Source organism: Physella acuta, unplaced genomic scaffold (assembly GCF_028476545.2).
Source record: "Physella acuta isolate Inbredline_101_S28 unplaced genomic scaffold, ASM2847654v3 ptg002022l, whole genome shotgun sequence".
Taxonomy (NCBI): domain Eukaryota; kingdom Metazoa; phylum Mollusca; class Gastropoda; family Physidae; genus Physella; species Physella acuta.
This window is the reverse complement of record NW_026733526.1, coordinates 1-237500: the sequence shown is the minus strand read 5'-3', so window position 1 is coordinate 237500 and position 237500 is coordinate 1. Positions and strand designations below refer to the sequence as shown.

At 39.2% G+C, this 237500-nt stretch overlaps 4 protein-coding genes across 13 annotated transcripts in view; 2 read left to right on the top strand and 2 right to left on the bottom strand.

Moving 5' to 3' along the window:
* Positions 1-27528, bottom strand: part of LOC131931739 (dipeptidyl peptidase 4) — a 101761-nt gene extending 74233 nt beyond the window's left edge. The window contains exons 1-2 of one of the 3 annotated variants that reach the window (XM_059288583.1): positions 27275-27528; positions 9991-10137 (exon numbers count right to left, since the gene is read on the bottom strand). In XM_059288583.1, the coding sequence (XP_059144566.1) occupies positions 9991-10065 (75 nt within the window). In that variant the 5' untranslated portion in view covers positions 10066-10137; positions 27275-27528. Of the gene's footprint in view, positions 1-9990; positions 10138-10612; positions 10687-21740; positions 22079-27274 lie in introns of those variants that run through there. The other 2 variants (XM_059288582.1, XM_059288584.1) reach the window with 2 other exon arrangements.
* A 17505-nt stretch (positions 27529-45033) lies between these two features.
* On the bottom strand, positions 45034-143698 carry LOC131931736 (cilia- and flagella-associated protein 65). Of its 4 annotated transcripts, none has more exons than XM_059288573.1 (45): positions 143681-143698; positions 118829-118908; positions 117486-117729; positions 117198-117336; positions 116918-117051; positions 116096-116210; positions 114963-115047; positions 114585-114739; positions 114375-114488; positions 113497-113605; positions 107779-107894; positions 107424-107573; positions 107143-107271; positions 103812-103892; positions 101518-101601; positions 100688-100768; positions 99858-99912; positions 99180-99265; positions 97463-97589; positions 88673-88886; positions 87519-87660; positions 87260-87399; positions 86223-86307; positions 85166-85324; positions 81576-81729; positions 76875-77003; positions 75158-75314; positions 73206-73274; positions 72851-72973; positions 72378-72462; positions 71787-71945; positions 71507-71617; positions 69199-69276; positions 69008-69121; positions 58518-58676; positions 57619-57762; positions 57143-57259; positions 56525-56668; positions 55470-55559; positions 54051-54212; positions 52972-53129; positions 47751-47898; positions 47431-47547; positions 46537-46670; positions 45034-46208 (listed from the first exon to the last, which is right to left on the bottom strand). In XM_059288573.1, the coding sequence occupies exons 3-45, from the start codon at positions 117719-117721 to the stop codon at positions 46049-46051; spliced, it is 5448 nt and encodes a 1815-aa protein (XP_059144556.1). In that variant the 5' UTR covers positions 117722-117729; positions 118829-118908; positions 143681-143698; the 3' UTR covers positions 45034-46048. The 4 variants fall into 4 exon arrangements, with proteins under 4 accessions (XP_059144556.1, XP_059144555.1, XP_059144554.1 ...); XM_059288572.1 differs by lacking the exon at positions 143681-143698 and adding an exon at positions 143498-143620; XM_059288571.1 differs by lacking the exon at positions 143681-143698 and adding an exon at positions 122122-122227.
* Positions 122367-168133, top strand: LOC131931737 (protein phosphatase 1K, mitochondrial). 5 transcript variants are annotated; one of them, XM_059288576.1, is made up of 7 exons: positions 122367-122448; positions 149809-149972; positions 150431-150622; positions 151553-151753; positions 164294-164476; positions 165192-165322; positions 167652-168133. In XM_059288576.1, exons 2-7 carry the CDS (start codon positions 149840-149842, stop codon positions 167919-167921), a joined length of 1110 nt encoding a protein of 369 aa, XP_059144559.1. In that variant the 5' UTR covers positions 122367-122448; positions 149809-149839; the 3' UTR covers positions 167922-168133. The 5 variants fall into 5 exon arrangements, with proteins under 5 accessions (XP_059144559.1, XP_059144558.1, XP_059144561.1 ...); XM_059288575.1 differs by having other exon boundaries at positions 122367-122454; XM_059288578.1 differs by having other exon boundaries at positions 122375-122396.
* Positions 168134-182768: 14635 nt separating this feature from the next.
* Positions 182769-217856, top strand: LOC131931735 (protein ITPRID2-like). The gene is made up of 7 exons (XM_059288569.1): positions 182769-182914; positions 213505-213623; positions 214973-215041; positions 215849-215885; positions 216322-216399; positions 216614-216861; positions 217381-217856. Exons 2-7 carry the CDS (start codon positions 213518-213520, stop codon positions 217854-217856), a joined length of 1014 nt encoding a protein of 337 aa, XP_059144552.1. The 5' UTR covers positions 182769-182914; positions 213505-213517.
* Positions 217857-237500: the final 19644 nt, after the last annotated feature.

The window sequence follows — 237500 nt, the reverse complement described above, 5'->3', positions numbered from 1 at the left end:
CTCATGTATGAGGTCCCGTTTACCTTGTTTTATTCGTGTTGGTATTTGACGACCCGACCCGTTCACTATGTTTTATTTATATGCTAATAGTTGTGATCAATAACGGCTGCCGCTGGGAGGATCTACTCAAGTAGTGAGAGCGATGAATATTACATACCTCTGGGCTTACTCAAACAGTCTAGATACCCTTTACAATTGGTTTGTTGTAAAGCTTAACTTAAACTAACCCTTTGCATTAAAAAAATTTTTAACTTAAACAAACCCTTTACAACTTTTTGTAAAGCTTAACTTAAAGAAACATTTTACAAGTTTTTGTAAGTCTTATTAATTTACAGTTACTTGTAAAGCTTACATTTTAGGTTGTAGCAATAGTACGTGATACATTTTAGGGTTGTAGCTATTGAGTAAATGATACTTTATAGTTATTTAAATAGCATTGTGTTATTACATATTTAAAGAATTTTGTTCTCCTTTTTAGTGAATTGTTACATAAAAAGTTTGTTATTACAACGTTTTTATGTTTTTTTTAATGTATTATTTTCAGTTCCATACAGTCTATAATTTTATTCTAAACTGAAAAAAAAATTGATAAAAAACATTTTACTAACAAGCTTTTATTTAATAATGCACTAAAAAGTAGAAAGTAAATTATTTTCTTTAAATATTTAATAATACACTACCATTTAAATAACTATAAAGAAAAGCGAGGGTTATTTTATAATCTACTAGCGTACCCTCCCCCAGCGCGTTGCCGCGGGGATAGAAGAAAGTCTGACGAAATATATAAGAATTGTTTCATCCATACGTTACCAATCCTATATTCTTAGACGCGTGTCCTTCTTTTCTAAAACTGTGTTATTTAAATGTTAACAATGCCTGCGCTTGGATAATAATTATCGGGACACGGGTTTTCCTACACTACCGTATAAAAACTTTGAGTGTATATTAATTACTCACCGAAATAATGAGGTAGAACACACTTCGGTGACCACCCATGTGCCAGGGACGTAGAGGGGCGCTCTCAGGAGCCCCCCCCCCCCCACCCCCTCCCCTGATTACACTACCGCATAGGCGCAGCGTACGGCCCCTGGCTCCTTAAAACTAACTGATGTAATATGCAAGCGTTACTAATGGTCTATTATTAAATGCTCGATCTCAATTTCTGACTGGATCGTCTAATAATATATGCTTATTGCATCATTCGCAAAGTGCCGAAACTCTACAGTAGGCTCCCCATATTGAGTGATCTAATCATTTCCCCAAAGTTTCATGGTACACGAATGAACGGTGTGAAACCGAAATAGACTTTTATTTTTATAAACCGTATATAGAGAAAAAACAAATCGCGCCCTACGGGGGCGCCACCCCTACGAATTTGAAAATGTTTTTGCGCAAAAACCTCCCCAGGAGTGTTCTAAACATCTTACCAAAGTTTCATGGCGATCGTGAGAATGGTGTCACTGCAGTTCACTTTTATTATTTTTATATACCGTATATAGAGAAAAATCGCACCCTCCTGTGGCGCCGCCCTTGCGAATTTTAATTTTTTTTTTTCGCAGAAACCTCCCCAGGAATATTCACAACAATTTCCCAAAGTTTCACGGCGATGTGATGAGAGGTGTAGTAATGCATAAAGGACAAACAGACAAACACACATACATTGCTTTTTATATAATAATATATAGATTAGATACCTTTACTAATATTTTGGAAGAGAACCACGCTTCTCTTGATATTAATTTAAATGGTAATTTATTAGTAGGCCTAAGGTGTCAAAAAAAGGTTAGGGTAGATTAGAGTTTCTGTTGGATTATGTTTTTAATTTCTGCTTCCCCGCTCCACCAAATTACATGGTAATATTAATGTTACATTAATATTACATTAATGTTACATTAATGTTACATTAATAATTATATAGTCACTATAATTATTATGTTTAGTTTAGTTTAACTATATGCACTAAAATGGAGAAAATCAAATATTTTCTTTATATATAATAAAGACCTACTATTTAAATAAGAAAAATTAAAAGCGTTTGTCGTTTCTTAAATTCTAGTAAAGACTAGCCATCGGTACCCGTTACACGTGAGATAGGCCTATATATTTATAATAGTATACTTGTTTGAGAAGAATATTTTATAAAATAGTTATCGGTCGAAACGCAATGTGCTTTACTACACCTTGAACGATATTAGTGACAAAGCGATGAAATAACGAAATGGGAAAAAAAATCCGACACATTCAAAATAACATTGGCTACCAATACCTATTAGAAAAATTAAAAGCAAATTATATACATTATTATCAACACAACACCATATTAAATGCACACACTAATTAAGAGACTTAAATGATTCCGTTAACACCCGGCTGTTCCTTAGTAGTTGTGTTGATTTTAGAAGTAGTTTTTAGTACTTTTGGCCGAGAAAATTGTATAAATTTCATTGCGTACATCTCGATAAGTAGATCTTTAAATCAAAATAAAAAATCCGTATTATTAAGTTCTCCATTATTGCGGACAGAGAGAGAGAGAGAGAGAGAGAGAGAGAGAGAGAGAGAGAGAGAGAGAGAGAGAGAGAAAATTACACACATGGGCTTTTATATATTAGGATATTCAATACATAATATAGCGAACCATGCTTTTTTTAGTTATTGGTTTATAAGTACATTATTATATATTTAAAGAAAATCTGTTATTATCGTTTTTAAGTGAATAATTTTAAGAAAGCTTGTTTCATGCATATTTTAAAACATACTAGAATATCCGTCATCCGTTGGATAACTGTGGGTTTCGGGGGTCATCCATCAAAAAACATCACGTCTGTCACTCAGAGGCATAACGACCCTTCCCGAAGCCCGGGGACAAACTTTTCGATTTGAACCCCCCCCTCCCCCCGCAAGATTTCGATTTGCAACCCCCCCCCCCCTCAAACTTTTGATGTGCACCCCCCCCCCCCACTCAAACTTTCGATTTGAACCCCCCCCCCTCAACCTTTCAATTTATTTTTCCAAACCATTTTGGCGCCCCCACATATGTCCCCCCCAGCCTCCCCTCCCCCTCCCGCCCCCCCCCCTCCTCGCTACGCTACTGCAGTGTCACTTATCGTCACAAAAAAACAGACCCCACATTCAAAAATGTTTTTTATCTTCTAAAAACACCGAAAACACCGATTTCGGACTATCCCTTCATATACTGACGTCACAGGTGACCTACTCAACTCTACTTCACCTGCCCAGTGTCCCGCGAAGTCTCAGACAACATGTTTTTATCGTTTAAAAAACGATTCCAGCCGAGCATGTCTCTGACCACACTATCCTTTCATATGCTTAGGACAAAGAAACAGATGAACTCTACTTCACCTGCCCTGTATCCTTCCAAGTTCAGATAGGCAATTTTATCATTCACATCTAAAAAAAATAATTGAAAAAAAGAATATCATTGACATATTGGTCTAGAACCTGTGCCACCCGCATGAGAGCCGGCTAGACTACCAACTTAGCTATTTACTCGTGACGTCACAAGTGTATTTTTATACTATACTTTGAGTCTCCTTATCCAACTTGATTTACGCGCATAGATCTAGATCTAAGTGTAGTAGTAGTATCTTTCAAATTAAATTTTATCTTAAATTAGCCAAACAAAGATTTATATAAAATAATTAAGGCCTGAAATAGATTCTAGATGTATTAAGGCCTGAAATAGATTCTAGATGTAGAATTTACATTAAGTCTAGATCTAGAATTTACATTGAGTCTAGTGACCTAGATCTAGGCTAGATCTAGATCTAGGCTAGATTCATAACTTTCCTTCGACAGCTGATCTTTAGATCTAGAGAAATTTATTGTAAAACTAAATGAAAAAAGACAGTTGAAAATTGATATAAGTGTTGGAACGTAATAAATACAGCAAACGGACGTATTGTTAAAGTTATGACCGACAGAAAATTAGATTTAGAACGCGTTAAACTTTTGAATGGGAACACAATTTTCTTCGATAGACGCCGCCATTTTATTGTACTAAAGAGTAAACAAAAAACTGTGACGTCACGGTCCCGCCGAGTGTAGTGGTCGTTCTAAACTTTAAAAAAAAATAAGGTTACTCTACGTATGAATAAATCAATTAATTAATTAACGTCTTTAAATAAATTTGTGATTAACAGTCTGTCTGCATTAAAAAATTATTCTCTACCTACATACTATTTTACAGCTCTCCAGATAGAGTAGAACATATCACAATTCTCGATCGGACAAACAAAAAAACAAACTTGACTTTTAGTAGTATACTAGAATACCCGTCATCCGTTGGATAACTGTGGGTTTCGGGGGTCATCCATCAAAAAACATCACGTCTGTCACTCAGAGGCATAGCGACCCTTCCCGGCGCCCGGGGACAAAGTTTTCGATTTGAACCCCCCCCCCCTCAAACTTTTGATGTGCACCCCCCCCCCCCCCCACTCAAACTTTCGATTTGAACCCCCCTCAACCTATCAATTTATTTTTCCAAACCATTTTGGCGCCCCAACATATGTCCCCCCCCCCCTTCCCCCCTCCACCTCCCCACCCCCCCTTCCCCCCCCGCCCCCCTCCCCACTCCCCGCCTCCCCTCCCCACCCCCCGCCTCCCCTCCCCACCCCCCGCCTCCCCTCCCCTACCGTCCCCCCCCCCCTCCTCGGTACGCTACTGCAGTGTCACTTATCGTCACAAAAAACAGACCCCACATTCAAATATATGTTTTTTATCTTTTAAAAACACCGAAAACACCGATTTCGGACTATCCCTTCATAAACTGACGTCACAGGTGACCTACTCAACTCTACTTCACCTGCCCAGTGTCCTGCCAAGTCTCAGACAACATGTTTTTATCGTTTAAAAAACAATTCCAGCCGAGCATGTATCTGACCACACTATCCTTTCATATGCTTAGGACAAAGAAACAGATGAACTCTACTTCACCTGCCCTGTATCTTGCCAAGTTCAGATAGGCAACGTTATCATTCACATCTAAAAAAAAAAATTGAAAAAAAAAATTTCATTGACATATTGGTCTAGAACCCGTGCCTCCTGCATGAGAGCTGACTACGCTACCATTTTAGCTATTTACTCGTGACGTCACAAGTGAATTTTTATACTATACTATGTGTCTCCTTATGCAACTTGATTTACGCGTATAGATTCTAGATCTAGATCTAAAAATAAGTCTAGTAGTACTAACTTTCAAATTAAATTTTATCTTAAATAAGCCAAACAAAGATTTATATAAAATAATTAAGGCCTGAAATAGATTCTAGATGTAGAATTTACATTGAATCTAGTGACCTACATCTAGGCTAGATCTAGATCTAGGCTAGATTCATAAATTTCCTTCGATAGCTGATCTTTAGATCTAGAGAAATTTATCGTAAAACTAAATGAAAAAGACAGTTGAAAATTGATATAAGTGTTGGAACGTAATAAATACAGCAAACGGACGTATTGTTAAAGTTATGACCGACAGAAAATTAGATTTAGAACGCGTTAAACTTTTGAATGGGAACACAATTTTCTTCAATAGACGCCGCCATTTTATTGTACTAAAGAGTAAACAAAAACCTGTGACGTCACTATTCCCACAAAGTTTAGTCAAGGTTTTAACATTTTAAAAAAAAATGGGTTATTCTGCGTAGGAATAAATCAATAAATTAATTAACGTCTTTAAATAAATTTGTGATCAACAGTCTGTCTGCATTAAAAAATTATTCTCTACCTGCATACCATTTTACAGCTTTCCAGATAGAGTCGAACATATCACAATTTTCGATCAGGCAAACAAATAAATATTCAAACATGTAAACAAAGTTGAGTTTTAGTAGTATATAGATAGTAGTAGATAGATAGATAGATATATAAATATATATATACACTTTTGGTATAGAGGGAGTGGGTGACAACCTGAATTACTGCACCGCGTGACACCATTCTTAGTGATACCACTGATGATTATATAGTGTAGCTGTGGTTGTAAGAATGGCTATCGGTATCAATAAATGAGTTCTTTTTACGTTAAGTTTACGAGAAAGTTGAAATGAAAAAAAAATTCATAAAAAACGTTTTAATAACAAGCTTTTATGTACTAATGCACTAAAAAGTAGAAAATAAATTATACACTACTATTTAAATTACTATAAAGAAAAGCGTGGTTCTTTTCCTAAATATTAGTAAAGGTATCCAATAGATACTAAAGTGGCCCACGCTTTTCTTTATAGTTATTTAAATAATAGTCTAGAATTTATTTTCTACATTTTAGTGCATTAGTACATAAAAGCTTGTTATTAAATGTTTTGTATGAAATTTTTTTTAGTACTTGACATGTTTTTATTTACATTAGAGTTTCATGACTAAAAACCATTGCGCGCCTATTGAACGTGATGGCGCGCTTTTGCCGTGCTGACGCGTTTGGATAGATATGCCTACAAATTCGGTCCAAATTTTAATTAATTCATAAAAATTAATTAGGCATCCAATTAAGTCAAATATAATCAGATTGAATTGTCTTCATGTCTTGACCCACGTGCCAACAGTGAACCGTATCTGTCAAGTAGAAGTGTCCGAATTTTCGCTCCGGCGTTTCGATCTAGACGGACGACAGACAGACTATCGAGGAAGTGAGTTAAATAAAAGCTTGTAGTAAAAATGAAAAATTGTAGTAAAAATTATAGTTACGTTGTAAAGTTTACGATAGTGGAAAAGAAGTAGGCAAAAGCTAATTCAGGGATATGGATGAGGACGAAAGTCTAGATATAGATTAAATTTTAAATTTTAATTTTTCTGTAGGCCTAGTATTAAACTCGATTTTATCGTTGCATCCACAGAGGGAAAAGTAAAGTTCTCAACGTCAATGCATCAAACAGCAACCCTATATAACCCTATAACATTGGCAGAAGAAGCCCTAGAAGAAGTGGATAGATTCATCTACCTTGGAAGTATTGTTGACAAGCAGGGTGGGACAGAAGCAGACATACAAATAAGGACGGGCAAGGCAAGAGCAGTTTTCAACCAACTAAAAAATGTTTGGGGTTCTGGAGATTTAACCCTTGAAATAAAAATCAGGATCTTCAACACACTAGTAAAACCTGTTTTACTCTATGGAGCTGAGACACGGAGAATAACTGCTATAAATAAGAAGAAAATACAATCATTTATAAACGCATGCCTCAGAAAGATCCTGCGAATTCGTTTGCTTTTTTGTTTGCGTTAGTGTTTGTGTTTTCTTTGTGTTTGTGGTTGGGTTTGTCTTTGCGTTTGTTTTTGTGTTTTCATTTGTGTTTGTTTTGTGTTAGTGTTATGTTTGCGTTTTTGTGTGTTTTGGTTGGTTGTGGTTAGGGTGGGCAATGCCGGGTAAATGCTAATTACTAAACACACAAGTTATGGTCCTTGAGAGATTCGTTTTTCAGATTGCCAGTGCAGGACCTGGCCGGGACGGCTAGTACTTTATACATCGTTTTTTGAGGAATCGGAAATAGCGGAAATTACTACTTCCGGTAAGCGGAAATTACACAAAACTTTACAGATGGCGGAAAATTAGACCTTTTCCTTACATGTTAAATTTCATTTATCTATCTGAAATAGTACTCAAGTTATAGTCTTTAGAAAAATTCAAAGTAGAAAAAGTTCTACTTCCGGTTATTGAAAATCGCTCAAAAGTTGATACTGATGTACGATTTTGATAAAATACTTATATATGAAATTTCATCAATCTAGCTGTAACGATACTCAAGTTATCGTGTTTATACACACACACACACACATACACACACACTGCTGCTAGTCTGGGCCCGATGAAAGAAGCAGAATTTCAATATATAGAAGTGCCCGTAATTTCGCTCGAGCGTTTCGATCTAGATTGACAGACTGACGACTGACGACAGACAGATAGGGGAAGCAAGTTAAAGAAAAGCTTGTGAAAATTTCATTAAAAACGTTTTGATAACGAGCTTTTATGTAATAGTGCACTAAAAAGTAGAAAATAAATTATACACTACTATTTAAATAACTAGAAAGAAAAGCGTGGGTCACTTTAGTATCTATTGGATACCTTTACTAATATTTAGTAAGAGACCCACGCTTATCTTTATAGTTATTTAAATAGTAGTGTATAATTTATTTTCTACTTTATAGTGCATTGTTACATAAAAGCTTGTTATTAAAACGTTTTTTATTGAATTTTTTTTGTACTTTACATGTTTAATTTACACTAGAGTTGCATGACTAAAAACCATTTTCGCACCTAATGAACGTGATGACGAGTGTATAATAGTGCGGAATAGTTTGATGAGACAGCCTACTAATTTGGACAAAATTTTAATTAATTCATAAAAAATAATTAGGCAACCAATTAGGTCAAATTTAATATCATATTGCATTGATTTCATGTCTTGACCCACGTTCCAATTGCGAACCTTATCTGTCAGTTATAAGTGCCTGCAATTACGCTCGGCCGTTTTGATCTAGACAGACTGACGACAGACTGACAAAAGACAGGAAGTGAGTTAAATAAAAGCTTGTAAAAATAGCTATCAATGTATTAACCCTAACCCTAACCCTAACCCTAACCCTTGGTTTTAGTTTAGAGAAAAGAGACAGCACTATCAGCCTAGCGCCCGTTGTACCCTTCCTCAACGGGCCTTTTTTCTCGTTGATAATATTTACATAAAGACATTTCATTGAAAATTTTATACATTCCCAAACATAGGCAGCGCAGGGTATATGATGCTAAATGAGTACATAAGTCACGGCCCTTAACAAATAACTTTGACATCAAATGCCAGTGCAGGGACTGGCCGGGAAGGCGAGTTAGTTTATATTGTCTCTCCGTGTTATTTATCTGGAATAACATCCATAACTGTAGTTCTTCACTAAGCTGATCAAAACGTAGAGAGAGGCAAAATTATAACGCCACAAATATTTATTCAAAACCTTATTACTTTAAGTAATATGCGACTAGACTGCGCTACTTGAGGTGATAAGCTACTAGTAAGTTACTTTGGGTGATATGCTACTAGACTATGTTACTTGAAGTGATATGCTACTAGACTACGCTACTTGAAGTGATATGCTACTAGACTACGCTACTTGAAGTGATCAGAGCTTCTTCCAGGCATCTCTTCGGGGGGGCGAAGCCCCCCCGAACAATTTTTACCGCCCCCCCGAACGAAATGAAATTTATATAATTTATATAGAAAATAAATACTTTTAACAGTGTCCGCCCCCCCGAAGAAAGTTTACCGCCCCCCCCGAAGATTTCAAGTGCCCCCCCCGGAGAAAAAAGTCTGGAAGAAACACTGGAAGTGATATGCTACTAGACTACGCTACTTGAAGTGATATGCTACTAGACTACGCTACTTGAAGTGATATGCTACTAGACTACGCTACTTGAAGTGATATGCTACTAGACTACGCTACTTGAAGTGATATGCTACTAGACTACGCTACTTGAAGTGATATGCTACTAGACTACGCTACTTGAAGTGATATGCTACTAGACTACGCTACTTGAAGTGATATGCTACTAGACTACGCTACTTGAAGTGATATGCTACTAGACTACGCTACTTGAAGTGATATGCTACTAAACTGCCCATCTTATGTCGTGGTCTTTATGCTTTAGCCCAATGCTGTGTTGTCGTATTAATTGAATGAAGGCCTCGTACATCTACAAACCCTTTTATCTCGACTTTCTTCTAAATAGAGTTAATTCCCTTCCTCGAGAGATGCTGTTTTATTTACATAAAGAAATTTCCCTATCTCAAGAGCTGCTGTTCTATTTACATAAAGAAATTTCCCTACCTCTAGATCTGCTGTACTATATACTTAAAGTAATGTACCTACCTCAAGAGATGCTGTACTATATACTTAAAGTAATGTACCTACCTCTAGAGCTGCTGTACTATATACTTAAAGTAATGTACCAACCTCAAGAGATGCTGTTCTATTTACATAAAGAAATTTCCTTACCTCTAGATCTGCTGCTTGTTTCATTTTTTTCCCGCCAGCTTCACGCACAGAAACAGATGTCGATGCTGAATTCATAGTGTCGAGTCAGTGCCAGTTTGCAATTAGTAAAGTCTCAATTTACAAGTTTGATCTGTTAAGTACGTCTACCTATTAGACAGTATAAAAGATAAATTATATTTTACATATAATAATCGACTCTACTTCAACTGCTGTTTGGACCGCCAGCCCTGTAAATTACTATCGCTACTACAATCGTTACCAAACTTTGGACTTTTCGCAAACCAAATTCTTTGCCCCGATCATAGATAAACAAAACAGTAATTTTGGATTTATTAAACCTTTTTCATACTGGTAGAAAATAATCGAACTGCTCCATGTCAAATATTATACAATTTTAATACTGGTAGAAAATAACTGATAAAAAATAATAATAGTAGGGAGAAGAAAATTTATCATTTTAATATTTAATGTTTTTGCATTTTTGTGGTCAGGGGGTTAATTTTTAAAGAAATAACTCTGAATGCAACTTTTGTCAAGTTTGAACTTAGGCGCAAAGTTTAGTGGTATGAGTACGACTATATTTGGTATGAATGTATAGTAACTACATGTAGATCAAAGTTACCAGATAAAGTATTTTGGCAAAGCTACATTTAGGGTCAATACACAAATCAGAATGGTGTCATTGATTGTTGAATGAAAAAAATAGAATTAAGAATTGAATGCCGAAAACGATGCACAATAATAATGACTTCATTGATAATAGAGACCAAAAAAATTAAACGCCTAATTTATTTGTCTGATCTTAGAAGTGAATCCTAATATATAAAAGCCCATGTGCGCACTTCTCTCTCTCTCTCTCTCTCTCTCTCTCTCTCTCTCTCTCTCTCTCTCTCTCTCTCTCTCTCTGTCCGCAAAATATTTTCGCCGGATATCACGTCAGAATCTTCAGCGATATATGGAGAACTTGATACGGAATTTTGTTGAAAATAATATGGTAGATATTTTAAATGTATAACCAACATTTTATTTAAAGAAGAAAAATAAAAAAAATAAAGGCATATTCGAATGTAGAAAAACAATTTTAATTATGCAACCGGAAAAAGGTTTATAGTTGGGACAAGTGCGCATCTAACAATGACGTCATTTAATGTTTACACTAAAAAAAAGAGCACGAAACTAATGACGTCATCTTCCGAGTTAAGAATAAAATAATGAACTATTTCATTCAAATATGATTTAGAGCTACGTACGCTATGAAATGTATACAATTCGATTTTCTCGGCCTAAACTTTATAAGTTTTTACTTTAAATGTGTCGGATTTTTAGCTAATTAGTTATTATTTTTCTCAAACAAGTTCAACATTTTAAAATATATAGGCCTATAATTCACGTGAAACGGGTACCGATGGCTAGTGTATATATAAAAAAAACATACCGGAAAAGTAATATATAGTAAGCGTTAGTATCAAGGTTAAGGTTAGAGTTATTAGGTGTTTTATTTCGAGTTAAATTTGTGAACCCGGTTAAAATGCCGATCCTGGATAATAATCCACTATGAATGACATTTTTTCGTTTCCCAGTTAAGTTTGGAGTTGAGGTGGTGATTTTGGTTTTGGTTTCGGTTTAGAAAAAAAAAGACAACACTATCAACCAAGCGCCCGTTGTAGTTCTCTCTCAACGGGCCAATCATCTAGTTATTATAAAAAAATTTAAAGTCATTTATTTCTCCTTTTAGTTCATTATTACATAAAAGCTTGTTATTATAACGATTTAGTATATAGGCCTATGTATTTTATCAGTTTTTAAAAATTTCTAATACAATAGAGTTTCATAACTAAAAACTATTGAGCAACAAATGAACATGATAATGAGCGTCTAATAGTGCGGAATAGTAGTAGGTCACCTTACTAATTTTAGAAAAATTTAATTAGTACGTACAAATTAATTAGTCATCTAATTAAGTCAAACTTAATGTCAGATTGCACTGTCGTTGGGTCTTGACCCATGTGCCATGATTGAAACGAATCGGTCAGTTGGAAGGGATCGAAATTTCGCTCGACAGTTTCGATCCATGACAACATGACGACTTACAAAGGAAATTACATGAAAACTTTTATAACAATAATTTAATTTTTTTCTGAATTAAAACTCGGTAAAATTTAAGCATAATTGTTTGCTCTATATGGATCAACTTTGTTAAACTGTGACTTATTAGATTTTACTATGATCTACGTCATTATACAGTGATCTACTTCATTCTGTTGTAATCTACTTTATTCTACTCAATTCTATTCAATTTTTTTAGTCAATTACATTCTACCAAAGTCTATTACATTCTACTAAAGTCTATTACATTCTACCAAAGTCTATTACATTCTACCAAAGTCTATTACATTCTACCAAAGTCTATTACATTCTACCAAAGTCTATTACATTCTACCAAAGTCTATTAGATTCTACTTTCCCTCTTACATTCTATCCCGCTCTACTCGTTTTCTCTATGATCGTTTAAATCCATCTGTTGTGTGATGTAGAGTGGCGTCTGTTGTGTGATGTAGAGTGGCGTCTGTTGTGTGATGTAGAGTGGCGTCTGTTGTGTGATGTAGAGTGGCGTCTGTTGTGTGATGTAGAGTGGCGTCTGTTGTGTGATGTGATTTAGAGTGGCGTTTGTTGTGTGATGTAGAGTGGCGTCTGTTGTGTGATGTAGAGTGGCGTCTGTTGTGTGATGTAGAGTGGCGTTTGTTGTGTGATGTGATGTAGAGTGGCGTCTGTTGTGTGATGTGATGTAGAGTGGCGTCTGTTGTGTGATGTAGAGTGGCGTCTGTTGTGTGATGTAGAGTGGCGTCTGTTGTGTGATGTAGAGTGGCGTCTGTTGTGTGATGTGATGTAGAGTGGCGTCTGTTGTGTGATGTAGAGTGGCGTCTGTTGTGTGATGTAGAGTGGCGTCTGTTGTGTGATGTAGAGTGGCGTCTGTTGTGTGATGTGATGTAGAGTGGCGTCTGTTGTGTAATGTAGAGTGGCGTCTGTTGTGTGATGTAGAGTGGCGTCTGTTGTGTGATGTAGAGTGGCGTCTGTTGTGTGATGTAGAGTGGCGTCTGTTGTGTGATGTAGAGTGGCGTCTGTTGTGTGATGTAGAGTGGCGTCTGTTGTGTGATGTAGAGTGGCGTCTGTTGTGTGATGTGATGTAGAGTGGCGTCTGTTGTGTGATGTAGAGTGGCGTCTGTTGTGTGATGTAGATTGGCGTCTGTTGTGTGATGTGATGTAGAGTGGCGTCTGTTGTGTGATGTGATGTAGAGTGGCGTCTGTTGTGTGATGTAGAGTGGCGTCTGTTGTGTGATGTGATGTAGAGTGGCGTCTGTTGTGTGATGTAGAGTGGCGTCTGTTGTGTGATGTAGAGTGGCGTCTGTTGTGTGATGTAGAGTAGCGTCTGTTGTGTTGTGTGATGTAGAGTGGCGTCTGTTGTGTGATGTAGAGTGGCGTCTGTTGTGTGATGTAGAGTGGCGTCTGTTGTGTGATGTAGAGTGGCGTCTGTTGTGTGATGTAGAGTGGCGTCTGTTGTGTGATGTAGAGTGGCGTCTGTTGTGTGATGTAGAGTGGCGTCTGTTGTGTGATGTAGAGTGGCGTCTGTTGTGTGATGTAGAGTGGCGTCTGTTGTGTGATGTAGAGTGGCGTCTGTTGTGTGTGGAAAGTGATGTATAGGATGTGAGTTGAGGTGTGAGTTGAGGTGTGTTTGATGTGGATCGGTGTGTGAGCCGGGAGATATGGTGTGGTATGAAGACGTGGCGGGTGGGGGTGGAATGTGGTTTGGCTGGGTACGGGTTCGGGGTTGGGTTTGATTGGGTGTGGGGTTGGGTTTGGCTGGGTACGGCGTTGGGTTTGGCTGGGTACGGGGTTGGGTTTGGCTGGGTACGGCGTTGGGTTTGGCTGGGTACGGGGTTGGGTTTGGCTGGGTACGGGGTTGGGTTTGGCGGGGTGTGGGTTTCCTAACCCAACCCTAACTAGACCTTAACCCTTAAACTTACCGATCCTAACCCAACACTAACTGGACCTTAATCCTAAAACTTACCGATCCTAAAGATCCTAGACTGTTCAGAAAAGTTGATCTGTTTTATTGTCTCATTCATTGAAAATGTCCAATAATTGTCTCTCTCTCTCTCTCTCTCTTGGTCTCTCTCTCTCTCTCTCTCTCTTGGTCTCTCTCTCTCTCTCTTAGTCTCTCTTTCTCTCCCTCTCTTTCTCTGTCTCTCTTTGTCTCTCTCTCTCTCTCTCTCTCTCTCTCTCTCTCTTTCTCTACGAATTTATTATCTTTTAGTCCGAAGTGTAACCTTATTGCGTTGACTGTACCTTTTCAAACATGTTATGTTTTGCGATGATTTACTTTGTTGTTCTAGTCTTAAATAGCTGGGATATAACACTTTATGCTTTAAAATCTTTCTTTAAATATTATTTTGTATTATTTAACTATCTCATAGTTGGATAAAGGGTCGTCCATAAATGAAGTCACTCTTTTTTGGACGAATTTTACTTCCCCCCTCCCCTCCGTCACACATAGTCACAAAAAGCCCCCCTCCCCCCCTCCCCGCTAAACTGACGTCACACCCCAGTCTACAACCCCCCTCAAAATTGAATTTTTCTCAAAACTTCTATATTTTTCCAAAATCTCTTCTGAACTCCGTCAACATAGAGTATTTTAATCAATTCATATTACAATTTATTAAAACCGTTTTGTAAAACGCGAAATAACGGCTAAAACTCGCTTTCTAACATTGCTTTTTACTTTCTCGTATATACGTAGTATAGAGAAAGTATTGTAATCGTGCAAAAAAAAAATCGAGATTTTTACAAATCTCGACGTTTTACACCTCACTGATACGGAAAAACATAATTTTGCAATCTTGTCCGTATGTCTGTGTGTGTGTGTGTGTGTGTCTGTGTGTCTGTGTGTCTGTGTGTAAACACGATAACTTGAGTACCGTTACAGCTAGGTTAATGAAATTTCATATATAAGTATTATATCAAAATCGTAGATCCGTCTCAACTTTTGAGCGATTTCCGACAACCGGAAGTGGTACTTTTTCTACTTTGAATTTTTCAAAAGCCTATAACTTGAGTACTATTTGAGATAGATAAATGAAATTTCACATGTAAGTAAAAGATCTAATTCTCTACCGTCTGTTAAATTTTGAGTAATTTCCGTTGACCGGAAGTAGTAATTTACGCTACTTCCGATTTCTCAAAAAACTAATGTAAATTTTTAAAGTACTAATAATATTGCGCACTATTATGCACATTTTGTTTCGGCGTTTGTTTGGTGCGCAATGTTTTTTTCTATGAGATTCTATTCTATTTTTAAAAGTTTAAGTAATTAAAAATCATGTCTACATTCCAAGTTATCTATATATATAAAGCAAAGTGGTCGGGTGCCCGATAGGGCACTTCCCGGCGCCGCAGGCGCGTCAAATTTGGCACTAAGGTGCCTTATGGCGATAGAACACGAGGGCCGGTGACGGTTCGGCAAAAAGTCTACGGAGCGGGGGTCAAAACTGACCTCGACTGACCGGCGCCTTATATGGGCTCTATTACGAAAAAAAATTCCTCCGACGACCCCCCTTGATATTTTGTGAGGTGGTAGGAGAACACATTGGGGTGTCACAAAAAACTCGGCATATCTGGGAAAACTTCGTAAAGGGGTCAAAACTGACCAGTTGTATTTCCCTATATAATCTTTGTATTTTATGGGAAAAACAGAGGGTCATTTCAACGCAGACTTTAGTGTACTTAAGCTCAGTATATCTGGCTAATTTTTTGCATGCTCCTAGGTCAATGGCTTGACCTTTAGGGAAAACTGTCGGTTACACTCAAAGCCCTCGACGAGGGCTAAAAAGTGACCGCGAGTGAAATTCTCTTTATATGAGCTCTATTACGAAAAAAAAATTCCTCCGACGACCCCCCTTGATATTTTGTGAGGTGGTAGAAGAACACCTTGGGGTGTCACAAAAAACTCGGCATATCTGGGAAAACTTCGTAAAGGGGTCAAAACTGACCAGTTGTATTTCCCTATATAATCTTTGTATTTTATGGGAAAAACAGAGGGTCATTTCAACGCAGACTTTAGGATACTTAAGCTCAGTATATCTGGCTAATTTTTTGCATGCTCCTAGGTCAATGGCTTGACCTTTAGGGAAAACTGTCGGTTACACTCAAAGCCCTCGACGAGGGCTAAAAAGTGACCGCGAGTGAAATTCTCTTTATATGAGCTCTATTACGAAAAAAAAATTCCTCCGACGACCCCCCTTGATATTTTGTGAGGTGGTAGAAGAACACCTTGGGGTGTCACAAAAAACTCGCCATGTCCGGGAAAAATCGGGAAATGGGTCAAAACTGACCAGTCGTATTTCCCTATATAATCTTTGTATTTTATGGGAAAAACAGAGGGTCATTTCAAAACGGATTTTATGGCACTTACGCTCTTTACATCTGGCTCAGTTTTGGCATGCTTATAGGTAAATGGCTTGACCTTTAGGGAAAACTGTCGGTTACACTCAAAGCCCTCGACGAGGGCTAAAAAGTGACCGCGAGTGAAATTCTCTTTATATGAGCTCTATTACGAAAAAAAATTCCTCCGACGACCCCTCTTGATATTTTGTGAGGTGGTAGGAGAACACATTGGGGTGTCACAAAAAACTCGGCATATCTGGGAAAACTTCGTAAAGGGGTCAAAACTGACCAGTTGTATTTCCCTATATAATCTTTGTATTTTATGGGAAAAACAGAGGGTCATTTCAACGCAGACTTTAGTGTACTTAAGCTCAGTATATCTGGCTAATTTTTTGCATGCTCCTAGGTCAATGGCTTGACCTTTAGGGAAAACTGTCGGTTACACTCAAAGCCCTCGACGAGGGCTAAAAAGTGACCGCGAGTGAAATTCTCTTTATATGAGCTCTATTACGAAAAAAAAATTCCTCCGACGACCCCCCTTGATATTTTGTGAGGTGGTAGAAGAACACCTTGGGGTGTCACAAAAAACTCGGCATATCTGGGAAAACTTCGTAAAGGGGTCAAAACTGACCAGTTGTATTTCCCTATATAATCTTTGTATTTTATGGGAAAAACAGAGGGTCATTTCAACGCAGACTTTAGGATACTTAAGCTCAGTATATCTGGCTAATTTTTTGCATGCTCCTAGGTCAATGGCTTGACCTTTAGGGAAAACTGTCGGTTACACTCAAAGCCCTCGACGAGGGCTAAAAAGTGACCGCGAGTGAAATTCTCTTTATATGAGCTCTATTACGAAAAAAAAATTCCTCCGACGACCCCCCTTGATATTTTGTGAGGTGGTAGAAGAACACCTTGGGGTGTCACAAAAAACTCGCCATGTCCGGGAAAAATCGGGAAATGGGTCAAAACTGACCAGTCGTATTTCCCTATATAATCTTTGTATTTTATGGGAAAAACAGAGGGTCATTTCAAAACGGATTTTATGGCACTTACGCTCTTTACATCTGGCTCAGTTTTGGCATGCTTATAGGTAAATGGCTTGACCTTTAGGGAAAACTGTCGGTTACACTCAAAGCCCTCGACGAGGGCTAAAAAGTGACCGCGAGTGAAATTCTCTTTATATGAGCTCTATTACGAAAAAAAAATTCCTCCGACGACCCCCCTTGAAATTTTGTGAGGTGGTAGGAGAACACCTTGGGGTGTCACAAAAAACTCGGCATATCTGGGAAAACTTCGTAAAGGGGTCAAAACTGACCAGTTGTATTTCCCTATATAATCTTTGTATTTTATGGGAAAAACAGAGGGTCATTTCAACGCAGACTTTAGGATACTTAAGCTCAGTATATCTGGCTAATTTTTTGCATGCTCCTAGGTCAATGGCTTGACCTTTAGGGAAAACTGTCGTTACACTCAAAGCCCTCGACGAGGGCTAAAAAGTGACCGCGAGTGAAATTCTCTTTATATGAGCTCTATTACGAAAAAAAAATTCCTCCGACGACCAATCTTGATATTTTGTGAGGTGGTAGAAGAACACCTTGGGGTGTCACAAAAAACTCGCCATGTCCGGGAAAAATCGGGAAATGGGTCAAAACTGACCAGTCGTATTTCCCTATATAATCTTTGTATTTTATGGGGAAAACAGAGGGTCATTTCAAAACGGATTTTATGGCACTTACGCTCTTTACATCTGGCTCAGTTTTGGCATGCTTATAGGTAAATGGCTTGACCTTTAGGGAAAACTGTCGGTTACACTCAAAACCCTCGACGAGGGCTAAAAAGTGACCGCGAGTGAAATTCTCTTTATATGAGCTCTATTACGAAAAAAAAATTCCTCCGACGACCCCCCTTGAAATTTTGTGAGGTGGTAGAAGAACACCTTGGGGTGTCACAAAAAACTCGACATGTCCGGGAAAAATCGGGAAATGGGTCAAAACTGACCAGTCGTATTTCCCTATATAATCTTTGTATTTTATGGGGAAAACAGAGGGTCATTTTAAAACGGATTTTATGGCACTTACGCTCTTTACATCTGGCTCAGTTTTGGCATGCTTATAGGTAAATGGCTTGACCTTTAGGGAAATCTGTCGGTTACACTCAAAGCCCTCGACGAGGGCTAAAAAGTGACCGCGAGTGAAATTCTCTTTATATGAGCTCTATTACGAAAAAAAATTTCCTCCGACGACCCCCCTTGATATTTTGTGAGGTGGTAGGAGAACGCCTTGGGGTGTCACAAAAAACTCGCCATGTCCGGGAAAAATCGGGAAATGGGTCAAAACTGACCAGTCGTATTTCCCTATATAATCTTTGTATTTTATGGGGAAAACAGAGGGTCATTTCAAAACGGATTTTATGGCACTTACCCTCTTTACATCTGGCTCAGTTTTGGCATGCTTATAGGTAAATGGCTTGACCTTTAGGGAAAACTGTCGGTTACACTCAAAGCACTCGACGAGGGCTAAAAAGTGACCGCGAGTGAAATTCTCTTTATATGAGCTCTATTACGAAAAAAAAATTCCTCCGACGACCCCCCTTGAAATTTTGTGAGGTGGTAGGAGAACACATTGGGGTGTCACAAAAAACTCGGCATATCTGGGAAAACTTCGTAAAGGGGTCAAAACTGACCAGTTGTATTTCCCTATATAATCTTTGTATTTTATGGGAAAAACAGAGGGTCATTTCAACGCAGACTTTAGGATACTTAAGCTCAGTATATCTGGCTAATTTTTTGCATGCTCCTAGGTCAATGGCTTGACCTTTAGGGAAAACTGTCGGTTACACTCAAAGCCCTCGACAAGGGCTAAAAAGTGACCGCGAGTGAAATTCTCTTTATATGAGCTCTATTACGAAAAAAAAATTCCTCCGACGACCCCCCTTGAAATTTTGTGAGGTGGTAGGAGAACACATTGGGGTGTCACAAAAAACTCGGCATATCTGGGAAAACTTCGTAAAGGGGTCAAAACTGACCAGTTGTATTTCCCTATATAATCTTTGTATTTTATGGGAAAAACAGAGGGTCATTTCAACGCAGACTTTAGGATACTTAAGCTCAGTATATCTGGCTAATTTTTTGCATGCTCCTAGGTCAATGGCTTGACCTTTAGGGAAAACTGTCGGTTACACTCAAAGCCCTCGACAAGGGCTAAAAAGTGACCGCGAGTGAAATTCTCTTTATATGAGCTCTATTACGAAAAAAAAATTCCTCCGACGACCCCCCTTGAAATTTTGTGAGGTGGTAGGAGAACACATTGGGGTGTCACAAAAAACTCGGCATATCTGGGAAAACTTCGTAAAGGGGTCAAAACTGACCAGTTGTATTTCCCTATATAATCTTTGTATTTTATGGGAAAAACAGAGGGTCATTTCAACGCAGACTTTAGGATACTTAAGCTCAGTATATCTGGCTAATTTTTTGCATGCTCCTAGGTAAATGGCTTGACCTTTAGGGAAAACTGTCGGTTACACTCAAAGCCCTCGACAAGGGCTAAAAAGTGATCGCGAGTGAAATTCTCTTTATATGAGCTCTATTACGAAAAAAAAATTCCTCCGACGACCCCCCTTGAAATTTTGTGAGGTGGTAGGAGAACACATTGGGGTGTCACAAAAAACTCGGCATATCTGGGAAAACTTCGTAAAGGGGTCAAAACTGACCAGTTGTATTTCCCTATATAATCTTTGTATTTTATGGGAAAAACAGAGGGTCATTTCAACGCAGACTTTAGGATACTTAAGCTCAGTATATCTGGCTAATTTTTTGCATGCTCCTAGGTCAATGGCTTGACCTTTAGGGAAAACTGTCGGTTACACTCAAAGCCCTCGACGAGGGCTAAAAAGTGACCGCGAGTGAAATTCTCTTTATATGAGCTCTATTACGAAAAAAAATTCCTCCGACGACCCCCCTTGAAATTTTGTGAGGTGGTAGGAGAACACCTTGGGGTGTCACAAAAAACTCGGCATATCTGGGAAAACTTCGTAAAGGGGTCAAAACTGACCAGTTGTATTTCCCTATATCATCTTTGTATTTTATGGGAAAAACAGAGGGTAATTTCAACGCAGACTTTAGGATACTTAAGCTCAGTATATCTGGCTAATTTTTTGCATGCTCCTAGGTCAATGGCTTGACCTTTAGGGAAAACTGTCGGTTACACTCAAAGCCCTCGACGAGGGCTAAAAAGTGACCGCGAGTGAAATTCTCCTTATATGAGATATATATATATATAAATAAATTGACGAACGATCCCCTTAATATTATGTGACGTCGTAGACCGACCCTGGAGGCTAACAAAAAAACTTTATTCCCGTCGGAAACAGCCATTATAGTTGTTAAATATGTTCATATACCGTAATTTCTTATATAAGCATAGCAACTGTTTGTAAAAAAAAAACAAAGACATACGTCATACGTTCAGTTTTCAAGGGAGGTAACGTTTTTTAAATTATTATTTTTCAAATAATTGTATACTATTTTAAACAGAAACAGAAAATGACGAAGTATAGCATTTGTTTTAGTACAAAATTAAGCTATTTATTTAGTTACGTATCCCAATTAAATAAATAAATAAATTTCAAAAGGCAATGTAATAAAAACTATGAGATGTATTGTTCATGGAAGCTGTGTAGTTCTAATTCCATTTTACTTATACATTGCGTACTTTCCGATATTTCTCTGCGAACGGTATTTAAATGACAAACTAAAACATTTTTTTTCTAAAGTTAGCATTACTGTTTAAATTAAAGCACTCAACACCAAATCCATCGCTAAATAATTAAGTATTCAAATTCTCAAATGTTATTTAAAAACCTAAGCGAAGCTAGGCAGTATGCCTAGTATAAGAATATTCGAGAAAGTTTAGGGGAGATCACTCCCGGTTTATTTATAATGCGAAAGTGTGACATCACACCATTTGAACCCCCCCCCCCTCCCCTCATCACACACCGTCACAAAATTACAGAACCCCCCCCCTCCCCCTACGAGTGTGTCGTCATTTATGGACGACCCCTAACTAATATCCACAGAGACGTTAGGTGGATAATTGATATCACCTTATCATCCTTGACTAAACACCATATAGACCTTGACTAAACACCATATTGACCTTGACTAAACACCATATAGACCTTGACTAAACTCCTTATCGACCTTGACTAAACACCTTATCGACCTTGACTAAACACCTTATCTACTTTACCTTTAAGTGTATGTGTACATGTATGTATGTATGTATGTATGTATACACTAAGAATGTCATCCTTACCTTCGTAAGGCAATGGAGATTTTCACATTTTTTAAAATGAATAACTTCAGACCTCCTAGAAACCAAACTAGCACAAAATTAACTAACGAAGCTGCATTCGATCGAGAATTATTTCAGGTAGTATTCATTTTCTTATACACCTTCTCTCTCTTTCTAAAGTGTATATCCATAGGTTTGGTTGGCCTAGATATTGGCATACATCCAGTTGACGCGGCAATCTAGTTCATGCATGGAGCTGCACGGGCGTGGAGAGCGAGTGCCCAGAATAAAAGCTATCAAAACACAAAGTTGGGCTGGGTTGACACGAACACACGAAAAACCAACACAGTAAATGGAAATATAGACCGTGTGCGCTGGCTAGTGGGGAGGGGGAGACTGTGAGGAAATGTTCCATATCGTCAGGCCACGTGACCACGGTATCAACCAGCTTTCGGTGCGTAGCGGGGCCTGGTACAATCAATATTTTTGTTACTGCCGGCATCAACGTAGATATCAGCTTTCAAAGCTTCGGTCGGCATCAAACTGGTCCATATATCAGCTTTTAGAGGTTCTATATCCATTAATCTCTGTGTATCAAATGGCTACAGGACATTACCCCCCTGGAAATCCCCCCCCCCCGGACATTTCCCCCCCCCCGTATTTACCTCCCGGAGCAATTACCCCCTGTCAATTACCCCACCCCGGGGAATTACCCCCCCCCCCCTTTCTCAAGTCAGAATCCTAACTCTAACTAGAATTCTATACCTTTATACTACTTTAATCCAAACCTTAAGAAAAAGACCAAAACCTAAGCATCCACCTTAGCCTAAAATTTCACACAAAACCAAAACCAACGCTAGACACAACCCTAACCCTAGCCCTAAGCCTAATCTTAACCCTAACCATAATCCTAACCCCAGCCCTAGCCCTAGCCCTAGCCCTAGCCCTAGCCCTAACCCTAATCCTAGCCCTAGCCCTAGCCATAGCCCTAACCCTAACCCTAGCCCTAAAACCTAACCCTAGCCCTAGCCCTAACCCTAACCATAACCCTAACCATAACCATAACCATAACCATAACCATAACCATAACCATAACCATAACCATAACCATAACCATAACCATAACCATAACCATAACCATAACCATAACCATAACCATAACCATAACCATAACCATAACCATAACCATAACCATAACCATAACCATAACCATAACCATAACCATAACCATAACCATAACCATAACCATAACCATAACCATAACCATAACCCTAACCCTAACCCTAACCCTAACCCTAACCCTAACCCTAACCCTAACCCTAACCCTAACCCTAGCCCTAGCCCTAATCCTAGCCCTAACCCTAACCCTAACCCTAACCCTAACACTAACCCTAGCCCTAACCCTAGCCCTAGCCCTAACCCTAGCCCTAGCCCTAGCCCTAATCCTAGCCCTAACCCTAACCCTAACCTTAGCCCAAAACCTAACCCTAACCCTAAACATAGCCCTAATCCTAACTCTAACACTGTCCGGGGGGTAATGTCCTAGTGGGGGGGGGGGTAATTGACAGGGGGTAATTGACAGGGGGGTAATTACTCTGGGGGGTAATGTCGGGGGGGGGGAATGTCCGGGGGGTAATTGACAGGGGGGAAATGCCCTGTTCCCGTATCAAATTACTCTATAGATTAGTTTTCAACCTTCCTTTTAAACCAGTTCCAATGGGCTTTACTTTAAAATAGTTGGCCCTCTTGAACACCTCACTCTAAATGATTTACTGTGAGATAGTGAGTCTACATGAATCCACCTAGCTTTGGTGACCTTAGACTAGTCTTTGATAGACCTTGACTAGACCCTAACCCTAACCCTAACCCTAACCCTATCCCTAACCCTAACCCTAACTTAACCTAACCTAACCCTAACCCTATCCCTAGGGTTCGGTATTTTTTTGGCCCTAACACTAATCAAATCTAAAACGATACGGCTGGTTTTTTTTCTAGGTTGTCCAACTAACCTTACAAATAGACTTGCACCATACATCGCCAACATTGAACGAACAACTAGCAAATCGGCAGCACGATCCGAATGCAATCAATAGCTTTAAATTCTCAGTTGGAGATTGGAGTAATTGTATTAAATGGCTATTGCAATAAAAAAAACGATGTACATTCATTATTTAGATAGCGGTGATCAATAGCTTGTTGGCTTCTGTGTTCGAGAAAAGACAAATAAGTTTGTGAGGGTTTTCAGCCTCATGTCCTTCTTTAACAGTAACATCATGTGTGTGTTAGAGGGTCTGTGTGTTTTCAAAGGTAACTGTGTATGTGTTTAACGGTTAAAGTGTGTGTTAAAAAGTTTGTATATGGATGTTCAACTTGTATTTTTACCGTGTATGTGTGATCAACAGCTCTTGTCATTGCGTGTTTATTTTATGGCTTAAATGTTTATGTTCAACCTTATGATCAAATAGATCACAATTAGATCTAGGACAACACGACAATTTTCTCAACTAGATCACTAGAACGACATGAATATTTGTCAATTAGATTGTTATTGTTCATAGATCTTAATTCCTTTTCTGTTTGAAAAGCTTTATTATGCTTTATTTATATAGAAACTATATATTTATGGCAGTGTTCGTCGTCGCCCCCCCCCCCCCTCCAAAGTTTAAGCGCCCCCCCCCCCCCGAAATATACACCTTTCATTCTATCGCGATGAAACTGGGAATTTGTTAAGAATACACCCGGAGAGGTTTCTGGGGGGGGGGGGGCGGCAACCCAGTATGGTGGGATGCGATTCTTCTCTATATTCGGTATATGCAAACAATTGTCGATTGCAGTTTGACACCGTTTATCTGATCGCCATAAAACTGTAGGCAGTGAATGAAAATAATCCCGTGAAGGTTTTTGCCAAAAAAAAAAGTTAAAATTTCCTCGGAGGGTGTGATTCTTATCACTACATGGTTTGGCGGCTATCTTATCACTTGGTATCCGTCAATTGGGGTACTGCATGGTGGGTAAGGGGTACTACTATATTCAGCGTTAAAACTGTAACGGACGCAGCCGCCGCTGCCCTGCGTGACCAGAGTTGAATTTTAAAAAAACAAGATCACGCGTCTAAGATGTGTAACGCAGTGATAAAAATATTTCGTCAGACGTTATTCTGAGTGCAATGCGCACGACACTGACTGAATTGCAGGATCTTTTGGTCCGCGATTTTTAATATTGCTTTTGTCTTTGTGAGCTAGTTGAACCAGTATTATTATCCGTGTTAAGGGACCTCTGGGAACCCGCTCAGTATAACATCAGGTTTTGAGATGTCGTGTCCCGATGTTCAAACGCAGTTGAAGTCGTGAAAAAAGTCAGGCTGGGTTATAAGTGATCGATCTTTATCAAATTAAGTTAGTTGACCAAGTGTTGCCTACGCATATGCTCCGTAGGAAACCTAAGTAATAAAAAGAAGAAAATCAGAAGATTTCAGAGAAACGATTCTTAACCTGCGTTCAATGTAACCCCAGGGGCTCGATCGAGCCCCAAAGGTTTGGTTAAACAATCTCATGGGTTCGACGGGGATCAAGACACACACCCGGCTTATATGATTCACGATAGGATTTTGTCAGTGCAGACGATATAACTAGTAAAAAGGGTTTGGTGAATGTGCATATAAAATGGTGGGGTTCGATACCTCCAAAAAGGTTAGGAACCACTCATTTAGAGGATAGTTCGAATAAGGTGCAAAGTAAGAAACCAGTAGCAAACGTTGTGTTGTACCAGTAGCAGACGTCGTGTTGTACCAGTAGCAGACGTCGTGTTGTACCAGTAGCAGACGTCGTGTTGTACTAGTAGCAGACGTCGTGTTGTACCAGTAGCAGACGTTGTGTTGTACCAGTAGCAGACGTCGTGTTGTACCAGTAGCAGACGTCGTGTTGTACCAGTAGCAGACGTCGTGTTGTACCAGTAGCAGACGTCGTGTTGTACCAGTAGCAGACGTCGTGTTGTACCAGTAGCAGACGTCGTTTTGTACCAGTAGCAGACGTCGTGTTGTACCAGTAGCAGACGTCGTGTTGTACCAGTAGCAGACGTCGTGTTGTACCAGTAGCAGACGTCGTGTTGTACCAGTAGCAGACGTCGTGTTGTACCAGTAGCAGACGTCGTGTTGTACCAGTAGCAGACGTCGTGTTGTACCAGTAGCAGACGTCGTGTTGTACCAGTTGTACCTAGTTTAGTAGATCTAGTGGCCATAATAATATGAACAATTGCTGTATTTGGACTTGTTAAGAGACAATCAATCAACGTCTGATCTATCTATATATATAATTCTCTTCTGGGATCAGTTAGAAAACAAGCTGCAAGCGCGCCTTTGCAGTCCCCTCTCTTCCTCTCTATCACTACCACCCCCACCCCACCCCCACATGATCTGGTGAGCGGTGTTCACTCTGTTTACATTTTACAATCATAGAGACGGGTTTGGTGACGGCTATGAGGGGCAGATAATTTAGTTTGAAACGATTTTAAACTTAGAGGAGGTAACTAAGAGGAGGCTGCTTTCACGTGGGGGGGGGGGTAGTGTTTTTTAGCAAATATTTTCAAGGGCAGCATTGGTACTGTTGAATTCACAAATTATAAATTACTGAAAAGTAGAAAAAAAAAACTAAATAGCGGCGTATGATACGCAGCGGGTCGGCTCGTTTGGTATAATATACTAATTTATTAGTAAACAGTTTACTATGTAATGTTTAATATTTTATTTATATGTGTGATTTGTTTGAAAGCGACTGCCGATGTTTCTCGTTTGCTTTCATTTTCGACTAAAACGAGATAGCGGACATCGGCAGGTCTGGTACACACGTGGTGTGTTTTGTTTTTTTTGAAGATTTGAAATTTAGTTTTCTATTTCCTAAACCCTTAGCGTGTGTTTTGGGCCATGTTGTTTAGATCGTTATGTTTAGGAGGGTTTGCTAAATTGGTTTGAATGCGTGTGTGTATTTTACTTTATTATTTTAATGTGTTGTTATTGTGGGTTGCCCACGATGACTAAGTAAGGCTTAGTCACTAGTTGATTTTTTGTTGTCTTAGATAGTAATTAGTATATTTTAGTTTGCCTCGAGTTTTAGTTAGCTTTAAAATTAATGTGTGTAATGTTTCTTGCAACGTTATGTTGGGTAACACTTGCTTTGTGTCTGCCTTTATTGGGGCCTCAGCGGCGGGGTCAGTGTTTCTTCCAGACTTTTTTCTCCGAGGGGCACTTGAAATTTTCGGGGGGGGGGACACTGTTAAAAGTATATGTTTTCTTTATAAATTATATAAGTTTCATTTCGTTCGGGGGGGGGGGGGGGGGCGCTAGAATTTTTTCGGAGGAGGGGGGGTGTTCGCCCCCCCCCCCCCCCTCCGAAGAGATGCCTGGAAGAAACTCTGGGCGGGGTGTGTTAAGATTTTGACCACCATGGGTTTTACTGTGGTTGCACTGACCGGACAGTTAATTAGATAAGCCTAGGAAGGGTAGATATAAGTTATCCCCATCCCCCATACAGGGCTTACATAAGGACCTAAAGGTCGCTTACCTGATCTTGTAAGCTAACATCAGAAAGGGACGAATCGCCAACAGAATTATCCTTTTGACCTACAAATAATTTCACACTAGTGTGTATTCACATACAAATTGTTTCATACAAATATGTGTTGACATGCATTCACAATCAAATGTTAGAATTGGATTATGGATCATAATATGTTCGTCTGCTTTTCCAAGTCCTCTTAAATTGGCGTGCTGATTAGTCTCCCAAATCTCCACAACAATTTGGCGTGCTGATTAGTCTCCCAAATCTCCACAACAAATTGGCGTGCTGATTAGTCTCCCAAATTTCCACAACAAATTGGCGTGCTGATTAGTCTCCCAAATCTCCACAATAAATTAGCGTGCTGAATAGTCTCCCAAATCTCCACAACAAATTGGCGTGCTGATTACTCTCCCAAATCTCCACAACAAATTGGCGTGCTGATTATTCTCTCAAATCTCCACAATCTGTAGTTGACTGTTTAACCCTGAAAGTTGAAGTCAATTTAAGAACTTGATAAAGGAGAAATTATATGAGATTAATTGTGAATTTAGAATTGTTGAGTGTTAAAAAGTTTGTCAAAATGGGTTTAATTGTTATGTGGCTCGCTGGCAAAATTATCCATAATTTCCACTCAGATGTTTTTTTACTTTCTCGTATATACGAAGTATAAAGAAAGTATTGTAATCGTGCACAAAAATCACTTAAAATTTTAACAATTTTCACTGTATTACACCTCAGTCCTTTATGCGTAATCCAGTCTGAAAAACTGGGCTTTGCAATTCTGTCCGTATGTCTGTGTGTCTGTGTGTCTGTCTGTGTCTGTCCGTGTGTAAACACGATAACTTGAATACCGTTACAGCTAGGTTGATGAAATTTCATATATAAGTATTTTATCAAAATCGTAGATCCATATCAACTTTTGAGCGATTTCCAATAACCGGAAGTGGTACTTTTTCTACTTTGAATTTTTCAAAAGCCTATAACTTGAGTACTATTTCAGATAGATAAATGAAATTTTACATGTAATTAAAAGATCTAATTCTCTACCTTCTGTTAAATTTTGAGTAATTTCCGTTGACCGGAAATAGGAGTTTACGCTACTTCCGATTTCTCAAAAAACTAATGTAAATTTTTAAAGTACTAATAATATTGCGCACTATTATGCACTTTTTTAGCGCAATTTCCATTCAGGAGAATTGCGTTTATTAACTCGTCTTTTCTGGGAATGGATGAATGGATGGATGGATGTGTGTCCGCAGCCTTTAAGTCGTATCTCCTCCTCAACGAAGCAATATCGAGGGCTAGTTCCAAAAACAAATATGTTAAGCAAACTACCAGGATGAACATAGGCCCAAAAAATTCCGGGTTTCTTTCATGGATTTCCCGGAAAAGCAAAAAAAAAACCTCGAAAAGATGCAGTTTTTAGCCCATATCTCGACAACCAGACCGCTTAGCGATTTGAAACATGTACCAATCGATTCCTGCCATAATTTAGAACAATATAGCCGAAGAAAGTTTTAAAAAATATCCTTTCGTTCTGTCACAAAAAATGTTTTGAATTAATTAAAATTTGGACCGAATTAGTAGGCATTTTATCCAACCACACCACACGCGTCATCACGTTCAATAGCTGCGCCATCACGTTCAATGGCTGCGACATCACGTTCGGTAGCTAGGCGCGCAATTGTTTTTAGTCATGTTACTCTATTGTAAATTCTATGGGTCACACTTTGAATTTCAGCATTTTATTTTTTTTATCTACTTGTTGGGGCGTTACTTTGTTAATTATATGTAAACAATGTCAGCACTTTATTTTTTGATCTACTTGTTGGGGGGTTACTTTGAATGTCAGCACTTTTTTTTATCTACTGGTTGGCGCGTTACTTTGTTCGCACTACCATCGAGACGTCACATGGTGTGCTGTAAGAAAATCTTCTGTTTACATTTGTCCCCTTCTGCAGTTGTGAAGGAGAACCTTCGGTGACGGCCCAAGTGTCATGGGCTTTACGTGGTCCTTGGGTCACACGATGTAGTAGTCCCACGTATCCCTAGTGTAGGGTGCTCTTTTAAACGAATGTAGTAGTCCCACGTATCCCTAGTGTAGGGTGCTCTTTTAAACGAATGTAGTAGCCCCATATATCCCTAGTGTAGGGTGCTCTTTTAAACGAATGTAGTAGCCCCATATATCCCTAGTGTAGGGTGCTCTTTTAAACGAATGTAGTAGCCCCACATATCCCTAGTGTAGGGTGCTCATTTAAACAAACGCAGGGTGATACGACCGCCAGTGGAACCTTCTAGTTCAACTTGACTGATGGTTCAAGTAGTACCAATGTCAAACTATACAAAATTGTATGCACGTTTTTGATCAAACTTAAAATTTATTATTTATAGTAAAATGGAACATTTACGCTGTAAAGTAAAATTTACTAAAATATGTAAAATAATCGGCTGATGCTCCATCAGGCCTCCACCCCCCCCCCCCCTCCGCTATAATCCGCCGCTGCATTTACCCTATAAACACTTTTAACATAAACATGTCATTGGTTATACAGCATTGTTCATTGATAGAACTAAACACTTAACCATTATAAAAAATCCAAGAAAATTTAACTGGCAGTTTTAAACACAGTTGAAAATATCAAAGGTCAGAATACAAAAACATATTACCTACAAGCATGCATGTTGGCATGAAAATTGTATTTTTCAACCACCTGTATTTCACCATTAGCGCTGACTCTAAGACCTACACACGTGCAGGAAAATTATTGCAACACAACTCGGCTACAGCTGTTACCAAAACAGCTTGCCACCATTAGCAACACATTTTCTAATTGTATGGGTCACACAAATACAACACATTTTCTAAATCTATGGGTCAAACAAATACATTTTCTAATTCTAAGGGTTAGGGTTAGGGTTCTAATTCTATGGGTCACACAAATACCTTTTCTAATTTTATAGGTCACACAAATACATTTTCTAATTCTATGGGTCACACCAATACAACACATTTTCTAATTCTATGGGTCACACCAATACAACACATTTTCTAATTCTATGGGTCACACAAATACAACACATTTTCTAATTCTATAGGTCACACAAATACAACACATTTTCTAATTCTATGGGTCACACCAATACAACACATTTTCTAATTCTATGGGTCACACAAATACAACACATTTTCTAATTCTATGGGTCACACAAATACAACACATTTTCTAATTCTATGGGTCACTCCATTACAACACATTTTCTAATTCTATGGGTCACACAAATACAACACATTTTCTAATTCTATGGGTCACACCAATACAACACATTTTCTAATTCTATGGGTCACTCAAATACAACACATTTTCTAATTCTATGGGTCACACAAATACAACACATTTTCTAATTCTATGGGTCACACAAATACAACACATTTTCTAATTCTATGGGTCACACCAATACAACACATTTTCTAATTCTATGGGTCACACAAATACAACACATTTTCTAATTCTATGGGTCACACAAATACAACACATTTTCTAATTCTATGGGTCACACAAATACAACACATTTTCTAATTCTATGGGTCACACAAATACAACACATTTTCTAAATCTATGGGTCAAACAAATACATTTTCTAATTCTAAGGGTTATGGTTAGGGTTAGGGTTCTAATTCTATGGGTCACACAAATACCTTTTCTAATTTTATAGGTCACACAAATACATTTTCTAATTCTATGGGTCACACCAATACAACACATTTTCTAATTCTATGGGTCACTCAAATACAACACATTTTCTAATTCTATGGGTCACACAAATACAACACATTTTCTAATTCTATGGGTCACACAAATACAACACATTTTCTAATTCTATGGGTCACACCAATACAACACATTTTCTAATTCTATGTGTCACACAAATACAACACATTTTCTAATTCTATGGGTCACACCAATACAACACATTTTCTAATTCTATAGGTCACACAAATACAACACATTTTCTAATTCTATGGGTCACACCAATACAACACATTTTCTAATTCTATGGGTCACACAAATACAACACATTTTCTAATTCTATGGGTCACACAAATACAACACATTTTCTAATTCTATGGGTCACTCCATTACAACACATTTTCTAATTCTATGGGTCACACAAATACAACACATTTTCTAATTCTATGGGTCACACCAATACAACACATTTTCTAATTCTATGGGTCACACAAATACCTTTTCTAATTTTATAGGTCACACAAATACATTTTCTAATTCTATGGGTCACACAAATACAATACATTTTCTAATTCTATAGGTCACACAAATACAACACATTTTCTAATTCTATGGGTCACACAAATACAACACATTTTCTAATTCTATGGGTCACACAAATACAACACATTTTCTAATTCTATGGGTCACACCAATACAACACATTTTCTAATTCTATGGGTCACACAAATACAACACATTTTCTAATTCTATGGGTCACACAAATACAACACATTTTCTATGGCAGTGTTCCCTCTAAGCTGCGCAGCACTTACAAATATTCCGCGCAGTCATTTTATGATCCCGCACACAGATTATCAGAACGTCGGGCTAGACTGATTCACAAGAAAAATTGTGGCCAGTGGCCATTTTTAGTGCCTGTTTTGTTAAACGAACAGTATTTGTGTTTTGGGGCATAAACAGAAACCACGGGTATCATTGACTGGGGGGAGGGAGTGACCTCGGTTGTCATACCACAGGTCTAGTTAATGACTTCCCTCTTAATTGAGCGGGGTGGGTACCGATGTGATGTCTGGGTGACACTCGCGCTGCTTGATTTAATGGTTTACCCCAAAACTGACCGTATCTGACACCTAATACCTGAAAGGGATTACGGCTTGTAGCTGACCATGCAGGGTTTTTTTTTAATTACCACGCCCCCTCCCCCCCATCTCCCAACCCCCACCCACCTCATTGATACTTTGACGATTTACCCAAGTCAGATGCAAATTCTACGTTACTAAAGGTGGATGTGTTTTTGCTCTGTTGGGTTTAAGGATTTATATACTATCTATCCAATTCTTGGGATCATTACGTGCACCTGGATCGAACTGTTTCAGTGTTCACAATCTGGTTTGGTAAATCTAATATATAAAGTTCAATTATGTATGTTTGTAAAATGTTTGTCGTGGATTACAAAGGAATGTAAGAAAAAACGAAAAAAAACCGAAACTTCATGGATTCAAGTGTTAGATTATTAAAGTGCTCATGGTCTAAATTTATGAGCTAAAAAATTACTATTGAAAGTCCTTAAGGGGGACGGCTCCGGTAAAAAAAAAAAACTTTTTTAATACTCGTTAGAAAACAGTTATTTCTTTACAGCTTTATTAAGATACATCCGCATATGCATTTCCACTAAAAAAATTGGTGGAAAAATCTTGGTAACTATGACAATGGCGGCCATCTTGAAAAATTAACCCCTTCGTAGGTTTTCCACCATTCATAAAATATTACATTTTAAGCCCAATAAACAATCAATTCATAATCTTCTTCCATATTTTGGGGCAATCAGCTAAAAATTTTAAGTGCATATCTTCAAACTATTTTTTTATGAATTTTCAAAATTTGTGTCCGTCAAAACACTTAACTTTGGGGAATTTTGGAGCATTAAAACTAGTGTTTTTAACGGACACAAATTTGAAAATTCATAAAAAATTAGTTTGAAGATATGCACTTAAAATTTTTAGCTGATTGCCCCAAAATATGGAAGAAGATTATGAATTGATTGTTTATTGGGCTTAAAATGTAATATTTTGTGAATGGTGGAAAACCTACACAATTTTCATTTTATATACTTAGAATAATAATTTTTAATTGTGAAAATTACATAAAATTGTAAAAAAGTGTGTCAACGTTTATAAAATTTCTAAAATTGTGTCTGAAATGTATTCGCATTTTGTCCTTTAGTTCTCATAACGTCCCTTGATTTGGAAACCACAATTACTTCCCTTTAAAAAAAACCCCATTAAATCGGGGGGAGAAAGAATTTACTTTTTATTACTTTGTTTTAGTGTTAGGAAAAAAATAATTACATAATTAGCGGGGATTGATTAAGTGCAATGTTATTGGTATTTTTAGTACTGCCTTTTATTTATTCCATACACTGAACGTACTGTTGTTTTTTTCTGATAATTTTTAATCAATAACAGTTAATAAGTCAGGTCTTACAAATCCTATATGTTAATTTCTTTCCGTTTATGGATAAGCTTGGAGTATTATAATTTTGTTCACTAAATTGAAACAGGCGCGTCCGCCGGCGCTCCTGCACAGTTCGATTTGGCGCCCTGGACTATCATGTGAGCACTATGGTGCATAATTTCGTTTTAAACAGTGACTATGGATAAGAATGGTTACTATAATCTTTAAGTGAATCAAATCCGGACGTCCTCCGGCACCCCGACAGGGTGCTATCTGGCGCTCCGGGCCTTCCCGTGTTCGCTATGGTACCTACGTTCACGTAAGTGAGTTCAAAAGACTATGAATAAGTTGGGTACTATAGTCGTTTACTAAGTTGATTCAGGCGGTTACGCCGCACGTCGTCATGGTGCGATTTGGCGCCCCGGGCTATACTGTGGACACTTTAAATTTATCTTTGCGTTTGTGTTTTCTTTGTGTTTGAATTTGGGTTTGCGTTTGTGGTTGTGTTTGCGTTTGGATTTGGGTTTGGGTTTGTTTTCGTTTGCTTTTTTTTCTTTGCGTTTGTGTTTTCGTTTGCTTTTTTCTTTGCGTTTGTGTTTTCTTTGTGTTTGTGGTTGTGTTTGTGTTTGCGGTTTTTTTCGTTTGTGTTTGTATTTGTATTTGTGTTTGTGTTATGTTTGCGTTGTTTTTTTTTGTGTTTTTTTTTTGTTTTGTTTGGTTGTGGTTGGGTTTGTGTTTGCGTTTGGATTTGTTTTCGTTTGCTTTTTTGTTTGCGTTAGTGTTTGTGGTTTCTTTGTGTTTGTGGTTGGGTTTGTCTTTGCGTTTGTTTTTGTGTTTTCGTTTGTGTTTGTGATGTGTTAGTGTTATGTTTGCGTTTTTTCTGTGTTTTGGTTGGTTGTGGTTAGGGTGGGCAATGCCGGGTAAATGCTGATTACTAAACACACAAGTTACAGATACGTTTTTCAGAGATGCCAGTGCAGGGCCTGGCCGGGACGGCTAGTAAGGAATAAAAGTTTACTACTCTGTGTTATTTGAAAATGTTGAAAAGAAAAATATGTGTAACAAGCGGTAAAACAATGCAGAAAAAAGCGAGAGATTCGTTTAAACTGGAATGGCTCAAAGTTAAAGTAACAACCGATACGCCAGATTCAAAGAATGTTTCAGTTGAAGTAGGAAGCATCTATGAATATTCCGATGAGACTCGACTGAACTGTAAGTTCTGTGCTGCTAGTACTTCTAAGAAAAACCAACAAAGACAACGAATTTGTCACAGGAAAGCGATGGGAATCATGGAAGCTTGACTACTGTAAACGTCATTTATTGTCTCGTGTTCACGTAGAAAATGTTGCGATTCTGTACAACCGCTCAAATGGGACTGGCCTTAAACGTCTGCTGGTTAAAAACTAACACTGAGCGAGAAGAACGAATTGAACAAAATGAGCGCCAGCGGTCAAACGAGGATCAAGTTCGAATCCTAATGGATAATTTTCTTCTCGCCATTAGGATGAACGCCACGATGCTGTCGATACAACTGATTCATAACCACATGGGGAAGTATGTTTCTTTACCAGACAGTTGGCGAAGTAAGAACTACACCTTTGAGTTTGTTGAAGCAATCAACGAGGTGGTTGTAAAGAACATACTGACAGAACTTTGAGTAGCATCGTTAGACACGCTTTTAGTTGATGAAAGTACTGGCAAAACTGTACATAAAATGCTAATCTTTTATTTTGAATTTCGTCCTGTCAATTTTTTATTCTACAAAACCGTTTTTTTTGTGTGGAATAATTCAGCTTACTGCATGTGACGCCTCAGCTCTGGAGGCAGCCATAACACAGTACTACACTGAACATCAACTTGAAATGATAACATCAGACAGGGCATCGGTTATTTTAGGCCGTAGGAAGGAATTAGCTGCTTTACTGAAGGCTCAGGTCCCCCATCTTGTTGAACAGCACTGTGTTGCTCATCGAGAAGACTTGGCACTTTCTGATGCTTGGAAAGATGTTAATTTGTTTTAAAATATTGAGGTTCTCTTACGCACAGTTTACACCTTATTTAGTCGATCTTCAGTTAAAAATGGCGCACTTGAAGAATTGGCCAAGGTGCATGATATGGATGTAATTTCTTTTCGACCGATTAATGAAGTTCGTTGGTTGTCATGTCACTTTGCTGCCAGTGCTTTTGTTGGAAATCATGAAGCCTTAACTGTTTACTGTGAAGAACAAGTCCAAGACTGAAATGATCCTGTTTGTCGTTATGTTTTGAAATTATTAAGAGATCCCCTGTATCAAGTTGCTCTTTATCCCGTAATAATGTATTAACTGAATTAGCTAATCTATCAATGTTGTTGCAGCGAAGTAATTTATTATCTATTGAAGCACACCAATTTGAAAATTGAAGATCTTTATTGGAATGATAAAGCCAAGAAAATTTTGAATGAAAACGTAGGAATCTACACAAGACACATCATACAATTTATACGATCAGTCAGCGATCATTTAAATTGTAAGGTTTCCAGCAGATGAACTGCAGTTTTGGTCAGCTTTTGATCATACTGGTTTAAAAAAATTGTGTATTTGAGTTTGGCGTCAAAGAGATCAAAGAACTGTGCGTAAAGTACAAAGACATATTACAAACAACAAATGAAGAGTAAACTATCACGCAATACAATGACTTCAAATTTCAGATCAGTGAAAAACTAAAATCAGGTTCAGTAAACTTACTAACTGAAATCGCAGGAATTACTTTAAACGATGAACAATTTAGCTCACTGGCAAAGTTAATTGACATATGCTGTACTTTTCAAGCATCCAGCGCTGATTGCTAGCGAGGTTTTAGTCTTATGAACAGCATTAAAGCGCAAGCACGAAATAGACTTAAAGTCAAACATTTGGAGAATCTAATTCGAATTAAATTATATCTAAGTGCTGGAGAGGGTGTGGATTTAAACAAAGCATATAAGGTGTGGAAGCAAGGCAAGGTTAGACGCGAGAAATTGCAATAAATATCCTTGAAAGGTTAGCTAATTTTATTTTAAAGTCAGCTTTTTAAAATGGTTAACATGTAAAACTGTTGTATTTGTATTACCGTTATGGTATTAACATTATTAACATGTGTGACCTACTTAGGTCTTATTTTTTATAATTTAGTTTTTGGTTCATGGAATCGACCTTGGGAGAGTTGTACAATCGCCTGTACTTTTCCGTCACGTCATGTGATGAAATTTTAATTGGTTATTTCGAACCTTAGTAAATCCCCAACCAATGGTCTTACGACATTGGAGTGACCTCCCCTGGTTCGGAGGTGATTTAAAAAGTCGGAAGGCAGAGGCTCGAGGCAACCTTTTATGAGACATCTTGGGAGAGAGTGCCATGTGTGTGACGCCATTTTGTGTTTCATAGTTTATAGCGGCAATATTTCTCCTATTATAAGTGTTTCTAGTGCCATTCAGTGTTTCCAATATTTTTCCTTAAGTTGTATTCACTCACCAATGCCACATCTGTGATATTTGTAATCTAGTCTAGTGATTTATTTCATCAACTGTGAGTTGGCTGTAAGTTGGCTTTTGGAATATTATTTACTCTTAGTTTCTATAATATTTTGTATAGACCAAGTGTCATTTTTATTCCTGTACACTTATTAAACGGTTGGTGACAGTTTCTCCTTGTTGTGAGTCACATCAGTTCAGCGTGTTTATACCCCTAGATCTTATTAACCAGCCCACGTTGAAATTTGTTGTGTTCTTACCCTCTTTAGTAGACCTCTGTCATTAACCATATTAAAACGAACCTGGGGCGTTCGCTAGTTCTGCGGCTGTCAGAATAATGATCGTAATAAGAGGGGTGCTTGTCCGGGATTTGATTTGTTGTACAAGTTGTGACACTAGTTTAAATCTAAGTGTTGATTTTCTCCTGTTCTTAGGCAATTGTAAACTGTCTAAGGCTAGAGTTAGTTGTGGTATCTAGGTCAGGAGGTCAGCTAAGTGTGTAGAACGAGTTCACATAAGTCTCATTGTTGTGTGTTGACTAGATAGTTTTTTTTTGTTGTGAAACATTGTAGTTGATTAGATGGACCCTACAGTTGAGGCAGTAGAGAATTCAGGGAGAAAAGATTTGTTTGCTGTTGTTAGGGAGTTGAGTCTAGAGTATTCTGCTACTCAAACGTCACGGGTGTTAAAAGATAAAGTCATTGTTCACTTTATCAATGAAGGGTTATTTGATGAAAGTCTCTTAACAGAGGTCCTGTCCCGTGAAGTGAAACCCATTGATAAAGAGCTAGAAGCCAAGATAGAATTAGATAGAGAGATACAGTTGAAGAGGTTGGAATATGAATTCGGTTCTCTTAGTAGTGGTGTGAGGTCAGAAGTGGGACCTACACAGCTGTCAGTGGCCCAGATTCTTGCCAAGTTCGGTAAATTGGTGCCGAAATTTAATGAGTGAGACTTAGTTGTTTTTTTTTTCAACTCTTTTGAGAGTTTAGCAAAATCTTGTGAGTGGCCCGATAATGCAATCACCGCTTTGTTAAGCACTGTTTTGGTTGGAAAGGCCGCCAACACATTCCAAGCACTCTCTCGAGATGTTCAGACCAACTACCATCTGGTCAAAGCTGCCATCCTTAAGGCCTATGAATTAACACCAGGGGCCTATAGAATAAAATTCCGTAAACTCAGGAAACAACAGAACCAATCATACGTTGAGTTTCTATTTGAGAAAGAAAAAATCTTCTCAAGGTGGCTCAGCTTCGAGAATGTCAACGATTTCGACAGGCTCAAATATCTGGTTCTGAGAGATGATTTCTTGAATGTTATACCTGAGGAGATCCGTCTGCACATCCTAGACAACAGAATATTCGACATCAAGAAAGCTGCGGAGTCCGCAGATACGTACGAGCTGGTTCACAAAAAACCACAGGGGTCTGGTAGCCGATTCAACCCGGTACTCCCCCTCATGGGCAACAGTCCCCCTGTTGGCCAATCGCTGAGGTCTCGCCAGTCACCACAGAAGCCCAGAACCACAGCCAGTAACGAGTAGTCTGCCAATACTGCAAGAAGCCTGGACACTTCATCAAGGACTGTTTTCTGCGGCAACGAGACAACAGAGAGGTTATACGTACATCAGCGCGTAACGCTCTCCCCCATCAGGCAGCAAGTTCAAAGTTGAATCTCACTCTTCGGGATGACACTACACCTACGTGTCCAGAGGGAGGAAATGAAATTTCCACCACCTACGTTCAGTCATCTTTTGACTATCCTCTCCACCGACCAGTCACTTCAGAGGCAACCGATTTCGAGGGATCGAGAACGGTTGGCTTCTCTTCATTCATGGCAGATGCTGTTACCAGTAACCCTGGTGATCCGTCGTCCAAGCGGAACATAGTTGTCCTGAGAGACACTGGGGCTTCTCTGAGAGACTCAATGGACATTGCACCGGAAACCAACACCGGCGATGTCACCATTATCCAAGGAGTGGGAGCAGAACCAACTGCAATTCCACTGCATAAATTCAACCTGAGACATCAGCTCGTCCAAGGAGAGGTCATCCTAGGGGTAACTGACTCCATCCCTGTCCCAGGAGTGCTCTTGCTCCTAGGTAATGACTTAGCTGGAAGCAAAGTCTACCCCCAGAAAGTCCAGACCCTTTTATCGTCAGCTCCCGACGAAGAAAATGAACTGTATCCGGCTTGTGTGGTAACATGCAGTCAAACCAAGCAGTTAGCTGATACAGGTCCAGATCTACTCACATCGTCGTCGTCGAGCAATCCTATTCCCAAACCGGAACCTGTGCCTCTATAGGGCCCATTCATGGAATTACCTCTGAGAATATCTCATGATGATATTGTAAAAGCACAGAAAGAAGATGCAGAACTCCAATCGGTGGTCGTGAAATCCCTCTCGGCCGACAATGGGGAGTATTTCACCGCAAATGACCTGGTCTTCCGACGCTTTTTCCCATCGACTGCTTCGCCTGCTGAACCGTGGTTGGTGAAAAACCAACTATGGGTCTCTCCACCATACCGGCTGGAGATCCTGAAATTGGCCCATGACAACCAGATGTCAGCTCATCCTGGGGTCAAGAAAACTATGGCAAAAATCAAAGAACTGTTTTTTTGGCCGAAAATGCGCAACGATGTCCCCCGTTATTGCAAACATTGCAAGGACTGTCAGTTGGCCGGGAAACCCAATCAAAATATTCCCAAGGCCCCATTGAAACCGATTCCTGTGGTAGATGAACCATTCAACAAGATTATCATGGACTGCGTCGGCCCTTTGCCGAAAACCAATGCAGGGAACGAGTACCTACTCACCATCATGTCTTCGAGTACCCGCTTTCTTGAGGCGTTCCCCCTGCGGAACATCAAGGCAAGGACCGTCGTCAGGGCCATGACCAGGTTCTTCACTACTTTCGGCCTGCCGAGGATTGTTCAAACTGAACAGGGCAGTAATTTCACTAGTCATCATTTTCAAGAAGCGCTGGCTAAGCTAGGCATATCGCACGTCAGCTCATCTTATCATCCACAATCGCAGAGAGCTCTCTCGAGAGGTTTCATCAGACTATGAAAACTTTTGTGAGAAGCAATACCCAGTGGGACGAAACTCTCCCCTGGATGATATTTGCCGCAAGGGACTGTATCCAGGAGTCTTTAGGATATTCTCCTTTCCAGTTGGTGTTTGGACACACCGTCCGTGGTCCCCTCAAGCTAATTCAAGAGCGATGGACTGGCACCGGAACCCACCCGGTAGAGAACTTTGCAGATTTTCACCATCATCTGAAAACTGTGTGTGATTTGGCCCATAAGAACTTGAGAAAGGCCCAGGTGATTATGAAAGGACAGTATGACAAAGGTACTCGCAAACGAACATTCAAGTCTGGTGAAAAAGTACTTGTTCTTGTACCTAACCTTAATAATGCTTTATCCTTAAGGTACTGTGGACCTTTTACTTTCCGTGCTAGATTGAATGATCTGAACTACGTCATCGACACTCCAGACCGGAGAAAGAAACAACAGATATATTATATTAACTCATTAAAGAAGTACTATGAAGATAGTACTGATTCCCTTTCCATAGATAAGGTTATTTTTACCAATATGTATGTCTAATGAATCTGATGATGTTATCCATGACAAGCTAAAGCCCCCAAAGTTGTTAAATTCCTCATTTTCGGCTCATTTAGATGACCACCTTGTACATCTGTCCACTGATGAAAGTCAGAAATTGTCACAGTTAATTGATACCTTTCCTCCATTTTTGGGGATATCCGCAAGGAAGCAAATGTACCCCCTCACGTTGTTGATGTAGGTGATATAAAGCTGTAAAGCAACATCCCTACAGGTTAAACCCTGAAAAAGCTGGTATCATGAAAAATGAAATTAATTACATGTTAGAAAACGACATCATTGAACCCAGTTTTAGAAATTGGAGTTCCCCCTGTCTTTTGGTCCCAAAAGGCGGTGGCTCTTTCAGATTTGTGACTGACTTCAGAAAAGTCAATGCACTTACCAAATCTGACTCTTACCAATTGCCTAGAATAGAGGATATAATTGATAAAATTGGTCAATCAAAGGTTATTTCTAAAATTGATTTGTTGTCAGGGTATTGGCAAATTCCTTTATCAGAAAGAGCCAAAGATATTTCTGCATTTGTTACCCCAAATGGGTTTTACAGGTATAAACGCATGCCGTTTGGTATGAGAAACGCTGGGCAAACGTTTCACGCGTCATAAACTCTGTTATTGCAGATATTAACAAATGTGATGCTTACATTGATGATATTTTAGTGTACTCTGATTCCATTGAAGAGCACATTGTCCAGTTAACTCAGCTTTTCAAAAAATTGTCAGAGATTAATTTCACTGTTAATCTACATAAAAGCGACTTTTGTAAAAGTTCTATTACTTATCTAGGTTATCAGGTGGGTGCTAACCAGGTTAGACCCATTCAAGCTAAGATTGAAGCTATTGTGAGATTGCCAGCTCCCAAAAATGTTAAGGAAATCAAAAGATTCCTGGGGATGGCAGGTTATTACAGACGTTTTTGTAAGAATTTTCAGCTGTTGCTGAACCACTAACTGCTTTGTTAAAGAAAGGTGTTGATTTTGTATGGTCAAGTGAGTGTCAAAATGCTTTTTTAGACATTAAATCCTTTTTGTCTAATGCACCTGTTATGGCAGCACCAGACTTTAGCAAGCCTTTCAAACTTTCTATTGATGCAAGTGACTCAGCCATTGGCTCTGTCTTGTTTCAGGAAGACAACCAAGGTATTGATCACCCAATTGCTTTTTTATTCTAAAAAACTGAATGACAATCAGAAAAATTATTCCAGCATTGAAAAGGAAGCATTAGCTTTAGTCTTGTCCTTACAGCATTTTAAGGTTTATGTTACTTCCTCAATAAATCCAGTCATGGTATTTTCTGATCATGACCCTCTTAAATTCACCACTAAGTTAGGACAAAATAACAACAGAATTTTAAGATGGTGTTTGTATTTCCAAAACTTTAATCTGGTTATTTCACATAGTAAAGAAACTGATAACATTGTGGCTGACTGTTTGTCGAGAATGTAATTTCTTTTGAAATCCACCTTGATCATGTGAACTTTTTGTAGTTTATTGTGACCATTTTGCAAATGGTGTGTGTGTAAGAGTGAGCTGTGACCTAGTGGTTCCTGGCTTTCACCAGATCTGAGTTGTACAGTTTTTTCAAAATTATTATATTATTGAAAATGCCTGTTAATTTTAAGGAAACCTTATTTGAAGGTGGTTTCACATTATATGCATTAAGTAATTATAAAATGTATCTCGTTATTCAGTTGATGTTATAGTGGGACATTGAAATAAAAAAATTACCCTGTTGAGTTTCCCACAAGATGTGTCCACATGGATATGTTTTGTTACCCTTGCATAAGGGACTTTGATGTACTCTTATTTTTGGGAAGGATTATTTTCCCCTTTGGTAAATTGTAGAAGGTTGAATTGTTTCCCTTTGTTTTCCAGGGATGTTTTCTCATTGTATAGAAAATTTTGTTTGTTACTTTAGTTGGACATTTTTTTAAAAGTCAGATTTGTTCCATATAGATATTTTTTTTTTTGTGTAACAAATCTGCCTCTCTAAAAGGGAGGGGGTGTGACCTACTTAGGTCTTATTTTTTATAATTTAGTTTTTGGTTCATGGAATCGACCTTGGGAGAGTTGTACAATCACCTGTACTTTTCCGTCACGTCATGTGATGAAATTTTAATTGGTTATTTCGAACCTTAGTAAATCCCCAACCAATGGTCTTACGACATTGGAGTGACCTCCCCTGGTTCGGAGGTGATTTAAAAAGTCGGAAGGCAGAGGCTCGAGGCAACCTTTTATGAGACATCTTGGGAGAGAGTGCCATGTGTGTGACGCCATTTTGTGTTTCATAGTTTATAGCGGCAATATTTCTCCTATTATAAGTGTTTCTAGTGCCATTCAGTGTTTCCAATATTTTTCCTTAAGTGATATTTGTAATCTAGTCTAGAGATTTATTTCATCAACTGTGAGTTGGCTGTAAGTTGGCTTTTGGAATATTATTTACTCTTAGTTTCTATAATATTTTGTATAGACCAAGTGTCATTTTTATTCCTGTACACTTATTAAACGGCTGTTGACAGTTTCTCCTCGTTGTGAGTCATATCAGTTCAGCGTGTTTATACCCCTAGATCTTATTAACGAGCCCACGTTGAAATTTGTTGTGTTCTTACCCTCTTTAGTAGACCTCTGTCATTAACCATATTAAAACGAACCCGGGGCGTTCGTTAGTTCTGCGGCTGTCAGAATAATGATCGTATTACATGATTACATTACACTAACTTAGTAAGTCGACCATATAACCTGTTGTCTAAGTATAACTCTGAAAGTTTCTATTGTGTATTTTATTTTATTTTTATGGGATCCTTATCTTCTTTTAAGTGCATACGTTTTAATAGTCCTACACATTATACTATTAATTGATCAAAATGCATGCCTTCATTACTCTGCTCAATTGTAAGCCTAAACATACATATTAACTTGCCCAAGTCATGTTTAGCACCGCGCACACAACATATTTTTTGCACACGCACTCGTGGTCATTAGAGGGAACATTGATCCCCCACCTCACCGCCCCCCCCCCCCCCCCCCACCCCTCAAAAACAAAGCCTTAAAATACAACAAGCGCACCAAAAATATTTTAAATAATTTTTTTTTAAATATAAAAAAAAACAACCAAATATTAAATACAACACTTTACATATAAAAATCTGGTATGGAAAACTTAAACATTGCTTTTAATTATAAAAAAAACTCAAACTGATCAAAGAAAGGCTAATTTGTGCATTGTTAGGCCTGAATTTAGTGTGATATGTAGGCCTAAATGTATTTTTATCGGGTTTCGTGAAAAACAGGATTCGAGCATAATTTTTAACCTTCAGAAATATAACATATTGTAAAACACTGTAACAAATGCTTTAAAAACACAGACGAAGGAGCTTTAAAAACACAGACGAAGGAGCTTTAAAAACACAGACAAAGGAGCTTTAAAAACACAAAGGAGCTTTAATAAAAAAAATAAATATAAAAAACCTATATAGTTTATAGCTACAAGCTTTTAAATGCACTGAAAATAAGAAAATAAAAACTAATATACTTTCTTTAATAAAAGCTTTTGTTGCTAAAAAATGTAAAAGATCTTATAAGCTATCAAAGATCAAAGCTTTTATAATAGAAAGCAAATTAGTTATATTTTTTTAAAAATTTCAGTGCATTTAAAAGCTTGTCGCTATAAAGGCTGTTTTATATTGGTTTTATTTTCTACCTTTTAGTGATTCCTAATTTATGAAGTTGACACGGCTAAAAATATTTGCTTTAAAGCGCAGTCAGTAGCTCGCAATATCCAACATATAATTATCTGCCCATGAATGCAGCAATCCGTGACCATAGTTTACAGACGACAGCAAATTCTAAATCGTGTTACTTCCCCATAGTTTCAAATCTTCATTACTGCCCCTGATAGCCTTCACTAGATCGACAAGCTCTACGATTGTAAACATTTTCGTGAACCACAGCTCACCAGACTGGTGTTAGGGTTAACGGTGTCTGGCTAGGTATCTCCCCTTCTGTTATTGAATATAGTAATCGATCGAATGATTTAATTTTGTTATTTCACCTTAGTTTCAAGCCCGTTTAATTAATTTTAATGACTAATTAAACATCTAATTTAATTTAAAAATAGATAGACGTGTATTGTCATCAAAAGTGGAACGTATCTGTAAAGTTTGAACGAAATCGCTGCATTAGAAGTGGGTCAAAATTGAGTTACAAGATTTGCCACAAACCCACATACGTTGCGAACTAAATAAAAGATTGTAAAAACATAGAGTAGCTTTACAAACCTAAATATAGGTGATTTGAGCAGATGAACTCAAGTGTGAATATAGATCACTAGTAAAAAAAAATAGCATATTTATAAACCAGGTTCAGACATTCTGAAGCATTAAAACAAATGCTGACAAAACCAAACATTATGTTCAAACAGAAATAGAAAACTCCCGTACTATTGTGTAAGTATTTATTCTCAGATAAGATGATTTTAAGCATTCATCTAACCCTAACCAAATAGTCCAGTTTAATGTTAACTTAAACCTACCCAAATAGTCAAGTTTAATGTTAACTTAAACCTACCCAAATAGTCAAGTTTAATGTTAACTTAAACCTACCCAAATAGTCCAGTTTAATGTTAACTTAAACCTACCCAAATAGTCAAGTTTAATGTTAACTTAAACCTACCCAAATAGTCAAGTTTAATGTTAACTTAAACCTACCCAAATAGTCCAGTTTAATGTTAACTTAAACCTACCCAAATAGTCAAGTTTAATGTTAACTTAAACCTACCCAAATAGTCAAGTTTAATGTTAACTTAAACCTACCCAAATAGTCAAGTTTAATGTTAACTTAAACCTAACCAAATAGTCAAGTTTAATGTTAACTTAAACCTACCCAAATAGTCAAGTTTAATGTTAACTTAAACCTACCCAAATAGTCAAGTTTAATGTTAACTTAAACCTACCCAAATAGTCAAGTTTAATGTTAACTTAAACCTACCCAAATAGTCCAGTTTAATGTTAACTTAAACCTACCCAAATAGTCAAGTTTAATGTTAACTTAAACCTACCCAAATAGTCAAGTTTAATGTTAACTTAAACCTACCCAAATAGTCCAGTTTAATGTTAACTTAAACCTACCCAAATAGTAAAGTTTAATGTTAACTTAAACCTACCCAAATAGTCCAGTTTAATGTTTAGCTCAACCTAACGAAATAGCCAAGTTTATGTGAAGTTAACCCTCACTACTAAAATCAACAGCGCAGATACCAAGACAACATTAGACATTACTTTATAACAATTAATCATGTTATAAATAAAAGATATATGAAAATATACATTTGCTTTATGTATCATAGTACCAAAATTAGACAATAGATTTATGGTTATAAATCTGTTCAACAAAAATGTTTTATTTCAAATAATTTTGGAAGGATCTCTGATTCAACCTATGGGGTTGGCCTTGTTTTTAAAACTTGGCTTTGCTTGCTGATGCAACTTTTTTCCTCAACATGGCGACAAATCGTGGCTTGCTGACGATGCTATATTCACTGGACAGGGCTTCGTACATCAAGTTCAAGATGGTGTTCTCTAGAACCTGTTCCACCACGTTACCGGCCTCGGCTAGTCTGAGAGACAAGAATACTTGAAATTTATTGTCGTACCATACCAAGGTCATCATACCAAGGTCACCATACATTGATCTCAATACAGGGTCACCATACAAAGGTCACCAGGCACATGACAAAGTAAAAGACAACAATAAATCAGCAACATTTTAGGAATACGAACTTTCACATACGAATGAATTATTGCAAGACATTGCCAGCAAAAACTTTTATCCGACCAAACAATAGTAAAATGAAAAGAATCAAAATTTCATCCGAATAAAGTTTAAAACACTAACAGTATAAACTTTCATCCGAAAAAAAACGAGAAAAATAAAAGGAATCAAACTTTTTAATGTCTTGTTTTTCTTTGAGTTGCGCCATTTCAGCCATAGAAGACAGAAGATAAATATGGTCGGACTCTGACATGGGGCGAGCCAAAACATTCATGGCAATACTGAAGGCTTCGTGCAGTGAGCCGGTCTGTAACACATCCAGTATTTACAGTTAGATTCATGGCATTACACATCCAGTATTTACAGTTAGATTCATGGCATTACACATCCAGTATTTACAGTTAGATTCATGGCATTACACATCCAGTATTTACAGTTAGATTTATGGCATTACACATCCAGTATTCACAGTTAGATTTATGGCATTACACATCCAGTATTTACAGTTAGATTCATGGCATTACGTACATGGGATTCTATAGATGTCATTTCACACCGAGGTAAACACATAGTACAGACGTGACACATTGTACAGACGTGACACATTGTACAGACGTGACACATTGTTCAGATGTGACACATTGTACCGACGTGACACATTGTTCAGACGTGACACATTGTACCGACGTGACACATTGTTCAGACGTGACACATTGTTCAGACGTGACACATTGTTCAGACGTGACACATTGTTAAGACGTGACACACTGTACCGACGTAACAAAAGGTACTGACGAGACACATATTAAAGACGTGACACATGGTACCGACGTGACACATTGTACAGACGTGACATATAAAAGATGTGACGCATGGTACAGACGTGACACATATTAAAGACGTCACACCTGGTACAAACGTGACACATTGTACATACCTGAAACAAGGTACAGACGTGACACAAGGTACAGATGTGACACAGATTACTAAACGTGACACGTGGTGTACGCGTGACAAATTACTAAATGTGAGGTGTAGTGTAGATACGACACAGATTACATGAAAACCTTTTCACTCTCTGTCTGCAAGTTTTCCTCCTTATCCAAATCGTAGTCCATGTCGGCCGAGAGAAGAGTGGCCCTCAGACTGTCTGGGCCATTCAGCATTGACTGACGTCCCATGTACTGTAAAAATAATCAACATCAACTGACGTCACATGAAATTTTTGCAATCACGTAAAGTCATCCCTTACCCCAACCCATCCCTCACCCCCTACCCCTAACTCCCCTTGACCCTAACCAACACATTGATTTAAGCCTAACCTTAATGCTGAACTCAACACAATATTCAAACTTGACCCTAACGTTAAACCCAGCACAAGACTCACGTCATAGCTGTCATTCATCTGTGAGTCCGAAGATTTGCTGTCTGACTGAGCCAAATTGATCAACTCCGTATACTGGGTGAAATAAGGTATTGGCTCTTCCTGAATGTTCTTCACCGCTTGCAAGAAGTACGCGTCGTCCAGAAGATTTCTAGGTGTTAGGAGAAAACGTTTGTGGGTTAGGATTCAAGACAACTTTTGTGGGTTAGGATTCAAGACAACTTTTGTGGATTAGGATTCAAGAAAACTTTTGTTGGCTAGGATTCAAGAAAACTTTTGTGGGTTAGGATTCAAGACAACGTTTGTGGGTTAGGATTCAAGAAAACTTTAGTGGGTTAGGATTCAAGAAAACTTTTGTGGGTTAGGATTCAAGAAAACTTTTGTGGGTTAGGATTCAAGACAACTTTTGTGGGTTAGGATTCAAGAAAACTTTTGTTGGTTAGGATTCAAGAAAACTTTTGTGGGTTAGGATTCAAGACAACGTTTGTGGGTTAGGATTCAAGACAACTTTTGTGGGTTAGGATTCAAGAAAACTTTAGTGGGTTAGGATTCAAGAAAACATTTGTGGGTTAGGATTCAAGAAAACTTTAGTGGGTTAGGATTCAAGAAAACTTTTGTGGGTTAGGATTCAAGAAAACTTTAGTGTTTTAGGATTCAAGTAAACTTTAGTGGGTTAGGATTCAAGAAAACGTTTGTTGGTTAGGATTCAAGAAAACTTTTGTGGGTTAGGATTCAAGAAAACTTTAGTGGGTTAGGATTCAAGAAAACTTTAGTGTTTTAGGATTCAAGTAAACTTTAGTGGGTTAGGATTCAAGAAAACGTTTGTGGGTTAGGATTCAAGAAAACTTTAGTGGGTTAGGATTCAACTAAACTTTTGTCGGTTAGGATTCAACAAAACTTTTGTGGGTTATGCATAAAGAAAAAAGTTTTGTTTAAGGAAGACATCTATGGGCTAAGCAGAGGCGTAGTTGGTGGGGGGGGGGCGACCGCCTCGGGCTCCGACTTAGGGGAAAAGAAATTTGAATGCTCATTATAAGCTGCAGTTTTGAGTTACAAAGTTAAGAAACTTAACGACTACAAGACTTTACGAATTGATTGAACTGTTTTCTACGTTGATTATATAGCTGTAAAAGAAATACCCTTAAGAAACAGCGGCCGGAAAAAAACAACGATTTCCCTTTTTTATTTCGAAGGCGGGGAGGGAGGGGTGGTCCAAGACTGTCCAAGACACTCACCTGAGAATACTGCCCAAGACACTCACCTGAGAATTCTGTCCAAGACACTCACCTGAGAATACTACCCAAGACACTCACCTGAGAATAGTTCCCAAGACACTCACCTGAGAATACTACCCAAGACACTCACCTGAGAATACTGCCCAAGACACTCACCTGAGAATACTGCACAAGACACTCACCTGAGAATACTGTCCAAGACACTCACTTGAGAATAGTTCCCAAGACACTCACCTGAGAATAGTTCCCAAGACACTCACCTGAGAATACTGTCCAAGACACTCACCTGAGAATACTGCACAAGACACTCACTTGAGAATAGTTCCCAAGACACTCACCTGAGAATAGTTCCCAAGACACTCACCTGAGAATACTGCCCAAGACACTCACCTGAGAATACTGCCCAAGACACTCACCTGAGAATACTGCCCAAGACACTCACTTGAGAATAGTTCCCAAGACACTCACTTGAGAATAGTTCCCAAGACACTCACCTGAGAATAGTTCCCAAGACACTCACCTGAGAATAGTTCCCAAGACACTCACCTGAGAATACTGTCCAAGACACTCACTTGAGAATAGTTCCCAAGACACTCACCTGAGAATAGTTCCCAAGACACTCACCTGAGAATAGTTCCCAAGACACTCACCTGAGAATACTGTCCAAGACACTCACCTGAGAATACTGCCCAAGACACTCACCTGAGAATACTGCCCAGGACACTCACCTGAGAATACTGTCCAAGACACTCACCTGAGAATACTGCCCAAGACACTCACCTGAGAATACTGTCCAAGACACTCACCTGAGAATACTGCCCAAGACACTCACCTGAGAATACTGCCCAGGACACTCACTTGAGAATAGTTCCCAAGACACTCACCTGAGAATAGTTCCCAAGACACTCACCTGAGAATACTGTCCAAGACACTCACCTGAGAATACTGTCCAAGACACTCACCTGAGAATACTGCCCAAGACACTCACCTGAGAATACTGCCCAAGACACTCACCTGAGAATACTGTCCAAGACACTCACCTGAGAATACTGCCCAAGACACTCACCTGAGAATACTGCCAGGACACTCACCTGAGAATACTGTCCAAGACACTCACCTGAGAATACTGCCCAAGACACTCACCTGAGAATACTACCCAAGACACTCACTTGAGAATAGTTCCCAAGACACTCACCTGAGAATAGTTCCCAAGACACTCACCTGAGAATACTGTCCAAGACACTCACCTGAGAATACTGCCCAAGACACTCACCTGAGAATAGTTCCCAAGACACTCACCTGAGAATACTGCCCAAGACACTCACCTGAGAATACTGCCCAAGACACTCACCTGAGAATACTGCCCAAGACACTCACCTGAGAATAGTTCCCAAGACACTCACCTGAGAATAGTTCCCAAGACACTCACCTGAGAATACTCCAAGACACTCACCTGAGAATACTGCCCAAGACACTCACCTGAGAATACTGTCCAAGACACTCACCTGAGAATAGTTCCCAAGACACTCACCTGAGAATACTGCCCAAGACACTCACTTGAGAATAGTTCCCAAGACACTCACCTGAGAATAGTTCCCAAGACACTCACCTGAGAATACTGCCCAAGACACTCACCTGAGAATACTGCCCAAGACACTCACTTGAGAATACTGCCCAAGACACTCACCTGAGAATACTGCCCAAGACACTCACCTGAGAATACTGCCCAAGACACTCACCTGAGAATACTGCCCAAGACACTCACCTGAGAATACTGTCCAAGACACTCACCTGAGAATAGTTCCCAAGACACTCACCTGAGAATACTGCCCAAGACACTCACTTGAGAATAGTTCCCAAGACACTCACCTGAGAATAGTTCCCAAGACACTCACCTGAGAATACTGCCCAAGACACTCACCTGAGAATACTGCCCAAGACACTCACCTGAGAATACTGTCCAAGACACTCACTTGAGAATAGTTCCCAAGACACTCACCTGAGAATACTCCAAGACACTCACCTGAGAATACTGCCCAAGACACTCACCTGAGAATACTGCCCAAGACACTCACTTGAGAATAGTTCCCAAGACACTCACCTGAGAATACTGCCCAAGACACTCACCTGAGAATAGTTCCCAAGACACTCACCTGAGAATACTGCACAAGACACTCACCTGAGAATACTGTCCAAGACACTCACCTGAGAATACTGCCCAAGACACTCACCTGAGAATACTACCCAAGACACTCACTTGAGAATAGTTCCCAAGACACTCACCTGAGAATAGTTCCCAAGACACTCACCTGAGAATACTGTCCAAGACACTCACCTGAGAATACTACCCAAGACACTCACTTGAGAATAGTTCCCAAGACACTCACCTGAGAATAGTTCCCAAGACACTCACCTGAGAATACTGTCCAAGACACTCACCTGAGAATACTGCCCAAGACACTCACCTGAGAATACTGCCCAAGACACTCACCTGAGAATACTACCCAAGACACTCACTTGAGAATAGTTCCCAAGACACTCACCTGAGAATAGTTCCCAAGACACTCACCTGAGAATACTGTCCAAGACACTCACCTGAGAATACTGCCCAAGACACTCACCTGAGAATACTGCCCAAGACACTCACCTGAGAATACTGCCCAAGACACTCACCTGAGAATACTGTCCAAGACACTCACTTGAGAATAGTTCCCAAGACACTCACCTGAGAATACTGCCCAAGACACTCACCTGAGAATACTGTCCAAGACACTCACTTGAGAATAGTTCCCAAGACACTCACCTGAGAATACTCCAAGACACTCACCTGAGAATACTGCCCAAGACACTCACCTGAGAATACTGCCCAAGACACTCACTTGAGAATAGTTCCCAAGACACTCACCTGAGAATACTGCCCAAGACACTCACCTGAGAATAGTTCCCAAGACACTCACCTGAGAATACTGCACAAGACACTCACCTGAGAATACTGTCCAAGACACTCACCTGAGAATACTGCCCAAGACACTCACCTGAGAATACTGCCCAAGACACTCACCTGAGAATACTGCCCAAGACACTCACCTGAGAATACTACCCAAGACACTCACTTGAGAATAGTTCCCAAGACACTCACCTGAGAATAGTTCCCAAGACACTCACCTGAGAATACTGTCCAAGACACTCACCTGAGAATACTGTCCAAGACACTCACCTGAGAATAGTTCCCAAGACACTCACCTGAGAATAGTTCCCAAGACACTCACCTGAGAATACTGTCCAAGACACTCACCTGAGAATACTGCCCAAGACACTCACCTGAGAATACTGCCCAAGACACTCACCTGAGAATACTGCCCAAGACACTCACCTGAGAATACTGCCCAAGACACTCACCTGAGAATACTGCCCAAGACACTCACCTGAGAATACTGCCCAAGACACTCACCTGAGAATACTGCCCAAGACACTCACCTGAGAATACTCCAAGACACTCACTTGAGAATAGTTCCCAAGACACTCACCTGAGAATACTGCCCAGGACACTCACTTGAGAATACTGCCCAAGACACTCACCTGAGAATAGTTTCCAAGACACTCACCTGAGAATACTGCACAAGACACTCACCTGAGAATAGTTCCCAAGACACTCACCTGAGAATAGTTCCCAAGACACTCACCTGAGAATACTGCCCAAGACACTCACCTGAGAATACTACCCAAGACACTCACTTGAGAATAGTTCCCAAGACACTCACCTGAGAATACTGCCCAGGACACTCACTTGAGAATACTTCCCAAGACACTCACCTGAGAATACTCCAAGACACCCACCTGAGAATACTGCCCAAGACACTCACCTGAGAATACTGTCCAAGACACTCACCTGAGAATACTGCCCAAGACACTCACCTGAGAATAGTTCCCAAGACACTCACCTGAGAATACTCCAAGACACTCACCTGAGAATACTCCAAGACACTCACCTGAGAATACTGCCCAGGACACTGGAGACTGTATTGGCCTCAGCTTTGGAACATTCCAAATGGGAGGGTGGTAAAAATTGTCTTTTTGCCAGAAATTCTTGACTTTCACTTAATGTTCGGTCTATGTAGAAAGTGCAGTATTCATTGGGGAAGTTCGTCTGTAATTGGACAAGTATGATTTATTATAACTATTTACATTTCTTTTATTGGAAACATTAATTTGAAAAAAATTAAACAGAATTAAAGAGAGAGCTATAAATGGTCGCTATTGAAAGACAGTTGATTGAAGTTAATTGAAGGTAGAAAAGTAATCATTTTTAAACGGATGATAGTATGGTGAATCGTCTATAAAGATATCTAAAATATAATGAAGTTTAATACAGAACTTTGGAGTGGAGCATAAACATAGTGCTAGGTGCACTAGTGAGGCAAGTCAACTTTAGTCAGTAGTGGGGGAAGTCAACTTTAATCAGTATTGGGGGAAGTCAACTTTAGTCAGTAGTGGGGGAAGTCAACTTTAGTCAGTAGTGGGGGAAGTCAACTTTAGTCAGTAGTGGGGGAAGTCAACTTTAGTCAGTAGTGGGGCAAGTCAACTTTAGTCAGTAGTGGGGCAAGTCAACTTTAGTCAGTAGTGGGGCAAGTCAACTTTAGTCAGTAGTGGGGCAAGTCAACTTTAGTCAGTAGTGGGGGAAGTCAACTTTAGTCAGTAGTGGGGGAAGTCAACTTTAGTCAGTAGTGGGGGAAGTCAACTTTAGTCAGTAGTGGGGGAAGTCGTGGCTAAACATGACTAAAACACAAATAAGACCTGAATAATACATGAGTTAGACATGACTAAAACGTGACTAAAACGTGACTAAAACATGACTAAAGCATAAATGATTTATGACTAAAACATGACTAAAACATAACAAATCACGAATAAGATTTGACTAAAGCATGAAAAAAACATGACTAAAACATGAATGAGACCTGACTAAAGCATGAAAAAAAACATGACTAAAACATGAATGAGACCTGACTAAAGCATGAAAAAAACATGACTAAAACATGAATGAGACCTGACTAAAGCATGATCGCACCTGAAAGTCTTGTATGTCGTGTGTCCTGGCAGTAATACCGAGGTGCAGAAGGGACGGCTTGATTGGAACTGGCTTCTGCCATAAGGCTGCCAGTTTTTTCTGTCGTCTGCGTTCAGCATCCCTCTTCTCGTCCTCAGTAAGCTGGCGGATTGGTGGAAGTGTCTGCCCAAGTAGATGGATGGGGTAGGGAAAGGATTATTTGTTATTCACAGGATTCGATTCTGAGGTTACAGTTAGAATTAGGGGCGTAATTCTAGTACTGCAAGTCACCGCAGGGTAAGGGGTGGGAGGGTCGGCGTGTCATACAAACTTTTGGGTTAGGGTTGAGGCAAAGAATTTTTTAAAACAGTTTCATTAAAAATTAAATTTAATTTATATTTAATTTCTCGTATAACGGTCTGTCTGTCTGACTGTCTCTTAGTCTGACTGTCTGTCTGACTGTCAGTTCGTCTGTAAACTGTAAACACAATAAATTGAATACAGTTTCAGTTCTGTTTATGAAATTTCATAAATAAGTTAACCCTAAAACTCACCAACATTGCCTAACCCTAACCCTCAGCTAACAATACCTAACCCAAACCTCACCAACAATACCTAACCCAAACCTCACCAACATTACCTAACCCAAACCTCACCAACATTACCTAACCCAAACCTCACCAACATTACCTAACCCAAACCTCACCAACATTACCTAACCCAAACCTCACCAACATTACCTAACCCAAACCTCCCCAACATTACCTAACCCAAACCTCACCAACAATACCTAACCCAAACCTCACCAACATTACCTAACCCAAACCTCACCAACATTACCTAACCCAAACCTCACCAACATTACCTAACCCAAACCTCACCAACATTACCTAACCCAAACCTCCCCAACATTACCTAACCCAAACCTCACCAACATTACCTAACCCAAACCTCACCAACATTACCTAACCCAAACCTCACCAACATTACCTAACCCAAAACTCACCAACATTACCTAACCCAAACCTCACCAACATTACCTAACCCAAACCTCACCAACATTACCTAACCCAAACCTCACCAACATTACCTAACCCAAACCTCACCAACATTACCTAACCCAAACCTCACCAACATTACCTAACCCAAACCTCACCAACATTACCTAACCCAAACCTCACCAACATTACCTAACCCAAACCTCACCAACATTACCTAACCCAAACCTCACCAACATTACCTAACCCAAACCTCACCAACATTACCTAACCCAAACCTCCCCAACATTACCTAACCCAAACCTCACCAACAATACCTAACCCAAACCTCACCAACATTACCTAACCCAAACCTCACCAACATTACCTAACCCAAACCTCCCCAACATTACCTAACCCAAACCTCCCCAACATTACCTAACCCAAACCTCACCAGCATTACCTTATATTTGCTGAGCTCCCCATCTGCTGATATGGGCCGTCCTTCAGCCAGCGCGTCAAGTTTGGAAATTCTTCCAGAAGGTGTTCCATCCTAGAGCAATGCAGAAAACACTTTCGAATACACGTGTGCTCAATCAAGTCTACCTAATACACCTCTACCTCCAACATCACATCCACCACACTACGCCTCCAACATTACATCCACCACACTACCCCTCCAACATTACATCCACCACACTACGACTCCAACATCACATCCACCACACTACCCCTCCAACATTACATCCACCACACTACCCCTCCAACATTACATCCACCACACTACGCCTCCAACATCACATCCACCGCACTACGCCTCCAACATTACATCCACCACACTACGCCTCCAACATTACATCCACCACACTACGACTCCAACATTACATCCACCACACTACGACTCCAACATTACATCCACCACACTACGACTCCAACATTACATCCACCACACTACGACTCCAACATTACATCCACCACACTACCCCTCCACATCACATCCACCACACTACGCCTCCAACATTACATCCACCACACTACCCCTCCACATCACATCCACCACACTACGCCTCCAACATTACATCCACCACACTACCCCTCCACATTACATCCACCACACTACCCCTCCACATCACATCCACCACACTACGACTCCAACATTACATCCACCACACCACGACTCCAAAATTACATCCACCACACTACGACTCCAACATTACATCCACCACACTACCCCTCCACATCACATCCACCACACTACCCCTCCACATCACATCCACCACACTACGACTCCAACATTACATCCATTACACCACGACTCCAAAATTACATCCACCACAATACGCCTTCAACATTACATCCACCACACTACGACTCCAACATTACATCCACCACACCACGACTCCAAAATTACATCCACCACACTACAACTCCAACATTACATCCACCACACTACGCCTCCAACATTACATCCACCACAATACGCCTCCAACTCCAACATTACATCTAACCCTAACCTACCACAATGTCCACGACATGCGGGGTTCTCTTGTCAGCATCGAGATCTCTTTCAGTGACAGTGAACTCGTTCATCTGACGTTCTCTCTCAGCCTCCCAGGCCGACAGTTGCTTTCTGTAGCATGTGTATTCGTGCAGGTCAGAGATCTTAAATACAATTGACAACTCAAACTATTATATCAACTCAAATCTTAAATACAATTGACAACTCAAACTATTACATCAACTCAAATATTGAATACAATTTTACAAATCAAACTATTATATCAACTCAAATCTTAAATACAATTTACAATTCAAACTATTATATCAACTCAAATCTTAAATACAATTTACAACTCAAACTATTATATCAACTCAAATCTTAAATACAATTTACAACTCAACAAATAGTTCATGAAATGACAGTTGCGTCATGGGAGTGATTGGAGTGATGGGAGTGATGGGGGTGATAGGGGTGATGGGGGTGATTATTGGGTAAAAATACATCTTAGAATGTTTAGTGTTAGGTAAAAATACATCATGCAAGCCATGTCCATACTTCATGTGTTACCTTTAAAACTGATTAAATATTCATCTTGCAACCATTTGAGGCTACCTAACCATGATCTATCTTCTTACCTCACATACAAGGTCAAGATCATAGAAAGCAGAAACGCCATAAGCCATGAAGCTGACTCGACACATTTTATAGTCCCCAGGGGCAATCTCTCCTCTCACTGGATAAATACTCAAAAGCTGAAGAATATTTCAGAACATTTGATAATCTCAAAGATAATCTCAAAGATGATCTCAAAGATTTGTATCAATTAAATCTTGATGTTAAATACTACACAAAATATTTTCGAAACAAATGATAAGCAAAATGTAGTGCCTGTATTATTTTATGTATGAAATTTAGAAAAGCTAAATATGTCGCATAGATGTTTTTAAATATTGAAAACGAAAATTGAATTTAAATAATATTCTTAGAGACCACTACAAAAATGCTGGTAAAGATCCTAAAAATTTCGAAAAACTAAATTTCAGTAATAAAAAATGTAAACGTGTGCCAACAATGTGTAGATGAAATGTTTTAGTGTGATTATGTGTTTGACCTTAGCATCCGTCTGTGAAGTGACATGCCATTCAAAGAAAATAGATCTGTCCATAGATTTGTTGGTCACAAACAGCATGCGGCGAGCTTGGGAAAACAAAGGCATGTTCCCAAAGGACAATCTCTCAATGGACAAGTAACCAAGCTGTAGATCAATATAGGTCATAGCAATATAGGTCATATCATTGTAGGTCATATCATTGTAGGTCATATCATTTTAGGTCATATCATTGTAGGTCATATCATTGTAGGTCACTTTAATGTAGGTCATAAAATACGTCACATCAATGTAGGTCATGTCAATGTAGGTCACATCAATGTTGGTCACATCAATGTAGGTCACATCAGTTGGTGGGACTAGGACAAAAATTGGTGGGACTAGGACAAAAGTTGGTGGGACTAGAACAAAAGTTGGTGGGACTAGGACAAAAGTTGGTGGGACTAGGACAAAAGTTGGTGGGACTAGGACAAAAGTTGGTGGGACTAGGACAAAAGTTGGTGGGACTAGAACAAAAGTTGGTGGGACTAGGACAAAAGTTGGTGGGACTAGGACAAAAGTTGGTGGGACTAGGACAAAAGTTGGTGGGACTAGGACAAAAGTTGGTGGGACTAGAACAAAAGTTAGTGGGACTAGGACAAAAGTTGGTGGGACTAGGATAAAAGTTGGTGGGACTAGGATAAAAGTTGGTGGGACTAGGACAAAAGTTGGTGGGACTAGGACAAAAGTTGGTGGGACTAGGAAAAAAATTGGTGGGACTAGAACAAAAGTTAGTGGGACTAGGACAAAAGTTGGTGGGACTAGGACAAAAGTTGGTGGGACTAGGACAAAAGTTGGTGGGACTAGGACAAAAGTTGGTGGGACTATGTCTAAAGTTGGTGGGACTAGGACAAAAGTCTCACCTGTCCTGGCACCTCTGCCTTCTGTACTGTCGGGACCCCGCAGAGTTGTGGCTCATCAGAGAAAGGCATAGTGTCTCCCATGATCCTCTTGTCGTAACCAATGCCAACAAATGTCACAACAGCTGTATCGCCATTGTCAATGTGTAGTGGGATATCAACCTAGAATAAACAAGGTGACATCAAATAAAGGTCAGCACTCTAGAATAATTAAGGTGACATTAAGTAAAGGGTCAGCACTCTAGAATAAACAAAGTGAAATCAAAAAAAGGTCAGCACTCTAGAATAATTAAGGTGACATTAAATAAAGGGTCAGCACTCTAGAATAAACAAAGTGACATCAAATAAAGGTCAGCACTCTAGAATAATTAAGGTGACATTAAATAAAGGGTCAGCACTCTAGAATAAACAAAGTGACATCAAATAAAGGTCAGCACTCTAGAATAATTAAGGTGACATTAAATAAAGGGTCAGCACTCTAGAATAAACAAAGTGACATCAAATAAAGGTCAGCACTCTAGAATAATTAAGGTGACATCAAATAAAGGTCAGCACTCTAGAATAAACAGGGTGACATCAAATAAACTTAGTTTAACAGGTATTTCACTTCTCTATTTAATTTGTAAGTAACAAATGTATGTTTGATACACCAAGCAAACAATAAATATAACTACACCTTGTTTTTAACATTTAAACACAGCCCTGTCATCTGAACTATTCTACAATAAACAACTTGAGTGTTTCTTGTACAACAATAAACAACTTGATTGAGTGTTTCTTGTACAACTTGATTGAGTGTTTTTTGTACAACTTGATTGAGTGTTTCTTGTACAACTTGTACAACTTAATTGAGTGTTTCTTGTACAACAATAAACAACTTGATTGAGTGTTGTAATATATGTGGGAGGGGGGGGGGAATCATTCTTCTTGTATTAGTCTTATACAGAATAAACAAAGCGTAAAAAAAATGGCTTCCTCGTCTGTTGTATTGTATCTGTCTAGAATTATAAGATCTCAATCCACTTCATTGGCGACGAGGATTAATCATCCACTAAAAAGAGCACATGCTTACTTAAGAAGAAGCTTGCTAGAGCATATTGGCTAAGTATTTGTAGGATAATGGCGCTGTATGGCCAGATAAAAGAATTTAATTCGAATGAAGAAACCATTCATGATTATCTAGATAGGTTAAGCTTTTACCTTGAAGCTAACGACGTGACGATAGAAGCCAAAAAGAGAGCTGTTTTGTTAACAGTCATAGGGCCTCAACAATTTAGGCTATTAAAGGACTTATGCGCACCAGCTAGTCCAGCTACCAAGAGCTTTAACGAGCTGAGCAAACTCCTAACAGACCATCATGCGCCTGCACCACCAAAGTTCCTGTGTAGAGCCAGATTTGACGGTAGGACTCGTCAACCAAACGAATCAATATCAGAATATGTTGCTGCTTTATGTCATCTAAGTGAATTCTGTGAATTCGGTGACACGCTGTCCGACAGACTATGTGAAAAGTTTGTGACAGGTGTAAACAGCCCTGATGTTCAAAGAAAGTTGCTTCTCGAGTCAGATCTAACAGTGGAAAAAGCAATACAACTTGCAACTTCATTCCAGCAGTCATCCGATGCGGCCAGATCTCTGGCGCCTTCAGGGATCCATGCAGTAGACAGCAGGCCAGTCAACAAACACCAACCCCATCAGAGCAGTTCAACTTATGCTAAACAGCCTGCAAGTTCAAATCCTAGATCTAAATCTAGTAATAATTATCAAAAATGTCATCGATGCAACGGTCCCCATGCATCTCATCAATGCAAGTTCAAGTCAGCAACTTGCTATAAGTGCAGTACGCAAGGTCACATTGCCAAGGCCTGCTTTGCAAAGTCTTCGTCTGTTGCTAGATCTAGCCAGTCAGGACAGTACCGCAACCAAAGGCAGCACTATGTTAACTGTCACCAAGACAGCCTAACCCAACCAATGAACCACTCTACCAGTGAAAATGCTCAAACTGATCCGCAGCCGGAGTTCAACCTGTTCTCTGTGAAATCAACTAGTCATGCTCCCATCAATGTACTAGTTTGTATCAACGGTAAGAGCATCATCTTTCAACTTGACACGGGAGCATCTCTAACCGTCATCACAAAAAAGGACTTTGACTCTGTCACAGGAGGATCAGTGCCTCTACAACCATGACTTTTTTGTCACAAGTGCCTAACAACATACACAGGTGACAATGTTCTGGTGATAGGAGAGTGTATAGTTCATATAAGCTATAATGGTCAAAGTGTTAAACTTCCTCTTCTTGTGGTTGAAGGAAACGGACCACCATTACTAGGTAGGAACTGGTTAGTTGATCTTAAGTTAGACTGGGGGAGTATATTTTCAGTGAACAAAGCAAGAGAATCTAGTTTTACTTCAATAGATAAAGTTGTATCTGAAAATGAAGGTGTCTTTGGTAGTTCAGGGTTACTAAATGATAGGACAGTGAAGATAAGCATTAAAGACACAAATCCAAGATACTGCAAAGCTAGAGTTCCACCTTATGAAATGAGGGATAAAATTGAAAATGAGCTAAGTAGATTGGAATCTAATGGCATCATAAAGAAGGTAGACTGTTCCGATTGGGCAATGCCCATTGTGCCAGTGTTAAAGAAGGATGGTTCTGTAAGGATTTGTGGAGACTATAAAGCTACACTGAATAAGCAAATAGAGCTAAATAGGTACCCTATTCCTAACATTGGGGAAATTTCTTTGAATTTAGCAGGAAGAGACAAATTCACTGAATTAGACTTTAGTCATGCTTACACTCAACTAGAACTTCATCCAGATTCAAAAGTCTATACGACAATAAACACACATAAGGGACTCTACCAATATGAAAGACTATGTTTTGGTATATCATCTAGCCCTGGAATTTCCCAGGCTGTCATGGACAGTATTTTTCAGGACATTCCAAATGTGTGTATTTACTTTGACAATGTATACATAACTGGTAAGAATGACACTGAACATCTTAAAACACTTGATAAATTCTTGAAAATAGTTGGTGAAAAGGGTTTAAAGATAAACAAAGATAAATGTCAATTCATGCTGACAGATATTAGTTTTCTGGGTTATAGTTTGAGCAGGTAGGGTCTCAGACCTCAAACTGAGAAAACAAAAGCCATTAAAGAAGCACCCAAACCTGAAAATACCCAACAGCTAAGAGCTTTTTTTGGGCTTGATAAATTACTATGCGAAGTTCATAGGGAATCTGTCTGATAAACTATCACCACTGTACAAGCTGCTGCAGAAAAATGCAACTTGGCACTGGGGTAAACAACAAGATGCTGCTTTTAATGCAGCAAAAGAAGCTTTGTCTTCTGACACCTTGCTAACTCACTATGACCCAGGGAAAAGACTTATCTTAAGGGGATATGCTATGTTTTTTTCTATTTTTTACAATCTAATATCTAAAGCATTTTGAATACTTTTATCATGTTTGGCATATAAAAGTAAGTATTAAACAGCAAAAAAAAGGGTTGAAAACAATTTTGGTTGTCATGGAAACCCGAAAAAACCTCCGCCATTTTGAATTTTTTGGTACTTTTAAAAAGGCTAAGGCTTTTTTATTTATGCACCTAGAGCAATCAAATTTAAACTGCTTATATTTCAGTATATATTAAAACTTTTGTCACGAAAACTTTTTGAAATAGCTACTAGTAAGAATTTTACAAAGTCTACAAAATCGTAACATTTTTAGTGTTCAAAATTTTCAAAATTTGCATATTAATTACCAAATACTTTTTTTTCTATGTAAGCCATCACAATTCCCTCGTGACAAAAGTTGTATTTTTGCACGAAGAACAAATACTGAAAATATGGTTGCGATTGTTTAATAAATGAAAAAGTAGTAGGCTTTATAGTGTTAAAAACATTCGAACTGAGAAAACAGCCAAAAGTAACGAAAAGTAGGTCACGAAAATACCATATCTGGGTAAACTGCAAAGCCGATTGTAAACTTTGGGTGTTTTCGAGATGATGGAAATTAAGATTATCAAATAAAGGAGAAATCCAGCTTTCCAATGATGCCAAATACAATATGATGAGGGATATAAAACTTTTCATAGAGAGCGTGTAAGATTGGGAAAAATTGATTATTTTTAATTAACAGGGTCATAAAAATGTTAATTTAATTACCTAAAAAATTTTTTTTCTCTTTAAAGTTATTACTTTCCTAATACAAAAATGGACAAAGTATGCAAAAGTGCAAGAAACCCATCATGACGAAAAACAAGAAATTTTGTGTTTTTTTGTCGCGCATATCCCCTTAACATGTGATGCTTCACCAGATGGTGTAGGAGCAGTTTTATCCCACATAGATGGAAATGGTGACAGACCCATTGCTTTTGCCAGTAGATATTTGAACCAGGCTGAGAAAAATTATTCTCAGTTAGATAGGGAAGGCTTAGGCATCATTTTTGGTATTAAGAAATTTCACAAGTTTCTGTTTGGTAGGGAGTTCACCATCTTTACAGATCATAAGCCATTGCTGGGTTTGTTTGGGGTGAACAAACCCCTGCCTGAGCATGCCTCACCAAGGGTTCAAAGGTGGGCTATCACACTAGCCGCATGCAATTATGAATTGAAATACAAACCTGGATCTGAGAATAGTGCAGATAGTCTTAGTCGTTTACCTTTAAAAAACCAAATCCTTAGTTATGTACCAGAAGATGTATTTGTTCTTTTCACTATCATGGATAACTCCAATATAAATGTGAATGATGTTAAGAGAGAAACACAAAAAGATGAGTGCTTGATAAAAGTATATGAGTACTGTAAGAATGGTTGGCCTGAAGAGTCAGTGAATGATGATTTAAGGCCATATAAAATAAGAAAAATAGAGTTAAGTCTAGAAGATGGATGTGTGCTATGGGGGTCAAGGGTTATTATCCCTAAAATGTTACAAAAAGAAGTTTTAAGAACTTTACATGATACTCATCTTGGTTCTTCCAAAATGAAGAGTCTTTCACGATCGTGGTTCTGGTGGCCACATATGGATGCTGATATTGAAAAATATGTAAAGTTTGTTCAAGCTGTGCACAACATTCAAAACAACCAGCTACAGCACCTTTGCAAACTGGAATTGGCCAATCGAACCATGGAAACGTATCCATATAGATTTTGCAGGACCCTTCATGAACAAAATGTTCTTAATTGTTATTGATTCACATTCTAAGTGGTTAGAAGTTAAAATCATGAACACAATCACTGCAAGTGATACCATTATAGAACTTAAGGAAATATTTTCAACTCATGGGTTACCTGATCAAATTGTTTCAGATAATGGGCCTAGTTTCACTGCTCATGAGTTTAAACTGTTTTGTGTAGCAAATGGTATTGAGCATATAACCATATCACCCTATCACCCTGCTGGGAATGGTTTGGCTGAAAGAGCGGTAGGCATATTCAAAACCGCTATGGTAAAAATGGGTACTGGTAACAAAATTTCTCTCAGGGAAAGAGTAAACAGGTTCTTAGCCAAATACCGCACAACTCCTCATATAACAACAGGTGTTGCACCATGCGAATTGCTGTGTGGTAGGAAAATTAAAACTCACCTTGACCTACTACATCCAACTGTTCAAAGGTCTGTTTCCCAACATCAACATACACAAAAATTAAATCATGACAAAACATCCATTGAGAGAGAATTTGGGGTTAATGATAATGTGTATCTGAGAAATTATGGGAGAGGGGAAAAATGGATGCCAGGTCAAATTGTTCAATGTACAGGACCTGTGTCTTATAAAGTAAAAACAAATAATGGACTTATTGTCCGTAGACATGCAGACCAGTTAAAAATAACTTGTGCAGATAATAAGTGTGAATCTATCAATCCCACCAGATTTGACCGGTTCACACCATATCAGTTTGTTCCACAACCAAGGTCTGTTGATATGAGTGAACCAAGTATTCTAGAGTCAGAAAATGTAAATTCTGGAATTAATGATTTAGATCCTGGACTCCCTGAGCTAGAGAGTCCAGATGGTCAGAATCTTGAGTCACCAAATCAACAGCCACTGAGAAGGTCAAACAGGACAATCAAAGTCCCAGATAAGTTAGACCTTTGATTTTAAAGGTTAAGAGGACCTTGACATTGTTTTGTATTTTAATTATGTTTGTAGCATATTTTGCATTTGTTTGTAAGGATTTAATCTACCAAATTATTCAAATCATATAATGTTTATGTTACAATATATTAGTGACTTATTAAATTGTTTAACATTTCGGAAGGAATGCATATAATGTTTTGTATTGACTTTTGAAGTGTTATTAATTGAAAGGGGATCATTATTCAATCTTTCTTCTATTATTGCTTGGCAATTCTAATGTTTCAAACTAAAGAAGGAAATAGCAAAGTGATTTTAAGATACTATCATTTATTCTCTTGAAAGCTGTGTTATTATTTACTAAGGGTAAAGGGATGTAATATATTAAGCTTTATGTGGGGGGGGGGGGGGAACTCATTCTTCTTGTATTAGTCTTATAATGTTGAGTGATGTCCCTTGCATGTTATGTTTCCGTTTCCGATACAGAATAAACAAGGCGTACATAAAATGGCTTCCTCGTCTGTTGTATTATCTGTCTAGAATTATAAGATCTCAATCCACTTCAAGTGTTTCTTGTACAACAATAAAAAACTTGATGGCGTGTCTCTTGTACAACAAGCCTTTGTTAACCTAATCCCAGTTGATCTTTTTTATAGTTTTATGACAAACTCTTTCTAAAAAAAACTAGAAAATTTTAATTTAACTTGTCCAACTTTTAACTGTTCATTTAACTAGTCTAATCTCTCAATGTTCGTTTAACCAATTTAAAAAATTGCAAATTAGTTTTTATTTGGACAAAAACAAAAGTAAAAAATAGCTTTAAATTATCATACCTAACCCTTACCCTAAACCTAACCATAACCCTAACTTCTATTGTACATCTTTGCTCCACGGAAACCTAACCTTCCAAACCTTAACATACCATGTACACCTGGCTCCCCCCCCCCCAAACCCTATCATACCATATACACCTGGCTCCCCCCCCCCCAAACCCTATCATACCATGTACACCTGGCTCCCCCCTCCCCCAAACCCTAACATAGCATGTACACCTGGCTCCCCCCCTCCCCCAAAACATAACATACCATGTACACCTGGCTCTCCCCCACCCCCCCCCAAACCCTAACATACCATGTACACCTGGCTCTCCCCCCCCCCCAAACCCTAACATAGCATGTACACCTGGCTCCCCCCTCCCCCAAAACATAACATACCATGTACACCTGGCTCTCCCCCACCCCCCCCAAACCCTAACATACCATGTACACCTGGCTCCCCCCCTCCCAAAACCTAACATACCATGTACATCTGGCTCCCCCCCCCCAAACCCTAACATACCATGTACATCTGGCTCCCCCCCCCCAACCCTATCATACCATGTACATCTGGCTCCCCCCCCCCCAAAACCTAACATACCATGTACATCTGGCTCCCCCCCCCCCAAACCCTAACATACCATGTACACCTGGCTCCCCCCCTCCCAAAACCTAACATACCATGTACACCTGCCCCCCCCCCAAACCCTATCATACCATGTACACCTGGCTCCCCCCCCCAAAACCTAACATACCATGTACATCTGGCTCCCCCCCCCAAACCCTAACATACCATGTACACCTGGCTCCCCCCCTCCCAAAACCTAACATACCATGTACACCTGCCCCCCCCCAAACCCTATCATACCATGTACACCTGGCTCCCCCCCCAAAACCTAACATAGCATGTACACCTGGCTCCCCACCCCCCCCCCCCCAAATCCTAACATACCATGTACACCTGGCTCCCCCCCCCCAAACCATATCATACCATGTACACCTGGCTCCCCCCCCCCCAAAACCTAACATAGCATGTACACCTGGCTCCCCACCCCCCCCCCAAATCCTAACATACCATGTACACCTGGCTCCCCCCCCCCCCCAAAACCGAACATACCATGTTCACCTGCCCCCCCCCAAACTTAAACTTACCATGTACACCTGCCTCCCCCCCCCCCAAACTTAAACTTACCATGTACACCTGCCTCCCCCCCCAAATCATATCATACGATGTACACCTGGCTAACCCCCCCCCCCCCCCCCAAAACCTAACATAGCATGTACACCTGGCTCCCCCCCCCAAACCCTATCATACCATATACACCTGGCTCCCCCCCCCAAATCCTATCATACCATATACACCTGACTCCCCCCCCCCCCAAACCCTATCATACCATGTACACCTGGCTCCCCCCTCCCCAAAACATAACATACCATTTACACCTGGCTCCCCCCTCCCCAAAACATAACATAGCATGTACATCTGGCTCCCCCCCCCCCAAACCCTATCATACCATGTACACCTGGCTCCCCCCTCCCCCAAACCCTATCATACCATGTACACCTGGCTCCCCCCCCCAAACCCTATCATACCATGTACACCTGGCTCCCCCCTCCCCCAAACCCTATCATACCATGTACACCTGGCTCCCCCCCCTCCCAAAACCTAACATACCATGTACATCTGGCTCCCCCCCCCAAACCCTAACATACCATGTACACCTGGCTCTCCCCCCCCCCCCACCCAAGCCCTATCATACCATGTACACCTGACTCCCCCCCCTCCAAACCCTAAGATACCATGTACACCTGGCTCCCCCCCCCCCCCAAACCCTATCATACCATGTACATCTGGCTCCCCCCCCCCCAAAACCTAACATACCATGTACACCTGGCTCCCCCCCCCCCCAAAACCTAACATAGCATGTACACCTGGCTCCCCACCCCCACCCCCCAAATCCTAACTTACCATTTACACTTGCCTCCCCCCCCCCCAAACTTAAACTTACCATGTACACCTGACTTCCCCCCCCCCCCAAACTTAAACATACCATGTACAAACGCACCCCCCCTCCCCAAAACCTAACATACCATGTACATCTGGCTCCCCCCTCCCAAAACCTAACATACCATGTTCACCTGCCTCCCCCCCCCCCAAACATACTATGTACACCTGGCTCCCCCCCCCAAAACCTAACATAGCATGTACATCTGGCTCCCCACCCCCCCCCCCCAAATCCTAACATAGCATGTACACCTGGCTCCCCCCTCCCAAAACCTAACATACCATGTACATCTGGCTCCCCCCCCCCAAACCCTAACATACCATGTACACCTGGCTCCCCCCCTCCCAAAACCTAACATACCATGTACACCTGCCCCCCCCAAACCCTATCATACCATGTACATCTGGCTCCCCCCCCCCAAAACCTAACATACCATGTACACATGGCCCCCCCCCCCCCCAAACCATATCATACCATGTACACCTGGCTCCCCCCCCCCAAAACCTAACATAGCATGTACACCTGGCTCCCCACCCCCCCCCCAAATCCTAACATACCATGTACACCTGGCTCCCCCCCCAAACCATATCATACCATGTACACCTGGCTCCCCCCCCCCCCCCAAAACCTAACATAGCATGTACACCTGGCTCCCCACCCCCCCCCAAACTTAAACTTACCATGTACACCTGCCTCCCCCCCCCCCCAAACTTAAACTTACCATGTACACCTGCCTCCCCCCCCCCCAAACTTAAACTTACCATGTACACCTGCCTCCCCCCCCCCCCCAAAACCTAACATAGCATGTACATCTGGCTCCCCACCCCCCCCCCCCCCCAAATCCTAACATAGCATGTACACCTGGCTCCCCCCTCCCAAAACCTAACATACCATGTACACCTGCCTCCCCCCCCCCCAAACTTAAACTTACCATGTACACTTGTCTCCCCCCCCCTTCCGAAACTTAAACTTACCATGTACACCTGCCTCCCCCCCCCCCAAACTTAAACTTACCATGTACACCTGCCTCCCCCCCCAAACTTAAACATTCCATGTAACCTGCCCCCCCTCCCCAAAACCTAACATAGCATGTACACCTGGCTCCCCCCTCCCAAAACCTAACATAGCATGTACATCTGGCTCCCCACCCCCCCCCCCCAAATCCTAACATAGCATGTACACCTGGCTCCCCCCTCCCAAAACCTAACATACCATGTACACCTGCCTCCCCCCCCCCCAAACTTAAACTTACCATGTACACTTGCCTCCCCCCCCCCCCCGAAACTTAAACTTACCATGTACACCTGCCTCCCCCCCCCAAACTTAAACTTACCATGTACACCTGCCTCCCCCCCCCAAACTTAAACATTCCATGTACACCTGCCCCCCCTCCCCAAAACCTAACATAGCATGTACACCTGGCTCCCCCCTCCCAAAACCTAACATAGCATGTACACCTGGCTCCCCCCTCCCAAAACCTAACATACCATGTACACCTGCCTCCCCCCCCCCCAAACTTGAACTTACCATGTACACCTGGCTCCACCCCCCCCCCCCCCCCAATCCAAACCCTAACTTAAACTTACCATGTACATCTTGGCTTCCAAAGGAAAAAATCTCCAGTGTATAAAAGCTGAACGTCCTGGTTGAATTGTTCCACTTGGGTTTAAGCATTCAAATATTTGTTGATCAAAATTCTCCTACAAACATTTTATAGAAAATCAAATATTTGTTAATCAAACTTAGCCAAAAAAAATGTATATAAAAGTGAACTTACTGCTTTAATTATATCCAATGGTGTTAAATCACATTCATATGAAACAGGGATGGCACCTCCATTGTAGAGTTCATACATCTGAAAATGGGAAATAAGATGATAGCATTTTAGTCCTAAACCAAACCTTAACCCTAAACATAAAACTAAAGATATTTTTTATTTATTTTGGGATATATTTTATCATTCTAGACCAGTGGTTTGGCCTAGCCCCTGGGGCTAAGTAAGTGTATTCCCGGGGCTAAGTGAGTGAATCTCAGGTGTTTAGTGATTGGATCGCATGTGTTTAGTGAGTGAATCCCAAAGGGTTAGTGAGTGAATCTCAGAGGTTTAATGAGTGAATCTCATTAGTTTGGAGGAGGTTAACACACGCACTAGACCAGGGGTCGGCAACCTTTTGAAGCGGAAGAGCCAAAAGTCACAATTTTCAAAATTTTCCTGGTTTTAAAGAGCCACTGAAAATCATATTTTAATGATTTTGTTCTCTCTCTGAACACACTGAGCTTAATACATGATTAATTTTTTTTAAATTGAATTTTTTTATTTTGTTTAGGTGAAATCGCTTTTAAAGCTGGTGAGTTTGGTAAAACCAAATAGGTTAAGAACCACATGACATTCTAAATGTCAGGTGACATTCTAAATGTGGGTTACATTCTAAATGTGGGTGACATTCTAAATGTGGGTGACATTCTAAATGTGGATGACATTCTAAATGTCTGATGCATTTTAAATGTCGGGTGACATTCTAAATGTGGGTGACATACTAAATGTTGGGTGACATTCTAAATGTGGGTGACATACTAAATGTTGGGTGACATTCTAAATGTTGGGTGACATTCTAAATGTGGGTGACATTCTAAATGTGGGTGACATTCTAAATGTGGATGACATTCTAAATGTTTGATGCATTTTAAATGTCGGGTGACATTCTAAATGTGGATGACATTCTAAATGTGGGTGACATTCTAAATGTGGATGACATTCTAAATGTGGGTGACATACTAAATGTTGGGTGACATTTTAAATGTTGGGTGACATTCTAAATGTGGGTGACATACTAAATGTTGGGTGACATTCTAAATGTCGGGTGACATTCTAAATGTGAGTGACATTCTTAATGTGGGTGACAGTCTTTATGTGGTTGACATTCTAAGTGTTGGGTGACATTCTAAATGTGGGTGACATTCTTAACTCAATCCATCCCATGAGCCGAGAGATGCGGCTTGGGCCAGCTTCACCGTAGGCACGCGAGCCGCAAGGTACGGCTCGACACCGCTAGTGTCTTTTAACAAGTCATTTAACATGTAAAAAATATACATTCTTTAAAATAACTCACAATTATCTTTATTTACTACTATAGACATTTCATTTCTGTTCATTTTGAGGTATAATACATAAATCTGGTTAGAAAAACATAGGAGCTATAATTGTTTAAGTAGGTGAGGGCTGTGTAAAAAAAATTGGGTCACAGAAATAATGAGGTCAGGAGGTGGAAACGCCTCTGGTATAGAAAGAGTTAATGTGGGTGACATTCTAAATGTCAGGTGACATTCTAAATGTGGGTGACATTCTAAATGTGGGTGACATTCTAAATGTGGGTGACATTCTAAATGTGGGTGACATTCTAAATGTGGGTGACATTCTAAATGTGGGTGACATTCTAAATGTGGGTGATATACTAAATGTTGGGTGACATTCTAAATGTTGGGTGACATTCTAAATGTTGGGTGACATTCTAAATGTTGGTGACATTCTAAATGTGGGTGACATACTAAATGTTGGGTGACATTCTAAATGTCGGGTGACATTCTAACTGTTGGGTGACATTCTAAATGTGGGTGACATTCTAAATGTTGGTGACATTCTAAATGTTGGGTGACATTCTAAATGTTGGTGACATTCTAAATGTGGGTGACATACTAAATGTTGGGTGACATTTTAAATTTTGGGTGACATTCTAAATGTGGGTGATATACTAAATGTTGGGTGACATTCTAAATGTTGGGTGACATTCTAAATGTGGGTGTCATACTAAATGTTGGGTGACATTCTAAATGTCGGGTGACATACTAAATGTTGGGTGACATTCTAAATGTGGGTGTCATACTAAATGTTGGGTGACATTCTAAATGTGGGTGACATTCTAAATGTGGGTGATATACTAAATGTCGGGTGACATTCTAAATGTTGGGTGACATTCTAAATGTGGGTGTCATACTAAATGTTGGGTGACATTCTAAATGTGGGTGACATACTAAATGTTGGGTAAATGCCTGAATGTGGAGCAACTGGTGAGAAAGAGTGAAGGTACCTGAACAGGGCTGGTTGTCTCTCCTACAGAGACTGGGTTGAACGTGTGTCTGTTGGAGGGTAAGTGAATGTATGGGTGACTTGGGTCTACAGTCACTCCCAGAAAATTCAACTGAAATCAATTTTAATTCTCAGGTTAGAATCATATTTTAATTCTCAGGTTAGAATCATATTTTAATTCTCAGGTTAGAATCATATTTTAAACTTATAAGAAAAGTTTTATTAAAGAACTAAAAAATGTTTGCCAGTGTATCATTTGGTCAGAGAAAAAGTTTCCTAACCATTAATTCCCTTCCTCTTGCTATTTTTAGCAATACAGGAAGTCTGTCCGTCCCAGCCATTGAGTGTCTATATTGAAAGTTAACATGGATAGTTTCCCCTGGTTGAAGGGTGCCTCTCTTTGGGCTAACATCAAAAACTTTATTTTCCATAACTTTCATCTGGAAAAAAAATAGTTTTTAATACCATCTGCATGTTTTAAAAAACTCCATGCTAATTCTAACCCATACACAAGTGTTTTTTTTTTTTGACAAGTTATGCAACACATTTGACCTTTTGCAACAAATTTACAAGTTTATCTAAAAACTATATTATTAAAAACATAAATAAAAAGAGTTGAATCAGAATAAATATGCCTACATATCTTATAAGTATAAACACAAATACTGTCAATATAACTGTCAAATTAAACACACAAACTGTCAAAGTAAATGTACAAACTGTCAAACTAAACACATAAACTTTCAAACTAAAAACACTAACTGTCAAATTAAACACACAAACTGTCAAAGTAAACATGCAAACTGTTAAACTAAACACATTAACTTTCAAACTAAAAACACTAACTGTCAAATTAAACATTAGAAAATTACCTCATGTAGCTCATCATTGCTCCTTTCACCATCCTCCACCCAATAGCCTAGCTCTAACTCTATATCTTTTGGAAACATGAAGGCCCTAGATGTAGGAGATGTAGGAGATGTAAGAGAAATGTTTGTATACAACATGAAGGCTCTGACACTTAGAGCTGCACTAAGATGTAAGAGATGTAAGAGATGTAAGAGAAATTTTTGTATACAACATGAAGGCTCTAACACTTAGAGCTGCACTAAGATGTAAGAGATGTAAGAGATGTAAGAGATGTAAGAGATGTAAGAGATGTAAGAGATGTAAGAGATGTAAGAGATGTAAGAGATGTAAGAGATGTAAGAGAAATTTTTGTATACAACATGAAGGCTCTGACACTTAGAGCTGCACTAAGATGTAAGAGATGTAAGAGATGTAAGAGATGTAAGAGAAATGTTTATGTGCACCATAAAAGCACTGACACCTGCACTAAACCCACCAGTCACATGGGACAGTTCCCGTATTGTTGAACATCATGACCACATGGAAGGGATCGGAACCCACAGGAGCAGCCGAGAAATTAAAGTCCATAACACCTCGAGGCATCTGCCCATTGTGTGCTCTTTCAAGAGGAATGACAAAGAAAAATGTCATATTTAAATGTCAATGAAATGTCATATAAATGTCAATGAAATGTCAAAGTTGAATATTAATAGCTTATACCATCAAGTTGAATTAATGAAGCTATTTAAATTTGTCAGTTCAAATAGTTTACATTTTCAGTTGCCATCCAATTATTTAAAAGGTCAGTTGTGATATAAATAGAAATATACTCCAAAACTGAGGTTTCTTACCTTTGATGTGCAGTAGCATTATAATGAACTTCCTCATTTGATGGGTCAGCATCCAAAGCAGCATTGAGGCTAGTAGCAAAAAGATCTCAGTTACGGTTCTTCATTTTACAATTGGGATTTTTCAATTCTTTTAACACCCTTTAACCTACCAACCTGTCACGATTATCCTACCATCCTGTCACAATTATCCTACCATCCTGTCACCTTTATCCTACCAACCTGTCACCTTTATCCTACCAACCTGTCACCTTTATCCTACCAACAGGTCAACTTTATCCTACCAACCTGTCACCTTTATCTTACCAACCTGTCACAATTATCCTACCAACCTGTCACCTTTATCCTACCAACCTGTCACCTTTATCCTACCAACAGGTCAACTTTATCCTACCAACCTGTCACCTTTATCCTACCAACCTGTCACCTTTATCCTACCAACCTGTCACCTTTATCCTACCAACCTGTCACCTTTATCCTACCAACCTGTCACCTTTATCCTACCAACCTGTCACAATTATCCTACCAACCTGTCACAATTATCCTACCAACCTGTCACCTTTATTCTACCAACCTGTCACCTTTATCCTACCAACCTGTCACCTTTATCCTACCAACCTATCACAATTATCCTACCAACCTGCCACCTTTATCCTACCAACCTGTCACCTTTATCCTACTAACATGTCACTTTTAGCCTACCAACCTGTCACCTTTATCCTACCAACCTGTCACCTTTATCCTACCAACATGTCAACTTTATCCTACCAACCTGTCACCTTTATCCTACCAACCTGTCACCTTTTTCCTACCAACATGTCAACTTTATCCTACCAACCTGTCACCTTTATCCTACCAACCTGTCACCTTTATCCTACCAACATGTCACTTTTAGCCTACCAACCTGTCACCTTTATCCTACCAACCTGTCACCTTTATCCTACCAGCCTGTCACCTTTATCCTACCAACCTGTCACCTTTATCCTACCAACCTGTCACCGTTATCCTACCAATCTGTCACCTTTTTCCTACCAACCTGTCACCTTTATTCTACCAACATGTCACCTTTATCCTACCAACCTGTCACCTTTATCCTACCAACCTGTCACCTTTATCCTACCAGCCTGTCACCTTTATCCTACCAACCTGTCACCTTTATCCTACCAACCTGTCACCGTTATCCTACCAATCTGTCACCTTTTTCCTACCAACCTGTCACCTTTATTCTACCAACATGTCACCTTTATCCTACCAACCTGTCACCTTTATCCTACCAACCTGTCACCTTTATCCTACCAGCCTGTCACCTTTATCCTACCAACCTGTCACCTTTATCCTACCAACCTGTCACATTTATCCTACCAACCTGTCACCTTTATCCTACCAACCTGTCACCTTTATCCTACCAACCTGTCACCTTTATCCTACCAACATGTCACCTTTATCCTACCAGCCTGTCACCTTTATCCTACCAACCTGTCACCTTTATCCTACCAACCTGTCAACTTTACCCTACCAACATGTCAACTTTATCCTACCAACCTGTCACCTTTATCCTACCAACCTGTCACCTTTATCCTACCAACATGTCACCTTTATCCTACCAACATGTCAACTTTATCCTACCAACCTGTCACCTTTATCCTACCAACCTGTCACCTTTATCCTACCAACATGTCACCTTTATCCTACCAACCTGTCACCTTTATCCTACCAACATGTCAACTTTATCCTACCAACCTGTCACCTTTATCCTACCAACCTGTCACCTTTATCCTACCAACATGTCACCTTTATCCTACCAACCTGCCACCTTTATCCTACCAACCTGTCACCTTTATCCTACCAACCTGTCACCGTTATCCTACCAACTTTATAGAAACTTCTCATATATTTTGATAAATAGGCACAAACTTGTCATATACATGATATAAGCTTGATAAATGGGTACAAACTTGTCAAGTGAAAAAAGTGTCCATAAAGATTTTTTGCTGAGGTTGATGGCACTGCCCTGTGGCCGGATGTCTGTGATGGTCAACATTGGGTAGACTCCAGAAGCCAGGATATACATCAAGTGCTGGGGCTCATATACAGATGATGGAATCAACTCACCTGTAGAGGTAACATTAGGGGATATATCAACTTACCTGTAGAGGTAACATTAGGGAATATATCAACTTACCTGTAGAGGTAACATTGGGGGAATATATCAACTCACCTGTAGAGGTAACATTAGGGGATATATCAACTTACCTGTAGAGGTAACATTGGGGAATATATCAACTTACCTGTAGAGGTAACATTGGGGGAATATATCAACTTACCTGTAGAGGTAACATTAGGGGATATATCAACTTACCTGTAGAGGTAACATTGGGGAATATATCAACTTACCTGTAGAGGTAACATTGGGGGATATATCAACTTACCTGTAGAGGTAACATTGGGGAATATATCAACTTACCTGTAGAGGTAACATTGGGTGAATATATCAACTTACCTGTAGAGGTAACATTGGGGGAATATATCAACTTACCTGTAGAGGTAACATTGGGGGAATATATCAACTTACCTGTAGAGGTAACATTGGGGGAATATATCAACTTACCTGTAGAGGTAACATTGGGGGAATATATCAACTTACCTGTAGAGGTAACATTGGGGGAATATATCAACTTACCTGTAGAGGTAACATTGGGGGAATATATCAACTCACCTGTAGAGGTAACATTGGGGGAATATATCAACTTACCTGTAGAGGTAACATTGGGGGAATATATCAACTTACCCGTAGAGGTAACAATAGGTAGACCAACTGTTTGGTACAACAGATGGACAAATGGCAAAAGAGTGACTAACCTATTTGTCTGACTTACTTTGAGGGACCACTAATTGACTAACCTATTTTTCTGACTTACTTTGAGGGACCACTAATTGACTAACCTATTTGTCTGACTTACTTTGAGGGACCACTAATTGACTAACCTATTTGTCTGACTTACTTTGAGGGACCACTAATTGACTAACCTATTTGTCTGACTTACTTTGAGGGACCACTAATTGACTAACCTATTTGTCTGACTTACTTTGAGGGACCACAAATTGACTAACCTATTTTTCTGACTTACTTTGAGGACCACAAATTGACTAACCTATTTGTCTGACTTACTTTGAGGGACCACTAATTGACTAACCTATTTGTCTGACTTACTTTGAGGGACCACAAATTGACTAACCTATTTTTCTGACTTACTTTGAGGGACCACAAATTGACTAACCTATTTGTCTGACTTACTTTGAGGGACCACTAATTGACTAACCTATTTGTCTGACTTACTTTGAGGGACCACTAATTGACTAACCTATTTTTCTGACTTACTTTGAGGGACCACAAATTGACTAACCTATTTGTCTGACTTACTTTGAGGGACCACTAATTGACTAACCTATTTGTCTGACTTACTTTGAGGGACCACTAATTGACTAACCTATTTGTCTGACTTACTTTGAGGGACCACTAATTGACTAACCTATTTTTCTGACTTACTTTGAGGACCACAAATTGACTAACCTATTTGTCTGACTTACTTTGAGGGACCACTAATTGACTAACCTATTTGTCTGACTTACTTTGAGGGACCACTAATTGACTAACCTATTTGTCTGACTTACTTTGAGGGACCACTAATTGGTATCTGATGGCGAACTGGTAAGTGACGCGACGACAGGGTCTGATTGTGGCTGTAATAAAGTGTTTACTTCTGGCAGGCAAGAAACCTTCACGCTTGTCAATTTCAATACCTGTGTACAAAATGATATATTTCAATACCTGCGTACAAAAGGATATATTTCAAGACCTGCATACAAAATGATTAGGTTAAGGTTAGATGATAGCCTGGTTAAGGTTAGATGTTGGCCTGGCTAAGGTTAGATGATGGCCTGGTTAAGGTTAGATGATGGCCTGGTTAAGGTTAGATGATGGCCTACTTGATCTTTCATTAGGTTAAGGTTAGATGATGGCCTGGTTAAGGTTAGATGTTGGCCTGGTTAAGGTTAGATGATGGCCTGGTTAAGGTTAGATGATGGCCTGGTTAATGTTAGATGATGGCCTACTTGATCTTTCATTAGGTTAAGGTTAGATGATGGCCTGGTTAAGGTTATATGTTGGCCTGGTTAAGGTTAGATGATGGCCTACTTGATCTTTCATTAGGTTAAGGTTAGATGATGGCCTGGTTAAGGTTAGATGATGGCCTGGTTAAGGTTAGATGATGGCCTACTTGATCTTTCATTAGGTTAAGGTTAGATGATGGCCTGGTTAAGGTTAGATGTTGGCCTGGTTAAGGTTAGATGATGGCCTGGTTAAGGTTAGATGATGGCCTGGTTAAGGTTAGATGATGGCCTGGTTAAGGTTAGATGTTGGCCTGGCTAAGGTTAGATGATGGCCTGGTTAAGGTTAGATGATGGCCTGGTTAAGGTTAGATGATGGCCTACTTGATCTTTCATTAGGTTAAGGTTAGATGATGGCCTGGTTAAGGTTAGATGTTGGCCTGGTTAAGGTTAGATGATGGCCTGGTTAAGGTTAGATGATGGCCTGGTTAATGTTAGATGATGGCCTACTTGATCTTTCATTAGGTTAAGGTTAGATGATGGCCTGGTTAAGGTTATATGTTGGCCTGGTTAAGGTTAGATGATGGCCTACTTGATCTTTCATTAGGTTAAGGTTAGATGATGGCCTGGTTAAGGTTAGATGATGGCCTGGTTAAGGTTAGATGATGGCCTACTTGATCTTTCATTAGGTTAAGGTTAGATGATGGCCTGGTTAAGGTTAGATGATGGCCTGGTTAAGGTTAGATGATGGCCTACTTGATCTTTCATTAGGTTAAGGTTATATGTTTGCCTGGTTAAGGTTAGATGATGGCCTACTTGATCTTTCATTAGGTTAAGGTTAGATGATGGCCTGGTTAAGGTTAGATGATGGCCTGGTTAAGGTTATATGTTGGCCTGGTTAAGGTTAGATGATGGCCTGGTTAAGGTTATATGTTGGCCTGGTTAAGGTTAGATGATGGCCTACTTGATCTTTCATTAGGTTAAGGTTAGATGATGGCCTGGTTAAGGTTAGATGATGGCCTGGTTAAGGTTAGATGATGGCCTACTTGATCTTTCATTAGGTTAAGATTAGATGATGGCCTGGTTAAGGTTATATGTTGGCCTGGTTAAGGTTAGATGATGGCCTGGTTAAGGTTAGATGATGGCCTACTTGATCTTTCATTAGGTTAAGGTTAGATGATGGCCTGGTTAAGGTTAGATGATGGCCTGGTTAAGGTTAGATGATGGCCTGGTTAAGGTTAGATGATGGCCTACTTGATCTTTCATTAGGTTAAGGTTAGATGATGGCCTGGTTAAGGTTAGATGATGGCCTGGTTAAGGTTAGATGATGGCCTGGTTAAGGTTAGATGTTGGCCTGGTTAAGGTTATATGTTGGCCTACTTGATCTTTCATTAGGTTAAGGTTAAATGATGGCCTGGTTAAGGTTAGATGATGGCCTACTTGGTTAGGGTTAGGGTTAAGGTTATATGGTGGCCTACTTGGTTAGGGTTAGGGTTAAGGTTAGATGATGGCCTGGTTAAGGTTAGATGACGGCCTACTTGATCTTTCATTAGGTTAAGGTTAGATGATGGCCTGGTTAAGGTTAGATGATGGCCTACTTGATCTTTCATTAGGTTAAGGTTAGATGATGGCCTGGTTAAGGTTAGATGATGGCCTGGTTAAGGTTAGATGATGGCCTGGTTAAGGTTAGATGATGGCCTGGTTAAGGTTAGATGTTGGCCTGGTTAAGGTTAGATGATGGCCTACTTGATCTTTCATTAGGTTAAGGTTAGATGATGGCCTGGTTAAGGTTAGATGATGGCCTGGTTAAGGTTAGATGATGGCCTACTTGATCTTTCATTAGGTTAAGATTAGATGATGGCCTGGTTAAGGTTATATGTTGGCCTGGTTAAGGTTAGATGATGGCCTGGTTAAGGTTAGATGATGGCCTACTTGGTTAGGGTTAGGGTTAAGGTTATATGGTGGCCTACTTGGTTAGGGTTAGGGTTAAGGTTAGATGATGGCCTGGTTAGGGTTAGGGTTAAGGTTAGATGATGGCCTGGTTAAGGTTAGATGACGGCCTACTTGATCTTTCATTAGGTTAAGGTTAGATGATGGCCTGGTTAAGGTTAGATGATGGCCTGGTTAAGGTTAGATGATGGCCTGGTTAAGGTTAGATGATGGCCTACTTGATCTTTCATTAGGTTAAGGTTAGATGATGGCCTGGTTAAGGTTAGATGATGGCCTGGTTAAGGTTAGATGATGGCCTGGTTAAGGTTAGATGATGGCCTGGTTAAGGTTAGATGTTGGCCTGGTTAAGGTTAGATGATGGCCTGGTTAAGGTTAGATGATGGCCTGGTTAAGGTTAGATGATGGCCTGGTTAAGGTTAGATGATGGCCTACTTGATCTTTCATTAGGTTAAGGTTAGATGATGGCCTGGTTAAGGTTAGATGATGGCCTACTTGATCTTTCATTAGGTTAAGGTTAGATGATGGCCTGGTTAAGGTTAGATGATGGCCTGGTTAAGGTTATATGTTGGCCTGGTTAAGGTTAGATGATGGCCTGGTTAAGGTTAGATGATGGCCTGGTTAAGGTTAGATGTTGGCCTGGTTAAGGTTAGATGATGGCCTACTTTTTCTTTCATTAGGTTAAGGTTAGATGATGGCCTGGTTAAGGTTAGATGATGGCCTGGTTAAGGTTAGATGATGGCCTACTTGATCTTTCATTAGGTTAAGATTAGATGATGGCCTGGTTAAGGTTATATGTTGGCCTGGTTAAGGTTAGATGATGGCCTGGTTAAGGTTAGATGATGGCCTACTTGGTTAGGGTTAGGGTTAAGGTTATATGGTGGCCTACTTGGTTAGGGTTAGGGTTAAGGTTAGATGATGGCCTGGTTAAGGTTAGATGACGGCCTACTTGATCTTTCATTAGGTTAAGGTTAGATGATGGCCTGGTTAAGGTTAGATGATGGCCTGGTTAAGGTTAGATGATGGCCTGGTTAAGGTTAGATGATGGCCTACTTGATCTTTCATTAGGTTAAGGTTAGATGATGGCCTGGTTAAGGTTAGATGATGGCCTGGTTAAGGTTAGATGATGGCCTGGTTAAGGTTAGATGATGGCCTACTTGATCTTTCATTAGGTTAAGGTTAGATGATGGCCTGGTTAAGGTTAGATGATGGCCTGGTTAAGGTTAGATGATGGCCTACTTGATCTTTCATTAGGTTAAGGTTAGATGATGGCCTGGTTAAGGTTAGATGATGGCCTGGTTAAGGTTAGATGATGGCCTGGTTAAGGTTAGATGTTGGCCTGGTTAAGGTTATATGTTGGCCTACTTGATCTTTCATTAGGTTAAGGTTAGATGATGGCCTGGTTAAGGTTAGATGATGGCCTACTTGGTTAGGGTTAGGGTTAAGGTTATATGGTGGCCTACTTGGTTAGGGTTAGGGTTAAGGTTAGATGATGGCCTGGTTAAGGTTAGATGACAGCCTACTTGATCTTTCATTAGGTTAAGGTTAGATGATGGCCTGGTTAAGGTTAGATGATGGCCTGGTTAAGGTTAGATGATGGCCTACTTGATCTTTCATTAGGTTAAGGTTAGATGATGGCCTGGTTAAGGTTAGATGATGGCCTGGTTAAGGTTAGATGATGGCCTGGTTAAGGTTAGATGATGGCCTGGTTAAGGTTAGATGTTGGCCTGGTTAAGGTTAGATGATGGCCTGGTTAAGGTTAGATGATGGCCTGGTTAAGGTTAGATGATGGCCTGGTTAAGGTTAGATGATGGCCTACTTGATCTTTCATTAGGTTAAGGTTAGATGATGGCCTGGTTAAGGTTAGATGATGGCCTACTTGATCTTTCATTAGGTTAAGGTTAGATGATGGCCTGGTTAAGGTTAGATGATGGCCTGGTTAAGGTTATATGTTGGCCTGGTTAAGGTTAGATGATGGCCTACTTGGTTAGGGTTAGGGTTAAGGTTAGATGATGGCCTAATTGGTTAGGGTTAGGGTTAAGGTTAGATGATGGCCTACTTGGTTAGGGTTAGGGTTAAGGTTAGATGGTGGCCTACTTGGTTAGGGTTAGGGTTAAGGTTAGATGGTGGCCTACTTGGTTAGGTTTAGGGTTAGGGTTAGATGATGGCCTACTTGGTTAGGGTTAGGGTTAAGGTTAGATGGTGGCCTACTTGGTTAGGGTTAAGGTTAGATGATGGCCTACTTGGTTAGGGTTAGGGTTAAGGTTAGATGATGGCCTACTTGGTTAGGGTTAGGGTTAAGGTTAGATGATGGCCTACTTGATCTTTCAGTTTTGATCTCCTCCCCTTCCTCTGTGCCATCTATCAGCAGCTTGTACTGTAAGCTACAGCTGCCGTTGTTGAAGATTGTGAAATGACGGGTGGCTGAGCTCCCCACAACAATATCACCAAAGTCAAGGTAGGCACCATCAGTCTAGTAACAAGAGAACATGTGACAGTTTGGTGTGACAGTTTGGTGTGACAGTTTGGTGTGACAGTTTGGTGTGACAGTTTGGTGTGACAGTTTGGTGTGACAGTTTAGTGTGACAGTCTAGTGTGACAGTTTGGTGTGACAGTTTGGTGTTAGAGTTTGGTGTGACTGTTTGGTGTGACAGTTTGGTGTGACAGTTTGGTGTGACAGTTTTGTGTGACAGTTTGGTGTGACAGTTTGGTGTGACAGTTTGGTGTGACAGTTTGGTGTGACAGTCTAGTGTGACAGTGTGACTTTAGTGTGACAGTTTGGTGTGACAGTTTGGTGTGACAGTTTGGTGTGACAGTTTGGTGTGACAGTTTGGTGTGACAGTGTGACAGTTTTGTGTGACAGTTTTGTGTGACAGTTTAGTGTGACAGTTTTGTGTGACAGTTTGGTGTGACAGTTTGGTGTTAGAGTTTGGTGTGACTGTTTGGTGTGACAGTTTTGTGTGACCGTTTAGTGTGACAGTTTGGTGTGACAGTTTGGTGTGACAGTTTAGTGTGACAGTTTAGTGTGACAGTTTGGTGTGACAGTTTAGTGTGACAGTTTAGTGTGACAGTTTGGTGTGACAGTTTGGTGTGAGAGTTTAGTGTGACAGTTTGGTGTGATAGTTTGGTGTGACTGTTTGGTGTGACTGTTTGGTGTGACAGTGTGACAGTTTGGTGTGACAGTTTTGTGTGACAGTTTGGTGTGACAGTTTTGTGTGACAGTTTGGTGTGACAGTTTGGTGTGACTGTTTGGTGTGACAGTTTGGTGTGACAGTCTAGTGTGACAGTTTAGTGTGACAGTTTGGTGTTAGAGTTTGGTGTGACTGTTTGGTGTGACAGTTTGGTGTGACGGTTTGGTGTGACAGTTTGGTGTGACAGTTTTGTGTGACAGTTTGGTGTGACAGTTTGGTGTGACAGTTTGGTGTGACAGTTTGGTGTGACAGTCTAGTGTGACAGTGTGACTTTAGTGTGACAGTTTGGTGTGACAGTTTGGTGTGACAGTTTGGTGTGACAGTTTGGTGTGACAGTTTGGTGTGATAGTTTGGTGTGACTGTTTGGTGTGACTGTTTGGTGTGACAGTGTGACAGTTTTGTGTGACAGTTTTGTGTGACAGTTTGGTGTGACAGTTTTGTGTGACAGTTTGGTGTGACAGTTTGGTGTTAGAGTTTGGTGTGACTGTTTGGTGTGACAGTTTTGTGTGACCGTTTAGTGTGACAGTTTGGTGTGACAGTTTGGTGTGACAGTTTAGTGTGACAGTTTAGTGTGACAGTTTGGTGTGACAGTTTAGTGTGACAGTTTAGTGTGACAGTTTGGTGTGACAGTTTGGTGTGAGAGTTTAGTGTGACAGTTTGGTGTGACAGTTTGGTGTGACAGTTTTGTGTGACAGTTTGGTGTGACAGTTTGGTGTGACAGCTTTGTGTGACAGTTTGGTGTGACAGTTTGGTGTGACAGTCTAGTGTGACAGTGTGAGTTTAGTGTGACAGTTTGGTGTGACAGTTTGGTGTGACAGTTTGGTGTGACAGTTTGGTGTGACAGTTTGGTGTGATAGTTTGGTGTGACTGTTTGGTGTGACTGTTTGGTGTGACAGTGTGACAGTTTGGTGTGACAGTTTTGTGTGACAGTTTGGTGTGACAGTTTTGTGTGACAGTTTGGTGTGACAGTTTGGTGTTAGAGTTTGGTGTGACTGTTTGGTGTGACAGTTTTGTGTGACCGTTTAGTGTGACAGTTTGGTGTGACAGTTTGGTATGACAGTTTAGTGTGACAGTTTAGTGTGACAGTTTGGTGTGACAGTTTAGTGTGACAGTTTAGTGTGACAGTTTGGTGTGACAGTTTGGTGTGAGAGTTTAGTGTGACAGTTTGGTGTGACAGTTTGGTGTGACAGTTTGGTGTGACAGTTTGGTGTGACAGTTTGGTGTGACAGCTTTGTGTGACAGTTTGGTGTGACAGTTTGGTGTGACAGTTTGGTGTGAGAGTTTAGTGTGACAGTTTGGTGTGACAGTTTTAGTGTGACAGTTTGGTGTGACAGTTTGGTGTGACAGTTTAGTGTGACAGTTCGGTGTGACAGTTTGGGGTGACAGTTTGGTGTGACAGTTTTAGTGTGACAGTGTGAGTTTAGTGTGACAGTTCTGTGTGACAGTTTGGTGGGACAGTGTGACAGTCTAGTATGACATTCTGGTGTTTGACAGTATTCCGTGCTACCTTGTGACAATACGGGGTCATCCATTTATGACATCCACACGGAAGGGGGGGGGGGGGGGCGGAAAAAGTAGATCTCATTTAGTTTCATATCTTTTAAAAACTTATCTGCCCCTAATAGCCTTCACTAGATCAACTCTCACCATGATTGTAAACATTCAACGTGAACCACAGCTCACCAAACTGGTCGGTTAATAGCTCAGTTGACAGCATCTAGCTAGTTATCTCCCATTCTGTTATTTAATATAGTAATCTATAGAGGGATTTAATTTTGTTATCTTCCCTTAGTTTCAAAATCATTTAATTAATTTTTAATGACCAATTAAACATCTAATCAAATTAAAAAATAGATAGACTTGTATTGCAATCAAAACAGAATGTCTCTGTAAAGATTGAAAGAAATCTTATAAATGTTAATATAAATGTTAATATAAATGTTAATATTAATTATTACATCCAATGAGTACAAAGAATAACTCTTTTAACATCCACCCCTCTCCCCCCCCCCCCCACACACACATACGAAAATTGTTTAATAATTTGCATGAGTTTTGGTTGGTAATGTGGAAAATCCTTGAAAAATATAATGTATTTTTGATGTTTAAAACATACTCATACTCTAGATTCTACTTTTAATATTTAGGCCTAATAATAAACATAATCAAATGTATTAAAGCCATGTTTTTGAAATAGAAAAGTAGTAGAAAGGTTTAAAAAAAATTATTTTATGTGGACGTCCTCATCAAGGGGGGAGGGGGTGAAAGGCCGTTTATCAAAAGTGGATGCTTGTGGACAGGGGAGGGGGGTCTATAATCCGAAATGTTTGTGGACGTCATAAATGGATGACCCCTACATTATAATGTGAGATACCATTATGGCACAAACTTACCTGTATGTTACCTATGGTGCCTTACCTGTATGTTACCTATGGAGCCTTACCAGTATGTTACCTATGGCGCCTTACCTGTATGTTACCTATAGAGCCTTACCTGTATGTTACCTATGGCGCCTTACCTGTATGTTACCTATAGAGCCTTACCTGTATGTTACCTATGGCGCCTTACCTGTATGTTACCTATAGAGCCTTACCTGTATGTTACCTATGGCGCCTTACCTGTATGTTACCTATAGAGCCTTACCTGTATGTTACCTATGGAGCCTTACCTGTATGTTACCTATAGAGCCTTACCTGTATGTTACCTATGGCGCCTTACCTGTATGTTACCTATGGAGCCTTCCCCAACAGCACGGAGAAAAAACTGATTTTTTTTCCCACCCGAAGATGTACCACTTGAGCCCTGACCCCAGGCAACTAAAGTTGGTTTCAAGACATATTTTTTTTCCTCACTTGGCTTAAATGACCAAATCTGGGTCTGCAAGTTAGAATCTTATTAGGATGTCATCTGGATGTTTTAAGTATGTAATTAGGATTTTATAAATTATAATGATGTAATTAGAATATTATTATGTTGTAATGATATTATAATGATGATATTATAAGTATGCAGTATGGATGAAATTCGCACTACATAGATTAAGAAGTTAATTAATGAAAGGTTCAGGTTGTGGTTGTGGTGGTGATGATTTTGTTGGTGGTGGTGGTGATGATGGTGGTGGTGATAGTGGTGAAGGTGGTGATGGTGGAGGTGGTGGTAGTGGTGGTGATGGTGATGGTGGAGGTGGTGGTAGTGGTGGTGATGGTGGTGGTGGTGGTGGTAATGGTGGTGGTGGTGGTGATGGTGGTGGTGGTGGTAATGGTGGTGGTGGTGGTGATGGTGGTGGTGGTGGTGGTGATGGTGGTAATGGTGGTGGTGATGGTGGTAATGGTGGTGATGGTGGTGGTGATGGTGGTAATGGTGGTGATGGTGGTGGTGGTGATGGTGGTGGTGATGATGGTGGTGGTGATGGTAGTGGTAATGGTGGTGATGGTGGTGATGGTGGTAATGGTGGTGGTGGTGATAGTGGTGGTGATGATGGTGGTGGTGGTGTTGGTGGTAGTGGTGTTGATGGTGGTAATTGTGTTGATGGTGGTGTTGATGGTGGTGAAGATGGTGGTGGTGATGGTGGTGGTGGTGATGGTGGTGGTGGTGGTAGTGGAGTTGACGGTGGTGGTGGTGGTGGTGGTGGTAATTGTGATGGTGGTGGTGGTGGTAGTGGTAGTGCAGTTGATGGGGGGGGGGGGGGGGGTGGTGGTGGTGAAGGTAGGTGGTTAATAAGCATGGTCTTGACTTGTTGTTGAAGATGAGGTAAGAATGTTGAGTTTTGCCATACCATCCACTCATTTGGTTGAACAATTCCTTGGTTTGGCTCCACACTCAGAATCTTCTTGTCATTTTGAGTAATAACCCACTGGAATCTTAAAATAGATTTTTTTTTACAATTAAGCTCAGGATATTCTTGTCATTTGAGTAATAACCCACTGGAATCTTAAAATAGATTTTTTTTACAATTAAGCTCAGGATATTCTTGTCATTTGAGTAATAACCCACTGGAATCTTAAAATAGATTTTTTTTTACAATTAAGCTCAGAATCTTCTTGTTATTTTGAGTAATAACCCACTGGAATCTTAAAATAGATTTTTTTTACAATTAAGTTCAGGATATTCTTGTCATTTTGAGTAATAACCCACTGGAAACTTAAAATAGATTTTTTTTACAATTAAGTTCAGGATATTCTTGTCATTTTGAGTAATAACCCACTGGAATCTTAAAATAGATTTTTTTTTACAATTAAGCTCAGAATCTTCTTGTTATTTTGAGTAATAACCCACTGGAATCTTAAAATAGATTTTTTTTACAATTAAGCTCAGGATATTCTTGTCATTTGAGTAATAACCCACTGGAATCTTAAAATAGATTTTTTTTTACAATTAAGCTCAGAATCTTCTTGTTATTTTGAGTAATAACCCACTGGAATCTTAAAATAGATTTTTTTTACAATTAAGTTCAGGATATTCTTGTCATTTTGAGTAATAACCCACTGGAAACTTAAAATAGATTTTTTTTACAATTAAGTTCAGGATATTCTTGTCATTTTGAGTAATAACCCACTGGAATCTTAAAATAGATCTGACTGAATCTTTGTCTCATATGACTGAACCAAATATTTTGTGTTATCGAACCAAGTTCTACCCATCCTATAAATGAGATGAGCCAAATATTTGCTAGAAAGGAAAAAAATCATCATGGCAGTTAAAGGTTGTTTGAAATTACTGGCAGTTGGAGTTGGAGAGTGCTTTTGTCCTGCTTTTGTCAATGTCCTGCTGGTACCCTAAACACCCCTCCCCCCCACCTCTCACATGTCCTACCTGAGTGGAATCCTGGTCAGATTCTTGAAACCATAGGACTTGCTGGTGCAGGTGCCAACGCAGGTGGGTCTAAAGTACATGGTGCCTTCATTGTCCAGCAGAACTTGAGCAGATTCAGCAGATCCGCATAACTGTACAACCTACAATATAACATCTGCATAACTGTACAACCTACAATATAACATCCGCATAACTGTACAACCTACAATAAAACATCCACGTAAATCAACATAATGTTCAGTGTTTGAAGTTGCCCTACCTGATTATATTTTTCATTCTCATTGAGCTGAATGAGGAGTTGATGTGAAAATGAATCAACAACAGCTGGGTTCATCCTGACTGTGACAATTTGATAACCTGCCTTCAGAATTCCTCTTTTTGGTTTCACACCAAACACATGTCTATGTCAAACAAATGAGCTGAATCAATATTAACAACATAAGCATAAAGGGTGACTTAATATTTACAACCCAAAGTGTTGAACACTTTATTTAGCTCAAAGTGTTGAACACTTTATTTAGCTCAAAGTGTTGAACACTTTATTTAGCTCTTTGTATCAACTTTGCTTACAGTAAATCAATGTTATGGGCAGTTTGCTAGGATAAATGGGCAGTTTGCTAGGATAAATGGGCAGTTTGCTAGGATAAATGGGCAGTTTGCTAGGATAAATGGGCAGTTTGCTAATGGGCAGTTTGCTAGGATAAATGGGCAGCTTGCTAGGATAAATGGGCAGTTTGCTAGGATAAATGGGCAGTTTGCTAGGATAAATGGGCAGCTTGCTAGGATAAATGGGCAGTTTGCTAGGATAAATGGGCAGTTTGCTAGGATAAATGGGCAGTTTGCTAGGATAAATGGGCAGTTTGCTAGGATAAATGGGCAGTTTGCTAGGATAAATGGGCAGTTTGCTAGGATAAATGGGCAGCTTGCTAGGATAAATGGGCAGTTTGCTAGGATAAATGGGCAGTTTGCTAGGATAAATGGGCAGTTTGCTAGGATAAATGGGCAGTTTGCTAGGATAAATGGGCAGTTTGCTAGGATAAATGGGCAGTTTGCTAATGGGCAGTTTGCTAGGATAAATGGGCAGCTTGCTAGGATAAATGGGCAGTTTGCTAGGATAAATGGGCAGTTTGCTAGGATAAATGGGCAGCTTGCTAGGATAAATGGGCAGTTTGCTAGGATAAATGGGCAGTTTGCTAGGATAAATGGGCAGTTTGCTAGGATAAATGGGCAGTTTGCTAGGATAAATGGGCAGTTTGCTAGGATAAATGGGCAGTTTGCTAATGGGCAGTTTGCTAGGATAAATGGGCAGCTTGCTAGGATAAATGGGCAGCTTGCTAGGATAAATGGGCAGTTTGCTCCTGGTAGGTCTAGAATTCTACAAGTCAAACTTTCAAATAAAAGTAAATGACATACTCTCTGTGTTCCTTTGAAGCACATCTTGTCTTTGTCAATGGCTGCATGTCTAAAGTCTTGTGTAAATCAAAAAGAATGGGCGTGTCCCCTGTATTTTGTACAACTATGCTCCTGTAGCTAGACTCCCCTGTATTGACGGCTGGGAACACAAGCACGGAAGGAAAGATGGAGGTCCTAGGCAGAAATGTTTCATTGTTGGGCAAAAATGTATGGCCTGAAATAGTTAGAAAACAATTTGTAGCATGCATATAACGTATGTTTCTCTTCAATTTATATGTAACTAGCTGTCCCGGCCAGGCCCTGCACTGACCTCTGTGAAAAACCTATCAGCAAAGGACCATGACTTGTATGTTTATAAAGCAGCATATACCCAGCATTGCCTGGGTTTAGGAAATATATTACTCTTCGAATAAACCCTAACCATAACCAACCAAAAACAAAAAACAAAAGCAAATGTAAATATATTACTCTTCGAATAAATCCTAACCATAACCAGCCAAAAACAAAACACAAAAACAAACGCAATTGTAAATATATTACTCTTCGAATAAACCCAAACCATAACCAATAAAAACCAAAACACAAAAACAAACGCAAATGTAAATGTAAATGCAAACACAAACCAAAACACAAATGCAAGCACAAACCCAAACCAAAACAAAAACAAAAATATGAACACAAACCCAAACACAAAACAGAAACACAAAACCAAACACAAACACAAAGGTAAACACAAACAAAAATGCAAACACTTATGCAATTACAAAAGCAACACAAATGCTTACAGGAATGCAAACATAAACACAAACACATTGCAAAAACAAATGCAAACCTAATTGCAAACAAAAACTGCAGAACATAAACACAAACAAATGCAAACTTAAACACAGTGTCACAGTATAGCGTGGGGTGCCAAATTGCACCCTGCCCGGGTGCAGGCGGAAACGCCTAATTAAACTTAGTAAATGACTATAATACCCCATCTTATCCATATTCTATTGAACTCACTAAACCAAATGTAGGTGCCATAGTGCTCACTGTAAGGTCCGAGTCGCTGAATAGAACCCTGTTGGGGCGCCAGAGGACGCCCTGGATTTGATTTAGTGAAAGACTATAGTAACACTTTTTATCTTTCATCTATCATACTGTATTGTTTTTCCAATGTAATTTATTTTTTAAAGGGAAGTAATTGTTTTTTTGTGATCTATCAAAGAAAGTAATTGGTACAAAATGAACAAAGGGAAGTTAGTTTTTTAAATATTGTAGAGAGTGATACATTTTCTTGATTTTGTTCATTCCACATTATCTTCTATATACTACTAAAAGTCAAGTTTGTTTACATGTTTGAATATTTATTTGTTTTTTTGTTTGGCTGATTGACTATTGCGCATCGTTGCACTCATCGTGGAGAGCTGTAAAATAGTATGTAGGTAGAGAAAAAATTTTGTTTTAAGACAGACTGTTAATCACACATTTATTTAAAGACGTTAATTAATTTATTGATTTATTCATACGTAGAGTAACCCTATTTTTTTTAAAAAGTTTAGAACGACCACTACACTCGGCGGGACCGTGACGTCACAGTTTTTTGTTTACTCTTTAGTACAATAAAATGGCGGCGTCTATCGAAGAAAATTGTGTTCCCATTCAAAAGTTTAACGCGTTCTAAATCTAATTTTCTGTCGGTCATAACTTTAACAATACGTCCGTTTGCTGTATTTATTACGTTCCAACACTTATATCAATTTTCAACTGTCTTTTTTCATTTAGTTTTACAATAAATTTCTCTAGATCTAAAGATCAGCTGTCGAAGGAAAGTTATGAATCTAGCCTAGATCTAGATCTAGCCTAGATCTAGGTCACTAGACTCAATGTAAATTCTAGATCTAGACTTAATGTAAATTCTACATCTAGAATCTATTTCAGGCCTTAATACATCTAGAATCTATTTCAATCCTTAATTATTTTATATAAATCTTTGTTTGGCTAATTTAAGATAAAATTTAATTTGAAAGTTACTACTACTAGACTTAGATCTAGATCTATGCGCGTAAATCAAGTTGCATAAGGAGACTCAAAGTATAGTATAAAAATTCATTTGTGACGTCACGAGTAAATAGCTAAGTTGGTAGTGTAGGCGGCTCCCATGCGGGTGGCAAAGGTTCTAGACCAATATGTCAATGATATTTTTTTTTCAATTTTTTTTTTAGATGTGAATGATAAAGTTGCCTATCTGAACTTGGCAGGATACAGGGCAGGTGAAGTAGAGTTCATCTGTTTCTTTGTCCTAAGCATATGAAAGGATAGTGTGGTCAGAGACATGCTCGGCTGGAATCGTTTTTTAAACGATAAAAACATGTTGTCTGAGACTTGGCGGGACACTGGGCAGGTGAAGTAGAGTTGAGTAGGTCACATGTGACGTCAGTATATGAAGGGATAGTCCGAAATCGGTGTTTTTGGTGTTTTTAAAAGATAAAAAACATATTTTTGAATGTGGGGTCTGTTTTTTGTGACGATAAGTGACACTGCAGTAGCGTAGCGAGGAGGGGGTGGCGGGAGGGGAGGCGGGGAGGCGGGGGGGGGAAGGGGAGGCGGGTGGAGGGGGGAAGGGGGGGGGGACATATGTTGGGCGCCAAAATGGTTTGGAAAAATAAATTGAAAGGTTGAGGGGGGTTCAAATCGAAAGTTTGAGTGGGGGGGTGCACATCAAAAGTTTGAGGGGGGGGGGGGTTGCAAATCGAAATCTCGCGGGGGGGGGGGGGGTTCAAATCGAAAAGTTTGTCCCCGGGCGCCGGGAAGGGTCGCTATGCCTCTGAGTGACAGACGTGATGTTTTTTGATGGATGACCCCCAAAACCCACAGTTATCCAACGGATGACGGGTATTCTAGTATTAAATAAAATGATAAGTTTGGAAAATTAAACCTTTTACAAAACCATCAATATTAATTTTTTTAAATCACTAATTTAGATGAAAAACAATTTAAGAATATTACACTATGGCGATCAAGTTGAGATTTTTACAATATTCTTTTCTACTAAGAGTCCTGTCCACCACATACATACAGAGCCACAGAACCTGTTTGAGCTTTATACATTAGATAGATACCTAACCCAGGGGTCGGCAACCTGCAGCTTGTGAGACGCATGTGGCTCTTTTGATGTCAAGATGCGGCTCTCCAGCTCCTTGCACAAATTTTGATAGTTATATTATTTTATTTTCAAAACTCATAATGTAATATATTAAGCTTTATGTTGGGGGGAACTCATTCTTCTTGTATTAGTCTTATAATGTTGAGTCATGTCCCTTGCATGTTATGTTTCCGTTTCCGATACAGAATAAACAAGGCGTACATAAAATGGCTTCCTCGTCTGTTGTATTATCTGTCTAGAATTATAAGATCTCAATCCACTTCATTGGCGACGAGGATTAATCATCCACTAAAAAGAGCACATGCTTACTTAAGAAGAAGCTTGCTAGAGCATATTTGCTAAGTATTTGTAGGATAATGGCGCTATATGACCAGATAAAAGAATTTAATTCGAATGAAGAAACTATTTATGATTATCTAGATAGGTTAAGCTTTTACCTTGAAGCTAACGACGTGACGATAGAAGCCAAAAAGAGAGCTGTTTTGTTAACAGTCATAGGGCCTCAACAATTTAGGCTATTAAAGGACTTATGCGCACCAGCTAGTCCAGCTACCAAAAGCTTTAACGAGCTGAGCAAACTCCTAACAGGCCATCATGCGCCTGCACCACCAAAGTTCCTGTGTAGAGCCAGATTTGACGGTAGGACTCGTCAACCAAACGAATCAATATCAGAATATGTTGCTGCTTTACGTCATCTAAGTGAATTCTGTGAATTCGGTGACAGACTATGTGAAAAGTTTGTGACAGGTGTAAAAAGCCCTGATGTTCAAAGAAAGTTGCTTCTCGAGTCAGATCTAACAGTGGAAAAAGCAATACAACTTTCAACTTCATTCCAGCAGTCATCCGATGCGGCCAGATCTCTGGCGCCTTCAGGGATCCATGCAGTAGACAGCAGGTCAGTCAACAAACACCAACCCCATCAGAGCAGTTCAACTTATGCTAAACAGCCTGCAAGTTCAAATCCTAGATCTAAATCTAGTAATAATTATCAAAAATGTCATCGATGCAACGGTCCCCATGCATCTCATCAATGCAAGTTCAAGTCAGCAACTTGCTATAAGTGCAGTAGGGAAGGTCACATTGCCAAGGCCTGCTTTGGAAAGTCTTCGTCTGTTGCTAGATCTAGCCAGTCAGGACAGTACCGCAACCAAAGGCAGCACTATGTTAACTGTCACCAAGACAGCCTAAACCAACCAATGAACCACTCTACCAGTGAAAATGCTCAAACTGAACCGCAGCCCGAGTTCAACCTGTTCTCTGTGAAATCAACTAGTCATGCTCCCATCAATGTACTAGTTTGTAACAACGGTAAGAGCATCATCTTCCAACTTGACACGGGAGCATATCTAACCGTCATCACAAAGAAAGGCTTTGACGCTGTCACAGGAGGATCAGTGCCTCTACAACCATGTCACAAGTGCCTAACAACATACACAGGTGACAATGTTCCGGTAATAGGAGAGTGTATAGTTCATATAAGCTATAATGGTCAAAGTGTTAAACTTTCTCTTCTTGTGGTTGAAGGAAACGGACCACCATTACTAGGTAGGAACTGGCTAGTTGATCTTAAGTTAGACTGGGGGAGTATATTTTCAGTGAACAAAGCAAAAGAATCTAGTTTTACTTCAATAGATAAAGTTGTATCTGAAAATGAAGGTGTCTTTTGTTAGTTCAGGGTTACTAAATGATAGGACAGTGAAGATACGCATTAAAGACACAAATCCAAGTTACTGCAAAGCTAGAGTTCCACCTTATGCAATGAGGGATAAAATTGAAAATGAGCTAAGTAGATTGGAATCTGATGGCATCATAAAGAAGGTAGACTATTCCGATTGGGCAACGCCATTTGTGCCAGTGTTAAAGAAGGATGGTTCTGTAAGGATTTGTGGGGACTATAAAGCTACACTGAATAAGCAAATAGAGCTAAATAGGTACCCTATTCCTAACATTGAGGAAATTTCTTTGAATTTAGCAGGAGGAGACAAATTCAGTGAATTAGACTTTAGTCATGCTTACACTCAACTAGAACTTCATCCAGATTCAAAAGTCTATACGACAATAAACACACATAAGGGACTCTACCAATATGAAAGACTATGTTTTGGTATATCATCTAGCCCTGGAATTTTCCAGGCTGTCATGGACAGTATTTTTCAGGACATTCCAAATGTTTGTGTTTACTTTGACAATGTATACATAACGGGTAAGAATGACACTGAACATCTTAAAACACTTGATAAAGTCTTGAAAATAGTTGGTGAAAAGGGTTTAAAGATAAACTAAGATAAATGTCAATTCATGCTGACAGATATTAGTTTTCTGGGTTATAGTTTGAGCAGGCAGGGTCTCAGACCTCAAACTGAGAAAACAAAAGCCATTAAAGAAGCACCCAAACCTGAAAATACCCAACAGCTAAGAGCTTTTGTGGGCTTGATAAATTACTATGCGAAGTTCATAGGGAATCTGTCTGATAAACTATCATCACTGTACAAGCTGCTGCAGAAAAATGCAACTTGGCACTGGGGTAAACAACAAGATGCTGCTTTTAATGCAGCAAAAGAAGCTTTGTCTTCTGACACCTTGCTAACTCACTATGACCCAGGGAAAAGACTTATCTTAACATGTGATGCTTCACCAGATGGTGTAGGAGCAGTTTTATCCCACATAGATGGAAATGGTGACAGACCCATTTCTTTTGCCAGTAGATCTTTGAACCAGGCTGAGAAAAATTATTCTCAGTTAGATAGGGAAGGCTTAGGCATCATTTTTGGTATTAAGAAATTTCACAAGTTTCTGTTTGGTAGGGAGTTCACCATCTTTACAGATCATAAGCCATTGCTGGGTTTGTTTGGGGAAAACAAACCCCTGCCTGAGCATGCATCACCAAGGGTTCAAAGGTGGGCTATCACACTAGCCGCATACAATTATGAATTGAAATACAAACCTGGATCTGAGAATAGTGCAGATAGTCTTAGTCGTTTACCTTTAAAAAACCAAAGCCTTAGTTATGTACCAGAAGATGTATTTGTTCTTTTCACTATCATGGATAACTCCAATATAAAATAAGAAAAATAGAGTTAAGTCTAGAAGATGGATGTGTGCTATGGGGGTCAAGGGTTATTATCCCTAAAATGTTACAAAAAGAAGTTTTAAGAACTTTACATGATACTCATCTTGGTTCTTCCAAAATGAAGAGTCTTGCACGATCGTGATTCTGGTGGCCACATATGGATGCTGATATTGAAAAATATGTAAAGCTTTGTTCAAGCTGTGCACAACATTCAAATCAACCAGCTACAGCACCTTTGCAAAACTGGGATTGGCCAATCGAACCATGGAAACGTATCCATATAGAGTTTGCAGGACCCTTCACTGCAAGTGATACCATTATTGAACTTAAGGAAATATTTTCAACTCATGGATTACCTGATCAAATTGTTTCAGATAATGGGCCTAGTTTCACTGGTTATGAGTTTAAACTGTTTTGTGTAGCAAATGGTATTGAGCATATAACCATATCACCCTATCACCCTGCTGGGAATGGTTTGGCTGAAAGAGCGGTAGGCATATTCAAAACCGCTATGGTAAAAATGGGTACTGGTAACAAAATTTCTCTCAGGGAAAGAGTAAACAGGTTCTTAGCCAAATACCGCACAACTCCTCATATAACAACAGGTGTTGCACCATGCGAATTGCTGTGTGGTAGGAAAATTAAAACTCACCTTGACCTACTACATCCAACTGTTCAAAGGTCTGTTTCCCAACATCAACAGACACAAAAATTAAATCATGACAAAACATCCATTGAGAGAGAATTTGGGGTTAATGATAATGTGTATCTGAGAAATTATGGGAGAGGGGAAAAATGGATGCCAGGTCAAATTGTTCAATGTACAGGACCTGTGTCTTATAAAGTAAAAACAAATAATGGACTTATTGTCCGTAGACATGCAGACCAGTTAAAAATAACTTGTGCAGATAATAAGTGTGAATCTATCAATCCCACCAGATTTGACCCTAACCCGACCGGTTCACACCATATCAGTTTGTTCCACAACCAAGGTCTGTTGATATGAGTGAACCAAGTATTCTAGAGTCAGAAAATGTAAATTCTGGAATTAATGATTTAGATCCTGGACTTCCTGAGCTAGAGAGTCCAGATGGTCAGAATCTTGAGTCACCAAATCAACAGCCACTGAGAAGGTCAAACAGGACAATCAAAGTCCCAGATAAGTTAAACCTTTGATTTTAAAGGTTAAGAGGACCTTGACATCATTGTTTTGTATTTTAATTATGTTTGTAGCATATTTTGCATTTGTTTGTAAGGATTTAATCTACCAAATGATTCAAATCATATAATGTTTATGTTACAATATATTTAGTGACTTATTAAATTGTTTAACATTTCGGAAGGAATGCATATAATGTTTTGTATTGACTTTTGAAGTGTTGTTAATTAAAAGGGGATCATTATTCAATCTTTCTTCTATTATTGCTTGGCAATTCTAATGTTTCAAACTAAAGAAGGAAATAGCAAAGTGATTTTAAGATACTATCATTTATTCTCTTGAAAGCTGTGTTATTATTTACTAAGGGTAAAGGGATGTAATATATTAAGCTTTATGTGGGGGGGGGGGAACTCATTCTTCTTGTATTAGTCTTATAATGTTGAGTCATGTCCCTTGCATGTTATGTTTCCGTTTCCGATACAGAATAAACAAGGCGTACATAAAATGGCTTCCTCGTCTGTTGTATTATCTGTCTAGAATTATAAGATCTCAATCCACTTCACATAACAAAAATTATACTGTATAGAAACACAACTTTAAACAGAAGAAAAAAAACTCATCAGAGAACAGTGAGACTAGGTTCAGTAGAAAGTATACGGACAGCTGACAGCCGCTTCGGCAGGCCAGTCCCACAGCCGTGCTTTAGCCAGCTCCACTGCGACAGTTCTACTCTAGCCACTGCCCAAGTGCCAACTTTTTCAAATATTGTTAAATGGAGAATGTAATTTATTCAGAATGAATTTCTCTATCCGTCAGTCAACATTAATTTGACGTGAGTGACGTAGTTTTTTAGTTATTAGCTTCCTACTGTTGAGCCGGGTACAGGTCGGTGGGGTACAAGTTTAACCTGCGTTCAATGGGGTGGAGATAAGCCTAATGAGAACGGAAGGACAAAAGCAACAGATACACGGTAATCAAAACAACATCAAAACCAGTTAGTCGGAGTTCGTTGAAGCCTGCCTGGCTAATTGAAGACACCCTTAGAGCCAGAGATATCCGTAAATAAAGAAAAAATCTTAAATGCTTCTTAAGTGGATTGGGATAGTCCTAAATTTTTATTTTTTTATTACTAATTTCATTATTCTGGCAAAACAAGTGTATGTTTTTATATGAATAAGTATTATTTCACATTTAAAGCTATTTATTTTAAATAACAAATCAAGTTTATTTACCTAATCCTAATCAAATAATAAAATATTGAAATAAAAATGTTAGTGTCTCTTTAAAATTGCGAAATTTTGAAAATTGTAACTTTTGGCTCTTCCGTCTCAAAAGGTTGCCGACCCCTGACCTAACCAATACACCTGAGAAGTTGAAGGTTAGATTTAGGTTTGACTATAACCAGCTTACCAATACAACTGAGGGTGAGGCACCAAGGAGGACACATGGTCTTGTCCTCCACTAGTCTGTAATCCCTCAAGCTTTTATAGGAAACAAAACACTCCAGCTCATTGCCATAAATTTGGTTTTCTGCCTTCTGGAATCAGGACAATCAAATGAATAAGTATAAATTAAAAGTAGGTCAATAAAGTTAGTGTAGGATATAAATAGGTAGTGGGTCAAATGAAGGATAAATGTAGGTGTGTTATATTTATGTAAATCCTAGATAAGGAGATGTAAAAAAAAAATCCAAAAATAACTTTTCTGTTAGGCTTTGTGGTGCCCTATAAATTGTGGTTTAAATGTGACAATAATTTCCTATAATCAACTTGCCCTTTAACTTAACTTACTATTTTAAATGTGACAATAATTTCCTATAATCAACTTGCCCTTTAACTTAACTTACTATTTTAAATGTGACAATAATTTCATATAATCAACTTGCCCATTAATTTAACTTACTATTTTAAATGTGACAATAATTTCCTATAATAAACTTGCCCTTTAACTTACTATTTTAAATGTGACAATAATTTCCTATAATCAACTTGCCCATTAACTATTTTAAATGTGACAATAATTTCCTATAATCAACTTGCCCATTAACTTACTATTATAAATGTGACAATAATTTCCTATAATCAACTTGCCCATTAACTTACTATTATAAATGTGACAATAATTTCCTATAATCAACTTGCCCATTAACTTACAGGTTTAAATGTGACAATTATTTCCTATAATCAAATTGCCCTTTAACTTAACTTACTATTATAAATGTGACAATAATTTCCTATAATCAAATTGCCCATTAACTTACTATTTTAAATGTGACAATAATTTCCTATAATCAACTTGCCCATTAACTTACAGGTTTAAATGTGACAATAATTTCCTACAATCAACTTGCCCATTAACTTACTATTATAAATGTGACAATAATTTCCTATAATCAACTTGCCCATTAACTTACTATTTTAAATGTGACAATAATTTCCTATAATCAACTTGCCCATTAACTTACAGGTTTAAATGTGACAATAATTTCCTATAATCAACTTGCCCATTAACTTACTATTATAAATGTGACAATAATTTCCTATAATCAACTTGCCCATTAACTTACAGGTTTAAATGTGACAATAATTTCCTATAATCAACTTGCCCATTAACTTACAGGTTTAAATGTGACAATAATTTCCTATAATCAACTTGCCCATTAACTTACTATTATAAATGTGACAATAATTTCCTATAATCAACTTGCCAATTAACTTACAGGTTTAAATGTGACAATAATTTCCTATAATCAACTTGCCCATTAACTTACTATTTTAAATGTGACAATAATTTCCTATAATCAACTTGCCAATTAACTTACAGGTTTAAATGTGACAATAATTTCCTATAATCAACTTGCCCATTAACTTACTATTTTAAATGTGACAATAATTTCCTATAATCAACTTGCCCATTAACTTACTATTTTAAATGTGACAATAATTTCCTATAATCAACTTGCCCATTAACTTACTATTTTAAATGTGACAATAATTTCCTATAATCAACTTGCCCATTAACTTACTATTTTAAATGTGACAATAATTTCCTATAATCAACTTGCCCATTAACTTACTATTTTAAATGTGACAATAATTTCCTATAATCAACTTGCCCATTAACTTACAGGTTTAAATGAGACACGAAATGAGCAAGTCTTGAGAGGTGGAACATCAATTGTTGCAGGTGTCACATAGAAAGTGTGGCTGGTGTCTAAAAAGTCAAATGTTTTTTGGGAGATCAAAAAATTTAGATCAAAATCGTGAGAGAGATATATCAAACACAGATTTACTTCATCTAATATCCAAATATCTGATTCTGTAGCTTTGACATTACTTCAATGAAGGTATATAGCCCTATATCGAACACTCAAGTTCATATAAATGTCAAGGTCAAACACTCGTAAGGAGGTCTAGGTCACGCACTTGTATGAAGTCCAATGTGAACAAGACATTACCCCCCCCCCCCCCCCTCCAATAATTGCCGGCCCCCTACCCCCCACAGAGCAATGACCCCCCCTATCAATTACACCCTGGGACATTACTCCCTGCAAAAGGACATTACAAGCAAGTAAATAAGAGATAGAAACATGTTTGGGCTTTGGAATATACTGTTGCGATTGGAATAGGGTAAGCATTGGAATAGGGTTAGGATTGGAATAGACTTATGAAATGTTAGTATGTTTCTGAACTTCATTTCATTTTAGTAATTAAAAGCTAGTTAATCTACACATTTTCCTTGCATATTTTCATGAGTTAATTTCCTGATCATAATGACATCTAGCCCATGTTTCTAATATACCTACCACCATTCCACTGCACTGTTACTTTTCCACGCGTGTGGTTTGTTATGGTTACAGTCTTTAAGGAAATTTGAAAGAATTCGCAATCACTATACAAATACATTCACGATATACAGGCTATACATATATATATATATATATGTATATATATATATATATATATATATATATATATAGATATAGATATAGATATAGATATAGATATAGATATAGATATATATATATATAAATATATAGATATATATATAGATATATATATAGATAAAGATATATATATATATATATATATATATATATATATATATATATATATATATGAATATATGGGGTCATCCATAAATGAAGTCACTCTCGTAGAGGGAGAGGGGTCCGTTATTTTGTGACGATGTGTGATGAGGGGGAGGGGGGGGGGGTTCAGATGTTGCAACGTCACATTTTTGCATTATAAAAAAGCAATGTTAGAGAACGACTTTTAGACGTTATTTCGCGTTTTAGATAACTGTTTTAATAAATTGTAATAGTTTAGACAAGATTTTGGAAAAATATCGATGTTTAAAAAAAATTCAACTGCAATTTTGAGGGGGGTTGTAGGTTGAGGTGTGACGTTATTTTAGGGGGACTGGCTTTTTGTGACGACGTGTGACGGAGGGGAGGGGGTAGGTAAAAATCGTCAAAAAAAGCGTGACGGCATTTATGGATGACCCCTATATACTATATATATATTCATTTATTTGCTTTTTTATTTATTTAGTTATTTAGTTATTTATTTAATGATTGAAGTAGATTTTAAGACATTTTGTCAACCTATCAATGTGCAAAAATATAATTTCAACCTTTTCAAGAGTAGCTTTGAGGTTTGGACAATTTCCAAAATCTAAACTTGGTGTGTCCAAGCTGACATGCGGTACTGTAGTCTGAAACATATGAACATCAAATTCAGTTGTCATATTTATTTTAAAGGATAACGTTTGCTTTAATAATAGAATATTTGCTATGGAGAACACATACTTATATACTAGCGGCTGATAGTTTTTAGCCAATCATCATTTTTGTTCAAAACTAAGAGTAACAAATTCTTTCACAAATGAAACAACAACTATAAAATAATTTAGACCTACAACCCTCCAATTTTTCCCCATCATTTAATCTAAGTTCAGTAGAATTATGTTGTATGTGTGTCTCAACTGAGTCAGTAGAATTATGTTGTATGTGTGTCTCAACTGAGTCAGTAGAATTATGTTGTATGTGTGTCTCAACTAAGTTCAGTAGAATTATGTTGTATGTGTGTCTCAACTAAGTTCAGTAGAATTATGTTGTATGTGTGTCTCAACTAAGTTCAGTAGAATTATGTTGTATGTGTGTCTCAACTAAGTTCAGTAGAATTATGTTGTATGTGTGTCTCAACTAAGTTCAGTTGAATTATGTTGTATGTGTGTCTCAACTGAGTCAGTAGAATTATGTTGTATGTGTGTCTCAACTGAGTCAGTAGAATTATGTTGTGTGTGTGTCTCAACTGAAGTATTTTTCCTTAGCCCTAACACTCTCCTTAATCCTAACCTTAGCCCTAATCCAGCCCTAACCCTAACCCAACCCTAACCCAAACCCAACCCTAACCCAAACCCTAGCCTTTGTTCTTTATACTAAACTATGAGTAAAGACTTACAATAAATTGTGAGTGTATGCCATCATTAAAATATTCATCCATTGAGCTGACATCTTTCAGAGATATATTGGTCACAAGCTCAGCCTACACAAGTGACAACAAGATTTGTTTTGGTTTATTACAAATTGTAATGATTATTTATTGGTTTGGATTAGAGTTACTAGTGTATATTTATATTGTTGAATTTATATTCCCAGTCAATTTTATGGTTAAAAATACTGCCACCAAAGACTAACTGTGTAAAAAAAATACTGCCACTTAAAACTAACTTTGTAAAAAAAATAAACCGGGAGTAATCTCCCCTAAACTTTCTCAAATATTTTTATCTGACACTATGGATGGCACATCACGATATAGACATGATTTTTAATCCATTTTTAAATACTTTAAGTTTTTAAAATAAAATAAAATCTCCTTGAAAAAAGAATTGCACACCAAGTGAACGCCAAACAAAATGTGCATAATAGTGCGGAATATTATTAGTACTTTAAAAATTCACATGTGTTTTTTGAGAAATCGGAAATGGAGTAAATTACTACTTGCAGTCAACGGAAATTACTCAAAATTTGAAAGCAGACACTTACATGTGAAATTTCATTTATCTATCTGAAATAATACTCAAGTTACAGGCTTTTGAAAAATTGTAAGTAGAAAAAGTTCCACTTCTGGTGATTGGAAATTGCTCAAAAGTTGCTACGGATCTATGATTTTGATATAAAACTTATATATAAAATTTCATCAACCTAGCTGTAATGGTACTCAAGTTATCGTGTTTACGGACACACACACACACACGCACATACACACACACACACCGACATACGGACAAGATTGCAAAACTATGATTTTCCGACTCAGGGAGCTGTAAAACGTCGAGAATTTGCACGATTACAAGACTTTCTCTATACTTCATATATACAAGAAAGAAAAAATACTGCCACTAAAAACTAACATTATAAAATAATACTGCCACTAAAAACTAACATTATAAAAAAATACTGCCGCTAAAAACTAACATTATAAAAAAATACTGCCACTAAAAACTAACATTATAAAAAAAATACTGCCACTAAAAACTAACATTATAAAAAAAAAATACTGCCGCTAAAAACTAAAATTATTAAAAAAATACTGCCACTAAAAACTAACATTATAAAAAAAATACTGCCACTAAAAAATTATTTAAAAAATACTGCCACTAAAAACTAACATTATAAAAAAACACTGCCACTAAAAACTAACATTATAAAAAATACTGCCACTAAAAACTAACATTATAAAAAGATACTGCCACTAAAAACTAACATTATAAAATAATACTGCCACTAAAAACTAACATTATAAAATAATACTGCCACTAAAAACTAACATTATAAAAAAATACTGCCGCTAAAAACTAACATTATAAAAAAATACTGCCACTAAAAACTAACATTATAAAAAAAATACTGCCACTAAAAACTAACATTATAAAAAAAAAATACTGCCGCTAAAAACTAAAATTATTAAAAAAATACTGCCACTAAAAACTAACATTATAAAAAAAATACTGCCACTAAAAACTAACATTATAAAAAAAAAATACTGCCGCTAAAAACTAAAATTATTAAAAAAATACTGCCACTAAAAACTAACATTATAAAAAAAATACTGCCACTAAAAAATTATTTAAAAAATACTGCCACTAAAAACTAACATTATAAAAAACACTGCCACTAAAAACTAACATTATAAAAAATACTGCCACTAAAAACTAACATTATAAAATAATACTGCCACTAAAAACTAACATTATAAAAAAAATACTGCCACTAAAAACTAACATTATAAAAAATACTGCCACTAAAAACTAACATTATAAAAAAATACTGCCACTAAAAAATTATTAAAAAATACTGCCACTAAAAACTAACATTATAAAAAAATACTGCCACTAAAAACTAACATTATAAAAAAATACTGCCACTAAAAACTAACGTTATAAAAAAATACTGCCACTAAAAAATTATAAAAAAATACTGCCACTAAAAACTAACATTATAAAAAAATGCTGCCACTAAAAACTAACATTATAAAAAACATACTGCCACTTAAAACTAACATTATAAAAAAAATACTGCCACTAAAAACTAACATTATAAAAAAAATACTGCCGCTAAAAACTAACTTTATAAAAAACATACTGCCACTAAAAACTAACTTTATAAAAAAAATGCTGCCGCTAAAAACTAACATGAAATAATACTGCCACTAAAAAATAACATTATAAAATGATACTGCCACTAAAAACTAACTTTGTCTTCATCATTTGTCATTTCCAGACAACCATTATTGTCAATTACAATTCTTCCAGACTTGACAAGCTCATCCAGGTACTGAAAAAAAAGATTTTCTTTTATTAAAGGAAGAAATGGTGAAAACTATTCCAAAGCAAATTGTTTTGTCTTGTTAGTTTTATGTCCCTTATCTCTGTGTTGTGTGTGTGTGTGTGGTAATATAAAATGGTGACAGCATGTATTCGTAATGTAACATAATTGTATTTGTAATGTAACATTATTGTATTTGTAATGTAACATAATTGTATTTGTAATGTAACATTATTGTATTTGTAATGTAACATAATTGTATTTGTAATGTAACATAATTGTATTTGTAATGTAACATTATTGTATTTGTAATGTAACATTATTGTATTTGTAATGTAACATAATTGTATTTGTAATGTAACTTGGTGACAGCTTGTATTTGTAATGTAACATGGTGACTGCTTGTGTTTGTAATAAAATGTGAAAAAGTGAATTGTGTCTGTTGGTTCTTGGCATATAATGTAGAAATGGTGTTGGTAATCAATGGTAAGCATTATAAGGTGATCAAAGTGGCAATTGTGACAACAGAAGTTAGTGTGCCTAAGGTTAGCCTTAGGGTTAGGGTTAGCCTTAGGGTTAGGGTTAGCCTTAGGGTTAGGGTTAGCCTTAGGGTTAGGGTTAGCCTTAGGGTTAGGGTTAGCCTTATAGATTTTGGAGATAATGTGAATGTCATCCCAGTCAAGTACATAACAAGTGCACAGAGTGTTGCTACGCAGTATAAACTGAGAATATGTAATAGAAGGTCCTGAGTATAAACTGAGAATATGTAATGGAAGGTCCTGAGTATAAAATGAGTGGTCATGGAGACAAAACATGTTCAGATATGAATCCAATCTTCCCAGAAATATTGGTTCACACATCATGCATTTTTTCCTAGTTACTGTAAAGACTAGTGTACCATGACTGAAGTTGCCTTGTCTCCAATTGTTCATAAGATTGTATGTATCTCATATCCATGATATATGTACATATTAATGCTGGTCTGAGATGGTTGATGTTGTATGTATCTCATATCCATGATATATGTACATATTAATGCTGGTCTGAGATGGTTGATGTTGTATGTATCTCATATCCATGATATATGTACATATTAATGCTGGTCTGAGATGGTTGATGTTGTATGTATCTCATATCCATGATATATGTACATATTAATGCTGGTCTGAGATGGTTGATGTTGTATGTATCTCATATCCATGATATATGTACATATTAATGCTGGTCTGAGATGGTTGATGTTGTATGTATCTCATATCCATGATATATGTACATATTAATGCTGGTCTGAGATGGTTGATGTTGTATGTATCTCATATCCATGATATATGTACATATTAATGCTGGTCTGAGATGGTTGATGTTGTATGTATCTCATATCCATGATATATGTACATATTAATGCTGGTCTGAGATGGTTGATGTTGTATGTATCTCATATCCATGATATATGTACATATTAATGCTGGTCTGAGATGGTTGATGTTGTATGTATCTCATATCCATGATATATGTACATATTAATGCTGGTCTGAGATGGTTGATGTTGTATGTATCTCATATCCATGATATATGTACATATTAATGCTGGTCTGAGATGGTTGATGTTGTATGTATCTCATATCCATGATATATGTACATATTAATGCTGGTCTGAGATGGTTGATGTTGTATGTATCTCATATCCATGATATATGTACATATTAATGCTTGTCTGAGATGGTTGATGAACAGAAATATTCCTGTCTCACTTAGACACAGAGGACATTGGTTTTTTATTGTTACTTCACATGAATTACACATAGACCTATATCTTAGTCATGTCCCATGAATGTAAGACTTCTATGTCGTGTGTACGCTGTCTGTTTACATTTGGTAGTTAGTTTTGTCAGACTGTTCTCTACATGCTAATATCATGGAGAATGTCAGCTGGATAATTTAGTGTAACAAAAATATCATGGAGAATGTCAGGTGGATAATTTAGTGTAACAAAAATATCATGGAGAATGTCAGCTGGATAATTTATTGGGACAAAAATATCATGGAGAATGTCAGCTGGATAATTTAGTGTAACAAAAATATCATGGAGAATGTCAGCTGGATAATTTAGTGTAACAAAAATATCATGGAGAATGTCAGCTGGATAATTTAGTGTGACAAAAATATGGAGAATGTCAGCTGGATAATTTATTGGAACAAAAATATCATGGAGAATGTCAGCTGGATAATTTATTGGGACAGAAATAACATGGAGAATGTCAGCTGGGTAATTTATTGGAACAAAAATATCATGGAGATTGTCAGCTGGATAATTTAGTGTGACAAAAATATCATGGAGAATGTCAGCTGGATAATTTATTGGGACAAAAATATCATGGAGAATGTCAGCTGGATAATTTAGTGTAAAAAAAATATCATGGAGATTGTCAGCTGGATAATTTAGTGTGACAAAAATATCATGGTGATTGTCATCTGGATAATTTATTGGGACAAAAATATCATGGAGAATGTCAGCTGGATAATTTAGTGTGACAAAAATATCATGGAGAATGTCAGCTGGATAATTTATTGGGACAAAAATATCATGGAGAATGTCAGCTGGATAATTTATTGGAACAAAAATATCATGGAGAATGTCAGCTGGATAATTTATTGGGACAAAAATTTCATGGAGAATGTCAGCTGGATAATTTAGTGTGACAAAAATATCATGGAGAATGTCAGCTGGATAATTTATTGGGACAAAAATATCATGGAGAATGTCAGCTGGATAATTTAGTGTAACAAAAATATCATGGAGAATGTCAGCTGGATAATTTAGTGTGACAAAAATATGGAGAATGTCAGCTGGATAATTTATTGGAACAAAAATATCATGGAGAATGTCAGCTGGATAATTTAGTGTGACAAAAATATCATGGAGAATGTCAGCTGGATAATTTAGTGTGACAAAAATATCATGGAGAATAAATCATGACAAGAGGGATAGTCAACACATCATTCTTATAACAAAAAGTCAACATTTTGTTCTTATAACAAAAAGTCAACATATTGTTCTTATAACAAAAAGTCAACATATTTTTCTTATAACAAAAAGTCAATGAACAAAAGTTTATGTAATTTGTAATCAAATAATTATTTCTTAGATTAAAAAAACTGTAACTAATATAGAATAATAATAGGGATATTAATAACTCTGGAATAATAATCAAAGAAGGTTTTTGTTTGTTTATTAAAGAATAATATTTAGATGACTTACATCAGGGGCAAGAACTGAAATACCCCTCTCCACATGAGTAAAGTAGCGAGAAATATGTCTTCCCTTTAGAACTGCAGGCTTGACAAGTTCTGAGTGACAAGTCCCCAATAGATCAAGAAATATTGGTGGCTGAAAGATTGGGCATTTTTTACATTCAAGCATTAATTCCTTTAAAAAATTGCAAATGCTTTCTTTTGCATTACCTTTTTTAAAATAAATCTTAATTATGAAATTCATAGCTAAAAAAAAATATTTTTAAAACAAAAAAAAATTCACTGAACCTGGTTGTGAACCAAAAATGGAACTCTCCTGTAGTAGTTGATTGGGTGTTCTGGGAGAAAACTGAGGACCACAGTTTCTGAAGAATTTGGTTTTAAAATGCCACTGGTTTGAGGGAACTTAAACACAGACTCTTCACAGTCAATTTCAAACTAAGAGTAGACAAAATCCGCTTTGTTATAGTCAATGTTTAAGAGTAGACAAATCCGCTTTGTTTTAGTCAAAGTTTAAGAGTAGACAAATCAGCTTTGTTTTAGTCAATGTCTAAAGTAGACAAATCAGCTTTGTTTTAGCTTTCAATGTAGCAATGTTTGTTTGAAATGTCTCAAAGATAGTTGACCAAACACCAACCCTTACCCTGTAAACAGCCTCCATGTTAGACTTGTTGATGATCTCAAATGACCGAGTCCCACTATGACCCTCATTCACAACTTGAAAGTTGATTCTGTGTAAACTCAATTCTACTTTTGGCCCTGTGCAATTTTTAAAAAAAAATCAAAAGCTTCTCTATTATCTGTGGTCAGCTGTCTTCTCTATTATCTGTGGTCAGCTGTCTTCTCTATTATCTGTGGTCAGCTGTCTTCTCTATTATCTGTGGTCAGCTGTCTTCTCTATTATCTGTGGTCAGCTGTCTTCTCTATTATCTGTGGTCAGCTGTCTTCTCTATTATCTGTGGTCAGCTGTCTTCTCTATTATCTGTGGTCAGCTGTCTTCTCTATTATCTGTGGTCAGCTGTCGTCTCTATTATCTGTGGTCAGCTGTCTTCTCTATTATCTGTGGTCAGCTGTCTTCTCTATTATCTGTGGTCAGCTGTCTTCTCTATTATCTGTGGTCAGCTGTCTTCTCTATTGTCTGTGGTCAGCTGTCTTCTCTATTATCTGTGGTCAGCTGTCTTCTCTATTATCTGTGGTCAGCTGTCTTCTCTATTATCTGTGGTCAGCTGTCGTCTCTATTATCTGTGGTCAGCTGTCTTCTCTATTATCTGTGGTCAGCTGTCTTCTCTATTATCTGTGGTCAGCTGTCTTCTCTATTATCTGTGGTCAGCTGTCTTCTCTATTATCTGTGGTCAGCTGTCTTCTCTATTATCTGTGGTCAGCTGTCTTCTCTATTATTTGTGGTCAGCTGTCTTCTCTATTATCTGTGGTCAGCTGTCTTCTCTATTATCTGTGGTCAGCTGTCTTCTCTATTATCTGTGGTCAGCTGTCTTCTCTATTATTTGTGGTCAGCTGTCTTCTCTATTATCTGTGGTCAGCTGTCTTCTCTATTATCTGTGGTCAGCTGTCTTCTCTATTATCTGTGGTCAGCTGTCTTCTCTATTATCTGTGGTCAGCTGTCTTCTCTATTATCTGTGGTCAGCTGTCTTCTCTATTATCTGTGGTCAGCTGTCTTCTCTATTATCTGTGGTCAGCTGTCTTCTCTATTATTTGTGGTCAGCTGTCTTCTCTATTATCTGTGGTCAGCTGTCTTCTCTATTATCTGTGGTCAGCTGTCTTCTCTATTATCTGTGGTCAGCTATACAAAAAACCTCAAGATGGCAGATAATAAATACAATTATAATTGGGACAGTAAGTACAACTTGGCGTCAAATGTTAACAATAGCATTTTTTTGTTGATACAAGTATACTTCTTTCCTTGATACTCAGATATAGAAATTATTTTTCCAGCCCAACTAATCTATGTGTATATATATACATATATAAAGTATATATATATATATATATATATATATATACATATATATACATACATATATGCCCCAGTGTCCTACTGGTTAGATGTCAAAATGTACCTGGGTCATCACCCAGGGCCTAGGCTGTCACCTAAAGTGCCCCTGACTACCCATGAGTCCTACATTTTAAAGAGTGCCCTATTGATATGGTGGGCTAATAAAATTGTAAGCTACACAGAACTAGTTGCTTTGACAGGCATTACCCTTTATATAATCTAATGGAGTATTACCCTTTATATAATCTCATGGAGTATTACCCTTTTTATAATCTCATGGAGTATTACCCTTTATATAATCTTATTGAGTATTACCCTTTATATAATCTCATTGAGTATTACCCTTTATATAATCTTATTGAGTATTACCCTTTATATAATCTCATTGAGTATTACCCTTTATATAATCTCATGGAGCATTACCCTTTATATAATCTCATGGAGTATTACCCTTTATATAATCTCATGGAGTATTACCCTTTATATAATCTCATTGAGTATTACCATTTATATAATCTCATGGAGTATTACCCTTTATATAATGTCATGGAGTATTACCCTTTATATAATCTCATGGAGTATTACCCTTTATATAATCTCATTGAGTATTACCCTTTACATAATCTTATTGAGTATTATCCTTTACATAATCTCATGGAGTATTACCCTTTATATAATCTCATTGAGTATTACCCTTTATATAATCTCATGGAGTATTACCCTTTATATAATATTGAGTATTACCCTTTATATAATCTCATGGAGTATCTATAATATAAGCGGCTAGGTAGTGTGTCAGTCCTTCCTTCCGTCATCGCTATAGATTTTGGGACTATAAAAGTAAACTACGCACCATGCTGTGCTTTTCAGTGCACCGCAGTGTCTTATTATAAGTATTAGAGTAGGGTTTGTTTATATAGCGGCATAGAGCTATTTTATAATTTCCACTGTTTGTACAATTTTGCATAACTTAAAGAAAATATTAAATATACACACACGGCTAAAACATATTAAAAGTATCAATGTCAAATATCATTTTCGTTTATATTCCCAGAAAAAAATGGATACATTTCAATAACATAATAACAGTACGGTAGAAAAATCAAATTAATATAACTCTTTTTTTCTAATTTTGACAAAAGAGGTAATTTAAAAATACATTAAACTCACGCTAATAAAAAATGTGAATGCAAATATACGGTCGTCATAGAAGGAATTAGTGTTGCAATAATATAATTAGCAAAATGTGAATGCAAATTATCCGGATGTGTAAGAGTAAATTATTGTTAGAAAATTATAATTAGCATGGATTGATAAAAGGCAATCTTTTATTTATTTTATTCACTGAATGTAGGCCCTACTGTTTATTACTTATAATTTTGAATCAACTATTCAGCACTATTATAGACGCGTCATCACGTTCATCAGGTGCGCAATGGTTTTAGTTATGAAACTCTATTGTAAATTTTTAAAATTTAAAGTACTGGAAAAAAAATGCGTGAATGGATAAAGTGAAATATTGTAGGTAAAACACGGATATTATAGATACTGCATATTATTTATACAGTTTTCTAATTATTATTCTATCTTTCGGGTTTTATAGGAGAGGCGTAGCGAGGGGGGGGGGGCATATGTCCCCGGGTGCCGACCTTAGGGGGCGCAAAAATGGGTTGGAAAAAATTGCGCGAGGGGGGGGGGGGGTGGAAATCGAATGTTTTAGGGCGGGGGGACAGGGGTGCAAATCGAAAGTTTGAGGGGGGTGCAAATCACCGGAAAGGGCGCGATTAGGCGCTACGGGCTAGACTGTGAGCAATATGCCTTTATGATTGCATTTAAATTGTGTTTATGTTATGAGTGTTGTGTTTGTTTTTTCGTTTTTTTTTCTTTGCGTTCGTTTGTGTTGTATTTAGTTTTGTTCTGTTCCCAACTTGGTACATTTAAAAAAGATTTACCGTGTGTTGTGGTTGTGGTTGTGTTGTGGTTGTGTTGTGGTTGTTTTGTGGTTGGGTTGTGGTTGTGGTTGTGGTAGTGTTGTGATTGTGTTGTGGTTGTAATGTGGTTGTGTTGTGGTTGTGGTTGTGTTTTGTTTGTGTTTGTGTTTGTGTTGTTTTTGTTTGTTTTGTTCTGTTCCAAAGTTGGTATATTTTAAAAAGATTTACCGTGGCGGAGCACGGGATGCAGCTAGTTAATATATATTGAGCTTTATGTTGAGGGGAACTCACTCTTCTTGTATTAGTCTTATAATGTTTGAGTGATGTCCCTTGCATGTAATGTTCCGTTTCCGATTCAGAATAAACAAGGTTACATAAAAAATGGCTTCCTCGTCTGTTGTATCATCTGTCTAAGATAACAATCCACTTCACTTTATATAATCTCATGGAGTATTACCCTTTATATAATCTCATTGAGTATTACCATTTATATAATCTCATTGAGTATTACCCTTTATATAATCTCATTGAGTATTACCATTTATATAATCTCATTGAGTATTACCCTTTATATAATCTCATTGAGTATTACCCTTTATATAATCTCATTGAGTATTACCCTTTATATAATCTCATTGAGTATTACCCTTTATATAATCTCATTGAGTATTACCCTTTATATAATCTCATACACTCTATTTATTTGATTATTCTATTTCATTTTTTCGATTTTGTTTTGAAGAAGAGAGTCCCATTCCTAAACCTAACCCAAATCCTAACCCTAACAATAAACCTAACCCAAATGCCAACCCTAACCCTAAATCTAACCCTAACCCTTAAACTCTTACCCTAATTACTTCCCCCCCCCCCCCCCCACCAGGGTAATTACTAAACTATCCTTTAGTTTCATATTATATATATACCTATACTTATCTCTAATTGTTATCCCTAACCTTGTCCCTATCCCTTCCCAATATAGCTGTACATGTGCTGGATGAATCCTATATGGAGAAAATATCCAATACATGTACAGAGAAGGTGGGGGGCTGAATCATTGAGAGAGTTGAGCTACTGACCTACAGATGAACCAACACATTTGATGGTACTGTGACTGATGTTACCCACTGAGTTGATTGAGAGAGTTGAGCTACTGACCTACAGATGAACCAACACATTTGATGGTACTGTGACTGATGTTACCCACTGAGTTGATTGAGAGAGTTGAGCTACTGACCTACAGATGAACCAACACATTTGATGGTACTGTGACTGATGTTACCCACTGAGTTGATTGAGAGAGTTGAGCTACTGACCTACAGATGAACCAACACATTTGATGGTACTGTGACTGATGTTACCCACTGAGTTGATTGAGAGAGTTGAGCTACTGACCTACAGATGAACCAACACATTTGATGGTACTGTGACTGATGTTACCCACTGAGTTGATTGAGAGAGTTGAGCTACTGACCTACAGATGAACCAACACATTTGATGGTACTGTGACTGATGTTACCCACTGAGTTGATTGAGAGAGTTGAGCTACTGACCTACAGATGAACCAACACATTTGATGGTACTGTGACTGATGTTACCCACTGAGTTGATTGAGAGAGTTGAGCTACTGACCTACAGATGAACCAACACATTTGATGGTACTGTGACTGATGTTACCCACTGAGTTGATTGAGAGAGTTGAGCTACTGACCTACAGATGAACCAACACATTTGATGGTACTGTGACTGATGTTACCCACTGAGTTGATTGAGAGAGTTGAGCTACTGACCTACAGATGAACCAACACATTTGATGGTACTGTGACTGATGTTACCCACTGAGTTGATTGAGAGAGTTGAGCTACTGACCTACAGATGAACCAACACATTTGATGGTACTGTGACTGATGTTACCCACTGAGTTGATTGAGAGAGTTGAGCTACTGACCTACAGATGAACCAACACATTTGATGGTACTGTGACTGATGTTACCCACTGAGTTGATTGAGAGAGTTGAGCTACTGACCTACAGATGAACCAACACATTTGATGGTACTGTGACTGATGTTACCCACTGAGTTGATTGAGAGAGTTGAGCTACTGACCTACAGATGAACCAACACATTTGATGGTACTGTGACTGATGTTACCCACTGAGTTGATTGAGAGAGTTGAGCTACTGACCTACAGATGAACCAACACATTTGATGGTACTGTGACTGATGTTACCCACTGAGTTGATTGAGAGAGTTGAGCTACTGACCTACAGATGAACCAACACATTTGATGGTACTGTGACTGATGTTACCCACTGAGTTGATTGAGAGAGTTGAGCTACTGACCTACAGATGAACCAACACATTTGATGGTACTGTGACTGATGTTACCCACTGAGTTGATTGAGAGAGTTGAGCTACTGACCTACAGATGAACCAACACATTTGATGGTACTGTGACTGATGTTACCCACAGAGAGCACGCTGAAGTAATCAATGCTGGTGATGTTGGGGACATGAGGACTGAAGGTCAGCTGAAACAAATGGTGCACTTAAAGTATCTGTGGGATAATGCTTAGTTTTCCTAAATGATCTGCTTTGTGGGATAATGCTTTACTTTCCTAAATGATCTGCTTTGTGGGATAATGCTTAGTTTTCCTAAATGATCTGCTTTGTGGGATAATGCTTAGTTTTCCTAAATGATCTGCTTTGTGGGATAATGCTTAGTTTTCCTAAATGATCTGCTTTGTGGGATAATGCTTAGTTTTCCTAAATGATCTGCTTTGTGGGATAATGCTTAGCTTTCCTAAATGATCTGCTTTGTGGAATAATGCTTAGCTTTCCTAAATGATCTGCTTTGTGGGATAATGCTTAGTTTTCCTAAATGATCTGCTTTGTGGGATAACGCTTAGTTTTCCTAAATGATCTGCTTTGTGGGATAATGCTTAGTTTTCCTAAATGATCTGTTTTGTGGGATAATGCTTAGTTTTCCTAAATGATCTGCTTTGTGGGATAATGCTTAGCTTTCCTAAATGATCTGCTTTGTGGGATAATGCTTAGCTTTCCTAAATGATCTGCTTTGTGGGATAATGCTTAGTTTTCCTAAATGATCTGTTTTGTGGGATAATGCTTAGTTTTCCTAAATGATCTGCTTTGTGGGATAATGCTTAGCTTTCCTAAATGATCTGCTTTGTGGGATAATGCTTAGCTTTCCTAAATGATCTGCTTTGTGGGATAATGCTTAGTTTTCCTAAATGATCTGCTTTGTGGGATAATGCCTTAGTTGTTTTAAAGAAAACTCACAGGTATTTTCATGACACTCATAGGTGGCACCACGCCCTGTGTTGTAGAGCAATGAAAAGCTGTTTCCATCCTGCTGATTCCAGGCACACGTTCCACACAAAACAATGTACGAACCTGAGGGGAGAAAATCTTACCAGCTAGTTCCATCATCATTTTTATAATCACAAGTTTTTTTTTTTAAAATAGCTGATATTTGTATTGAGTACTAACAGGTGAGAGATTATGAAGCTCCACCCATTTGCCAGCACTGGTTGCTACGGCAACCTGCTGAAAGTTAACTTCAGTCTCAACTTCATTTAGCTTGTCACTGTTTGCACTCTGAGCATTTTTTCCAGGAAGAGAGACCAACAGATGTGGAAATTTGCCTGCAAAGAAAGAGATTTTTTAGCCAGTTTCTATGAGTATAGTTTTGATAATTCACATACTAAAATAATTTTTTTTATGATGGAATACTTTGCAGTAAGGCAATGATTTTGCTTTGTCAAATTTTGTACCAACCATTATTTCAAAGTTTATAGATCTATTTATAGAAGAAAGCAACTAGTTTTGTTCACCACAAAATTACTTTAGCCAGAGGAAAAACCTTACCTATCCCATAAAATTTTGTTGGCCTTGAAAATTCATAATTTGGCCCAAACTTACAAACTGCAGTAACTTCATACACAAAGGCACCCTGCAACAATTTATAGCAAGAATTTATAGCAAGAATTTATAGCACGAATTTATGTCAACAATTTATGGCAAGAATTTTTTGCAACAATTTAAAGCAACAATTTATGGTGAAAATTTAAAGCAAGAATTTATATCTAAAATTTATAGCAAGAATTTGCTGGATTTCAAAACTAATAATAAAACAAAATACATTAAAATATTTTATTTGTATTGTGAATTTTAATTTTTTGTCTCATCTTTTTTTTCTCAGGTTCTAATAATAATAATCCTTAATGCTCATGTACTTTTATTAGTTGTAATTATCCTAACCTTAGGTCTAATCCAAACCCTAATTCTAACCCAATTCAAATCCTAATCCTAACCCTAATCCTAACCCTAATCCTAACCCTAATCCTAACCCTACTCTTAACCCTAATCCTACCCATAAGGCCTACTACAAGTAAATGACTTAGTGTTGTAACACATTAGATTTGGTCTATCACAATAAAAGCTGTTTAGATAGCCTGGTGGTCTCTCTCTCTCTCTCTCAACCATAGCTGTAGAACTGGTTAGATGGCCCACACTTTACCTAAGGTCTAAATGTTGCCCTAAACTTGACACTTTACCAGAGGTCTAAATGTTGCCCTAAACTTGACACTTTACCTAAGGTCTAAATGTTGCCCTAAACTTGACACTTTACCTGAGGTCTAAATGTTGCTCTAAACTTGACACTTTACCTAAGGTCTAAATGTTGCCCTAAACTTGACACTTTACCTAAGGTCTAAATGTTGCCCTAAACTTGACACTTTACCTAAGGTCTAAATGTTGCCCTAAACTTGACACTTTACCTAAGGTCTAAATGTTGCCCTAAACTTGACACTTTACCTGAGGTCTAAATGTTGCCCTAAACTTGACACTTTACCTAAGGTCTAAATGTTGCCCTAAACTTGACACTTTACCTAAGGTCTAAATGTTGCCCTAAACTTGACACTTTACCTGAGGTCTAAATGTTGCCCTAAACTTGACACTTTACCTAAGGTCTAAATGTTGCCCTAAACTTGACACTTTACCTGAGGTCTAAATGTTGCTCTAAATTTGACACTTGCTTGTTGGCTAAGTAAAGCCTCCGTAGGTTCAATAAGAAAAGGTTCCTTGACCTCCCACATGACACAGGTATCCAGGTCACTGGTAGGTAAACAAATGCAGCAAGTTAGGGTTAAGACATTTAACCTGTGTTTAAGTTAGGGTTAAGACATTTAACCTGTGTTTAAGTTAGGGTTAAGACATTTAACCTGTGTTTAAGTTAGGGTTAAGACATTTAACCTGTGTTTAAGTTAGGGTTAAGACATTTAACCTGTGTTAACGTTAAGACAATTACCCTATGTAAACGTTAAGATTAAGACAATTACCCTGTGTTAACATTAACATTAAGACAATTACCCCGTGTTGACATTAAAATTAAGACAATTACCCTGTGTTAACATTAAGATTAAGACAATTACCCTGTGTTAACATTAAGATTAAGACAATTACCCTATGTAAACGTTAAGATTAAGACAATTACCCTGTGTTAACATTAAAATTAAGACAATTACCCTGTGTTAACATTAAGGCAATTACCCCGTGTTGACATTAAAATTAAGACAATTACCCTGTGTTAACATTAAGATTAAGACAATTACCCTGTGTTAACATTAAGATTAAGACAATTACCCTGTGTTAACATTAAAATTAAGACAATTACCCTGTGTTAACATTAAGATTAAGACAATTACCTTGTGTTAACGTTAAGACAATTACCCGTGTTAACATTAAGATTAAGACAATTACCCTGTGTTAACATTAAGATTAAGACAATTACCCTGAGTTAACATTAAGGTTAAGACAATTACCCTGTGTTGAAAACCTCAAAGGTGATGGAAACACTATCTTTGACAGCACACATCTTGAAGTCAAGGTCAATTGGAATACAGATGTCAATCACAGGTAAGATGGCCATTAGCTCCACTGAAAATCTATTCCCATCCTACAAAATACCAACAACAATTTTTTCCCATCAAACAAAATACAACACAAAAATATATTCTCAAAATGTGATCTACATGATTATCTTAACAGAAAAAAATCTATTTTAGAAACAACATCAATCATTAGGGTAGAAGATGTCCTTACCTGCAGTTTGAAAAAAATGGCATCATCATAAGGAACATTTTCCAAAGGCCTGAAACTCACTGGCAATGTAAAGGTAGCTCCAGCACTCAGGAAAATTGGTTTTGGGTACAATGTTGAAAAAAATCTGGACTGTGGCACACTAAAAATAGTTTCAGGATGGTATAGCTATAAATAGGACTAAGAGCCCCAAGAAAAATTATCTCAAAACAAAATATCTGATTTAGTATATATATATATATATATATATATATATATATATATATGCTGACATTTTGTATTTACCATTACCTGTAGGTTAGTTTGATTATTTTCACTGTCAGATTTTTTAAAACCAGATTTTTGGAGTATTCTATTCCCTTTCCCCATCCTTTCCATACAAGTTTATCCACTGCCTCTATGCCAAAGAAAATGGTTTGCTCAGGCAAAATTGAGTTAACTGGTGACATGCTGGCTGGACTGTTGATCTTCCCTGTATCCTTGCTAAGCTGCAGGGCTTGTTGTGGGGCTAGTTCTCCTGTCGGCATCTTTTAGCCTGACACAAATATAAGAAAGATGCTCACCTGATACAAACAAAACATTGAGAGCAAGACACAAAATGTCTGCAGCAGTACAACTTTTTCTCAGCTACAACAAATATCCTTTGTCAACACACTAGCAGGCCTGTCAGGGTAATCCAGTCATCTTTTATGACCTGTCAGGGTAATCCAGTCATTTTTTATGACCTGTCAGGGTAATCCAGTCATCTTTTATGACCTGTCAGGGTAATCCAGTCATCTTTTATGACCTGTCAGGGTAATCCAGTCATCTTTTATGACCTGTCAGGGTAATCCAGTCATCTTTTATGACCTGTCAGGGTAATCCAGTCATCATTTATGACCTGTCAGGGTAATCCAGTCATCTTTTATGAGCCAGCAACAGACATAGTCACAAATACAAAAAGTCGTGAGAAATGTTTTATAATGGAAAGTTTTTTTTAAAAACGACAAATATTTTGCTACTAGACTACTGAAATTCTAGAAAAGTCATCTTGGTACAGATCTCGCTAATATGGTGGAACAGAAAATGATAACAAGACAATGATCAACAAAGTGAGAGCTTGTCTCATTCAACTTTATCCATGGACGTGCATCCATTGCCAGATTTCAGTCTGATTGAATGGAGAAGATCTAATCCATACTAAATATCTGGAAAATAGCTGAGAAACTTGTATCAGTATACTTTACATGTCAACCTGCTAACATTGATATATGAAAGAGAAGTGGAGGTGCGGTTTATATATATATATATATATATATATATATATATATATATATATATATATATATATATATATATATATATATATATATATATATATATATATATATATATATATATATATATATATATATATATATATATATATATATATATATATATATGTATATATATATATATATATATATATATATATATATATATATATATATATATATATATATATATATACATATAAAGTAATAACATTCATCCTCCCACAAATCTTACGTCATGACAAAATCTTAACTGTTACAAAAAATTAAAAAATAAAAACATTGAGCAACCTGCCATACAACTGTATCATGGCTAAACATTTTCAAAATGTCACTTACAGGAAGATTGTAAACAACTTTAATGTATGCAGTAGGATATTGATATTACTTCAAGGACTCCTTTGATCAAGATTACATCACTGAAAGCAAAAATGGATGTGGTCATTGGGTTTGGCCATTTCTGATACAGTTTATTTAATAGTAAAATAAAGTTTTTTTTTTTTTTTTGCTTTAAGTATAGCCTTCTTGTAAATATCTAGAAAAATTTTAGACTATAAATAAAATGAAACTTTCATCAAGCCAATCAAAGTATATAGATCTAAATCTAGTTTGCTTTTAACAAAAATTGTAGATCTAGTCTCCAGCCTTCTGCATGAGAAAACAAATTCATGCCGAGTTCAAGTAACAGCTCCTCAAAACCCAACCCCAACATAACTAACAATAGCTCAATTTTAACGAATAATTCAGTAAGTAAGTAATATAAAAAAAAAAAGCTAATTAATAATTAATGTAATAGCTTATGGTATAGTTCTTCAACTACTATCAATCAACTACATCAAGACTACATGACTTAAGTTATTATATTATAAAAATTAGTTATTGTATTGTTACATTGTTGTACTAAATACCTCACTAAGGTAATAAAGTTAGTAATAGGCCCATCTATATATATATAATTCTCTTCTTGGAGACCATAGGAAACACCAAGTTGTTAGCGCGCTTACTACCACCCCCACCCCTACATGGTCTGGTGAGCTGTGGTTCACTCTAAATGTTTACAATCGTAGAGCCGGGTTTAGTGACAGCTATTAGGGGCAGATAATTTAGTTTGGAACGATTTTAAACTTAGGGGAGGTAACTAAGAGGAGTTTGCTTTCAGGGGGGGGGGGGGTAGGGGAAAGGAGGGGGGGGGGGTTATCGTCCTTAACGAGCTACTGATAGTGTTTTAAAGCAGATATTTTCAGTGGCAGCATTGGTACTGTTGAATTCACAAATTATGAATTACTGAAAAGAAGAAAATAAAACAACTAAATAGCGGTGTATTATACGCCGCGGGTCGGCTCGTATATTTATAATTACATAATTAAAATGTCCAGCAATTTTCTCTATTGAAATTATATGAGATGTTATTAATCTGCTCCAGCCACCCCCCCCCCCCCACCCCAGTTGTTTTATTACATATTTTTAATAAGAAAAGCAAATGCTGTATAAAAACATAATAAAGGAGAATGTAGATAATTAACTGCTTTATAATCTTGTATGTATTCTTGTTAGGAAATCAGCCAACTAGAGCTGACTGAAGATTCTGGCCAATAAATAGAAAAATGTTTCATTTAGCCTACATGTTTTTAAATAAATATACTAAAACTTTAATAATAAATAATAAATAAAGGTTAAGGATGTTTACATTGAATAAAGATAAGTGATGTTTACATTGAATAAAGATAAGTGATGTTTACATTGAATAAAGATAAATGATGTTTACATTGAATAAAGATAAGTGATGTTTACATTGAATAAAGATAAGTGATGTTTACATTGAATAAAGATAAGTGATGTTTACATTGAATAAAGATAAGTGATGTTTACATTGAATAATGATAAGTGATGTTTACATTGAATAAAGATAAGTGATGTTTACATTGAATAAAGATAAGTGATGTTTACATTGAATAAAGATAAGTGATGTTTACATTGAATAAAGATAAGTGATGTTTACATTGAATAAAGATAAGTGATGTTTACATTGAATAAAGATAAGTGATGTTTACATTGAATAAAGATAAGTGATGTTTACATTGAATAAAGATAAGTGATGTTTACATTGAATAATGATAAGTGATGTTTACATTGAATAAAGATAAGTGATGTTTACATTGAATAAAGATAAGTGATGTTTACATTGAATAAAGATAAGTGATGTTTACATTGAATAAAGATAAGTGATGTTTACATTGAATAAAGATAAGTGATGTTTACATTGAATAAAGATAAGTGATGTTTACATTGAATAAAGATAAGTGATGTTTACATTGAATAAAGATAAGTGATGTTTACATTGAATAAAGATAAGTGATGTTTACATTGAATAAAGATAAGTGATGTTTACATTGAATAAAGATAAGTGATGTTTACATTGAATAAAGATAAGTGATGTTTACATTGAATAAAGATAAGTGATGTTTACATTGAATAAAGATAAGTGATGTTTACATCCATGAGGGATCAAAACGGCCAGTGACAAAACAGCTCCATCAAAATAGCACCAAGAAAAGAGCCCCGTCAAATTGGCCCCATCAAAAGGGGACACCAAATATCAAATATTTGACACAAATATATAACAATATACTTCTATTAAAGCCTTAACTTTTTTGTACATTACTAGATCTAGCCACGGGTGATTTTACGTACCTATTCCTAAAGCGATAGATTACCCCTAATTTTAATACGAATACTGACAGTAACTGTGTATTAATATAGATCTAGATACTACAGTAAACTTTGATTATTTGTTATTCTTAAAATGTAGGCTAAAAAGGTAAAACTCCATTTTAGCGTATTTTATTCCCCGCTTCACGTTCACCTCCAGTTGAGCATATTTTATTATAAACAAATGAAATCACTGGGCCTATTTCTTTATGAATTTTTTGTTTATTTTTAAAAATAAATTTTGTCAAAACTTGAGGAAAATCCAAAATTTGGAATATTAAATGTGTAACTAGATTTTAGATCTAGATCTAAATAGATCTAGATCTAGATCTAGGTTTAATTTTTTTTCTTGAAAATATGTTCGTGTCAGTTAAGATTTTCATGGCAATGGGTAAAGTAGAAACACATAATTGCAAGGCATGTTACCATAAATTATAAATTAACTTACATGAACTCACAATGAGCCTAAGCTATGGATGATGTATGCTCAGATGCTGATATTACTGATAATAATGTATAATAATTAAAGTCAATGTGAACTCACTGTGAACCCTTGACCATGTAGGGATTTTTCTCCCGCCGACAATCACACGCTATTTAATTATTTAATTGGAACTGTAGGCCTAGTGCTTATTTATAATATTTTTTTACCTTTTCTAATTAAAACACATTCATAAACAAAACAAAAATAAGTAGGCTAGATCTAGATCTATAATCTATAATTCTATATCTATCAATATAATTTAAATATTTAAGAAATCCGTTTTTATAACATTTTTGTGTGTTTTGGCTGTGTTGAGTGTTGATAATAAAATATATTATAGATCTATATGCTCAACCGGAGGTGAACGTGAAGTGGCAAATAAAATAAGCTAAAATGGAGTTTTACCTCTAAAAATTAGTCTGCATCGTTCACTACGCACCAGTTTGAAATAATAATCATGATACTTAAATTATTCACTGTTCTCGTTCATTGTCCACCATTGGTTCAGATATCAACAATAAAAACATTCCTAGCAACAGGGGAAGTTAGTTACAGGGTATAATCTTCAGCGCTAAAGATAATAATCTCAAGAATTTGTCAACACAATCCATTTTCATGCTAGCCTATACAAAAGCCAAAAAGCCTTGAAATTGAAAAGACAATTGGAATTAGATCTAGATCTAGAGATCTAGTATAGATCTAGAATCTAGATCTGTATTAACATTTTGTCCAGAGTCATTTACATTATTGCAGAAAAAACTACAAAGTGACCGTGGGCCTATCCTTCATTACTTTGTTTTTAGTACTAGATCTAGATCTAGTTACTAGTAGTTACTAGTAGACTTAAGTAGACTGTTTCAGTGTTTAGTTACTAAAATAGTTACTTAGGGTTAGGGTTAGACTAGTAGTTAGAATTTAGAGTTTAGACTTTTTAGTTTTTAGACTTGTCACTTTAGTTAGTCTAGTTTAAGTTAGTTTAGTTTTCAACTGGGTTAGGGTTAGGACTTGGCATGTTTGGGTTAGCATGTTAATGTGTGTTTTATAAATTTAATTTATCATGTCTTTTTAAAGTTATATTTTATATTTTAACTCTTTAAGCCTGTAATTATTTTCACGTTTTACCGGAAAAAAAATTTTCAGTACCCCTGCGGCTAAATGACTCATATCTTTTTACCCATTAATTTAAGCCCCACATATTACATATTAGTGATCAAAATTAATCATAATTGAATGCCCTACACACTGATATAAATTTTAAGGAATTATTTATTTATTGAAGAAATATAATCAGGGCCTACTTAGTTTTAAAGAAGAAAAAATAAAGAGTTGATTTTTTCAGACAAAAATTACGCTTCTGTTGGGAAAATTAATAATAAGAACTACTTTTCATGAGTTCTTATTCATAGAAAACAAAAGTACGTCCATTTTTCTACAAAAATCATAGATAGGATTAGTCTTAGTATAAATACTTTAATTTTGGTAAATTTTACAATGCAGCGACGTAAACGTTTCGACACGGCCGCTGAACGGCATTCCACAGTGTTTAAAAAAAAGCTGTTTTTGGAGTTGTTTTATAAAAAAAATTCTTTAATATACAAAATCAATCTAGTGAGAAAACTACAGGAAGTAAATACAACGAAAATTGGCCTCTCTAGCGTTATCATGACCTACATTTATGATTAAAAACTAGGGTTATGAAAAACAACTAATTAAATAGAGAAAATTTCATCTATCGTGGGGAGCGTCGTTACAGTATGGCAGGCCGACCTGTCGACGGCTGGGAGCATCGTTAAGGTCTTAAAGAGTTAAGTTTTAGTTTAAAATTAAAATCATAAAATTAAAAATCTGCTTAACCTCAACAAGCAGCTGGATATCTAGATCTATTCAATTGTGATTATCACTAAAAATTTAATTTTTTTATTTATTTAAAATTTAAAGACGACCAATGAAAACTAGAGATGTAGAGATCTATCTTATCTATAATCAACCAGGCTTTAAATTTTATGGTTCTAGCTCATTTGGGGTTAAATACAGCATTTAGATTACTTACATGGCAAGCCTCATGTTTTGAGTATTTTTTTAATTCCGTAGAACTCATTCTAAAAAACAATCCAACACCCACTACATACGTAACCAATAAATAAATAAACTCTAATATTATAATATATACCTTATTTTTATAGGCCTAGTAACAGATAATCAGTTAACAAAATATTTTATAATTAACAGACTATACTATTTATGTTTGAAAATACGATTTATTTCGTCTTGAAGTGAGAAAATAAAGCAGTGTTTATTTCCTTTGGGAATAGCCATCTACTGAATGAAATGCCTAATATTTCAAAGCTAAAACATTGGGCGTGGTATAGTTGATAGTGAGGCAGCTAACTTTGATAGCCCTGGATCTCAGAGTCTTGCAATAATTAATTTAGATTGTAATTTCTTTAGAATCTTTTCTTGATCTATTCAAGATTTAAAAAAATAGAATTTTTCAAGAATTTCAAAACATCGTCAATCACGTGATAAATTGCTTATGTTTTCTTGTCTGTAGACAAATAATCCCAGGCCTATAGCATACTTCATAGAATAAACACAACTGCTATTTGCAATTGTCTGTGGCATCACTCCACACCCCCACCCCACCCACCCATCTAAGCAAATTGAAAAACAGGCCTACTTCTGGTAATTTCTGTAATTTCTCATTGGCTTATAGACTAGATCTACTGCCACGCATGCCAGATGGCATTGGCTTATACTTATAGACTTAGATCTACTGCCACACATGCCAGATGGCATTGGCTTATAGACTTAGATCTACTGCCACACATGCCAGATGACATTGGCTTATAGACTTAGATCTACTGCCACACATGCCAGATGGCATTGGCTTATACTTATAGACTTAGATCTACTGCCACACATGCCAGATGGCATTGGCTTATAGACTTAGATCTACTGCCACGCATGCCAGATGGCATTGGCTTATACTTATAGACTTAGATCTACTGCCACACATGCCAGATGGCATTGGCTTATACTTATAGACTTAGATCTACTGCCACACATGCCAGATGGCATTGGCTTATAGACTTAGATCTACTGCCACACATGCCAGATGGCATTGGCTTATACTTATAGACTTAGATCTACTGCCACACATGCCAGATGGCATTGGCTTATACTTATAGACTTAGATCTACTGCCACACATGCCAGATGGCATTGTCTTATACTTATAGACTTAGATCTACTGCCACACATGCCAGATGGCATTGGCTTATACTTATAGACTTAGATCTACTGCCACGCATGCCAGATGGCATTGGCTTATACTTATAGACTTAGATCTACTGCCACACATGCCAGATGGCATTGGCTTATACTTATAGACTTAGATCTACTGCCACACATGCCAGATGGCATTGGCTTATAGACTTAGATCTACTGCCACGCATGCCAGATGACATTGGCTTATAGACTTAGATCTACTGCCACACATGCCAGATGGCATTGGCTTATACTTATAGACTTAGATCTACTGCCACACATGCCAGATGGCATTGGCTTATAGACTTAGATCTACTGCCACGCATGCCAGATGACATTGGCTTATAGACTTAGATCTACTGCCACACATGCCAGATGGCATTGGCTTATAGACTTAGATCTACTGCCACACATGCCAGATGACATTGGCTTATACTTATAGACTTAGATCTACTGCCACGCATGCCAGATGGCATTGGCTTATACTTATAGACTTAGATCTACTGCCACACATGCCAGATGGCATTGGCTTATAGACTTAGATCTACTGCCACGCATGCCAGATGACATTGGCTTATAGACTTAGATCTACTGCCACACATGCCAGATGGCATTGGCTTATAGACTTAGATCTACTGCCACACATGCCAGATGACATTGGCTTATACTTATAGACTTAGATCTACTGCCACACATGCCAGATGGCATTGGCTTATAGACTTAGATCTACTGCCACGCATGCCAGATGGCATTGGCTTATAGACTTAGATCTACTGCCACACATGCCAGATGACATTGGCTTATAGACTTAGATCTACTGCCACGCATGCCAGATGACATTGGCTTATAGACTAGATCTACTGCCACACATGCCAGATGACATTGGCTTATAGACTAGATCTACTGCCACACATGCCAGATGACATTGGCTTATAGACTTAGATCTACTGCCACGCATGCCAGATGACATTGGCTTATAGACTAGATCTACTGCCACACATGCCAGATGGCATTGGCTTATACTTATAGACTTAGATCTACTGCCACACATGCCAGATGGCATTGGCTTATACTTATAGACTTAGATCTACTGCCACGCATGCCAGATGGCATTGGCTTATAGACTTAGATCTACTGCCACACATGCCAGATGACATTGGCTTATACTTATAGACTTAGATCTACTGCCACGCATGCCAGATGGCATTGGCTTATAGACTTAGATCTACTGCCACACATGCCAGATGGCATTGGCTTATACTTATAGACTAGATCTACTGCCACACATGCCAGATGGCATTGGCTTATACTTATAGACTTAGATCTACTGCCACACATGCCAGATGGCATTGGCTTATACTTATAGACTAGATCTACTGCCACACATGCCAGATGGCATTGGCTTATACTTATAGACTTAGATCTACTGCCACACATGCCAGATGGCATTGGCTTATACTTATAGACTAGATCTACTGCCACACATGCCAGATGGCATTGGCTTATACTTATAGACTTAGATCTACTGCCACACATGCCAGATGGCATTGGCTTATACTTATAGACTTAGATCTACTGCCACGCATGCCAGATGGCATTGGCTTATAGACTTAGATCTACTGCCACACATGCCAGATGACATTGGCTTATACTTATAGACTTAGATCTACTGCCACGCATGCCAGATGGCATTGGCTTATAGACTTAGATCTACTGCCACACATGCCAGATGGCATTGGCTTATAGACTTAGATCTACTGCCACGCATGCCAGATGGCATTGGCTTATAGACTAGATCTACTGCCACACATGCCAGATGGCATTGGCTTATACTTATAGACTTAGATCTACTGCCACACATGCCAGATGGCATTGGCTTATACTTATAGACTTAGATCTACTGCCACACATGCCAGATGGCATTGGCTTATAGACTTAGATCTACTGCCACGCATGCCAGATGACATTGGCTTATACTTATAGACTTAGATCTACTGCCACACATGCCAGATGGCATTGGCTTATAGACTTAGATCTACTGCCACGCATGCCAGATGACATTGGCTTATAGACTAGATCTACTGCCACACATGCCAGATGGCATTGGCTTATAGACTTAGATCTACTGCCACGCATGCCAGATGACATTGGCTTATACTTATAGACTTAGATCTACTGCCACACATGCCAGATGGCATTGGCTTATACTTATAGACTTAGATCTACTGCCACGCATGCCAGATGGCATTGGCTTATACTTATAGACTTAGATCTACTGCCACACATGCCAGATGGCATTGACTTATAGACTTAGATCTACTGCCACGCATGCCAGATGGCATTGGCTTATAGACTTAGATCTACTGCCACACATGCCAGATGGCATTGGCTTATACTTATAGACTTAGATCTACTGCCACGCATGCCAGATGACATTGGCTTATAGACTTAGATCTACTGCCACACATGCCAGATGGCATTGGCTTATAGACTTAGATCTACTGCCACACATGCCAGATGGCATTGGCTTATAGACTTAGATCTACTGCCACACATGCCAGATGACATTGGCTTATAGACTTAGATCTACTGCCATGCATGCCAGATGACATTGGCTTATACTTATAGACTTAGATCTACTGCCACACATGCCAGATGGCATTGGCTTATAGACTTAGATCTACTGCCACACATGCCAGATGGCATTGGCTTATAGACTTAGATCTACTGCCACACATGCCAGATGACATTGGCTTATACTTATAGACTTAGATCTACTGCCACACATGCCAGATGACATTGGCTTATACTTATAGACTTAGATCTACTGCCACACATGCCAGATGACATTGGCTTATACTTATAGACTTAGATCTACTGCCACACATGCCAGATGACATTGGCTTATACTTATAGACTTAGATCTACTGCCACGCATGCCAGATGGCATTGGCTTATAGACTTAGATCTACTGCCACACATGCCAGATGGCATTGGCTTATAGACTTAGATCTACTGCCACACATGCCAGATGGCATTGGCTTATAGACTTAGATCTACTGCCATGCATGCCAGATGACATTGGCTTATACTTATAGACTTAGATCTACTGCCACACATGCCAGATGGCATTGGCTTATACTTATAGACTTAGATCTACTGCCACACATGCCAGATGGCATTGGCTTATAGACTTAGATCTACTGCCACACATGCCAGATGGCATTGGCTTATAGACTTAGATCTACTGCCACACATGCCAGATGGCATTGGCTTATAGACTTAGATCTACTGCCATGCATGCCAGATGACATTGGCTTATACTTATAGACTTAGATCTACTGCCACACATGCCAGATGGCATTGGCTTATAGACTTAGATCTACTGCCACACATGCCAGATGGCATTGGCTTATAGACTTAGATCTACTGCCATGCATGCCAGATGACATTGGCTTATACTTATAGACTTAGATCTACTGCCACACATGCCAGATGGCATTGGCTTATAGACTTAGATCTACTGCCACACATGCCAGATGGCATTGGCTTATAGACTTAGATCTACTGCCACGCATGCCAGATGACATTGGCTTATAGACTAGATCTACTGCCACACATGCCAGATGGCATTGGCTTATAGACTTAGATCTACTGCCACGCATGCCAGATGACATTGGCTTATAGACTTAGATCTACTGCCACACATGCCAGATGGCATTGGCTTATAGACTTAGATCTACTGCCACGCATGCCAGATGACATTGGCTTATAGACTTAGATCTACTGCCACACATGCCAGATGACATTGGCTTATAGACTTAGATCTACTGCCACGCATGCCAGATGACATTGGCTTATAGACTTAGATCTACTGCCACGCATGCCAGATGACATTGACTTATAGACTTAGATCTACTGCCACGCATGCCAGATGACATTGGCTTATAGACTTAGATCTACTGCCACACATGCCAGATGACATTGGCTTATAGACTTAGATCTACTGCCATGCATGCCAGATGACATTGGCTTATACTTATAGACTTAGATCTACTGCCACGCATGCCAGATGGCATTGGCTTATACTTATAGACTTAGATCTACTGCCACACATGCCAGATGGCATTGGCTTATACTTATAGACTTAGATCTACTGCCACACATGCCAGATGGCATTGGCTTATACTTATAGACTTAGATCTACTGCCACACATGCCAGATGGCATTGGCTTATACTTATAGACTTAGATCTACTGCCACACATGCCAGATGGCATTGGCTTATACTTATAGACTTAGATCTACTGCCACACATGCCAGATGGCATTGGCTTATACTTATAGACTTAGATCTACTGCCACACATGCCAGATGGCATTGGCTTATACTTATAGACTAGATCTACTGCCACACATGCCAGATGGCATTGGCTTATACTTATAGACTTAGATCTACTGCCACGCATGCCAGATGACATTGGCTTATACTTATAGACTTAGATCTACTGCCATGCATGCCAGATGGCATTGGCTTATAGACTAGATCTACTGCCACACATGCCAGATGGCATTGGCTTATACTTATAGACTTAGATCTACTGCCATGCATGCCAGATGACATTGGCTTATACTTATAGACTTAGATCTACTGCCACACATGCCAGATGGCATTGGCTTATAGACTTAGATCTACTGCCACGCATGCCAGATGGCATTGGCTTATACTTATAGACTTAGATCTACTGCCACGCATGCCAGATGGCATTGGCTTATACTTATAGACTTAGATCTACTGCCATGCATGCCAGATGACATTGGCTTATACTTATAGACTTAGATCTACTGCCACACATGCCAGATGGCATTGGCTTATACTTATAGACTTAGATCTACTGCCACACATGCCAGATGGCATTGGCTTATAGACTTAGATCTACTGCCACACATGCCAGATGGCATTGGCTTATAGACTTAGATCTACTGCCACACATGCCAGATGGCATTGGCTTATAGACTAGATCTACTGCCACACATGCCAGATGGCATTGGCTTATACTTATAGACTTAGATCTACTGCCACACATGCCAGATGGCATTGGCTTATAGACTTAGATCTACTGCCACACATGCCAGATGGCATTGGCTTATACTTATAGACTTAGATCTACTGCCACACATGCCAGATGGCATTGGCTTATAGACTTAGATCTACTGCCACACATGCCAGATGGCATTGGCTTATAGACTTAGATCTACTGCCACACATGCCAGATGGCATTGGCTTATAGACTTAGATCTACTGCCACGCATGCCAGATGACATTGGCTTATAGACTTAGATCTACTGCCACGCATGCCAGATGGCATTGGCTTATACTTATAGACTTAGATCTACTGCCACACATGCCAGATGGCATTGGCTTATACTTATAGACTTAGATCTACTGCCAGATGGCATTGGCTAATAGACTTAGATCTACTGCCACGCATGCCAGATGGCATTGGCTTATAGACTTAGATCTACTGCCACACATGCCAGATGGCATTGGCTTATACTTATAGACTTAGATCTACTGCCACACATGCCAGATGGCATTGGCTTATAGACTTAGATCTACTGCCACACATGCCAGATGACATTGGCTTATAGACTTAGATCTACTGCCACGCATGCCAGATGGCATTGGCTTATACTTATAGACTTAGATCTACTGCCTCGCATGCCAGATGGCATTGGCTTATAGACTTAGATCTACTGCCACACATGCCAGATGGCATTGGCTTATAGACTTAGATCTACTGCCACGCATGCCAGATGACATTGGCTTATAGACTTAGATCTACTGCCACACATGCCAGATGGCATTGGCTTATAGACTTAGATCTACTGCCACGCATGCCAGATGGCATTGGCTTATAGACTTAGATCTACTGCCACACATGCCAGATGGCATTGGCTTATAGACTAGATCTACTGCCACGCATGCCAGATGGCATTGGCTTATAGACTTAGATCTACTGCCACGCATGCCAGATGACATTGGCTTATAGACTTAGATCTACTGCCACACATGCCAGATGACATTGGCTTATACTTATAGACTTAGATCTACTGCCACACATGCCAGATGGCATTGGCTTATACTTATAGACTTAGATCTACTGCCAGATGGCATTGGCTAATAGACTTAGATCTACTGCCACGCATGCCAGATGGCATTGGCTTATAGACTTAGATCTACTGCCACACATGCCAGATGGCATTGGCTTATACTTATAGACTTAGATCTACTGCCACACATGCCAGATGGCATTGGCTTATAGACTTAGATCTACTGCCACACATGCCAGATGACATTGGCTTATAGACTTAGATCTACTGCCACGCATGCCAGATGGCATTGGCTTATACTTATAGACTTAGATCTACTGCCTCGCATGCCAGATGGCATTGGCTTATAGACTTAGATCTACTGCCACACATGCCAGATGGCATTGGCTTATAGACTTAGATCTACTGCCACGCATGCCAGATGACATTGGCTTATAGACTTAGATCTACTGCCACACATGCCAGATGGCATTGGCTTATAGACTTAGATCTACTGCCACGCATGCCAGATGGCATTGGCTTATACTTATAGACTTAGATCTACTGCCACGCATGCCAGATGGCATTGGCTTATAGACTTAGATCTACTGCCACACATGCCAGATGGCATTGGCTTATAGACTAGATCTACTGCCACGCATGCCAGATGGCATTGGCTTATACTTATAGACTTAGATCTACTGCCACACATGCCAGATGGCATTGGCTTATAGACTTAGATCTACTGCCACACATGCCAGATGGCATTGGCTTATAGACTAGATCTACTGCCACACATGCCAGATGACATTGGCTTATAGACTAGATCTACTGCCACGCATGCCAGATGGCATTGGCTTATACTTATAGACTTAGATCTACTGCCACACATGCCAGATGGCATTGGCTTATACTTATAGACTTAGATCTACTGCCACGCATGGCAGATGGCATTGGCTTATACTTATAGACTTAGATCTACTGCCACACATGCCAGATGGCATTGGCTTATACTTATAGACTTAGATCTACTGCCACACATGCCAGATGGCATTGGCTTATACTTATAGACTTAGATCTACTGCCACACATGCCAGATGGCATTGGCTTATACTTATAGACTTAGATCTACTGCCACACATGCCAGATGGCATTGGCTTATAGACTAGATCTACTGCCACACATGCCAGATGGCATTGGCTTATACTTATAGACTTAGATCTACTGCCACGCATGCCAGATGGCATTGGCTTATACTTATAGACTTAGATCTACTGCCACACATGCCAGATGGCATTGGCTTATAGACTTAGATCTACTGCCACACATGCCAGATGGCATTGGCTTATACTTATAGACTTAGATCTACTGCCACACATGCCAGATGGCATTGGCTTATACTTATAGACTTAGATCTACTGCCACACATGCCAGATGGCATTGGCTTATACTTATAGACTTAGATCTACTGCCACACATGCCAGATGGCATTGGCTTATAGACTAGATCTACTGCCACACATGCCAGATGGCATTGGCTTATACTTATAGACTTAGATCTACTGCCACGCATGCCAGATGGCATTGGCTTATACTTATAGACTTAGATCTACTGCCACGCATGCCAGATGGCATTGGCTTATACTTATAGACTTAGATCTACTGCCACACATGCCAGATGGCATTGGCTTATACTTATAGACTTAGATCTACTGCCACGCATGCCAGATGGCATTGGCTTATACTTATAGACTTAGATCTACTGCCACACATGCCAGATGGCATTGGCTTATACTTATAGACTTAGATCTACTGCCACGCATGCCAGATGGCATTGGCTTATAGACTTAGATCTACTGCCACACATGCCAGATGGCATTGGCTTATACTTATAGACTTAGATCTACTGCCACGCATGCCAGATGGCATTGGCTTATAGACTTAGATCTACTGCCACACATGCCAGATGGCATTGGCTTATACTTATAGACTTAGATCTACTGCCACGCATGCCAGATGGCATTGGCTTATACTTATAGACTTAGATCTACTGCCACACATGCCAGATGGCATTGGCTTATAGACTTAGATCTACTGCCACGCATGCCAGATGGCATTGGCTTATACTTATAGACTTAGATCTACTGCCACACATGCCAGATGGCATTGGCTTATAGACTTAGATCTACTGCCACGCATGCCAGATGGCATTGGCTTATAGACTTAGATCTACTGCCACACATGCCAGATGGCATTGGCTTATAGACTTAGATCTACTGCCACGCATGCCAGATGACATTGGCTTATAGACTTAGATCTACTGCCACACATGCCAGATGGCATTGGCTTATAGACTTAGATCTACTGCCACGCATGCCAGATGGCATTGGCTTATACTTATAGACTTAGATCTACTGCCACGCATGCCAGATGGCATTGGCTTATAGACTTAGATCTACTGCCACACATGCCAGATGGCATTGGCTTATAGACTTAGATCTACTGCCACGCATGCCAGATGGCATTGGCTTATAGACTAGATCTACTGCCACACATGCCAGATGGCATTGGCTTATAGACTTAGATCTACTGCCACACATGCCAGATGGCATTGGCTTATACTTATAGACTTAGATCTACTGCCACGCATGCCAGATGGCATTGGCTTATAGACTTAGATCTACTGCCACACATGCCAGATGGCATTGGCTTATAGACTTAGATCTACTGCCACGCATGCCAGATGGCATTGGCTTATACTTATAGACTTAGATCTACTGCCACACATGCCAGATGACATTGGCTTATAGACTTAGATCTACTGCCACGCATGCCAGATGACATTGGCTTATAGACTTAGATCTACTGCCACACATGCCAGATGGCATTGGCTTATAGACTTAGATCTACTGCCACACATGCCAGATGGCATTGGCTTATAGACTTAGATCTACTGCCACGCATGCCAGATGGCATTGGCTTATACTTATAGACTTAGATCTACTGCCACACATGCCAGATAGCATTGGCTTATAGACTTAGATCTACTGCCACGCATGCCAGATGGCATTGGCTTATACTTATAGACTTAGATCTACTGCCACACATGCCAGATGACATTGGCTTATAGACTTAGATCTACTGCCACGCATGCCAGATGGCATTGGCTTATACTTATAGACTTAGATCTACTGCCACACATGCCAGATGGCATTGGCTTATAGACTAGATCTACTGCCACACATGCCAGATGGCATTGGCTTATAGACTTAGATCTACTGCCACACATGCCAGATGGCATTGGCTTATAGACTAGATCTACTGCCACGCATGCCAGATGGCCTTGGCTTATAGACTAGATCTACTGCCACACATGCCAGATGGCATTGGCTTATACTTATAGACTTAGATCTACTGCCACACATGCCAGATGGCATTGGCTTATAGACTTAGATCTACTGCCACACATGCCAGATGGCATTGGCTTATAGACTAGATCTACTGCCACGCATGCCAGATGGCCTTGGCTTATAGACTAGATCTACTGCCACACATGCCAGATGGCATTGGCTTATACTTATAGACTTAGATCTACTGCCACGCATGCCAGATGACATTGGCTTATAGACTTAGATCTACTGCCACACATGCCAGATGGCATTGGCTTATAGACTAGATCTACTGCCACGCATGCCAGATGGCATTGGCTTATACTTATAGACTTAGATCTACTGCCACACATGCCAGATGGCATTGGCTTATACTTATAGACTTAGATCTACTGCCACACATGCCAGATGGCATTGGCTTATACTTATAGACTAGATCTACTGCCACACATGCCAGATGGCATTGGCTTATAGACTTAGATCTACTGCCACGCATGCCAGATGGCATTGGCTTATACTTATAGACTAGATCTACTGCCACACATGCCAGATGGCATTGGCTTATAGACTAGATCTACTGCCACGCATGCCAGATGGCATTGGCTTATAGACTTAGATCTACTGCCACACATGCCAGATGACATTGGCTTATAGACTTAGATCTACTGCCACGCATGCCAGATGACATTGGCTTATAGACTAGATCTACTGCCACGCATGCCAGATGACATTGGCTTATAGACTAGATCTACTGCCACACATGCCAGATGGCATTGGCTTATAGACTTAGATCTACTGCCACGCATGCCAGATGACATTGGCTTATACTTATAGACTTAGATCTACTGCCACACATGCCAGATGGCATTGGCTTATACTTATAGACTTAGATCTACTGCCACGCATGCCAGATGGCATTGGCTTATAGACTAGATCTACTGCCACACATGCCAGATGGCATTGGCTTATAGACTTAGATCTACTGCCACGCATGCCAGATGACATTGGCTTATAGACTAGATCTACTGCCACGCATGCCAGATGACATTGGCTTATAGACTTAGATCTACTGCCACACATGCCAGATGGCATTGGCTTATAGACTTAGATCTACTGCCACACATGCCAGATGGCATTGGCTTATAGACTTAGATCTACTGCCACACATGCCAGATGGCATTGGCTTATACTTATAGACTTAGATCTACTGCCACACATGCCAGATGGCATTGGCTTATAGACTTAGATCTACTGCCACACATGCCAGATGGCATTGGCTTATACTTATAGACTTAGATCTACTGCCACACATGCCAGATGGCATTGGCTTATACTTATAGACTAGATCTACTGCCACGCATGCCAGATGGCATTGGCTTATACTTATAGACTTAGATCTACTGCCACACATGCCAGATGGCATTGGCTTATAGACTTAGATCTACTGCCACACATGCCAGATGGCATTGGCTTATACTTATAGACTTAGATCTACTGCCACACATGCCAGATGGCATTGGCTTATACTTATAGACTAGATCTACTGCCACACATGCCAGATGGCATTGGCTTATACTTATAGACTTAGATCTACTGCCACGCATGCCAGATGGCATTGTCTTATACTTATAGACTTAGATCTACTGCCACACATGCCAGATGACATTGGCTTATACTTATAGACTAGATCTACTGCCACACATGCCAGATGGCATTGGCTTATACTTATAGACTTAGATCTACTGCCACACATGCCAGATGGCATTGTCTTATACTTATAGACTTAGATCTACTGCCATGCATGCCAGATGGCATTGGCTTATAGACTTAGATCTACTGCCACACATGCCAGATGGCATTGGCTTATACTTATAGACTTAGATCTACTGCCACACATGCCAGATGGCATTGGCTTATAGACTAGATCTACTGCCACGCATGCCAGATGGCATTGGCTTATAGACTTAGATCTACTGCCACACATGCCAGATGGCATTGGCTTATAGACTTAGATCTACTGCCACGCATGCCAGATGACATTGGCTTATAGACTTAGATCTACTGCCACGCATGCCAGATGACATTGGCTTATAGACTTAGATCTACTGCCACACATGCCAGATGGCATTGGCTTATAGACTTAGATCTACTGCCACGCATGCCAGATGGCATTGGCTTATACTTATAGACTTAGATCTACTGCCACACATGCCAGATGGCATTGGCTTATAGACTAGATCTACTGCCACGCATGCCAGATGGCATTGGCTTATACTTATAGACTTAGATCTACTGCCACACATGCCAGATGGCATTGGCTTATAGACTTAGATCTACTGCCACGCATGCCAGATGGCATTGGCTTATAGACTTAGATCTACTGCCACACATGCCAGATGGCATTGGCTTATACTTATAGACTTAGATCTACTGCCACACATGCCAGATGGCATTGGCTTATACTTATAGACTTAGATCTACTGCCACGCATGCCAGATGGCATTGTCTTATACTTATAGACTTAGATCTACTGCCACACATGCCAGATGGCATTGGCTTATACTTATAGACTTAGATCTACTGCCACACATGCCAGATGGCATTGGCTTATACTTATAGACTTAGATCTACTGCCACGCATGCCAGATGGCATTGGCTTATAGACTTAGATCTACTGCCACACATGCCAGATGGCATTGGCTTATAGACTAGATCTACTGCCACGCATGCCAGATGGCATTGGCTTATACTTATAGACTTAGATCTACTGCCACACATGCCAGATGGCATTGGCTTATAGACTTAGATCTACTGCCACACATGCCAGATGGCATTGGCTTATAGACTAGATCTACTGCCACACATGCCAGATGACATTGGCTTATAGACTAGATCTACTGCCACGCATGCCAGATGGCATTGGCTTATACTTATAGACTTAGATCTACTGCCACACATGCCAGATGGCATTGGCTTATAGACTTAGATCTACTGCCACACATGCCAGATGGCATTGGCTTATACTTATAGACTTAGATCTACTGCCACACATGCCAGATGGCATTGGCTTATACTTATAGACTAGATCTACTGCCACACATGCCAGATGGCATTGGCTTATAGACTTAGATCTACTGCCACGCATGCCAGATGGCATTGGCTTATAGACTTAGATCTACTGCCACACATGCCAGATGACATTGGCTTATAGACTTAGATCTACTGCCACGCATGCCAGATGACATTGGCTTATAGACTAGATCTACTGCCACACATGCCAGATGACATTGGCTTATAGACTTAGATCTACTGCCACACATGCCAGATGGCATTGGCTTATACTTATAGACTTAGATCTACTGCCACGCATGCCAGATGGCATTGGCTTATAGACTTAGATCTACTGCCACACATGCCAGATGGCATTGGCTTATAGACTTAGATCTACTGCCACACATGCCAGATGACATTGGCTTATACTTATAGACTTAGATCTACTGCCACACATGCCAGATGACATTGGCTTATAGACTTAGATCTACTGCCACACATGCCAGATGGCATTGGCTTATACTTATAGACTTAGATCTACTGCCACACATGCCAGATGACATTGGCTTATAGACTTAGATCTACTGCCACACATGCCAGATGGCATTGGCTTATACTTATAGACTTAGATCTACTGCCACACATGCCAGATGGCATTGGCTTATACTTATAGACTTAGATCTACTGCCACGCATGCCAGATGACATTGGCTTATAGAGTTAGATCTACTGCCACACATGCCAGATGACATTGGCTTATACTTATAGACTTAGATCTACTGCCACGCATGCCAGATGACATTGGCTTATAGAGTTAGATCTACTGCCACACATGCCAGATGACATTGGCTTATACTTATAGACTTAGATCTACTGCCACACATGCCAGATGGCATTGGCTTATACTTATAGACTTAGATCTACTGCCATGCATGCCAGATGGCATTGGCTTATAGACTTAGATCTACTGCCACACATGCCAGATGGCATTGGCTTATAGACTTAGATCTACTGCCACACATGCCAGATGACATTGGCTTATACTTATAGACTTAGATCTACTGCCACACATGCCAGATGGCATTGGCTTATAGACTTAGATCTACTGCCACACATGCCAGATGACATTGGCTTATAGACTAGATCTACTGCCACACATGCCAGATGGCATTGGCTTATACTTATAGACTAGATCTACTGCCACACATGCCAGATGGCATTGGCTTATACTTATAGACTTAGATCTACTGCCACACATGCCAGATGACATTGGCTTATAGACTAGATCTACTGCCACACATGCCAGATGGCATTGGCTTATACTTATAGACTAGATCTACTGCCACACATGCCAGATGGCATTGGCTTATACTTATAGACTTAGATCTACTGCCACGCATGCCAGATGGCATTGGCTTATACTTATAGACTTAGATCTACTGCCACACATGCCAGATGGCATTGGCTTATACTTATAGACTTAGATCTACTGCCACACATGCCAGATGGCATTGGCTTATAGACTTAGATCTACTGCCACGCATGCCAGATGGCATTGGCTTATAGACTTAGATCTACTGCCACACATGCCAGATGGCATTGGCTTATAGACTTAGATCTACTGCCACACATGCCAGATGGCATTGGCTTATAGACTTAGATCTACTGCCACACATGCCAGATGACATTGGCTTATAGACTTAGATCTACTGCCACACATGCCAGATGACATTGGCTTATAGACTAGATCTACTGCCACACATGCCAGATGACATTGGCTTATACTTATAGACTTAGATCTACTGCCACACATGCCAGATGACATTGGCTTATACTTATAGACTTAGATCTACTGCCACACATGCCAGATGGCATTGGCTTATAGACTTAGATCTACTGCCACACATGCCAGATGGCATTGGCTTATACTTATAGACTTAGATCTACTGCCACACATGCCAGATGGCATTGGCTTATACTTATAGACTTAGATCTACTGCCACACATGCCAGATGGCATTGGCTTATACTTATAGACTTAGATCTACTGCCACACATGCCAGATGGCATTGGCTTATACTTATAGACTTAGATCTACTGCCACACATGCCAGATGACATTGGCTTATAGACTAGATCTACTGCCACACATGCCAGATGACATTGGCTTATAGACTTAGATCTACTGCCACACATGCCAGATGGCATTGGCTTATAGACTAGATCTACTGCCACACATGCCAGATGGCATTGGCTTATAGACTTAGATCTACTGCCACACATGCCAGATGACATTGGCTTATACTTATAGACTTAGATCTACTGCCACACATGCCAGATGGCATTGGCTTATACTTATAGACTTAGATCTACTGCCACACATGCCAGATGGCATTGGCTTATAGACTTAGATCTACTGCCACACATGCCAGATGACATTGGCTTATACTTATAGACTTAGATCTACTGCCACACATGCCAGATGGCATTGGCTTATAGACTTAGATCTACTGCCACACATGCCAGATGACATTGGCTTATACTTATAGACTTAGATCTACTGCCACACATGCCAGATGACATTGGCTTATACTTATAGACTTAGATCTACTGCCACACATGCCAGATGGCATTGGCTTATACTTATAGACTTAGATCTACTGCCACACATGCCAGATGACATTGGCTTATACTTATAGACTTAGATCTACTGCCACACATGCCAGATGACATTGGCTTATACTTATAGACTTAGATCTACTGCCACACATGCCAGATGACATTGGCTTATACTTATAGACTTAGATCTACTGCCACACATGCCAGATGACATTGGCTTATACTTATAGACTTAGATCTACTGCCACACATGCCAGATGGCATTGGCTTATACTTATAGACTTAGATCTACTGCCACACATGCCAGATGACATTGGCTTATAGACTAGATCTACTGCCACACATGCCAGATGACATTGGCTTATAGACTTAGATCTACTGCCACACATGCCAGATGGCATTGGCTTATAGACTAGATCTACTGCCACACATGCCAGATGGCATTGGCTTATAGACTTAGATCTACTGCCACACATGCCAGATGACATTGGCTTATACTTATAGACTTAGATCTACTGCCACACATGCCAGATGGCATTGGCTTATACTTATAGACTTAGATCTACTGCCACACATGCCAGATGGCATTGGCTTATAGACTTAGATCTACTGCCACACATGCCAGATGACATTGGCTTATACTTATAGACTTAGATCTACTGCCACACATGCCAGATGGCATTGGCTTATAGACTTAGATCTACTGCCACACATGCCAGATGACATTGGCTTATACTTATAGACTTAGATCTACTGCCACACATGCCAGATGACATTGGCTTATACTTATAGACTTAGATCTACTGCCACACATGCCAGATGGCATTGGCTTATACTTATAGACTTAGATCTACTGCCACGCATGCCAGATGACATTGGCTTATACTTATAGACTTAGATCTACTGCCACACATGCCAGATGACATTGGCTTATAGACTTAGATCTACTGCCACACATGCCAGATGGCATTGGCTTATAGACTTAGATCTACTGCCACACATGCCAGATGGCATTGGCTTATAGACTTAGATCTACTGCCACACATGCCAGATGGCATTGGCTTATAGACTTAGATCTACTTCCACACATGCCAGATGGCATTGGCTTATACTTATAGACTTAGATCTACTGCCACACATGCCAGATGGCATTGGCTTATAGACTTAGATCTACTGCCACACATGCCAGATGACATTGGCTTATACTTATAGACTTAGATCTACTGCCACACATGCCAGATGACATTGGCTTATACTTATAGACTTAGATCTACTGCCACGCATGCCAGATGGCATTGGCTTATACTTATAGACTTAGATCTACTGCCACACATGCCAGATGGCATTGGCTTATAGACTAGATCTACTGCCACACATGCCAGATGGCATTGGCTTATACTTATAGACTTAGATCTACTGCCACACATGCCAGATGGCATTGGCTTATAGACTTAGATCTACTGCCACACATGCCAGATGGCATTGGCTTATAGACTAGATCTACTGCCACACATGCCAGATGGCCTTGGCTTATAGACTAGATCTACTGCCACACATGCCAGATGGCATTGGCTTATACTTATAGACTTAGATCTACTGCCACACATGCCAGATGGCATTGGCTTATAGACTTAGATCTACTGCCACACATGCCAGATGGCATTGGCTTATAGACTAGATCTACTGCCACACATGCCAGATGGCCTTGGCTTATAGACTAGATCTACTGCCACACATGCCAGATGGCATTGGCTTATACTTATAGACTTAGATCTACTGCCACACATGCCAGATGGCATTGGCTTATACTTATAGACTTAGATCTACTGCCACACATGCCAGATGGCATTGGCTTATAGACTTAGATCTACTGCCACACATGCCAGATGGCATTGGCTTATAGACTAGATCTACTGCCACACATGCCAGATGGCATTGGCTTATAGACTAGATCTACTGCCACACATGCCAGATGGCATTGGCTTATAGACTAGATCTACTGCCACACATGCCAGATGGCCTTGGCTTATAGACTAGATCTACTGCCACACATGCCAGATGGCATTGGCTTATACTTATAGACTTAGATCTACTGCCACACATGCCAGATGGCATTGGCTTATACTTATAGACTTAGATCTACTGCCACACATGCCAGATGGCATTGGCTTATAGACTTAGATCTACTGCCACACATGCCAGATGGCATTGGCTTATAGACTAGATCTACTGCCACACATGCCAGATGGCATTGGCTTATACTTATAGACTTAGATCTACTGCCACACATGCCAGATGGCATTGGCTTATAGACTTAGATCTACTGCCACACATGCCAGATGGCATTGGCTTATAGACTAGATCTACTGCCACACATGCCAGATGGCCTTGGCTTATAGACTAGATCTACTGCCACACATGCCAGATGGCATTGGCTTATACTTATAGACTTAGATCTACTGCCACACATGCCAGATGGCATTGGCTTATACTTATAGACTTAGATCTACTGCCACACATGCCAGATGGCATTGGCTTATAGACTAGATCTACTGCCACACATGCCAGATGGCATTGGCTTATACTTATAGACTTAGATCTACTGCCACACATGCCAGATGACATTGGCTTATAGACTAGATCTACTGCCACACATGCCAGATGACATTGGCTTATACTTATAGACTTAGATCTACTGCCACACATGCCAGATGACATTGGCTTATAGACTTAGATCTACTGCCACACATGCCAGATGGCATTGGCTTATAGACTAGATCTACTGCCACACATGCCAGATGACATTGGCTTATACTTATAGACTTAGATCTACTGCCACACATGCCAGATGACATTGGCTTATACTTATAGACTTAGATCTACTGCCACACATGCCAGATGGCATTGGCTTATAGACTTAGATCTACTGCCACGCATGCCAAAAACACTGACTTTACTATTGAGCAGTTAGATCTGTCATCTGACCTAATGGTTTACTTTTTCTTTACAAGGACTAGATCTAGTCTAGATTCTATAGGACTAGATCTAGTCTAGATTCTGTAGGACTAGATCTAGTCTAGATTCTATAGGACTAGATCTAGTCTAGATTCTATAGGACTAGATCTAGTCTAGATTCTATAGGACTAGATCTAGTCTAGATTCTATAGGACTAGATCTAGTCTAGATTCTATAGGACTAGATCTAGTCTAGATTCTATAGGACTAGATCTAGTCTAGATTCTATAGGACTAGATCTAGTCTAGATTCTATAGGACTAGATCTTGTCTAGATTCTATAGGACTAGATCTAGTCTAGATTCTATAGGACTAGATCTAGTCTAGATTCTATAGGACTAGATCTAGTCTAGATTCTATTCTATCCTTTTTTTTTTAAACCTGCGCCTACCGTTTATGTCAACATTGAATTGTTAAGACGAAAAAATCAGGCAGTCCTGATTTCTGTTTTTAGATTGCATTCGACATATTGAACAGATTTAGTGAACCTTTTCCATGCAAATGGAGCCTTTTTATATTTGCTGCTTAACAGCCTATCTGCGAATTGTTTTTTCTATGAAGACACTGTCAGCACCTGAAGTTATCAGTTGACATGGCGGACGCCCAAAGCATCAACTGCTACCAGTGAAGTGGTGGTATATGGCAGTAAAATATAATCGAAAGGATATACGTAACTTGATTATGTAATCTATTTACTATATTTTAAATTTTTTAGTATAAGCCAAATGAATGAACAGAAAAAAAAATCATGTTTAATTGTTAAAAAATATAAACATCAAAGCTTTTGAAAGATATTCATATTTCCATTTAATTCGCTTTTGATTTATCAATGTAAATATTTTAGCAAAGTTTATTTAGGACAATTATTAAAAGATTGAGATGTCATTGTGAAATTAATCTTACCCTCCTCTCATTCTGGGTTTGGGTCCTGCGAGATATTAACAGAGCTTTATCCAAGCAGAGTTTAAAATAGTTTTCCCCCCATGAACACTGTGGTTTGTTTTAATTAGCCCCCTAAAATAGTGACTCGGTAGCACTCGAAAAAAATAAGGTCACGTATCTAAAAATACATGATTGGTAGCACCTAGATGTAATCCTCTTTAAGTACAGCATCAGCCCACTTGGTAGCACCTAGATGTAATCCTCTTTAAGTACAGCATCAGCCCACTTGGTAGCACCTAAATGTAATCCTCTTTAAGTACAGCATCAGCCCGCTTGGTAGCACCTAAATGTAATCCTCTTTAAGTACAGCATCAGCCCACTTGGTAGCACCCAGATGTAATCCTCTTTAAGTACAGCATCAGCCCACTTGGTAGCACCTAGATGTAATCCTCTTTAAGTACAGCATCAGCCCACTTGGTAGCACCTAGATGTAATCCTCTTTAAGTACAGCATCAGCCCGCTTGGTAGCACCTAAATGTAATCCTCTTTAAGTACAGCATCAGCCCACTTGGTAGCACCTAGATGTAATCCTCTTTAAGTACAGCATCAGCCCACTTGGTAGCACCTAAATGTAATCCTCTTTAAGTACAGCATCAGCCCACTTGGTAGCACCTAGATGTAATCCTCTTTAAGTACAGCATCAGCCCGCTTGGTAGCACCTAAATGTAATCCTCTTTAAGTACAGCATCAGCCCACTTGGTAGCACCTAGATGTAATCCTCTTTAAGTACAGCATCAGCCCACTTGGTAGCACCTAGATGTAATCCTCTTTAAGTACAGCATCAGCCCACTTGGTAGCACCTAGATGTAATCCTCTTTAAGTACAGCATCAGCCCACTTGGTAGCACCTAGATATAATCCTCTTTAAGTACAGCATCAGCCCACTTGGTAGCACCTAGATATAATCCTCTTTAAGTACAGCATCAGCCCACTTGGTAGCACCTAGATATAATCCTCTTTAAGTACAGCATCAGCCCACTTGGTAGCACCTAAATGTAATCCTCTTTAAGTACAGCATCAGCAAATATGTCAAAGATCTCATGAGCGACCAAAGCTTTTATTATAGAAAGCAAATTAGTTATATTTTCTTATTTTCAGTACATTTAACTAAGAGTGGTACTTTCACTATAGTGCTGCTTTAAAAAAAAAAATTACGTAAGACACTCAACAACTCTTAATTTACAGACTTCAATAGAAACGGATTGATCTAGTTCCTATTACTAAAATTGACAATGGCTTCATAATCATAAGTTTATCCCTCTGCCACTTAAATGAAACAGGCAGCCATCTTTTTAATGTGCTTCTAGGGAGCATGACGTTTCCTGTCTAGTGTTCATTTGGGCAAACAGTATTTGGGCAAACAGCATTTGGGCAAACAGCATTTGGGCAAACAGTATTTGGGCAAACAGCATTTGGGCAAACAGCATTTGGGCAAACAGCATTTGGGCAAACAACATTTGGGCAAACAGCATTTAGGCAAACAGCATTTGGGCAAACAGCATTTAGGCAAAAAGCATTTAGGCTAGTATCTTTCAGGAATTTGTCATAGACCAGTGCTTCTAGTGCTGTGGCTGTGAGATGGATACAAACAAACACGCTGGCTGTTAGCCAAACAAACTATACAATAGATGTAGAATTTCTATCTGAAGATTAGATCTGGATAGTTGGTTATTTGTCTTGCCTAATTTGATTGAATATATAGCTTTGAGTAGGTAGTGGAGACTTTGCCAAACTAACAACTTAAGTATTAAGTCAAGTAAGTTACTTGATACACTAGTACAATGACACAGATACCCCAGCACAATGACATAGATACCCTAGCACAATGACACAGATACCCCAGCACAATGACATAGATACCCTAGCACAATGACATAGATACCCTAGCACAATGACACAGATACCTCAGCACAATGACACAGATACCCCAGCACAATGACATAGATACCCTAGCACAATGACATAGATACCCCAGCACAATGACATAGATACCCTAGCACAATGACATAGATACCCTAGCACAATGACTTAGATACCCTAGCACAATGACATAGATACCCTAGCACAATGACATAGATACCCTAGCACAATTACACAATGACATAGATACCCTAGCACAATGTCATAGATACCCTAGCACAATGACATAGATACCCTAGCACAATGTCATAGATACCCTAGCACAATGACATAGATACCCTAGCACAATGACATAGATACCCTAGCACAATGACATAGATACCCTAGCACAATGACATAGATACCCTAGCACAATGACATAGATACCCTAGCACAATGACATAGATACCCTAGCACAATGACATAGATACCCTAGCACAATGACATAGATACCCCAGCACAATGACATAGATACCCTAGCACAATTACACAATGACATAGATACCCTAGCACAATGTCATAGATACCCTAGCACAATGACATAGATACCCTAGTACAATGACATAGATACCCTAGCACAATGACATAGATACCCTGGTACAATTACACAATGACATAGATACCCTAGCACAATGACATAGATACCCTAGCACAATGACATAGATACCCTAGTACAATGACATAGATACCCTAGCACAATGACATAGATACCCTGGTACAATTACACAATGACATAGATACCCCAGCACAATGACATAGATACCCTAGCACAATGACATAGATACCCTAGCACAATGTCATAGATACCCTAGCACAATGACATAGATACCCTAGCACAATGTCATAGATACCCTAGCACAATGACATAGATACCCTAGCACAATGACATAGATACCCTAGCACAATGACATAGATACCCTAGCACAATGACATAGATACCCTAGCACAATGACATAGATACCCTAGCACAATGACATAGATACCCTAGCACAATGACATAGATACCCTAGCACAATGACATAGATACCCTAGCACAATGACATAGATACCCTAGCACAATGACATAGATACCCTAGCACAATGACATAGATACCCTAGCACAATGACATAGATACCTCAGCACAATGACATAGATACCCTAGCACATTGACATAGATACCTCAGCACAATGACATAGATACCTCAGCACAATGACATAGATACCCTAGCACAATGACATAGATACCTCAGCACAATGACATAGATACCCTGGTACAATTACACAATGACATAGATACCCTAGCACAATGACATAGATACCCTAGCACAATGACATAGATACCTCAGCACAATGACATAGATACCCTGGTACAATTACACAATGACATAGATACCCTAGCACAATGACATAGATACCCTAGCACAATGACATAGATACCCTAGTACAATGACATAGATACCCTAGCACAATCACATAGATACCCTAGTACAATGACACAATGACAGATACCTCAGCACAATGACATAGATACCCTAGCACAATGACATAGATACCCTAGTACAATGACACAATGACAGATACCTCAGCACAATGACATAGATACCCTAGCACAATGACATAGATACCCTAGCACAATGACATAGATACCCTAGTACAATGACATAGATACCCTAGCACAATGACATAGATACCCTAGCACAATGTCATAGATACCCTAGCACAATGACATAGATACCCTAGCACAATGACATAGATACCCTAGCACAATTTCATAGATACCCTAGCACAATGACATAGATATCCTAGTACAATTACACAATGACATAGATACCCTAGTACAATGACATAGATACCCTAGCACAATGATATAGATACCCTAGTACAATGACATAGATACCCTAGCACAATTACACAATGACATAGATACCTCAGCACAATGACATAGATACCCTAGCACAATGACATAGATACCCTAGCACAATTACACAATGACATAGATACCTCAGCACAATGACATAGATACCCTAGCACAATGACATAGATACCCTAGCACAATGACATAGATACCCTGGTACAATGACATAGATACCCTAGCACAATTACACAATGACATAGATACCCTAGCACAATGACATAGATACCCTGGTACAATGACATAGATACCCTAGCACAATGACATAGATACCCTAGCACAATGACACAGATACCCTAGTACAATGACATAGATACCCTAGTACAATGACATAGATACCCTAGCACAATGACATAGATACCCTAGTACAATTACACAATGACATAGATACCTCAGCACAATGACATAGATACCCTAGCACAATGACATAGATATCCTAGTACAATTACACAATGACATAGATACCCTAGCACAATGACATAGATACCCTAGCACAATGACATAGATACCCTAGCACAATGACATAGATACCCTAGCACAATGACATAGATACCCTAGCACAATGACATAGATACCCTAGCACAATGACATAGATACCCTAGCACAATGACATAGATACCCTAGTACAATTACACAATGACATAGATACCCTAGCACAATGACATAGATACCCTAGCACAATGACATAGATACCCTAGCACAATGACACAATGACAGATACCTCAGCACAATGACATAGATACCCTAGCACAATGTCATAGATACCCTAGCACAATGACATAGATACCCTAGCACAATGACATAGATACCCTAGCACAATGACATAGATACCCTAGTACAATGACATAGATACCTCAGCACAATGACATAGATACCCTAGCACAATGACATAGATACCTCAGCACAATGACAGATACCCTAGCATAATGACATAGATACCCTAGTACAATGACAGATACCTCAGCACAATGACATAGATACCCTAGCACAATGACATAGATACCTCAGCACAATGACAGATACCCTAGCACAATGACATAGATACCCTAGCACAATGACATAGATACCCTAGCACAATGACATAGATACCCTAGTACAATGACACAATGACAGATACCTCAGCACAATGACATAGATACCCTAGCACAATGACATAGATACCTCAGCACAATGACAGATACCCTAGCACAATGACATAGATACCCTGGCACAATGACATAGATACCCTAGTACAATTACACAATGACAGATACCTCAGCACAATGACATAGATACCCTAGCACAATGACATAGATACCCTAGCACAATGACATAGATACCCTAGCACAATGACATAGATACCCTAGCACAATGACATAGATACCCTAGCACAATGACATAGATACCCTAGCACAATGACATAGATACCCTAGCACAATGACATAGATACCCTAGCACAATGACATAGATACCCTAGCACAATGACACAGATACCCTAGCACAATGACACAGATACCCCAGCACAATGACATAGATACCCTAGCACAATGACATAGATACCCCAGCACAATGACATAGATACCCTAGCACAATGACATAGATACCCTAGCACAATGACATAGATACCCTAGTACAATGACATAGATACCCTAGCACAATGACATAGATACCCTAGCACAATGATATAGATACCCTAGTACAATGACATAGATACCCTAGTACAATGACATAGATACCCTAGCACAATGACATAGATACCTCAGCACAATGACAGATACCCTAGCACAATGACATAGATACCCTGGCACAATGACATAGATACCCTAGTACAATGACATAGATACCCTAGTACAATTACACAATGACAGATACCTCAGCACAATGACATAGATACCCTAGCACAATGACATAGATACCCTAGCACAATGACATCACTACCCAAACTTTATGGAGTAAAGAATGACACATTTGCTTCTTACATTTTTTCACAGTCAATCCAAAATCTAACCAGCATAAATGTGAATGACCCAATTATTTCATTGTGTCAGACACTGCTGGCCTTTTCTTAATGAGGTCAAGGTGACCAAATGGCCACCTGCCTTGGTAAAATGGGCCTTGAACCCTAGAGCAACTGCCAGTCACATGTCTGACCCAGGTAATCTTATTCAAAGGTCAGAGTTCAATCTAATGTTATCAACATGTATGTGGTTGATGTCTAATGTTATCAACGTGTATGTGGTTGATGTCTAATGTTATCAACGTGTATGTGGTTGATGGCTAATGTTATCAACGTGTATGTGGTTGATGGCTAATGTTATCAACATGTATGTGGTTGATGGCTAATGTTATCAACATGTATGTGGTTGATGGCTAATGTTATCAACATGTATGTGGTTGATGGCTAATGTTATCAACGTGTATGTGGTTGACAGCTAATGTTATCAATGTGTATGTGGTTGATGGCTAATGTTATCAACATGTATGTGGTTGATGGCTAATGTGATCAACGTGTATGTGGTTGACAGCTAACGTTATCAACTTGTATGTGGTTGACAGCTAATGTTATCAACGTGTATGTGGTTGACGGCTAATGTAACCAATTTGTTTGAACAGAAAACAAGGGCAGCACAACTAGGGGAGTTAACTTTGACACCTTAGGCTCTTGGAACAACCGCTTGAGTCTGCCTATTCTCTATGAGCAAAGTGTCAAGAAAGGAAAGCTCATTCCACGGGTACCAGTTGAACAGATTGGTGTCTCATCTGTCCTGGGTAGACGTCAAGTCAATGAAGATCGTTGGGTTGTTGGTAAATTTAAGCGTCAAGTGCTCTCATTCTTCATTTGTAAATAACAGGCTAACTAGATGTACATGCAGGCTAACTAGATGTACATGCAGGCTAACTAGATGTGGGCTAACTAGATGTACATGCAGACTAACTAGATGTACATGCAGGCTTACTAGATGTACATACAGGCTAACTAGATGTACATGCAGGCTAACTAGATGTACATGCAGGCTAACTAGATGTACATGCAGGCTAACTAGATGTACATGCAGGCTAACTAGATGTACATGCAGGCTAACTAGATGTACATGCAGGCTAACTAGATGTAGGCTAACTAGATGTACATGCAGGCTAACTAGATGTACATGCAGGCTAACTAGATGTAGGCTAACTAGATGTACATGCAGGCTAACTAGATGTAGGCTAACTAGATGTACATGCAGGCTAACTAGATGTACATGCAGGCTAACTAGATGTAGGCTAACTAGATGTACATGCAGGCTAACTAGATGTACATGCAGGCTAACTAGATGTACATGCAGGCTATCTAGATGTAGGCTAACTAGATGTACATGCAGGCTAACTAGATGTACATGCAGGTTAACTAGATGTACATGTAGGCTAACTAGATGTACATACAGGCTAACTAGATGTACATGCAGGCTAACTAGATGTACTTGCAGGCTAACTAGATGAACATGCAGGCTAACTATATGTACATGCATTTGTAGAGGAGCTGACAGCAGAGTTGCAATGTGATAATTTCCCTTGTTTGTATATTTGTAGAGGAGCTGACAGCGGAGTTGCAATGTGATAATTTCCCTTGTTTGTATATTTGTAGAGGAGCTGACAGCGGAGTTGCAATGTGATAATTTCCCTTGTTTGTATATTTGTAGAGGAGCTGACAGCGGAGTTGCAATGTGATAATTTCCCTTGTTTGTATATTTGTAGAGGAGCTGACAGCGGAGTTGCTGTACTTTGGTATCTTTGATGGCCACGGTGGATCCTACGCTGCACAGTTTGTCTCTGACCATCTGGCTGACCATTTGTCTTTCTGGATGTCCCAAACAGATGACCTGATGACTGTCTTCAAAAACTCATTCTGTGACCTGCACAATCTTTTGGCTAGACATTTAGTCTTCTATTACATTGGTAGGTCTCTTCTATTACATTGGTAGATTTCTTTTATTACATTGGTAGGTTCTTTTATTACATTGGTAGGTTTCTTTTATTACATTGGTAGGTTCTTTTATTACATTGGTAGGTTCTTTTATTACATTGGTAGGTTTCTTTTAGTACATTGATAGGTTCTTTTATTACATTGGTAGGTTTCTTGTATTACATTGGTAGGTTTCTTTTATTACATTGGTAGGTTTCTTCTATTTATTGGTAGGTTCTTTTATTACATTGGTAGGTTTCTTGTATTACATTGGTAGGTTACTTTTATTACATTGGTAGGTTCTTTTATTTCATTGGTAGGTTCTTTTATTACATTGGTAGGTTCTTTTATTACATTGGTAGGTTCTTTTATTACATTGGTAGTTTCTTTTATTACATTGGTAGGTTCTTTTATTACATTGGTAGGTTTCTTTTATGACATTGGTAGGTTCTTTTATTACATTGGTAGGTTCTTTTATTACATTGGTAGGTTCTTTTATTACATTGGTAGGTTTCTTTTATTACATTGGTAGGTTTCTTTTATTACATTGGTAGGTTTCTTTTATTACATTGGTAGGTTTCTTTTATTTACATTGTGTATTTTTAGTATCTTGGTATGTCTTACAATTGGAGTGCTAAGTGGAAAATGAACTTGTTATATTTTATTAAAATGAATTTGATATATTTTTTAAAATGATTTAAGATCTGCAAAATATCTGATTACATCCCTTACATCATCTTTGCAAATTTGGATTATTGGAAAAGTACTCAAGCAGTTTAGTTTAATAATGCAGCTTAAAAATCCCACTAACCCCTTCAATCAGTCTCATCATATTCCTTTGTCACCAAAATTTTCTTTCATTCAGTTTGCTATGAAACCATTGTTTGGACAGATAAAGCTAACTATAATTTTTTATGTGTGCGTGAGTTAATTTTAAGCTTCATCAACTCAATCAATTCAGGGGAAGTATCCTGACACACATGTTGATACCATTAGATGACACACATGTTGATACCATTAGATGATGACACACATGTTGATACCTTTAGATGACATACATGTTGATACCATTAGATGACACACATGTTGAAACCATTAGATGACACATGTTGATACCATTAGATGACACACATGTTGATACCATTAGATGACACACATGTTGATACCATTAGATGACACATATGTTGATACCATTAGATGACACATGTTGATACCATTAGATGACACACATGTTGATACCATTAGATGACACACATGTTGATACCATTAGATGACACATATGTTGATACCATTAGATGACACATGTTGATACCATTAGATGATGACACACATGTTGATACCATTAGATGACACACATGTTGATACCATTAGATGATGACATACATGTTGATACCATTAGATGACGCACATGTTGATACCATTAGATGACGCACATGTTGATACCATTAGATGACACACATGTTGATACCATTAGATGATGACACACATGTTGATATCATTAGATGACACACATGTTGATACCATTAGATGATGACACATGTTGATACCGTTAGATGATGACACACATGTTGATACCATTAGATGATGACACACATGTTGATACCATCAGATGACACACATGTTGGTTCCATTAGATGACACACATGTTGATACCATTAGATGACACACATGTTGATACCATTAGATGATGACGCACATGTTGATACCATTAGATGACACACATGTTGATACCATTAGATGACACACATGTTGATACCATTAGATGACACACATGTTGATACCATTAGATGACACACATGTTGATCCCATTAGATGACACACATGTTGATACCATTAGATGACACACATGTTGATACCATTAGATGATGACACACATGTTGATACCATTAGATGACACACATGTTGATACCATTAGATGACACACATGTTGATACCATTAGATGACACACATGTTGATACCATTAGATGATGACACACATATTGATACCATTAGATGACACACATGTTGATACCATTAGATGATGACACACATTGATACCATTAGATGACACACATGTTGATACCATTAGATGACACACATGTTGATACCATTAGATGACACACATGTTGATACCATTAGATGATGACATACATGTTGATACCATTAGATGACACACATGTTGATACCATCAGATGACACACATGTTGATACCATTAGATGACACATATGTTGATACCATTAGATGACACACATGTTGATACCATTAGATGACACATGTTGATACCATTAGATGACACATATGTTGATACCATTAGATGACACACATGTTGATACCATTAGATGACACACATGTTGATACCATTAGATGACACACATGTTGATACCATTAGATGACACATATGTTGATACCATTAGATGACACACATGTTGATACCATTAGATGATGACACACATGTTGATACCATTAGATGATGACACATGTTGATACCATTAGATGATGACACACATGTTGATACCATTAGATGACACATGTTGATACCATTAGATGATGACATACATGTTGATACCATTAGATGACACACATGTTGATACCATTAGATGATGACACATGTTGATACCATTAGTTGATGACACACATGTTGATATCATTAGATGACACACATGTTGATACCATTAGATGATGACACATGTTGATACCGTTAGATGATGACACACATGTTGATACCATTAGATGATGACACACATGTTGATACCATCAGATGACACACATGTTGATACCATTAGATGACACACATGTTGATACCATTAGATGACACACATGTTGATACCATTAGATGACACACATGTTGATACCATTAGATGATGACACACATGTTGATACCATTAGATGACACACATGTTGATACCATTAGATGATGACACATGTTGATACCGTTAGATGATGACACACATGTTGATACCATTAGATGATGACACACATGTTGATACCATCAGATGACACACATGTTGATACCATTAGATGACACACATGTTGATACCGATAGATGACACACATGTTGATACCATTAGATGACACACATGTTGATACCATTAGATGACACACATGTTAATACCATTAGATGACACACATGTTGATACCATTAGATGATGACACACATGTTGATACCATTAGATGATGACACACATGTTGATACCATTAGATGATGACACACATGTTGATACCATTAGATGACACACATGTTGATACCATTAGATGATGACACACATGTTGATACCATTAGATCATGGCACACATGTTGATACCATTAGATGACACACATGTTGATACCATTAGATGACACACATGTTGATCCCATTAGATGACACACATGTTGATTCCATTAGATGACACACATGTTGATTCCATTAGATGACACACATGTTGATTCCATTAGATGACACACATGTTGATACCATTAGATGACACACATGTTGATACCATTAGATGACACACATGTTGATACCATTAGATGACACACATGTTGATACAATTAGATGACACACATGTTGATACCATTAGATGACACACATGTTGATCACATTAGATGACACACATGTTGATACCATTAGATGACACACATGTTGATACCATTAGATGACACACATGTTGATACCATTAGATGACACATATGTTGATACCATTAGATGACACATGTTGATACCATTAGATGACACACATGTTGATACCATTAGATGACACACATGTTGATACCATTAGATGACACATATGTTGATACCATTAGATGACACATGTTGATACCATTAGATGATGACACACATGTTGATACCATTAGATGACACACATGTTGATACCATTAGATGATGACATACATGTTGATACCATTAGATGACGCACATGTTGATACCATTAGATGACACACATGTTGATACCATTAGATGATGACACACATGTTGATATCATTAGATGACACACATGTTGATACCATTAGATGATGACACATGTTGATACCGTTAGATGATGACACACATGTTGATACCATTAGATGATGACACACATGTTGATACCATCAGATGACACACATGTTGGTTCCATTAGATGACACACATGTTGATACCATTAGATGACACACATGTTGATACCATTAGATGATGACGCACATGTTGATACCATTAGATGACACACATGTTGATACCATTAGATGACACACATGTTGATACCATTAGATGACACACATGTTGATACCATTAGATGACACACATGTTGATCCCATTAGATGACACACATGTTGATACCATTAGATGACACACATGTTGATACCATTAGATGATGACACACATGTTGATACCATTAGATGACACACATGTTGATACCATTAGATGACACACATGTTGATACCATTAGATGACACACATGTTGATACCATTAGATGATGACACACATATTGATACCATTAGATGACACACATGTTGATACCATTAGATGATGACACACATTGATACCATTAGATGACACACATGTTGATACCATTAGATGACACACATGTTGATACCATTAGATGACACACATGTTGATACCATTAGATGATGACATACATGTTGATACCATTAGATGACACACATGTTGATACCATCAGATGACACACATGTTGATACCATTAGATGACACATATGTTGATACCATTAGATGACACACATGTTGATACCATTAGATGACACATGTTGATACCATTAGATGACACATATGTTGATACCATTAGATGACACACATGTTGATACCATTAGATGACACACATGTTGATACCATTAGATGACACACATGTTGATACCATTAGATGACACATATGTTGATACCATTAGATGACACACATGTTGATACCATTAGATGATGACACACATGTTGATACCATTAGATGATGACACATGTTGATACCATTAGATGATGACACACATGTTGATACCATTAGATGACACATGTTGATACCATTAGATGATGACATACATGTTGATACCATTAGATGACACACATGTTGATACCATTAGATGATGACACATGTTGATACCATTAGTTGATGACACACATGTTGATATCATTAGATGACACACATGTTGATACCATTAGATGATGACACATGTTGATACCGTTAGATGATGACACACATGTTGATACCATTAGATGATGACACACATGTTGATACCATCAGATGACACACATGTTGATACCATTAGATGACACACATGTTGATACCATTAGATGACACACATGTTGATACCATTAGATGACACACATGTTGATACCATTAGATGATGACACACATGTTGATACCATTAGATGACACACATGTTGATACCATTAGATGATGACACATGTTGATACCGTTAGATGATGACACACATGTTGATACCATTAGATGATGACACACATGTTGATACCATCAGATGACACACATGTTGATACCATTAGATGACACACATGTTGATACCATTAGATGACACACATGTTGATACCATTAGATGACACACATGTTGATACCATTAGATGACACACATGTTAATACCATTAGATGACACACATGTTGATACCATTAGATGATGACACACATGTTGATACCATTAGATGATGACACACATGTTGATACCATTAGATGATGACACACATGTTGATACCATTAGATGACACACATGTTGATACCATTAGATGATGACACACATGTTGATACCATTAGATCATGGCACACATGTTGATACCATTAGATGACACACATGTTGATACCATTAGATGACACACATGTTGATCCCATTAGATGACACACATGTTGATTCCATTAGATGACACACATGTTGATTCCATTAGATGACACACATGTTGATTCCATTAGATGACACACATGTTGATACCATTAGATGACACACATGTTGATACCATTAGATGACACACATGTTGATACCATTAGATGACACACATGTTGATACAATTAGATGACACACATGTTGATACCATTAGATGACACACATGTTGATCACATTAGATGACACACATGTTGATACCATTAGATGACACACATGTTGATACCATTAGATGACACACATGTTGATACCATTAGATGATGACACACATGTTGATACCATTAGATGACACACATGTTGATACCATTAGATGACACACATGTTGATACCATTAGATGACACACATGTTGATACCATTAGATGATGACATACATGTTGATACCATTAGATGACGCACATGTTGATACCATTAGATGACGCACATGTTGATACGATTAGATGACACACATGTTGATACCATTAGATGATGACACACATATTGATACCATTAGATGACACACATGTTGATACCATTAGATGACACACATGTTGATACCATTAGATGATGACACATGTTGATAACGTTAGATGATGACACACATGTTGATACCATTAGATGATGACACACATGTTGATACCATCAGATGACACACATGTTGATACCATTAGATGACACACATGTTGATACCAATAGATGACACACATGTTGATACCATTAGATGACACATGTTGATACCATTAGATGATGACACACATGTTGATACCATTAGATGACACATGTTGATACCATTAGATGACACACATGTTGATACCATTAGATGATGACACACATGTTGATACCATTAGATCATGGCACACATGTTGATACCATTAGATGATGACACACATGTTGATACCATCAGATGACACACATGTTGATACCATTAGATGACACACATGTTGATACCATTAGATGACACACATGTTGATACCATTAGATGACACACATGTTGATACCATTAGATGACACACATGTTAATACCATTAGATGACACACATGTTGATACCATTAGATGATGACACACATGTTGATACCATTAGATGATGACACACATGTTGATACCATTAGATGATGACACACATGTTGATACCATTAGATGACACACATGTTGATACCATTAGATGATGACACACATGTTGATACCATTAGATCATGGCACACATGTTGATACCATTAGATGACACACATGTTGATACCATTAGATGACACACATGTTGATCCCATTAGATGACACACATGTTGATTCCATTAGATGACACACATGTTGATTCCATTAGATGACACACATGTTGATTCCATTAGATGACACACATGTTGATACCATTAGATGACACACATGTTGATACCATTAGATGACACACATGTTGATACCATTAGATGACACACATGTTGATACAATTAGATGACACACATGTTGATACCATTAGATGACACACATGTTGATCACATTAGATGACACACATGTTGATACCATTAGATGACACACATGTTGATACCATTAGATGACACACATGTTGATACCATTAGATGATGACACACATGTTGATACCATTAGATGACACACATGTTGATACCATTAGATGACACACATGTTGATACCATTAGATGACACACATGTTGATACCATTAGATGATGACATACATGTTGATACCATTAGATGACGCACATGTTGATACCATTAGATGACGCACATGTTGATACGATTAGATGACACACATGTTGATACCATTAGATGATGACACACATATTGATACCATTAGATGACACACATGTTGATACCATTAGATGACACACATGTTGATACCATTAGATGACACACATGTTGATAACGTTAGATGATGACACACATGTTGATACCATTAGATGATGACACACATGTTGATACCATCAGATGACACACATGTTGATACCATTAGATGACACACATGTTGATACCAATAGATGACACACATGTTGATACCATTAGATGACACATGTTGATACCATTAGATGATGACACACATGTTGATACCATTAGATGACACATGTTGATACCATTAGATGACACACATGTTGATACCATTAGATGATGACACACATGTTGATACCATTAGATCATGGCACACATGTTGATACCATTAGATGACACACATGTTGATACCATTAGATGACACACATGTTGATCCCATTAGATGACACACATGTTGATTCCATTAGATGACACACATGTTGATACCATTAGATGATGACGCACATGTTGATACCATTAGATGACACACATGTTGATACCATTAGATGACACACATGTTGATACCATTAGATGACACACATGTTGATCCCATTAGATGACACACATGTTGATACCATTAGATGACACACATGTTGATACCATTAGATGACACATGTTGATACCATTAGATGATGACACACATGTTGATACCATTAGATGACACACATGTTGATACCATTAGATGACACACATGTTGATACCATTAGATGACACACATGTTGATACCATTAGATGATGACATACATGTTGATACCATTAGATGACGCACATGTTGATACCATTAGATGACGCACATGTTGATACCATTAGATGACACACATGTTGATACCATTAGATTACACACATGTTGATACCATTAGATGACACACATGTTGATACCATTAGATGATGACATACATGTTGATACCATTAGATGACGCACATGTTGATACCATTAGATGACACACATGTTGATACCATTAGATGACACACATGTTGATACCATTAGATGACACACATGTTGATACCATTAGATGACACATATGTTGATACCATTAGATGACACACATGTTGATACCATTAGATGATGACACACATGTTGATACCATTAGATGATGACACATGTTGATACCATTAGATGATGACACACATGTTGATACCATTAGATGACACATGTTGATACCATTAGATGATGACATACATGTTGATACCATTAGATGACACACATGTTGATACCATTAGATGATGACACATGTTGATACCATTAGATGATGACACACATGTTGATACCATTAGATGATGACACACATGTTGATACCATCAGATGACACACATGTTGATACCATTAGATGACACATGTTGATACCATTAGATGATGACATACATGTTGATACCATTAGATGACACACATGTTGATACCATTAGATGATGACACATGTTGATACCGTTAGATGATGACACACATGTTGATACCATTAGATGATGACACACATGTTGATACCATCAGATGACACACATGTTGATACCATTAGATGACACACATGTTGATACCATTAGATGACACACATGTTGATACCATTAGATGACACACATGTTGATACCATTAGATGATGACACACATGTTGATACCATTAGATGACACACATGTTGATACCATTAGATGATGACACATGTTGATACCGTTAGATGATGACACACATGTTGATACCATTAGATGATGACACACATGTTGATACCATCAGATGACACACATGTTGATACCATTAGATGACACACATGTTGATACCATTAGATGACACACATGTTGATACCATTAGATGACACACATGTTGATACCATTAGATGACACACATGTTGATACCATTAGATGACACATGTTGATACCATTAGATGATGACACACATGTTGATACCATTAGATGACACATGTTGATACCATTAGATGACACACATGTTGATACCATTAGATGATGACACACATGTTGATACCATTAGATCATGGCACACATGTTGATACCATTAGATGACACACATGTTGATACCATTAGATGACACACATGTTGATCCCATTAGATGACACACATGTTGATTCCATTAGATGACACACATGTTGATTCCATTAGATGACACACATGTTGATTCCATTAGATGACACACATGTTGATACCATTACATGACACACATGTTGATACCATTAGATGACACACATGTTGATACCATTAGATGACACACATGTTGATACCATTAGATGACACACATGTTGATACCATTAGATGATGACACACATGTTGATACCATTAGATGACACACATGTTGATACCATTAGATGATGACACACATGTTGATACCATTAGATGACACAAATGTTGATACCATTAGATGATGACACATGTTGATACCGTTAGATGATGACACACATGTTGATACCATTAGATGATGACACACATGTTGATACCATCAGATGACACACATGTTGATACCATTAGATGACACACATGTTGATACCATTAGATGACACATGTTGATACCATTAGATGATGACACACATGTTGATACCATTAGATGACACACATGTTGATACCATCAGATGATGACACACATGTTGTTACCATTAGATGATGACACACATGTTGATACCATTAGATGATGACACAGATGTTGATACCATTAGATGACACACATGTTGATACCATTAGATGACACACATGTTGATACCATTAGATGACACATGTTGATACCATTAGATGACACATATGTTGATACCATTAGATGACACACATGTTGATACCATTAGATGACACACATGTTGATACCATTAGATGACACACATGTTGATACCATTAGATGACACACATGTTGATACCATTAGATGATGGCACACATGTTGATACCATTAGATGACACATATGTTGATACCATTAGATGACACACATGTTGATACCATTAGATGACACATATGTTGATACCATTAGATGATGACACACATGTTGATACCATTAGATGACACATGTTGATACCATTAGATGATGACACACATGTTGATACCATTAGATGACACATGTTGATACCATTAGATGACACATGTTGATACCATTAGATGATGACACACATGTTGATACCATTAGATGACACACATGTTGATACCATTAGATGATGACACACATGTTGATACCATTAGATGACACACATGTTGATACCATTAGATGACACACATGTTGATACCATTAGAAGACACACATGTTGATACCATTAGATGATGACACATATGTTGATACCATTAGATGATGACACACATGTTGATACCATTAGATGATGGCACACATGTTGATACCATTAGATGACACACATGTTGATACCATTAGATGATGACACACATGTTGATACCATTAGATGACACACATGTTGATACCATTAGATGATGACACACATGTTGATACCATTAGATGACACACATGTTGATACCATTAGATGATGACACACATGTTGATACCATTAGATGACACATGTTGATACCATTAGATGATGACATACATGTTGATACCATTAGATGATGACATACATGTTGATACCATTAGATGACACACATGTTGATACCATTAGATGACTCACATGTTGATACCATCAGATGACACACATGTTGATACCATTAGATGATGACACACATGTTGATACCATTAGATGACACACATGTTGATACCATTAGATGACACACATGTTGATACCATTAGATGATGACACACATGTTGATACCATTAGATGACACACATGTTGATACCATTAGATGATGACACATGTTGATACCGTTAGATGATGACACACATGTTGATACCATTAGATGATGACACACATGTTGATACCATCAGATGACACACATGTTGATACCATTAGATGACACACATGTTGATACCATTAGATGACACACATGTTGATACCATTAGATGACACACATGTTGATACTATTAGATGACACACATGTTGATACCATTAGATGACACATGTTGATACCATTAGATGATGACACACATGTTGATACCATTAGATGATGACACAGATGTTGATACCATTAGATGACACACATGTTGATACCATTAGATGACACACATGTTGATACCATTAGATGACACATGTTGATACCATTAGATGACACATATGTTGATACCATTAGATGACACACATGTTGATACCATTAGATGACACACATGTTGATACCATTAGATGACACACATGTTGATACCATTAGATGACACATGTTGATACCATTAGATGATGACACACATGTTGATACCATTAGATGACACATGTTGATACCATTAGATGACACATGTTGATACCATTAGATGATGACACACATGTTGATACCATTAGATGACACACATGTTGATACCATTAGATGATGACACACATGTTGATACCATTAGATGACACACATGTTGATACCATTAGATGACACACATGTTGATACCATTAGAAGACACACATGTTGATACCATTAGATGATGACACATATGTTGATACCATTAGATGATGACACACATGTTGATACCATTAGATGATGGCACACATGTTGATACCATTAGATGACACACATGTTGATACCATTAGATGATGACACACATGTTGATACCATTAGATGACACACATGTTGATACCATTAGATGATGACACACATGTTGATACCATTAGATGACACACATGTTGATACCATTAGATGATGACACACATGTTGATACCATTAGATGACACATGTTGATACCATTAGATGATGACATACATGTTGATACCATTAGATGATGACATACATGTTGATACCATTAGATGACACACATGTTGATACCATTAGATGACTCACATGTTGATACCATCAGATGACACACATGTTGATACCATTAGATGATGACACACATGTTGATACCATTAGATGACACACATGTTGATACCATCAGATGATGACACATTCAAGACTGGTACTACAGCAACTGTATGTTTGTTGAGGAACTCATCTGAACTTGTCGTGGCCCATGTTGGTGACAGTCTAGCAGTCTTGTGTCGGGATGGGAAACCTATCAGACTTTCAATAGACCATGACCCAGAAGATGTTGATGAATCTAGCAGAATTTTAAAGAAAGGTTGGAAAAACTGTAGAAATACTCCATCAACACCAACTGTTCCATCAACAACAACTGTATGTCTAACTACTCCATCAACAACTGTATGTCTAACTACTCATCAACACCAACTGTATGTCTAACTATTCCATCAACAACTGTATGTCTAACTAATCCATCAACAACAACTGTATGTCTAACTACTCCATCAACAACTGTATGTCTAACTACTCCATCAACAACTGTATGTCTAACTACTCCATCAACAACAACTGTATGTCTAACTACTCCATCAACACCAACTGTATGTCTAACTACTCCATCAACACCAACTGTATGTCTAACTACTCCATCAACAACTGTATGTCTAACTACTCCATCAACAACTGTATGTCTAACTACTCCATCAACAACAACTGTATGTCTAACTACTCCATCAACAACAACTGTATGTCTAACTACTCCATCAACACCAACTGTTCCATCAACAACTGTATGTCTAACTACTCCATCAACAACTGTATGTCTAACTACTCCATCAACAACTGTATGTCTAACTACTCCATCAACAACAACTGTATGTCTAACTACTCCATCAACAACTGTATGTCTAACTACTCCATCAACAACAACTGTATGTCTAACTACTCCATCAACAACTGTATGTCTAACTACTCCAACAACAACTGTATGTCTAACTACTCCACATACAACTGTCTATGTATGTGTCATGTAGGTGGACGGATTATTCACAACAGCCAAGGTGTGGCACATGTCAATGGGAGATTAGCTATGACCAGGAGTCTTGGAGATGTTGAACTTAAGTCATATGGAGTCACAGCACTGCCCTACCTGAGGTCAATAGAAGTAAGTCTTATGGAGTCACAGCACTGCTCTACCTGAGGTCAATAAAAGTAAGTCATATGGAGTCACAGCACTGCCCTACCTAAGGTCAATAGAAGTAAGTCATATGGAGTCACAGCACTGCCCTACCTGAGGTCAATAGAAGTAAGTCATATGGAGTCACAGCACTGCCCTACCTGAGGTCAATAGAAGTAAGTCATATGGAGTCACAGCACTGCTCTACCTGAGGTCAATAGAAGTAAGTCATATGGAGTCACAGCACTGCCCTACCTGAGGTCAATAGAAGTAAGTCATATGGAGTCACAGCACTGCCCTACCTGAGGTCAATAGAAGTAAGTCATATGGAGTCACAGCACTGCCCTACCTGAGGTCAATAGAAGTAAGTCATATGGAGTCACAGCACTGCCCTACCTGAGGTCAATAGAAGTAAGTCATATGGAGTCACAGCACTGCCTTACCTAAGGTCAATAGAAGTAAGTCATATGGAGTCACAGCACTGCCCTACCTGAGGTCAATAGAAGTAAGTCATATGGAGTCACAGCACTGCCCTACCTGAGGTCAATAGAAGTAAGTCATATGGAGTCACAGCACTGCCCTACCTGAGGTCAATAGAAGTAAGTCATATGGAGTCACAGCACTGCCCTACCTGAGGTCAATAGAAGTAAGTCATATGGAGTCACAGCACTGCCTTACCTAAGGTCAATAGAAGTAAGTCATATGGAGTCACAGCACTGCCCTACCTGAGGTCAATAGAAGTAAGTCATATGGAGTCACAGCACTGCTCTACCTCAGGTCAATAGAAGTAAGTCATATGGAGTCACAGCACTGCCCTACCTGAGGTCAATAGAAGTAAGTCATATGGAGTCACAGCACTGCCCTACCTGAGGTCAATAGAAGTAAGTCATATGGAGTCACAGCACTGCCCTACCTGAGGTCAATAGAAGTAAGTCATATGGAGTCACAGCACTGCCCTACCTGAGGTCAATAGAAGTAAGTCATATGGAGTCACAGCACTGCCCTACCTGAGGTCAATAGAAGTAAGTCATATGGAGTCACAGCACTGCCCTACCTGAGGTCAATAGAAGTAAGTCATATGGAGTCACAGCACTGCCCTACCTGAGGTCAATAGAAGTAAGTCATATGGAGTCACAGCACTGCCCTACCTGAGGTCAATAGAAGTAAGTCATATGGAGTCACAGCACTGCCCTACCTGAGGTCAATAGAAGTAAGTCATATGGAGTCACAGCACTGCCCTACCTGACCCTGCCTACACCACTGTTGGTCCTAAAGCCTTCAATCACAGTCACTCTTGATGCAAATCCGATGTAACTCTAACCATTAACCCAAATCTGATGTAACTCTAACCATTAACCCAAATCTGATGTAACTCTAACCATTAACCCAAATCTGATGTAACTCTAACCATTAACTCAAATCTGATGTAACTCTAACCATTAACCCAAATCTGATGTAACTCTAACCATTAACCCAAATCTGATGTAACTCTAACCATTAACCCAAATCTGATGTAACTCTAACCATTAACCCAAATCTGATGTAACTCTAACCATTAACTCAAATCTGATGTAACTCTAACCATTAACCCAAATCTGATGTAACTCTAACCATTAACCCAAATCTGATGTAACTCTAACCATTAACCCAAATCTGATGTAACTCTAACCATTAATCCAAATCTGATGTAAGTCTAACCATTAACCCAAATCTGATGTAACTCTAACCATTAACCCAAATCTGATGTAACTCTAACCATTAACCCAAATCTGATGTAACTCTAACCATTAACCCAAATCTGATGTAACTCTAACCATTAACCCAAATGTGATGTAAAAAAAAAAAGCTATCATTATGTTGTATCAATTTTAAAACTAACTTTTTTACTTTCTCGTATACGAAATATAAAGTATTGTAATAGTTCCAAAAAAAATGAGATTTTCACAGATCTTGATGTTTTACACCTCCCTGAGTGAGAAAAATATAGTTTTGCGATCTTGTCCGTATGTCTGTGTGTGTGTGTAAACACGATAACTTGAGTACCATTACAGCTAGGTTAATGAAATTCCATATATAAGTATTATATCAAATTTGTATAAACTTTTCAGCGATTTCCGATAAGCGGAAGTGGAACTTATTCTAACTTCAATTTTTCAAAAGCCTATAACTTGACTACTATTTCAGATAGATAAACGAAATTTAGTGCTGTAGAACTTTCTAGTGCTCTAGATCTGAGTTGACTTTCTAGTGCTGTAGAACTGAGTTGACTTTCTAGTGCTGTAGAACTGAGTTGACTGATGAACTGTATCTGTCTCAGGTCAAGCACGGCTCTGATGCCTTTCTTATCCTAAGCTCCGATGGCCTAAGCTTTGCCCTGAGTGACGAGGAAATGGTCAACATTGTCAGCAGCTGCCAGAGCCCACAAGAAGCCTGCAGCCGTCTCTCAGACCAAGCCCAGCACTTTGGTTCAGAAGACAATGTCACAGTTCTAGTCATCCCACTGGGGGCTTGGGGAAAATATCAGAAGTTGACCGGTGGACACAATTTCAACTTTGGAAGGATTTTGTCCAACTCACGGATTTACTAGTGGCCAGAACAAACAAATGATTTGAGTCCCTGATTTGGTGCAATACATTTAACATTTTTTGGTTGACTTAGTTTGGAAACAAAAAAATGACAGTTTAGTGACAGGCTGTAAAAGAAGAAAGATGTAAGACTTTCTAATTTGAAAAGACATTTAATGGTATATTAGGCAAAAAAATTGTAATTAGTAAAAATAAACAATTTTACTTAATACTGCTTGCTGTGAACTATTCATTACATCATTCAATAGAAATGAGCAGTGCAATTGGTAATAAACAGAGAGATAATTGAAATATTTTACACAAGTCTTTTGAAATACCAAACACACAAGTAAAAAAAAAGCTTTTAAATGCTCCAATTATAAGAAAATAAATCAAACTTTCTTTCTTTAGTCAAAGAGTTGCTTTTGACAATAGAAATAATCAAATAATAAATAGGGAGCCTAAAGGTATTGCAATAGTTTTTTCCTTTCAGATTTAAAGACAAAGCATGCTTGAAGACCTCAGTCTTTGATTCACACAAATTGAAGTGGTGTTTATTTTTAAATATCCAGTCAAATGAAATTAAGGCTTAAATTTGCTACAAGCAGTTTTTTAGCCTGAGTACTTAAGTATGCACCCATCTTACAGGCATTCAAAAAAGGGAAAATGTTTCGAGATTCACGGGGGAAAATGCAATTAAAGAGTTCAATATCTAGTTTGATAAAATTAATGTAAATTTTAAAATTGCTGTGTATAGTTTGTCTAGTTTGATAAAATGTAAATTTTAAAATTGCTGTGTATAGTTTGATGTAAAAACACTGAGCATCTTTCCAACTGGGTCCTTGGGTCCAGCAGTTCCTCCATCACCCTCAGGGTTACCACTGTTGACTATAATCTGTGGACTGGACATGACTGATACATTAATTGTCTAGCCTAGAGATTATCTTAACATTAATTGTCTAGCCTAGAGATTATCTTAACATTAATTGTCTAGCCTAGAGATTAGCTTAACATTAATTGTCTAGCCTAGAGATTAGCTTAGAGCTAAAAACCTTTTACATGGCAATGCAGTGAGCTCTACAAATCCTCAAAATTCACCAGATCAACATCATTACACAGACGTGTCACCAAAGCATACAATTATTTATTATTATGCTAAGCTTTACAACATATAGGCCTACTAGTTTATAACTAAGTTCAATAGTTGTTCTTGAAAAAAAAAGGCCACCCTTCCCTTTTAAAAAAAAAAGCTCAAAATTTAGGCTTTTAGAAACATGAACATTAAAATTTAGACTTTTAGAAACAAAAGCATTAAAATTTAGACTTAGAAACATGAACATTAAAATTTAGACTTAAAATGTAAAGAGACAGCGAGAACCAGGACGCCAGCTGTACAAAAACATTAATAGAATTTAGTAGAGTACTAGCCCTCCCGGCCAGGCCCTGCACTGGCCTCTGTGAAAAACCTATCTGTAAAGGACAGTGACTTGTGTGTTTATTAAGCAGCATATACCTGGCATTGCCCGGGTTTAGGAAATATATTACTCTTCGAATAAACCCTAACCACAACCAACCAAAACACAAATGAAAACTCATAACGAAAACACAAACCCAAACAAAAACTTAAACAAACATAAAAACAAACACAACTGTAAACAGTGGCGGAACTAGAAAAAAAGGGCCACCCCGCAAAAAAAATATTTCTGGCCCCCCAATATATAGGCATATATATATATATATATATATATATTCAAACACAGAATACAAACATTGGATACTCATTTCTGGCCTGATCGGGTTTTGAAAAAAAATGTCTTTTTTTTTTTTCAATTTAAACAAATTGCAACATGTCTTGTGTGTGCGTGCATTATCCTGTTTTGAATTATTTTTTTTTAATTTTAGATTTAGAACTAGTTTATTCAATATGTTTGCTGTAGTACCACCTACCCCGGGGGTCGGCAATCTTTTGAGACGAAAGAGCCAAAAGTTATTTACAAAATTTCCCAGTTTTTAAAGAGCCACTAAAATTATTTTTCCAATATTTTGGTATTTGATTAGAATTAGTAAATAAATTTAACTGTTGCCGACCCCTGACCTACCCTATAGTTTTTAGCCGGTCAAAAGAATATAAAACGTGAAAGCTTTGTATGTGTAATGGTTTCTCATTTTATGTTTATTTTTTTATTTTATTTTTATTTATATTATTTGTTTTAAATATATTTCCTTTTTATGCTATGTCATTCTTTTTATTAAATAATTAAGAGAAGTAATTGCTTTTTAATTTGTTTAGTACAAATATATAAAAAGGAGCTTATGAGCACCCCTATTTAACTATTTAAAAAAGGAATAAGTCATGGAAGTGTTTTGAACGTTTGCCTATCTTTCACATTACAGCTCAGTCATATATTTTTTTACGCAACAGCTTGTGTTAGCTACTCTATAACATCACTACTGAAGTAGATCTGTTTGTTATTTAAAAAAGCTTTTACCGTCAAGTCAAAAATGCAAGAAAATTATTTTTTTTTAAACTATAAAAAATTTATTATGATCGGCTATGGGCCCCTAAATGGCGTGCCCCCCCCCCCCCATTTTGGGGGAATCAGCGACACTGTAAATCGCCCCTGAATGTAAACAAACACAAATGCAAACACATAAGAGAACGCAAACAAAAACACAAAGTCAAACAAAAATGCAAACACTAAAGCAACTACAAAAGCAAACAAAAACACAAATAAAACGCAAACATAAATGCAAAACAATAGCGCAGAACATAAACACAAACTTAAATTAAAGCATAAAAGCATAGTGCTCACAGTATAGCCCAGGGCACCAAATCGCACCTGCCGAGGCGCCAGCAGAACCAAATCGCAGAACGACCTGATTCATCTTAGTAAATGACTATAGTACCCAATGTTATTTATAATCTATCACACTGTTTAAAACGAACATAGTTGCCATAGTGCTAATGGGAAGGCCTGGGCGCCCAGATTCGATTTAATTTAGGTCTATAGTAACCTTTCATATCCATAGTCTAGCGCAGGGGTCGGCAACCTTTTGAAGCGGAAGAGTAAAAAGTTACATTTTTTAAAATTTCCCTGGTTTTAAAGAGCCAATAACATTTTTTTTATTTCAAATATTTTATTTTTTTATTAAGATTATTAGTATTTGTTCAATGAGCTGGAGAGCCGCATCTTGATATCAAAAGAGCCGCATGCGGCTCGCGAGCCGCAGGTTGCCGACCCCTGGTCTAGCGCACTGTTTAGTAAGAACGTATGCACCATAGTGTTCACAGGATAGCCCTGGGCGCCAAAATCAAACCCTGCCGGAGTGCTGGCAGACTTGCCTGATTCAATATTGTGAACAACTATAATACCCCCCCCCCCCCCAGCTTATAATATCTGCAAACCAACAGATAGAAGTAAACATAGATGACATTTCGGAGCGGCCTCTAAACTGTTATTGATTAACCCTTTATCTACTGACGGTACTTATAAGTACCACTTCAATTAAGTGTCTGTATTATTTTTAATTTAATACGAATTTTAAAAATTATTGATGTATTTAATAGTATTATCTCCCCTGAGTCGCCGGTAGTCGGAGGTATCAATGTTGTTTTTTTTAAAATTACTGGTGTGGCGCTTTTTCAATGTCTTGCTATATCGGTAGTTCACAATTATTTTGTACATTTCTCACACACGTTCCTGATTTCCCTTTGTTTTACCTTATTTTTCAAGTTTTCAACCCCAAAAATTTTTTATTGGCACCTTCAATAGTCAGGCAAACGCATTTAACTTCTAGTTATACAATTTTAATCAAATTGTCTTTGTATTAGATCGATGTTTACAAGTGGACTTATAAGTACCGTCAGGGCACACGGTCATTTTTTTAGGATTTTTAGAAAATGGCAGATTTGTTAGGTGGAGTTACATAAATATTGTCTTGATAATTAATTATCGAAATGCACTCAAAAAATGATATTTACACATTTATAAGAAGGTTTGCATATGGTTTACCTAAGAAATATTGTAATTACATGTTAATTTCTAGTAGTAAAAAAAATAACAAGAATAAAGGTATTAGTTGCAGGCTTGTTTACACGGTTTAGTATACTTCATTTGTATACCAAAGCCAAGTTCTAGTTGTAAGATTTAATTTGTTAGTTATATTTACTGCAATAAACTGTCTTGCGTACAATAACTAGCATTTACATAATGTATACCTGTAGACTAGTAATATTCCATACTTCTGCATTTAGTATAGATCTATAAGGTAAATTTTAAGCAGTAAACAGAAAAGAGTAATCCGCTACTTCTTCCAAAACACATTGAGCTTACTTCTATTTATGAACTTTGCACTGTAGTGTAGACTTGCCAAAACATTCTAGTAGGCTACAATTATACTAGTATTACTAGTAGTTGTGTGCTGAATGATTAGGCTTTTGTTTGTTTATGCGGCTCATTGTACTAGTTATTGGAAACTTCCAGCAAAAGCATATTCATTCCGGCAACTGTTGCTACACCAGAAAGACCACAGACAAGATTGAGGGAGCTTGACATGTCGACTACTTTTGCTGTGTTTGAGGTCTAAGATGTGTTCTGATATAAAATCCAGTAAAAATCGTACTCAAAATATACTTTTGTGCTGTATTTATGTGTGAAAATTACAAAAAGTGATTGTTATAATGATTGTCATGTTATTAGTTAATAAATTGTATCGTTAGTTCCAGGTTTGTAAAAAAAAAATTTTTGAAAAAAAATGTCCTAGATTACTGACGGTACTTATAAGTACCAATATCTGTTTGGGCCATTAAAAATTTATGAAACGAAATTTCCTTCGACATATGCTTTGAATGTGCCAAAAGCAATATAGTAACACATTGTTTAAGTAAAAATCTCATTCAGAACATAATTCCGTAAATAAAGGGTTAAAAATAGTAATTAGTAAACAGTACGTTCAGTGCATAAAATAACTTTTTAAAATATTTAGGAAGAGACCCACGATTTTCTTTATAGTTATTAAAATAGTAGTGTATATTTATTTTCTACTTTTCAGTGCATTATTACATAAAGGCTTGTTATTAAAACATTTTTTATGAATTTTTTTTTCAGTACTTTAAATTTTAGAAATTTACAATAGAACTGCATGACTAAAAACCATTGCACACCTTATGAATGTGATAAAGCACATATAATAGTGCGGAAGAGCAGTGGCGTAGCGAGGTCGGGTGTCACCCGGTGCGGCACTTAATGGTGTCACCCCCAGAGGTGTAGCGACGCTTGACGGGGACAAACTTTCAAGTTTTCGATTTGCACCCCCCCCCCCCTCAAACTTTCGATTTGCACCCCCCTCAAGTTTTTCTCTATATATTTTGCTATTTTTTGCCTTGGTGTCACCCCCCTAAATGGTGTCACCCGGTGCGGTCCGCACTCCCCGCCCCCCCCCCCCCCCCCCTCGCTACGCCCCTGCGGAAGAGATTGGTAAGAAGCCTACTAATTTGGACACAATTTTAATTAATTCATAAAAAATTAATTAGGCATCCAATTGAGTCAAATTTAATGTCAGATTGCATTGTCTTCATGTCTTGACCCACATGCCAACTTTGAACAGAATCTGTCAGTTACAAGTGCTCGAAATTTTGCTCGGGCATTTTAATCTAGACTGACGACAGAAAGAGGAAGCAAGAAATAAAAGCTCGTAAAAAGGCAGTATTTAAAATAACTGTTTTACCTACCACTTTGCATTTTATCACTCCATGCTAAGTATCTAATTCTTTTTTATTCCCAATGTAATGTTTTATTTAAAGGGAAGTTTTATTTTTTTGGTGATCTATCAAGGGAAGTAATTGGCAATAAAGGAACAAAGTGAAGTAATTTGTACACCTTTTAAATTGTTGTGAAGGATGATATATTTTCTTTGACTGTGTTTATTCCACATAACATTAATTACAATGATACATTAGGAAAATGAACCTCTTTGTTTTTTTACAAAACCATCCATTTTTAAATCATTCATTTATATAATAAATGTTTTAAGAATATTACACTTGGTGATCAAGTCGCGTTTTTTATTATATACCTCTTTTGCCAAGTGCCCACTGTCACATATTAAAGGTCGGCATGGTCAGGTTGTTGAACCGAGAGGCTGGGAGGCAGCTATTCTGAGCGTTGTTTTAATAAATGCCCTACAACTTTAATACTGTGATTTTTAGTTCTTTAAAAAAATTGTAGGTAACGGGTTCTTTCAATGATTAATGAAATGATAGATTAGTAAACAGTCGACCTACTGTAATTTTGTTACCACAAATTATCAGGTCCAATTATTTTGTAAATGTTTGTTTCAGTTCCCCGCTGGCAATATCTTGAACGGGTTTAAAAACCACCCCACCACCTACCCTCTTTCCGTTTATAGAAAATCAATTCTGCTTTTTTCCTACACTTCTGCATGTGTGTATCTCTTAAAAACTGCAGCATTGTACTGGCTATAAGTCAACATTTTTTTAGGTTGAACATGCACATTTGGGAATCAGAATAGACTCACAAGTAAAAAAAAAGTTAATGGTTGATTGAAAGAAAGGTAATAGGAATAGAACTGGTAATAATTCTTCAATAATCTTATGGTTAGAGTTTACTTGAAATAAGTAGGATTTAAAAATCTTACATTTAATCTTCCTTTTAACTTTGCTGAATAGTTGAAAAAATCTCTTGATTGGTGGTGCCTACAGAAAGATTGAATTAAATTTCTGTCATGAAATTAAAAAATTTACATTTCAAAACTCCAAAAAAAATTTTCAAAAGTTGAAAATTGATAAATTGATCTAAAAAAAACAACTAACAGTTGAGAAGATTGAATTGGCCTGGTATGGTTAGGGTTAGGGTTCAGGTCTTCCTTCAAATATTGGATCTTTGGTTCATCCTTCAGCTTGTCCTGAAAGATGTTTTAACATTTTCATCTTATTCATTGACAACATTTTCATCTTATTCATTGACAACATTTTCATCTTATTCATTGACAACATTTTCATCTTATTCTGTTGCAATATTTTCATCTTATTCATACACAACATTTTCAGGTGATTATATTTAGTAACAATCAAACTATCACACACCAATCAATCACACACCAATCAAACTATCCCACACTTATTAATGCGTCACACACCAAACTATCACACAACAATCAAACTATCACACAACAATCACTCACACACCAATCATACTATCAAAAACATATCAAACTACCAAAACAAAATATACACACCAATAAAACTTTCCTAAAATGGGCTTGTCGATTTAAAAAATGTTGTCTTCTTAAAGCTTCATGATGCTCATTAATACCTGAGGCTGCCATCTTTAACACTGGTTACTGCAACACCTTGTGCACAGTCTGTCCACACAGCACAAATTACAACTGCTCAAAAGCAAGGAGAAAACATTTTTTGAGACATGGAGAGTAACACATTATTGGTGATACATTAACGTACGAGTGCCTCAACATGAAATTTTTAAGATATGAGTAGTCAAGGAATCTCAAATTTACATCAACATTTGTGTTAATTTGTATTACAAGTAAACCAGATTAGCAGATTAAACATACAAGTAAACCAGATTAGCAGACTAAACATACAAGTAAACCAGATTAGCAGACTAAACATACAAGTAAACCAGATTAGCAGATTAAACATACAAGTAAACCAGATTAGCAGACTAAACATACAAGTAAACCAGATTAGCAGATTAAACATACAAGTAAACCAGATTAGCAGATTAAACATACAAATAAACCAGATTAGCAGATTAAACAGTTGCCTCTATTGGTGAAAAAAGAAAAAATCTGAATAATTTCTATTGATTATGCATCAGATCTCTTTATTTCTTCTTCTTCTCTTGTGTTCATAAACAACAAGTCCAACTTTGTGGATGAACTAGACTGTAGCTCTTTATAAAAACTTACCTAACTTAACTCTACTGCGGGTTAGGTTAAGTTAATTTCTTAGACCCTGCGCTATATATTATATTTAATGATTAATTTATTATAAAAAAATCAAAGATGACACACACTCACAGTCATCTACACTGTGTAGATTTAAGTGAAACTAATATTTACATTATTATAATTTTCAACAGTGGCGTAGCCAGGATTGTCTCATGGGGGGGGGGGGGGGTTTCAAATTTTTTCCATTTATATATATATATATATATATATATATATATATATATATATATATATATATATATATATATATATACTAGCTGTATGTCATTGCTTCACTATGATGTAAATTAAATTGAAGTTGCTTAACACTATCAGTTTTTACAAAAATATATTGTCTACAATCAGAATTAAATATATTGTCATCATAAATGCTAAAATTTTACAGCAAAATGAAAGTTTTTGAAATCAGAGTTGGTATAAAAGCACACTTTTCAATATACTAATAGTAATAGGTGGAACATTCTGAATAATAGCCGCCATCATTGATAGAATTAAAATCTATGGCCGAAAAAAAACACAATAATAATGAGGGGTAAAACTCCATTTTAGAATATTTTATTTGCCGCTTCACATTCACCTCTGGTTGAGCGTATTTTATTATCAACACAACCAAAACACACAAACACGTTAGAAAATCACTAGGATTAGAGCTAGATATACTTTTTTTGATGAATGTGAGTTTTAATTAGAAAAGGTAAAAAAAAAACATAAAAAAGCATTAGGACAGTTCGAATTGAATAGCGTGAAAAAATCCCTACACGGTCGAGGGTTCACCATGAATACATTGACTTTAATTAGCAGCATACGTCACAAACATAATGCATACTATGCAGTATGCATGCATAGTCATAGCACATTCAATATTCCAAATTTGGATTTTTCTAAAGTTTTGACAACAGTAAATTATCAAATATGAAAACAAAAATTCATAAAGAAATATATTAATAAGCCTAATGTTTTCCTTACGTTTTCATGTGTTTTGGTTGTGTTTATAATATATTATGCCCAACTGGAGGTGAACATGAAGCGGGGAATAAAATACGCTAAAATGGAGTTTTACCATAATGAGGTTATTGATACTTGATAATAAAGAGTCTTTATTATCAAGTATCAAAGTCCACAAAAACACTAACATACTAACATTACCTAAATTTTTTACTAATTTATTTGATTTGTATAAGCTTAAAAGTAGGGTAATCTATCGTTTTGGGTATGTAAAATCGCCCGCGGCTATTAATGTACGAAAACGTTACCTCATTGTCAAGGCTTTAATAGAAGTTTATTGTGATATATTGCCAATATTATATTGGTGTCAATTATGATAGATAAATGTATAATAAACCTAAATCAATGGCTAAATATATCAATATAGGATAGAAATTAACTTTAAACTGCAGTGTCTGAGAGCAAGATTTGCTATATAAACAGCAGCCATTTGTAAAATAGAGTGGTTTCCCCCTGAATCTCGCGCTATAAGCTTATAAAAATAAAACTTAAACAAGATGGCTGCTATAGTAAATGAGCATGGTTGCATCTGTTGGAAACATCGCTAGTCTTCATTTATTACTGAAAAGTTTTAATTCAATTATTTAAAAACAGGTACATAAATGAAACAAGGAAACATGTTTGTATTTTAAAAAACATAAATCCTCCTCAAAATGTGAAATAATTATTAAAATTTAAGGAGTCACCTGTTTTTCACATTACAAGTTGCGGGCGATTTTACGTACCAAAAACGATAGATTACCAAAAGTAGTTTCTTTCCATATAGTATATAGATCTACTAATAGCTAATAGACTAGTATTAGACTAAAAGTATTAGTCTAATAGTACTTTTACCAGGTTTTTGCCAGATTCTTTTACTTTTAGGTAATTTAAGCCAATTTAATTCGTACCTAGAATCTAGATCTAGATCTAGACTATAAATTTAGTAAATATATAGACTAATAAAACAAATATTACCTGTAGGAAGTGGCTATTACTATAACAGCCCTCACTTAGATCTAGATTGTTTCAGTTTGTGTCATTGGTGTAAGCTTTGGTTATCGTTGCTATGCACGCGAATTATTCAAACTTCTTTTTAAAAAGAGTGCTAAATGGTATGATGACTAGGCTACCTTTTGCTACACCTTTCATCAATATTTATCCTACCGCCATGAAACTGGGAAGTTGTCGAGAATACTCCTGAAGGGGTTTCTGCGAAAAAGAATTTCAATTTCGCAAGGGCGGTGCCCCAACATGACGCGATTCGATTCTTCACTATATAAATTTTATAAAAATAAAAGTCGATTGCTGTTTGACACAGTACTACTGACAGTAGATCTAGTAGGCTACACCCGATCGCAGTAAAACTTAAGAGTGTTGATGAGAATACTCCTGTGGAGGTTTCTGTAAAAAAAAAAATGTTTTTAATTTTGCAATTGCGGCGCGCCGGTATGGTGCGATTTCTTCTATATACGGTATATTGTCAAAGAGTTGGTTTAGCCTCAAGTTAAGCATTGAGCCCAGAAAACTTTGTCCAAGCTACTACAGTTCACATGGAATCAAATGGTGGACTAAATACTAAATAGGCCCTTATGTTAAATACCCAATGAGGTGGATTGGAGTGGTTCTATTATAACACATTGACGAGAAGCCATGCTGTTTGTATATAGATTTTATTGGGCCTTCGCTAACATGATGGAGAGAGAGAGAACGGAAGTGACGAGAGACAAAGATATATATACATGTAAGGGACATCACTCAAGATAACAGTATAAATATAATACTAATACAAGAAGAGTGAGTTCCCTTGACTTCACAAGTCTCACTATATTACATCCTTTTACCCTTAGTAAACACAACACATCTCTCAATAGAACAATTTGCAGTATCCTAAAATCACCAATTATATTGTAACATGAACACTATGGTAGATTACATCCTTACAAACAATGCACAATATGTTACAACATAATTAAAATACAAAACAATGATGTCAAAGTCCTTTTGACCTTTAAAATCATAGGTCTAACTTATTTGGGACTTTGATTGTCCTGCTTGACCTTCTCAGTGGCTTTTGATTTGGTGACTCAAGATTCTGACCATCTGGATTCTCTATCTCAGGAGGTCTAGGATTTAAATCATTAACTCCAGAATTTACATTTTCTGACTCTAGACAACTTGGTGCACTCATATCAACAGAACTTGGTTGTGGAACAAACTGAGTTGGTGTGAACTGTTCAGATTTGGTGGGATTGATAGATTCACACTTATTATCTGCACAAGTTATTTTTAACTGGTCTGCATGTCTACGGACAATAAGTCCATCATTTGTTTTTACTTTATAAGACACAGGTCCTGTACATTGAACAATTTGACCTGGTATCCATTTTTCCCTTCTCCCATAATTTCTCAGATACACATTCTCATTAACACCAAATTCTCTTTCAATGCATGTTTTGTCATGATTTAATGGAACTATTTTTGAATTGGCATCTGGAAGTATTATGCTGTTATTCAGATCCTTGACTGACATAGATTTCTTTGATTGATCAATTTCCTCAGGTAATTTGATAGTGCTTTTTGGTAACCAAAAATACTGTTTACAAGTAATATCCTGGACCATATCACTTTGCAACTGTGATCCAGTATTTGAAGTGGGTGTATTAAATGGCAAAAATCTTTTTTCTTTTCTTTTGATGTTACCCTTTAAGTTTCTGTAAGTGCTAATGATGTTAGCAAAGTTGTTTGATGATCACATTCCTTCTTACTAATGTATTCTCTTTAAAAGCATTTGAAATTGCCATATCACCATAATCATTTATTAAGTTACAAATACTTTGTTTAGGTAACTCTGACTGATAATGGACTGCATCTTCTCCTTCTTTTATATTATTTTCACAAAGGTTTTTATTTCTTATTTTATATGGCCTTAAGTCATCATTCACAGACTCTTCAGGCCAACCATTCTTACAGTACTCATATACTTTTATTAAGCACTCATCTTTTTGTGTTTCTCTTTTAATATCATTCACATTTATATTGGAGTTATCCATGATAGTGAAAAGAACAAATACTTCTTCTGGTACATAGCTAAGGCTTTGGTTTTTTAAAGGTAATCTACTAAGACTATCTGCACTATTCTCAGATCCAGGTTTGTATTTCAATTCATAATTGTATGCAGTTAGTGTGTTAGCCCATCTTTGAATTCTTGGTGAGGCATGCTCAGGTAGGGTTTTGTTTTCTCCAAATAAACCTAGCAATGGTTTATGATCTGTAAAGATGGTGAACTTCCTACCAAACAGAAACTTATGAAATTTCTTAACACCAAAAATGATGCCTAAGCCTTCCCTATCTAACTGAGAATAATTTTTCTCAGCCTGGTTCAAAGATCTACTGGCAAAAGCAATGGGTCTGTCACCCTTTTCATTTATGTGGGATAAGACTGCTCCTACACCATCTGGTGAAGCATCACATGTTAATATAAGTCCTTTCCCTGGGTCATAGTGAGTTAGTAAGGTGTCAGAAGACAAAGCTTCTTTTGCTGTATTAAAAGCAGCTTCTTGTTGTTTACCCCAGTGCCAAGTTGCATTTTTCTGTAGCAGCTTGTACAGTGGTGATAGTTTACCAGACAGATTCCCTATGAACTTTGCATAGTAATTTATCAAGCCCAAACCCAAAAAAAGCTCTTAGTTGTTGGGTATTTTCAGGTTTGGGTGCTTCTTTAATGGCTTTTGCTTTCTCAGGTTGAGGTCTGATGCCTTGCTTGCTTAATATATAACCAAGAAAACTAATTTCTGTCAGCATGAATTGACATTTATCTTTGTTTATCTTTAAACCTTTTTCACCAACTATTTTCAATACTTTATCTAGTGTTTTAAGATGTTCAGTGTCATTCTTACCAGTTATGTACACATTGTCAAAGTAAAAACAAACATTTGGAATATCCTTAAAAATACTGTCCATGACAGCCTGGAAAATTCCAGGGCTGGATGATATACCAAAACATAGTCTTTCATATTGGTAGAGTCCTTTATGTGTGTTTATTGTCGTATAGCCTTATGAATCTGGATGCAGTTCTAGTTGAGTGTAAGCATGACTAAAGTCTAATTCAGTGAATTTGTCTCCTCCTGCCAAATTCAAAGAAATTTCCTCAATGTTAGGAATAGGGTACCTATTTAGCTCTATTTGCTTATTCAGTGTAGCTTTATAGTCTCCACAAATTCTTACAGAACCATCCTTCTTTAACACTGGCACAATGGGCGTTGCCCAATCGGAATAGTCTACCTTCTTTATGATGCCATTAGATTCCAATCTACTTAGCTCATTTTCAATTTTATTCCTCATTGCATAAGGTGGAACTCTAGCTTTGCAGTATCTTGGATTTGTGTCTTTAATGCTTAACTTCACTGTTCTATCATTTAGTAATCCAGGATTACCAAAAACACATTTATTTTCAGATATAACTTTATCTATTGAAGTAAGACTAGATTCTCTTGCGTTGTTCAATGAACATATACTCTCCCAATTTAACTTAAGATCAACTAACCAGTTCCTACCTAGTAATGGTGGTCCATTTTCTTCAACCACAAGAAGAGGAAGTTTAACACTTTGACCATTATAACTTACATGAACCATACACTCTCCTATTACCGGAACGTTGTCACCAGTGTATGTTGTTAGACACTTGTGACATGGTTGTAGAGGCACTAATCCTCCTGTGACAGCGTCAAAGTCCTTCTTTGTGATGACTGTTAGAGATGCTCCAGTGTCAAGTTGGAAGCTGATGCTCTTACCGTTGATATTAACTGGTACATTGATGGGAGCATGACTTATTGATTTCACAGAGAACAGGTTGAAATCCGGCTGCGAATCAGTTTGAGCATTTTCACTGGTAGAGTGGTTCATTGGTTGGGTTAGGTAGTCTTGGTGAGAGTTAACATAGTGCTGCCTTTGGTTGCGGTACTGTCTTGACTGGCTAGATTTAGCAACAGACGAAGACTTTACAAAGCAGGCCTTGGCAATGTGACCTTGCTTACTGCACTTATAACAAGTTGCAGACTTGAACTTGCACCGATGAGATGCATGGGGACCTTTGCATCGATGACATTTTTGATAATTATTACTAGATTTAGATCTAGGATTTGAACGAGCAGGCTGTTTAGCATAAGTTGGAATGCTCTGATGGGGTTGGTGTTTGTTGACTAACCTGCTGTTTACTGCATGGATCTCTGAAGGCGTTAGAGATTTCGCCGCCTCGGATGACTGCTGGAATGAAGTTGCTAGTTGTATTGCTTTTTCTAATGTTAGATCTGACTCGAGAAGCAACTTTCTTTGAACATCAGGGCTGTTTACACCTGTCACAAACTTTTCACATAGTCTGTCAGACAGCGTATCGCCGAATTCACAAAATTTACTTAAATGACGTAAAGCAGCAACATATTCTGATATTGACTCGTTTGGTTGACGAGTCCTACCGTCAAATCTAGCTCTACATAGAAACTTTGATGAGGTAGGCGCATGGTGGTCTGTTAGCAATTTGCTCAGCTCGTTAAAGCTCTTGGTAGTTAGACTAGCTGGTGCGCATAAGTCCTTTAATAGCCTAAATTGTTGAGGCCCTATGACTGTTAACAAAACAGCTCTCTTTTTGGCTTCTATCGTCACGTCGTTAGCTTCAAGGTAAAAGCTTAATCTATCTAGATAATCATGAATGATTTCATCATTCGAATCAAATTCTTTTATTTGGCCATACAGCGCCATTATTCTAGAAATACTTAGCCAATATGCTCTAGCAAACCTCTTTTTGAGTAAGTAGGTGCTCTTTCTAGTGGATTATTTATCCTCGTCGCCATTTGAGGTGGATTGGAGTGGTTCTATTATAACACACTGACGAGAAGCCATGCTGTTTGTATATAGATTTTATTGGGCCTTCGCTAACATGATGGAGAGAGAGAGAACGGAAGTGACGAGAGACAAAGATATATATACATGTAAGGGACATCACTCAAGATAACAGTATAAATATAATACTAATACAAGAAGAGTGAGTTCCCTTGACTTCACAAGTCTCACTATATTACACCCAACGAGTGTTGGGCCCAGCGTCATCCAAACAAAAGCTATTATTATTATTATTCATTTAACTTGGGGGTCGTCCATAAATGACGTCACACGCCTAGGGGGGGGGGGGGGTCAGACTTTTGTGACGAGGGGAGGGGAGGTAGAGACATTGTGACGTCACGTAGTCTTAATTCCACGAATTGATTAACATGTATTTTTTGTTTAGTTTTTAGAAAAATAAAATACTAAATAATTTTTTACATTGGTTGCGATACTTCTAACAAAATGTATACTATTCTGTAAGTCAAGTTGTCAAAAGATTGTGAAATGTATCGTTGTTCTAATTAAATTGCCCTATAATTTGACGATGTAAGTTGTGTAGTAGACAGCCGTATTTGCAAATTTGTCAATGGTGCTATTTGACTAAAGGTCGGAAGCATGTCAACTAGTGAGAGTAAGGCGGGGGTATCAGTGTAATGCTTGCTTTTCTTTGAAACCCCGTTTCCCGAATATTTTATTTAAAAACTATTTACAGAACTTCTGTTTACACTTAGGGCTAAGACTCTTGCCCTTGATGACAAGCCTTGTCTCCCTTACTACATCATGGTGTTCATGCCGGTAGCTCATGCTTGTTGGACGATCCAGAGGAAAAATAATTTGTACGATCAGTTCCAAGGTCGAGATCACGTGATTTTTGTAGGTGCGGAAAAAAAAGCGGATGTGTTTAGGGTAAATTGTAATGCGTGTTTATTCGATCAACCCAAATAGGCCTACACGTGTCTCGCTGAATCAACTTTGTCTGTGTTGGGCTTTTCAATTGAAAGGTAGATCTAATAATCTCATAAATTCTGCTTAAAAATCGACTGTTAAGCATGGATAGAAATAAAATGTTCCAGTGTATTTTTTATGCTTACGTGCTGGCATATCCTAAAAAGAGTAAAAAGATTCGCCAAGAAGAAGTCGTTGAAAAGTGGAGTCAACTAAAAAGCGATGCAGATCTGCACTTGAAAACGAAGGTCTGGCTGCAGGAGCTAAAAGCAATTGCTGTCGCTAAAAGAGGCTCACTTTTGACGTTTTGGGTCAAACAAACATCTGTGTTACGGGTCAGTGTAGGTTAGACTAGAATAGGATAGAATGATCTAGAATTAGGGGAGAGTGAGTGTGTGAGTTGAGTTTACCCTAGAATATTGTTAACCCCGGTGTGTTTGTGTATTGTTATCCCAAGGTCGAATGCGGTATAAAAGCTGGAGTGAATGGTTGTCAGGGGTAGTTAGTTGGCAGTCAGCGGGTTAGTAGCGGTTAGGACGAGGGCTGTTCTGTTACGCTTGAATGCATTGAGACGAATAAAAGTAGTGGAGTTAAACACGAAGCGTTGTTATTGATTTGAAATGAACCCAGAACGTAACAACTGGTGGCCAGTATTAAAGTTTAATAGCGCCCAACCATCAGAACAAGACAGAGCAGGGAGTTACATTAGGAGGGTACGACACTACTTGAGAAGATGGGTCGAAGCTAGCAAGTGTGACAAGACATTTGACGGACTGTTTGACCTACTCTTAAAAGACAAAATAGTGAGAACAGTCGGACAAGACATAAGACAGCACATCCTCAGACAAAACCCGAGGACAATAGCAGACGTAGAAAATGCCTGTGACAACTACTTTGACATCTACCCAGACAGAAAATTAAAACCGATCGACGTGACAGAAGACGCATTTGTTGCCCCCATGGCACTTGCATCAGGATCTAGGAATCCCTTTAGAGAGGACAAGGACAAACGAACCCTAAGGCCTAGATCTAAGAGCCCCATTAGAGAGGAATGGGTCACAAGAAATGAAGTCACCCTTCAACGGGAGAGAAGAGGACAAAGCCCGGTCCAACCTAGGCCGAGTAGTAATATTAGTCCCAGAAGAAGCCCAATCACATGCTTTAACTGTGGGGCTGAGGGGCACATAGCGGCGGGGTGCCGGTCCAATCGTAGACAAATTGGACATGAGTACAGAGGGAGAAGGGTAGGCTTCAGGGACATTCAAGACATATGACTAGTACCAGAGTTCAGCGGGGAGTGCGGCGACTGTGGACAATGCCTAAGTCAAGTAAAGGGCGCTGTCCCTGTAGGGAACATTGGAGCTAATCGGAGATTCATAAGCGACAGAGGGTCACTTCCTATAGTTGCAGGAAAACTAGATGGGAGGACAGTGACCGTCCTACGGGATACGGGCTCTGTAGTCGTAGCTTGTCGAAAAGCTCTAGTCCCAAGGAATAGATGGACAAAAGAATGGATAACCATAAAGACCGCGGATGGAGATAAGAAAAGAGTACCAGGAGCTGTAGTCAACATAGAAACACCATACCTTACGGGAGAGTTCTTTGCCGTCCTTTTAGATGATCCACCCGCTGAACTTATAATAGGGAATGTAGCAGGCGCGAAATTACCGAGGGAAGATTCGCTAACATTAGCGGCGGTAGAAACCAGAGGACAACTTAGAGCATGGGGCAACCAGAGAAATGAGCCGGGGCATAAGATTTTAGACCAAATAACGACATCGAAAGATTTTAAAACGCAACAGAGCGAAGACAAAACATTAGCTAGGTGGTGGAAGCTCGCGGAAAAGGGCAAACAATGTAAAACGATAGATGGGTTATTATATAAGATCATAAAACACAGCAAAACAGAAGATCAGATTAGACTAGCAATCCCAAGGGGACTTAGGCCCACCATCCTGAAATTAGGACACGACACACCTATGGCGGGGCACATGGGTGTAGCAAGAACGAAAGCCAGAATTCTGTCACAATTTAGCTGGCCAGGGGCAGGGGAGGATATCAGGCGTTACTGCGAAAGTTGTGATGTCTGCCAGAAAAGCAAAAAGAATGTTGGTGGCAAGGCGCCTCTGGGTAGAACTGAGGTAGTGGGACAACCGTTTGAGAAAATCGCCATAGATATTGTGGGGCCACTAACTCAAACGAAAAAAAAGAACAGATTCATACTCACAGCCGTAGACATATGCACACGGTGGCCAGAAGCCGTACCGCTGAAAAGTGTAACGGCAGCAGAGATCCAAGATGCGCTACTCTCCATCTTCACGAGGATGGGATTCCCGGAAGTCATACTCTCAGATAACGGGACCCAGTTCACGTCGGAAATTTTCTGCACCGTGTCTAAAATGTTGGGGATTAAAATCATTCACGCTTCGGCATATCACGCCATGGCCAACGGGGCGGTAGAACGATGGAATGGAACTTTGAAGGAAATGCTAAAGAAAGTAGCTATAGACAAGGATGACGATTGGGACGTGTTCATCCCAGCAGCACTTTTCGCCTACAGAGAAGTTCCAAACGAAAGCACTGGTTACCCGCCATTCGAACTTATGTTCGGCAGGAAAGTGAGGGGCCCGATGAGCATCCTAAAGGATATCCTCACAGGAGAAGTAAGGGAATATAAGACAAGAGCTGCATATGACTACCTGCTGGACCTTAAGCAGCAGTTGCAAACGGCATGCAGTTATGCAACCCGCAAATCAGAAAATGAGAAAGATAAAGCAAAGAGCTACTACGATAGATCAGCCACAACCAAAGATATCAAAGTGGGGGATCATGTACTGATACTGAAGCCCCAACTATTAAACAAACTTGAGCTAAGGTGGGCGGGACCTTACGAAGTCTTAAAAAAAATCGGAGACTTGGACTATGTTATTAAAACAGGGGACAGCACTAAGGTGGTCCATGTAAATCGGATGATGCTGTACCATCACAGACAAAAACCAGACGACAGCAAGGGACACCCCATGTTAGCGGCAGTGTCAGGAGTGGTGGAGGCAGAAGAAGAAAACCAAGTATCACTAACAGATGAGGAGGACATGGAACCGGGTATTCCATTGGACACAATAAAAACTCCTGACATACTGGAGGAAACTAAGTTAAGTGATATCAAAATAGGAGACACCCTGACAAAAACACAGCGGACAGATCTAGACAAAATTATCCAAGAGTACACAGCTGTAATTAGCAACTTACCTGGAAAAACAAGTTTACTAGAACATAAAATAAAACTGACCAACACCAGAGCAATAAGAACGAAACCCTACTGCATACCATACGCCCGAAGAGAGCTTATGAAGAAAGAGATGGACGAAATGGAGAGACTGGGGATAATAGAGAGGTCCGACTCCGATTTCAGCGCACCTGTAGTACTAGTTAAGAAAAAAGATGGGTCGACACGGTTCTGTGTAGACTATAAGAGACTTAACGCAGTCACAGTCTACGACGCGGAACCCATCCCAGATACAGATGAGCTGTTCGCTAAATTAAATAGGGCAAAATATTTTACTAAACTCGACCTCACAAAAGGGTATTGGCAGATCCCCATGCAAAATGACAGCAAAAAACTCACCGCATTTGTCACACCCTGGGGCCTATTTCAGTTTAATTACCTGCCCTTTGGCCTATGCACGGCACCCGCCACATTCGCCAGATTAATGCGAGTCGTATTAAAAGACTTGGAAAATGTGGTGTCATTTTTTGATGACATCTGTATCTACAGCGAGACATGGGAGGAACACCTTATGGCAATAAAGGCGGTGTTCAATAGATTGAGGGACGCGGGCCTGACAGTAAGACCTGCCAAATTAGAGCTAGGGTTTGAAAAAATTAATTTCCTAGGGCACATAGTGGGGAGGGGGCTACTGACACCAGAGAGAAACAAGGTAAACAAAATCTTAAACGTAGCAATACCCACCACAAAGAAAGAGGTAAGATCATTAGTGGGTCTTATAGGGTATTATGCTAAATTTATACCAGAATTCAGCGAGGCCAACGCAATTCTGACAGACTTGTTAGCAAAGGGTAAACCTGAAAAGGTCGTGTGGTCAGATGAATGTAACCGTGCTTTAAGACTGGTCCAGAAACACTTGAACTCAGAACCATTTCTTATTTTACCTAATATTAATGAGCAATTTATTCTCAGGACCGACGCCTCGTCACGAGGTATCGGGGCAGCCTTGATGCAAATGAGAAATGGGGTCCTAAGACCAGTAAAATACATCAGCAGAAAACTCCAACCGAGAGAGACTCGGTACTCTACTATAGAAAGAGAGTGCCTAGCAATTGTCTGGGCCACAGGCAAACTAGCGTTGTATTTATACAACGCTAGCTTTGTACTGCAGACGGACCAGCGTGCTCTAAAATACCTTCATAAATGTAGGTTCAATAATGCCAGACTGACACGCTGGTCCTTACTGCTACAGGAATATAAATTTACTATAGAACACATTCCGGGGAGGGATAATCTTCTAGCGGATTTTTTGTCAAGAAATTTTAAATCGGGAGTCTGAGATGTAAATTGTAATTTAAACCACAGATTTGTTGGTTTTTTTTTTTTTTTTTTTTTTGCTGTTTTTTTTTTCGGTTATTTTTACTCGGTTGTTTGTCTTGGATTCATGTACAAAGAGATGTATAAATGCATTATTTATTTACTCTCCTCTTGGCGTAGTATACCTGTCAAATCATTATTCTTTATTTTTTTTGTTTGTTTTTTAAAATTATTTTATTTATCTATTTTGTCTCTGTTTGTTTTCGCCCTCTAGGTTAACTTAGGATTTGGGGATTTAGTTAGTATTTGTAGTATGTACTACAAATACTTGGGTGGGGGGTAGTGTTACGGGTCAGTGTAGGTTAGACTAGAATAGGATAGAATGATCTAGAATTAGGGGAGAGTGAGTGTGTGAGTTGAGTTTACCCTAGAATATTGTTAACCCCGGTGTGTTTGTGTATTGTTATCCCAAGGTCGAATGCGGTATAAAAGCTGGAGTGAATGGTTGTCAGGGGTAGTTAGTTGGCAGTCAGCGGGTTAGTAGCGGTTAGGACGAGGGCTGTTCTGTTACGCTTGAATGCATTGAGACGAATAAAAGTAGTGAAGTTAAACACGAAGCGTTGTTATTGATTTGAAATGAACCCAGAACGTAACAATCTGTATCTAAACCAACAAATAAGAAAAAAAAAACTATGATTTGGCAAAAGAAATGATTGTAGGAAAAAGTCACAGGAAAAAAAGTCACAGGAAAAAAGTCACAGGAAAAAAGTCACAGGAAAAAAGTCACAAATATATATTTGCATGATATTTTTTAATACTTTTATGTATTAAATATTTAGAGAGTGCAAATTAATTTTGTAATATATTGAGCTTTGTGAATTCAAGGGAACTCACTCTTCTTGTATTAGTCTTATATTTATAATGTTTTTGGGTGATGTCCCTTGCATGTCATGTGTCTTCCGGTTGTTGATGAAGAATAAAAGCAAGGTACATATTAATGGCGTCTTCGTCCGTTGTATCATTATAAAACCACAATCCATTACATTTGGCGACGAGGATAAATCATCCACTAAAAAGAGCACATGCTTACTTAAGAAGAAGCTTGCTAGAGCATAATTGCTAAGTATTTGTAGGATAATGGCGCGGTATGGCCAGATAAAAGAATTTAATTCGAATGACGAAACCATTCATGATTATCTAGATAGGTTAAGCTTTTACCTTGAAGCTAACGACGTGACGATAGAAGCCAAAAAGAGAGCTGTTTTGTTTACAGTCATAGGGCCTCAACAATTTAGGCTATTAAAGGACTTATGCGCACCAGCTAGTCCAGCTACCAAGAGCTTTAACGAGCTGAGCAAACTGCTAACAGACCACCATGCGCCCGCACCATCAAAGTTCCTGTGTAGAGCCAGATTTGACGGTAGGACTCGTCAACCAAACTAATCAATATCAGAATATGTTGCTGCTTTACGTCATCTAAGTAGATTCTGTGAATTCGGCGACACGCTGTCTGACAGACTATGTGAAAAGTTTGTGACAGGTGTAAACAGCCCTGATGTTCAAAGAAAGTTGCTTCTCGAGTCAGATATCACATTGGAAAAAGCAATACAACTTGCAACTTCATTCCAGCAGTCATGCGGCCAGATCTCTGACGCCCTCAGGGATCCATGCAGTAGACAGCAGGTTAGTCAACAAACACCAACCCCATCAGAGCATTTCAACTTTTGCTAAACAGCCTGCACGTTCAAAGCCTAAATCTAAATCTAGTAATAATTATCAAAAATGTCATCGATGCAACGGTCCCCATGCATCTCATCGGTGCAAGTTCAAGTCAGCAACTTGCTATAAGTGCAGTAAGCAAGGTCACATTGCCAAGGCCTGCTTTGCAAAGTCTTCGTCTGTTGCTTGATCTAGCCAGTCAGGACAGTACCGCAGCACTATGTTATCTGTCACTAAGACAGCCTAACCCAACCAATGAACCACTCTACCAGTGAAAATGCTCAAACTGATCCGCAGCCGGAGTTCAACCTGTTCTCTGTGAAATCAACAAGTCATGCTCCCATCAATGTACCAGTTAATATCAACGGTAAGAGCATCATCTTCCAACTTGACACGGGAGCATCTCTAACCATCATCGCAAAGAAAGACTTTGACGCTGTCACAGGAGGATCAGTGCCTCTACAACCATGTCACAAGTGCCTAACAACATACACAGGTGACAATGTTCCGGTGATAGGAGAGTGTATGGTTCATGTAAGCTATAATGGTCAAAGTGTTAAACTTCCTCTTCTTGTGGTTGAAGGAAATGGACCACCATTACTAGGTAGGAACTGGTTAGTTGATCTTAAGTTAGACTGGGGGAGTATATTTTCAGTGAACAAAGCAAGAGAATCTAGTTTTAGTTTAGCTTCAATAGATAAAGTTGTATCTGAAAATGAAGGTGTCTTTGGTAGTTCAGGGTTACTAAATGATAGGACAGTGAAGATAAGCATTAAAGACACAAATCCAAAGATACTGCAAAGCTAGAGTTCCACCTTATGCAATGAGGGATAAAATTGAAAATGAGCTAAGTAGATTGGAATCTAATGGCATCATAAAGAAGGTAGACTATTCCGATTGGGCAACGCCCATTGTGCCAGTGTTAAAGAAGGATGGTTCTGTAAGAATTTGTGGAGACTATAAAGCTACACTGAATAAGCAAATAGAACTAAATAGGTACCTTATTCCTAACATTGAGGAAATTTCTTTGAATTTGGCAGGAGGAGACAAATTCACTTTAGTCATGCTTACACTCAACTAGAACTGCATCCAGATTCAAAAGTCTATACGACAATAAATACACATAAAGGACTCTACCAATATGAAAGACTATGTTTTGGTATACCATCTAGCCCTGGAATTTTCCAGGTTGTCATGGACAGTATTTTTCAGGACATTCCAAATGTTTGTGTTTACTTTGACAATGTGTACATAACTGGTAAGAATGACACTGAACATCTTAAAACACTAGATAAAGTATTGAAAATAGTTGGTGAAAAGGGTTTAAAGATAAACAAAGATAAGTGCCAATTCATGCTGACAGATATTAGTTTTCTTGGTTATATTTTGAGCAAGCATGGTCTCAGACCTCAACCTGAGAAAACAAAAGCCATTAAAGAAGCGCCCAAACCTGAAAATACCCAACAGCTAAGAGCTTTTTTTGGGTTTGGGCTTGATAAATTACTATGCGAAATTCATAGGGAATCTGTCTGGTAAACTATCACCACTGTACAAGCTGCTGCAGAAAACTTGGCATTGGGGTAAACAACAAGATGCTGCTTTTAATGCAGCAAAAGAAGCTTTGTCTTCTGACACCTTACTAACTCACGATGACCCAGGGAAAAGAGTTATCTTAACATGTGATGCTTCACCAGACGGTGTAGGAGCAGTTTTATCCCACATAGATGAAAATGGTGTGAGGCCTAGTGGGCCTAGTTTCACTGCTTATGAGTTTAAACTGTTTTGTGTAGCAAATAGTATTGAGCATATAACCACATCACCCTATCACCCTGCTGGGAATGGTTTGGCTGAAAGAGCGGTAGGCATATTCAAAACCGCTATGGTTAAAATGAGTACCGGTAACAAATTTTCTCTCAGGGAAAAGAGTAAACAGGTTCTTAGCCAAATACCGCACAACTCCTCATATAACAACAGGTGTTGCACCATGCGAATTGCTGTGTGGTAGGAACATTAAAACTCACCTTGACCTACTACATCCAACTGTTCAAAGGTCTGTTTCCCAACATCAACTTACACAAAAATTAAATCATGACAAAACATCCATTGAGAGAGAATTTGGGGTTAATGATAACGTGTATCTGAGAAATTATGGGAGAGGGGAAAATTGGTTGCCAGGTCAAATTGTTCAATGTACAGGACCTGTGTCTTATAAAGTAAAAACAAATGATGGACTTATTGTCCGTAGACATGCCGACCAGTTAAAAATAACGTGTGCAGATAATAAGTGTGAATCTGTCAATCCCACCAAATCTGACCAGTTCACACCAACTCAGTTTGTTCCACAACCAAGTTCTGTTGATATGAGTGAACCAAGTATTCCAGTATTCATCAACCTAGCTGTAACGGTACTCAAGTTATCGTGTCTACACACAGACAGACAGACACACACACACACACACACACACACACACAGACATACGGACAAGATTGCAAAATTATGTTTTTCCGTATCAGTGAGGTGTAAAACGTCGAGATTTGTGAAAATCTCGTGTTGTTTTTTTTTTGCACGATTACAAGACTTTCTCTATACTTCGTATATACGAGAAAGTAAAAACAACAAAGTCGATAGCACGAGAAGCCGCTACATATGAAGTGGGCTTTCCTGATGCGCGGTTCTTCTTTGCGGCATTGGTTAGGGACCCGAAATCCATTGTACATTTTTCAATGTTAATATGTGTTTGTGTTAGTGGTTGAATTTGTATCCTGTACTATCTTGTATCCTACAAATAATTTAAAAAATATAATACTAGAAACTTCAGTTTTATATACGTTTACTTATTTTTGCTTTTACAAGAAATATCATAGTAAACTTTTAAGGCCTATACTTGGAATTATCTCCCCCGAATAAGTTTTACAATGGGCGATGCTGACGTACATTATGAGCTTCTTACTAACCGTACGATTCACCACTTCCGCACATTTTGTCAGACACTAGACAGCACTAGTCAACAGATATTAATTTACTTGCATAGTATTAGGCACATCTTATTCACAAAACAGGGAAGGTAAGATAATTTTTTATATAAGTATGTAGAAATTAATTAGAACGTTTAGAATTAATTGAACATTATTAATAGTCAATTACTATTTATAAATGACGTCATTGAGATGGGGGTGTGTGAGGGGCTGGCTTTTTGTTAGTCGTTAAAAAATGTGACGTCATTTGTAGATTCCCCCCCCCCCCTAAATCAGAAGGTTATTTGACGCGTGAGCTGGCCACATTCAGTTGTACGTGTGAAAAACATTTTCTGTCTATTAAGCATTACTGCATCATTCACCTAATCGCAATGAAAACTTGGGAAGCTGTTGAGTACGCAAAGGTTTCTGTCATAGGCCTAACATTTGTTTACATATTGGAGTGGGGACGCCTAAAGGAAATATGTGATTTAACGCCCCAAGATCCTGCATAAGCTGATGAGGTTACTACTTGAATCCACCGGCGGCACTGTGTCATCCTGAGCGCCGTCGCCGAAGGCACTTACAGCATGCGTTGGCGTGCCTAGTTGGCAGTGTGGACAAACCCGCGCCCTAAGATCCAAGAAATGAACTGCGACATTGTTAACATTTAGATCTAATTCAACTTCTGGAAAATAGGGCACACGGTTGGTAACGTTTTGATGAAAGCCTCATAAAAATCTGCGTCAATTTGGTGTGTTGGACTAGATTTAGAGAGTCCGTGTTTCTCACTTGGAAAACTGAATGGGGCCAGCTCGTGTGTTGGAAAACCTCTGATTTATTCGTGTACCAAATGGAAATTTTTTTTTTTTTTAAATTTAGAGCGACCCTTGTTTTCCACACACACACACACACACACACACACAATTATTTATATTTAGTCCTTTAGCACTTACTTCCCTTTGATAAATTAGGAAAACACAATTACTTCCCTTTATAAAACATTGCATTAGTGGAAAAGAATTTTCTTTTTATTACTTTGTTTTGGTGTTGGGAAAAAAATAATTACATAATTAGCGGGGATTGATCAAGTGCAAATGTTGTAGGTATTTTACGGTTAAGCTTGGAGTATTATAATTGTTCATTTGGTTTGATTTGGCACCTACGTTCGTTTAAGTGAGTGCAAAAGACTATGAGAATAAGTTGGGGTACTATAGTCGTTTATTAAGCTGAAACAGGCGATTCTGCCCCGGGCTAGACTGTGAGCACTTTGCGTTTATGTTCGCGTTTGTGTTTTCATTGTGTTTAGGTTCGGTTTGCGTTAGTGGTTGCGTTTTGATTGGGTTCGTTTTTGTTCTTTCTTTTTTCGTTTTCGTTTGTGTTTTTTTTCTTTGGGTTTGTATTTGTGTTTGTGGTTGGTTTTGCGTTTGGATTTGGTTTGTTTTCGTTTGCTTTTTCGTTTGTGTTTTTTTCTTTGGGTTTGTGTTTGTGGTTGGTTTTGCGTTTGGATTTGGTTTGTTTTCGTTTGCTTTTTCGTTTGTTTTTTCTTTGTGTTCTTATTGGTGTTTGTGGTTGTGGTTGGGTTTGTTGATAGGTTTTTTGTTTTCGTTTGCTTTTTTGTTTGTTTTTTCTTTGTGTTTGTATTGGTGTTTGTGATTGTGGTTGGGTTTGTTGTTAGGTTTTTGTTTTTGTTTGTATTTGTAATTGTAATTGTGTTAGCGTTATGTTTGCGTTTTGTTGTTTTGGTTGGTTGTGGTTTGGGTGGGTAATGCCGGGTTTATGATGATTACTAAACACACAGGTAATGGTTTTTACAGAAAGGTTTTTCACAGAAGCCAGAGCAGGGCCTGACCGGGACGGCTAGTATATATATATATATATATATATATATATATATATATATATATATATATATATATATATATATATATATATATATATATATATATATATATATATATATATATATATATATATATATATATATATATATATATATATATATATATATATATAATAGTTTCGCTCTGTCTATCTATCTGTCTGTCTGTCTGTCTGTCTGTCTGTCTGTCTGTCTGTCTGTCTGTCTGTCTGTCTGTCTGTCTATCCATCTATCTATCTATCTATCTATCTGACAAGAACGCTATAGAGAAAACACAAGCAATTTAAAAACTTTCACAGTGAAACGAAAACGAAATATGACGTCTTATTCAGCATAGAGTTAAAAATAATCTCAAGCCGGAGAGTGCACACAGTAATATGACGTCATTGATTTTCGAGTAAACATTGAATTTAAAAAGCCAATTTTGTCTAATCTAAGTGGTTTGCGTGAAGAGTTTCTTTCATACAATTCTTCGGGTAGGGGCGAAGCCCCACCCCCGTGTAAGAACGTTAAAGCCCCCTCCCCCCTCCCCAACTCAAAAGAAATTTCTTCATGGATACTCTATAATAAAATTACCGCCTAATTAATGTGTCTAATCTAAAAAGTCGTTTGCGTGCAGAGTTTCATGCAATTCTTCGGGTAGTGGCTAAGCGCAACACCTGTGTTTCTTTCAGACTTTTTCCTCCCCGGAGGGAGGAATTTTTCTAATCTAAAAAAAGTGTTTAGCGTGCAGTTTTTTTCCTGCATCTCTTCCGGTAGGGGCGAAGCTCCGCCCAGGTTCTTCCTTTAGTTTGTATGATCTACAAATGCGACCAGCGTTTCTTTCAGACTTTTTCCTCCCCGGAGAGGGGTGGGGGTACTTGAAATTTTTGGGGGCGGGGGTAGAATTTTCGGGGAGGGGGCGGACACTGGAAAAATTATATAATTATATTTCGTTGAATGGGACGGTAGACATGTTTTGATGTGTGTGTGTGGGGGGGGGGGTTGGTTTTAGTTTAGAGAAAAAAGACAGCACTATCAACCTAGCGCCTGTTATATCCTTCCTCAACGGGCCATTTTTCTCTTCTATAATAATAGTTTCGCTGTCCGTCTATGTATCTATCTATCTATGTATCTGACAAGAACGCTATAGAGAAAACACAAGCAATTTAAAAACATGCATAGTTAAACGAAAACGAAATATGACGTCATATTGAGCATATAGAAGAAAATAATATCAAGCCGGAGAGGGCACACAGTAATATGACGTCATTGATTCTCGAGTAAACATTGAATAAAAATCTAAGTGGTTTGCGTAAAGAGTTTCTTTCATACAATTCTTCGGGTAGGGGCAAAGCTCCAACCCCGCGTAACAACGTCTGAGCCCCCCACCCCCCCCTCCCCAACTCAAAAGAAATTTCTTCATCGAGACTCTATAATAAAATTACCGCCTAATTAATGTGTCTAATCTAAAAAGTGGTTTTCTTGCAATTTCTTTAATGCAATTCTTCGGGTAGTGGCTAAGCGCGACACCAGTGTTTCTTTCAGACTTTTTCCTCCCCGGAGGGGGGAACTTTTTCTAATCTAAAAAGTGTTTAGCGTGCAGTTTTATTTTCAAGCATCTCTTCCTGTAGGGGCGCAGCCCCGCCCAGATTCTTCCTTTAGTTTGTATGATCTACAAATGCGACCAGTGTTTCTTTCAGACATTTTCCTCCCCGGAGAGGGGTGGGGGTACATGAAATTTTCGGGGGCGGGGTAGAATTTTCTGGGAGGGGGCGGACACTGGAAAAAGTATATAATTATATTTTGTTGAATGGGACGGTAGATATGTTTTGGAGTGGGTGTGTGTGGGGGGGGGGGGGGGCGAAGCCCCCTCCTTCCATGTAGAGTTGCCTGAAAGAAACTCTAAATGCGACTTTTGTCATGAATGAGATTAGGTAGGCCTACATGGTTTAGGATATGCCTATGACTATATTTTTTATAAATTAAAGTACCGAGAAAATAGACAGCACTATCAACCTAGCGCCCGTTGTATCCTTCCTCAACGGGCCATTTTTCTCGTATATATATATATATATATATATATATATATATATATATATATATATATATATATATATATATATATATAGGGGCCCAAAAAAAATTCTGCGGGGGGGGGGGTGCTTTTTTACTTTCTCGTATATACGAAGTATAGAGAAAGTCTTGTAATCGTGCAAAAAAAAAATCGAGATTTTTACAAATCTCGACGTTTTACACCTCACTGATACGGAAAAACATAATTTCGCGATCTTGTCCGTATGTCTGTGTGTGTGTCTGTCTGTCTGTCTGTCTGTCTGTCCGTGTGTAAACACGATAACTTGAGTACCGTTACAGCTAGGTTGATGAAATTTCATATATAAGTATTTTATCAAAATCGTAGATCCGTATCAACTTTTGAGCGATTTCCGATAACCGGAAGTGGTACTTTTCCTATTTTGAATTTTTCAAAAGCCTATAACTTGAGTTCTATTTCAGATACATAAATGAAATTTCACATGTAAGTAAAAGATCTAATTCTCTACCTTTTGTTAAATTTTGAGTAATTTCAGTTGACTGGAAGTAGTAATTTACGCTACTTCCGATTTCTCAAAAAACTAATGTAAATTTTAAAAGTACTAATAATATTGCGCACTATTATGCGCTTTTTTATTTGGCGTTCACTTGGTGTGCAATTAATTTGTCTACGAGATTTTATTCTATTTTTAAAACTTTAAGTATTTAAAATAAATTAAAAATCATGTCTATAGCCCGAGTTCCCATCCCCTGTTATTTTATATAAGAATATTCGAGAAAGTTTAGGGGAGATCACTCCCGGTTTATTTTTCTAGTTCCGCCACTGATGTAAAGTTGATTATTTTTGTCTGTTTGACTTGTATTAGAAATTCAAGTGATGTACTCTTGACTATAAAAGACGGGCCATGTCTTATATGTACAGGGAGGGGGGATGAAAAGTCACAAATTTCACTTTTTAGTATCTAGAGACAATAATTGTGAACTTTTAACAGTGTCACTGCACCAGATACTAGTTATGCCATTAAGATAACTGCATGCAGAGCCGTTTGGAATAGGTAGTATCGGTATGCCCATGACAGACATGCAAAATGGCGATTTAGAATTATGACATTTTAACCACTTGCGGAGTCAAAAAGTCACATGCTGGGGGTGAAAAGTCACATATTTTCAAATGTAATATGATTGAATCTATTTGATCACGAAAAATTTTTGCTGTTGAAAATGATTTCCTTTAACAATCATGAATATTAATTAATGTTTATATATATATATATATATATATATATATATATATATATATATATACATATATATATATATATATATATATATATATATATATATATATATATATATATATATATATATATATATACATATATATATATATATATATATATATATATATATATATATATATATATATATATATATATATATATATATATATATATATATATATAATATATATATATATATATATATATATATATATATATATATATATAATGTTGCGGTCAAAGCCCGAAGTCGGCCAAAGCGCGCATTGCCAATAGCGCCTCCCAATGACGGGTCAAAGTCCAAAACTTCACTTGATTTCGGTCTTTGGTCGGCCAACCCGCGGACTGGCCTTGGACGACCGGCCAAAGTCTGAAAGGGCTCTTGATTTCGGCCTTTGGCCGGCCAGTCTGCAGACTGGCCATGGTGGACCGACCAAGTCCGAATTAGAAGATTATCTGGCTAGGGACGACCGGCCAAAGTCTGAATTAGAAGATCATGAGCAGATTTTTTTTTTACATACCGTAAGGATAATGAAATTAAGTCTTTATTGTTTATTCATTAAAGTAAACGACAGAAACATTCAGATTATTTTACTGTACTATAGTCTCAATGAATATTATCAATTGTTACATTGACGAGCATACAGTTGTTTTAGAATACCATGTTCCGTTCCTTGCTTGTAGAAAGCGCTATCGACGCTCATAACAACTGCAATGATGTTTCGGGGATCACCGCGACCTTCGTCAACAGCTGGTAATCGCATGCGAACATTATCTCCCGCTTCAGCTTCTTTAAAATTTGTATCTGATTTTATTAGCATCTAAGCACCTTGAGTTTGCAAGCTAGTTTGATCTGCTGACATGTTGTCCATGATTTTCTTGTTTTTGTGACATAATATGCAAGTACTGTTCCCTCCTTACCATTCGTCTGCTTTATTGACTATACCACATATTGCATGGACATCGTTGCCACAGGATCCACACGAATGCGAAAGTATTATTTGACATTGATCAGTTTAATATGTTTTAGCACTGTGCGTGTATTTAATATTTTATTCACGTTATGTGAAAGAGTTAAAACGGTGGCAGCTATAAAATAAATTTAAGTCTTTATATAAACGAACCCTACTCTATTACTTATAATAAGACATTGTTGTTTAATTTTATGGCTCCAAAATCTCTGTCTAAAGCAATGACGGACTGAGACACTACCACAAGCGTTATATTATGCATAGATAGGGAGAAAATAATGATTAGCTTTAAATATATATTATAATAATACACCACCATTTAAATAAATAGCCATAAGCTAGAACACGGGTTCCCAAACTGGGGGTCGCGACCCCCCTAGAGGTCGCCAAGGCCTTTCTGGTGGGGGGGGGGGGTCGCGAACTGGTAGACCAAACCATATCAATGGGAAAAAACGAAAATATTTAGAAAATCATCTGAAATACTGAGCCCCCTCCTCCCAAGTAGAGTTACCTGAAATAAACTCTAAATGCGACTTTTGTCATGAATGAGATTAGGTGTATGGTTTATGGATATGCCTATGACTTTATTTTGTATAAATTAAAGTACCGAGATAATAGACAGCACTATCAAACTAGCGCCCGTTGTATCCTTCCTCAACGGGCCATTTTTCTCGTCAACATAAGATTAACCTGAAGCTTCAGGGAGAATCAATGAGTATTATCTCTTTTCATGATTATCAAAGCTGCAAAATTGGCGAAGAAAAATTAAATCTTGGAAATATTGCTATGCTTGATGAGTATGATTGTGAGGTAAATACAAATTTGAAGAATCTGCATTGACACGTTACCAATTCTCTGCTTCCCTTGATTTTGCGAGTATTCCCAATGAATTACAAGATGGATTCTTAAATGTGCGGAATGATACCGCGTCAGATAAAAAAACTGCTCACACAATTTTCGTGTAGTATGCACCATTCATACCCAAACGTGAAATTGATTGCCTTTTGAGTTTTAGTTCCTTTTGTGTCTACATATCTTTGTGAGAATAGATTTTCAACACTTCTCTAATTAAAAACGAAACAAAGAAACAAATTAAATGCTGAGAATGACAAAACCTCATGAATGTTGAGGCTAGTTAATATCATGCAGTTTTACTCATCGTATTAAAACAGTCATCAAGAATAATTCATATTGAAAGTCTACTAGAAAATCTTATTTAAGTACTGATTGATTTCCTTACTAAATTCGACTTTTTAATTCTATGGGGGTCGCGGGTCATATGATTTTTATAAATGTTAGGGGTTCCTCGAGAAATATAGATTTCTTATATCTTACTTCTGACACCAAATGTTAGGGGGGTTTAAACCGAAGAGGTGATCTTATTCACTCATCCGTGCACCTTTGCGTGGTGACAAAGGGGTCTAATACGACCTGAGCAAAACTAATTAAAATCTATACAACACCAATATTAAACTAAAAATAAAACATAGTAAACACACATAATATGCATTTATTTATCTTTGTTTGACGTCACAAAGGTTTATATGTCAAAAGCAAAGACACAATACGAATAAGACCTGGCCAGTCTTTCATATTCAAGAAAACATCACTTGAATTTCTAATACAAGTCAAAAAGACAAAAATAATCAAACTTACATTTCAATGCAGAATTAGTCACCGTGGTAACTGACATTAATTCATAGAAAACACATATATAAGTGTGAATAGCAAATCTACATTTACACAACTCAGAATTCACACATGTCATATCCTCTAGTCCTAACTTAAATACTTGTACTGCTTATGTAATCTCAGAATCACACTTGTCAAAGTTATTCATCCTAGTCCTAATTTCACTTGTACTGCTATGTAATCTCAAAATCAAAAACGTAAATGTCATCGTCTCTAGTTCTATCTTTACTACTTGCACTGTTATGTAATCCCAGGATCACACGGGTAAATGTTATCATCACTAATTCTGATTCCACTAATCAAACATGGTTAAAGTCCATCTATGAATACTCATCAGTACTCACAACAATCTAGCTCGACACTCAAGCGGCAGGAAGATTTCCAGCCACTGAAATAAACATTGAGCCACTGGTACAAACATCGGGCCACAAAAATAATGGCCACTGGAACGAATAACATATCTACACGGCAGGAAGATTTCCAGCCACTGGAATAAAACATCTGGCCACTGGTACAACATCGGGCCACAAAGATAATGGCCACTGGAACGAAGAACATATCTACACGGCAGACGTTGGCCACTGGTACAACATTGGCCACATGTATAAACATAGGTCACATATGTAAATATCTGGAACGAAGCACATATGTACAGCAACAAAACATCGGCTGGGCCAATAATCCAGCCTTAGTGGCCAGCCTTAGTGGCCAGCCTTCAAGGCTGCCACCATCCGAGGCCTAGACCATGGTGTCTAGCCTATGTGTCTGTCAGAGAAAAAGAGCTATAGAACCCGAGTTGGGCTCCGTACCATCTCTCAACGTTCGAGATAACACCGGTCACTATGCGCCCATGCGTTGCACACCCGATAACTGACCGCTATAGATCTTCACGTTGTCTCAGGGCTAACGATCGTGTCATACACCGCTCGAGCTAACGCACGACCACGCGGTACTCCCGCCGCGTTTCACACCTGACAACTGACCACAACAGAGATCCTGAGTAATGATTCTACCGGGACGTCCAGCGGCATGCCCGAACTCAACTTTAGACATAAATCACCGCGGGTGTCTCCCATCATTACGTGTCACTCATGCACCTGCATAGAGCTCGCAGCCCTTAACGACCAGAGTGAGCCGATAACATTTTAATTAAATTTTAGATTTCCCTGGCCTGTTCATCCCCAATATCTTAGATAAACCCCTTGGGTTTCTGTAACTAGTCCTAGTCACCTAAACCCCTTTAATAAGCACCCAAGTTACCATTTTACTTAAAAATAAACAATATAATACCAGCCAACATGCTTCTTAAGAATCAACAATTTGGTACCAGCCAACACGCTTCCCCCGCAAAAATGATTGCGTCCCCGCAATCAACTTAACCATGGCAACTAATTGAGATAAACATTCTACCTTACTGTTCCCCTACTGACACAACACATACCTCTAATTTACAGTAAAGGCCACTGAAGGCAAAAAACATAAATGAGCATACTGAAATGTCTCAAAAATGAACATCTACTGAAATCAGGTATAAACACGTACTTATCTTTAAAGGGTAGTTAACCAAAATGGACAAATCACGCCTTACGACTACAAATAAATGGCCATCAATAAAGATAAATACCAGTCAGTCACACATAATTTTATACCACAAGGCCTGATAATGTACATCCAATACCAATATCAGCCAAGTCTTCCCAGTCATAAAATTACGTAACAGCATGTTTCATCTACAATAATTACTATTCAACGAATACCATAGTTGCCAATAATACGTTCAACACCATTAAAACTTACAAAGGTTGCATGTTAACTGGCTAGCCAAATTATTCTTTAAAAATGGTCTAAAAATAGTACTGTCAGTGCTAATAAAATGTGTTACATTAGCACAATGTGTTCATCAGGAACACACAAAAATAACAGTAATCACACAAAAATTCTTACAGTAAATTAAACGTATTTTACACGTTCCAAAAGTTAAAAATGCAAATAAAAAAGGCAATAACATAAAACATTATGCTGAGGTAAACCATTATATACTCAACATATTTAAAAACCAATTTTAAAAAATCTTAATTTAGTTTGCTCAAGCACGGATCCCACTCGTTGCTACCAAATGTTAGGGGTTCGTCGAGAAATAGTTTTCTCATATCCCACTTCTGACACCAAATGTTAGGGGGGTTTAAACCGAAGAGGTGATCTTATTCACTCATCCGTGCACCTTTGCGTGGTGACAAAGGGGTCTAATACGACCTGAGCAAAACTAATTAAAATCTATACAACACCAATATTAAACTAAAAATAAAACATAGTAAACACACATAATATGCATTTATTTATCTTTGTTTGACGTCACAAAGGTTTATATGTCAAAAGCAAAGACACAATACGAATAAGACCTGGCCAGTCTTTCATATTCAAGAAAACATCACTTGAATTTCTAATACAAGTCAAAAAGACAAAAATAATCAAACTTACATTTCAATGCAGAATTAGTCACCGTGGTAACTGACATTAATTCATAGAAAACACATATATAAGTGTGAATAGCAAATCTACATTTACACAACTCAGAATTCACACATGTCATATCCTCTAGTCCTAACTTAAATACTTGTACTGCTTATGTAATCTCAGAATCACACTTGTCAAAGTTATTCATCCTAGTCCTAATTTCACTTGTACTGCTATGTAATCTCAAAATCAAAAACGTAAATGTCATCGTCTCTAGTTCTATCTTTACTACTTGCACTGTTATGTAATCCCAGGATCACACGGGTAAATGTTATCATCACTAATTCTGATTCCACTAATCAAACATGGTTAAAGTCCATCTATGAATACTCATCAGTACTCACAACAATCTAGCTCGACACTCAAGCGGCAGGAAGATTTCCAGCCACTGAAATAAACATTGAGCCACTGGTACAAACATCGGGCCACAAAAATAATGGCCACTGGAACGAATAACATATCTACACGGCAGGAAGATTTCCAGCCACTGGAATAAAACATCTGGCCACTGGTACAACATCGGGCCACAAAGATAATGGCCACTGGAACGAAGAACATATCTACACGGCAGACGTTGGCCACTGGTACAACATTGGCCACATGTATAAACATAGGTCACATATGTAAATATCTGGAACGAAGCACATATGTACAGCAACAAAACATCGGCTGGGCCAATAATCCAGCCTTAGTGGCCAGCCTTAGTGGCCAGCCTTCAAGGCTGCCACCATCCGAGGCCTAGACCATGGTGTCTAGCCTATGTGTCTGTCAGAGAAAAAGAGCTATAGAACCCGAGTTGGGCTCCGTACCATCTCTCAACGTTCGAGATAACACCGGTCACTATGCGCCCATGCGTTGCACACCCGATAACTGACCGCTATAGATCTTCACGTTGTCTCAGGGCTAACGATCGTGTCATACACCGCTCGAGCTAACGCACGACCACGCGGTACTCCCGCCGCGTTTCACACCTGACAACTGACCACAACAGAGATCCTGAGTAATGATTCTACCGGGACGTCCAGCGGCATGCCCGAACTCAACTTTAGACATAAATCACCGCGGGTGTCTCCCATCATTACGTGTCACTCATGCACCTGCATAGAGCTCGCAGCCCTTAACGACCAGAGTGAGCCGATAACATTTTAATTAAATTTTAGATTTCCCTGGCCTGTTCATCCCCAATATCTTAGATTAACCCCTTGGGTTTCTGTAACTAGTCCTAGTCACCTAAACCCCTTTAATAAGCACCCAAGTTACCATTTTACTTAAAAATAAACAATATAATACCAGCCAACATGCTTCTTAAGAATCAACAATTTGGTACCAGCCAACATAAAAGGGGGTCGCCACTCGAAACAGTTTGGGAACCACTGAGCTAGAGAGAGTCTATAAAGAAAGCGGTATGATGTATTGAGTATTGAATACCTGTACTAAAATTTTTACCTGATTAGTAGGCAATAGGTCTGGTAAGTAGGTCACCAACCAGTTCTATGGCAGGTTTTATTGAGCCGTAGAACTGGTTGGTGACATACTTAGGGGTGGTCCATAAATGACATCACACCTCGTAGGGGGGTCCGTAATTTTGTGACGGTGTGTAATGAAGGGGATGGGGGGGGGGGGGGATTCAGATGGCGTGACGTAACTTTTTGCATTATAAAAAAAACAATGTTAGAAAACGAGTTTTAGCCGTTATTTCGCGTTTTAGAAAACGGTTTTAATAAATTGTAATAGGAATTGATCAAAATACTCTATGTTGACAGAGTTCTGACGAGATTTTGGAAAAATATCGATGTTTTAAGGAAAATTCAACAGAAATTTTGAGGGGGGTTGTAGGCTGAGGTCTTACGTCATTTTAGGGGGGGGGGTCTGGCTTTTTGTGACGACGTGTGACGGAGGGGAGGGGAGGTAAAAATCGTCAAAAAAAGCGTGACATCATTTATGGATGACCCCTTACCAGCCCTATTCTATCCAACTACTCCACACGCGTCATCACGTTCAATAGTGCGTCCTCACGTTCTATAGGCGCGCAATGGTTTTTAGTCATGTAAGTCTATTGTAAAAAAAAATTCATAAAAAACGTTTTAATAACAAACTTTTATGTAATAATGCACTAAAAAGGAGAAAATAAATTATTCTATTTAAATAACTATAGGCCTAAAGAAAAGCGTGGGTCTCTTCCTAAATATTAGTAAAGGCAGTAGCGTAGCTGAGGTAGATTGAAATACTGACAATAGAAACCATGCTGTTTGTATATAGAACTTTATTGGGCCTCAGCCACCATTATGGAACAGGAACAGGAAGTACAAGACAATAATACAAGGGGCATCACTCAAAAACAACATTATAAATATAATACTAATACAAGAAGAGTGAGTTCCCTTGACTTCACAATTCTCAATATATTACATCCCTTTACCCTTAGTAAACAACAACACATCTCTCAATAGAACAATTGATAGTATCCTAAAATCACCAAATATATTGCAACATGAACATGATATGATTTGAATCATTTGGTAGATTACATCCTTACAAACAAATGTAAAATATGCCACAACATAATTAAAATACAAAACAATGATGTCAAAGTCCTTTTGACCTTTAAAATCATAGGTCTAACTTATTTGGGACTTTGATTGTTCTGTTTGATTTGGTGACTCAAGATTCTGACCATCTGGATTCTCTATCTCAGGAGGTCTAGGATCTAAATCATTAATTCCAGAATTTACATTTTCTGACTCTAGACCACTTGGTTCACTCATATCAACAGAACTTGGTTGTGGAACAAACTGAGTTGGTGTGAACTGTTCAGATTTGGTGGGATTGACAGATTCACACTTATTATCTGCACAAGTTATTTTTAACTGGTCTGCATGTCTACGGACAATAAGTCCATCATTTGTTTTTACTTTATAAGACACAGGTCCTGTACATTGAATAATTTGACCTGGTATCCATTTTTCCCCTCTCCCATAATTTCTCAGATACACATCATCATTTACTCCAAATTCTCTTTCAATGGATGTTTTGTCATGATTTACTTTTTGTGTATGTTGATGTTGGGAAACAGACCTTTGAACAGTTGGATGTAGTAGGTCAAGATGAGTTTTAATTTTCCTACCACATAGCAAATCACATGGTGCAACACCTGTTGTTATATGAGGAGTTGTGCGGTATTTGGCTAAGAACCTGTTTACTCTTTCTCTGAGAGAAAACTTGTTACCGGTACTCATTTTTACCATTGCGGTTTTGAATATGCCTACCTCTCTTTCAGCCAAACCATTCCCAGCAGGGTGATAAGGTGATGTGGTTATATGCTCAATACCATTTGCTACACAAAACAGTTTAAACTCATGAGCAGTGAAACTAGGCCCATTATCTGAAACAATTTGATCAGGTAATCCATGGGTTGAAAATATTTCCTTAAGTTCTATAATGGTATCACTTGCAGTGATTGTGTTCATGATTTTAACTTCTAACCACTTAGAATGTGAATCAATAACGATTAAGAACATTTTGGTCATGAAGGGTCCTGCGAAATCTATATGTATACGTTTCCATGGTTCGATTGGCCAGTCCCAGTTTTGCAAAGGTGCTGTAGCTGGTTGATTTGAATGTTGTGCACAGCTTGAACAAAGCTTTACATATTTTTCAATATCAGCATCCATATGTGGCCACCAGAACCACGATCGTGCAAGACTCTTCATTTTGGAAGAACCAAGATGAGTATCATGTAAAGTTCTTAAAACTTCTTTTTGTAACATTTTAGGGATAATGACCCTTGACCCCCATAGTACACATCCATCTTCTAGACTTAACTCTGTTTTTTTTATTTTATATGGCCTTAAATCATCATTCACTGACTCTTCAGGCCAACCATTCTTACAGTACTCATATACTTTTATCAAGCACTCATCTTTTTGTGTTTCTCTCTTAACATCATTCACATTTATATTGGAGTTATCCATGATAGTGAAAAGAACAAATACATCTTCTGGTACATAACTAAGGCTTTGGTTTTTTAAAGGTAAACGACTAAGACTATCTGCACTATTCTCAGATCCAGGTTTGTATTTCAATTCATAATTGTATGCAGTTAGTGTGATAGCCCATCTTTGAATTCTTGGTGAGGCATGCTCAGGTAGGGGTTTGTTTTCCCCAAATAAACCTAGCAATGGTTTATGATCTGTAAAGATGGTGAACTCCCTACCAAACAGAAACTTATGAAATTTCTTAACACCAAAAATGATGCCTAAGCCTTCCATATCCAACTGAGAATAATTTTTCTCAGCCTGGTTCAAAGATCTACTGGCAAAAGCAATGGGTCTGTCACCCTTTTTATCTATGTGGGATAAGACTGCTCCTACACCATCTGGTGAAGCATCACATGTTAATATAAGTCTTTTCCCTGGGTCATAGTGAGTTAGTAAGGTGTCAGAAGACAAAGCTTCTTTTGCTGCATTAAAAGCAGCATCTTGTTGTATACCCCAGTGCCAAGTTGCATTTTTCTGTAGCAGCTTGTACAGTGGTGATAGTTTACCAGACAGATTCCCTATGAACTTCGCATAGTAATTTATCAAGCCCAAAAAAAAGCTCTTAGTTGTTGGGTATTTTCAGGTTTGGGTGCTTCTTTAATGGCTTTTGTTTTCTCGGGTTGAGGTCTGAGACCTTGCTTGCTCAAAATATAACCAAGAAAACTAATTTCTGTCAGCATGAATTGACATTTATCTTTGTTTATCTTTAACCCTTTTTCACCAACTATTTTCAAGACTTTATCAAGTGTTTTAAGATGTTCAGTGTCATTCTTACCAGTTATGTATACATTGTCAAAGTAAACACAAACATTTGGAATATCCTTAAAAATACTGTCCATGAAAGCCTAGAAAATTCCAGGGCTAGATGATATACCAAAACATAGTCTTTCATATTGGTAGAGTCCTTTATGTGTGTTTATTGTCGTATAGACTTTTGAATCTGGATGCAGTTCTAGTTGAGTGTAAGCATGACTAAAGTCTAATTCAGTGAATGTGTCTCCTCCTGCCAAATTCAAAGAAATTTCCTCAATGTTAGGAATAGGGTACTTATTTAGCTCTATTTGCTTATTCAGTGTAGCTTTATAGTCTCCACAAATTCTTACAGAACCATCCTTCTTTAACACTGGCACAATGGGCGTTGCCCAATCGGAATAGTCTACCTTCTTTATGATGCCATTAGATTCCAATCTACTTAGCTCATTTTCAATTTTATCCCTCATTGCATAAGGTGGAACTCTAGCTTTGCAGTATCTTGGATTTGTGTCTTTAATGCTTATCTTCACTGTCCTATCATTTAGTAATCCTGAATTACCAAAGACACCTTCATTTTCAGATATAACTTTATCTATTGAAGTAAAACTAGATTCTCTTGCTTTGTTTACTGAAAATATACTCTCCCAGTTTAACTTAAGATCAACTAACCAGTTCCTACCTAGTAATGGTGGTCCATTTCCTTCAACCACAAAAAGAGGAAGTTTAACACTTTGACCATTATAACTTACATGAACCATACACTCTCCTATCACTGGAACATTGTCACCTGTGTATGTTGTTAGGCACTTGTGACATGGTTGTAGAGGCACTGATCCTCCTGTGACAGCGTCAAAGTCTTTCTTTGCGATGACGGATAGAGATGATACAGTGTCAAGTTGGAAGATGATGCTCTTACCGTTGATATGAACTGGTACATTGATGGGAGCATGACTTATTGATTTAACAGAAAACAGGTTGAACTCCGGCTGCGAATCAGTTTGAGCATTTTCACTGGTAGAGTGGTTCATTGGTTGGGTTAGGTAGTCTTGGTGAGAGTTAACATAGTGCTGCCTTTGGTTGCGGTACTGTCCTGACTGGCTAGATTTAGCAACAGACGAAGACTTTGCAAAGCAGGCCTTGGCAATGTGACCTTGCTTACTGCACTTATAACAAGTTGCTGACTTGAACTTGCATCGATGAGATGCATGGGGACCGTTGCATCGATGACATTTTTGATAATTATTACTAGATTTAGATCTAGGATTCAAACTTGCAGGTTGTTTAGCATAAGTTGAAATGCTCTGATGGGGTTGGTGTTTGTTGACTAACCTGCTGTTTACTGCATGGATCCCTGAGGGTGCCAGAGATCTCGCCGCATCGGATGACTGCTGGAATGAAGTTGCAAGTTGTATTGCTTTTTGATCTAATGTTAGATCTGACTCGAGCAGCAACTTTCTTTGAACATCAGGGCTATTTACACCTGTCACAAACTTTTCACATAGTCTGTCAGACAGCGTGTCCCCGAATTCACAAAATTCACTTAAATGACGTAAAGCAGCGACATATTCTGATATTGACTCGTTTGGTTGACGAGTCCTACCGTCAAATCTAGCTCTACACAGGAACTTTGGTGGTACAGGCGCATGGTGGTCTGTTAGCAGTTTGCTCAGCTCGTTAAAGCTCTTGGTAGCTGGACTAGCTGGTGCGCATAAGTCCTTTAATAGCCTAAATTGTTGAGGCCCTATGACTGTAAACAAAACAGCTCTCTTTTTGGCTTCTATCGTCACGTCGTTAGCTTCAAGGTAAAAGCTTAACCTATCTAGATAATCATGAATGGTTTCATCATTCGAATCAAATTCTTTTATTTGGCCATACAGCGCCATTATCCTAGAAATACTTAGCCAATATGCTCTAGCAAACTTCTTTTTAAGTAAGCAGGTGCTCTTTCTAGTGGATTGATTTATCCTCGTCGCCAATTGAGGTAGATTGAAATCAGTGGCGTAGCGAGGTCGGGTGTCACCCGGTGCGGCACTTAATGGTGTCACCCCCTCAGAGGCGTAGCGACCCTTCCCGGGGACAAACTTTCAAATTTTCGATTTGCACCCCCCCCCCCCCCTCGAACTTTCGATTTGCACCCCCCCCCCCCTCGAACTTTCGATTTGCACCCCCCCTCAAGTTTTTCTCTATATATTTTGCTATTTTTTGCCTTGGTGTCACCCCCCTAAATGGTGTCACCCGGTGCGGTCCGCACCCCCGCCCCCCCCCCCCTCGCTACGCCCCTGATTGAAATACTGACAATAGAAACCATGCTGTTTGTATATAGAACTTTATTGGGCCTCAGCCACCATGATGGAACAGGAAGTACAAGACAATAATACAAGGGGCATCACTCAAAAACAACATTATAAATATAATACTAATACAAGAAGAGTGAGTTCCCTTGACTTCACAATTCTCAATATATTACAGTAGCGATGGGGGGGGGGGGGAGGGGGCCTTAGGGGGCGCCAAAATGGGTTGGAAAAATAAATTGAAAGGTTGAGGGGGTGCAAATCGAAAGTTTGAGAGGGTGCAAATCGAAATCTTGAGGGGGGGGGTTGCAAATCGAAAAGTTTGTCCACAGGCGCCGGGAAGGGTCGCTACGCCTCTGAGTAAAGGTATCCAATAGATACTAAAGTGACCCACGCTTTTCTTTATAGCTATTTAAATTAGTATAATTTATTTTCTCCTTTTTAGTGCATTATTACATATTACAAAGTTTTTTAATGCAATTTTTCTTCTTTTTAGTTCAGAATTTGTAAATCTATTTGCCTAAAAGCTTTTTATTTTAAACCTTTTTATGACCTAGAAATCTATGTAGTGTAGATCTAGATCTATTTAATCTAGTAGATCTATGTATGTAGCCTATTTTTTTTTAAATGTAGGCCTAGGCCTAATGTTTTAATTATATTAAAACTCTAGATCTAGATAATAGAGATCTAGATCTAGACCCAATGTATTAATGTAACAACAAACCTGTTATTGTATTTTAGTCACATTTGACCTGTAACCTATATTTATGCCGCGCCCACCCCACTTTCAGTGACTGTCAACCGGAGGTGGACGAAAAATGTCAGGATTTCTTCAGGACTTCGGGTCCTTATTTTCAGTGTAATCGAGTAGATCTAGAATCGAGATAGACTTCTAGATCTATCTTCTATCCTAGATCTAATCTAGTTTTGCTCTAATCAAATTAAACTTGATCTAGATCTAGATCTAGAAATTAGATTCTAGATCTAATCTGATTAGACTATAATTACCTAATAATTATTAATTAATAATTAGACTAATCATCTAGATCTAGATTCTAGTCTAGATTTCTAGACTCTTAGATTATAATTATAATTAGATCTATATCAAATTCTCTAGAATCTGTGGTAAGTGGTAAGTTAAATTTAATTCACCTTCAGTACGTACTACGTAACATAAGATTAAGATTCTATTAATCTATTATGATCTAGAAGATCTAGACTTTATTTTGTTGACTAGTTTAAGTAGGTAAAATCGGCTGAGGCTAGTGTAATGTGAAAAAAAGGTGACTCATTATTACTGATTTAATAAATTTTCGTAGGCCTATTTGATATTTATTTCACATTTTTGCAGGATTTTTAATTAATTAATTATTAACTTATTAAGTGAATTGAAAGTTACAAAAATGTTACGTTTCATTCATGTAGACTAGATCTAGATCTAGACTCTACCTGTTTTTAAACAATTACCTTTATTTTAGCAGCCTTCTAGGTCTAGATCTAGTTAGTTTTTTTTTCAGTAAAATTGGGTGTTGGGAAATTTTACCACCACCCGATACTTAAGCAGGGTGGTGGTAGGATGCGAAGCTATCTGCGAAAATTTTACAGTGACCGATTTACAGTGATATTTGATGCAGTCTTCATCAAAGACGTTTCGTTTACACTTTCACTAGACATTCTGATGATTTGTTTACTTCACAATCTTACGTGTCGACTAAAAATACCACCTTGTTCAAAAACGCCCGAAATACCACAGACGATAAATCAACTTATGTCTTTTGTATAGAACACCGCCACAAACATATATTGCATTGTTGCAAAGAAATTTTGCTTTATTACGTAGCAGAACTAACCCCGATGTAGCCTCAACCAACCGGCGGGTTGCATTGTTAAATATAAACTCAATAATAATATATATTTAATAGGTCAGGCCACATACCACACACGCTAGTGTTGTGCCGTAATACATTTAAACTAATAAACTAAAGAAATAAACTATCTCCCTTTATTTTCTTTAGCGATAATTAAATTAACTAATTAATTAAGTAATGAGATTACACACTTCTGATTAGGTGCAAAATTATTGGGATACTTTACTTAGAGTTACTTTACTTGAGTTACGCAAATAGGCTCTATTTATTATATCCCAAATTAGCCAGTTCCATAGCTAAAGAAACAAAAAAGATTTATATAAAATAATTAAGGCCTGAAATAGTTTAGTATAGAAACTCATTATTGGCACAGATTCTAGATCTAGATAGAGCTATATCTAGAATCTACGGCTGGCTTACGTAGTTTTTCTGTAGCTGTAGATAAATTCCTTGTATTCTTGAATTAGATGATCTGTGAAGCTAAAAAGCAAAGATTAATATCAAATATTTAAGGACTAAAATAGTTTAATAAAAAAAATCAAATAGTTGTTTTTTATAATGCGTTAAACTTTTGAATGGGCAACATGGTCTTCCATTGAAGTAAATGAATCAAGTGGCATCACTATAAAGTAATTGTTCTGAACTTTTATAATTAAAGTTTTGTTTCTACCAATCAATAAATTAATTAACTTCTTCGAATAAATTTGTATTTAACAGTTTGGTAAAAACTAATATTATTCTCTGCATAAATACATATATTAAAGTTCTACACATAGTGCATATGCTCTCATGTAACCAAACAGACAAACAAAAAATATACAAACATCTAAACAGCTTGAACTTTAGTAGTATATAGATTAGCAGCAGGGCCTAAAGATCTAGTAGGGCCCTATAATATTTATTTATTTATGGCATATGTTACAATATATAACAATTGTAACAGATAATTGGATGATAAATTACCATTGGTACAGACCAATTTGAAATACCCTGGAATTAACTTTATTTCAACTAGATCTACATGTTTAAGACAAATGTTTGTAATGTAAATATTACCTAGGCAAAATATTCATAGAAACAGTAATCACCTTTCCAAGAAAATAGAGTAGATCTAGTTTTTGTTAAGAAGTTTCCAATTGCATGTCTATTTAGTTGATTCTATTGGATGACAGTGTGTGTTGATTCTATTGGCTGACAGTGTGTGTTGATTCTATTGGCTGACAGTGTGTGTTGATTCTATTGGCTAAAAATGTAATGCACCAACAGGTGAAGCTGTAAAATGGAGGAAAAAGAAAGGAAATCAAGCACAGAGTGTGAAGCAGAGAATAAGCTTGGAGGTTTAATTGGTGTAGCTAGAATTCTGGGGACAAAAGCTAAAGGTCAAGGTAAGCATCTGTCACTGGCAATGCTGTTCAACAAAGCAAGTGATATCAATGTACAGAAATATATCAAGTGGTACTTGAATAAGATAAGCAGAGGAGCTTCACTTCATTCATTGCTCAACTCTTTCAGTCACTTGACTTACTTTTAACTTAATGGAATTTAACCACATAGAATTCAACTTTAATGCTCATTTTCCCCTCTTTTTTGCCATGCTTTTCTCATTTCATGCCGGTCAATAAACAACTGATCAAGGAGGTTTGTTTCTTCGTCCATTTTAGAATGTTGCTAAAATAATTATGGCAAGTGTAACAGCTCTGATGCACAATCAGTTGTAAATTTTAAGGGGTGTTTCTTTTACACAAACTGTTAAATCCGCTAATCCGGTTCCTCTTATCTCAAATTTTGCTTCAAAGCACATCAATGCTGGCTCTCATAAGCCATGTATGTTACTGTGTCATATGGCAAAGTAACATAAGGAAGATTTCCACTGTCTTTGGAGATAGGTTTAGGATTGTCCAGAGTTAGGATAATCTATTTGGCAATGTTTGAACTGTTGGATTAGGGTTAGGATTGTCCAGAGTTAAGATAATCTATTTGGCAATGTTTGAACTGTTGGATTAGGGTTAGGATTGTCCAGAGTTAAGATAATCTATTTGGCAATGTTTGAACTGTTGGATTAGGGTTAGGATTGTCCAGAGTTAAGATAATCTATTTGGCAATGTTTGAACTGTTGGATTAGGGTTAGGGTTGTCCAGAGTTAAGATAATCTATTTGGCAATGTTTGAACTGTTGGATTAGGGTTAGGATTGTCCAGAGTTAAGATAATCTATTTGGCAATGTTTGAACTGTTGGATTAGGGTTAGGGTTGTCCAGAGTTAAGATAATCTATTTGGCAATGTTTGAACTGTTGGATTAGGGTTAGGATTGTCCAGAGTTAAGATAATCTATTTGGCAATGTTTGAACTGTTGGATTAGGGTTAGGGTTGTCCAGAGTTAAGATAATCTATTTGGCAATGTTTGAACTGTTGGATTAGGGTTAGGGTTGTCCAGAGTTAAGATAATCTATTTGGCAATGTTTGAACTGTTGGATTAGGGTTAGGATTGTCCAGAGTTAAGATAATCTATTTGGCAATGTTTGAACTGTTGGATTAGGGTTAGGATTGTCCAGAGTTAAGATAATCTATTTGGCAATGTTTGAACTGTTGGATTAGGGTTAGGGTTGTCCAGAGTTAAGATAATTTATTTGGCAATGTTTGAACTGTTGGATTAGGGTTAGGGTTGTCCAGAGTTAAGATAATCTATTTGGCAATGTTTGAACTGCTGTTATTGAACTTATTGAATCCATCTCTAGGAGCTGCAGAGGCAGGGTTAAAAAAGAAATTAAAAGCTCAGGATGATGATCTCCCCTTGGGAAGTGAAGGTATTTATTGGTGAAAAGAAAAGGTCTAATTCTATTTTGATCTATGTGATGAGCTTTGAACATCACTATGCCAACTAATCTCATTACTTGAGCAAGTTTTATATTAACTTCTCTAATTTCTAGCAAACAGTCTTAGTTCTCTTAACTTTTCTATTTTCTAGCAAACAGTCTTAGTTCTCTTAACTTTTCTATTTTCTAGCAAACAGTCTTAGTTCTCTTAACTTTTCTATTTTCTAGCAAACAGTCTTAGTTCTTTTAACTTTTCTATTTTCTAGCAAACAGTCTTAGTTCTCTTAACTTTTCTATTTTCTAGCAAACAGTCTTAGTTCTTTTAACTTTTCTATTTTCTAGCAAACAGTCTTAGTTCTCTTAACTTTTCTATTTTCTAGCAAACAGTCTTAGTTCTTTTAACTTTTCTATTTTCTAGCAAACAGTCTTAGTTCTCTTAACTTTTCTATTTTCTAGCAAACAGTCTTAGTTCTCTTAACTTTTCTATTTTCTAGCAAACAGTCTTAGTTCTCTTAACTTTTCTATTTTCTAGCAAACAGTCTTAGTTCTTTTAACTTTTCTATTTTCTAGCAAACAGTCTTAGTTCTCTTAACTTTTCTATTTTCTAGCAAACAGTCTTAGTTCTCTTAACTTTTCTATTTTCTAGCAAACAGTCTTAGTTCTCTTAACTTTTCTATTTTCTAGCAAACAGTCTTAGTTCTCTTAACTTTTCTATTTTCTAGCAAACAGTCTTAGTTCTCTTAACTTTTCTATTTTCTAGCAAACAGTCTTAGTTCTCTTAACTTTTCTATTTTCTAGCAAACAGCCTTAGTTGTATCAAGAATGCAGAGCCCAGGTAGGAACAAGATTTTATAGTATACTAATCCTAATTCAGCTAGCCATGAACCCCCTGATTTAGATAACCAGCCATGAACCCCCTGATTTAGATAACCAGCCATGAACCCCCTGATTTAGATAACCAGCCATGAACCCCCTGATTTAGATAACCAGCCATGAACCCCCTGATTTAGATAACCAGCCATGAACCCCCTGATATAGATAACCAGCCATGAACCCCCTGATATAGATAACCAGCCATGAACCCACTGATAGATAACCAGCCATGAACCCCCTGATTTAGATAACCAGCCATGAACCCCCTAATTTAGATAACCAGCCATGAACCCCCTGATTTAGATAACCAGCCATGAACCCCCTGATTTAGATAACCAGCCATGAACCCCCTGATTTAGATAACCAGCCATGAATCCCCTGATGACTTGTACTTTCAGCCACACTGATCACAACAAAGTGTCCTGGCAAAGTTTCAGTTCAGACTTGTCTAACCACACATCTGCCTCTAGTGCAAGGTTAGCTGATATACTTTGGGTTAGGGTTGGCCATAGAAAGTTGGGTTTAGGGTTGGTCTTACAAAGTTGGGTTAGGGTTGGTCATAGAAAGTTGGGTTTAGGGTTGGTCATAGAATGTTGGGTTAGGGTTATATTTTCTGTATTATTTTGTGAGCATTAATGATTACAAGTGACTAGGGTTAGAAGTGAGAGCAATGTTATGTGACTGTTGCAGCCTGGACATGCTATTAAATGAAAGACAGATGGACCCAGAAGAAATGCTGCTACATCTGGGCTTTGGCATGGAGTCTCCTGCCCTCGGCCCCTCCCTAGCCAGGGTACCTGAGAGATTTTTGCAGCACCCCACACGAGCTGCTGGCATCATCTTACCTGGCTACCTGGAGCAGGCTACAGAGCTGGAGGATGTCCCACCAGCTCCAGCTGTTGAAGCAGCTCCTGCCCCAGCTGCCAAGACCAGACCAGGTTGGTTGTGTGGCTCTGTCTTCTGTCAGGCTTATCTCACCTATCTAGCTGAGAAAAATGTACCCTGCTATTTTGTACACACTAGCAAGCCTTGTCATCATCCTATCCTTTCTCAACCTAATTTCCTGCTCACTGATACACAGCTAGAACAATGTGATACACAGCTAGAACAATGTGATACACAGCTAGAACAATGTGATACAGTGGTAGAACAATGTGATACACAGCTAGAACAATGTGATACAGTGGTAGAACAATGTGATACACAGCTAGAACAATGTGATACACAGCTAGAACAATGTGATACACAGCTAGAACAATGTGATACACAGCTAGAACAATGTGATACACAGCTAGAACAATGTGATACACAGCTAGAACAATGTGATACACAGCTAGAACAATGTGATACAGTGGTAGAACAATGTGATACAGTGGTAGAAAAATGTGATACACAGCTAGAACAATGTGATATAGTGGTAGAACAATGTGATACACAGCTAGAACAATGTGATACAGTGGCAGAACAATATAATCCAAAGGTAGAACAATATGTTAGTATTGTTAGACTACCATTAATTGATGAACATGGAGATAAAACTGGATCAGCTCCACATATTGAGACCACAAGCAAATCTAATGAGACCACAAGCAAATCTAATGAGACCACAAGCAAATCTAATGGGACCACAAGCAAATCTAATGAGACCACAAGCAAATCTAATGAGACCACAAGCAAATCTAATGAGACCACAAGCAAATCTAATGAGACCACAAGCAAATCTAATGGGACCACAAGCAAATCTAATGAGACCACAAGCAAATCTAATGAGACCACAAGCAAATCTAATGAGACCACAAGCAAATCTAATGAGACCACAAGCAAATCTAATGGGAAGGAAAGATTTGCCACTTGGGAGAAATTTTCTCTATTTATAGCATCATCAGTTAGAGATGTGAGAGAGAGAGGCGCATCTTTCCTGAAGAACAAATAACTCAATCAGTGGGTCACTATGTCAGCCATTCTATCCAGTGGGTCAGTAGCTCAGCCATTCTTTCCAGTAGGTCAGCCATTCTATCCAGTGGGTCAGCCATTCTATCCAGTGGGTCAGCCATTCTATCCAGTAGGTCAGCCATTCTATCCAGTGGGTCAGCCATTCTATTCAGTAGGTCAGCCATTCTATCCAGTGGGTCAGCCATTCTTTCCAGTAGGTCAGCCATTCTATCCAGTGGGTCAGCCATTCTATCCAGTGGGTCAGCCATTCTTTCCAGTGGGTCAGCCATTCTATCCAGTGGGTCAGCCATTCTATCCAGTGGGTCAGCCATTCTATCCAGTGGGTCAGCCATTCTATCCAGTGGGTCAGCCATTCTTTCCAGTAGGTCAGCCATTCTATCCAGTGGGTCAGCCATTCTATCCAGTGGGTCAGCCATTCTATCCAGTTGGTCAGCCATTCTATCCAGTGGGTCAGCCATTCTATTCAGTAGGTCAGCCATTCTATCCAGTGGGTCAGCCATTCTTTCCAGTAGGTCAGCCATTCTATCCAGTGGGTCAGCCATTCTATCCAGTGGGTCAGCCATTCTTTCCAGTGGGTCAGCCATTCTATCCAGTGGGTCAGCCATTCTATCCAGTGGGTCAGCCATTCTATCCAGTGGGTCAGCCATTCTATCCAGTGGGTCAGCCATTCTTTCCAGTAGGTCAGCCATTCTATCCAGTGGGTCAGTAGGTCAGCCATTCTATCCAGTAGGTCAGCCATTCTATCCAGTAGGTCAGCCATTCTATCCAGTAGGTCAGCCATTCTATCCAGTAGGTCAGCCATTCTATCCAGTAGGTCAGTAGGTCAGCCATTCTATCCAGTAGGTCAGCCATTCTATCCAGTGGGTCAGTGGGTCAGCCATTCTATCCAGTGGGTCAGTAGGTCAGCCATTCTATCCAGTTGGTCAGTAGGTCAGCCATTCTATCCAGTGGATCAGCCATTCTATCCAGTAGGTCAGCCATTCTATCCAGTGGGTCAGTAGGTCAGCCATTCTATCCAGTTGGTCAGTAGGTCAGCCATTCTATCCAGTAGGTCAGCCATTCTATCCAGTGGGTCAGTAGGTCAGCCATTCTATCCAGTTGGTCAGTAGGTCAGCCATTCTATCCAGTGGGTCAGCCATTCTATCCAGTAGGTCAGCCATTCTATCCAGTAGGTCAGCCATTCTATCCAGTAGGTCAGCCATTCTATCCAGTGGGTCAGCCATTCTATCCAGTGGGTCAGTAGGTCAGCCATTCTATCCAGTTGGTCAGTAGGTCAGCCATTCTATCCAGTGGGTCAGCCATTCTATCCAGTAGGTCAGCCATTCTATCCAGTGGGTCAGCCATTCTATCCAGTGGGTCAGTAGCTCAGCCATTCTTTCCAGTAGGTCAGCCATTCTATCCAGTGGGTCAGTAGGTCAGCCATTCTATCCAGTGGGTCAGCCATTCTATCCAGTGGGTCAGCCATTCTATCCAGTGGTCCAGTAGGTCAGCCATTCTATCCAGTGGGTCAGCCATTCTATCCAGTGGGTCAGCCATTCTATCCAGCGGGTCAGTAGGTCAGCCATTCTATCCAGTAGGTCAGCCATTCTATCCAGTGGGTCAGTAGGTCAGCCATTCTATCCAGTGGGTCAGTAGGTCAGCCATTCTATCCAGTAGGTCAGCCATTCTATCCAGTGGGTCAGTAGGTCAGCCATTCTATCCAGTAGGTCAGCCATTCTATCCAGTGGGTCAGTAGGTCAGCCATTCTATCCAGTGGGTCAGCCATTCTATCCAGTGGGTCAGCCATTCTATCCAGTGGTCCAGTAGGTCAGCCATTCTATCCAGTGGGTCAGCCATTCTATCCAGTGGGTCAGCCATTCTATCCAGCGGGTCAGTAGGTCAGCCATTCTATCCAGTAGGTCAGCCATTCTATCCAGTGGGTCAGTAGGTCAGCCATTCTATCCAGTAGGTCAGCCATTCTATCCAGTGGGTCAGTAGGTCAGCCATTCTATCCAGTGGGTCAGCCATTCTATCCAGTGGGTCAGCCATTCTATCCAGTGGGTCTGTAGGTCAGCCATTCTATCCAGTGGGTCAGTAGGTCAGCCATTCTATCCAGTAGGTCAGCCATTCTATCCAGTGGGTCAGTAGGTCAGCCATTCTATCCAGTGGGTCAGCCATTCTATCCAGTGGGTCAGCCATTCTATCCAGTAGGTCAGCCATTCTATCCAGTAGGTCAGCCATTCTATCCAGTAGGTCAGCCATTCTATCCAGTGGGTCAGTAGGTCAGCCATTCTATCCAGTGGGTCAGTAGGTCAGCCATTCTATCCAGTAGGTCAGCCATTCTATCCAGTAGGTCAGCCATTCTATCCAGTAGGTCAGCCATTCTATCCAGTGGGTCAGTAGGTCAGCCATTCTATCCAGTGGGTCAGCCATTCTATCCAGTGGGTCAGCCATTCTATCCAGTGGGTCAGCCATTCTATCCAGTAGGTCAGCCATTCTATCCAGTAGGTCAGCCATTCTATCCAGTGGGTCAGCCATTCTATCCAGTTGGTCAGCCATTCTATCCAGTAGGTCAGCCATTCTATCCAGTAGGTCAGCCATTCTATCCAGTAGGTCAGTAGGTCAGCCATTCTATCCAGTAGGTCAGCCATTCTATCCAGTGGGTCAGTAGGTCAGCCATTCTATCCAGTAGGTCAGTAGGTCAGCCATTCTATCCAGTAGGTCAGTAGGTCAGCCATTCTATCCAGTAGGTCAGCCATTCTATCCAGTGGGTCAGTAGGTCAGCCATTCTATCTAGTGGGTCAGCCATTCTATCCAGTTGGTCAGTAGGTCAGCCATTCTATCCAGTGGGTCAGTAGGTCAGCCATTCTATCCAGTAGGTCAGCCATTCTATCCAGTGGGTCAGCCATTCTATCCAGTAGGTCAGCCATTCTATCCAGTTGGTCAGTAGGTCAGCCATTCTATCCAGTAGGTCAGCCATTCTATCCAGTGGGTCAGTAGGTCAGCCATTCTATCCAGTTGGTCAGTAGGTCAGCCATTCTATCCAGTGGGTCAGCCATTCTATCCAGTAGGTCAGCCATTCTATCCAGTAGGTCAGCCATTCTATCCAGTGGGTCAGTAGGTCAGCCATTCTATCCAGTGGGTCAGCCATTCTATCCAGTGGGTCAGCCATTCTATCCAGTGGGTCAGCCATTCTATCCAGTAGGTCAGCCATTCTATCCAGTAGGTCAGCCATTCTATCCAGTGGGTCAGTAGGTCAGCCATTCTATCCAGTGAGTCAGTAGGTCAGCCATTCTATCCAGTAGGTCAGCCATTCTATCCAGTGGGTCAGTAGGTCAGCCATTCTATCCAGTAGGTCAGCCATTCTATCCAGTAGGTCAGCCATTCTATCCAGTAGGTCAGCCATTCTATCCAGTGGGTCAGTAGGTCAGCCATTCTATCCAGTAGGTCAGCCATTCTATCCAGTAGGTCAGCCATTCTATCCAGTAGGTCAGCCATTCTATCCAGTAGGTCAGCCATTCTATCCAGTGGGTCAGCCATTCTATCCAGTAAGTCAGCCATTCTATCCAGTGGGTCAGCCATTCTATCCAGTGGGTCAGCCATTCTATCCAGTGGGTCAGCCATTCTATCCAGTGGGTCAGTAGGTCAGCCATTCTATCCAGTAGGTCAGCCATTCTATCCAGTAGGTCAGCCATTCTATCCAGTAGGTCAGCCATTCTATCCAGTAGGTCAGCCATTCTATCCAGTGGGTCAGTAGGTCAGCCATTCTATCCAGTGGGTCAGTAGGTCAGCCATTCTATCCAGTGGGTCAGCCATTCTATCCAGTAGGTCAGCCATTCTATCCAGTGGGTCAGCCATTCTATCCAGTAGGTCAGCCATTCTATCCAGTGGGTCAGCCATTCTATCCAGTAGGTCAGCCATTCTATCCAGTAGGTCAGCCATTCTATCCAGTAGGTCAGCCATTCTATCCAGTTGGTCAGTAGGTCAGCCATTCTATCCAGTGGGTCAGCCATTCTATCCAGTGGGTCAGTAGGTCAGCCATTCTATCCAGTGGGTCAGTAGGTCAGCCATTCTATCCAGTAAGTCAGCCATTCTATCCAGTAGGTCAGCCATTCTATCCAGTGGGTCAGTAGGTCAGCCATTCTATCCAGTGGGTCAGTAGGTCAGCCATTCTATCTAGTGGGTCAGCCATTCTATCCAGTGGGTCAGCCATTCTATCCAGTGGGTCAGTAGGTCAGCCATTCTATCCAGTGGGTCAGCCATTCTATCCAGTGGGTCAGTAGGTCAGCCATTCTATCCAGTAGGTCAGTAGGTCAGCCATTCTATCCAGTAGGTCAGCCATTCTATCCAGTGGGTCAGTAGGTCAGCCATTCTATCCAGTAGGTCAGTAGGTCAGCCATTCTATCCAGTAGGTCAGCCATTCTATCCAGTAGGTCAGCCATTCTATCCAGTAGGTCAGCCATTCTATCCAGTAGGTCAGTAGGTCAGCCATTCTATCCAGTAGGTCAGCCATTCTATCCAGTGGGTCAGTGGGTCAGCCATTCTATCCAGTGGGTCAGTAGGTCAGCCATTCTATCCAGTTGGTCAGTAGGTCAGCCATTCTATCCAGTGGATCAGCCATTCTATCCAGTAGGTCAGCCATTCTATCCAGTGGGTCAGTAGGTCAGCCATTCTATCCAGTTGGTCAGTAGGTCAGCCATTCTATCCAGTAGGTCAGCCATTCTATCCAGTGGGTCAGTAGGTCAGCCATTCTATCCAGTTGGTCAGTAGGTCAGCCATTCTATCCAGTGGGTCAGCCATTCTATCCAGTAGGTCAGCCATTCTATCCAGTAGGTCAGCCATTCTATCCAGTAGGTCAGCCATTCTATCCAGTGGGTCAGCCATTCTATCCAGTGGGTCAGTAGGTCAGCCATTCTATCCAGTTGGTCAGTAGGTCAGCCATTCTATCCAGTGGGTCAGCCATTCTATCCAGTAGGTCAGCCATTCTATCCAGTGGGTCAGCCATTCTATCCAGTGGGTCAGTAGCTCAGCCATTCTTTCCAGTAGGTCAGCCATTCTATCCAGTGGGTCAGTAGGTCAGCCATTCTATCCAGTGGGTCAGCCATTCTATCCAGTGGGTCAGCCATTCTATCCAGTGGTCCAGTAGGTCAGCCATTCTATCCAGTGGGTCAGCCATTCTATCCAGTGGGTCAGCCATTCTATCCAGCGGGTCAGTAGGTCAGCCATTCTATCCAGTAGGTCAGCCATTCTTACCAGTGGGTCAGTAGGTCAGCCATTCTATCCAGTGGGTCAGTAGGTCAGCCATTCTATCCAGTAGGTCAGCCATTCTATCCAGTGGGTCAGTAGGTCAGCCATTCTATCCAGTAGGTCAGCCATTCTATCCAGTGGGTCAGTAGGTCAGCCATTCTATCCAGTGGGTCAGCCATTCTATCCAGTGGGTCAGCCATTCTATCCAGTGGTCCAGTAGGTCAGCCATTCTATCCAGTGGGTCAGCCATTCTATCCAGTGGGTCAGCCATTCTATCCAGCGGGTCAGTAGGTCAGCCATTCTATCCAGTAGGTCAGCCATTCTATCCAGTGGGTCAGTAGGTCAGCCATTCTATCCAGTAGGTCAGCCATTCTATCCAGTGGGTCAGTAGGTCAGCCATTCTATCCAGTGGGTCAGCCATTCTATCCAGTGGGTCAGCCATTCTATCCAGTGGGTCTGTAGGTCAGCCATTCTATCCAGTGGGTCAGTAGGTCAGCCATTCTATCCAGTAGGTCAGCCATTCTATCCAGTGGGTCAGTAGGTCAGCCATTCTATCCAGTGGGTCAGCCATTCTATCCAGTGGGTCAGCCATTCTATCCAGTAGGTCAGCCATTCTATCCAGTAGGTCAGCCATTCTATCCAGTAGGTCAGCCATTCTATCCAGTGGGTCAGTAGGTCAGCCATTCTATCCAGTGGGTCAGTAGGTCAGCCATTCTATCCAGTAGGTCAGCCATTCTATCCAGTAGGTCAGCCATTCTATCCAGTAGGTCAGCCATTCTATCCAGTGGGTCAGTAGGTCAGCCATTCTATCCAGTGGGTCAGCCATTCTATCCAGTGGGTCAGCCATTCTATCCAGTGGGTCAGCCATTCTATCCAGTAGGTCAGCCATTCTATCCAGTAGGTCAGCCATTCTATCCAGTGGGTCAGCCATTCTATCCAGTTGGTCAGCCATTCTATCCAGTAGGTCAGCCATTCTATCCAGTAGGTCAGCCATTCTATCCAGTAGGTCAGTAGGTCAGCCATTCTATCCAGTAGGTCAGCCATTCTATCCACTGGGTCAGTAGGTCAGCCATTCTATCCAGTAGGTCAGTAGGTCAGCCATTCTATCCAGTAGGTCAGTAGGTCAGCCATTCTATCCAGTAGGTCAGCCATTCTATCCAGTGGGTCAGTAGGTCAGCCATTCTATCTAGTGGGTCAGCCATTCTATCCAGTTGGTCAGTAGGTCAGCCATTCTATCCAGTGGGTCAGTAGGTCAGCCATTCTATCCAGTAGGTCAGCCATTCTATCCAGTGGGTCAGCCATTCTATCCATTAGGTCAGCCATTCTATCCAGTTGGTCAGTAGGTCAGCCATTCTATCCAGTAGGTCAGCCATTCTATCCAGTGGGTCAGTAGGTCAGCCATTCTATCCAGTTGGTCAGTAGGTCAGCCATTCTATCCAGTGGGTCAGCCATTCTATCCAGTAGGTCAGCCATTCTATCCAGTAGGTCAGCCATTCTATCCAGTGGGTCAGTAGGTCAGCCATTCTATCCAGTGGGTCAGCCATTCTATCCAGTGGGTCAGCCATTCTATCCAGTGGGTCAGCCATTCTATCCAGTAGGTCAGCCATTCTATCCAGTAGGTCAGCCATTCTATCCAGTGGGTCAGTAGGTCAGCCATTCTATCCAGTGAGTCAGTAGGTCAGCCATTCTATCCAGTAGGTCAGCCATTCTATCCAGTGGGTCAGTAGGTCAGCCATTCTATCCAGTAGGTCAGCCATTCTATCCAGTAGGTCAGCCATTCTATCCAGTAGGTCAGCCATTCTATCCAGTGGGTCAGTAGGTCAGCCATTCTATCCAGTAGGTCAGCCATTCTATCCAGTAGGTCTGCCATTCTATCCAGTAGGTCAGCCATTCTATCCAGTAGGTCAGCCATTCTATCCAGTGGGTCAGCCATTCTATCCAGTAGGTCAGCCATTCTATCCAGTGGGTCAGCCATTCTATCCAGTGGGTCAGCCATTCTATCCAGTGGGTCAGTAGGTCAGCCATTCTATCCAGTAGGTCAGCCATTCTATCCAGTAGGTCAGCCATTCTATCCAGTAGGTCAGCCATTCTATCCAGTAGGTCAGCCATTCTATCCAGTGGGTCAGTAGGTCAGCCATTCTATCCAGTGGGTCAGTAGGTCAGCCATTCTATCCAGTGGGTCAGCCATTCTATCCAGTAGGTCAGCCATTCTATCCAGTGGGTCAGCCATTCTATCCAGTAGGTCAGCCATTCTATCCAGTGGGTCAGCCATTCTATCCAGTAGGTCAGCCATTCTATCCAGTAGGTCAGCCATTCTATCCAGTAGGTCAGCCATTCTATCCAGTTGGTCAGTAGGTCAGCCATTCTATCCAGTGGGTCAGCCATTCTATCCAGTGGGTCAGTAGGTCAGCCATTCTATCCAGTGGGTCAGTAGGTCAGCCATTCTATCCAGTAGGTCAGCCATTCTATCCAGTAGGTCAGCCATTCTATCCAGTGGGTCAGTAGGTCAGCCATTCTATCCAGTGGGTCAGTAGGTCAGCCATTCTATCTAGTGGGTCAGCCATTCTATCCAGTGGGTCAGCCATTCTATCCAGTGGGTCAGTAGGTCAGCCATTCTATCCAGTTGGTCAGTAGGTCAGCCATTCTATCCAGTAGGTCAGCCATTCTATCCAGTGGTTCAGTAGGTCAGCCATTCTATCCAGTGGGTCAGCCATTCTATCCAGTAGGTCAGCCATTCTATCCAGTAGGTCAGCCATTCTATCCAGTTTGTCAGTAGGTCAGCCATTCTATCCAGTAGGTCAGCCATTCTATCCGGAGGGTCAGCCATTCTATCCAGTTTGTCAGTAGGTCAGCCATTCTATCCAGTAGGTCAGTCATTCTATCCAGTGGGTCAGTAGGTCAGCCATTCTATCCAGTAGGTCAGCCATTCTATCCAGTAGGTCAGCCATTCTATCCAGTAGGTCAGCCATTCTATCCAGTAGGTCAGCCATTCTATCCAGTAGGTCAGCCATTCTATCCAGTAGGTCAGCCATTCTATCCAGTAGGTCAGCCATTCTATCCAGTGGGTCAGCCATTCTATCCAGTAGGTCAGCCATTCTATCCAGTGGGTCAGTAGGTCAGCCATTCTATCCAGTGAGTCAGCCATTCTATCCAGTAGGTCAGCCATTCTATCCAGTAGGTCAGCCATTCTATCCAGTGGGTCAGTAGGTCAGCCATTCTATCCAGTGGGTCAGCCATTCTATCCAGTAGGTCAGCCATTCTATCCAGTTGGTCAGTAGGTCAGCCATTCTATCCAGAAGGTCAGTCATTCTATCCAGTAGGTCAGCCATTCTATTCAGTAGGTCAGCCATTCTATCCAGTAGGTCAGCCATTCTATCCAGTAGGTCAGCCATTCTATCCAGTGGGTCAGTAGGTCAGCCATTCTATCCAGTGGGTCAGTAGGTCAGCCATTCTATCCAGTAGGTCAGCCATTCTATCCAGTGAGTCAGCCATTCTATCCAGTAGGTCAGTAGGTCAGCCATTCTATCCAGTAGGTCAGCCATTCTATCCAGTGAGTCAGCCATTCTATCCAGTAGGTCAGCCATTCTATCCAGTAGGTCAGCCATTCTATCCAGTGGGTCAGTAGGTCAGCCATTCTATCCAGTGGGTCAGCCATTCTATCCAGTGGGTCAGCCATTCTATCCAGTGGTCCAGTAGGTCAGCCATTCTATCCAGTGGGTCAGCCATTCTATCCAGTGGGTCAGCCATTCTATCCAGCGGGTCAGTAGGGCAGCCATTCTATCCAGTAGGTCAGCCATTCTATCCAGTGGGTCAGTAGGTCAGCCATTCTATCCAGTAGGTCAGCCATTCTATCCAGTGGGTCAGTAGGTCAGCCATTCTATCCAGTGGGTCAGCCATTCTATCCAGTGGGTCAGCCATTCTATCCAGTGGGTCTGTAGGTCAGCCATTCTATCCAGTGGGTCAGTAGGTCAGCCATTCTATCCAGTAGGTCAGCCATTCTATCCAGTGGGTCAGTAGGTCAGCCATTCTATCCAGTAGGTCAGCCATTCTATCCAGTGGGTCAGCCATTCTATCCAGTAGGTCAGCCATTCTATCCAGTAGGTCAGCCATTCTATCCAGTAGGTCAGCCATTCTATCCAGTGGGTCAGTAGGTCAGCCATTCTATCCAGTGGGTCAGTAGGTCAGCCATTCTATCCAGTAGGTCAGCCATTCTATCCAGTAGGTCAGCCATTCTATCCAGTAGGTCAGCCATTCTATCCAGTGGGTCAGTAGGTCAGCCATTCTATCCAGTGGGTCAGCCATTCTATCCAGTGGGTCAGCCATTCTATCCAGTGGGTCAGCCATTCTATCCAGTAGGTCAGCCATTCTATCCAGTAGGTCAGCCATTCTATCCAGTGGGTCAGCCATTCTATCCAGTGGGTCAGTAGGTCAGCCATTCTATCCAGTGGGTCAGCCATTCTATCCAGTGGGTCAGCCATTCTATCCAGTGGTCCAGTAGGTCAGCCATTCTATCCAGTGGGTCAGCCATTCTATCCAGTGGGTCAGCCATTCTATCCAGCGGGTCAGTAGGGCAGCCATTCTATCCAGTAGGTCAGCCATTCTATCCAGTGGGTCAGTAGGTCAGCCATTCTATCCAGTAGGTCAGCCATTCTATCCAGTGGGTCAGTAGGTCAGCCATTCTATCCAGTGGGTCAGCCATTCTATCCAGTGGGTCAGCCATTCTATCCAGTGGGTCTGTAGGTCAGCCATTCTATCCAGTGGGTCAGTAGGTCAGCCATTCTATCCAGTAGGTCAGCCATTCTATCCAGTGGGTCAGTAGGTCAGCCATTCTATCCAGTAGGTCAGCCATTCTATCCAGTGGGTCAGCCATTCTATCCAGTAGGTCAGCCATTCTATCCAGTAGGTCAGCCATTCTATCCAGTAGGTCAGCCATTCTATCCAGTGGGTCAGTAGGTCAGCCATTCTATCCAGTGGGTCAGTAGGTCAGCCATTCTATCCAGTAGGTCAGCCATTCTATCCAGTAGGTCAGCCATTCTATCCAGTAGGTCAGCCATTCTATCCAGTGGGTCAGTAGGTCAGCCATTCTATCCAGTGGGTCAGCCATTCTATCCAGTGGGTCAGCCATTCTATCCAGTGGGTCAGCCATTCTATCCAGTAGGTCAGCCATTCTATCCAGTAGGTCAGCCATTCTATCCAGTGGGTCAGCCATTCTATCCAGTTGGTCAGCCATTCTATCCAGTAGGTCAGCCATTCTATCCAGTAGGTCAGCCATTCTATCCAGTGGGTCAGTAGGTCAGCCATTCTATCCAGTAGGTCAGTAGGTCAGCCATTCTATCCAGTAGGTCAGTAGGTCAGCCATTCTATCCAGTAGGTCAGCCATTCTATCCAGTGGGTCAGTAGGTCAGCCATTCTATCTAGTGGGTCAGCCATTCTATCCAGTTTGTCAGTAGGTCAGCCATTCTATCCAGTAGGTCAGTCATTCTATCCAGTGGGTCAGTAGGTCAGCCATTCTATCCAGTAGGTCAGCCATTCTATCCAGTAGGTCAGCCATTCTATCCAGTAGGTCAGCCATTCTATCCAGTAGGTCAGCCATTCTATCCAGTAGGTCAGCCATTCTATCCAGTAGGTCAGCCATTCTATCCAGTAGGTCAGCCATTCTATCCAGTGGGTCAGCCATTCTATCCAGTAGGTCAGCCATTCTATCCAGTGGGTCAGTAGGTCAGCCATTCTATCCAGTGAGTCAGCCATTCTATCCAGTAGGTCAGCCATTCTATCCAGTAGGTCAGCCATTCTATCCAGTGGGTCAGTAGGTCAGCCATTCTATCCAGTGGGTCAGCCATTCTATCCAGTAGGTCAGCCATTCTATCCAGTTGGTCAGTAGGTCAGCCATTCTATCCAGAAGGTCAGTCATTCTATCCAGTAGGTCAGCCATTCTATTCAGTAGGTCAGCCATTCTATCCAGTAGGTCAGCCATTCTATCCAGTAGGTCAGCCATTCTATCCAGTGGGTCAGTAGGTCAGCCATTCTATCCAGTGGGTCAGTAGGTCAGCCATTCTATCCAGTAGGTCAGCCATTCTATCCAGTGAGTCAGCCATTCTATCCAGTAGGTCAGTAGGTCAGCCATTCTATCCAGTAGGTCAGCCATTCTATCCAGTGAGTCAGCCATTCTATCCAGTAGGTCAGCCATTCTATCCAGTAGGTCAGCCATTCTATCCAGTGGGTCAGTAGGTCAGCCATTCTATCCAGTGGGTCAGCCATTCTATCCAGTGGGTCAGCCATTCTATCCAGTGGTCCAGTAGGTCAGCCATTCTATCCAGTGGGTCAGCCATTCTATCCAGTGGGTCAGCCATTCTATCCAGCGGGTCAGTAGGGCAGCCATTCTATCCAGTAGGTCAGCCATTCTATCCAGTGGGTCAGTAGGTCAGCCATTCTATCCAGTAGGTCAGCCATTCTATCCAGTGGGTCAGTAGGTCAGCCATTCTATCCAGTGGGTCAGCCATTCTATCCAGTGGGTCAGCCATTCTATCCAGTGGGTCTGTAGGTCAGCCATTCTATCCAGTGGGTCAGTAGGTCAGCCATTCTATCCAGTAGGTCAGCCATTCTATCCAGTGGGTCAGTAGGTCAGCCATTCTATCCAGTAGGTCAGCCATTCTATCCAGTGGGTCAGCCATTCTATCCAGTAGGTCAGCCATTCTATCCAGTAGGTCAGCCATTCTATCCAGTAGGTCAGCCATTCTATCCAGTGGGTCAGTAGGTCAGCCATTCTATCCAGTGGGTCAGTAGGTCAGCCATTCTATCCAGTAGGTCAGCCATTCTATCCAGTAGGTCAGCCATTCTATCCAGTAGGTCAGCCATTCTATCCAGTGGGTCAGTAGGTCAGCCATTCTATCCAGTGGGTCAGCCATTCTATCCAGTGGGTCAGCCATTCTATCCAGTGGGTCAGCCATTCTATCCAGTAGGTCAGCCATTCTATCCAGTAGGTCAGCCATTCTATCCAGTGGGTCAGCCATTCTATCCAGTTGGTCAGCCATTCTATCCAGTAGGTCAGCCATTCTATCCAGTAGGTCAGCCATTCTATCCAGTGGGTCAGTAGGTCAGCCATTCTATCCAGTAGGTCAGTAGGTCAGCCATTCTATCCAGTAGGTCAGTAGGTCAGCCATTCTATCCAGTAGGTCAGCCATTCTATCCAGTGGGTCAGTAGGTCAGCCATTCTATCTAGTGGGTTAGCCATTCTATCCAGTTGGTCAGTAGGTCAGCCATTCTATCCAGTGGGTCAGTAGGTCAGCCATTCTATCCAGTAGGTCAGCCATTCTATCCAGTGGGTCAGCCATTCTATCCAGTAGGTCAGCCATTCTATCCAGTGGGTCAGTAGGTCAGCCATTCTATCCAGTAGGTCAGCCATTCTATCCAGTGGGTCAGTAGGTCAGCCATTCTATCCAGTTGGTCAGTAGGTCAGCCATTCTATCCAGTGGGTCAGCCATTCTATCCAGTAGGTCAGCCATTCTATCCAGTAGGTCAGCCATTCTATCCAGTGGGTCAGTAGGTCAGCCATTCTATCCAGTGGGTCAGCCATTCTATCCAGTGGGTCAGCCATTCTATCCAGTGGGTCAGCCATTCTATCCAGTAGGTCAGCCATTCTATCCAGTAGGTCAGCCATTCTATCCAGTGGGTCAGTAGGTCAGCCATTCTATCCAGTGGGTCAGCCATTCTATCCAGTGGGTCAGCCATTCTATCCAGTGGGTCTGTAGGTCAGCCATTCTATCCAGTGGGTCAGTAGGTCAGCCATTCTATCCAGTAGGTCAGCCATTCTATCCAGTGGGTCAGTAGGTCAGCCATTCTATCCAGTAGGTCAGCCATTCTATCCAGTAGGTCAGCCATTCTATCCAGTAGGTCAGCCATTCTATCCAGTAGGTCAGCCATTCTATCCAGTGGGTCAGTAGGTCAGCCATTCTATCCAGTGGGTCAGTAGGTCAGCCATTCTATCCAGTAGGTCAGCCATTCTATCCAGTAGGTCAGCCATTCTATCCAGTAGGTCAGCCATTCTATCCAGTAGGTCAGCCATTCTATCCAGTGGGTCAGTAGGTCAGCCATTCTATCCAGTGGGTCAGCCATTCTATCCAGTGGGTCAGCCATTCTATCCAGTGGGTCAGCCATTCTATCCAGTAGGTCAGCCATTCTATCCAGTAGGTCAGCCATTCTATCCAGTGGGTCAGCCATTCTATCCAGTTGGTCAGCCATTCTATCCAGTAGGTCAGCCATTCTATCCAGTAGGTCAGCCATTCTATCCAGTAGGTCAGTAGGTCAGCCATTCTATCCAGTAGGTCAGCCATTCTATCCAGTGGGTCAGTAGGTCAGCCATTCTATCCAGTAGGTCAGTAGGTCAGCCATTCTATCCAGTAGGTCAGTAGGTCAGCCATTCTATCCAGTAGGTCAGCCATTCTATCCAGTGGGTCAGTAGGTCAGCCATTCTATCTAGTGGGTCAGCCATTCTATCCAGTTGGTCAGTAGGTCAGCCATTCTATCCAGTGGGTCAGTAGGTCAGCCATTCTATCCAGTAGGTCAGCCATTCTATCCAGTGGGTCAGCCATTCTATCCAGTAGGTCAGCCATTCTATCCAGTGGGTCAGTAGGTCAGCCATTCTATCCAGTAGGTCAGCCATTCTATCCAGTGGGTCAGTAGGTCAGCCATTCTATCCAGTTGGTCAGTAGGTCAGCCATTCTATCCAGTGGGTCAGCCATTCTATCCAGTAGGTCAGCCATTCTATCCAGTAGGTCAGCCATTCTATCCAGTGGGTCAGTAGGTCAGCCATTCTATCCAGTGGGTCAGCCATTCTATCCAGTGGGTCAGCCATTCTATCCAGTGGGTCAGCCATTCTATCCAGTAGGTCAGCCATTCTATCCAGTAGGTCAGCCATTCTATCCAGTGGGTCAGTAGGTCAGCCATTCTATCCAGTGAGTCAGTAGGTCAGCCATTCTATCCAGTAGGTCAGCCATTCTATCCAGTGGGTCAGTAGGTCAGCCATTCTATCCAGTAGGTCAGCCATTCTATCCAGTAGGTCAGCCATTCTATCCAGTAGGTCAGCCATTCTATCCAGTGGGTCAGTAGGTCAGCCATTCTATCCAGTAGGTCAGCCATTCTATCCAGTAGGTCAGCCATTCTATCCAGTAGGTCAGCCATTCTATCCAGTGGGTCAGCCATTCTATCCAGTAGGTCAGCCATTCTATCCAGTGGGTCAGCCATTCTATCCAGTGGGTCAGTAGCTCAGCCATTCTTTCCAGTAGGTCAGCCATTCTATCCAGTGGGTCAGTAGGTCAGCCATTCTATCCAGTGGGTCAGCCATTCTATCCAGTGGGTCAGCCATTCTATCCAGTGGTCCAGTAGGTCAGCCATTCTATCCAGTGGGTCAGCCATTCTATCCAGTGGGTCAGCCATTCTATCCAGCGGGTCAGTAGGTCAGCCATTCTATCCAGTAGGTCAGCCATTCTTACCAGTGGGTCAGTAGGTCAGCCATTCTATCCAGTGGGTCAGTAGGTCAGCCATTCTATCCAGTAGGTCAGCCATTCTATCCAGTGGGTCAGTAGGTCAGCCATTCTATCCAGTAGGTCAGCCATTCTATCCAGTGGGTCAGTAGGTCAGCCATTCTATCCAGTGGGTCAGCCATTCTATCCAGTGGGTCAGCCATTCTATCCAGTGGTCCAGTAGGTCAGCCATTCTATCCAGTGGGTCAGCCATTCTATCCAGTGGGTCAGCCATTCTATCCAGCGGGTCAGTAGGTCAGCCATTCTATCCAGTAGGTCAGCCATTCTATCCAGTGGGTCAGTAGGTCAGCCATTCTATCCAGTAGGTCAGCCATTCTATCCAGTGGGTCAGTAGGTCAGCCATTCTATCCAGTGGGTCAGCCATTCTATCCAGTGGGTCAGCCATTCTATCCAGTGGGTCTGTAGGTCAGCCATTCTATCCAGTGGGTCAGTAGGTCAGCCATTCTATCCAGTAGGTCAGCCATTCTATCCAGTGGGTCAGTAGGTCAGCCATTCTATCCAGTGGGTCAGCCATTCTATCCAGTGGGTCAGCCATTCTATCCAGTAGGTCAGCCATTCTATCCAGTAGGTCAGCCATTCTATCCAGTAGGTCAGCCATTCTATCCAGTGGGTCAGTAGGTCAGCCATTCTATCCAGTGGGTCAGTAGGTCAGCCATTCTATCCAGTAGGTCAGCCATTCTATCCAGTAGGTCAGCCATTCTATCCAGTAGGTCAGCCATTCTATCCAGTGGGTCAGTAGGTCAGCCATTCTATCCAGTGGGTCAGCCATTCTATCCAGTGGGTCAGCCATTCTATCCAGTGGGTCAGCCATTCTATCCAGTAGGTCAGCCATTCTATCCAGTAGGTCAGCCATTCTATCCAGTGGGTCAGCCATTCTATCCAGTTGGTCAGCCATTCTATCCAGTAGGTCAGCCATTCTATCCAGTAGGTCAGCCATTCTATCCAGTAGGTCAGTAGGTCAGCCATTCTATCCAGTAGGTCAGCCATTCTATCCACTGGGTCAGTAGGTCAGCCATTCTATCCAGTAGGTCAGTAGGTCAGCCATTCTATCCAGTAGGTCAGTAGGTCAGCCATTCTATCCAGTAGGTCAGCCATTCTATCCAGTGGGTCAGTAGGTCAGCCATTCTATCTAGTGGGTCAGCCATTCTATCCAGTTGGTCAGTAGGTCAGCCATTCTATCCAGTGGGTCAGTAGGTCAGCCATTCTATCCAGTAGGTCAGCCATTCTATCCAGTGGGTCAGCCATTCTATCCATTAGGTCAGCCATTCTATCCAGTTGGTCAGTAGGTCAGCCATTCTATCCAGTAGGTCAGCCATTCTATCCAGTGGGTCAGTAGGTCAGCCATTCTATCCAGTTGGTCAGTAGGTCAGCCATTCTATCCAGTGGGTCAGCCATTCTATCCAGTAGGTCAGCCATTCTATCCAGTAGGTCAGCCATTCTATCCAGTGGGTCAGTAGGTCAGCCATTCTATCCAGTGGGTCAGCCATTCTATCCAGTGGGTCAGCCATTCTATCCAGTGGGTCAGCCATTCTATCCAGTAGGTCAGCCATTCTATCCAGTAGGTCAGCCATTCTATCCAGTGGGTCAGTAGGTCAGCCATTCTATCCAGTGAGTCAGTAGGTCAGCCATTCTATCCAGTAGGTCAGCCATTCTATCCAGTGGGTCAGTAGGTCAGCCATTCTATCCAGTAGGTCAGCCATTCTATCCAGTAGGTCAGCCATTCTATCCAGTAGGTCAGCCATTCTATCCAGTGGGTCAGTAGGTCAGCCATTCTATCCAGTAGGTCAGCCATTCTATCCAGTAGGTCTGCCATTCTATCCAGTAGGTCAGCCATTCTATCCAGTAGGTCAGCCATTCTATCCAGTGGGTCAGCCATTCTATCCAGTAGGTCAGCCATTCTATCCAGTGGGTCAGCCATTCTATCCAGTGGGTCAGCCATTCTATCCAGTGGGTCAGTAGGTCAGCCATTCTATCCAGTAGGTCAGCCATTCTATCCAGTAGGTCAGCCATTCTATCCAGTAGGTCAGCCATTCTATCCAGTAGGTCAGCCATTCTATCCAGTGGGTCAGTAGGTCAGCCATTCTATCCAGTGGGTCAGTAGGTCAGCCATTCTATCCAGTGGGTCAGCCATTCTATCCAGTAGGTCAGCCATTCTATCCAGTGGGTCAGCCATTCTATCCAGTAGGTCAGCCATTCTATCCAGTGGGTCAGCCATTCTATCCAGTAGGTCAGCCATTCTATCCAGTAGGTCAGCCATTCTATCCAGTAGGTCAGCCATTCTATCCAGTTGGTCAGTAGGTCAGCCATTCTATCCAGTGGGTCAGCCATTCTATCCAGTGGGTCAGTAGGTCAGCCATTCTATCCAGTGGGTCAGTAGGTCAGCCATTCTATCCAGTAGGTCAGCCATTCTATCCAGTAGGTCAGCCATTCTATCCAGTGGGTCAGTAGGTCAGCCATTCTATCCAGTGGGTCAGTAGGTCAGCCATTCTATCTAGTGGGTCAGCCATTCTATCCAGTGGGTCAGCCATTCTATCCAGTGGGTCAGTAGGTCAGCCATTCTATCCAGTTGGTCAGTAGGTCAGCCATTCTATCCAGTAGGTCAGCCATTCTATCCAGTGGTTCAGTAGGTCAGCCATTCTATCCAGTGGGTCAGCCATTCTATCCAGTAGGTCAGCCATTCTATCCAGTAGGTCAGCCATTCTATCCAGTTTGTCAGAGGTCAGCCATTCTATCCAGTAGGTCAGCCATTCTATCCGGAGGGTCAGCCATTCTATCCAGTTTGTCAGTAGGTCAGCCATTCTATCCAGTAGGTCAGTCATTCTATCCAGTGGGTCAGTAGGTCAGCCATTCTATCCAGTAGGTCAGCCATTCTATCCAGTAGGTCAGCCATTCTATCCAGTAGGTCAGCCATTCTATCCAGTAGGTCAGCCATTCTATCCAGTAGGTCAGCCATTCTATCCAGTAGGTCAGCCATTCTATCCAGTAGGTCAGCCATTCTATCCAGTGGGTCAGCCATTCTATCCAGTAGGTCAGCCATTCTATCCAGTGGGTCAGTAGGTCAGCCATTCTATCCAGTGAGTCAGCCATTCTATCCAGTAGGTCAGCCATTCTATCCAGGTAGGTCAGCCATTCTATCCAGTGGGTCAGTAGGTCAGCCATTCTATCCAGTGGGTCAGCCATTCTATCCAGTAGGTCAGCCATTCTATCCAGTTGGTCAGTAGGTCAGCCATTCTATCCAGAAGGTCAGTCATTCTATCCAGTAGGTCAGCCATTCTATTCAGTAGGTCCAGCCATTCTATCCAGTAGGTCAGCCATTCTATCCAGTAGGTCAGCCATTCTATCCAGTGGGTCAGTAGGTCAGCCATTCTATCCAGTGGGTCAGTAGGTCAGCCATTCTATCCAGTAAGGTCAGCCATTCTATCCAGTGAGTCAGCCATTCTATCCAGTAGGTCAGTAGGTCAGCCATTCTATCCAGTAGGTCAGCCATCTATCCAGTGAGTCAGCCATTCTATCCAGTAGGTCAGCCATTCTATCCAGTAGGTCAGCCATTCTATCCAGTGGGTCAGTAGGTCAGCCATTCTATCCAGTGGGTCAGCCATTCTATCCAGTGGGTCAGCCATTCTATCCAGTGGTCCAGTAGGTCAGCCATTCTATCCAGTGGGTCAGCCATTCTATCCAGTGGGTCAGCCATTCTATCCAGCGGGTCAGTAGGGCAGCCATTCTATCCAGTAGGTCAGCCATTCTATCCAGTGGGTCAGTAGGTCAGCCATTCTATCCAGTAGGTCAGCCAATCTATCCAGTGGGTCAGTAGGTCAGCCATTCTATCCAGTGGGTCAGCCATTCTATCCAGTGGGTCAGCCATTCTATCCAGTGGGTCTGTAGGTCAGCCATTCTATCCAGTGGGTCAGTAGGTCAGCCATTCTATCCAGTAGGTCAGCCATTCTATCCAGTGGGTCAGTAGGTCAGCCATTCTATCCAGTAGGTCAGCCATTCTATCCAGTGGGTCAGCCATTCTATCCAGTAGGTCAGCCATTCTATCCAGTAGGTCAGCCATTCTATCCAGTAGGTCAGCCATTCTATCCAGTGGGTCAGTAGGTCAGCCATTCTATCCAGTGGGTCAGTAGGTCAGCCATTCTATCCAGTAGGTCAGCCATTCTATCCAGTAGGTCAGCCATTCTATCCAGTAGGTCAGCCATTCTATCCAGTGGGTCAGTAGGTCAGCCATTCTATCCAGTGGGTCAGCCATTCTATCCAGTGGGTCAGCCATTCTATCCAGTGGGTCAGCCATTCTATCCAGTAGGTCAGCCATTCTATCCAGTAGGTCAGCCATTCTATCCAGTGGGTCAGCCATTCTATCCAGTTGGTCAGCCATTCTATCCAGTAGGTCAGCCATTCTATCCAGTAGGTCAGCCATTCTATCCAGTGGGTCAGTAGGTCAGCCATTCTATCCAGTAGGTCAGTAGGTCAGCCATTCTATCCAGTAGGTCAGTAGGTCAGCCATTCTATCCAGTAGGTCAGCCATTCTATCCAGTGGGTCAGTAGGTCAGCCATTCTATCTAGTGGGTCTGCCATTCTATCCAGTTTGTCAGTAGGTCAGCCATTCTATCCAGTAGGTCAGTCATTCTATCCAGTGGGTCAGTAGGTCAGCCATTCTATCCAGTAGGTCAGCCATTCTATCCAGTAGGTCAGCCATTCTATCCAGTAGGGTCAGCCATTCTATCCAGTAGGTCAGCCATTCTATCCAGTAGGTCAGCCATTCTATCCAGTAGGTCAGCCATTCTATCCAGTAGGTCAGCCATTCTATCCAGTGGGTCAGCCATTCTATCCAGTAGGTCAGCCATTCTATCCAGTGGGTCAGT

Coding starts and splice junctions, on each gene's coding strand:
- LOC131931736 (XM_059288573.1), bottom strand. CDS start 117,721: ATGCCGACAGGAGAACTAGCCCCACAACAAGCCCTGCAGCTTAGCAAG. Junction 100,769..101,517: donor GCATACACTCACAATTTATT/GTAAGTCTTTAC, acceptor CATATGTTTCAG/ACTACAGTACCGCATGTCAG. Junction 99,266..99,857: donor AACAGTGCAGTGGAATGGTG/GTAGGTATATTA, acceptor TTGACTTTTTAG/ACACCAGCCACACTTTCTAT.
- LOC131931735 (XM_059288569.1), top strand. CDS start 213,518: ATGGAGGAAAAAGAAAGGAAATCAAGCACAGAGTGTGAAGCAGAGAAT. Junction 215,042..215,848: donor TCTCCCCTTGGGAAGTGAAG/GTATTTATTGGT, acceptor TCTATTTTCTAG/CAAACAGCCTTAGTTGTATC. Junction 216,400..216,613: donor ACATCTGCCTCTAGTGCAAG/GTTAGCTGATAT, acceptor TGACTGTTGCAG/CCTGGACATGCTATTAAATG.
- LOC131931737 (XM_059288576.1), top strand. CDS start 149,840: ATGACCCAATTATTTCATTGTGTCAGACACTGCTGGCCTTTTCTTAAT. Junction 149,973..150,430: donor CAGTCACATGTCTGACCCAG/GTAATCTTATTC, acceptor TTGTTTGAACAG/AAAACAAGGGCAGCACAACT. Junction 165,323..167,651: donor CCTACCTGAGGTCAATAGAA/GTAAGTCTTATG, acceptor TATCTGTCTCAG/GTCAAGCACGGCTCTGATGC.